A 243,793-nucleotide genomic window follows, 5' to 3' on the forward strand; every position below is an offset into this window, starting at 1 on the left:
TTATATCCATCTCACTTCCCTTTTAGGAACCACCTTAACCGGCATTTCCTTGACAATGGCCCGGAAATGTCTTTTTAAAAGCTTGGCTTCCTTTTACAACACTATCTGCAAGAACCTTTCCATTTGTCTCATTAGGTTAAGTTCCCACACCCTTGCAAGTGCACAATTTGCCCTTATACAGTAACCACAAAGGAACCAGGTCTTTAATTTTTGCTAAAGAGGCCCACAGCATGTATTGCTGGTTTTTTTAAAAAAATACAATTCAGAATTCTTACTAGGAATCTTTACTGTAATCCCTTAAAAAAGACCCCTAAGCTATACATTAGAGACTGGATTCTCTGTCGGACGTAGATTCCCCACCACATGGGAACAAAAAGGGCAATCCTCCAGGTATACCAGACACAAGCCTTTTAAGGCTTTACCTAGGCCAGCTCCCATTGCTCAGTCCCTGCTCCTGCCAACCTAGCAGTTCAAAAGCACGTCAAAGTGCAAGTAGATAAATAGGTACCACTCCGGCGGGAAGGTAAACGGCGTTTCCGTGTGCTGCTCTGGTTCACCAGAAATGACTTAGTCATGCTGGCCACATGACCCAGAAGCTGTCTGCGGACAAACGCCGGCTTCCTTGGCCTATAAAGCGAGATGAGCACTGCAACCCCAGAGTTGGCCACGGCTGGACCTAATGGTCAGGGGTCCCCTTACCTTTACCTTTAGGCCATTTACAGTGTAATGCTGAAACATACTTGTTTTTCCAGGCTTTTAATAGATCCATCCACAGCAATTGTTAGTTTTATGACACTTTAGGGTCCACAAATGGCCACTATTTAGCTTTTAATCTACTTTCTCCTCATTTGTATTAGACCAGACCCCCATATATAGGGGGGGGGGAGTCCCTTTTGTCCCTGCTTTCTAACTTGTTGATTCTATTATGCCAATTTAGTACCCATCAGGCATGGGTGAGCACACCTTGGGTGTTTTTGTTTGTTTTTGTTTTTTAAAATGACCCCCACAATGTGCCCTTACTAATAGGCTGGAAAAGAAATTAAAGCAATTGTAAAGTCTCATCATACACTTTTTGGATTGTTGCCCAATATATCTGGATTAGGCAGATGTGGTTTGCTTGTGGAGCTTTCTGGTTTTGTACAAATCTGAGGATCAAATAAAATATATATATTCCTTCATCCTGGAGTGCACCAGAAATATTTACAAGGACAACCAGGAATGAAATAAAAGCATTTATTGATCTTGATTGTAAGAAAAAAATCTCAAAGCATAAAAAGAGGCGCATCAGAAAATGACAGGTGATCCACTCACCCCTTAAACACCAAAACAAATAATCTGAAAACCTGAGAGGAATGGTTTGGAAGACAATTTTCCCCAGTTTATCAGATTATCCCCATATCAGGTAAACCTGAATCGACAGTGGGGAAGTGTTGTGGTTGCTGTTGTTTGAGGCTAACATCATGTGGACTACTCAAATTAAATGGAAATACAAATAGCTACACATTCCCAGTAAACTCCAGTGTGGGCAAGCCCTTAATTCATTTCAGTTATGGTTTATCTGTTCTTACTGATGCTGATATGTATTGCATTTATATGCTTGTAACCCAGCCTGGGATCAAGAATGATAAAATCAATGATACTCTTAATATTTCTTGTAAGCTGCTTAGAGGTTTTATTATAATCAGACAGTACAGTGGTACCTCGGGTTACGTACTTAATTCGTTCTGGAGGTCCGTTCTTAACCTGAAACTGTTCTTAACCTGAATCACCACTTTAGCTAATGGGGCCTCCTACTGCTGCCGCGCTGCCGGAGCACGATTTCTGTTCTCATCCTGAAGCAAAGTTCTTAACCTGAAGCACTATTTCTGGGTTAGTGGAGGCTGTAACCTGAAGCGTATGTAACCTGAAGCATATGTAACCCGAGGTACCACTGTATATCAATTTTGCTAAATAAAATAAATATTTCCTAAACAAATTAAGAATAAAACCAAAAAAATGCTTTCCCCTTCTGTTGAAGAGCAAGTTCTTGAGGTCTTTAGTTGTCATTAGGCATAAAATACAGTTCGTCCAACAACAGCGACTTCCAGAACACAGATGCTGTGGGGGTCTTTGTGCCAGAGTTTTACATTCAAGTCTGCGCATAGCTTTGCCACAGTGATCTTACAGAATAGAGGTTTACATATATTTAACAAATTAGCCAAGAACATATGCAAAACAGCAAAACAACAACAAAACACCCAGATGTTTCACAGTCTGCTATGATATTCTTTAATAGGATGTTTTTTCTTCAATCAGTTAAGTAACTAGAAATTTATTTGAATTTTATGATAAAAACATGTTTGAGTCAATGCTTAGAGTGACCATGGCTATTTTAGTTACACCTTTTCACCCCTTGCTTTTTCCTGTAAGACCTATTGCAGTCATTAAGAGTCGTCAACAGGCTCATCACAGCTATCTGCCAATCACCCATTCCCACCACCCTTCTGAGTAATACCCCTCCCCACCTTCTCACTATATAGAAGGGTCTGGAAACTTCTGTTTCAGTGTATCTGAAGAAGTGTGCATGCACACGAAAGCTCATACCAAGAACTGACTTAGTTGGTCTTTAAGGCGCTACTGGAAGGAATTTGTTTTGTTTTGACCATGGCTATTTTAAACCTTCACATTTTGAGAAGGTTTTATCCAGCAGATTCGTTACTCGTTGCAATACAAGCTGCTGAATAGGAGGCATGTTCCACAATCTGGGTTGAGAGTTCATTTTTTGGAATCTGAGAATTCCAAAAGAATATCATATCTCATATTTAAGAGATCTGTTCTGGCAAGACTTCAGTAGCATACAATAGTCACACCTCCTTTGCAAATAGGCCCCTTTTGTTAGGATTAATACCGTTTCCTTTCTTGTAATGTTTCAGTTAATTCCAAAGATTGCCTGTTTACTTAAGGAAAGTAGCCTTCAGATTGTGACCTCAGCCCATATTTATGTCTAAGTAATAAAGCACAGGAACTGGACCATCCAAACCATGACCTCATGGGTATCCAGAGATGGAAACTTCAGTGAAGTACACAATATACCACACTGAAACTTTGTTCCAAGTACTGTAGCTACTTAATACACTGATGTGGCCGCCATGGCAAAGACTGCTTCCCTCTGTTCCAAGTTTCCTGTGCAGCCTTAGGCAACCCACTGTACTATTATGTTGGCAGTGGGATAAATGTTTAGTTAGAGCTGGGGATTAGTTTAATTTTAGTTTTTTGTTTTGTTTTGTTTTTGTTTAGTTGCTACTGTTTTACTGGTGTGTTATATACAGTGGTGCCCCGCAAGATGAATGCCTCGCAAGACGAAAAACCCGCTAGATGAAAGGGTTTTCCGTTTTGGAGGTGCTTCGCAAGACGAATTTCCCTATGGGCTTGCTTCACAAGACGAAAATGTCTTGCGAGTTCTTGCGAGTATTTTTCCCTCTCCCCCTTTTTCTAAGTCGCTAAGCCGCTAATAGCGCTAATCCGCTAAGCCATCAATGGTCTTGCTTCGCAAGACGAAAAAACCGCTAGACGAAGAGACTCGCGGAACGGATTCTTTTCGTCTTGCGAGGCACCACTGTAATTTATATTTTGTTCTTAAGGGGAGAGGGCCAGGGCTGCCTGGGAGTGGGCCTCAGTCAATAGAATGGCTGGGGCAGGTTCCACAGGGGGGGATGTATTGGGACACCCGATCTCAGTGTTCACGTGTAGGAGGAGGAGTTACGCTAAGACCAGACCATGTCATTAGCGAGGAGGCAGGTTTAGTTGTTGTTTGAAGACTATTCCTGCCTCTGGGTCTGGTCTTGACTGGATGGATACTGGATTCAAGAAGGGAGACCCACATGACCTGAAGATGCTGCTGTGCAATGCCAGGTCAATGATTCACAAGACCACTGCCATCCATGACTTAATCGTGGATGGAGGACTTGATCTGGCATGTGTGACAGAGACTTGGTTGGATGAAGCAGATGGGCCTGTCTTTGCCACTGCTTGTCCACTAGCTTTCTCTTACACACAGCAACCCAGGTCATGTGGGCAGGGAGGGCGGGGGGTTGCAGTGTTTTTTAGGAAGTCATTAGTTTACACCAGGTGTCCTATTGGGAAGACCCAGTTTTCTGAGTGCATGTTCCGGAAGTTGGGAGGTAGGGTTCCCTCACTGTGAGAAGTGAGGTTACAGGGAACCAGGCAGAAGGCCTTCTCAGTAGTTGTACCCGCCCTGTGGAATGCCCTCCCATGAGGTGTAAAGGAAATAAACAACTATCTGACTTTTAGAAGACATCGAAAGGCAGCCCTGTTTAGGGAAGTTTTTAATGTCTTAAGTTTTATTCTGTTTTTAGTGTTCTGTTGGGAGCTGCCCAGAGTAGCTGTGGAAAGCCAGCCAGATGGGTGGGGTATAAATACAGATATTATTATTATTATTATTATTATTATTATTATTATTATTATTAGACATGAGTGATTTAGCAACATCCAGTTGTTACTGTTCTGCTTCAAACTGCATGCAGAATGCTATTTGCAAAGGGAAAGCTTGAGGTGACAAGAGTTTGTGGCTAGAGATGAAAGGTAGACCACAAATGGCTACAGCAATCTACAATGGACATGAGATGCCGAGAAGACAGCTGTGGAATGGGTGCCCTACATCTGGGGAAGCTGCACTGCTGTTTTGCTGTGTGTGCTTGCATGTGCTTTAAAAAACAAATTAAGCCAAAATGGGAAAAGGTGGGAGGAAAATGTTTTGTTCACAACATCATCCAGATACTCCATAAACCATGGCTATTCAGCAATAAATGTTCAGGGCAGAAATAGGTGTCATCTTCGTTTCCTGCCTCTCACATCTTTGAAATGGAAGTAGCAATTCTCATCTACCTCACATGGCTGTTGCAATGGCTGCAAGATAATGTATGCAAAGTGTTCTGAATTCTGTTAAAAATTAAGGAATAACAGTATTTTGCTGTATAAAAGTAAACACCGTAATTTTAATCTGCATGCTGTGTAAACAGCAAGTTATAAGCCATCAATAAGAATGTTCCAATGCCATGGACATGACAGTTATCCATCTCTCTGTCTCACATATTGGCAACTTATGGACTGCATGCAACCCTTGACAGCTTTCTGTGCAGCCCACAGACGCCTTCCCCACCCCTCCCCTTGCTGCCCAGTTGCTTGGGGCTGGAAACAGTTGAAGAGCAGATCAATTGCTGGCCCTTGGCTGCTTCTATATAGCTGTATGACCAGAAGTTACCATATTTTTCTCTCTATAAGACGCACCAGACCACAAGACGCACCTAGTTTTTGGAGGAGGAAAACAAGAAAAAAAATATTCTGAATCTCAGAAGCCAGAACAGCAAAGAGGGATCGCTGCGCAGCGAAAGCAGCAATCCCTCTTGCTGTTTTGGCTTCTGGGATAGCTGCGCAGCCTGCATTCGCTCCATAAGATGCGCACACATTTCCCCTTACTTTTTAGGAGGGGAAAAGTGAGTCTTATAGAGCAAAAAATATGGTACCTCTTCAATGAACTGAAGACTGACTTTTCGGGGGCGGGGGGGGGGGGGTTTGCTTCTTGCCTTTCTTGCATGTAATCTCCTTAGGGTGTGTTAAGTGAACAGGTATATTTAACATGCTTGCAGTGCTAAAGGAGATTTAAAGATCTGAAACTGTGCCATGGTGATTTTCCTACTGTACCTTGCCTTATTCTTAAAAATGCATTCCTGTCTGGTACTGATAAGAAACTTCCTGTCTTTCATGTCATTTCCAGATGCTTTGGGAGGTTTCCTTTTATGTGGCGTTTAAAAGGCACCCAGGGCCTCCCACCCCTTTTCTTGATCCGCTTTACAGATAAAGGATAGAGGAAGGTCTGTCATGTGGGCACCCATGGGACAGTCAGTGAACAAACTGCATGCGCAATGCCCTCATGGCAAGACATTTGCAGACCCAGGACACTGAACGCAGCCTCCCATGTCTGTGCAACACCTCCAAACGCTTCCTGCAAATGACCACAGGCCCAGGTCTTGCCAGCAGCACCATGCTCTTGAAGTACATGCCTTTCCCACAACCCTTGGCAAGTGACAGTCCTTGGGATTCTTTTGGAGAAGCCATGTGCTTCATGGCTTTATGGTGCTTTGCACAGCCCGTGAACTGCCTGCTCACAACTGCTTTTCACCTGGGCAAGTCTTGAAGTATGTAAACAGGGCCAACCAAATGGAGGTGGCAGCCTACCCAGTTTATTATTGCTTGTTATTTTGATGTGGAGTTGAGAGACAATGGCTTGGCCAGTCATCTACATGTCTACCTGTGGGATTTAATTGCCCTACAACCTTCTGTGCTGTTGTTCTTCCATGACAGTGGCTCTGGCTCACTTACTCAGGGGAAAGCTGTCTCTCAGAGTTTCTCTGCCTCTGCAGAACATCAGCCCTCTGATTTCAACTTGACTAGCTGATTTCTCTAGCAACCCTAGAGGAATTTTATTTACAGTTTCAATAACTCAGAAACAGTTGTTGTCTTCAGTTGTTTTTTATGATAAGGGTTTCTGGAAAAAACAAAAAAGTGAGAATAGTTTATTTTCTCAGGATTGGCCAGTTCTTTATTCATATTCAATTGAATTAATTGTCCTCTATCATGTTCAACAAATCCCAAAGCAATCAAATAATGCTTAGCCCACTTCTTAGAGCTCTCCATTTCTGAAAGCCTTGTTTAGCTCTTGTTAAACTGAACAAGGCACGCTGGGGAGGAGCTGGAACAGTTCAACTGGTTTATGTAAAATGAGCTTTGATTTTCGGGAAGGAAGTCATTTGTGTGCTTTGCTTGAGAGCAGGCACAATCAGTACAAACCCAAGATTCTCAGGAGATATGGAAGGGTGTGGGGAATTTTTACCTTGGCTTTCTGTCAATATTCTGCTTACTTGGTGAGTTAAAAGTACATTTCCCTTTATTGTACATGGTGTTCAATTTTGGTTTTCCTGTAAAGTTTCCCCCCTTTACACAAGGCTTTTAAGGAGTTCACCTACGCCTTAGATCAGCAGTGGAGGACCAGTGCTATAGGTTACTTCATGGGGTGTGGGGGGGCACATCCAACAACATGCCTAACCATCTCCTATGGGCCAATCTGAGCACAGGTCTTGCTGTGGAGACAACCAAACTCATATTAGAGCCTTACTGCACGACAGTGAAAGCAGCAATGAGGGCCTGATTTGCTGCTTCCAATTCATCCTCATGTGATCTCCCAGCAGAGCTCTTCAAGGTTGTTTGTAGGCTGTTGACACCTGCATTAGTAGGTAGATTCTAGAGCACCCCAGAGACCCTCTGTGATTTGCTTGCTAGGCACTTTCAGGATCAAGTTGTTCACCTCTGTAGTGAGCCAAACACCACAACGGATGCACCTCTGAGTCAAGTTTCCGATGCTCCCCTGAGCCCTGCTTTGTGGGATCATCAGTTTCACTTTTTTTCCGCCTAATGACCCTGGCAAGATGCTTGTGAGAACACGCGCCCACTGGTGTGCCCTCTCGACCCTTTCCCTTAATGGCGATCAAAGATGGCCAGGAGGTCCAGTTTCTTGGAGGAAACTGATTATTTAGACCTATTCCAATCTGGGTTCAGGCCAAGATTTGAGACTGAATCCACTTTAGTTGCCCTGGTGGATGGACAGAGCCTCATCATTTCAGGAAGGGATGGGGGGGGTGACCATGCTGCTCCTGCTTGATCTCTCATCAGCTATTGATTCCATGCAGGATGGTATCTTCCTGGACCATCTATGAGTCTCAGGGGCACTATTCTGAAGCAGGTGCTGTCTTCTGTTTCTGAAAGTAGCATCAGATTAATGTTTTTAGCCCCTTGGCTCTTAAGCTAAGGGGTGCTCCAATTCTATTTAACATATATATGAAACTGTTGTGAGCTGTTGCCACAGGAGTTTTGGAGCCAGGTGTCACCAGCATGCTGCACCATCTGAGTCAGGAATGGCTGTGCAGGCTCTTGACTGGTGCTGTCCAGATGCAGGGGTCGGGTGGATAAGACTAATAAGTTGAGTCTGGATCTGCTCTCTGTGGGTGAGAGGTGTCGGGGTCCAGGAACTTGGTACAGTGCCTGCCCTGGATGAAACACAGCCTGAAGGGGCGCTCCTCAACCCATCTCTGTCACTGGAGGCTCAGATAACTCGAGGGGTGGCTAGGAATGCCTCTTACCAGCTCTGGTTGCTAAGACAACTATGTAGGGCTGTTCCTGGATCAGGGCAGCTTGGCCAGTTGTCCATGTACTGGTAACCTCAGTGCTGGATTGTTGCCATGTGCTCTATATGAAGCTGGTACAGAACATGGTGGCTAAGTTGCCTGTGGGGAAAAACTTCTGCTAGCACAGCTTCAGCACTGGCCTGGTGGAACGGGTGATGGAGTTTCATGACCAAAAGTTCCCTTCACCATTTGCACTGGGCTGTTGCTATGTTTGGATTCAGACATTTACACACACAGTGGGCATAAACATTTAACATAGAGTGTAAAATAAAAAGCAGTCTATCTCATAGTGAAACCGCAGGAATGACCACATTGTCTGGCTGCAATGTCTACCAGGCTGTTCTTTTTCTGACATGGTCATGGGCTCTAGCTAGCTCATCCACCTGAACTTCAGCATAATGAATTGACTTATAGCAAACAACAAAGCTACCCTGTGAGCTTTTCTGTATTGGTGAGATGGTCACCCTGTTAGAGAAATGTCTTGATAGAGAAGGAGGAAAGAATAAAACAGATCTATGCCAAAGTTACACTGCTATGGACGGAGAGGAAAAGTCAATGTTGGCTCTTGAGTGAGAAATAATGGCAGCCCTAGGTGGGCAGTTGGCAGTGCAGCAGCACCACCACCTGGAGGAAAGAGGAAACGCAGGCCAAGCGGGGCTGAACTACGCTCCAATCCCTCCTGTGGCAAATAAACCTGATTAACTGCTAGGAATTCAAAATGACACAGACCCATGCAGAGCCCATCTACCTGTTCTCGCATTTAATGCAGATTCAGCCTCTTCCAAACTGTATATTATTAATAATAATTTTATTATTTATACCATGCCAATCTGGCTGGGTTTCCCCAGCCACTCTGGGCGGCTTCCAGTACATATAAAAACTTAATTGCAACTTTCATTGTTAGAAGGGAGTTGTTAACGGCTGCTAAAGAAAGAGTTATCTTAGAAACTGTAACTGCTCCATCCATGAGAATTAGGTGGACTTTAGGGGTGGGATTGAACTCTGCACCATGCTGAATGTTCCATCTGTGCAAATCTATCAGCGTGTCAGGCAGAACAACCCCCGTCCCACCCATGTTCTGGGGGTCCTGACACATGCACCCCTGCCAAGTAATGGGAAGTGGGGAGCCCCATTGCACAAGCAGAAGCCCTTCTGATAGGGTTCGTTACATGAATCTTGCCCAAGTTTTTTTTTTACTGATGATAAGGGGCTTGTGAGTGAGAGCAAGGCTTGCCAGAGAAGGTGGGGCTGTTTTTTTGGTAATATTTACACATTACCAGAAGAAACATTGAATTCACAAATGTGTGCCTGGCAGAGGGTGTCACACATACAAAGCCAGGGCTAGAGATGGAACTAGTTGCCACCAGCATTTTAACAGCACTTCACTCCAAATCTCCTAATGGCAGCTCCCAGAGGCTTCCTTTGGATGTTACATAGCACGGGGGCCAAGATGGAGCCCTGTGGGACACCCCAGGATAATTCCCAGGAGCCCTTTAGGACAGTGCCCCCCCATCCATACCTTCCTGAGGCACCACTTAAGTATCCTCCAGTGGCCAACAGTTCCAAAAGCTGCAGAGAGATCTAGGAGAACGAGCAGGGCTGCACTCCCCTTAACTTTCTCCTGACAAATGTCCTCTTTTTTAAATGATTTTTATTGAGTTTTTGATGATTTTATACATATAAAACAAAAGCATTTCAAACATTAAAATACAAGGTTCTTTCAAGCCTTCGAACCTCCTTCCTTCCCTCTATGGGTTCCGTATTTAGATTTAAGTTTACTGCATCTTTTACCCTTATCCATCTATTATATAACCATAATTACCACAAATAATTCCATATTACAAGTGCCATTACATCCCTGCCAAAGATTTTAACTGTTTACAGTGGTCTTTTAAATAAATTACAAATTTACTCCAGTCTTTTGGAAATACTTGATCTTCCTGGTTTCGGATCTTCCCTGTCAGTTTCGCCATCTCTGCATATTCCATCAGTTTCACCTGCCATTCTTCTTTGGTTGGTGCTTCTCCTTCCTTCCATCTCTGGGCTAGTAGCATTCTCCCTGCCATCGTTGCAGACATAAAAAAGCTTTTATCCTCTATTGGTATCTCTTCACCTATTATACCTAACAAAGAGGCTTCTGGTTTGGGGACAAATGTATTTTTTAACAAAATATTAGGAATACAATAAAACATCAAACATTGAAAACTTCCCTAAACAGGGCTGCTCAGAGGAGGTGCTCCCGCGGGACTTGCTCCAACGGTGGCATCCAGCTCTGTCTGAATCTTGTCCCTAAAGGCCTCACCAAGTTGTCATAGCATCATAATAATAATAATAATTTATTATTTGTACCCCGCCCATCTGGCTGGGTTTCCCCAGCCACTCTGGGCGGCTTCCATAAAAACCAAAAATACACTAAAATATCACAGATTAAAAACTTCCCTGAACAGGGCTGCCTTAAGATGTCTTCTGGATTTATCGCTTTGACATCTGCTGGGAGGGCGTTCCACAGGGCAGGTGCCACTACCGAGAGGGCCCTCTGCCTGGTTCCCTGTAACTTGGCCTCTCGCAGTGAGGGAACCGCCAGAAGGCCCTCGGAGCTGGACCTCAGTGTCCGGGCAGAATGATGGGGGTGGAGACGCTCCTTCAGGTATACAGGACCGAGGCCATTTAGGGCTTTAAAGGTCAGCACCAACACTTTGAATTGTGCTCGGAAACGTACTGGGAGCCAATGCAGATCTCTCAGGACTGGTGTTATGTGGTCTCGGCAGCCACTCCCAGTCACCAGTCTAGCTGCCGCATTCTGGATTAGTTGTAGTTTCCGGGTCACCTTCAAAGGTAGCCCCACGTAGAGCGCGTTGCAGTAGTCCAAGCGGGAGATAACCAGAGCATGCACCACTCTGGCGAGACAGTCTGCGGGCAGGGAGGGTCTCATCCTGCGTACCAGATGGAGCTGGTAAACAGCTGCCCTGGACACAGAATTGACCTGTGCCTCCATGGACAGCTGTGAGTCCAAAATGACTCCCAGGCTGCACACCTGGTCCTTCAGGGGCACAGTTACCCCATTCAGGACCAGGGAATCCTCCACACCAGCCCGCCTCCTGTCCCCCAAAAACAGTCCTTCTGTCTTGTCAGGATTCAACCTCAATCCATTAGCCGCCAATAGCAGCCTTCCAAGGATGTCCGAGCAATTCCGTAGGGCCCCTCTTGACTTTCTGACTCCCGGGGTATCCAGGGACTACAGCTCCCGTCATCCCCAGGCGAGGAGAGCCGCGAGGGGGATGATGGGAGTTGTAGGCTGCGAGGGGCTTCTCTGCTTTCCCTATCTCTGTGGCGCCTTCCCCCCCCGTCGGCGCGGGTGACGTCAATCCTCTGGGCCGGAAGCGGAAGCCGAGGGAGAGCGGCGAGAGCGCCCGCCTGCGCGCCTTGGAGGACCCGTCCCTCCGCCTGGGCTGGAGCCGGCGCCCGGCGCGAAGATGCCAGTGGCGGTGATGGCGGCGAGCGGCGGCCTCGGCTACCGGAAGCTGCTGGAGCAGTGCGAGACGCAGGAGCTGGAGGTCTGTGGGGCGGGGGGGGGGGGCGGCGTTGCCTGAGGCTGCTTCCCCTCCCCCCCCGGCGGGCCCGCCTCCCTCTCGGCCTCCCCCCGCCAGGCGCCGGGGGGGGGGGGCTCCTTGGCGAGGCCTCTCTCCGCGCGGGGGCTGAAGTTGCGCAGCCCAGACGCAGGAGAAGCTTCTCTTCGGGGCGGGGGGGGGGGCGAAACAGAGACGGCGAAGAACCCGAGACAGGAACTGGTTAAACTAGAGGCAGCCTCTGGGATCAAGGGATTCAAACAGCCTCCCATGCTAGCCGGGGGGGGGGGGAGATGGCAGAAATTGATGCATGTAATCACTCAGTTGCCATTAATTCTGTAAACCGCTTTTATTTTTATTTTCTAGGCCCCTGGAGGAATAGCAACACCACCCGTTTATGCGCAACTCCTAGCTTTGTACCTTTTACATAATGACATGTAAGTAGAAATTGTTTTCGATCTACCTCTAATACAGTGGTGCCCCGCAAGACGAACGCCTCGCAAGACGGAAAACCCGCTAGGCGAAAGGGTTTTCCGTTTTGAAGGTGCTTCGCAAAACGAATTTCCTATGGGCTTGCTTCGCAAGACGAAAATGTCTTGCGAGTTCCTGCGGGTTTTTTTTCCTCCCCCCACTTTTTCTAAGCCGCTAAGCCACTTATCAGCTGATCCGCTAAGCCGCTTAACAGCTGATCCGCTAAGCCGCTATGCCGCTAATAGCGCTAATCCACTAATGGGCTTGCTTCGCAAGACGAAGAGACTCGCGGAACGGATTCTTTTCGTCTTGCAAGGCACCACTGTACCTGGACTTGAGAAGAAGTGTGTCTTTGAAAGCAGCAGCTGCTAGAGGGTCACTCTGAGCTTTACTTATTTATTTAATTCTTCAGTACTTTCATAAAGCAGGTGGAGATGGGTAGTGCTTGTGAAATTGGAAGAGTTTGCGGAACAGGCGCACAAAAGGAGGCTTATTTGTTTTGCCTTCCTCCCAAAGGAACACATGGCAACAATCATCAGAACTGTTGAGACAATGCAATTTAAAATTTAAAAAATACATCTAAGGGCAATCACATACATCATAGATACTAATTCCAAGTTGGCCACTGTCAGTATCTTTCAGTCCTCAAATGCCTGGGTGAACAGAAAATTTTACTTGACATTCTTTATTGATACTGTTTTAAACAAGAGTGTGGCACATCAATAGTGAAACACTTTGAAGTTCTCTTGTTTTCAGTGAGGGAATAGCACATGTTTTAACTTCAGAATCAGTGGGATTTTTTTGGAAGGGTGATCATTTTGATTATGGCTATTTTGTCTGAGAGAGTGAAGTTGGTGTTGTTCCATCTCTTTAGGTCTTTGTTGATTTGTCACCACAGGGAGGTATAATTTGTTGAGGTTTCTGTTTATTTGTACCCCATGGTATCTGAGCTTGGTGCCACAAAGTTTTATCTTGGTGAAGTTGGCGAATTCTTTTTGTGTGAGAGGGGGCGTGTTGAAGCACGTAACCTGCAACTTTGCAAAATTTACCTGTAGGCTCGATCCCACTCACACGTGAAAACAAAGTTCACCACAGCCAATCATAAACAAGCAACCACACCCTAGCCAACTCCAACCTTCCTCACCACCAAAGGAACACAAGTGAATAGTTAAGAGAACTTGCGCAAGCATCACTGACACAAAACCCCACACATACATTAAGTAGAATAGAAACTTTGCCACCCAACCCCATCTGTAGAAAATGTACAGTGAGGGGGAAAAGTACAGTGGTACTTCAGGTTAAGAACTTAATTTGTTCTGTAGGTCCGTTCTTAACCTGAAACTGTTCTTAACCTGAAGCACCACTTTAGCCAGTGGGGTCTCCTGCTGCCACCACACGATTTCTGTTCTCATCCTGAAGCAAAGTTCTTAACCCCAAGGTAATATTTCTGGGTTAGCGGAGTCTGTAACCTGAAGCGTCTGTAACCCGAGGTACCACTGTATTTGATCCCTTGCTAAATTTGCCCGTTTGCCCTCTGACAAAGAAATGACCAGTCCATAATTTTAATGGTAGGTTTATTGTAGCTGTGTGAGAGAGAATAACAACAGGAAAACCCCCCAGAAACCCAGAAGACAAAAGTCAGAGATTGATGTGCATTATAATGAGTGAAGTAAGTATTTGATCCCCTATCAACCAGCCAGATGTCAGGCTACCTGGTATCTTCACTGTATGTAACGAGCAGAGATTAGAAGCACCTGGTGTAAGGGAGAGGTCTTACCTGTAATCCCAGCTCATTACAGTACCTGTACAAAAGACACCTGTCGACAGAAGCAATCAGTCCAGCATATTCCAAAGTAGCCACCATGACGAAGACCAAAGAGCTGTCCAGGGATGTCAGGGACAAGATTGTAGACCTGCACAAGGCTGGACTGGGCTACAAGACTATTGCCAAGAAGTTTGGTGAGAAAGTGAAAACAATTGGTGCAAAAATTTGCTAATGGAAGAAACACAAAAGAACTGGCAACCTCCCTCACTCTGGGGCTCCATGAAAGATCTCATCTTGTGGAGTTGCAATGCTCTGAAGAACGATGATGAAGCAGCCCAGAACTACACAAGGGGAAATTGTCAATGATCTCAGGGTAGCTGGGACCATAGTCACCATAAAAACAGTTGGTAACACACTATGCCATGAAGGACTGTGAGAGCTTGCAGAGCCCGCACGGTCCCCTTGCTCAAGACAGCACATGGACAGGCCCATCTGCAGTTTGCCAATGCACATCTGAATGACCCAGAGGAGAACTGGGTGAAAGTGTTGTGGTCAGATGAGACCAAAATCGAGCTCTTTGGCATCAACTCAACTCGCAGTGTTGGGATGAGGAAGAATGCTGCCTATGACCCCAAGAACACCATCCCCACCATCAAACATGGAGGGGGACATATTATGCTTTGGGGGTGCTTTTCTCCTAAGGGGACAGGACACCTTCACCGCATTGAAGGGACGATGGACGGGACCATGTATTGTCAAATCTTGGGTGAGCACCTCTCCTCAGCCAGGGCATTGAAAATGGGTTGAGGATGGGTATTCCAGCATGACAATGACCCAAAAGACAGGGCCAAGGCAACAAAGGAGTGGCTCAAGAAGAAGCACATTAAGGTCCTGGAGTGGCCTAGCCAGTCTCCAGCCCTTAATCCCATTGAAAATCTGTGGAGGGAGCTGAAGGTTCAAGTAGCTACACATCAGCCTCAAAATCTTACTGACTTGGAGAGGATCTGCAAAGAGGAGTGGGACAAAATACCTCCTGAGATGTGTGCAAACCTGGTGGCCACCTACCAGGAACTTCTGACCTCTGTACTTGCCAACAAGGGTTGTGCCACCAAGTACTAAGTTATCTTTTGCAAAAGGATCAAATACTCATTATAATGCACATCAATCGCTGACTTTTGTCTTCTGGGTTTCTGGGGGTTTTCCTGTTGTTATTCTGTCTCTCACAGCTACAATAAACCTACCATTAAAATTATGGACTGGTCATTTCTTTGTCAGAGGGCAAACGGGCAAATTTAGCAGGGGATCCAATACTTTTCCCCCCTCACTGTAAGTTGAAAAAAGAGACATTTTACATACTTTTGTAAACCAAGAAATCTTTAATAAAAAATATGTTTTTTAAATAATCAGTGGGATTTTAAAATACTGCACTTTTTAAATTGAATTTTGCATATCCTTAATGGGCAAGATTGTTAAGTCAGATTGTAATATTTGTTTCTACAAAGCTAGCATGATTCACCCGGTACAGCTCACTTTACTAAATATCAGCTCAGGACAAATCAGTATGTGAACCGACTCACCCTTGCTTTTTGACCTTCATAGTTGTCAGTCACAATCCTTCAGAGGCAACAGAAGCAGCACTTGGCAGGATTCCCTTGCCAATGTCTCAGCTCTAGACCTAGTTACCACAAGGTTCCTTGCTCACATTCCCCAGCCCTCTAAATGTCTCCTGCTCCTTCCCATTGCACACAGCTGCATCTGTGTACTTTTGCCCACCTTCTGGTTTCTACAGATTCATGTCTCCTCCAACTGTGCTCTGCCCACTGTCTGCATTTCAGGCCCCTGACTACCGTGAACACTTCTTGAGACACCTTGTTTCTTGACAAGCTTCTCTCTATCTTCTCCTCTAAGTTCGTTTGGCAGGGCAAAAAGCCCCGAATTAAGTTTAAAATACTAACAGATGCGAAAGAAAGGGGGGGATTTGCCCTGCCAGACTTGAGGTTATATTATGAATCTACAGCCTTCTGCTGGATGAAAGATTGGTTTTTGTTAGAGAACACTGATGTCCTAGATCTGGAAGGGTTTGATAACGCTTTTGGGTGGCATGCGTATTTGTGGTACGACAAGGTTAAAGTTCATAAAATGTTCAAAAATCATATTGTTAGAAGAGCAATTTTTATGGTCTGGACAAAATATAAAGACTTATTGGAGAGCAAAACACCAAGGTGGCTTTCACCGGCAGAGGCCAAGGCACGTAAGAGACTTAACATGGAGGCCTACTGGCCAAAATATTGGGAATTAATTGAAAAAGATGGTGACAATTGGAAGCTGCAGAGTTTTGAAAATGTAAAAAGCAAGGTGCGAGATTGGTTGCATTATGCTCAAATTCGGGAAATTTTCAAAACAGATAAAAAGGTTGGGTTTCAGGTGGAAAAATCGAAATTAGAGACAGAATTGTTAGAACCTAAAGACAAATTACTATCAAGAATGTATAACTTGCTGCTTAAATGGAATACACAGGATGAGACAGTCAAATCCGCCATGATAAAGTGGGCACAGGATATTGGACATAACATTATGTTTGAGGACTGGGAAAGGTTATGGACCACCGGATTGAAATTCACGGCATGTAGTGCCCTGAAAGAAAATATTATGAAAATGATATACCGGTGGTACATGACCCCAGTCAAGCTTGCTAAGATATATCACCTGTCTGATAATAAATGCTGGAAGTGTAAAGAGGCGGAAGGGACGTTCTTTCATCTCTGGTGGACATGTCCGAAAGTGAAGGCCTTTTGGGAAATGATCTATAATGAGTTAAAAAAGGTATTTAGATATACCTTGCCTAAGAAACCAAGTACTAAGTTATCTTTTGCAAAAGGATCAAATACTCATTATAATGCACATCAATCGCTGACTTTTGTCTTCTGGGTTTCTGGGGGTTTTCCTGTTGTTATTCTGTCTCTCACAGCTACAATAAACCTACCATTAAAATTATGGACTGGTCATTTCTTTGTCAGAGGGCAAACGGGCAAATTTAGCAGGGGATCCAATACTTTTCCCCCCTCACTGTAAGTTGAAAAAAGAGACATTTTACATACTTTTGTAAACCAAGAAATCTTTAATAAAAAATATGTTTTTTAAATAATCAGTGGGATTTTAAAATACTGCACTTTTTAAATTGAATTTTGCAGATCCTTAATGGGCAAGATTGTTAAGTCAGATTGTAATATTTGTTTCTACAAAGCTAGCATGATTCACCCGGTACAGCTCACTTTACTAAATATCAGCTCAGGACAAATCAGTATGTGAACCGACTCACCCTTGCTTTTTGACCTTCATAGTTGTCAGTCACAATCCTTCAGAGGCAACAGAAGCAGCACTTGGCAGGATTCCCTTGCCAATGTCTCAGCTCTAGACCTAGTTACCACAAGGTTCCTTGCTCACATTCCCCAGCCCTCTAAATGTCTCCTGCTCCTTCCCATTGCACACAGCTGCATCTGTGTACTTTTGCCCACCTTCTGGTTTCTACAGATTCATGTCTCCTCCAACTGTGCTCTGCCCACTGTCTGCATTTCAGGCCCCTGACTACCGTGAACACTTCTTGAGACACCTTGTTTCTTGACAAGCTTCTCTCTATCTTCTCCTCTAAGTTCGTTTGGCAGGGCAAAAAGCCCCGAATTAAGTTTAAAATACTAACAGATGCGAAAGAAAGGGGGGGATTTGCCCTGCCAGACTTGAGGTTATATTATGAATCTACAGCCTTCTGCTGGATGAAAGATTGGTTTTTGTTAGAGAACACTGATGTCCTAGATCTGGAAGGGTTTGATAACGCTTTTGGGTGGCATGCGTATTTGTGGTACGACAAGGTTAAAGTTCATAAAATGTTCAAAAATCATATTGTTAGAAGAGCAATTTTTATGGTCTGGACAAAATATAAAGACTTATTGGAGAGCAAAACACCAAGGTGGCTTTCACCGGCAGAGGCCAAGGCACGTAAGAGACTTAACATGGAGGCCTACTGGCCAAAATATTGGGAATTAATTGAAAAAGATGGTGACAATTGGAAGCTGCAGAGTTTTGAAAATGTAAAAAGCAAGGTGCGAGATTGGTTGCATTATGCTCAAATTCGGGAAATTTTCAAAACAGATAAAAAGGTTGGGTTTCAGGTGGAAAAATCGAAATTAGAGACAGAATTGTTAGAACCTAAAGACAAATTACTATCAAGAATGTATAACTTGCTGCTTAAATGGAATACACAGGATGAGACAGTCAAATCCGCCATGATAAAGTGGGCACAGGATATTGGACATAACATTATGTTTGAGGACTGGGAAAGGTTATGGACCACCGGATTGAAATTCACGGCATGTAGTGCCCTGAAAGAAAATATTATGAAAATGATATACCGGTGGTACATGACCCCAGTCAAGCTTGCTAAGATATATCACCTGTCTGATAATAAATGCTGGAAGTGTAAAGAGGCGGAAGGGACGTTCTTTCATCTCTGGTGGACATGTCCGAAAGTGAAGGCCTTTTGGGAAATGATCTATAATGAGTTAAAAAAGGTATTTAGATATACCTTGCCTAAGAAACCAAGTACTAAGTTATCTTTTGCAAAAGGATCAAATACTCATTATAATGCACATCAATCGCTGACTTTTGTCTTCTGGGTTTCTGGGGGTTTTCCTGTTGTTATTCTGTCTCTCACAGCTACAATAAACCTACCATTAAAATTATGGACTGGTCATTTCTTTGTCAGAGGGCAAACGGGCAAATTTAGCAGGGGATCCAATACTTTTCCCCCCTCACTGTAAGTTGAAAAAAGAGACATTTTACATACTTTTGTAAACCAAGAAATCTTTAATAAAAAATATGTTTTTTAAATAATCAGTGGGATTTTAAAATACTGCACTTTTTAAATTGAATTTTGCAGATCCTTAATGGGCAAGATTGTTAAGTCAGATTGTAATATTTGTTTCTACAAAGCTAGCATGATTCACCCGGTACAGCTCACTTTACTAAATATCAGCTCAGGACAAATCAGTATGTGAACCGACTCACCCTTGCTTTTTGACCTTCATAGTTGTCAGTCACAATCCTTCAGAGGCAACAGAAGCAGCACTTGGCAGGATTCCCTTGCCAATGTCTCAGCTCTAGACCTAGTTACCACAAGGTTCCTTGCTCACATTCCCCAGCCCTCTAAATGTCTCCTGCTCCTTCCCATTGCACACAGCTGCATCTGTGTACTTTTGCCCACCTTCTGGTTTCTACAGATTCATGTCTCCTCCAACTGTGCTCTGCCCACTGTCTGCATTTCAGGCCCCTGACTACCGTGAACACTTCTTGAGACACCTTGTTTCTTGACAAGCTTCTCTCTATCTTCTCTTCTGACCCAGCATACAGCCTTTCCTGATCTGAACCATTCTTCAGAGGCTCCTCTTCAATGAACTCTCACTTCAGTTTGCTGCCTCCTTGTTCTTTCCTTTGGGCCTCATTCTCTACCTATCCATCCTTCAGGTTCATCTGTTTTAGTCTACCCCTTAACCCACCTTCTACCTTCAGCTTCCTTGTCTCTAGGTGTTACCACCCCTTCTCTTCATTTCTTTGCTCTTTCCAGTCTTGGCCAGTCCCTGTGTGAGGTTATAATCCCAGCCAAACAGGCGACTTATACGTTACACTGGGCTACACATTGTTTTAAATACCCGAGCAACAGAACATTCTGTTTTACCGCAGCTTAGCCTATGCACACACGTGTGGCTTACAGGAAGTATCAAGTGTGCAGAAGATGTGTTCCAGACCTTGTACACTGGTACCTCGAGTTACAAACGCTTCAGGTTACAAACTCCGCTAACCTGGAAGAGTTACCTCGAGTTGAGAACTTTGCCCCAGGATGAGAAAGGAAATCGTGTGCCAGCGACGCAGCAAGAGGCCCCATTAGCGAAAGCACGCCTCTAGTTAAGAACAGTTTCAGGTAAAGAACGGACCTCTGGAACTAATTAAGTTCGTAATTAGAGGTACCACTGTACTTGATGTTAGAAGCGAAACTTTATATGCTAAAATGTTTTTTCCTGTACATAGTATAGACTGCATGAGGACTAAACATGCCCATATGTGGACATGCTGCTAGATAAAAAAAAGAAAGAAAATTTGTGAAATCTGTGTGTTTCCATTGTTTGAAATGTTATCTGCAGCTTATATAAAAGTGTTGCATTGTTCGGAATATGTTTCTTGCTTCTCTTTGAATTGTTGCCTCTTTTAATAGTCTTCTAGTAGTGAGCACTTGTTTTTAGTTAATGTCATTTAAAAAAAATACTTTAAATTGACACTTTTATGTTATTAGGAACAATGCACGGTATTTGTGGAAAAGAATCCCTCCTGCAATTAAGTCTGTAAGTAGTTTTCAATACTTTAAAGGATAGAGGTGTCACGCATAACTTTAGGGTTGTGTTTCCAAAAGTGAAAGCTAAAAAGCAACACCTTTGCTGGTTGCTGAACAAATGTTCTATTGCTGTTGAGATTGCTGAGGTTGCGTTTTGCTATTGTTTAATAGATACTTGCTGTATTTTATAGATTTGTATTTTATCTCTTTAAGTTTGTACATCTCAGGTGCTCCATGCAGAGTATTTCATGTCTGAGTTCAGACTCATTTCTAGAGTACGTCATGGATTAGGTAGAAGAAGTTTCATTTTTCTTGCAAATGTGTTTTACCGCCCAGTCCCTCTTTTTCCACAGCAGCAGCTTACAACTATAGAGCACATGAGGAATTTTGCTTTTGCTTGGTAGGAATTGATGAGATACTAGATTCTAAGCATGCATTTAACACATGAAAGTTCAGTGTGGCTGACGGAACTTGGGAGTGATGTTGAATGTTAACATCCTTAGGATGGGCACTCCACAAAGAAATAACAATTGCAGTAGAACCATTTTACTTTAGAGCCAAACTCTTCACAAATTGCATACAAGTGGAATCACTTTAACTGATTGAGTGACCTAGAGAGTCTTGCATATTGGGCTTTAATTAATTTTGGGAGGATGGTGCCAAGAGAGTTGGTGCAATAAGTATTATCCCCCCCCCCCCCGATTTTCTGGAGTGGGATGTTGAGAGGCCAGATGGAGGGCACTGTGCTTCACTTGATGCTTAATGTGAGAAGTGAGAGGGTTGGGGAAGGAACTAAAGGATTCCACTGAAGATGCACAAAAAGCAGCAGCAGTCAAAATCAAGCACAGAAGTAGGTGCTAGAGCAGATGGGAAGAAAAGAGGTTTTAAAATGCTGCTTCCTGCTCAAGTGCTTGGTTGGGCAGAGTTTATGATCCAGCAACAGAGGCAACCTAAATCAGTTGCTAATAGGGGAACATGCTGGTTTTTGGCTCTCATGGCCACCACAGCTGAGTTCTTGGTCGCTCCATTTACTCTAGTTGTGGACTTCTTCCTTTCCCTCTTCATCTGCTGATCAATGGCTTGTCCGTCTAAATAATTTTTCTTCCTTTCTTTGTAGGCAAACCCTGAACTTGGTGCAATTTGGTCAGTGGGGCAGAGAATCTGGCAAAGAGATTTCCCTGGAATTTATACAACAATTGGTGCACACCAGTGGTCTGAATCTATTCAGCCAATCATGGAAGCACTTAGAGGTACATCTTTCTAAAAACCCTAGTCATTTTCACTTGGTGTGGAAGTGTGTTCTTTCAAATGGTTGCTCAAAATCAGCACAGAATTTAGAATTGCTGTTTTGTCCTGTTCCAATACAGATTCAAAAGCTTTGACTGTTAGTGTATGCATAATCACTGTGAAAAAAGAGAGTTTGCATGAACTTTGCAGCATTTCCTTAAAGATTTTGCTCTTTTGTTTCTCTTTTAATTTTAGTGCCTGGTGATTTGTCTCCTGTACAAGTTTGATGTAACACAGTACTTGGGGTTGGCTTGTATATGGCCATGTGATAATTTATGATGAAGCAGTTTGACTTATTTTCAAAGGGGTGGGATTGATGCTATCTGTGGATGGAAGTCTGCCCATAGAGGAAGAGAGTTGGTTTTTACCAGTCCCGCTGCAACCCACGTTGCTCCTGAAAAGCTCTTTCTGGGAAGTGGGAGATTCCCCAGAACAGCATGGGAAGTGGCAGAGGGGAAGGAACAATTAGTGACAATCACCCCTCTCCCTTCTCCAGTGATGACCCATAAACAGAAGGAGACCTGTCTGAATATAACTCAGAGATTACAAAGCAAAACTTGAAGTTGTCAGAGGAGTTGGGTTTGTCTATACAGAAGATGCCTGAAGGCTGCAATTCTATGCATGTCTACCTAATTGAAGTTCCACTGATCTCAGGATATTTTTTTTCACAAATAAAGGTGCTCAGGAACACCTGCTACTCTGCTTGTTGCCAAGTTCTTGGCATGTTGTTTGGAAGCGAAGAATGGGAAAAGCCCACTGCAGCTCAGGCAACATACATGTTTGGATTCCTTTGTTTTGTTGTGGCCATATTGGGCAAATTCTTACTTGTATTGTATGATGATCCGTAAATTAAGGTAGCACAACTTGTTTGTATTCCCATTGAAGCCTCAGAATGGTATCAAAGTCAAACTCTTGATAGAGGGTTGTACTTGATAAAATCTTACTCATAGTAGTCCCATTGAAATCAGTGGACTTATATTAGTTGTAAGTATGCCATAGGTAGATCTAACCCAGAGGGCTGGGCAGTATCTGGTTTTCAGCATCGTAATATATCACAAGCTAGACATCATGATGGGATGCGGGTGGCGCTGTGGGTTAAACCACAGAGCCTAGGACTTGCCGATCAGAAGGTCGGTGGTTCAAATCCCCACGACAGGGTGAGCTCCCATTGCTTGGTACCTGCTCCTGCCAACCTAGCAGTTCAAAAGCATGTCAAAGTGCAAGTAGATAAATAGGTACCGCTCTGACGGGAAGGTAAACAGCATTTCCATGCTTCTCTGGTTCGCCAGAAGCAGCTTAGTCATGCTGGCCACATGACCTGGAAGCTGTACGCTGGCTCCCTCGGCCAATAAAGCGAGATGAGCGCCGCAACCCCAGAGTTGGCCACGACTGGACCTAATGGTCAGGGGTCCCATTACCTTTACCTTTACCTTTAGATATCATGATATATCACAATGTCTGAAATAAGGCTGGAGCTATCGAGAGGCATTGGCTGGCTTCACAGTTTTTCCTGCATTGTGATTTTTGATGGTGCCTTCTCTTGTGATTCTCTGTCGCCTGCAGGAGACAGGGGAGAGCTGAGCCAGCAGAGTTACCAGGGGCTACAGGAGTCGAGAGAAGGATTGACTGACTTCATGATTTTTCCCACATTGTGATTTTTGCATAGGGCACACATACACACACACAAAAATCATGATTTGCAATATATTGCCAGGTCAAAAATTATGAAATCGATATCATGATATGGACTTCAAACTGGTTTTGGACCCAGAGTCCTTCTAAAATATTGAAAAGTGCAAAATGTTTTGGCTGAAGGCAGGTTTCTTCAGGGGCACTTAGTTTTCTTATCAAGACTACTTATCTCCAAGTTGAGTACTTAGCCAGCATATTTTAGAAGGTTGTGTCCTCACCAGTTTCCTATGTGCAACAGTTGTTTTCGGGTGCAGTGGTGCCTCTGGTTACGAACTTCATTCGTTCCGGAGGTCCGTTCTTAACCCGAAACCATTCTTAACCTGAGATACCACTTTAGCTAATGGGGCCTCCCACTGCCGCCATGCCGCTGGCACGCGATTTCTGTTCTCATGCTGAGCTAAAGTTCTTAACCCAAGATTTACAGAAACACTGTAAAATTATTGAATGTTAATGATGTTGGAATGAAATGAAGTGGTTTTAGCAATAAGATAAAATAGGAATATGTAAAAATGGCTTGATATTAGATGAAAATTCGAAGTTATAATATGTGAAGATAAAGAACTAAGAGTAAACAAAGAGAGTATGGATTTGCTGAACTAAATATTAACTGGAATACAAAAAAGGGAGGTGTGAGGAAGTCATGAAAATAAGTAAATGAGTGGTAAGATAATAGAAAGGGATTTATTTTTAACTGTTTTCATCTTTTCTTTTCTTTTCTGGTTTTGTATCTTTTTGTATTTTCTTTTTACTATTTTTGTAACTTTTTTCTTGTTGAAAAGCTAATAAATATTATTCAAAAAATAAAATAAAATAAAGTTCTTAACCCAAGGTACTACTTCCGGGTTAGCGGAGTCTGTCACCCGAGGTGTTTGTAACCCGAGGTACCACTGTACATTGAAAATGCCTCTGTATAACCACTTTCCCATGGGGCTATGCTTTTGTCATATGCATTAAGCTCTTAACCCCCCCCCCCAATTTATTCATTACATAAACATACAAAACATTTTTTTTACATCTGATTTTCATCATTCTTCCCCATTATCTCTCTAATAGATGCAACTAGGCGGCGAGCATTTGGACTGGTCTCTCAAGCATATACCTCAATAAGTGCAGATGACTTTGCAGCCTTTGTTGGGCTTCCTATAGAAGAAGCAGTGAAAGGTACGTGTGTGTGTGTGTGTGTGTGTGTGTGTGTGTAAAAAAACGCTTTATTAAACTTGGTGTTTCACACCATGGAGTAACCTTGTACTGGTCTACTACAGTAAAACTTGTAGGTTTTCAAAGAGTGATACCCAAGTAAGTCACACTCAGCGTAGACCCATTGAAATTAATGGACTTCACTGTTTAAAATTACTGTTTAATGGCATCTGACTGCTGAACAGATATTATTCCCATTTTGCTTTTGGCTTTCAAGTGGATTTTTATTTGCTCTCATTGTAGCAAAAAAAGTATATGGGGGCATAGTAAAATAAAAATGCTTCTTGCACAGAAGGTAAGGAAATTTTCAGAACAGAATTTCCCTTGTTGAAGGTTCTGTATGGCATTGATGATTTTGCATCTCATTTTAATCATTTTAGGTGTTCTTGATCAGGGATGGCAAGCAGATTCATCCACTCGCATGGTTATGCCTAAAAGGCCAGGTAGGTGGAGCTCTTGATTCATTAAGACATTGTGTCTTTTTGTCGCTTGCCTTTCCTGTGAATGAATTTAAAAGGATAATTAACATTTGCATGCCAGTACTTAATTCAAAGTTAAAAAACAGCAAGGGGTATTCCTGAAACATAATGTCAGAAATATGACTTGGCGTATTTCTCATGGGCACAGACAGCTTTAATTACCGTATTTTTTGCTCTATAAGACTCACTTTTTCCTTCCTAAAAAGTAAGGGGAAATGTGGGTGCGTCTTATGGAGCGAAAGCAGGCTGCACAGCTATCCCAGAAGCCAGAACAGCAAGAGGGATTGCTGCTTTCACTGCGCAGCGATCCTTCTTGCTGTTCTGGCTTCTGAGAGTCAGAATTTTCCCCCCCTTGTTTTCCTCCTCCAAAAACAAGGTGCGTCTTGTGGTCTGGTGCGTCTTATAGAGCGAAAAATACGGTAAGCAAGCGGGTGTAAAGCTTTTAGGCAAAGGAGGGAGGGACCACCAGGGGCGGATCAGAAGATGGCTGACAATAACATCTCTCCGACCCACAGGGGGTAATTAGGAGGCTGTGATGGGAGTAAATAGCCTCCCTACCCTCCCAGGATTGGGGGGGGGGGCTGCCCTTGCCTGCGGTGCCCTATACCACCCCCGAATTTATGGGGATGGGGGCACTAGGCAGAATGCCCTCCTGTGGATTTCGGCACTCCTAGACGCAGTCTCTGATCCGCGCCGCTAGCTGCAAGAACTTCAAAAGGAACAATTAGGAAGAAGCGAATGCACATATTTCAAGGAAGGAGGGGGAGTAAAGACTGCTAACTGAAGAGTTCTCTGATAAACAAGACGAGTCGGAAGAACAAGAATCAATCTTGAGAAGACAGCCAAGACTCGGTATGGCAAAGGGACTGGATGGGGGAGGGGGAAAAAACTTTTCTTTCTTTCCTCTATGTGATTAAACAAGAACCCCCTCCCCCAAGTCAGAAATGCCACTTTAATGACTTAAGCTGTGGATTTACGACTGTGTGGAGATAAAGTTTCTAACCAAAGCATGTTTTAAGAAAAGCGTGGAAAGTTTAAGAGCTCTGGAATGACGCAGTTAAAAATACCATTGCCATATTGGTAAGCTCTGTCGGAGGACCTGAGTCTGGGAGGAGGAAAGAGCTGTTTTTATACTGTGGGTGAGACTCCTCAGTGGGACTTAAGAACAACAGACCCTGAGATTAATGATGGAAAGAGCGATGTTATTTATGAAAGTGATGATATATGGAAACCATCACAATATGAGGATTGGTCGAACGGAAAAATCCACACAGGATATAATTGGTGTTTATCTGCTTAAGGAGATTATCAGAAGAGAGCATAAAGGAAAAAGAAAAAATGTATGAACAAGATGAGATGTGGAAACAGCAAGATAAGACTGGATAGAATTATGAACTTTATCTGGACTGATTTGGATATGAATGCAGTAGCAAGAAGATGATCAGAATCCCCCTTCGGAACTTGAAATATGGGTCCCCTCAACAAAAATTTAAAATTCGGCTTTGTAATTCGGAATTTATGTGATGTGATTTGATTTGATTTGATTGGTCGGTTAATAAAAATTATATATATATATTTTAAAAAAACTTTTAGGCAAAGGAAAACAGAATGTGCCTTAATTTCTCTCAACTAGCCTTGGCTTTGGAGACTCAGTTGAATATGTTCGTCAGTTTGTGTGATGCAAATAAAGTGTAGTGAAAACTTACTGTAGTTGCCATTTTGAAATTACAACCAACTTGGGTTAGTTTGTAATTTGGTTGCTGAATCTAATGCAGAGGTCAGCAAACTTCATCAGGGGGCCTGTCCACAGTCCCTCAGACCTTGTGGGGGGACAGACGACGACTATATTTTGAAAAAAATATATTAATGAATTCCTATGCCCCACAAATAACCCAGAGATGCATTTTAAATAAAAGCATGCATTCTACTCATGTAAAAACATGCTGATTCCCGGACCATCTGCAGGCCGTATTTAGAAGGCGATTGGGCCAGATCCGGCCCCCGGGCCTTCGGTTGCCTGCCCATGTTCTAATGTTCTGCATTAATGGAATAAAGAACAAACAGGGCTTGATCAGTTGCTAAATACTGTGTGTACTCCAAGCCAACTAAAATTTCTCTAAGGTTTGTTTGCTGTCTCTTTAACTAGTTCTTAACCTTTATAATACGTATTTAACTCAGTTTGGGGTTTTTTATTTGTGAATAGTTCTTCAGGATAGGGAGTAATCTTACAGAACTGCTCTTTTTAAAGTTTTAGCTTCTTTTAACAGCCGCAGGAGTTCCTTGAGGTGAATTCCCCACAAAACAAAGGAACCTACAACAATTTTATATGACAGAGATGGAGCATAGCTGTAGAACAGTTAATAATTACAGTGTTCTTTTCAGCCAGTGTTGGCTCCTGTAGTGATACTTACATCACACAAAATCTTAAGCAAGTTTGTAACAAAAAGTAATTAACAGCAAATAAGCCAGTCCTCTAACACACAGGCTTGGGTTTACAATTGCTCTCTTACAAATGGAAGAGCTGGCTACCCAATAGAGATTCCTGCATTGCCTCTCATTCCATTCCAGAACATCTCTCAACCCTCAGGAGCTGAATTTTATTTTTGGGGGAAATCTGTTAAAATTTCTCATTTCCTGTGACTATAACTCCATTTACTAGTTCTCTGGGTGCCGCCCACAGAGAATTTTGAGGAGCAGCAGTAATACAACTTGGTAGCCCTCACAATACGCCTAGTGCCCCCCTTCTCCAGGCCAAGAGGGAACGGGCTCCTTGTGGAAGGCAGCAGTGGGAAGTATAGGAGTATAGATGAATCACTGTTTTCGTATCTTGAAAGTGGAAAAGAGATAGAGTGAGCAACTGAGAACAGAATAAATGTCCATTTCTTAGCACCAGCAGCATTTTCAGTAGCTGGCTTTTCATAGTCCTAGACATCATTTCTGACCAGCAGTTAATTAATGTTGTAAATGCCTCAATGACCCAGTGCTGGGGATTTTTCCAAACTGCAGAACACCTTTATTTGATTTTTAGTATCTTCCAGTCATGCTAGGTGTGATACATGCCTTACTTGAGTTCAGGGTAAACTCTGCTTCAACTGATAAAGTCAGTTACTGAAAAAGAACGCCTTAATGAGAAGTTTGAAAGGATTCACTGAATGCAGTGCTTTTAGGCAAAGCAAGTAAAATCTCTATAGCAAGTAAGCAACTTAGTAATGGATAGCTCTATAAAAGATTTCACAGTAAAATTAGGTACATCTAGAAACTCATTCTTGGTGCAATGGTCCTTGAATAATTTATAAATGTCATTTTGTATCACTGTCTCAGGTCCCCAAGAGCCTTCATTCAACAGATTTCACCCGTTATCAGGTATGTGTTCATTCATGAGTTATGTCGAGAGGGTGGTAGTCTGCCATGGCAAAATCAGCAGAGTTAAAAGGTATGGGTTGGATCCAGCATTGTTTTTATCCAGAGTTGGCCCATGGAAATTACTGGGCACAGCTCATTTAGGTCTGTTAATTTTAATGGGTCTACTCAGATTGTATCCAGCTAAATTATACTCAAACAAATTTATTATGGCATATTCTTTCAGATGCAGGAAGTATAATCCTATATTGGCAAGTATGTATGCATTTAATTGTAAGACAAGTATTGGAAAGTGAGTCTGGGAAATGAAATGCAAAAGCAGGGGCAATAATCGCAGTAGCCAGTTAACAAAGTATTGTTGTCGATAGCACAAAGTTGTGCAGTCACCAACACTGCCTTGTTGATTACTGTAGTTTATTTTGCTTTTAGGTAATAATCGCTGTTTGGCCTTAGATTTCAATTCTCTCTGGCCTCACTCCCCTCTGCCTGCCTTAGTCATATGTATGTTTGCTTGCTGATGAAGTGGACTGTGGTCCACAAAAGCATATGCCATAATAGATGTGTTTGGGTGGCCTTCTCCTTCCTCATCTGGTCAATGCAAGTGCAATAGGACTCCCCCCCCCCCCATCCCTTGACCTCCCCAGATCTGCTGCAGATGGTTGGGTGAACTTCTCAAACAGATTTGGAGGGGAAAGAGAGGGAGGGGGACTTTCCATTGCAGGAGCAAGAAATCCCTTTCATTGGCAGAACTAATTACTTAGTGCTATGTTGAATACAACGGTTAGTCTTCAAGGCGCCACACAAGTTGGTTTTATATCTACGCCATCTAATTTATGTACTAGTATTGTGTCAGAACCTATGTAAAATCATGTAAGACTTGGGCACAAGAATAGAACTTGAGCCTGGGCCTTGATTTCCATGTGGGAGTGAATCCCCCAACAGGGCAAGAAAAAGATCCTTTTCCACTCTCCAGATGACCCTTTACTGGGGCACACATCCGCTGCCCATTGTACTTGGCAATTCAAAAGCAGTGCCTCCTAACTGAATATGGATCAGACCTCAGATGTGACTTCTCTGTGCTTTTCAGTGGCAGGGGGCTATTACTCAGTTTCCCTTCCCACTCCTTCTAATTTTTATCCCATTTTGTGCCTTATTTTCAGAACCTGCTTCAGTCCCGCCGATTCCCAATGAACAGCAGTTGGCTCGGTTAACTGACTATGTGGCTTTCCTGGAAAACTGATAACTCCAGTCACTCATCCATTGCATCCTGTGTACTTCTAGACCTTTCAACATTATGTTTGTCCTGTTGAATGTTGCAATATATGCACTATTATGGAATATGCTGGTAAAACATAGTTTTGCATTTCATCTTTGTGTGTGTTTTGCTGGAGCAAGGGTTTAATTCACTTGATTCCCCCTGATTATCAACCAGCTGCACAGCAGCATTATATATTCAGTTTTAAACTCTTGTGCTTTATTGTGAGGAAGGCAGCTCCTCTCCAACGCTGATGTCTTGTAAATGCAGCAGTGGAGAAGAGTGTCATCCGTTGTCATGGGTGGAACAGAAACTGAACTCTGAAAGGACATGGAAGGATTGTACCCAGATCAGGGAACAAGGTGTAAGTCTGAGGGGGTCAGTCTTTGCAGTGTCTTTCCATAGAAAGTGGAGTCTGATACTACATGCTAAAGATTACACTCTTCCTTTATAATGAGGTTCTGAAGTTGCTTTTTCTGTTTTTAATTACCTGAAGTCTCCTTACTCTAGGCGGTTTTTGACTGCTGTATGCAATGTGTCCTTTTCTCTTTAAAAGGAAACTAAGTGACCATTTTGAAAGCATATTTGAGCACCCATTAGGTCTTCTGGGGGAAGATGGGAAAATATTGGGGTGTAGTTTTCAGAGAGCTTCATCTGGCTTCAGTTAGCTAGATGATGGTCTCATTGGTGTTTAGGTTCTTTCAGACATATGTGGCTTGTATTTAAGCCAGCAATTCTGGAGCATGTTTGCCATCACTGAGAAAATAGTTCTGTGGTTGTTGTAAATGGATGAAATTATGCTGCAACTTTGGATGAACATTTCTGAATTGGAATCCTGATCATATTGATTGCCATCTTCAGTACTGTCTGGAAGGAAGCAGCTTGCTCTTGCCATGCCCTTGTCCGTAATGCTTCCATTTAAAATGCAGCCCTCCTGTAGAGTCTCATTCTTTTTTCTCTTTTCATCTGTTCCCCTCTTCAGGTGTTGGTCACCATCATTTCATAGCTTGTCTCTGAAATGGGTAGTGTCTGTCCTTTTGTTCTCCCAATGCACTATTACTCTACATTCTGACAGTGTTTTGGATGTTTTTGGGTGCAAGAAGGTCCCAGTATGTACACAGTTACTTTAAGGGGCTCTTTGTGAGTGTAACCATTGATCTCAAACTATTATTTATTGTGGGGAGGGGGGAGCCTCAGCTCTTGAAATTGTTGGAAGTTAATTTTGGTAATATTAAAGTGTGCTTACATCAGACCAGAATCTTACTTTCTAAGGTTTTCTTCTAGTGATGCCTTTAGTATTAACATTATTTCAGCACTTAAAGGTAAAGGTACCCCTGCCCGTACAGGCCAGTCGTGACTGACTCTGGGGTTGCGCGCTCAGAGGCCGGAAGCCAGCGCTGTCCGCAGACACTTCCGGGTCACGTGGCCAGCGTGACGAAGCTGCTCTGGCGAGCCAGCACCATCGCAGCACACGGAACGCCGTTTACCTTCCCGCTATAAAGCGGTACCTATTTATCTACTTGCACTTAGGGGTGCTTTCGAACTGCTAGGTGGGCAGGAGCTGGGACCGAAGGACGGGAGCTCACCCCGTTGCGGGGATTCGAACCGCCGACCATACGATCGGCAAGTCCTAGGCACTGAGGTTTTACCCACAGCGCCACCCGCGTCCCATTTCAGCACGTAGATCCACGTTATCTAGCAGCAGTAGTCCTCTATTCTAGGACATAGATCTTCTGCAGAATGTAGATGACATAGTTCCTTCTCAATGGACCTCACAGTAAGAGCTACATCATGTTTCCTCAGATGTACTGTCAAGTAAATTTGTTCAGGAATGCAGTGCAAGTGTTGCGTGATGGAGGAGCAGGGTGGGGAATGCAGCCGAGGGGGGCGGTTCTGGAGAACTAGAGAATATGCTTTTGCGGAAGAATTTCAGGTGCTGAGAACTGGACAGGGAAAGGGGCTGGAAATCCTATGGAGCGGTGTGGAAAGAGCATGGAAGGCAGCTGAAAAGACAAAAAAAATGTGGAGCAAGCCAGTAAGTAGATGAACATGTCAAGTAAAATGGAATAAGAGACAAAGGGACTCCTCAATCATTTACTGAACTATTTACTTTTATTGATACAAACATTTGCGGTTTTAGAGATATGCACATGCAGTTGCTTCCCTTGATAACACTGACCATAGAGAGAGAATTTCACAGATTGGATGACTGAATTTCTCTCAGGAAACCAGCTATTTACACCAGGGGTCTGTGGGCCATGGTTGAATTGCATGTCTGTGATCCGGGGAGTGGCATGGAAGAAGCCGTTCAGGTTGTATCACTGAAAGCATGTCCATCTTCCCTCAACTTCTCCCCCACCCGGAAGTCATTCATAGAAGTGCTGAACTCTGAAAATCCAACACGCCCCTCCTGTGTTGGCCTCCTGGGCCAGGTGGGATGAGCACCACCAACTAGCAGCAAGAACTTGTTGCTAAAAACGTTTGAAATCTTTGTGCTCCTGGAAAAGTCTTCAGTTTTCACGTTCTTGCCTCTAGCTCATCAGTGCATCACTGAAGAGACTCTCAGCATTCCCTGCTAAGGCTTGTATTTACACGTCAGTACCTTTCACTCTTTTTCCTTTGTACAGTGGTACCTCGGGTTAAGAACTTAATTTGTTCTGGAGGTCCATTCTTAACCTGAAACTGTTCTTAACCTGAGGTACCACTTTAGCTAATGGGGCCTCCCGCTGCCACCGCGTGATTTCTATTCTCACCCTGAAACAAAGTTCTTAACTTGAGGTACTATTTCTCGGTTAGCGGAGTCTGTAACCTGAAGCATCTGTAACCCGAGGTACCACTGTACTGAACTTGCCAGGTCTGCACTAAGTATTAAATACCTCTAAAGTGCCTTTTGTTTTCTTGCGGGCTTTTCTTTCTCCTCCTCCCACCCCCCACTCCTGTTGGTGGAGGACTTTTCATGGACTTCTGGTCAGAGTCCAGCCATGTTCATCCCCTCTTTCCTCCTGACCCCTCAATTTCCTCTGTGTGCGTCCACATGATTTTCAGTGGACTGTTGAATGAATTTCAGTAAAAGGGGGAGGGGAGAGACTGGTATGAGTGCTTAAAATCAATTCATTGATATGATTTATTGTTAAATCAGTCTATATTGATTTAAACTGATTTCAGCTGGCCAATGAATTGTTTTAAAATTGGCTTGCAGTGATTGTTTCTTGGATGCATTTTGTTTAGCTGTTTTGCCTCTTTTGAGATCCCTCCTGTAATTAATTCCTGCTTCTACCATCACAGATAGCCAGCCTCCTCTCCTTCCCACTGTTACATCAGCCACCATGGTTGAGTCCTACAGCCTGCATATAGGCGGAGACCTATATGCGTGGGGGGTGGGGTGGGGGTGCACCAAAGCTTCAGGTTGCCATTCTGGTGGCAGTTACAACTTCAGTGGCAAGGGCTGGGCTGGTGCCCTTCTGCCTCTGGCGCACGCCCACCTCTAGCCATGCCACTGTTCTCACCATGTTAAAATAGGTAAAATAGCCATGAGTGGTGGTGGCTTTCTTGTCTTGGAAGTCTTTATTATTACTTTCTCCTGAATATTTTTGTAATTTTGTTCAAAATTAGTTTGGGTATAGATGCTGCCATTAAAGTGGCATTTGTTCACTTGGTAAGTAAGGACTTTGCATTTCTCTGAGGCATCATTTGTAAAAGTTAGAATAGTGATTCACTTTTATTGTAGCTCTTGCGTAACCTGCAACCTAGTATTTTTCATGCTCCGATTAAACCAGGAGGAATGGAAATAATAAGTCAAATCAGATGTTTTATGACAAGTGATATCTGAAATCCCATAATGGCAACAGCACACCATTGTTTCTGACTCTATCCTCTCCGAATGTGAAGGGGTATTAGCACCTCTTTATTTTAGTTGTCCATTGTGGGTGGCTGATGAGGAGCCAAAGGTTCAGAAATGCATGGGTGGGTCAGTATCTTATGATAGGAGGAATGTTATGATACTGCTGCCAGAATTCTACACATCACCAGGGCTTGCAAATGGCAGGAAGATGTCAGCAATATGCTTTATGTTTAGGAAACTCTTGTGGAAAAGTTTTAAAACCTTTACCCATTCTTGCACTCCAACAAACAGAGGAGATGGTTATTAACATTAACAGCATCTGCTTTGAGGCAATTTAAGTGCATGATAATGATGAATCACTGACTTTAATAGGACTGTTGCCTAACTAACATATGTTAAGGCCACATAAGTCATAAAACTGCTGTTGCCACGACGCTCCCCATAAAACAAGAACTATGGAATATATCTTCTTGAGAAAGTTCCTTGTGCTCAAAAGTTTCAGCATTTTCAGTGTGTACAATCAAAATACAATTTTGTCTTTTATTTTTACCGACTTCCCACCCTGTTTTCCATGGAGTGGTTTCTCCCCTTCTGTGGCACCCTATCTGCTATCTATTAAATTGTAACCACAATATTATAATTAATTACTTCTGTTGCTCATAGCTCCAGGGTTTAGAGGTGTCAAGGGCTCTGCCCCGTAAAGCATGTCAGAATGTGAAGTGCATGGGAGGGGGTAGCAAAGTTATTATAGCTTCCAGAGGAGAGAGAGCAATAATGCTTGAAATGTGATATGATACTCCTGTTTGTTTGTCCAATGCCACCATTCATGATATCTACTAGTTTCCAGCATTCTGTCACCCTGTAGTATGGCCTAGAAACAGATATTAATAGGCCTGAGTCTGGGCATCTATACAAAGGACCAAACTTGCAGTTGGAAAGGCATTAAGAGCAGGTCCTAGCTGAACATCCCTTGGGAGAACATTCCATATGTAGTGTACCACAGCTGAAAAGACTTTTTGTCTAGCTGCAACCCTGCTAACCTCTGCAGGCCAGCAAAACACCTAGAGAAAGATCTCAACCTTAATAAGCAGGCAGGATACCTTGTTCTGGTGTCATAAAGCTGTATAGGATTTTAATGATAAGCACAAGCATTAAGAATTTCGCTTCAAAATGGATTGGCAGGCTGTGAAGATGCTCAAGGGCTGGTGAGAGGTTTCCTTTAGCAAGGCCCAGTCAACATTCTAACAGCAGAATTTGGAATCAATTAAAGTAAAATGTAAAATGTAAAATGTAAATTATAAGACCCAGCATGTATTTCTCAAAAACAAGTCATGCCAGTCAAATCTAATTTCTTTTTTTGATAGAGTTGCAAGCTTGGTAAATTGGGGGAATGCTATGGATGTAGTGTATCTTGCCTTCAGTAAGGCTTTTAACAAAGTCCCCCATGATCTTCTTGCAGAGAAGCAGCTGAAATGTGGGCTGGATGAGGTAACTGTTAGGTGGATTTGTAGGTGGTTGAATGACGAAACCCAAAGTGGGCTCACTAATGGTTCCTTGTCATCCTGGAAAAAGTGACAAGCAGGGTGCTGCAGGGTTCAGTCCTGGACCTGTTGTTCAACATCTTTATAAACGCCTTGGAAGAAGGAATTGAGGGGATGCTCATCAAATTTGCAGGTGATACCAAACTGGCAGGGGTAGCAATACTACAGAAGACAGAATTGGGATTCAAGATGCCATGAAGTACTGGCCACTAGTATGGATGGTGAACACTGAGAGATTTAGGAGGCACAAAATTGAAAGTGCTCATTTGCAAATGAAGGTGCACAAGCATACATGTGGAAGGAGTACATGAGTGTCCAAGGGGAGCACAGCCTGTTCGTTGAAAGCTGCCCTTGAGTATAGTGCTTTTAAAATCATTTAGCTTTCAGTCTGGATATATATTCATCTTGGATTCATTCAAAACTGTTTTGCCATCTTTCTCTCAGATTGGATTTCAGACTCTAAAATGCTTTAAATATGGCATAATAGCCACACATAGAGCCACTTACAAAGTACCGTAGTGGGTATAAAATTGTAATGTCAGCGGCAAACATGATTTTGGCAGTGCCCTCTCCCATGGTTCTCTGATCAGATACATGTGCAGTAAAAAATAGTTTCACACTTTGTAAAGGTAAAGGGACCCCGACCATTAGGTCCAGTTGTGGCCGACTCGGGGGTTGCGGCGCTCATCTCGCTTTATTGGCTGAGGGAGCTGGCGTACAGCTTCCAGGTCATGTGGCCAGCATGACTAAGCCGCTTCTGGCGAACCAGAGCAGCGCACGGAAACGCTATTGCTTACCTTCCCGCTGGAGCGGTACCTATTTATCTACTTGCACTTTGACATGCTTTTGAACTGCTAGGTTGGCAGGAGCAGGGACTGAGCAACGGGAGCTCACCTCATCGTGGGGATTCGAACCACCAACCTTCTGATCGTCAAGTCCTAGGCTCTGTGGTTTAACCCACAGCGCCACCCACGTCCCTTCACACTTGGTGGGATGTTACAAAAGGTTGGGCTCCCACCTGGTTACACACGCACACCATGCTAAGTTCCTACTTTGATAATGCCACCTGCACATTTCCTGGATGGTTGCTTGCCAAGACGCACAGTTGTGTGTCACAGCATCAACACAAAGGCTGTAACTCAGCTCAGGTATGTTCAAACTTCAGGACACCTGGATTCAATTTATTATATACATAATACCATGCAATATTTACCTCGGGTGTAAAGCTTTTACTGTCGGCTCCTTGTGAGTTCTAACAGTGTTAGATAACACCTTTCAATTCTGTGCTTCACCTTGCTTGACAGATCCTATATCGAGGGAGCTTATCAGGAACGCAGCCAGCAGCGCATGGAGAAACAAATGGATGGGGAAACTACTGTCTGTGGGAGTCCAGGGCCTCGGGGGGGGGGGTCCACTGGGCTTTCCACCCCTGCTTAGGCCTTTTCCTGTCCGTTGTGGAGGTGAGCCTGTGCCTGGGCTGTAGTGCTTGAGACGGGGGCTTCCATGAATGAATGCTTTCTTTTCCCCACATAGAAAAGAAGGCTAAAAATTCTAGCCAAACCTTGACATGCCATTTTTTTCTTGTTGTTTCTGTATACGGGTGAGCTTTCCATCTGAAATAGTAGTCCAGCATAACATTGGATTCCTCCCTCAGTGACACCTTGGCCTTTGAAGGGACTGGAGATTTCTACTGGGGAGGGCAAAGCTGCAGTCCATTCTGTTCAAACAGCCTAATAGCTGAGAATTGTTGGTTAACAATTCAGCAATGCTTCACTCTCAGGGCTTGGAAAGGTGGATTTTCCCAGCTAAGGGAAGAGGCAGGTGTCTGAAGAGATTGTGGGAAGAAAATACTGCTTTCTTTTTGTTCTCATAAAAAGGCCCTTAAAGGTTCCTGCAACAGTATTCTTGATGGATCATTCTCATATGAATTCATAGGAGCATCTGCTCAGAAATATATTTACAGATATGCTGTATTGATATTGTTTGACATTCCCATAGATCTTATAAAATATGCTGCCCCTTGCACAAAGTCCAAGAGGTGGGGGGCAATTTGTTTGCTAGAAGTGGTCATTTGGCTAGTGGATCATAATTGAAAGCACTATGAAAAACTGGTTGCGGAAATTCACACACATGCATGTCTAAAATTTGCTTTGTGCCCAGGACACGACCTTAAGAAGGGAGTGTATAAATGTGAGCAGCAAAGCAGAGGCGTTCATTGGGGAACAGTTTGCTCCAAGAATGTGGGGTCCAGATGTTTGAAGAGTTTATGAGGACGAAAACAGCTTTTGTGCAGCTGCATCTCTACAGCTCTGTGAGGTTTTTCTTTAAAAGACTTTGTATAAATGGCAGTAGAAGGTCATTTGTTCAATGGCCACACAGGTCCATTTTTATTGACTACCACTGGTTTTCCCCATGTTGTAGAAATGGTGCTTGCAAGTAATGCATCTGATACTTGATTCCTAAAGAATATTTGAATCTTGGCAGATGATCCTGGGCACTCTCCCATTTCAATTTCCCTTGGTATTACTTGGAAATAAATTTCCACATGAATCCCGCTGGATCTGTTATTTGCTTGGAGATTTATTGTCGTTCCCCGTTACCACTTCCTCTAAAGACTTGAATGTGCAGCAGGATAGCTGAAAGCAAGCAGAGTGAGGGTCTGCTGGGATGAGACGCATTTTTTAAATTATCGTAATCACCAATTAACTGCTAGGCGCTTTTGCTGCTGAGAGAGAACAGTTCAGATTGTGGTTTGGATGACAATGTGGCTCCAGTTTTGTTTTACAAAACAAAATAAATCATGGTTATCTGTCTGGCACGCCAAATTCAGTTTTTGCAATGTTAATGGTGTTAGGGATGTGAATAGATTCTAGGAGAGGATATATTTGTTAAATATTATCCTTCCTTCGTGTTTGTGATTGCATCCCTTTGCAGATTAAGAGGAAGTTTAGATAGGCTAGTTTTAGGCTTCTAACTTAAGTAATGCAGGATGCTTTAAGGCAGACTGGATTCTCCTGCTATTTCCCCCTTTCTCTCCTTTAAAACAATAATCACACACAGTCTTGTGAAAAGTAAAAAAACAAACAAACATTTACAGTGGTGCCTCGCAAGACGAAAAGAATCCGTTCCGCGAGTCTCTTCGTATAGCGGTTTTTTTGTCTTGCAAAGCAAGCCCATTGACAGCTTAGCGGATTAGCGCTATTAGCGGTTTAGCGGCTTTTAGCGATCAGTTGTTAAGCGACTTATAAGCAGATCAGCTGATAAGCGGCTTAGCGGCTTAGGAAAAGGGGGGGGGAAGGGGGGAAGCAAGCCCATAGGGAAGTTTGTTTTGCAAAGCGCCTCCAAAACGGAAAACCCTTTCGTCTAGCGGGTTTTCCGTCTTGCGAGGCGTTCGTCTTGCGGGGCACCACTGTATTTTAAAATGGTGCCTTAGCCCTGGAGCTCAGATACAGCAGAAGTTCTTACATCGCTGACTTGATGGAAAGTGGTGAAAAACGGAGTGTGTGTCCAGGCAGGTCAGGAGAATATTTATATGGCTTTGACCCGAAATACTGTCTGCGGACAAACGCCAGCTCCCTCGGCCTGTAAAGCGAGATGAGCACCCCAACCCCAGAGTCGTCTGCAACTGGACTTAACTGTCAGGAGTCCTTTACCGTTACCACGTTTTTTGCTTCCCCCTGTCAGGGCACAATGGGAGTGTTTACAGGAAAACGTCTTGAGCTTCTGATCAAAGTCCTGGAATTGCAGATCATTGAAGTTAAGGACCCAAGAAGTCTTCAGGTTTCCCTGAAGAAAAATACAATGCTGATGTATTCTTATTCATAAAACAAAGATAAATGTCCTCCTTCGTGGCTTATCTGGCTAAATAGCTTGGCCTAATGAAGGATATGGTATACTTAATCAATACACATCTAGCTATTTTTTTAAAAAAAAAACACTTCAAAGGAAGGCTATTGTTTTCACTTTCCCTTAGAACAGGTGTGGGGAATCTTTGACAGGTCCCTGGTGAGTGTTGTAGTTGAGCTTCCCTTAGTGCCCCTAGGACTTGCGGATCGCATGGTCGGCGGTTTGAATCCCAGCGGCGGGGTGCGCTCCCGTCATTCGGTGCCAGCACCTGCCAACCTAGCAGTTCGAAAGCACCTCCGGGTGCAAGTGGATAAATAGGGACCGCTTACCAGTGGGAAGGTAAACAGCATTCCGTGTGCTGTGCTGGCTCGCCAGATGCAGCTTGTCACGCTGGCCACGTGACCCGGAAGTGTCTGCGGACAGTGCTGGCTCCCGGCCTATAGAGTGAGATGAGCGCACAACCCTAGAGTCTGGCAAGACTGGCCCGAACGGGTAGGGGTACCTTTACCTTTACCTTAGTGCCCCTGGGTGATATTTATGTTTTGTTTGATTTAAATAAATGTATATACATTAACAAATATTCTGGGATTTTTTTTTTGAGTGAAATAATAAAATACTAAGTACATAGATACATAAAACAGTTCAAGCAATGATGGAGCGGATAAAAGCAGAGTAAAACCAGCACAGATAAAACTGCGAGTAAAGAGACCTGGGAAAATAAAAATAAGATCTTCACCTGCTTAAACAAAACAAAACCATTAGTGGGAGCCAGCTGAGAAGCATCCCTAGTTACCTGTTTCTGCTGAAGTGAGGCATCCATTAGCATCCCATCCCCCTCACAAGCCAGGATAGGAAACCCATGTATTTTTACCATTACATTTGGCTCCAAGTTAACCATCACTCAAGAAAGAATCACATATACACACTGAATTTGTTTCGGTGGCCATTGAAAATGAAACCATGTATGGAATACCACTTCTTTACAAAGTAAAAGTGCTTTTACAAAGGAGCAGTTAGACCCCTTCACAAAAATGTTCAAAGCCTTTTCTGAACGCAACATTCAAACTTTTTCTTTTTAAAAGAATTGCTTTCCATTGCCCCATCCCCTTGGATGGGCAGAAATGGTGGCAGGGCAGTGGCGCTGTGCTTGGCCGTAAAGACAGAGAAGCTCGTCATGCGCTCTGCTCATGAATGCCTCCCTTGGCACTGTTGGGGCCCCTTGCGGAGGCAGGCTGCCTTTCCTGCGGCAGCAGCAATTTGTCATCCATTGCCTGTTTTCAAATGCATGACATCCCGGAGGACTAGAAATGCACCTTTTTGTAACAAAGGCTGTAATTCCAGATTCTGCCCAATCTCTCTATGCAAGAGAGAGAATTAACCTTGCTTATATCTCACTGACAAAGGACATCACATTTCACTGATAAAAATGTGTGCTTTGGCCAAACCAGGAAGGGCTTGTGAGACTTAGAGAAGTTGCCAGAGGAGCTTGTGCTAAAAGGGTAATGATTGGGTTATTTACTCCAAAAGCAAACTAGCAAAGCTCCCAGAGCTCACTGTTAGCAGAGAACAATGTGTCCTGGCCTGAAAGGATCCTGGTTGTTTACATTTGGTAGCTTTTGCCATGTTCTGCTTCCTCTCGAACACACATGCCAGCCAGACTCCTCCTCATGACCCTGGAAGCCACTGGATGGAACCGAGTTTGCTTGAAGTGGTTAAACAAACAGTTGTGTTTGATTCATCTGAGGAGAGGCTGGTGGGAAAATGCGTGTGGGATTTGCTGCCAAAGCCATGATGAGTATACCCTTTCCATCTGGGAAGACTGAGTCATCGTGGGGAAGAAAAGTGCTTGCCTTTCTTGGGAATGAAAGAAAACAAGATGAAGATTCTCCAGCACAGAGATGCAGGTGCTCCCAGTCCTGGTCTGAGCTGGGGGAACTCAGCTTCATTGAGGACATCCCATTGGAGACTGTCCGCTGCCATCTTAGATAGGAGGGCTGCATGTTTCCATGGGAGTGCCAGTTGTGTGAAGACTTCCCACAGGTATCTGGTGGGCCACTAAGAGAACAATGCTTTGCAAGAGTTGGACTCGATGACCCTTTGGGTCACGTTCAACCCTCCAATTCTATGACTAGGTGAGCCTTTGGCCTAATCTAGCTGGGCTCTTCTCCTGATCGCATGTTCAAATTTTGTGTTTGTTAGTTTCTGCAGGGCAGAATGTGTAAACTGTGGTGGCCAATTCACAGCTTGGGAGGCTGATCTGCCATTCCCCACCCCTGACAACCCCACCAATTTTGGCAGTGCCAGCCATAATAACATATATTTTAAAAATAGACACAGCACACCAGTGAAATGGGCAATGTGCAAAGTAGGGAGGCCTGTACGCCTCTTGTGATGAGAGTGTCTCTGCCTTCACACTGGCAGAGTATGGCAGGAGGAAGCAAGGGTCACTCACAGTTTTACATGTGTGACAAGCAGAGGCAGTTGTGGGCACTGCCCAAAGAGGTCTGCCAAAGAGGTCCTAAGGATGTTGCATAATCTAAACCAACACTGAAGGGAAATCTTGCCTAAAGTTTCATTTGAAAATGCCTCTATTTTGAAACTCAAAATCTCATATCAAAACTTAAAGCGTGAGTGCTGGAATTCTGTAAACTTAACCTAATTTCCTTTCACATTCAGTGACCCAGACCTGCCATTTAGGGAGTGCAAAAAGTGCACATCTATCAATCATTTATCTATCTATCATCTATATCTATCTATCTATCTATCTATCTATCTATCTATCTATCTATCTATCATCTATCTATCATCTATCTATCTATCATCTCTATCTGTCTATCTACCTACCTATCTATCTATTTATCATCTATCTATCTATATCTATCTATCATCTATCATCTCTTTTTATTTTAAATGTAAAAGACACACTTGGGAAATGTGGAAGATCTGAATTTATACTGCATCTTTCAGTCTGGTTTAAACAACACATTGCTTTGCAATTTTAGATAGTTAATAAGACATTTTGTGTCAATAGAGCTCAACATGCAAGGCTCTGCTCAAACTACGACTGGATAAATAATTTTTACTGGCACAAACCATTGGGGTTTTCTGAATACTTAAATTATTTTGTTGGAATTATGGGGTTGGTTTTGGTACACTAGGAGAAGGTTCAGGGGAAGGAAAAGTCAATGATATCTGAACTGCTCCAGCCCTGTTATAACGCCAACTTACATTGCAAGCCATCCCTAACCTGACCCAAAGTGCCATGGCCAATTGAGGCAGCAGATTCAGAGTGGACAGAAAAATCCAAATTCTGCCCCTCATCTTGCTCACTAAAATGGCAGGGTGTTCTCCTGCACAGCTTCTACTGAATGGAAGTGACACTGCAAGGCTGCATCACTGAGCCTCTTGCAATGAAGATTGTTCTGCACTCCTGAATTGATAAAAGGAGGGTGGTGTGGCATTTGAACTTGCTGGTGCAAGCTTAAAACTGCCCCATGCTGGCATTTGTCAAGGCCAAACTCTCACATTTCTGTTCCTTTACTTGCAATTCAAAGGTAATAGTTATTACCTTGCTCACTCTGGATTTTTGTAAAAACCAGATCACACTAACGGCAACGCCCCCTTCCTTCCCCATTCAGCCCTTCACCCCACAGCCCATCCCACTCAAGAGAGGCTTCAGGTGGGGTGCCAGGAGTTGGGGGGGGGAACCTTTTGCTGGCACTTTGGGGGGATTCAGGCCCCTGCATGCAGAAAAATAGTGTGTCAGAGTTGAGGCTAAATTAGACCATTTCTCCCTGAACTCTAGTTTTGATTTTGATGGAGAAGTAGCAGTCAGTAGGTGCACTGAGAGGTACTTGATACCTGGGATTATGGTTTCTGCCGAGTCTTATAAAAATCCATTAAACTGTCTTCATTAGACATATATTAATTATTTGTTTAGTAATTTGTTCATGTAAGGCAGTCTGAGAACCCAGGCACAGGTTCACCAGTGCATGGAAACAAACCCTGAGAAAGCAGTACTATGTATTTATTAATTTGCTGCTAGAGCCATTTCCCTGTGGAGATAATTTCCCTCTTTACTATAATGACCGCTCCCCACTTAAAACGGGGGGCGCCTTTTGCGTGGACGCGTGCAGCCCTGGATCTGGAGTGGCCCCATCAGCATAGGCTTTGCCTTCCCTCAGGTGGGATACCTGGAGGTCCCCGCCTACCCCAGTGAGTTGTCCAATCCCACCTGGGGGAAGTGTTGCCCGGGAAACCAGGCCAGGTAAGGGGAGGGATTACCTGCCCACACAATAGAGGGTGGATCTTAATTGTTAATCCTCACTTGGCTCCAGAATTTCCCTCTTTACTATAAAAGCACAGGCACATTTGGGAAAGCAAATTCTTAAGAGAAAGACAAGACAATAGCACTTCCTCAATGTTATTCTGATATGGTGTTTTGTTATAGCAAGCCTGTCACTTATGGATATTTCACCTAGTGAAGAGGAAGGAGAGCTCTGTCCCAGCTCTGGGTCATGAGAAGCATGTTGTTTTGAACGAGGCAAACTGTCTTTTCAGCCAGCTTCTTCAAGCTGAAGGTGCTGAAATCTTTTGTCCCCAAAGGATAATTTCCAAATTCCATGGCACAGTAGTTACCCAGTTTCCATCTGCTGTGCCCAGTTGACTAACTTATTGGCTGTATCTCTCATCAGATTAATTCAGAGTCCCATGATGTTCCATTTGCTCCATCTCTTCCCACTAACTGAAATGAGTAATACAGTAAAGGGACCCCTGACCGCCGACTCTGGGGTGGCGGCGCTCATCTCATTTTACTGGCCAAGGGAGCCGGCGTGCAGCTTCCGGGTCATGTGGCCAGCATGACTAAGCCGCTTCTGGAGAACCAGAGCAGCGCACGGAAATGCCGTTTACCTTCCTCACGGAGCGGTGCCTATTTACCTACTTGCACTTTGATGTGCTTTCGAACTGCTAGGTTGGCAGGAGCAGGGACCGAGCAACGGGAGCTCACCCTGTCATGGGGATTCGAACTGCTGACCTTCTGATCAGCAAGCTCTAGGCTCTGTGGTTTAACCCACAGCAGGAAAAGATGCCGAGATTCATACCACAACCAACAGAATTTGTAGAGATCTTAATGCCAGTTGACAGGTATGCATCCACAATTGATGTTTAGTCTTACAAATGCTCTCCTTGCTTAGTCAGATAATCAGGATCAGGAAAGAACACACACACACCACACCCCGCACCCACCAAGTTGGAAGAATACACAGGGAAGTAACCTATGGTGTTTGCTATAAGGGAGACAGACACTGTGAGCACCCAGAGGACCCCCTTTTGCACATTGCCTTGCTAGGTGGGTGGGGCCCCAGGAGTGGCCTCTCATAATGTCCTTCATTGGTGGAGTACATGATACACCTGTCCCATATCACATTAAGAGATGCATGGGGAGGGGGAGGGGAAGCGTCAGGACCGGTTCCACACCATACGCATTGACATCAAGATATGAAAAGAGCCAAGGTGCCTACAAATTCTACACAGGTAGGTTTTATCCTGAGGATGGCACCTAAGGACATAAGTTTAGCCAGCATCCACAAGGGGAGTATTGCCCCTTCCCACTGTGGGTGCCCTCGATGAAAGTGTGTAAGGGACTGGCATGGGCAGGGAATTCCTCTCCCTTTGCTGAACAGGAAAAAAAATGACTATTCCATCTAGATCGACTGAGGATCCCTCAGCTACTCAGCAGGTAGCTCAGAGGACAGAGCTCTTGATAGCCTCCTGCTCTGCAGGGAAACCCAGGCAGCAAACGCGGCTTGCATTTCAGTTTCTGTTGCGTTTGGATGTCAGAGTTTAAGGCCTTTTCCACACTTACTTGTTGCCCCATTCCTTCCAGGCAGGTGCCCAGTGCCCACACTGCAGCGTTCCGTGTATGAGTGTGGGGTTAGTTTTTTTCACACACACACCTGAAGCTTTCTCGGTGAAAATCTGTTTTTCAAAGTTGAATTGGAACAAATGTCAATTTGGTTCTTTTGCAGGCTGACATTTGCTCCAATTTTTGCGTGGGGAAAGCTCCCAAGCAAAATATAAAGAAAAGGAGGGGGGCACTCTGACTGTGCCTGGAAAGACCAGAGGAAAGGTAAGTGTGGATAAGACCAAACTGAGGCCTTTTTCATTTCACTTCTATCCTGCTTGTCATCCAAAGATCTGAAGGTGGTATTGCATGGTTCATCCCTTCCACTTTTATCCTTGCAACAGCCCTGTGTGGTTAGGCTTAGTGGCTGGCCATAGTCACCCAAGGAACAATGGCTGAATTGGGATTTTAACTCGCCTTGTCTCTGTTCTAGCATCTTATCTGCCTTGCCACACAGAGATCTGAATCCAGCGCTGCCCAGCTGCCCCCCTATCTGGACAGGGGTAGCCTAATGTCAGGGAACTGACATCAGAGCGAGAGGCGGAGGCAGGGCTCCAGAGCGATGCCGGAGAGGGGACCAGCAGGGGGGAAGGAATTCAGCGTAGCACCAGTAGAGGAGAGAGGGAGATGGAGGAATTGGGGACAGGGCTCCAAGACCCTTCACCCGAATCTAGTGGAGAGAGCGCTGGCACGCCCCTGCCTTCCCCTTACTTGCGCAGACGAGTTCCACGCAGGGAACATAGCAGGAGACTTGGCGTCAAACAGCTTTTATGCTGGAAGAGGTTCAAGAAACGCCCACTGACAGATTCTGCAAGTGACTAACAGGTCACGGAGGGCGAGCTCTGAGCCTAAGCATGGTTGGGATAGCAATCTAACTAAACTGAAGGCAATTTACGCACAAGTAACCCCCTTACAACCATTACACCTAACTTCTGATGTCTATGCTCTGGTGATCTCTAGGTTGGATTCCTGCAACATGTTATATGTAGGGCTGCCTCTGAAGATGCTTCGGAAGCTTCAGCTGGTGCAGAATTTGGCGACCAGGTTGCTCACAGAAGCAAGACGGTTTGAGCAGATCACACTGATCATGCACTGGCTGCCAGGCTCAATTCTGAGCGGCTCAGGACCACAATACCTCAAGGACTGCCTTTCCCCATAGGATCTGACTGGGACTGTGTGACCATCCTCTGACAACCTTCCTCGTGTGCCACAAGAGGCCACTTCCACGTGAGATCCAGAGGGTGGCAACACAAGAAGGGGCCTTTTTCGCTGTGGCTCCTCATTTGTGGAATGCTCTCCCCAGGGAGGCTTGCCTGGCACCTGCATGATACACCCTTTAGGCGCCAGAGAAAAACATTCTTCTTCAACTAGGCCTTTGGCTGTTAACATTCTACAACCTATTAAATGTGTTTTGGAGGAGAGGGCTTTTCCTTTGTTGCTTCTAGTTTAACTATTTACTTGTGCTTCTATCCTGTATTTTTATCTTGTGGACCACCCTGATGAAGAGCAGTATAGGAATCTAATAAAATAAAAATAAAATAATAGCCAAGCTTTTAATAAACTGTGATGATTAATTTAGTTTTTAATTTGATACTGAAATTCTGACTGCTAAGCAGTGAAATAATGTTATGGTTATCTAGTCAAGATTTCAAACTTTAAACCCCCCACAAAACAACCTGGCATTGTGTCTGCACAATCAAATCCTCATTCTAACCTTGATGGAATTTAAAACTCCTGAAAATTGCAGGTTGTTCTGTTCTTGTAATCTCACTAGGTGGCCTTGGCTAAGCCATGGGAAAATCATTCTGAACAACTTTACAGGATTATTAGAAAGATAATAATGTGTAACTGGCTTCAGCATGAGGGAGAAAAGCTAAATAAATAGTCATTTATATGTCCGAACTCAGCCTAAGATGGCAAGTCAAACCAGGAGTCCCCCACTGCTCCAAGGTGCCAGAAGGGGGCAGCTGCATTTTCCCCTGCAAGGATGACCAGCCCTGAAAGCCTCCTCTCCCTCCAGACCGATGCATGGAAAATCCAGCTACATTAGCTTTGGCTGGAACATCAGGCTATTTTAGGAAACTTTATAAACAGCCAAGAGTGTGTGCCTCTCGCAAATCTTAATTTGCTCAGAAAACAACTTTTACATGTCTTAAACTGGCTTTTAACAGAGCGGCAAGTTCTGCCATTAAGAAGCACCAGGAGTTATTCTGCTGTTTAAAGCAAGTACCACCAGTGTACTCACATATAGCACACACCCCTAATTTAAAGAACTTGCAAAAAGACAGTCCCGGGGAAGAAGATAAACTTTGTTCCTGGCCTGTTCATCCCAGTATTTTCCACCCTTCTCCTGGAGACAGTGAGAGACCAAAACTGAAGTTTTAGGTCCAACACTGATCTGGCAAGCCTGTCTGGAAGGACACCTGAGGACAGGGCACGGCAGGAAGTCTCTACTGGGCCTTTGCCACCCGTGGAAGTGAGGGGCGTCTTCTTTCGAATATGAGAAGTTTTGCAAACTATTCCCAAGCTATATGGTGAGAGAAGAGGAGTCTGGAGCCCTCAGTTAAATGTGAGATCATCTGAAACGAAGATGGACATCATGTACAGATTAGTTCTTCAGCTGCGTCCAAGTACAGTTGGTGCAGAACATGTGAGTCACGGCCCTGGCAGAAGGAAGCTGAAACAGAAGCTGAAGGCTTGTCGGGCGTCCAGGTCCCTCAAGACTCAGTGGCTGCCATTGGGAGGAGAACGTTGAACAAGGTCACATGCGAGTTGTTGTCGCATCTGGGCACCGTAGGCTGTGGGGGAAGAAGGCTGAGCAGGGCCTCTAAGAAATGTAGGACTTTCTAAAATCAAAACCAGCTAGCTAAAGATCCTGATTGCTAGAGTCACCATACATCTGGATTTCCCCAGACATTACTGGGATTTCCAAAAGGCGGCGCTTTGTCCTGCATCTTAGGCAAGCCAATCGAAAAAGCATGGGGGGGTCAATAACTTTTGGGGTGTCCTGTTTTTTACTTTTTGAAAAATGGCAACCCTATGATTGCAAGCTGAAAATAATAATACTGTTGCACCCACAATGCAGAACCAATAACATTTGTGTTAGACGAGCACAGCCGGCAGGCAGCTCCTTCCTCTGAAGCAGAGAAAGAATGGCCCACATTTTGATAGGTAGAGCTTAAAATGCCCCCTATTTAAATGAAGTAGCAGGTGGAAACATGAAACTCTCCAAGGGTGGGGGGGGGGCACGGTGAGGTTTTTTCCACTTAGCAGGACAGTGAGAACCTCTTCCAGAGATAGGAGATGTTGCAGAAGATGCATGGAGGGGAGAGTGAATACACTTGGGATGCAATCCCCTTTTGCTGTCCCTGGAACAGTGGAAGTCTTATTCAAAGCACCACTACATTCAAATTGTTCCTATTTTCTCTCTCTCTGTGTGTGTCTGCCTCATGAGTCCATTTCCTGAAAACTAAGTGAACCCTCCCCCTCTTTTAGATTTATATACCACTCTTCATCAAAAGATCTCAGAGTGGTTCACAAGATAAAAATACGAAGTGAAAATCCAAAGCTGCCACCTTTTTCAACCCCCTTAGCACAGATGCTGCAGGCAGTGGTGAGAGATGTAATGGCCGTACAGGATGAACTTACAGTCTCCCACTTTGCAAATGAGCTGGGGTGAGTCTCAGACTCATGGACTGCCAATCCTCGCTTGAGCACCAGAGAAGGAGATCAGAAGCTTTTGCTCCCACTTTTAAGCAAACCACAGTTTGATCCTGATCTGTTTTCACTTACCATGGTTTAAACAAACAACCCTGAGTTGGGTGTGTTTCAAATTGGAGCTGCAAAAGAGAAGAGAGGAGGCAAAGCGAGGCTTGTTGCAGCTCTTACATACAGTCGTAAAACCATGGTTCCCTGTTACATCTGAACCAAACTTTAAAGTAGGCAAAGCAGTCTGAGTGACAGAGATGCTTTCTATTCCAGCAATCCAGGCCACATGCAATTACACTAACCTCTGCCATGGGGATTTCATGGACTCCTGCACCTCTCCAAAGCATGGGTGAAAACTAGGACTCTGTGCATACGCACACACACACACACCCCTAATCCACCTTGTGGTCCCAATTTGTGGTCCTCAGATTGGATCAATTTGCCCACCCCAGGGAGTAAAGGTAAAGGGACCCCTCACCGTTAAGTCCAATCGCGGATGACTCTGTGGTTGTGGCGCTCATCTCGCTCTATAGGCCAAGGGAGCCGGCGTTTGTCCGCAGACAGCTTCCAGGTCATGTGGCCAGCATGACTTAAGCCACTTCTGGTGAACCAGAGCAGCACACGGAAACGCCGTTTACCCTCCCGCCAGAGCGGTACCTATTTATCTACTTGCACTTTGATGTGCTTTCGAACTGCTAAGTTGGCAGTTGGTCCCCAGATTGGGTCAATTTGCCCCCGCCCCGGGAGTATATAAAGCTAAAACAGGGTTTTTAAAGTAAAGGAGAATCAGTTATGAGACTTGGGTTTGAGCCCTACCTTGGGGATAGACTAGATGACGCTTGTGGTCGCTTCCAACTCTGCAATTCTGTGATTCTACTGGGGCCACATGGTGTCTTCCAGCAACAACTCACAGAATTCTCGCAATACCCTGCTTTGTGAGATCTCGCCAGAAGCTGCAACTGCAGCGGCAAGGTTTGGTGGGGCAGCTGCCCGGTCCCCACCTTGTGGAATGACACTGCCCGAGGGGGCTGCTGCTTCAATGGGCCTCCTGGGATGGCAGACCCTGTGTGGCAGCACATGAGATGCTTCTCGGTTTTGACTGCTGTGAACACAGGAACCGCACCGAGTCAGGCCGTTGGCCCCTGAGCTCAGTATTTTCTGACTGGCAGCGGAGGACTTTCCTAGCCCTGCTACCTGAGGTCCTTGAAGGGGGAGATTCCAGCAACTGTTCCTGGCAATGCCGCCCTCCTGGCTCCGCTCCTGCTGGGCCTTGGGATGGCCCAGGATTTCAGAGGAAGCCGTTGGGAAAGCAGGATGTCTCCTCTTGCCCTCACTAGATGTCACTGTTGTTCTCTGCGCAACTTATCTGGCCATTTTCTCTGGCAGCAAAAGCAGAAGGGAGGAGAGGGAAGCCGCTGAAATGCGGCCAGTTAAGAATCAGCTACTTTTATAATCTGCATGATTCAAAAGTTTTCAACAGAATCCTGAAGATTCTTTCTTCTGTATCCTTTATTCTCCAGTGCCACCCCCATAAGAAAACTGCCTCGACAAGCAAATTAAGACAGACACGTAATTTGACTGGACTTCATATAAAAGTGCGAGTGATTTTGCAGCATGCCATAAATGGACTGATTTCCAGTGCATTGAGGCAAATGACAGGCAGAGCTTTCCCACCCCTTTGCTCTTAAAGGGGGAAAGCGGGGGAACAGGATCCAGACTACATCTTGCACCTTGTACTAGATTAAAGAGACCCAGCAGAAAGACTGTTTTAATTTTACTTATTGGAAACAACTGGAACATTGGGAAAATTACCGTAATCTTCTGCCAAGTATGCCATCAAATGACCCCCTGAAAGGGAATATTTGCAAACCACAATGACTAACCTGTTATTATGGGATAGATTAACAAAAGCAAACAAGAGAGAGGAGAGACACTGGTGAAGACAGGAATTTGAGGATCATTTGATTTTTGCCAAAGGAAATAAAGAATGCAGCCCTCCAACATCTTACTCAAAGTAGGTAGGTCCCACAGAGGCCTCTCCAGAATAAACAAATTGAAAAGTGGTGCTGAAAAAGAGAAAGCACAGCATCAGAGCAAACTGGGGCTTCCTGACTTCTCAGCGCAATCTGTGGGCAGGAAAATCAAATATGATTTCACTGATTATTATTATTATTATTATTTGTCATTTTGCTGAATATTATTCAGGGAGGACTCCAACAGCTCAAGAGGAACTTGACTTTTTTAAAAAATAGTTTTTCTCTCCTGAGAAATTTATTTAATAGATGCTGCAATACAGTCCCCTGCAAAAAAAGGGGGGGTGAGAGGAAGGAAAGGGCAGCCCCCTCCCCCCCATACAGTGCTCAGGGTGCCTGTTCTAGCTAGTCTGTGGGTGGGTCTGAATCATCACCTAGGATCCACAGCGGCAGACATGAATACAGCTTTGCAAATTAAGTCAATCGGGAAATCAGATGTTATTCTGGCAAAAAGGTAGAAAATTCCTTCTTGGCACCCTAACTTTCTGACTGTCTTGTCGCTGTGCCAGTTTGTGTGTTAGTGATTCCCCCTGGGCCACGGAAGACCCTTGAAAGTGTGTCACAAGACTGCAGTGCAGATTTGGAAACAGCTCAGTCAAGGAACTGAAGGTGCTGAGTTTTGTGGGAGAACTGCAGGTATTTCCTGAACAAAGATAACAAGTCTTACTGGCAGGATTCCAATTTAAAATGGTTGAGAAGCACTCCCCGCCCCCGGACTTTGTACTAATATGGAGGGTCAGGTATTAAATGAGCTAAGGTGAATACAGAAACCTCAAGCCCAGTAGGAAAGACACATGAAAAATGAGTCTCTGAAGGTGCAAAACAGCAGTACATTGTTTATTGCTGTCTGTTCCATCCACCTTGTGTGCAGCTATACCAATATAATTTGTCACAGTTTTATTTATTTCTAGGGTCATTCCAATAAGATTGCCGTGGGTGCCTAGTTAACCAAGAATCATACTTCTAAAATGTGCTATTATCAGCAATGTGACCCACGAATTACACAAAAGTCACAAGCAGAGCCCTCTGAACACGTCCCATCTCAGAGTTCCCACAGTGTGGCCTTTAAGCTCTTGAAACATCCCTCCTTCAAAGTGGGGGTGCACCACTGAGGTTTGATTTTCATTTCATCTCTTTTGAAATCACATTGTTGTTTCTTAAATGTTGCTCGAGAACCAAAGACCAAAGGATTTGCACACTTCTTCCATAATGTTCCGTTTAGCAAGTGATAGATAACACACTGTAAGATTATTTAAAGAGCTCCTAATTTTTAAAGCGCTATGTTTGGTGTTTATTTATTTATTTATTTATTTATTTGCAAAAGTATTTCTATCCAGCTTGCTGGCTCCACAGTGGAGCCTCCCTGACTGCCCTTGCCCTTAAATTTGTATTGTTTAAAAACTGCAAAGAGAGAACACAAAGAAATATTTTTTAAAAGAAGAAGAACAGCAACACCAGTAGTGAACAGATAGCTGAAAAACACCTGAGGTAATCAATCAAACCACAATTTATAAATAACTTAAATTTGCACCTAAACAACCCAGGTTTTAGCTGCTACCTAAAGGTGTCCTAAATGCTGGCCACATGACCCGGAAGCTGTACGCCGGCTCCCTCGGCCAATAAAGCGAGATGAGGGCCGCAACCCCAGAGTCGGCCATGACCGGACCTAATGGTCAGGGGTCCGTTTACCTTACAAAGGTGTCCAGAGGGCAGGGGATGTGTGTGTAGGTGACAGCCACCTTGCAACCAGTTGTTGTGGGCATCCGTCTGTCTGCCGGGCTGGATAACAAGACCCTGCTCTTGGGCTCACTGGAAAGCAGAGCACCAGCTTGGCCACACTGGAAGAAGGAGTACAAGGCACCATCCAGCCATCTTAGGGACTCCACTCCAAATTTGTGTCGGATTTGCTCCTTAGCCTTTTCTTCTCCCACAAGTCAGCAGAGGTTTGAAATCAGAGCTTTCCTTCTCCTAGAGGGCTACTTTCCCAGGTTGATGAGCCACATCTGCGCCTCACTTCCCTCCACAGCACATGCAGAAACCACCTTCCTGACCACTGGGTCCACTATTGGTCTCGTCTGCTCAATGCGCCAGAGCCTCTCTGTGCATGTAGCAGAAGTCCCTAACTTACTGAGGGTTTGAGATGCATCAGCCACCCTCACCTGGTTTAGCCAGTTACAGATAGGTAGCCGTGTTGGTCTGCCATAGTCAAAACAAAATAAAAAAAATCCTTCCAGTAGCACCTTAAAGACCAACTAAGATAGTTCTTGGTATGAGCTTTCGTGTGCATGCACACTTCTTCAGGTATCTGAAGAAGTGTGCATGCACACGAAAGCTCATAGCAAGAACTAACTTAGTTGGTCTTTAAGGTGCTACTGGAAGGAATTTTTTTATCTGGTTTAGCCAGCCAGTCAAAGGCATTTCCTGGGGTGTGGCTGCTATCGCCTGCTGACAGCTTCCAGGTGCCACAGGTGGGAGCTGAGTGCCCCTGAAGGTGGGGGCAAAAGGTGGACAAACTACCCCAGAAGGAGCATGACATGTTCCCCACCAGAGGTACTACTCCTTCCCTAACACCCACACACCCCAGGATCCGTTCCCATTGGGGTAGGATCACACCTGCCACTCCCATTTTGCACCATGAGCCACGGCTGGTGGGTTGATAGAAAACAAACCCTCAGTGCTCTCTGCACATATGCTGGAGCCTCCACAGCTTGAAAAGATGCTCCCAAGGGTGTTATTAGGATGGTGCATCATGGGGCCTAGAAGCCGCCAAACTTCTTTCACTTCTTCTGGTGCTGTTTTGGCAATTGTTCTGCCCGGACACTGAGGTCCAGTGCTGAGGGTCTTCTAGCAGTTCCCTCGCTACGAGAAGCCAAGTTACAGGGAACCAGCAGAGGGCCTTCTCGGTAGTGTCACCCGCCCTGTGGAACACCCTTCCACCAGATGTCAAAGAGAAAATAACTACCAAATTTTTAGAAGACATCTGAAGGCAGCCCTGTTTAGGGAAGCTTTTAATGTTTAATAGGTTATTGTATTTTAGTGTTCTGTTGGAAGCCGCCAACCCGGCCAGATGGGCAGGGTATAAATAATAAATAAATAAATAAATAAATAAATAAATAAATAATTATTATTATTTTCACCACTGCTGCCCCGCTGCCCTCACAGAGAGGGGGAGAGCTTAGAATCATATAATTGTAGAGTTGGAAGGGACCATGAGGGTCATCTAGTCCAACCCCTGAAAAGCAGGAATATTCTGCCCAAAGTGGGGATTGAACCCACGACCCTGAGATTAAGAGTCTCTTGCTCTACTGACTGGGTTATCACAGTCAAGTGCCTTTCGTCGCCCATTTTGAAGTCTGCAGCTTTGTGTCAAAATGGGGCTGCAAAGATGGAGCTATGCAATATGTTTAAAAGTCAAAGTTTATTTTGAATAAATTCTGGCTTTAAATTTTGTGCTGTATAGAATATGCCAAAGCTTCTCAAACTTCAGGAAACAACAACTTAGCCAGAACTGAAACTGTTGGATGTGGACCAGGAGATAGAAGCAAAGGGGAAAGGGAGAGATCAGAAACATCTGGATTCACAGCAGGATCAAAAGTTAAGACTCTGAAGAAACAACTTGATGGATTTTTGAAGCCTGGAAAAAATATGAGTTTAAGCTTTCAATATAATTATTGTTGCTGTTGTTCTTTTTACTATTGTTTTGATTTCTTAGCCACCCTTTACCATAATGTCTGAGGCAGGTTAAGGTAAAGGTAAAGGTAAAGGGACCCCTGACAGTTAAGTCCATTTGCGAATGACTCTGGGGTTGTGGTGCTCATCTCGCTTTACTGGCCGAGGGAGCCAACGTTTGTCCGCTCCGCAGACAGTTTTTCCGGGTCATGTGGCCAGCATGACTAAGCCACTTCTGCCATAATGGAACACCGACACCAGAGCAGCACATGGAAACGGCATTTACCTTTCTGCCAGAGCGGTACCTATTAATCTACTTACACTTTTTGGCATGCTTTTGAACTGCTAGGTTGGCAGGAACAGGGACCGAGCAACAGGAGCTCACCCCGTTGCAGGGATTCGAACTGCCAACCTTTTGATCGGCAAACCCAAGGCTCAGTGGTTTGGACCACAGCGCCACCCACGTCCCCTGAGGCAAGGTTACAACCACCAAAAACACAATATTAGAAACAGTTAAAACAAATCATCATTGGTTGGGCCCTAAAATATATATCTCAAATGCAGAGCCTTCAAGTGCCCCTATTTTCCAGGGACAGTCCTGGATTTACAGAAGCTTTCCCAGTTTCTGATTTGATCCCAGAATGTCCCGCTTTTCCTTAGGACGTCCCTATTTTCATCAGAGAAATGTTGGTGAGTATGGAAGTGCTAAAAGTCAGGGTAAAAAGTGTGGGGACAGTGGGAGGGTGAAATGTAAATGGTATGGAATAATTTGGAGGGAGAATGGCTATAAATGACACCTCCTAGCTCAGTCCGGCAGACCTGAATGCTATTGGGAAGGAAGCTGAACCTGCAAAGACATTTTATGTTGCAATATCAAGGCAGTTCCAATTAATTCTCGCAACAGAGCCAAGAGGTGGTTAGGCTGATTTACCCCAGTTACCTGGTGTTTGCAACAAAACCATATACAGTAAATCTGAAATTTGATTATTTTCAATTTTTTGTTAAATTTCTATAGTGCCCTTCATCTGAAGATCACAGAGCACTTTACACTATAAAATCACAAAATAGTAAGAAAATAGTGCAGTATGCAGGCACAAGATGGCAATGGGAACATAACCTTTCCAGGCCAGCAATTAAGCAAGGCCATTGCTAAGTCAAAGTTGGCTTGGACTCTGGCTACCTGGAAGACCACTTTCTTCGACACATGCCTAGCAGACCAGAGAGATCATCTGTTGAGCACCTCCTCCATCCACTGGGTGCCCCCTCCCCTCTGAAATGAGGCAAATGGCAATGGAAAGGGGGGGGGGCTTCTCTATGGTAGAAACTTGCTCTTCTATTTTCCATTTTCTAGACTTCGTTTTTAAAACGTGCAATCAGGGATGGCTGTTGCTTTCCCCCTGCCAACATCTTGATGCGGACAGTTTGAGAGGCCAGGGCCTAGGAACATTTCAGCAAGAGCTGTGCTGGGGGTCTTCAACCAGCAGTTAGCTGGCGAAGCTCCATAAACTCCCTACTGTTCATCTGCCAGAAGGGTGAAAAGAGAGGCTACAGATTCTTGGCTCAGCTATCGCTGCAACACACGAGAGACACTACCTGCCTACTTATGTTAAGTTAGCAGTTAGGGAAAGTTCAGAAGACAGTTCTGAATTTTCTGGCTGCAACACCATGTTATGTCTATTTTGTTAATAAATCAAATTGATTGGCTGAAGTGCAGCTGCTGTAGTCTGATGCAAGAGAGTTCTGAACAACTCACTGCATCTCACCCTAAATTCTTGCCTTGGGCCTTTCAGACCACCTATGATTCCATCCTAATATTCTACGCATCTGGCTACCCTACTATGGGAAACAAAGGTGAGGGCATTTAGATGCCCAGCTAAGCTGGTCTTCCTTGTGGGCCCCATGGGGCACAGAGAGGGGTAAGGACTCTCCTGGGTACCTTACTCACAGGTTCAAGGGCTGAAACTGGACTCTGATTCAAATCGAATGTAAGAGTTTGGCTGCTCTCCAATGGTTTCAGCTGTTACTAGAACAAACATAGAGATGATTCTTGACATAATAACAAAGCTAATCTGTACACAATAGATATAGAAATTCTTGAAAACTATTGCAGCTAACTAATGATGTAGTATGCAATATTTCCAATATGCCTTATTAGCAGTGGGCAATATTGGTCATGGCCAGTTGAAACATAGAAGTGGCATTCTGAGCAAAGAAATGCAAATCCCATACTTGGAATAAAGTAGCCAAGTTAAATAATTGCTTTTACATACTTGCCTTGCATAATTAGTTCATTTTCCAGTATTCACAACATGTAGATCAGCTAGAGGCTATCATCTTCCTGAGTATAAATCAGTTTAACAGGCAAAGGATTGATCCAGACAGAGTATATCTGTGCAGAAGTAAGTGCCACAGTGACTGCATTCACATGGCGGGTTATTTCGTTTCCCCAATTTATAGTTGAGTTTTCACATGATGTCAAAGCCACTTCTGGAAATTTAGTGAAACCCAGTGGAGGTTTAGCACTGATTTCCTTGTTAATTGCTTCCCCACAATTTTTTATTGCAACCCCATTAACCCAGAAAATCCTGGGAATAAAGTGATGGGATTTGGGGCAGTATACCAGCATAGTTCTTTCCTGCTGTTTCATGGGTGCCTCATGTAGGGGCAGAAATACATGTATGCAGGAAGCACAGGGAAGTAGCAACAATGTTTGATGGTGTTTGCTGTTGTGTCACACCACACCCATTGGCATGAACCAAACTGAGGGCAACATCCCAGTTTATCTGTCAAAAAGCCACAATTCTATAACACAGCAGGTCCATAGCTGTCAGCGTTTCCCTTTTTAAAAGGGAAATTCCCTTATTCCTAATAGGATTTCTCACAAGAAAAGGGAAAAGTTGATAGCTATGAGCAGGTCTGAAGCACTGGGGAAAGTAAGACAATATTCGCCATGCTTCTTCTTTTGCAATCACTCGTAGCCAAGTAAGATTGTCTTCCATGAACACGGTTTTAACAGTGAGTCCGTAAGTGACTGTGGAGACATAGGTTTCCAGGAGGGAGTTGATGACGATGTGGATTTGCCTAGCGTCCCTTCCTCTTAGCGTGTTTCTCCCTTGCGTCCTGAGTTTGAGTGTCTTCAAAGCCCATGACACCTTTGGTAAAGGCTGTTCTCCAACTGGACTGCTCGCAGGCCAGTGTTTACCAGTTGTCGGTGTTTATACTACATTTTTTTTAGATCATGGACCCTGAGTTCACAAGGACATAGTTTCAGGCAAAGGGTAGATATTGCGGCAGGCAGCTGAAAGCAGTTGAATTTTGGTCTCATTGAACTCAACAAAATGTGCTACGTCATTACAAGAGCCACTTCTTTCAATATTTATTTTGACTAACCTAGTTAAAAACTTTCATTAAAAAAAATAAATCCAAGTGTGATATGACCCTTTTCAGGCTTTTAGGTTGTTCGAAATGGCCTCCTATGACAAGCAGCAGCTAAAACTATGAGAAGACGGAACTCCCAGATGCCTTCCCCTTTCTTTTCCTTTTTACAGTAGTAAAGGGAACATGTGTTTGCACTCAGAACCAATACTATTAAAGAACCAGTTAAGCAGACACAAGCATTTGAAAGAAAAACCTCTACATTTCAAATGAAAAAAGTACTTTTTCATATTTCTTTATAAACCTGTGTCTCCTGATTTTATTTTTTTCCTTTGCTAGACAAAATTGGCAAGAGAAGCCCATGGGGGGCACGGGGGAGAGGCTAGGGAGATAGATGACAGCTTCACTTCAGAGGTTAGACGCTGGCTTCATAGCAAAGTGACCTGAGTGGAAACTGAGATGTCAGCCGTGACACTGTCTTTTATACAAGTACTTAGTGGCTCTGTTTCCTCCACAGAGCAAGAAGTCCCAAGATGGGTCCGTTCTTCTTCCCACGGATCTCTGCTTATTCACAGAATAGAATAATAGAAGGTGTAGAGTTGGAAGGGACCCTGAGGGTCATCTAGTCCAACCCCGTAAAAGACAGCTGCCCCATATGGGGATCAAACCTGCAACCTTGGCGTTATCAGCACCACGTCCTAACCAACTGAGCTATCTGTAGCTCTAGGAGGATAATAGGGGCTCCTAGCAAGCACCCCAAACAAACTACAGCTCCCAGAATTATTTTGAGGAAGCCATGGCTGTTTAAATTGCTATGATACTGCTTTAAATGTGTAGTGCAGATGGAGCTCTACAAAAACAGAACAGCCGGCTATGTTCTCGTTTCCAAATGGGAGAACGGAAGCCAAGAGTGGATCTGTGACACAGGAATACTTGTGGCTTTGCCTCACAAGATTCTGTGACGATGAATGATGGGGAAAGTCATGAGGCACTTTGCAAAATTAACATGCCATAGACAAACCAGGGAGCTGAAGTGAACCAGAAATAAAGCAAAGAAAGCGCAAGCAGACAGATACCATGCCCCCCCCAAAGCCAGAAGAGAACATGAACCACTGAAGTCTATGCTGACCCCAAACGAAAAACAACAGCAACAAGAATCAGGTTACCACTTCCAAAATAGGGTTGGACTGAAAGTGAAGGTAGTCAACTAAGTTTTACTCAGAGTAGACCCATTTCAATTAATGGCCCTACTTGAATCCTCTCCATTAATTTCAGTGGGCCTACTTTGAGTAAAATTGCAATCAATTCCGCCCATGGTGCGGTAGGACGCTCCCTGAGGTTTCTCCTTGAACTGGGACTGAGTCTGAATGTAAGAAGGAGCTCCTAGCAATCTTGTGATACATGAGGCTAAAATTGGATGTGACAAAGGGCAGATGAGAAGCTTTTAAAGTGTTTTTGAATAGTGTGAAATACTTGGACAGTCCCACCGGCACCCACTTAAATGAATTATGAGCACACAAATCTAATATGTGTGGAGAGATTTACACATTTCCTCAGACCTTTGCATTCTTTGCCTTCTTCAAGAGCTTTGATGGGAAACAGCAGGCAAGATGGATGCCTGCTTACTTTACACCGTTATAGCAAACAGGAAAGGACAGCCCTTCTTCCATGCTAGGAAATTCCTGTAATTATTCAAGTTGTTGCAGAAAGCTACCTATTTAGCATATATGTAGCAGTCTTACCAACAGTGGCTTCTGACACAAACTGCTTTTGTTACGGGTTGGTCTGTGGGGCCATATACTCAATGGAACCGCCATGCACTGAGTGCATTTAAACAAATGGAATATTTTCCTAGCTTTCCTTATTATAGTGCTAGCAATACGTATAATAGTCCTTGCCCTGTTTCCTGATGTTCCTTTCATGCTGCATTATGGAATGGAGGCCTTTTCATCAATATACCAACATGTTGTGCTAAATTTAATTCACACCAGTGGGTGCAGTTTGACACAACAACAAACATTACTGCCCAACCTCACTACTCTATGCAGATGCATGCTTCTGAACTGTGTGAGGCCCCAAATTTCATCACTTTACTCCTGGGATCTTTGAGGTTAATGGAGTTGCAAACAGATTTTTTTGTCTGGAAACAATTAACATATCAATGAATGTTGAACTTCTGCTATATTCTGCTAGATTTTCAGAATTGGCTTTTACATCACACAAAAGCTTAAATATAATGTGGAAATTAGCAGGGAAACTTCGGGGAAATGGGATAAGTTGCTGTGTGAATGCAGCCACTGCCCAGGTTCCAAGGTAGATCACATCCCAAAGCCTAGAAATAGTCATATTCTGCATTTCTAGATGCTGCTGGGTTCTCTAATTGTATCCACGAGATTCCCTTGCCCTGCATGTGTCAACTCAACTGCTTTGATCAGTGGAATTGGCACCCTTAATTTTGTTGATTACATTTATCATGGATCACCCCTGGCCAGGGGGCAGCCAGTTGGCATCCTTAAATGAGATAGCTACTGTATTTTCCCGACCCCCATGTATAAGATGCCCCCTGTGTTGGGGGGCTCCTATTTAAGAAAATTGGGGGAGATGGCCCAGAGTTGTTGAGCTTTTGGGGGGAGGGTTGCCCAGAATTGAGCTTTTTTGCGGGGGGGGGGGGGAATTGCCAAAAATCACTCACCTGACTGACAAACACTGCCAATCACATGCGTCAATAAACCCACAAAGCGTCGGCCTGATCGCCACCAGCAGCCGCCAAGCGCACGCACAATTGCCGCCACCAGTCCACAGCAGCCCTGGCCACAGCCACCAATCACCCACCCAATCGCCGCTGACAACCTCCTGCTCGCGGCTGCAACCAATCGCCCGTCCCCCTCTGCATTATCTGTGTATAAGACGAGCCCCAGTTTTGAACATTATTTTAAACTCTCATCTGATACACGGAAAAGTACGGTAATTCGCTCCATGCCATTTGCTAATAAGCAATTCATCTTGTGAGGTGAGTAACATTTACATGTTTCAGTTCCGGTGTGTCAGTCAGGCTACTTTTCTAGACCTGGCCTGGCCTGAACCAGAACTAGACAGAATGATTTCTGTCATCGTTGAAGCCAAATGGGAATGAAATAAACAGAAATGCAATGGTCTGACTCTCTGATAAATATCTATGTCTGTGATTCTGTTGTGTGAGTGCTGGTCCCCCTGGACCCCTGGGTGACTGCTAATAGAACTGGGCACATGCTTTTGCACAGGTGTTGCAAATTTTGTTGGTTTTTATGAGCAGGGCAAGAACATCTGGCTTTCCAGATCCTCTGGCTCTGAAGTCACTAATTGCTTCCAGTTGCCAGGAAATAAAAGAATATTTCTGCCACGAATGAGCTTTTGTGGGAGTAGGATAAAAAAGAAAGAGGGAGGGCGAGAGAGACTTACAAAGCAGAAGAGGGTGTAATATTTTATGAAACTTTACAGCTAAGTGTCTTCCAGAGGTTTTTCATTATGAGATGGTTTAGCAGATGTCTGAGCACTGGGGATGTAATTTGAATTTACATGACAACAGGGAAAGCAACCCAAGCCCCTGTATTATTCTTGGTTTGTACTTCACGTTGGGTTTCCGATCCACTTTTACGTCCATGCAGATGAATGAAATGCCTCTTGTCAACAGGTGCTCACCTAGGAGCCATGGGAAAGCCACAAGTTTAACTTTTCCATTCAGCTCCATCTTGAATCGAACTCTATGGATGGGTTTCAGACTCCAAGGAATGGCCTGTTAAACTGTGATTACCAGTTCAGACCACACAGGGGTTGGCAATGTAACCATCTGGTATTTCTGTGCACCCCTGAATTGGGATGTATCACAGCCCATTTGGGCTTAAGGCATCTCTCACATCTGGATTGTGTTATTCTATTTGCATCTGCAGCTAAGCTGTTTAATCGATACATTGCTTCTGCTGGCAGTTTATGTGTTGGCTCCTTGTTTGGCGCGACTGGGCTTCAGGGCCCTTGTGGGTGAATAGATTCACCATTGATTGTCTACTATCTGCTATTCTAGAAAGACAGGATGTTTCAGATAGAGGGATGTGCTGTTTCCTTCTCAAGCTGATTGTATCATCATCATCAACATCATCATTTTACTCAGAAGTCAGTTTCATTGGGCTTCTTTGCATAAAACATGTGAGTGTGAGAAAAGGATGAGGCAGGAGGTGGGTCCTGTGGGGGGGGGACCAATGGGGAGTGTGTGTGTTGTGTATGTGTGTGAGAGAGACACAATGAGAGAGATAAAAAATTGGCTCTGTCGCGTCCCTGATTTGTCTGATTAAGGCTGATTTTGGTCAAATTTGTGCATATATCGGAAGAAGAAAAGCTTGATTTTAAATTAGAGTTTAGAGACTGAATAGACTTGTCCCAAATGCTATAGAGGGGATGCAGGTGGTGCTGTGGGTTAAATCACAGAGCCTAGGACTTGCCAATCAGAAGGTCGGCGGTTCGAATCCCCGCGACGGGGTGAGCTCCTGTTGCTCAGTCCCAGCTCCTGCCAACCTAGCAGTTTGAAAGCACGTCAAAGTGCAATTAGATAAATAGGTACCGCTCTGGTGGGAAGGTTAACGGCATTTCCGTGCACTGCTCTGGTTCGCCAGAAGCGGCTTAGTCATGCTGGCCACATGACCCAGATGCTGTATGCCGGCTCCCTTGGCCAATAAAGCAAGATGAGCGCCGCAACCCCAGAGTCAGCCACGACTGGACCTAATGGTCAGGGGTCCCTTTACCTTTTTAAATGCTATAGAAGGCCATGAAAAGATTCTCATAAGCTTTTCTGGCCTTTGGCTCAAGCTCTTAGGCTCATGGTGTACAGTCCCCTTAAGGAATGGGCGGTTTGTGGCCCTCCAGATGTTGCTGAACTACAAGTCCCATAATATCTGGTCATTGTTCATGCAGGCTGAGCATGAGGGGAGCTGGAATCCAACAACATCTGGAAGTTCACAGGTTCCCTAACCCAGAACTAGAAAATATCTATCTTAAGAGGCTTGCAACGGGCTTAGTAGTAGCAGAATTCGTATCCTCCTCCTCCTCCTCCGAATTTATATCCTGCCCTTCCACCAAAAGAAGCCCAGAGTGGCAAACAATGATTAAACCATCTAAAGACAATTCCAGTACAGCAGTAGACTGGCAAAGATCTCTACTTGTATATAGCTCTGTTTAATCAACCTGCTACATTATTTTTGTGGGACCAGAGTTAAACAAATGGTCTAGGTCTGGCAGCACAGCTTCCAAAGCAGCTTATTTTCTAATGTACATTGAACCAAAGGACAGGGGTATTGGCAAAGCATGGGGCTGCTGGAATCCAAGCACAAATGCTTCCATACAAAGCACACTTTTCCATGAAAGATACCTAGCCCCAGCTGAAATAATTCAGCTGCAATTGTTGATGCAGAATTGGTGCAACTGGGATAAGGATGATTGTACTAGAATAGGGTGTTCTCGTAGGCTCTAACTACAAAGCAGTACAAGAGAAACTACTAATGAAGGATGAATCAACCCTAGGCAGGGTTACTTAAGGTGGCCACCTTAAAAAATAAGAAATGCATCGCAAAGGACAAAAGAGGACACAGATTTCCATACACTAACTTAAAAGCATGGGTGCAAATTTGGAAATTAGCACCATAATTTAAATAGAAATACAACTGGCAGTATCCAACAAAGTAGTTTTGCTGCACACTGCCCAAAACATCTCACCCTAGCAGTGAAAGTGTGACCAGGTGACCTCTGTGTTTGCGCAGTCTGTGTTTTGAAGTCTGAAGTTTCCCTCACACAAGACCCCCCCCCCCAAGATAGTCTGTGGTAAATTGTGGAAATACATTCAACTGGCATATCATGTGGTGGGTCTGCTCTATTTACCTGGGGGCAGTTAAGGGGGTGAGTCTGCTACAAGTCTATCAGCAATTCACCACACAGGTAGAGCAGCACAGGAAGCTCATAAACTATGTTTCTCTGTCCCTTAACTCTGTGAAGGAACTTCTTTTCCTTGGCATTCTCATGTTGATTTTTAAAATATTTAAAAATGCTGTTGCAGAATACAAGAACATAGAACACATGTGAACAGTTTTGTAAATGTGTGCAATGCACTTAGGAATCTCTTTTATTTTATTTAACTTTCTAGTTTTCATAGTTGTGTGTCTCGTGAGGTGGGGGTGGCAGCTGCAAACATGTTGAACAAACTGGAGAAGATTTGTACAAACGTTCTGGTTTCCTGTATGTGGGTTTTCTACAAGTCTTTGAACATGAAGTTCAACCTATGAGCTGATTTTACAGATCTGTGAATTTTTCTATGAGTTCTAATCCTTCTTTTTGGATTCCAACAACAGCAACAAAAGCTGAAATGGAAAAAAAAAGGCTTGCTTTAAGCACTCCAGAAGAATGACGTATTTATGCACACACAAAATCTGTCATCCCAATTACACACAGTGGGTTGAAACAACTAAATAATTTTAAAAGAATGTGTATTCAACAAGTCAACTGAGTATTCGGTACTTCACCCTCAAGTAATTTATTTTCTATTTACTGGCAGCAGTCTGAATGACAGAACTGAAAGGAAATAAATTTGGGAAAGTCAGAGGTAACAAATTATGTTTAACCATGTTTATTAAATTACGTTTCTTGGATTAACAGTGATATGCTTGGTTCCAAATTCACATTTAAAAATTCTGGAATTGCTGAAAACTATGGAAAGCCAAACAAGCAGATATAAAAGCTGAAACCAGAAAACATTTGCTGTCCGATCAAGTCAGCTGGTGTACTGACCCTATCGCCACACTAGAATCAAGCCCAATATTTAAGCCCGGAGGCAAAGGCATGCCTGGCTCTATCACAGAATGATAGAAGTGGAGTTGGAAGGGACCCTGGGTCATCTAGTCCAACCCCCTGCAATGCAGGAATCTCAACTAGATCATACAGGACAAGTGGCCATTCAACCTCTGCTTAAAAATCTCCAAGGAAGGAGAGTCCACCACCTTCCAATGTCAAATGGCTCTTGCTGTCAGAAAGTTCTTCCTGATGTTTAGTCGGAATCTCTTTTCTTGTAACTTGAATGCATCAGTTTGGGTCCTACCCTCCGGAGCAGGAGAAAACAAGCTTGCTCCATTCTCCGTGTGACACCACACTCAGGAGTAGTATTAAGAGCATGAACAACAACCACCACAAAGCCGTACACACTCACACCCATACTATTGGAACTCAAGGACAGCCAATGACATGGATTGGCAGTAGGTTAAAGGCAGACCAAAGAAAAGACCTCAAACTATTCAACGATTAAGATGAGTGTGCTGACAAAGATGTTATTCTTATTTCAGACAATTCGAATAATTAAGGGGACAGTGATATTTAAAGAGTGGCAAAGAGCAATTTCAAGATATATCTGGCAAGGTAAGAAGCCAAGAATTATGTATAAGTTATTAACGGATGCGAAAGAGGCGGCTTCGCCCTGCCAGACTTGAAATTATATTATGAAGCTTCATGTCTCTGCTGGTTGAAAGAATGGATAAAGTAAAAAAATACTGAGTTATTGGACTTAGAAGGTTTTGATAACAGATTTGGCTGGCACGCATATCTATGGTGTGAGAAAAGAAAGATTCATAAAGGTTTCGAAAACCACATCTTTAGAAGATCTCTCATAGAAATATGGGAGAGATATAGAAGTTTATTAGAATCAAGAACTTCCCACTGGCTATCTCTGTTAGAAGTTATGAGTCTTAAGAAAGTCAATATGAGGGGGAACTGGATTACATATAAAGAATTGATTATAAAGGAAGGAGGAAAATGGAAAACGAAACCCTATGAAGAAGTGAAAGAGTATGTGTATGATTGGTTGCATTATTATCAGGTTAACGAAAGGTTTAAAAAGGACTTAAAAGAAACAGGTTATGAGGGAAAAGAATCAAAATTTCAAATAGAAATAATAAACAATGAAAATAAAATTTTGTCCAAGATGTATAAAATCTTGCTAGAATGGTATACAAAAGATGAGGAAGTTAAATCGGTTATGATACACTGGGCCAGAGATTTGGGTTATAATATACTGTTTAACGATTGGATAAAACTGTGGAATGAAAATATAAAATTTACGGCATGTACTGCGCTAAAGGAAATGTTATGAAAATGATTTATAGATGGTACATCACACCTGTGAAACTGGCAAAAATGTATAAAACATGTAATAAGTGTTGGAAATGTAAAGAAAAAGCAGGAACATTTTATCATATGTGGTGGGATTGTAAGAAGGTGAAAGGCTTCTGGGAAATGATATATAATGAGATGAAAAAGATGTTGAAATATACGTTTGTTAAGAAACCAGAGGCTTTTCTTCTAGGAATAGTAGGAAATGAAATAAATGGAATGGACTGTAAACTTTTCCAATATGCAGTAACAGCAGCGAGAATATTATTGGCCCAAAAGATGGAAACAGGAACAACTGCCGACGCTTGAAGAATGGAGAATGAAACTGATGGAGTATGCTGAACTGGACAAACTAACAGGAAAGATCAGATATATATGAGATCAAAAGTTCATTGAAGACTGGGGAAAATTTTCAGACTATCTGAAATGTGTATGTGATGAGCAAATAACGCTAGTGGGATTTCAAGAAGTTCTGTAAATGATAGAGGACTATTGTATTGATGAAAACTAAGTGTGTGAAGGTTTATAAAATGCAATATAAAATTAGGAAATGCGTATTTAAAAATTTGAATAATGGATGATTGTCAGAGAGGTTGAAGGAAGTCTAAAAGAGAAAATATGTGATAAATTTAGATTGGATACTATAAATGTATGTTGGAAAATTTAATTAAAAAATTAATATATTTTAAAAAAGACCTCAAACTAGTTTGTCAAGAAAATCCCCAAACGCGGTTCCATGGGTGACTCTGGGTCCTCTCTCTGTGGTAGCTTATCTTAAGGTTTTAAGTGTTTATACGCTTATCACATTTATAAATTTATTGTTGTACATTGTTTTAAATGTTTGTTTTCCTTCTGGGATTGTACACCCAAGTGTGTTTTATAAGCTGGTCTCCAACCATAATAAATTATCTATCTATCAAAGGAAAGACTTTTGCGCACAACATATGCTTAAAGTGTAGAGCTTGCCACCACAAAAGAAGTCGTCATAGAGAGTTAGATGTATCAACAGCTATTACTTCTGTTGTGTCAGTGGAGTCTCCATGCATAGAGACAGTATACCTCTGAGTTTCAGGTGCTGAGACGGTAACTTTTGATGTCCATCTCCTGCTCTGAGTTTTCTGGGGAAATATATGCCTGACCGTAATTTGAGAAAGAATGTGGATCAGATGGGCCTCTGATGGGCCTCAGCACTCAGATCAGAAATGGCAGAACTTTTGTGGTGTTGCCTGTTTACATTCTATGTTCCCTGAGGAAAAGTCCTTTGCTAATTGTGCCTGTGCTTCCTGATGTTAACAGGTCAGCATTCCCTCTGCGGTCTTTCATAGCAGCTGTCTAAACTGCATTACTACATCTCTTAGCTGTGTTTTTACAGTGCTTTCTAGGGCCAGACAGTAAAAGCAGCTGCAGTAAACAGTCAGCTGTAGTTTTCTTTCTTAATCAGCTGCACCAGGATTACCATAAACCCACAGACCCCCGTTTAAAAAGTTCCAGTGAGGCATCCTTCTCGCCATGTTCCCAGCCATCAATGTGGCAGAGCTGAGGGAACCCTCCGGTGCCGAGAGCTACAAGCCTAACACGAGCAATACAGGATGTTCCTCTCTTCTTTGTAAGGATCAGCTTGTTCTCTTCCAGCCAGCCAAGAAAAGAAAAGAAAGGGAGGTGATAGCATTCTTCTGCTGTTCTATAACAAAAATAGTTGAGGTTCTGTGTTGCTGCTGCTGGCACTGCTCTACCCTCTGGGGCCAGATTAGCAGCAGTACAGTAGCCTTTGCAGCAATGCACTTCATCACTGCAATTGTCCAAAGCGTAATTTGCTCATTGCAACAAACCTCACGTCAAATAATCCGAGAACATTATAAAATCATTTCAAATTAACTATAGCCAGCTTAGCATTAACACTCGCTGTAAATCTGTCTCCCGCTTACTATCGGGGTTTCTGTCAATGCCAGCTCCATCTGGTAACTGAACAAATATACTTGGAAGTTCTTAAAGTGTCCTCTTTTAAATTCACAGTTTAAAATGAATGAGAACATTACCTCCTGGGGCAGGCAGGAGGAAAATGTGGAATGCAAGTCCAGGCTCTCTGGACTCCTTGATGTGAGGGTCTCCCTGCACAATTTGTTTGGGGTCGGGTTTATTACTTTCAAGGTGCCAAGGCACTGGGGGAACCCTTGCCTAGTAAATACTCTTTTCTCTCCATGTACCTTGTCTTCCAGGAGCACATGCCTTGCCCTATTGGCAAAGGTAGGCACTGGAAGGGGGGGCAATCAGGCATTCCCATAAAGACAGGTGAATCAGGCTGTGCCATGTACATTTGTGGTCATGTAACTCCACCCAGACAAATGTATGATCTAGCCCTCTTCAGGTGTTCCCAGTTTACCCAAACACCCCTTCAGACCTTCTCTCACAACATGGCAAGGTCTGAATTGCAGCTGGCACCTGTGCACGGGTCTTTGGGTGGGACTTGCATCCACAGCGCTGCTCCTTCCCCACTTTTAGCCCATATCCTTCCAGGTGAACTCCTGAAGAGGGCTACATGAACTAGTCAGAGGCATATGATCCTACAACACATGTAAGGTAAAGGTAAAGGGTCCCCTGACTGTTAGGTCCAGTCAGGGACAACTCTGTGGTTGTGGCGCCCATCTCGCTTTACTGGCCGAGGGAGCCGGTGTACAGCTTCCAGGTCATGTGGCCAGCATGACTAAGCCGCTTCTGGCGAACAAGAGCAACGCATGGAAATGCCATTCACCTTCCTGCCGGAGAGGTACCTATTTATCTACTTGCACTTTGAGGTGCTTTCGAACTGCTAGGTTGGCAGGAGCAGGGACAGAGCAATGGGAGCTCACCCCGTCACGGGGATTTGAACCGCCGACCTTCTGATTGGCAAGTCCTAGGCTCTGTGGTTTAACCCACAGCGCCACCCGCGTCCCTACAACACATGTAAGGCTGGGTTTATTCAATTTATGAATTGCTTCCCACAACCCAAAGTATAAAATAATAAAGTACAGTAATAAAAATGCAGAAAATAGTAAAAGCATCCAAGTGCCCAGAAAAATGAAAGTCACCTTTCCTAGTGGAAAACAATGGCAGAATTAGCACCTAGCAGGCTTCCTTGGGGAGAGCATCCCTTAGGCAAGGTGCTGCCACAGAAATTGCTCTCTCTGGGCCTCCCTCAGAGTTGGCATGAAGGGGAAGACCTCAGGAATGATCTCTGGGTTAGGGCAGGTTCAGATGGGCAAAGGTGGTTGTTTAGGTATGCAGATCCCCAGTTGTATAAGGCTATCATGGTCAAAACCATCACTTTGAATTGGGCCCAGAAACTAATTGGCAGCCAAGGCAGTCGGGCCAAGTGGGTGTTATATGGCCATGCCTTCTTGTTCCGGTCAACAGTCTAGGTGCCACATCCTGCACTAGTTGTAGAGTTCAAACTGTTTTCAGATGTAGCCTCACATTCTTCAGTAGTCTAACCTGAAGGCTACCAAAACATAGGCATCAAAGCAAAACTATCCCCTCCAGATGAGGTTGAAACTGGACTACCAACCAGAGTTAGGAGAAGGCACTTGGTGCCACGGAGGTCACTTGTGCCTCCAATAGCAATGTTGGCTCCAAGAGCACCCCAGGCTGTGTGGCACCTGCTCTTGGTTATGCTGGAGGATGTGGTGGGGAGAATGAGAAGGTGTGCAATTGCTGTCTTCCAGAGCACTTGTTATACTGGAAGGCAGCCAACCCCACTTGAAACCCTAGTTCCTTTCGCACGGTGTGCATGCAGACTCCCTGTTTGCTTGGTCAATAATCACAGTCTCCTGTGCACTGAGAAACGCAATGACAAGGTGCCATGGGAGAAAAGAACCCAGCAGTGGCTGCTGGCGTGGTTCTCCTGGCTTCTCAACATTGCGCAAGGAAGTGGGAGCTTGGCACGGTGTGGCGGCATGGGGTTGGCTCTGTTGCGCTGCCTGCACTGTGCTGACCTCCCCAGTGCCTTGTCCCGCCACACTCTCAGTAAGTATACAATCAAGTACGTGGCAGCGATGCCCAGTGTTGCATAGCCAGGAGAGCAACCCCCCCCCGTAGCCTCTGTGGCTCCTTCAGGCCTCAGCTAACACTTTATGTGACTCACTGAGGAGGGCAACAACTATATTTTATCTACAGAGAGATAATTTAAAAGTGCAAAAGTGATGTTCCCACTGAGAGTTTGGAACTATTACAACAGGAACAAGCAATAATTTTATTTTATTTATTACATTCGATACTCCACTGCTCCTCCTCAGTCTCAATGCGGCAGTAAACCTCTGGCATTGCCACTTCACCCACAGATCAAACTCTCCTGCCCAATATCCTTCCATGCAGAAAACTAGCATGCAATTGGAGAAAACATTCAGCCCTAATCTTCTTGACAAACCAGTTTTCTGTATTTTGATATGCATTTTAAAAAACAAAGGGAGAAGTATTGAGCTGCTTGATCTGAAGAGATGAAGGTTTACCACCTCCTGAAAACTAGGCCATGGTTACCCAGTACCTCACTGCACCCAAGTGTAAGCAATTCTGCAGGTTGCATTTTCCACATGAAAATTGTTTTGCTTTGTTATTAGGATCTGTAAATTACTATAGCAGATCCGTCTGATGCAGAAAGCCTGCAACTCTGGAACCTTTTCCCAGCAGGGCCCTTTCAGATCACAATGCTTCTGACCTTTAGGAACGAGCTCATAACCCACCTGTTCTCCCTGGCTTTTTCTTGAAAGGCTGCTGGTGGCAGCAATTTGTTGTGCTTTTGCTGTTGTTGGCTCTGTTTATCTTTTAATTCTGGGTTTTTGCTTGGTTTTGTTTGCTTGCTGATTAGGATCTTTAAGAATGGATAGGTTTGATCTTCTTGCAGTCCACGGGGCACTCAAGGGTCTCCTCCAGCACCAGAATTCAATAGCATCAATTCTTCGGCGATCAGCCTTCTTTATGGTCCAAATCTCACTTCCATACATCACTACTGGGAAAACCATAGCTTTAACTATAAGGGCTATTCTAGGCAAGGTGATGTCTCTGCTTTTTAAGATGCTGTCTAGGTTTGTCATTGCTTTTCTCCCAAGAAGCAGGCGTCTTTTAATTTCATGACTGCTGTCACCATCTGCAGTGATCATGGTGCCCAAGAAAGTAAAATCTCTCACTGCCTCCATTTCCTCACCCTGAGTGCTCACTGGAAGGACAGATCCTGAAGCTGAGGCTCCAATACTTTGGCCACCTCATGAGAAGACTCTCTGGAAAAGACCCTGATGTTGGGAAAGATGGAGGGCACAAGGAGAAGGGGGTGACAGAGGACGAGATGGCTGGACAGTGTTCTCGAAGCTCGAGCCAGTGTGGTGTAGTGGTTAAGAGCTGTAGTCTCTAATCTGGGGAACCAGGTTCGCGTCTCCGCTCCTCCACATGCAGCTGCTGGGTGACCTTGGGCCAGTCACACTTCTTTGAAGTCTCTCAGCCCCACTCACCTCACAGAGTGTTTGTTGTGGGGGAGGAAGGGAAAGGAGAATGTTAGCCGCTTTGAGACTTCTGAAGGGGAGTGAAAGGCAGGATATCAAATCCAAACTACTACTACTACTACTACTACTACTACTACTCTTCTTCTTCTTCTTCTTCTTCTTCTTCTTCTTCTTCTTCTTCTTCTTCTTCTTCTTCCAGCATGAGTTTGACCAAACTGCAGGAGGCAGTGGAAGACAGGAGTGCCTGGCGTGCTCTGGTCCATGGGGTCACAAAGAGTCGGACACGACCAAACAACTAAACAACAACAACAACAACAACAAATTAGGATCCTGCTCTTTTTTAGCTAATACCAGTCACAGGGAGTTTGCTGTGAAGACTAGGAAAGTAATGATCTGAGGGGGTGTTAATCTTTTCCTACCACACTTTCCCCTGATCTAAATCCCACCACCTCTTGTAGGGATTTTAGCTTCCCTGGGGGGCAGCAAGGAATAGCAGCAGTATGTGGCAAGCTGCTGAGTGTTTTGTCACAAAATGTGTGAGCCCTCACATGTGAAGCTGGTGAGAGTGGAATGGCCAAGTTATAAGATACTTTAGCTTCAGCTGGGAGCCTTTATTGCCTGGTGCAAAGTATCATAGCAACCCCATTAGGAAAAGAAGGTCTTTCACTTCCATCAAATTCATTTTTGGTTTGAAGCCATTGTATTTTCTTAGCAGTTGCTGAACCTTTTTTTTATAAGGAAACCAAAACCTCCACCCTTAAGGATCTAGACTGGCTTTCTCTGACCAACTTGCCCATTTCCCTGTCATTGCACCTTTTTCTCCTCCGCCTGTTCCCTGGCTTGCAGTAGGCTTCTGTGGAAAGGCAGACTATGATGTTTGTTTTGCAGTGGTGGCCATGACAGTTGGCCTCCTTGGAAAACCATATTTCAGTTGGCAGTGTCAAGGCTGAGTGAACCATATGCCAGTCACATGGAGGTCTGGCTTGCTTCAGCCTGAATGCTTCCACTGTATTCATCATCAATTCCATTCAATCTGACTGGTTTAATCTTATTTAGAACGTTGGGCCTGGAATAAACTCATCCCAAATTGGCAGCACACACTTGAGTTTCTAGTTTGTATGTTGCTTACCACATTGCCCTGTGACCAAAAGAGAAATGTATTCAAGCAGTGTGAGGCAGATGTACAATAAGCACAACCAAATTATATTATCTGAAATTCAAGTGCCTTCATTGACTTCTTGTGCGCTTTTCCCTCTTCAATTAACTGTTTATGCATCAGGGCATAAAAATATAATAGCTATTTGGGCTTGCACACACACCCATCTGCAAGAATGTAGCTTGTGCAAGTATAGCAGCCAGTGGTTTAATGGTTTAGTAAAATAAAAAAACTAATGCTACAATCTAGGTAAAGGTAAAGGGACCCATGACCATTAGGTCCAGTCGTGACCGACTCTGGGGTTGCAGCGCTCATTTTGCTTTATTTGCCGAGGGAGCTGGCGTACAGCTTCTGTGTCATGTGGCCAGCATGACTAAGCCGCTTCTGGCGAACCAGAGCAGCTCATGGAAATGCTGTTTACCTTCCCACCAGAGCGGTACCTATTTATCTACTTGTACTTTGATGTGCTTTTGAACTGTTAGGTTGGCAGGACCAGGGACCGAGCAATGGGAGCTCACCCCATCGTGGGGATTCAAACCGCCGACCTTCTGATTGGCAAGTCCTAGGCTGTGTGGTTTAACCCATAGCGCCACCCGCGTCCCTATGCTGCAATCTAGTACATACTTAATTGGCAGTAAGGGTCGAACTGCATATAATGTTAATCAGGTGGTTTGTCCTTAAGTGCACATTTATTAAGTGTGAATCCAAGAACCACGTGAAAGAATGAAACTCCTTGCCTCCAGTTCATCAGGTGATCTCAGAAACCAATAGAAGTGGTTCATAGAATTGTAATGGATCTTATAAGGTCATATTGTTCAATCCCTGCCATGCAGGAATCTCAGCGAATGGCCATCCAACCTTGGCTTAAAAACCTCCAAGGAAGGAGAGTCCACCACCTTCCAATGTCAAATGGCTCTTTGTGTCAGAAAGTTCTTCCTGATGTTTAGTCGGAATCTCCTTTCTTGTAACATGAAGCCATTGGTTCGTGTCCCACCCTCCAGAGTAGGAGAAAACAAGCTTGCTCCATCTTCCATGAGACAACCCTTGAGATATTGGAAGATGGATATCATATCTCCTCTCAGTCTCCTCTTTTCTAGGCTAAACATATTCAAGTCCCTCAACCGTTCTTCATAAGACTTGATTTCCAGACCCTTGATCATCTTGGTTGCCCTTCTGCCTCAATGACATCTACACTGGCGTGGTCATGTCCACAAAATGGAAGAGGCAGGATCCCCAAAGACATGCTCTACGAGGAGCTGCCTTCAGGCACCAGGTCCACTGGTAGACCAACTCTGTGCTATAAAGATGTCTGCAAGTGTGACATGAAGGCTGGCAACATTAGCCCCGCCATGTGGGAATCCCTTGCAGACAACCACAGCACCTGGAGACAGGTTGTGTATCCGCAACAGTGACCAAAGGAGGAATGACGGCTGGGAGGGGCACAGAGAACATCATGCAGCAATGAAACTGGACGCCTTCCTCTGCCCCAGCTGCAACAAAACATGTCTCTTGCATATTGCTCTCTGCAACCACAGCAGGCACTCTCCATGGTTTGACTCCACCCTCTATGGTGCACTCTTCCATTGTCTTTTGAGACAATGCAGGACCTTTTCATGTCGTGGGAGACTTAGAGGACATGCCAGCCAGGAAACTGCACAAGAGCCTTATAGTCTCTTTTAAACAAAGATAGAGCAGCAACCAAAATTTCCTGGTACCACCCAGATTCATTCAAGCCTAGTGCCCACTTAGTGGCGAAACTATTTAATGACAATATCCACAGAATTGCCTACTACTTCCCTCTGGTTAATAAATAAATGCTGTGGTTGTTGAAAGCGAGTACATGATTTCTTTGGTACTGGCAGTCCTCCTCCTTCTGACCAGTGTCTTTATTGTATATTTTGGCAGAAAGGAAAACCACGCTTGGCCAGCGTGGCTGAAATATGTATCAATGTGAGTCAGGATTAAATGCATCTGTTTGCAGATGAGATGCCCTATTTTCTTAGATTAGCATCTTGCTGCCTACTCTAAAAGCAAGTAGGAGTGCCCTCAATGTAATGTTTGATTCAGCTTAAAACCTGATTTCATTTTACTATTTTATCATTTTTAACCAAATATCTCAATCATAGTGGTTTGTTCATATATTACAAATTCTGTATTTTATAAACAGGGAGGGAGAGTGAAACATGGTCATTTGTGTGATGCACACAGAGCATTTTCTTTTAAAGAAAGAAACTCTTACATAACCACAGCTTTGGGAGTGGAGGAACCACGTGGACTAGAGCAACCCCACTAGGTGGGTCCGAGTCTGACCAGCAGGTGGGAACCCTGGGAAGCCCACCTGGGAAGGCAGGCAGGAAATAAGCAGAAAGAAAGAAATGGCTGCAGGTTTCCGTTGAGTCCCTCTGATGCCACCGGGTGTGGTGGCACCTGAGGGAGGCCGATCTGGGAGAGGAAAAGTCCCAGGGCAGCTGGTTCTGCCTGTGCCAGCTAGCTCCCCCCCGAAGCAGCAGTAGTGAAATGGCTGCTGTGCAGGCAGCACAGAGGCTGAAAATTAGGATTTGTTGGTACAGTGGTGCCCCGCAAGACGAACGCCTCGCAAGACGGAAAACCCGCTAGACGAAAGGGTTTTCCGTTTTGGAGGTGCTTCGCAAAACGAATTTCCCTATGGGCTTGCTTCGCAAGACGAAAATGTCTTGCGAGTTCCTGCGGTTTTTTTTCCCCTCCCCCCTTTTCTAAGCCACTAAGCCGCTTATCAGCTGATCCGCTAAGCCGCTAAAAGCCGCTAAGCCGCTAATAGCACTAATCCGCTAAGCCGTCAATGGGCTTGCTTCGCAAGACGAAAAAACCGCTAGACGAAGAGACTCGCGGAACGGATTAATTTCATCTTGCGAGGCACCACTGTATTGCCTTTTATTAGCCCTTAGTAAAACGTTGCTATAAATAAGTAGAAAGCAGTGCCCTGCTGTTAACCATATACCTACACCAATTCAATCCCATCCCAGATGCAGAGGCTGACTTTGAGTAACGCCAAGTACAAAAAAGCTTTATGGGGGGAAAACCCTAAGGAGTGGAGGGTGGGGACCAGTCCCACAATCATTGCCTGGCATGTTGATGGGCTGGAGTGGGACTTACAATGGGGTGGAAAAAATTGAATGGAATGCCTGGAGAAGGAGAGATGAGTGTAAAGAGCAGGCAGAACCATCTCATGGTCTGGATAGGTCACTTCCTGGTTCATAAAGGTAAAGGGACCCCTGACCATTAGGTCCAGTCGTGGCCGACTCTGGGGTTGCGGCGCTCGTCTCGCTTTATTGGCTGAGGGAGCCGGCGTACAGCTTCCAGGTCATGTGGCCAGCAGGACTAAGCCGCTTCTAGAGAACCAGAGCAGCGCACAGAAACGCCGTTTACCTTCCCGCCGGAGTGGTACCTATTTATCTACTTGCACTTTGAGGTGCTTTCGAACTGCTAGGTTGGCAGGAGCTGGGACTGAGCAACAGGAGCTCACCCCGTCACGGAGATTCGAACCACCGACCTTCTGATCGGCAAGTCCTAGGCTCTGTGGTTTAACCTACAGTGACATCCGCGTCCCTTCCTGGTTCAGACTGAGAAGCTCCTGGGTTGGAAATAAGAGCTGCCCAGAGACATCAATGGAGAAATTAACTTCATACCACAGAGTTCCCCAACCACAAGGTTTGTAAGTGTGTGCTAAGGAAGCAAAGGTGGGGAGTGTAGGGGGTGCCCCCAGCAATGTTGGGGCAAATTCCCATGCCCCAACTGAGGAGATTTCACCCCTCCCATATCCAAGAATCTCCTGACAAGTCTGCTGATTCTCCAGAGAGGAGGAGCAGTGTTTTGCTTTCTACTTATTCAGCTCCAGCACCAAGTCAGTCAGTTAGTGTGTCGGAGAGAGAGAGAGTGTTAGAGATCGTGTGTAGAGATAAGGTTGCTGCTAAGAGCAGCTGCAGACACTCAGTGCAGCATTCATTTATGCTTAGACCTATTTAGCTCTGTATATAGTTTTGTATTATAGTTGTAGTTATAGAATAAAAGAAGATATTCTACAGAGCTGCTCTCCGAGTTGTTTATACACTGCCAGACTCTGCTATACTCTGCTGTGCGACGACTGTATTGTGGAAGTGAATCCGGTGCTCACAACTCTAAGCTGTGAGTCCACAGCACTTTGACCTGGTGGTCTCTGGAAGTGCTACCCAGCTCGCCTAGCCCAGTCGGGGTTGAAGTGCATGAGTCCAGTTGGTGACACTGGCTCAAGGGTGATGCTGACACCAACACCCTACCCACTTTAGCACGGCCCTGTTTCTTGCTTCTGGGTCATTCTGCACAGGAGTGAAAAACACTCAGATAGGACCATGGATAATACTTCTGATTGTCTGGATTGGACACTTGGTTCACACCAAGCAGATGTTTTTGAATGCCACAAGGTAGAGTTGTCCATGGAGCAACTAAACAATTTGAGGCAGTTAGGATGGGGTACAGATGTGTCCATCACACCCATTCCTGCCTTCCACTTGCAAAACACACACTTCAAAATAGGGCCAATAAGGAATGATGTAGGGATGGGGAATGAATTCAATCCAGTTCTTATTTAAAGGCAAATCTCTATCCAATTCTCACTTTCTGAAACAATAGGAGAACTGAAACATAAGCCATATCTTGAAATTCACACTTAGCGGAATTTTGTAATGCTGTTCAACAACTAACCAGTGTTTACAAAAATGCATATATTAGGGGAAAGTGTGCATAATAAGTAATGTATTGGTGAAAATAACATAGTAAAATGCACTATATGGGGTGAATTGTTTGCAAAATGTGTACAAATATGTAGTTTATTAGGAGAAATTTATTAGGAGAAATAAATCTTCACAGGAATTTTAACAAATAAATAAACCACTTTTTCTGCAGAAATGTGGAGAACTGAATTTAAGCTTGGAAAAATGAGTAACCATGAAAACTGATACTGACCTTTCCATGCCTAGACTGATTGGCTGCGGTCAGATGTTCTCCTGGCTTCTCATTGTTTTCTTACCTGTTAATTTTCACACATCTTTCACGCAATGTAAAAGCTACTTAATAGAAATTAAGTGGAATCTAGTGGAAGTTTAGCACTTATTGCCGGGGTGGGGGGATTAACTTTGAAAACCACAGGAGTTTTGCATTGCAATTCCCCCCATGTTTATTGTGATCATGCCAACATTGCACACATGACAAAATTTGGGGCATTATACCAACACACAGCTCTTTCCCACTGTTTAAAATTTAGTGTGGCATGGAGGTATATCAGTGAAAAAGCCACAGGTGTGTAACACAACAAGTAATGCAGTATAAAAGGAAATGTTAGAAATGCAATATAAAGCATTGAGAGCACTGTCAGCAGATGGAAACTTTGGCAGGATTTTGATTCCACTTGCAGTGTAACAAATACCACAGACAATATTTGATTGACATATGGAAAAATATGCAGTTGTAAATGTTTAAAATGGGAACCCATGGAGGGGGTGGGAGGAAGTCTCAAGATTTGGAGGAATCTCTGCATATTAGATTCTTATAATTTTGTATTTGTAAAACCAAATAAAAATGATTCGGGGGAATTAAGAGCAGATATAATCTAAAAGAAAGGAAGGAAGGAAGGAAGGAAGGAAGGAAGGAAGGAAGGAAGGAAGGAAGGAAGGAAGGAAGGATAAAGCACTAGCATTATAACCAGCAAAAGTAATGCATGCAATAAATACAGACCCTCCAAGTGTTCCTATTTTTCAGGGACATCCCTAATTTAGAGAAGCTGTCCCTCTTTTCCTTAGGATGTCCCTATTTTCATTGGAGAAATGTTGGAGGGTATGCAACTATGGCCTGACTGTTGCAGGGCCGGAGAGAAGGCCTTGAGGTGACTGTAATGGAGTAGCAGGAACTTTGCACTCCAAATGGCAACACTTTGTATCAGGGCCTCACTTGTTAATGCTATTACAGCTATTGTTGTGACGTGGGGTTTGTGATTTCAGCTCTCTTGACATAATATGCTGGAGACAGTTCTCTAGTAACACTTCTTTATTAACGCAACAAGACTAAGACTTGAGGAGGGGAGAGCTACATTTATAGGTACAGGGAACTAGCTAGAAAGGATACATTTTGGAGGGAACAATATCAGGCAATCACAGTCCTGCCTTTTGGAGGCAAACAATAAGACAGAGGATCCAAATACAGCAGCTTAAATGAACCAATAGTAGCTGTACCCTCTGGCACCAAAAGGCAGTTACTTTACCCTAATGCAAATACAGACAATAATAATACAGATATAAAATCCTTTGACTCAATACACAACAGCTATTATTATTTCAATTAACATTAATAGTAGAGAGAGCCAGCATAGTGTAGCGGTTACGAATGGTGGACTCATAATCTGGTGAACTGGGTTTGCTTCCCCTCAGTTGTTCCATATCCGCTTCTAACTGTAGCTTCTTATACCACATAGAGATTTCTCAGGAGACAGATGAGGTGATCAGGCACTCCCATTTCTTTAAGAACTTGCCATAGTTTGCTGTGGTCGACACAGTCAAAGCCGGCTTTTGCGTAGTCAATGAAGCAGAAGTAGATGTTTTTCTGGAACTCTCTAGCTTTCTCCATAATCCAGCGCATGCTTGCAATTTGGTCTCTGGTTCCTCTGCCTCTTCGAAATCCAGCTTGCACTTCTGGGAGTTCTCAGTCCGCATACTGCTTAAGCCTGCCTTGTAGAATTCTAAGCATAACCTTGCTAGCGTGTGAAATGAGCGCAATTGTGCAGTAGTTGGAGCATTCTTTGGTACTGCCCTTCTTTGGGACTGGAATGTAGACTGATCTTCTCCAATCCTCTGGATTAAGTTGTTTTTTGTTTGCTTTTTTTAAAAGAACATTTTCTGTAACCCTATACATCATAACCCTATATTCTCATTACACTTATTTCATCGGATTCCACCAATCACTTCACAAAAGCAGTGATTATCGAGTTGGATAAGTAAGCTGGTCTCCATCATTGGTGACTGAAATTTGAAGAGTGTGAGAGGCATTCCATGCATGAAGAGTTGGCTAGCATGGGCTAATCAACCATTCAGGCAAGATCATGACCGTTTTGCAGAACCATTCTGCTCTCCATGAATACGAATTCCACAAATGATCTCTCCCTTATTAAACACTTTGACAAAGTAGAAGAGATAAAGTACTATGCACATTGACTGTAACGCACGCAGAGCTGCAGTTCACAAACATATTCATTTTGTGGAGTTGGTTTGAAGCTATTCTGCTCACATTGGCACAAATGTGTGCTATGGGATCATCTTCTCCCATCTAAGTGGCTTGAGGAATAGATTGCTCCTTATGAGGTTATCAAGGATGAAACATCTCATGCTGATGAACAAATCCAAGGGTGCTCTAAGACAAAATATTAAACAGTTCCCTGGAGTCAAATTCCCAGACAACAGCCCCATATATTTTGAAAGACCTCTTGTCAGCTCTTCTGTCTAGTCATTTTTACTAGGACATGGTCCTGGTCATCTGGCAACGTCTAACGGAGCATGTTCCAGGCAGGGTTCCATGGAGCCTTTCCAAAACAATGGGCTGCCTCTCTGACACAGCTTGTGTGCGCAAAGGTCCCTCTTAGCTCATGTCTAGGGCAGGGGTTCTCAAATACTATCACATGAACCTTGCTAAGCAAAGAAAGGAAGTCTGAGTCTCTTCAATTCAATCTAACTTAAAATACAGGCAGATGTATGCTGACAGTATACTGGCTCCAGGTAATTGGAGGCTTCCAGGCTGCCTTAACCTAGAAGAGGCAGGCTGTACAAAATAATAAGAATTGCTCGCATGTGATCCGGGTCATTGGCTGTTCTGTGCACAGGGAGAAGAGTCATGTTTTTAGAGCAGTGGGCCCTTAGGATATGTCTGACCTTGCTATATCTTGCTGTGCTCCAGAGCCAGACTTTGCTGGCCTCTTTCTTCTGGAACAGAGGGCAAGTACATGAAAAATATGATTTCATGGCGAAGGAAACCCCTGAACTGGCTGCAAGAAAGACAGCAGACAAGTGGGGGCTTTCAGAGGTCAGACTGAGGTTGGTGGGACAGAGCCCCACTTGTCCTAATGAACCAGCCTCCATTGTAATTATTCCACACTAGTTAGAACTCAGCTGCTTCCATGCCCTGCACTTTATAAAAGAGCTAGACCAGACTTTCTCAACCATCCCTGGCTAGCAGCACCAGTGGTCAGGGATGATGGGAGTTGTAGTCCAACAGCATCTGGGGAACCAAAGTTGATAAAGGCTGATCTAGACAAATTGGGACAGGTTCAAAGGAGGGCGATGAAGATGCTCAGTAGTATAGAAAGTCTTAGGAGGAACTTGACAAAAGGAGGGACACGATAGCACTCTTGAAATAATATCAGGGCTGTCACACAGAAGAGTATGCTCTCTGCTGCCCTAGGGGCAAAACTAGAACTAATGGACTTAAGGTACAGGAAGGCAGAATTTGGCATTATGTGAACCTTCTTGGTGATGATGATGATGATGAAATAATAATAATAATAATAATAATAATAATAATAATAATACATTGGGCAGTTGTGATGGGATATTTTTATTTTCTGTTACAGTGGTACCTCTGGTTACATACTTAATTCGTTCCAGAGGTCTGTACTTAACCTGAAACTGTTCTTAACCTGAGGTACCACTTTAGCTAATGGGGCCTCCCGCTGCTGACACGCCGCTGCCGCGCGATTTCTGTTCTCATCCTGAAGCAAAGTTCTTAACCCGAGGTACTATTTCTGGGTTAGTGGAAGCGTATGTAACCTGAAGCATATGTAACCTGAGGTACCACTGTATTGTAAAAATTAATTAAAAATAGTTTTTAAAAAGAGAGATACTGAGGCACTGTTAGTGGGGGGTGGGGTTCCCTAGACCAGATGGCTGGTAGGTTGCCTGGTCTTGGTGGGGTTACACTTCCTTTGAAGGAGCAGGTTCATAGCCTGGATCCTTTGTTGTCGCTTGAGGCTCAGGTGGCCGCAGTGGCCCGGAATGCCTTCCATCAGCTTCAGCAGGTGGCCCAGCTACACCCCTATCTGGAAAAGGATAGCCTGACTACTTCTGCCTATGCTCTGATAACCTCAAGGTTAGATTACTGCAATGTGTTATACGTAGGGCTGCCTCTGAAGACAGTTCAGAAACTTCAGCTGGTGTAGAATTCAGCGGCCAGGTTGCTCACAAGACAGTTTGAGCATATTATACCAATCCTGGTCCAACTGTACTGGCTACCGATTAGTTTCTGGGCCCAATTCAAAGTGCTGGTTTTGACCTATAAAGCCTTAAATGGCTCAGGACCACAATACCTCAAGGACCGCCTCTTCCCATATGAACCTACTCAGACACTCAGATGATCTTCTGAGGCCCTCCTTCATGTGCTATCTCTTCCTCAAGAGGTCCGGAGGGTGGCAACATGAGAACAGGGCCTTCTCTGCAGTGGCTCCCCTTCTGTGCAATGCTCTCCCCAAGGAAGTTTGCCAGGTGCCTTCACTATGTAGCACCCTGCTTGTGGTTAACGCTTAGCTGGAATGAAATATTCAACGCAGCAATAGAGAAATTAAAATAGTAATTTATTTGTCAGACAAATAAATAAGAGGCACAGTGGTACATGGTTACCAAGCTCTGGCCTGGCCTCCTGCCATTCTGGCCAGCACTTATATTCCCTTAATCCAGCCCCCTTTGCTCCTCCTGTGGCTGCCTCTGTCCAATCAGCCTGGTTGAAATTCCTATTGGCTGTTTGCTAGAACCAATCACAAAAAATACACCCACAAAAGATACACCCACTTCCTTGCCCTTATAAGGGAGACAAAGAGCTATATATATGACATATAAGTAATAATATATCTTACATGGAATCTTAATTACCAGCTCACCTCTTGCCCTTCTTGCCCTATTGCCTTCTAAAACAAATGTTTAATCTTACATTTTTATGTTCAACAGATGTCAAGGATCTTGAGTTTCACATCAACATTGAAAGATTTCCTTCATTTAATGTTTCTAAACAAAATGCCTGACAACTATATATCAAGACTGCTTGGATGGCGTCTTCTGTCTGGCAGGGGGGGGGGGCTGGTGGCTGACTTAATTTCAGGATAAATACAACTCTTACAACCATATGAAATAAGAATCTAGCATTCCTTAAATCCTTTGCATAATTACATTTAAGCCAATATATTTAAGCTAATATATTTCATACATTTATCATAGGTAGCCTCTTAAAAGAATAAAGCTTTTCAAAGTAAAAAGGAAGAAACTCAGTAAAACAGCTTTTAAAAGAAGCCTCTTCAGTTTAAGAAAGAATGGCTTTAGAAAAAGACTTCCCCAAAAATGCTCTCTTTCTTCTAGCTAAATGTTTTTCTTTCCATTTGCTCCTGGCCTTTCAACCTTAGAAAGAAGATCTGGCTCATTTTACTGGGAGGCACATTAGTATTATCTTACCCCATTCCTAATGGTGTTTTTTCAGCCTTGGGGCAGCATATGTAATTCTCCCTTTTTATGACTTTGAGAATTGTTTTTCTACTATAAATCAATGGGGCCCTCTTGTCTTAGGAGAATGGCCAAGGTTTTCTCTGCCTGGCATGAAACATTTGAAAATCCGTTTTAAGCTCATTTTTAAATACAAGCCTTGATTGAAATATATAGAAGCTTTGATAAAAATGCAGGCTTATGGTTAGGTGCCTCATTCCCTTTCAAGCTCAAGGACCTTCATCCCAAGTGTCCTTGATAGCTTGACCTTCATCATATTCCTGAGGTAAAGCTCTGTATAGGGCCATGATATGAGGTAGAGTTTCATTTGAAACCATCTTGCTAATTGTACTTCTAAAACATGAAATGATACATGGCATCATACATAAAACCAATACTACTACTGTCAAGAAAAACAAGCAAGACAATAGTATCCCTTTGAGTCCTGTGACATTAGGTAACCAATTGGTGAGCCATCCCATATCCCATCCTTCCCATGTTTGTACTGGGACATGTGCTATATTCTCCATCTTTGTGGCCAACACACGGATTGCCTCACCATTATCAGAAATGTTAAAGCAACAGGCATTCCCTGTCAAGTTCAAGACTCCACATAGGCCCCCTTGCCTGGCAAGTACATAATCCATTCCCATTTTCAGCTGCAAAATGGCGGCTCTACTTTCATCCAACTGTTGTGCAATAAGTCTCAAACTCTGGGCCGTTGCATTGGTTACAAGTTCCACTACTGCTTGCAATCGAATTATTCTGTTTAGATTATAAATAGGATCCCGTGCCCCTTGTATGAGCTCACCAGGATTCCAGGAGGCAGGATCATAATAGGCTATAATGCGCTCTGGTGGCCAATCATCAGTACCGCTCCAACTTTGGGTACTTCCTCCTGCTATATGAGAAATATCAGCATTCCTTCGTGTTCGCCTGGCCGAACTAGTGGGCATAATCCACATTGGTGGTAATACCCAACCCAAGAAACAAGTCCCACTCCATTTGGAAGGGAGTTTCTTGTATGCCCATTCTCCACATATCCACCACAACCATCGGGTCTGAGGTTTTTGGTACGGGGAATACAGAAGGCGAAATACCAAAAGGGGTAGAGAGTTCACAGTGCAGTATGTTAGATTGCCTTTTTCTGTCACAGTTATGTTCCACACCACTTTCCATGCGTGAATAAAAGGAGGTGCACAGGGCAAGGTATTCCGAGTTCGATAGGTAGTACCGTGTGCCCAGGTATGACTATTCTTCTTATAATCCCAAGTATAGTGACAATGAGAAGAGCCTATCATGGGAGAATCAGCTGCATCTGATGATTTATGTACACAGAATTCCCCTTGTACAGGTATAACTCGTAATGGTTTAGTTGAGTTCCATCCGGGGAAATTCTGTATTTCAGTTTGGTGTGGCATTTCGCTTACCATACCAATAGCATCTAATGGTATCGGTAATAAGGGCATACCTCCCTCTGAATCATCTGGCCCAAGAGAGCAAACAAGGCAATTGGTCCTATTTGCAACATTAGCTACCATTTCAGCTAAACCTACCCACATATTGTGGTCATGGCTGAATCCATATTTAGCCAATTTGGTCAGATTCAAGGACCCTTCCCCTTCCCAAGGGATCAGGATTAATAATAAAATCATGTTGATGTCTAGTATATGCATTCCTTCCACAAAAGATTACCTTATTGTGATAGCAAATAATTATTAGCCCCAATATAATTCCCCCAGTGACAGAAATGGGGAACCACCAAGACCAAAACATATATCCCGAGGATCCCCAATGAGTAATATCTCTGATAATTGTTCCACAAGGGGGGCAGTCAATCAATTGTATTAGAGAATCTTTCCGTTCACAGTCGCTGGTTCAGACGCTCCTCAAGCTTCAGGCGTGCGCAGGTCAACCAGCTTCCAGGTTGTGGCTGCAGCAGGCCGGTCGTCAAATGTTGCCCGTGACCTAGCCCGTTCCCGGTAGGGCTAGATACAGGGGTTTTTGGAGAGAGTTAGTTTTAAAGGATTAGAGGGGTCACCTTTGCACGTCCAACTGCCTTCAGACTTCTTCAAACGAGAGTGATGAATCCAGGGGGTCACCTCAGCTACCTTCACCGCTGTTGGAGTAGAGAGCAAGACGGTGTAAGGTCCACGCCACTTAGGTGCAAGTGGATCACGTTTCCACTCTTTCACCCATACGCTATCGCCAGCCTGGAACTGATGAATCGGCTCGGCAATGCTGCACGGCGTGCGCTCGAGGGCCCACCTGTTAAGAGAAACAAAAACACGGGAGAGAGATTGCACTTGTCCCTGTGTCACATGATCTCCTATTTGTTTAAGGTCAGCTGGAATATCCTGAACAAAGGAGGGCGGTCTCCCATACAGGAGCTCAAAAGGTGACAACTTAAGTCTTTTTGTGGGTGCACACCGAACACGAAACAGTGTTATGGGTAACACATCTACCCATCCCAATCCCGTTTCCTGGGTTAATTTTGCCAATTGGGTTTTCAGAGTCCGATTCATTCTTTCAGTTTTCCCTGAACTCTGAGGCCTATATGCTGTATGCAGTCTCCATTTTACTTGTAGGACTCGACATACATCTTGTACTACTTGATCAATGAACGCTGGCCCATTATCACTTCCAATGCATCTAGGTAATCCAAACCTTGGGATCAATTCAGTGAGGAGTCTTTTAGTTACCTCTCGTGCCTTTTCAGTTCGGGTGGGAAAAGCTTCAACCCATCCGGTAAGAGTATCTACAAACACAAGGAGATACTTGAATCCCTTAGAAGGGACCAGCTCTGTGAAGTCCACAATTAGGCTTTCCATGGGGACGTATCCCACATGCTGAATTCCAGGAGGTTGTACCGGTCCCTGCCTGGGATTGTTTTTAGCACAAAGAACACATTTCTGTGAAATGCAAGTTGCTAATTGTGATAGATTAATAATATACAACTTCCGACTGAGACTCTCTCTAGTTGCAGTACCGCCAAGGTGAGTAGATTCATGATAATTTCTTACAATTGTGCCTGCTAGATGATGAGGTACATAAATCCTATTGTCCGGCAGGATCATCCAACCGTCCTTCACAACTGCTCCTTCCTGTTCAGCCCACTTCCTCTCTTCTGGGGTATAGTGAGGTTTAACATCTTCTGGAACTACCTCTGGTATGAGGGCTGCTATAAATCCTCCCACAGGCTTTTGGGCTGCCTCTCGGGCTGCTTTGTCAGCAGCATGATTTCCTCTGGTTATTGGATCCCTTCCTCGTCCATGACCTTTGCAGTGCATTACAGCAATCTGTTCTGGAGCCCATACTGCTTCTAACAGGATTTCTACTTCAGGTCCATATTTCAAAGCCTTCCCGTGGGCTCCGATTAGACCTCTTTCTTTCCATAGAGCTCCATGTGCATGCAGGGTTAAGAAGGCATATTTTGAATCAGTATAGATGTTTGCCTTACATCCGGCTGCCAATTGCAGAGCTCTAGTTAAACCTATAAGTTCAGCCTTTTGTGCTGAGGTGCCAGCAGGCAAAGCCTCAGCTTCCACAACTTCCTCATTGGTGACCACAGCATATCCTGCTCGTCTGGCACCTTCATGCAGGTAACTGCTACCATCCGTATAATATACAACATCTGGATTTTTCAATGGCTCATCTTTCAGATCAGGTCTACTGGAATAAACTTCATCCATTACTTGGAGACAATCATGTGATTCCTCATCATCTACCTCTGGTAGGGGCAGCAAAGTCGCTGGATTGAGCATATTCACTACTCGTAGATGAATCCTGGGATTTTCACACAATAGGCCTTGGTATCTAGCCATCCTTGGGTTCGTTAGCCAATAACTACCCTTATATTCCATGAGTGTCAGAACAGCATGAGGTACATTCACATACATCGTCTGGCCAAAGGTAAATTTATCAGCTTCTTTGACAAGGCTCGCAGTGGCCGCTACTGCCCTTAGGCATGGAGGCCATCCTTTTGCTACTGAGTCCAATTGTTTAGACAAATAAGCTACTGGACGGTTCCAACTTCCTAATCTCTGGGTCAGGACTGCCGCTGCAATCCCATTCTGTTCATGTACATACAGCTGAAAGGGTTTTTCCGAATTAGGCAATCCAAGGGCTGGTGCCTCCATAAGTCGTTGTTTGATAACTAAAAAGGCTTGTTTCTGCTCAGGTCCCCATACGAATGGGTCCTTTTCTGCACCTCGAGTGCTTTCATGTAAGGGCTTGGCCAGACTACTGAAATCAGGTATCCATAGTCTACAAAACCCTGCTGTTCCCAGGAATCCCCTAAGTTGTTTTCTTGTGGTAGGTTCCTTGATAAGGCAAATAGCTTCTTTCCTCTCTGGTCTCAATGCTCGTTGTTGGTGTGAGATGTCAAAGCCCAAATATTTGACCTTTTCTAAACATAACTGTGCCTTTTTCTGGGAAACTCGGTAGCCAGCTTCCCAGAGCAAGTGGAGCAGTTCCTCTGTCCCTTCTTTACAGGTATCAAAATCCTTTGCAGCTAGTATAAGATCATCCACATATTGCAGAACCACCTTTTCTCCCGGTATTGAGGGGTAACTTGTTAGATCCCTCGCCAAGGCAGTGCCAAATAAAGTTGGGGAATTTTTGAATCCTTGGGGCAATCTTGTCCAGGTTAGCTGGCCTTTTGTTCCTGTCAAAGGGTCTTCCCACTGGAAGGCAAATATAGGTTGGCTCTGTGGTGCCAGCCGGCAACAGAAGAATGCATCTTTCAAGTCCAATACAGTAAAAAATGTTGCTTCTGGTGGGATCAAACTCAGCAAGGTATATGGGTTTGGTACATTTGGGTGCAAGGTCTCGATAGCCTGGTTTACGAGCCTCAAGTCCTGCACTGGCCTGTATTCATCTGTCCCAGGTTTTCGAACAGGCAAAAGGGGTGTGTTCCATTCTGATTGGCAAGGCTTAAGCAGACCATATTTTAATAGGCGGTCCAAATGTTTCTGGATGCCCTCCGCTGCTCGCCGGGGTAAGGGATATTGCTTTACAGATACAGGGGTAGCCATAGGTTTTAGGGTTACTACAATTGGAGCTATATTCTTAGCCATTCCTGGTGGGCTATTTTCGGCCCATACTCCTGGTGGCACCTGTAGAGTTCGGAGGAGCTTGTTTAATTCTGTATCCAATGTGGGTTGGACTTGCAAGGCTGACATTAGGCGCCATGATTGTTCCTTAGGTACTGAGAGGGTAATTATTCCTGCTGCTTTTGATGGCAGTTTCATTTCTGGACCTTGAGGAGTGAAAGTGATTTGGGCCTGCAATTTGGACAGCATATCTCTGCCTAAGAGAGGTATTGGACACTCAGGTATATACAAAAACTGATGGGTTAAACGATGTCCCCCAATCTGGCATTCCAAAGGTTGGAGGAAAGACCTCTTAGCTGACTGTCCAGTGGCACTTTTAATGATTACACTTTTGGATGCCTTTTTCTGCAATAGTTCTGGGAGTACTGAGTATTCAGCCCCAGTATCAATCATAAAATCTATTAAATGGCTTCCTAATTGAATCGTGACCGTGGGCTCCTGGAAGCCTAACTTTATGGAGTCCGGTCGTTCCTAGTCTTGAGTAAAATCCTCTTCTGCCAGTCCAATGAAATTGTCTCTACTCCGTCCCTGTCCTGGTCTCTGATATCTTCCATCTCGGATCATTCCCCGTCCCCGTCCCTGGTTTCTTGGGCTGGAGCCTGGGCCTGGGCCTGGGCCTGGGCCTGGGCGTACTTCTTCCAACCTCAGGGGTTCAGGACACTCCCGCTTCCAGTGACCCTCCTTCTTGCAATTTGCACATTGATTCCTTCCCAGTGGTGGATTCCTTCCTCGCCCTCGCCCTCCATTTAAGGGGCGGTGGTCTTGCTTCACTGCTGTGGCTAGCATTACCATCTTTTCCTTCTGCCACTTCTTCTTCTCTTGCTTCTCAGCCTCATCCCTATTCCGATAAACTTGGCGTGCAATGGCCATAATTTGGCTCATCAGCATCCCTTCCCATCCTTCTGATTTCTGAATTTTCTTACGAATGTCAGAAGCGCACTGGGCCACAAATGTAGCAGTAATCATTCTACTGTTTTCAGGGGCTTCAGGGTCAAAAGGAGTCCATATACGATAGGCTTCTTGCAGCCTCTCTAAAAAGTCTCCCGGACTCTCATTTGGTTTTTGTTCTACTTCTGAGACTTTAGACATATTAGTGGGCTTCTGGCATGCCCTGCGGATACCTTGCACAAGTGTCTGGCGGTAGGTGGTGAGTCTGGCCAGGTGAATTACATTGTTTGGATCCCAATTAGGATCTTCCAAGGGAAAGTTATCTTGGAGATGACGGTTAATATTATAAATATTTCCCCCTCTGGCCTGCTCACGCAAATATATCTGTGCCTTTTCAATTATGTCTCTCCTTTCCTCAGTGGTGAACAGAGTATTCAGGAGCTGGCGGCAATCTGTCCAAGTAGGACTATGAGTATTTATTATTGAAGTCACCAAGTCCATCATAGCCTGAGGTTTTTCTGCAAAAGATGGGGTGTGTGTTTTCCAATTCATCAGATCTGTAGTTGTGAATGGAATATATTGCAGGGTCGAAGTTCGAGGTGGCCGTGGTCCGGGTTGCCCATTAACCAGCGCAGGCTCCTCAAGTGCATCAAATACTCTTCTAAGAGGGGCTACTACGTGATCTTTCTCTTCATTTTGCTCTAGGGGCCTCAAATCATAGGGGATGGTATCTGTCGCAAGGCGTTCTTTTAGCAGCTTTATACGCCTGGCTGTATTGCTTGCTGACCGAGCAAGGTCTCCCTGTAACTTCTGTAACATTTCTCTGGGACTTGGATGTACAGGGGTTTGGGGTGGGCAATCAGTTGTTCCACTAAAGGAGACTGTAGATGGAGGTCTATTAGGAGTCACAGGTGGAATAACCACTTCTGCTTGGGCTTTATTATAGGACTCCAATGCCTCCTGAAGATATTTATCATAATCTATCAAGGAATCAAACTCTGTGACTCCACTCCCATTATTCATTCCAGTTTCTTGCCTTGGGGTTACAACTGGTGGAGTGTTTGGATTAAGCTCCCTTCGATGTGGAGCATAGGGTGGAGGTGGAAGCACCTCTTCCTCTGGCCCCTCAAAAATGGGTTTGAGTTTATTTGGCAAGATTCCTTTCCTAGCTTCGGCTTTTACAGCCAATAATTTGCATCGTTTGACTTTGCATTCCCTTATCCATGGAGGATTTTTATTTAATGTGCTCAGCCAGGAATCTATATATGGAAATTGTTCTGGGCACCCTCCAGTTTCTTTGGCGATATCAGTCCAAAGTTTGCTCACTAAATTTATATCAAAAGTTCCCTGAGATGGCCATCCAGTATTTTGTTTTGGCCATTCTAGTTCACATAACGTTCTCAAGCGCTCTGGCGTCATTTTGACTCCATATGCCCCTGAGAAGGCTTTCTTAAAATTATTTAACATACACTCAAGAGGTGTATTTTCCCCCTTTGAACCCCCAACTCCCATTGTATGGCCCTGTGAAGTATCCACTCAGTCACTCACAGACGCGCTTTGTGGGTTTCCTTGCCTAGATGGAGTCGCCTCACTAGGAACCGAAGTACTGCCCACTCCACACTCAGGTCAGCTACAGATTGCTCTGTACTTTCTCACACATACAATGCGTTGGATACTTCACCACACTCTACCTCCCAATCCTTCCCTTTTCCTCCACCAGACCACCATCTGATGTACCCAACCACCTAGCGTACTCAGTTTCCCCTTACTGAGACGCAGAAGTTTGATCAAGACTTCTCTTCCTCCTAATTAATTGGAGGGCCAAAAATCCCTTTGTGCACTTACCCTTGGTTGGTTCCCTGTTTCCCCCGGTCCGTCGCCGCCAGTGAGCAGGGTATCAGACAGACGAGTATTCTGCGTTCCCCCTGGAAAAATTTACCAGTGCGCGCTTTGGGTAAGCAGTTGTCCTCTCTCTTGTACCCTGCCCAGTAGGGCGAAGGGGCTGCGTTCCAGCAGACCACTTATCCGAGTCACAGGGCACCATAAAATGTAGCACCCTGCTTGTGGTTAACGCTTAGCTGGAATGAAATATTCAACGCAGCAATAGAGAAATTAAAATAGTAATTTATTTGTCAGACAAATAAATAAGAGGCACAGTGGTACATGGTTACCAAGCTCTGGCCTGGCCTCCTGCCATTCTGGCCAGCACTTATATTCCCTTAATCCAGCCCCCTTTGCTCCTCCTGTGGCTGCCTCTGTCCAATCAGCCTGGTTGAAATTCCTATTGGCTGTTTGCTAGAACCAATCACAAAAAATACACCCACAAAAGATACACCCACTTCCTTGCCCTTATAAGGGAGACAAAGAGCTATATATATGACATATAAGTAATAATATATCTTACATGGAATCTTAATTACCAGCTCACCTCTTGCCCTTCTTGCCCTATTGCCTTCTAAAACAAATGTTTAATCTTACATTTTTATGTTCAACAGATGTCAAGGATCTTGAGTTTCACATCAACATTGAAAGATTTCCTTCATTTAATGTTTCTAAACAAAATGCCTGACAACTATATATCAAGACTGCTTGGATGGCGTCTTCTGTCTGGCAGGGGGGGGGGGGGGCTGGTGGCTGACTTAATTTCAGGATAAATACAACTCTTACAACCATATGAAATAAGAATCTAGCATTCCTTAAATCCTTTGCATAATTACATTTAAGCCAATATATTTAAGCTAATATATTTCATACATTTATCATAGGTAGCCTCTTAAAAGAATAAAGCTTTTCAAAGTAAAAAGGAAGAAACTCAGTAAAACAGCTTTTAAAAGAAGCCTCTTCAGTTTAAGAAAGAATGGCTTTAGAAAAAGACTTCCCCAAAAATGCTCTCTTTCTTCTAGCTAAATGTTTTTCTTTCCATTTGCTCCTGGCCTTTCAACCTTAGAAAGAAGATCTGGCTCATTTTACTGGGAGGCACATTAGTATTATCTTACCCCATTCCTAATGGTGTTTTTTCAGCCTTGGGGCAGCATATGTAATTCTCCCTTTTTATGACTTTGAGAATTGTTTTTCTACTATAAATCAATGGGGCCCTCTTGTCTTAGGAGAATGGCCAAGGTTTTCTCTGCCTGGCATGAAACATTTGAAAATCCGTTTTAAGCTCATTTTTAAATACAAGCCTTGATTGAAATATATAGAAGCTTTGATAAAAATGCAGGCTTATGGTTAGGTGCCTCAACTATACACCTTTAGGCGCCAGGCAAAAACATTCCTGTTTAACCAGGCCTTTGGTTGATCTTATTGCCATCCAACACCTTTTTAGAATGTGGCTCTTTTGGGGGGGGGGCTGACGGGGCCGACGTCTCAGTTACCGCTTGCGCCAACTTGCCCACTCTCTCTTACATATATTGCCCCCACCTCACTTAAAACAAATGCTAACTATCCCAGAGTATCCTGTGGGGGGCTGTGGTGTGGGGGATAACCAATAAGCTGGAGTCTCAAGCGGATGTTTTAAAAAGAACAATAAAGATTTATTTTAAAACAAGGTATTATAATACAAGTGGAGAAACTTAGGTTACTTCAGAATTAATAAGCTAGTTTGCTGAATTCGTTTCACAGAGGTTTCGTTCCTTTCTGAGGCGGCACTTCAGGTACCTTCAGGTACCCACCCCTTAAACAAATCCACCTCCTGAGGTAACAGGAGGTAACTAGCTTTTGGGAGTCTCTTAATCCTCAGAGGAGTCTCTCCCCTCCAGACGAGTTAGAGGCCTAAGTAAAGGTAAAGGTAAAGGGACCCCTGACCATTAGGTCCAGTCGGGGATGACTCAGGGGTTGCGGTGCTCATATTGGCCGAGGGAGCCGGCGTACAGCTTCCGGGTCATGTGGCCAGCATGACTAAGCCGCTTCTGGCGAACCAGAGCAGCGCACGGAAACACCGTTTACCTTCCCGCCGGAGTGGTACCTATTTATCTACTTGCACTTTGACGTGCTTTTGAACTACTAGGTTGGCAGGAGCTGAGACCGAACAACAGGATTCGAACTGTTGCAGGGATTCAAACCACCAGCCTTCTGATTGGCAAGTCCTAGGCTCTGTGGTTTAACCCACAGCACCGCCCGCGTCCCTGAGACCTAAGTAGACTGATCCTTTTTCAGCTATTTCTCCTGTCTCACCCTCAGTTTCCCAGCAAGATCCGGTCCTATAACACCTGCAGGTCACTACACTGGATATTTTATCCTGAACCAACTCTCCCTCCTCAGCACGCTGCAACATCAAAATCAAAAGTATTTTTAAAAATTCTTTCATTCCCCCCCCCCGCACTCTTCTCCCCCTCCTGGCAAACTCACTTTCAGCCTTCACTGTGCAAAGTCAAGTGTATTTTGTCAATGCTCAGAACCAGAATTTCCAGCTGCAATGAGCTGCATAGTTATATCATTGTCTCCTTTTAATGACAAGGCCTGACTTAAACAGAACTCCCCACAATTTTAATCATCATCATAATCAAGTATGCTGAAATATTTGGATGAATTACTTTAAACAAAGAAAGCTTTTAATATTTTTATTTTATTTTATTAAGATGATAAGGACACTTCACCTACTTTGGTGCCTATCTATTGAATCATAGTGCAAGCATAGAAGTTGGGATCTCTTATACACTGCATATTGATTTCATTTTTTAAAAAAATCAGAACTACTGCATTTGCAATGATTACATTATTTAAAGCTTTTAATAATGGTAGATACGCCATGAAAGGGAATGCTTAATTCACGACACATGTTTTGCTGACCTTCCTCTCGTCCAAATATAATGGTGAAGCGTGGCCCCAAATCCCAAAAGCCCAAATTAATGGCTGCTGAAGTAATTTTGTAAAAGAAGTCCAAATTGCAATCTAGAAATTGTGTCTCTTTCACATCCCATGGATGAGGGAAACTAGCTGTGTTAATTAGGTCTTGGAGAAGCTGAAATGTTTACGCAGAAGGATGTAAGTCCAAGCAGGCTGCTATGTCTTAATTTCTCACTGGGTTGCCTGGCATCTTTCCTGCTCTTTGGTTATTTTAATTCAAAGTCCTCTCTGAGTTTCCAAATACATTCAGAATATCTATATCATCTCTCTCTCTCTCTCTCTCTCTCTCTCTCTCTCTCTCTCTTTATCTATCTATCTATCATCTATCTGTCTGTCTGTCTATCTAGCCATTGGTCTGCAGCCTTGATGGTGCTCAGGGAAACAAACAAAATATACAACAAATAAAAAAAGTAAATCCTACAAAATGAGAAAAAAGCAGCAAGAGAACAGAACAACAAACCAGCAAACAGAAAAACTACCCAGAAGAACAAATAAATCAATGCCTTCTCCTAGCCATGGAATCTCTACCTGGGGTGCCTTTGTGGCCCTCTCCTGTGGGTTGCCTGAGTTCCTGCCAGCTTTGCTCTCATTCTGTTGCACACACCCATTCTGCTGCTTCTTCTCTCCAGTCCTGCCTTTCCCTCTCCTTTTAGATCCCATTTCCCCTCCTGTCTCCTTTTTCCTAGCCAAAGTTTAATATCTTCCATTTTGCACGGGCCATGCCTCCAGTCACTTCCCTGTAGTGCTCCAGAAACTTCAGCCAGTTTCTGGCTGGGGCTCCCAGACACCCAGCACCCGCTCATGGCATCACTCACAGGCGACAGAGTCTGTGGCCAGCCTGGGGTGGCCCATTCAGGACACAGGGCTGCTGTGCTCTAAGCCTTTGCAGCATCTGACAATGAGGAAAATCTGACAAGCTACAGTTGGACTGTACTTGGTAATAGCACCTTGTTTTTCAAAGAGAGCTACCTCACTGTTATAAAATAACTTCCTCTTTGGTTTTTTTAGGGAGCACTAGTCAAGGGAATCTGACTGGACTCTTGAAGCCTATGGCTTGAAGTCAGCCTCTCAGGTTCACCCAGCTGCAACAGTGGATTCATATGACAATCTGTTTGCACTAGAGGTTTCCAAGGCTGCTGGACGCAAGATGTCTTGCATTGCTTTTGTATAGCTGAGGCCATGGAAATAGGTGTGCCTTAGCCTCATTGGCTGGAAAGTTTAGATTATTGCAGAAGCTTTCCAATGAAAGGAAACCGAGACCATCAAGAAACACTGTGTAGAAGATGATTGGCAAACGATTAGTCATGTCAGAAAACAGTTTCTGTTGAATTAGTTTATTTACTTTTTAAACTGCAGCCAGTTCACATGACCTTCATAGCAGTCCGAGCTGCTCGGATTTTGCTGCTTTAGAACATTAGTCTAATAATGAGCAGGGAGACGTCAAAGCAGCAAACGTATGCTTCTTGGATGATGGTGTTATATCCTTGCCAAAAGAATACAGTGGTGCCCCGCAAGACGAACGCCTTGCAAGACGGAAAACCCGCTAGACGAAAGGGTTTTCCGTTTTGGAGGCGCTTCGCAAAATGAATTTCCCTATGAGCTTGCTTCGCAAGACGAAAATGTCTTGCGAGTTCCTGTGGGTTTTTTCCCCTCCCCCCCTTTTCCTAAGCCGCTAACCCACTTATCAGCTGATCCGCTGATAAGCCGCTTAACAGCTGATCGCTAAAAGCCGCTAAACCGCTAATAGCGCTAATCCGCTAAGCTGTCAATGGGCTTGCTTCGCAAGACGAAAAAACCGCTATACGAAGAGCCTCACGGAACGGATTAATTTCGTCTTGCGAGGCACCATTGTATGTTCATACGTGACCCAGTACTGCTTTGCTCTGATGACCTGGCAAAGAGTGCTCAATCATGCAATCCCAATTGCCATTTAAGGTTCAAGATATCTTAAACTGTATCCAGAAGATAGTTTTCAGGAGCCTTGCAGGTGGAACTTGGAGGTTGTCATTGTTTGTGGTACATATGTGTAATTTTGTCTGTCCTACTGCTGCCTCTGGTTGAACCAATTTGGCTGGTTTGCAGTTCAATCAGTTTTGCTATTTAGCATTAATACAGGCAGCACTTGATCATGCTCAAAGCACCATGCAAGTTAACCACATGGCGATCCCACAGGGTTGGACAAAGGCATTGTCCCCATGTTGCTGATAGGGGGCAGAAACCAAGAGCCACCTCCTCAAGGCTTGGGCAAGAGCAAAGCAAGGGGTGTCCTAGTTTACAAATCAGCCTTTCAATCACTGCATTACCATAACGTAAGTCTAGCATTATATCCAGTAAATAAATAGTACTTTCAACATCTTGATTTAAGTGCAACCAGAACTCCTGCAGCCAGCCAGTGTCCATGTTGTCAATGATGATGATTGGCACACACCCTCAGTGCCCATCGAAAGGTGTGGGTGTTAGGCCAACTTGGAATGTCTTTGTGCCATTCCTTTGGCCTCATGTAGGAAACCATCCCTGGTCACCAGGCTCAAGAGCTTTCTCCGTTGTGCAGTTCCTGGGTGAAGATTCTCAGTGTTCTACCTGGCCTTCTCATTTCCTTGTGGGCATGGAGAAGGGGAGAGGCAAGGGCAGCATTAGCATTCTCTGGGAGAGAGAAAGCCGTCCCTCAGCCTCTTGGCCTTTAACCAGGGAGAACCCAGCGCTTTCCCCCTCCTGACACACACTACCACTTCTGCAGGAGTGTAGATTTGCTCCCACCTCCTGTTCAATAGGAATTAACTGAGTAAAATGAATTTTGACCGGCTGCTCCGCACAATCTCATTCTAGAGAACGGGTAGAAGGTTTCATTCAGGTAGATGGGACTGCAATAAACATCAGGAAAGGATTCTTAACTCAAAATGCACTTCAGTAGTAGAGCAAGCAGCCTAGAGAGGCCATGGGCAACATTTCCATGAGAAGTCTCCTCAAGTATCAGTCAGGGATGGTTTTCTTTGGTGCTGGTGGCAGCTCACAGCTCAATTGGCTCACAAGAAGATTTTGGGCTAGAGTCCTATATACATGCTTTGGAGTATGTTCATTGAACTAATTAAGGTTTAAAGTAAAGGTAAAGGTACCCCTGCCCGTACAGGCCAGTCTTGCCAGACTCTGGGGTTGTGCGCTCATCTCACTTAAGAGGCCAGGGGCCAGCGCTGTCCGGAGACACTTCCGGGTCACGTGGCCAGCGTGACAAAGCTGCATCTGGCGAGCCAGCGCAGCACACGGAAACACCGTTTACCTTCCCGCAAGTAAGCGGTCCCTATTTATCTACTTGCACCCGGAGGTGCTTTCGAACTGCTAGGTTGGCAGGCGCTGGGACCGAGCAGCGGGAGCGCACCCCGCCACAGGGATTCGAACCGCCGACCTTTCGATCGGCAAGTCCTAGGCATTGAGGCTTTAACCCACAGCGCCACCTGCGTCCCTAATTAAGGTTTACTTCTAAGTAATTATACATAGAATTGGGCTGTTACTCAAGCCTCTCCAAGCCTCATGGAGGCAGGGCAATTAGGGCAATTAGGGGCACTGCCCCACCAACCTGTCTTAATTCCGGTTTGACAAATCATTGGACGGTATATGAAAATTCATAGAATCATAGAACCGTAGAGTTGGAAGGGACTGAACTTGGGCTGAACTTAAAATGTTATCCTTAAGCTTCCACTCAGCTGGGTGACAAAAATATTGCCCCCACTGAGCTACCCCTATCTTTAAAAAGCCCCCTAACCTGGTTGTCCCTGCTTTAGATATGAAGTACCCCACAGTCAGGCTTGGTCAAGATCCTTGGCATGTGACTTCTCATTCAAAACTTACACTTTAAAGATTGCTCAAGAGGCTGCAGCTAAGCAGACATGAATAAAAATCTATCCCAGCATGCAGCAGAAACCACAACTGCTGCTGACTAAATGCTGTAGCCTGGATTCTGTGAGGTGGCCTTTTTCTGGTTAATCCAAAATCCAGGACAAAAATCTGGAGAGTTTCCTGGGACATTACAACTGGGAAATAGCAGCAGTCTCATGAGAAAGACTTGGTGTCACAAGATTTCCAGAATGGTGTCCAGCTTGAGGAAGTTTGGCTACACTTCAGATTTTTGAATGCTTTTTCCAAACCCAAAATCTCCTCACCTTTAGGGGGCAGATTCTCCCTTCCTGGACATCGTATCTGTAAGCGCAGCTGGTTGTGCAATGAGTGTCACTGCTAAAGTCCATCTGCGAAAAACTTTTTTGCAATCTTTGGACCAGAAATCTCAAGAATTTCCAGACACGTACTTGGCTAGAAGTGGAAGGAGGAAGAAAGGGAACAGCTTAGTAGACAGGATTTGTTTGCTAGAAAATCACTGCTTTCAGTCTGTGTCCAATGGAAGCAATATGGTTTCAATCTCAATCTTGAAAGTGGATCCGACTACAGTAGAAGCACACATTCCATTTTCTCCTCCATGCCACTTGCTCAGTCTAGGTTGGTCAGAGCTAAAGTGACTTAAGGCCAGAGAAAACAAATGGCTCATTTAAACAAAGTACTTGCAGAATGCGAATGATATAAATGCTTGATCTATTGCTGTTAAGTGATTGGCTGCTATACAGTATCTTCACCTGCAGAGTATTCACATGTTGGAAGGGGGGGGAGGAGCAAAGAGATTGGTATCCTTTCCTCCAAAGGTGAGGGGAGTGGACATAGCTAAGGCTGACAGGACAGCTTACTCTATGGACTTAACCCCTTCATGCATATTAAGCATGTTGACTGGCTATATCCCACACATCTGACAGGAGGCTGCATCTTCATCGGTGTCACTAATGCTGCTTTTGGAAGTATGGCTGTTCCTGCCATGTGAAGTATTACAGCCTGAAAACTGGGATACTTTAGTGACAAGGGAGGAAAGAGAAAGAAAGAAAGAAAGGAAGGAAGGAAGGAAGGAAGGAAGGAAGGAAGGAAGGAAGGAAGGAAGGAAGGGCAGAAACTGGAGGAAACAGGAATGGATTTTTTTATATAAATAAAAAGGTTTAGAACTGATATTATCAATTTAGAACTGATATTATGAGCTTTCTGAACTAAGCCCTGGCACAAATGTATCCCTGTGTGTGGGCAAAGAATGAAGAATTTGGCAGTTGGATGAGGACAAATCTCTGTAAGGACAGAAAATACTTCTGTGAGGATCTACTGGAAAGTAGAAAACCAGGAAAAGTTTTTTGTGGAGACGGACCAGATTATTTGCTTCCAAATGATACATCCAAAAAAGGGGGGATTGGGTATCAGGCCTACGTAGAATTTATGACATGTTCCCCATAACCTTAATTCTGAGATGAGGAAAGGTATGAATAAGCTGCACCTGTTTAATTGTGAGGAAAATGCCCTTTAAACATGCTCACTTTCCCTCACACCACAAATTCCAGGAACTGGCCCTGGTATTAAAAAACAGATTTTAGCGTTGACTCCTGATGAGCTGTAACACAAATGAAACAGGGCAGCATTTTCTCTGTGTTGCGGTTTTATTTTCTGCGTGAAATAAACGAATATGTTCATTCAAAGAAGGTAAGAGACCCTGGAAGCAAGCTGATGACCAGAGAGAAATCGGGCTGGAAGAAAACTGCCCCACAGGCCAGGGAGCGAAGGCACTGTCTTGGTAACAGAGTAGTGATGTGGGTGGGTAAGCAATGGATAATTTGGAGCTAGGAAAGCCAGGGAGGTGGACAGGAGTCAGTGGGGATGAAATATAGATAATTTTGACTGGAATATCAGCCAACATTTTAGCTGCAAAGGAAGTAGAAAATCAAATATTGTCTAGTTAGGAAAAGAAAATAAGAAGGAATAAACATGACACTCTTGTTCTTAGTTTATTTAGACATGAATACCAGGGAATCTACATATATATATATCATTGAGGAAGATAATTATTTGAAAGGAAACAAGGGGCAGAGCCCACAAAACAGTGTTGACAGGCAACCACCACTTATTTCAGGAAAGATTTGTTTGATCTCTATCAGTGCTGCTTGAGATATTTTGCCCAATGTTCGCATTATGTGAAGGGTAATAGACTTTCATACATTTTCAGCATTCCAAGTGGAATATATTTTGAGACTGGATTCTGGTTAGTAGGTGATATAACTCTTTTGTCAACATAAGCTTAAAATAATGGCTTCTCAGACAATTGTACTACTAAGCCAGCTTTCTCTCTGCCCCCCTCGCCAGATACTCCAAAATTGAATCTGACATTATTATTATTATTTACAACATTTCTTTTCATATTTCAGAAGCATTTAGCCTGTTCTTGCCAATTAGTTCATGTGGAATATGATACACAAAATCTGTTTCCCAGGACTTGTTGGCACATTCCATAATGTCATTGAAAGACCCGGTGACGATACAGCTTCCTCCACCACGTGGGCAAATAATTGGGGCACTTGATACCTTTGTGAATGTTAGTTGCTTTCCTGACTCACCATTTGAAAAGTGGGTGGGGGCACTGGAAAGGATTCCTGTAAAATACAGTTGCCCTTCACCTTACAGAAGGTTACGCTTACTTCACCATTTGCATTTAAAAACCTGGCTGTCTGCTTCTTGGTTCTGTGATGGGCAAGATCTCCATCTGGCATCCTAGCTTGCGTACAGTTTTGCCAATTTACACTTGGATTTTGATATGTAGGAAAATGGTCTGATTCAAATTGTGGAAGGTGGCACCTTGAAACAAAGAGGGCAATAGGGAACCGAGGCGTTTTTAATTTAACCATTACCGTATTTTTTGCTCTATAAGACGCACCAGACCACAAGACGCACCTAGTTCTTGGAGGAGGAAAACAAGAAAAAAAATATTATGAATCTCAGAAGCCAGAACAGCAAGAGGGATCCCTCTTGCTGTTCTGGCTTCTGGGATAGCTGCGCAGCCTGAATTCGCTCCATAAGACGCACACACATTTCCCCTTACTTTTTAGGAGGGAAAAAGTGAGTCTTATAGAGCAAAAAATACGGTATTTTAAGGAAATAAATGATTCAGATCGTGGTATACAGGAAACTCATACTGCCTTCAAACTATTTTCCAGAATTTCAAGTAAAAGTGTTGGTATGAATAATCTGCCACCTGCTCCCCCAGCAGTCAATCCTTCTGCTCCATAGCTTCACTGGCATCAATGGGACAGGCAATCCTTCGTATGTATTTTTGCAATCGTCTCCTTACATCCAATACTCACCTGTACAGTGGTACCTCGGGTTACATATGCTCCAGGTTACAGACTCCGCTAACCCAGAAATAGTGCTTCAGGTTAAGAACTTTGCTTCAGGGTGAGAACAGAAATTGTGCTCTGGCTGCGCGGAAGCAGCGGGAGGCCGCATTAGCTAAAGTGGTGCTTCAGGTTAAGAACAGTTTCATGTTGAGAACAGACCTCCGGAATGAATTAAGTTCTTAACCCGAGGCACCACTGTAGTTGTTCCAAGCCCTACACATGCAAAGTACTCACTCTGCCATGGCTCAATATGATCCGTGGCTTCAGGGACGTCTATGAGTAACTGTTCCCTGGAGTCTCTACTGCTCGAGTTCTCCAAGGCAGAAAAGGCTATCTAAGCACAACAGCAGCAACAACAACAGAATACTGACTTTGATACATGGATTGCATTTATAGCATATACCTGTGGGGCAAGGTAAGGCAACGCTTCATGTGGCAGAATCCACAGGGGCAGCAGATCCGGCCTCCAAGGAATGCATCGCCCAGGGTGGTTGCTGTGTGCTCTTTGGAGGCCGGATCTGCAGTCTCCTCGGCATCCCCCCCCCCATGCCATCTCTATAGGTGCCTCTTGGCAAACAGGAGGCACTGTTGGTCTCCTCCCACCCCTAGGGGAGAAATGACAGGGGCTGCCCTCTGGGATTCCTGGAGTCTGCACCTGCTCCATGTGATTCAGAGTGCCCCACCCATGGCCTTTGATTCCTCCTTCAACCATTGGGCAAAGTTTGTTTGATGCCCTCCCCATGTGTAGACCTTCACTCGCTCACTCTTCCCTGGCAGGGGGGGGGGGCACCATTTTGTGATTTGCCTCAGGTGCCAAAATGTCTTGCACCAGCCTTGCACAGACAGCCCAAAGTCTGTAGGTACTTTCAGACAGAGGCAGCAAGCCTATTGTTCCTTCAGTGTACCATGTGAACACGGTGTGTGAAGAGGTCTGAGCCTGGAGCAACCAACCTGGCTTTCTACAAGCCATCCTTGTGTTCCTATACAAATAATTTAGGAACTTTCACCACTTGGGAACTAAGCTACCGTATTTTTTGCCCCATAGGACGCACCGGCCCATAGGACGCACCAAGTTTTTTTGGGGGGAAATAAAGAAAAAAAAATTTATTTTCCCCCCCAGGCGCTTGTGGGGCCAGCAGCAGGGAGAAGCGCTCTTCTCTCCGCCACCCGCCTGCAGATCAGGTCCGGGGACAGCGGGAGGACGCGCTGTGCCTCCCAACTGTCCCCGGAGCTCACGGGGCTGGCGGCCGGGAGAAGCACGCGTCTCCCCGTCAGTCTCCAAACCACATCGGGAGACAGCGGGATGGCGGCGTTCCGCCTCCCCGCTGTCCCCCGACCTTGTGGGACTGGCGCTGCGGCTCTCCTGAAGCCTGGAGAGCGAGAGGGGTCGGTGCGCACCGACCCCTCTCACTCTCCAGGCTTCAGCGAAAGCCTGCATTCGCCCCATAGGACGCACACGCATTTCCCCTTCATTTTTGAAGGGGAAAAAGTGCGTCCTATAGGGCAAAAAATACGGTAAGTTTCGCTGCCTGTGTTTTCTTATTGCTGTATGGAAACACACATGAATCTGACCTTTGAAAAGTTTGTAAGGAAATCATTTTTAATTTACTAAATCTGCGGTCTTTTTCTAGGCTAGGGGAAGTAGGAAACTTTGGAAGGAACCTGGAAGGGCATGTTTTAAAGCTCTAACATCCTATATTTCCACACTGCATATTTTGTTATTTTAAATCTCTGCTGGGGCCGACTTACAAAAAAGTACTTGCCCCAAACCAGGATCTTGACATCTAGGGGATTCTCCTTTTATACCTATATTTTTTCTTGCCAACCAATAGAATCATAGCCACACAGTAGACATTGCTTCATTGCTTTTGTACATGCAGAGCATTTTCTTCCACGTATGTAACTAATGGCTGCTCACTGCCTTCCTGGGGGGTGACGTTTCTGGTCCCTTGCACTCCGACCTCAATCCCCGCCGCCTGGCCATACTCACTTCCTGGCAGTTGCGGGGAAGTCCATGTTGCCTGGGGAGGTAGGGGTGGATTCCTGCTAAAAATGCCCATTTAAGCAGCCCAATCAGTGGCTGTGCCAATAGGGTGGAGCCTTGCTGGCTGGCCGGGCATTGGCTCTGGCCCTGCCTGGCTTGTCCGGGCAGCAACACTTAAAAGGGCCGTCCACGTGGCGGAACTCTTCAGCTTGATGCAAAACACTTTCTTGGATGCCCACGGTATTGGCCATCCTTGCAAGTGCTAAGGATGTTTTCAACAAAGGGAGCCATTTTCATTTTTCCAAATGCACCAAAGAAACAGCAAAAAAAGTTGGCCACTTATGGTGTCACAGCTCTGATTCTCCAGTCAGCTAAAGTGATTTCTTCTCTCCTAAAAGAAACAGGAGCATTCAAACTGCAAATTTCAATATGGGTGAAACATTTCCAAATTCCTCTTTGTAATTTCTTGCCAGCCCTAATGCCTCCATAATTCTGTTTGGCATCAGTTCCCACCATGCTGGCCCTCCTCTGTCTCATCGCCCAGATTTCTCCCCATAGGAGCCCCTTTCAATTTCTCCTGTTTTACTAAGTTTTCATGAACTGCTAACCTCCATCTTAGCATTCCACCACCCTGCTGTGTACTGTCAGGCATGGAGAGTCCTCCCCTCCCTTTGGTTCACAGACAAGAATTGATGAGCAGTTTATCTTTTATAGTTCTTTTTATTCAATCATCTGGTTGCAAGCAAAAATCCACATCTCTCCACAAGGAGAACAGTTGGCTACTCTAAATCCTCCCCCTTCCGTCCCCAGCAACATCCGGGGCGCCAGTGGGGAGATCCTACTCCTCCTTTCTGCATTCTTTGTTCTCTAATACGGATGATTCTCCTAGTTCTTGGGGAGGGAGGGTCCCTCACAGTCTCTCATGACGTCTCTGCTGGCTGCTCCCTTCCTTCTGCTTCTCTTTCCGTTATGTCGTAGCTAGGCAACTCCTGTCTCATCTGCTCAGTGTTTGTGTCTCCCTCTGCTTCTGAAACCACTGGAAACGGGGGGGGGGTCTCCCCTCTCCTCTTCAAGGAGGAGCTGATCTGCCTGAGAATGCATTTCCAATCCTCTTATTCAGACCATTCCCTGACATCTACTCAGGAGATCCTAGATGTCTGGATCTTATTTGACTGCCTTATTACCTTCCAGTTCTCTAACACCTCTACACACTTGGGTCCCTTACAATGAAATGTGATGCATGTTTACTGTGAAGCTTGTTCCATGGCAGGAAAGTGTGCTGAGGATTGGAACTAAGGGCTGCGCAAGGCATGCATCAGACTGCCTTGTAAAGGTGCCATTGCAACATGGACTAATACTGCTCACATCTTGCTTTAAATTGTTTGTTCATTAGAACAGTGTTTCCCAACCTTGTGCCTCCAGCTGTTTTTGGACTACAATTCCCATCATCCCTTGCCACTGGTCTTGCTAGTCAGGGATGATGGGAGTTGTAGTTCAAAAACAGTTGGAGGCACAAGGTTGGGAAACACTGCATTAGAATATCCTATAGCTGGGGCATCATCTCCAAGTATACTGCCTGAATGTGAGCTCTCATGTGAAGAAATGGGATCGCCATAATGCTTGTTTAAGTTTTCCTTTTCACCCCCTTGAAACATAGATCAGTATCTGGACCGCTGAAAAGGCTGCACTTGCTAAGGAACACTTTTCAAGAAGGAGCAGGGTGGGTGAGGCCGATATCATGTGCATCGCTAGTTCACGAAGAGAAACTACCTAATGGAACAAGCACTGCAATAAAGGCCTCTGAACTTTAAATTTTGGATGGCAGCACTTGATTAAGCCTGATGGCGCCTGCAAGTGTCTGTTGGGATCTGCGTATGGTATTTCAGCAGCAGGCAAAGGAGCTATAAAGAGAAATGAATGCACATCTGGGATGTCCATCATGTGCAGGGCGTCACAGGCCAGCCGGGCAAGCAAAGAGCCTGAGCTGCAGGAGGTGAAGAGCAACGTCTGGCCTTGCAAAGGACTTGGAAGTCAACAAATCGTTCCTGGAGTCGTTTATTGTTTATTTTAGATGCTATATTTCTCTGGAACATATATTCTCAGTTTTACTTTGGCAGTGCTTGATAACGCCTTCACATCTAGCCTACAATCTCATGACAACCTTACCTTTTATGCCTCTTGTTTTTAACTTCTTCTCTTTGCCTCTTTGGTCAGTTATCTGCTGCTGCTCATCTTCCATTTGCTTGGATTTGAAGAGCAAAAGGTCTTGCCACTAGCAGGCACTGTCCATGTGAAATGACTGGAGGAGAGGTTCTCAGAGCCCAGCCAGACAGGACAGAGCCACGTGTGTTGCTGCTCTTGTGCCTGCAGCATTCACACACAAAGTAAGGGTGGGGTTTCCTTTCCTTTCCTTTTTGCAGCCAAATGTGTGTGTGTGTGTGAGAGAGGGGGGGGGGGAGAGAGAGAGAGAGAGAGAGAGAGAGAGAGAGAGAGGTTTTGATGAGTAGAAGAGGCTCTATTAATTACAATTTATCCCTCCAGACTCCCACAGAGACTCTCATTCCTGGCAGTAAAATAGGAACTTAAGAAATTAGGGTGCAAAGGCTCCTTTTTTATCTACTCCAGCTAAGAAAGTAAGCTGGCTTCCCCTTCTTACTCCACTTAACAAAGAATCAGGCAACAACTTGTAAAGCTGGTTTTAAAATTGTGTCTACTTACTCAATAGTCTTGTGCTGGTTCATGGCAAAGGTAGCAATAAAAATGATGCAGGTAAAACACTTATGTTTACAAGATAAGTTGCCTCAGGCATGAGCCTGGAGTTGGAGCAAGCAGAGGCATGTGTCTGTTTCCATTGTTGGCCAAAGAAGAGAGAGGGAGGAAGGAACAGGAAGTTACACCTGCTCCCTCCCTCCTAGGGGGAAATGACATCACACAGAGCCTTGTCTACCAATTGCATTTTCTATGGTTTCAGTGTCTGCCTATCAGCAATACAGCTCTGTGGTCATTTGTCCCTAAACTTACAGACTAGCAAGAATTTGCATTTGTTGAGTTTGACGGCAGTCTCCCACAGTGTAGTATTCTGTTCAAGACCACAACCTCCAGAGTGTTCTCAGCCCCTTGTACACCAGTTGACAAAGCGTAGAGCCTGGAGTCTTGGTTTCTGCTCTTGGACCTAAAAGCCCTGAGTCCTCATTGGGGAAGGATTGAAGATAAGCCCTCCCTCCAAACATGCTACCTGTTCCACAGTTGTCTTCTGAGATTCCTTTCTGTCCCCCTCTCAAAATTCTTTCCCTGACACTTATTTCTGTTCACATACACAAACATGCCCTTCAGTACACCTGAGCCTGATTCCAAAGAGCTGGGGGCGGCTCAGCACCTCCTCCAGCCTCATCACACAGGGCATACAAGGAGTGTAGATCCTTCCCCCAAATTTCCGGGAAATGTGCCAGGCTTGCATAAAACTGTCTTTAGAGAGAGAATGGCAGCAGGTATAGTGAGGAAGGGGGCTCAGCTCCCATCACCCACACATCCCTCTTCATATGAAAATTAAATACCCCCTGACACAGCTTGCTGGACCCCCGTTAGTCTTCAAGGCCAGTGGCCCACTGACTGCATTGCAGGGCCTGTTGTGGGATTTGCGACCATGTCCTTCCCTTTCCCATTTCTCCATCCAACTTAATGGGACAGAAAGCACTTGACCAATTTCCTACCAATACCTGGGACTGCCTGACTCCCCACCTGCCTCTTTAAATGGGGTTGTTATGCTGTTGAGGCTGTCACCTCCTATGACCCCTAAGTTCCCCGCATACTTTCTGCTGGTAATAAATTATTTTGATAATGGGGTTAAGTTATTTGGTGCTTCTTATGATATAAAACAGTTTTGAGAGGGATATATTATGGGTAACAATGCATTGTTGGTGTTGTCTCAGTATTGTTTTGTCATGATTTGTTGTGACTGCACTTGCACACCACTTTTCGGTAGATGTTAAAGTGTCTGAGGCAATGATTAAACTAGACCTCATCTTCATGAACTGCTATCTTCCATACAGGCTGGCTGGCTTTCTTAGGTCACATCCATACCATACATTTAAAGCACACTTGCGCCACTTTAGCTGTTGTGGCTTCCCCCAAAGAATATTGGGAACTGTAATTTGTGGTTCGAGGACCCGAACCCCGCGCAGTGGAATGAAACACAAGGACACGTGATATAAGGTTAATGGGCAAGGAAAGGGCACAACTTTATTGATTACAGCAAGTGAAAAGGTATTGGCTTAGGCATTGGATTACGTCAGCTGACTCCACCCACTCGGAGAGGGGTGAGTCTAAAAAACAAAGGGGGTTTATTCACCAGTAGGTGGAGCCTGTTGATGCTAATCCAACTATAAGCTCTCCCCTGAAGTCACCGAGGGTCGTGCCATGGCCTCCCGCCAAGCAGGCATCGGACAGAATACACGACCGCCGGGTTCCTTTAACGGAATACCCAAAAATTGAAGGTGCAGGTGATGGCCACGCCTAGCCCTTCAACACCACAACACATTATTCCAATGCCTAACCTACCCACCAATACCACGAAAGTTGTGAAGATTGCTACGAGGTAGGCGAAAAAACCAAAAAGCCTAATGCCAAATGGAAAAATTCCTACCAGGCCCCCCGGACAACCAGGGCAACCAACCTAAGGTCCATAGCAAGGCCAAAAGAAAACTGGAAACCCTGCTCTAAGGGAGTGGAGGGTGGGTGCTTCGCGACAGGACGGGACGACGAAAAGTGAGGGCTGGAGGCTGGCGCCGCAGCAATTTAGGCTGCTGTACACGCCCCCTTGAAGGCACCTGGTTGGGCGCCTGGCCGAGGGCGTGGGCACCAGCCAGGTGAGTGGGAGGCAGGGGGCAAACGCCCCCTGCTTGAGGCGGAGTCCGGCTCCCGGCCACAACCACTCCCCTCTCTTGCAGGGAGGAGAGTCTTTGTTAAGTGTGTGGGAACTGTAGCTCCCTCTTAGAAAGTCAAAGGGAGAAAAATGGCATCTGGCCTGAGGGCAAGAGTCTGCTACCTTCATTCTGGCCCCTTGCCCAGAGATTTTACTCTTTCCCCATGTGACTCTGATAAGGAGGTCAGCGCCTCAAATCTTTAAGTCTCCTGAGTCAACTGAGGGCTTCTGCTGTTTGATCAAGATGCTCTGATCTGCCCCAGCTTGTCCTGTGTGACTGCGCCACCAGCAAGGATCACACCAGGGATGGGGCCACGTGGTGAGTCACAGTAATCCCCACTTACTTAATAGGCCCCGTGTTGCTCCAGCAAAAGTGGTCTCTTGGGCCACATGTGGGTCAAATGTTGTGTAAAACTACCATCTCACTTCCGTGCGTTGTGTAACATCCTCTACAGCAACAGCTGTGTGTACTAGAGATGTCTAAGATGTGAATGACCTTGAAATTTATGGGCTGATCATATGTGGTATGCATTGTAAAGATGTATATATACAACACAAATTTATTGCAGGAATCCTGTAATCCCATAATACTGAAAGAAGCCATGCTGAATGTGCAAAAAAAGCACATCTGTTCTTGCTGTCTAGCTGCATTCCCCATCTCCTGTGCCCCCTCTTTATACTTTCAGTTGATACAATCTCTCACTGTCATGTAAAATTTACAAATATTTTAGTTAATTGATTAATGTCGCAAGCCAGAAGGGCAAAGAATACTGGAGAAAGTCAATATGTTTGTGTGGTTGCATGCAACTTTAAAAGACCTGTGACAAACATTTACCATTAGTACAAATTTCCATATTATTTTATTTGGTTTTAAAAATGCAAATCTTATCTACCATAATTACAAAGGGCCAGGCCCAGCTGAAGCTAGTTATACTACAGCTCAATTCCTGTGCATGCAAGTAAACCACACTGTTGTTTATTATTAAAACAATTTATTTATACACCATCAGTGTACTATCAGAGGCAGGTCCCTGTTTCTCTGCAGAGGGACAGAGGAGAAGGGGAGTTACAAGTACAGAGAGGAGGGTGGGCAAACACTATGACAGGGGTCAGCAAGGTTTATCTTGCCTGGGCCGGATTGGTCCCGGGGAGATCCCTCCGTGGGCCAGATCATGCGTGTGCCCGCGATTTTCGGTGTCTGTGCTTGCACGCCTGTGATTTTGTGTGGCTGCATCTGCGCAGACACAATTTTCGGCATCTGTGCATGCGCAGACACAATTTTCGGCACCGCGGAAGCGAGTCCCCGCGCTGCGCTGTGCCAGTTTAGTGCAGCACGCGAGCAGGCAGCTCGGTTTGGGGCAGCTCGTGGGCCGGTCAAACGACCTCCACGGGCTGCTTCCAGCCCATGGGCCTTAGTTTGCTGATCCCTGCACTATGGCATCTGCTGGCTATTTCCTTGATAATGCAAATTCAGAGGAGAAAGCAAAGGCTATGCCAGAAGAAAACAAAACTCCAAGTGTGGGGCTTGCGGTGAGAGTGTGGTGGCACCTTGCATATATTCTGGAGGAAGTTGCATGCAGAGGAGGCAGCCAGGGAGTAAGCCATTTCACAGGGCAGGAGACCTTCAGGTGAACTGGGGTGGTAGAGATGGAAGGATGGAGGTCACAAGCTGAGAAATGATGAGAAAAGGGGGCTGAGGGCAAGGCAAGGAATGTGTGCTGGATATGCTGGGGAAGGGCAGCCAGTGAAGGACTGTCACAGAAGGTGAACCAACTCCTTAGCATGTCCCACTGAAAGCAGTGAAATGGATCAGCCACAAAACTAGGACTTGCACATGAATACCGTGATCTTTGCTAGTTTTTAGGGTCTAAATCTTCTCAGCTATGGTGGATCAGCCAAGAGAAGGCAATATATGATGCTTTCATTAGCCTCCAATAGAACTGAACATCTGCAATATTCATCATTGTGTTGGAAGACTAGGAGTTTACCACTTTCATCTAGTCTTCCAGCACAATGATGAATTCATGTTGGAACTCCTCCTCATTCTTCTCCTGCGAGGCGAACTTCCTCTGCTGCATGTTAATTGTTCTCAGAAGCACTAGGAGCTCCTTTATGCAACTGTGTTCCTCAGTGTTGGACAGTCATCCAGATCCATTTGAGCTAGCCCCAACTTGTTCCTTGCTTTCTGATCTTTTTGTACCAAAGATGTCAAGGGGAAATGCACCCAGAATTCATAACGGCTACACAGAGCAAGGTGCAGAGTTTGGGGGAGGGAGGGACATATTTAGGTTCTGATCCAATTGCCACATTCAGGAGAGATGGATTTATGCTTATTTGCAGACACATTGCTTCAACACTGGAGATACAGAATGACATCTAGAAATGTAAGCTAAAAGTACATGTTCTGAAAGCTAGACATGAGATGACGTCATGTTATATTACACTGAATGTTCAGTGTAGTGCTCTGGGAATAATCCAGCCAAATGAGTTCCACATTACAGAATTGTTGTTGTTGTTGTTGTTGCTGCTGCTGCTGCTGTTGTTGCTGTTATATTTATACCCCACCTTTTCCCCTGATGGGACTCAAGACTGCTTACAGATAAAAACAAGAACCACTATAACCAGAAAAAAATCAATCATAAAAATACATTTAAATCTGTTTAAACATACCAATAATTACAATGAAACCAGCACAACACCAGCCCCTTCATTAAAAGCAGTCAGTTCCCCAAAGCCTGTTGGAACAAGAACGCCTTCATCTGCTAGCAGAAGGACAGCAAGGAGGGAGCCAGTCTAGCTTCTCTAGAGAGAAAGTTCCAATGTCTGGGAGCAGCCACCACCGAGAAGGCCCTCTCCCAAGTCCCCACCAAGCGTGTCTGAGAGGGTGGGGGCCCCCAAAGAAGGGCCTCCCACGAAGATCTCAAAGCCCAGGAAGGGGCTCTATGAGGGAATAGAGTCTTTCAGATGGACCTAAGTTTTGTAGGGTTTTATAGGTCATCACCAGCACCATAATCATACAAATGGGTGCGTATCCCGGAGAAATTACTTCTGCATTTAGGACATCAACCAATGCAGACTCAGGAGTCCTTAAATCAAATAATTTAACAAAGAACCTAACTCTGTTGGACGGTGCCGTAACAATGCAAGCCACGTTACCTACTAGGGAGTTCATACAATTGAACTTGAAGGGACTTTAGCTGGTAGGAAAGCGTCAGTAGGAGGCGTTGAACTGAAATATTAGGAATAAAGCACATTCACATAGTCTTCTGTTCAGTTGTATCCTATCCTATTATATGTGGTGAAATGTGCAAGCTTTCATGCAAGCTGCCCTGGGGTTAAAGAATGAGGGTCACATCCAAATGCCCATCCCATTGGAAATAATGGACAGCATCTTTAGTAATAACTTGGGCCATTGCTCCTTCTTACATTAATTTGAGAATTATTGTTAGTTCTGCTTCATTATATTCATTTAGCCCCCTCCCCAATCCTTTTAATGCTTCTATGCTTTATTTTGAATTTATTTTACTTACTTATTATAAGCTGGACAGAGAACTTTATGTTATGTGGTGGCATACAGATGTCGTAAATAAATTGGCCGTCAAGTACACATTCTGTTAAGTTTTCCAATGCACATCCAATTTACATTTGCATTTCCTGAAAACAAGAATAGCCAAGATATTCCTTGGCTTTGGAGAGTCCTGACAACTTGACAATAGGAAGCAGGCCAACAAACAAAGGAGGCCAACAAAATAGGAGCTTGTATGGAACAGAGAAAGCCAAAATGGGAGTAAGAGTTGCTGAGGAAGGCAGTATGAGCAGGGAAAGACCAGGCTGAGAACCTCGTCTTCCACTATCCAGATTTGTTGATTTAGTGTGAAGGTCCCCACCTGGAAGTCCTGTTTGGGTGTTGCTAGCATCACCGATGCATGAAGTGGGTTTAAGCAAACTTGTATTGGGGAAGCAGGGTTCAGGACTGAACAGGAGTGTTGATACAAGGAGCCTTCCCCTTGCTAAAAGCAGTTTTGGGGTTCTCTCAATGGCTGGTTTCTGTGCATGAAGTTTTCCCCCCACCCCTCTTCGCTTTCATGTATGCTGCCTTTCCTTGCCATCAGAAAGAAGTCAGCTGTCTTAGAGAGCCAGCCTTTCTCAGGATTCATATGGACACAAAATGGTGACTTGGTGATGGTTTAGATATCCGTAATCTACTGGGCTCATCTTCAGTGTCTGTCTCTTCATTTCAGAGAGGTTGCTATGGCACCAGCTTTAAAAGCAAACTGTATAGCCTTGGCTCAAGAAAAGGTTCCTGGCTGGTTTCTTGCCTTTTCCTTCTAACAGAATTTGGAAGGTATTTGCATTTCCATTAGCTTCAGCTGCTGTTTTCTCTTGTTTTCTCCTGCTCTGCTCCTTTTGTTTCTGCAGATATTGAGATAAAGGTTAGACATCTGTTTTGGATCTGCCCACGCTGTTTAACTCAGGCAGAGTAACTCGCTGTCCTTTTCTCATAAATCACTGTGCATCTGGAACACAGTCATAGCTAATTGTGGGGATCGTTCACCCCATACAACTAATTTCAAAAAGATTGATTTCATCTCTCTCCAGTTGTGTTTTGGTTCTCCATGGAAGGAACGGTGATTGGGAATGGTCTGACAAACAGCAAGGGGGAACACCCATATTAAGATATTAATGATAAAAGTTCAATTATGCCTCATGGGAACAAGACATTCCACCCAAAATCTGCAAGCCACACACTCTTTCCTGTTCCTCACACATTTTATACAGTTGTGCCTCAGCTCCTTAGGAGTTGAACGTTCTGGCTCCTACACAATTGGAAACCGGAAGTGAGTGCTCCAGTTGTTGAATGTTTTTTGGGAAGCTGAATTTCCAGCGTGGCTTCCACTATTGTTTCTGGTGCAATCGGAAAACAAATCAGAAGTTTAAAAGTGATAAGAAGAAAGGATTTAATTATAGAATATCAAGATTTCAAAGAGAAATTCTAGAAGATAATACAAAATTACTGTTGAAAATGTATAATTTGTTGTTGGAATGGGAAACCAAAGAAGAAGAGGTTAAGTGTGCAATGATAAAATGGGCAAGCCACTTTTTAGGATGTGGGACATTATATACAAATGACAGATTGGGAAAGGCTCTGGAAAATGGATCTGAAATTTACTGCATGTTTCTCACTTAAAGAGAATAATATGAAAAGGATGTGCCGATGGTAAAACTTGCCAAAATTTATAGAACAAGTTCTAATAAGTGTTGGAAATGCAGAGAAAAAGAGGGTACGTTCTATCATATGTGGTGGGAATGTAAGGTTATTAAAAGCTTCTGGGAAATGATCTATAATGAATTAAAGAAAATGTTTAAAGTAACTTTTGTAAAAAAACCCCAGAAGTTTTCTTATTAGGATTGATAGGAACCGAACTCCCCAGAAGAAACAGAAGAAAATATTTATGTCTGCTACAACAGCCTCCCGAACACTGTTAGCCCAAAGATGGAAGGAAGAAAAGATACCGACAAAAGAAGAATGGCAAATCAAGCTAATGGACTATGCAGAGATGGCAAAATTAACGGCAATGTTAATATACAATGTTTATTGTATATGTGCAAAAATGCTGTAAACAAGTTGATACATTGGCAGGATTTTAAGTAAACACTTGCAACCAGCAGAAAATTAGATAGAATTTAGGGGAAATAATCATTGGATAAGTATAAGTATGAATATGCAGCAGAACTTTGTACAGTATAAGGAACCAGAAGAGGGTATGGAGGGGAGTCTAGAAATTCAAAGAATCTCAGAGAGAAGGTTATTGAACTTGTATCCATACATATCTAGATTTGGTAGAATTGTAAGTTAATTTTTGTTTTTAATTGTGGAAATTTTCTTGTCAAAATTAATTAAATTTTTTTTACAAGAATGGAAATCCAAGAAAATCCGTGGCTCAGGAAACAAAGATAAAGTGCACCTTTGGGGATGAAATCAAACCCTTGCTGCTGGGGCTGCAGAGACTGATAAGGGAGAGATGTGTCCAGCCCATGTCTCCCCTCAGGGGGCTGGACTTAGGGGATAGCTGAGGAATTTGACGGACATGAACTGCACCTCCCAGATTAATACACAAATCAGAACATAGTTATCCTCCAGTTTTGCAAAACTGGGCTACCCAACTACTGCCACCCGTCCTGCAGTTGTCAGTTGAGTAAAACTATCAAAATGCATTTTAAAACATGCACTTCAAGCAGGAAATGTTTAGAAATACATATTTTGTGGGAAATATGACCACCTGTGTGGATTACAAAGACAAACGCATCTCTGGTTAATGTGGGAAGCGGGAGCCAACAGAGTGATGAACGAACAAATGCACAGGTGGCAGGGCAAGGAGCAGGCACAGATTGATCTGCACATCCCTTGTTTGAAGGGCAAAGAAGCCGGTCAGTGCTTTGCCCCGGGGCTGCCGGCGTATCTGGAAACCTCAATGCCTGCCGTTGCCAAGGGAGAGGCAGTAAATGAGGCACCCTGGGCTGAGCCAAAAGGGATTCCAGGAAGAAGCCAATGGCAAGGATGTGAAGAGATTCCCTGATTCAAAGTGAAATGCAGGATGTTTGAAAGACCAGCCATGCAGGAGGATGCCAGGGGTGGGGTGATGGCCACTCATGCGCCATTCTAGATGGGATGTAGGCTGTGAATAAACCGCCTCCTAAGCAAGTATCTGGACCCTTCATGTTCAGTAGTTGGCTATTCCTGCTGCTGTCAGCTCCTCCTGTTGATTCACATTACCTGAGCGCATGGCTTCTGTTTTGGGGTGACAGGTTCTCATGCTGCTCTGGAATATATTTAATGCGAGGAGACAACTTGGGAGAGTTAATATGATGTGGTTGCTCCTCATGCCAGTCCCAGCCCCTTGCAGAGCTGATGGGCTCCTATTGGGAATAACCACAGCATGTGGTTTTAATAGAGTGGAATGGAAAATTGTCACACAGGATGGTATTCAGCTAAGTGTTGCTCAGGGTGGGAGCTGAAGGTCTGAAACAGGAATCCTTCCCTACTTGCAAGAGCTTCCCAGGCATTTTTGAACCCTGGAAAACCAGTTTTGAAAACAACAATACCTGCAGGGACCATCCCACTTCATAAAATTTCCCACTTCATAAAATTTTCCTCCTCAAGTGACAATGGGAGGCAGAGCTAAGCGCTGCCATCCCCACTGACCATGTCACATCAAACAGTAAATGTTTGCAGTGTTTAAAGTTAACACTGCAAATATGGTCTTGAAGAGTAAACTGTAAAAGAGTTTACAGTGTAAACTGGCTAGCTGTGAGCAGGGCCAGCCCAAGACATTTTGGCCCCTGAGATGAACCACAAAATGTCGCTCCTGGCCAGAGAAGAAGGGGTGAGTGAAGATCACAACATTGCTGAGGTGTTAGAGTGTCATTCTGTGCTTCTTTCTAGCATATAAGATGAGTAGATGGAGTTGTATTTGGCACTGTTAGAAATTGTTGTCTGTTGTCTTGAGCTTTGCAAGATGGCTGTTGGGGGAATAATATTTCCAAATCATGCAATGCAGGAGGGGCAGCTGCCTGTTATCCATACCCAGCTTGCAAAATATGGTGCTCTGCTTCTTGTATGTTGAGGTTTGTCTAGAATAGATTCAATATCGCTAACAAAGAGCAGGATTCAGGTCCTGAGCTCCTCAGAGAGGAAGTTTCTTCAAACTAGGTGTTTCCATTCAGAACTGGTGGAGGCACAATAAGACAGAAGACTGGAGATCCCTCAGATTAGAGTGACTGTTTGTCCTTTAAAGAAATCGCTAGCAAGCGGCAGACAAAGCTGGGCTGCTTCTGCCTGCAGAGGGGCTCTGGCAAACTGCAGTGAGTTATTTTTGGTCCTCTGTCTCCAGCCACGCTGGCAGATGCTCTTCCAACTGGATGACAATTGTTTCCATGTATGCACTGGAACGCAGCTGTTGAACGTTCTCCAGCAATGTCACCTGCTTCCTTAAAAGGCCCAAGAAAACTGAGCTGCAAGTCCTGATACCTTGCAGGGCAGCAGAACGAAAATGGAGGCTTAGCAGCCGCTTATCACGGGGGATGTGTTCCCACTTTCAGCAAATGGGAAGCTATCAAAGCATTGCACTCAACTAAGAGAAGGCAAAGAAAACCCCGTCTGAAATGGGACCATGTCGCAGAGGAGGAAAGAGACTGCGCAAAGCCCCAAACCAGCCCCTGGCAGTATACATTCATTTTCCAAAAGAAGGTGTGTGTGTGTGTGTGTGTGTGTGTGTGTGTGTGTGTGTGTAACCTTTGGGAAACCTTTGGCCTGCCAGAAGTTGCTGAACTGCAATTCTAATCAGCCCCCACAAAGGAGGCCAGTGTGTTGGGAGTTGTAGTTCAGCAACATCTGTGGGGGGCAGGAAACAGCAGATCATTCCCCACCCCCTTGTGCTGGTACAGAGTTCCTACCCAAGCCCTGGCAACCGCAGATTGGAGGGCCAGCTTGGAGGGATTCTGGTCTGTTTCCTGAGCTGCCCTTGTTATCTGGGGGCTTCCAAGGAACAAGTATGAACCGGGCTGCCTGCTGACCAGAGAACATGGTTTGGGTCCATCTTTATTGACCTTTAGGCCAATGACCTGGATTTTTGCATCTCTATAAATTTTTTGGCTGGTTGCTGGAATCCATGTTTCCACTGCCAATGACAACAGGAGTCTTTCACTTAGTGTATGGCCTGGATGGCCCATGTGTTTCACTTAGCGTATGACCTGTATGGCCCATGCGCATGAAAGAGCCAGGATGCAACACTCAGGCCTAGCAGACCATTGCACAGGGGCTGCTGTTGTGGGTGAGCTCCCTCTATTGTTCCTGGCTTGGCTGTTCAGCTGAGGGATTAGGGGAATGTGATGGCCAAACAACAAGCCAACTGGCCTATGGTAGTTGTGGGGAAATGGTCCATTACACCCACTTTCCTACACAGCAGTCACACTGCACGAGAGCATAGCCATATCTGCAAGCAGCAATGTGAGAAAGTGTGTGCTGTTAATTCTGCTTCCACTGGAGTTACATCAGGTTTGGCCCAGGCATGTCCCACAATCTGCCTCCAGCCCCAAGCGGTACCAACATTTCTGAAGCCATGTGCTGATTTTCTGAGGTGCAGAAAAGAGAGGATGAAGAGTAGCGGACTCCCACGTGTAACCCTGAGCTAAACCATGGCTCAGCTTATGGTGGCATGGCAGCAGCAGGACCAGGAGAAGCAGCACAGTAGCTGCAATTTCTCTGGGGACCCTCGTATGGCTGCGCACTGCATGTGAGCTGAGTAGGTTTTTAGACCCACACATCCCCTGAGTCAGCGGTCCTCAAAGGGTGTGGCATGTTACACTGACATGGCAGGAGATGATGGCAAGTGTGGCAGGAAGATTCAAGGGCAATCAAAGAAACATTTGCACATTTCAGTGTAGAATAGTATGGTATAGTACAGTATCAAAATAATATTTTTATTTGCAGAATATGAATCTTTTCAAAATTAAGTACTGCTGGGAGTTGTTTTGTTTTCCAGTGTATTTCTTATTTATAAAAAAATGGTGCGGCACAAATAAATTTTTATTCAGAAAGTATTCCGTTTGAGAACTGCTGCCCTGTCATCTTCTAAGGGAGGTTGGCAAATTGCTTCAACTTTGAGCTGTAGCACCGGAAAGGAGAGACGTGCTGATTCTCCTTTTGGCAGTAAAGCCCATTGGTTGTGTTGTTGCAGTTCCAGATGCTGCTCTAAGTATAACTTGGCCCCTTAAGTCCACTGGTGGGCAGACCAGTGATATGCCACTGGACTGACATCTGACAATTGATTTTTTTTTTTTAAAAAAGCACAATGAAAAGGGCATTTAACAAACAAATCAGCACTTTACTCTCTGCTGACAATAATATCAGAGCTGATTCCAAATAGATATCCAGTTAATTAGTCTGGCTTCCAAGTCTAGAGAGCAACCTGATCCTTCTCCTTTGCAATGCCAGAAGGGCACTGCCAACACTGCCCAACATTTCTGAGCAGTGGCCCAATGTCAATAAAATGGCAGGAGGAGAAAGAAAGAAAGAAGAAAGAAAGAAAGGTGAGTTCTGCCCAGCAGGATGAGACAAGCTCACAGCCTAAAATGTTGAGGTAAGGAATGCTGACTAATGGTGCATGTTGCTGTTAGCTTAGACCTAAATGTAGGAAGCTTGTCATTTGTGTTATGTATTAATATTTTTTAAATAAAAAAAAATGATTTGTGTGTGTGTCAGTCACTATCCAGAATACTGGAAGGCAAGGCTCAGTTTGATTCTTTACTGAGCAACTGGGTGGAGTGTGGCTGAACGTTTCTCTTTCCCCCCAAGTAGCAAGATGAGAGACTTAGGGCATTGTCGTCATCAACAGGAAAACTGAACATTTGGGAAAGGGTCCTTGTACCTTGGAAGGAGCAGGCCCACACAGCTCCCCTGAAGCAACAGGTTTGAGGGGGACACTTGGCAGCATGGCCATTGGTGGCTCTTTCCAATCTCCATGAACCTTGGGGGGCTGACTTGCTGGCAAGCAGTGGTGGCGCACAGCAGCAACACTCCAACGCATGGCCTGTGGCCATAGCCTGTGGATGCCATTTCTATTTCCCACAATGCTATGGCAGGGGTGCTCCAGGGCAGTGTAGGAAATGAAGATTTTGGTGGCGCCAAGCCACACTGGGGTTAATCCAGGCCATTTTGTTTCTCTGATGCTGGTTTAAATCAGACCTGAGTGATGTTTTCCGATTCAGTGTTACACTGCGTCACACGGGGAAGACTGAAGCCAAGGGAGAAACCTCGTGCTCTTCTAGACATGTCCAAGTAAGGAGAAAGTCAGTCTCTGTGCAGGATACACTTTTAAATTCTCCCCTTCAACAGTTAAATTCCTTTGTTATCCTATATTTTATGTGCTTGAAAGGTCTCTTGCTAATGTGGTTTTTGCAACATGTGAAACGTTTTGGATGAGCATAATCCCACTGCTCTTGTCCAAGAGCTTTTTATGAAAAACAGATACAAAAGCTGCATGAGTTACAAGCCTTTGTATCATCCCTCGGGGTGGAGATTCTGTTCTCAACAAAGACTCCCATTGCATCTTAAAGACTACAGTGGTACCTCGGGTTACAGACGCTTCAGGTTACAGATTCCGCTAACCCAGAAATAGTACTTCGGATTAAGAACTTTGCTTCAGGATGAGAACAGAAATCATGCTCCGGTGGCATGGCAGCATCAGGAGGCCCCATTAGCTAAAGTGGTGCTTCAGGTTAAGAACAGTTTCAGGTTAAGAACGGACCTCCAGAACGAATTAAGATCTTAACCCGAAGTACCACTGCATTCTAATTAAATTTTAGATCCACGAAGTCCACTTTCTCTGATGCATTAGAATGGGTTAGATTTGTGTGGGAACCACAAGTGGCCAGAGTGTTGCTGCACTCAAGTGAGTCCTGCTTGTGGGCTTCTCATAGGCATCTGGTTAGCCATGGTGAGATCAGAATGCTGGACTTGTGATAGGTATTTTATGGTCTTAGATATATGGTAATGTTCATAAGTGTACCAACCAAGCACGTACATAGATCAGCACAGGAAGACTGACCTGGAACCATTTTGATTCCTAAACTGAGCAAATGTTTTCTCTGCAAGGTCAAAGTGGGAAACCTCCCATCGTCTCTTTCCTCACAAATCCTGTCTTAAGGGCACATTTAAGATATGAATAGGGTGTGAGCCTGTGACCTGGCCCAGGAACTAAGTATTTATCATTACAAAAGACTGGCCAGGCTCCCCAGGCAATCCAGTCAAGTAACCTGCCAGACAGGAGATAAACAACGACAGGAGAAAAACAACTTTAAAATTTCTGTTTTAAGACTGCCTTTTCTGTGATGTAGGTATGATGTATCTGAGGGGTGGTCTTAGGTTACACCCCTTCTGTGATGTATGTATGATGTTTCTGGGGGTGGTCTTGATCTCCAGGGTGGCAATTTCAAAAGTCTTTATAAGGTCTTGCATGCCATTTTTCTGGGTCCCTCCTCTCTCCTGCAGGTGAGGGCAGCACCCTGTTGCAACAGATCAAAAAAGATCAGGCTTACTAGCTGCTTTGCTTCTCAATATTCTCTGGTTGGCCTCTGTTATTCTCTCCTACCAATAGGGAACCTGTGTAAGGACTCTATATGGGCTCTTGGATTCCCCATAAGGGAAAAGGGCAATTTTTGTTTACAACAGACTAAAGAAGAGCCAAAGGCTCTACTTAAGTTTGTTTTCTTTGCATGGTGTATGAAGTATGTGAATAAATATATCAGCTGGGTCATTGTGCTGTTGTCATGTGCCTGTGGGGAGGAAGAGTGGGCTTGAGGCAAGGCATGCTTCCTCTCCTCTTCTACTTCCTGTACATTTGTCTCCCTCTCTGCACTGCCAAAGTCCCGCTGAATGGTCCACCCTCACACTGTGCCTGTTCCCAGCCTCCCTGCTCCTTTTCCTGGCACTGACATCAGAAGTGTGTGGGGGGAAAGAGGCCCCACTTCCTTTCCCTCCCCTGGTTGGAGTAATATGAGGGGTGGGCGAGAAATGCATGAAGGGAAAGGAGATGCACATATTGAGCTGCCGTAGAGAGGAGAAAGACACAAGACAAGCAGAAACCACGGGTGGAGCAATATTCGCAAGGCCACTTCGTATGATTTTAGGGTGGGAATTAAAGATGGGTAATTAATACTGTTCTAAAGATGCATTCCTTTTCACATTTATTTGCTCGGTTCCGCTGGCCCAAGGCAAGCAACAACACATTTTTCTTACTTTGCTGTGTATGGAAAACATCCCTGTCATTTAAAGCATCACCAGTATCTCTCCTGAAAAGTGGAGTTTATGTAAGATTCAAGCCAGTACAGCTCTTGAAAACTGTAGGAATCTTCATTTCCAACACCAGGAGGGGATGCAGGGCTGATGCAGAGCAACTTTTCCGATCAAGTGCAATCCAGATGTTGCTGGACTCAGACATCCTTCATCCACGACCCACATCCAGGAATGATGGGAGGTCATAGAGCAGGTCTCATCTCCTGCAATGCAGGAATATGCAGCTGTCCCATACAGGGATCGAACCTGCAACCTCAGTGTTGTAAGGAGGGGTGTGTGAATCTGAATTTATGATATGGTTTATCTCTGTAGATCATGGCTGAAGTATAAGATTGACATAACTCTTAATATGACATAAGACCCTCCATGATTAGCTTTGGTGACTATGGGACCAGCCAAATCCCAGCCCCCTGCTAAAAGGCATTTGTGCATATGCTGAGTTCACCCACATCTGACCTAAAAGATTAACCCATGCAAATTTAGTTGTCTAGTACAGAATACTCAACCTCTGAATGGGATCCACCCATGCAAAGGTAAAAGACAAGCAAAGGCAGAGATGGCTGGTTCAGGTCATTGCTCCCTATCACAAGTCTTTCACCGTTTGTTAAACAAACAGGAACAGGATGACCAAAGATGGGCAAGGTGAGAATTAGGCAGGAAATTCCAAAAGTAACTATAGAAATTTTGAGAATCACTCATTTCTCAGCCCCCTCCCCTATCCACTGGCAGCCTTGGCAAAGTGTATAAAAAAATTAGATGCAAAGGTTCCTTAGCCCTCAAGGCTCCAACAGCACAGCACTTAACCCACTTAGCTCCCTAGGACTGCATGTCTGCTTCACTTTAAGGACAGGCATACTCCCCCCCTCCCCATTTCTGGGTGATGCTCCTGCTTCTGTAAGGTAAAGGTAAAGGGACCCCTGACCATTAGGTCCAGTCGTGGCCGACTCTGGGGTTGCGGCGCTCATCTCGCTTTATTGGCCGAGGGAGCTGGCGTACAGCTTCCGGGTCATGTGGCCAGCATGACTAAGCCGCTTCTGGCGAACCAGAGCAGTGCACGGAAACGCTGTTTACCTTCCCGCCGGAGTGGTACCTATTGATCTACTTGCACTTTGATGTGCTTTCAAACTGCTAGGTTGGCAGGAGCAGGGACCGAGCAATGGGAGCTCACCCGGTCGTGGGGATTTGAACTGCCGACCTTCTGATTGGCAAGCCCTAGGCTTAGTAGTTTAACCCACAGCGCCACCCGAGTTCCAAGACCTGCTTCTGTAGGCTTTTAGAATAGTTAGGGGATCTTTTGTTCTTTAATCAAAGTGTGCATGTATTGTAATTTGCAGCGGAGGTTCAGGATCAGAGCTTTCCTCCTCCTAGATGGGCTACCTTCCCAGGTGGGCGAGCCCCACCTGCCCTTCATCTTTGTAGTATGTTGCTTTTATTGAATAATAAGAGAAAACACAAAACACTATCAAACTCAAAAATTCTCAAAACCACAATTAAACTTTATTTAAAAGTTCTTTTGTATAGATTTCCTAAAAACAAAATCATAATAAAAATAAAATTCCCACCCCCTGCCAAAAAATACTTTTTTTCAATAGAACACACAACATTGAGGATTGCCAAAAAAACACACATTCTACACCATGTTTTAAAAATTCTTTAACTCAGTCGTTGGTCCCAGCAGTGCATCTGTACTAAGAAATTCGCATTTTTTTCTTTGATCACATATGCATGAAAAAGAATTAGTATAATCCAGCAAGAGTAAAACAGAATGAAAAGTTGGACTGCTTGTGTTTCAGAACTGGCTACTCCTTCTGCATAAGGCTTTCAAACTAAAGTTATGCTCAGTTATGGAAACGAAAGAAGCAAGTACATAACAGCTGCAGTGATTTTCTTCCCACATTATTTTCTAGTCTTTACCTTGCCTAAAACAGGCAGGATACTGGGATCCAAAGGAAACTGTAATTTGTTCAAACAACTAAGATCTGTGGTGGGTAAATATTACATAATGTTGAAATTATAGAGTATATCCCAGACATATTTAGCATTCAGTCCATGAACAGTTTAGCACCATATTGATAAAGTTGTGTAGCAAAACACTTTTTTGAAGCTTTGCTTCAAACGTAAAGCAGAAATAACACAGTGCAAGGTAGTCTATACCCTTAGCTTTTATGGGGTATATTGGCAATGGCTGACTCCTGGTTCTCTTAGAGGTATGTGTTGATGTTTCGCCGTGATTTAAGTCCCTATTGTTGTTACAACACCAGGATTGACAGGAGCTGAAAAAGCAAGAATAGCTTATTATGATTTCACATCACAAAAAGACAAAGTTTCAATGAGAAAATGAGAGCAGATAACAAAAAGTAAAATCCAGCATCCTGGTGACCACCTAAGACTCTCTGGTTGTGGAGACCTTAGAAAGCGATCATTAAAAAATGGAGCAGGCAAGAGTGAAGCCAGCCTAACCCTTGTAGAATGGGAACAAGGGATGGGAGAAGAAATATGCCAAACTCAAATTCTAAAGGAGACTCACCTAATTTGACCCAGGCAGATCATGACCGGGACCACTTTATTAGTCCACTTCAGAATCTGCAGTCGAGCAGATTCATTTATGAGGTGATCAGTGGGCTGCCTGTTCTAAAAAGGTTTCTTTTCTTTTTTAAAAATCAACTTTTCAAAGTAAACACTGGGGGCAGTTATGCTTTCCCCATACAATTCTCTCTGATAGCAAGAGTATGTTATCCAGCCCCGTTGTTCTGACGGCTATTGCACTCCTAGCATGTTGCTGTCAGAGCCCTGTGGGCTGAGCTGCAGGCTGTGGGAGGCTGCGGGACCTACTCTGAACAGTTGAGAGGAATAAACTGCCCCCAAAGTGCTGCTTCTTTTTTTAAGGTGTGAGTTTCCAGGCAGATTTTAATAGATACTTCATTTTAAAATCTGCCTGGATACAGGACAGGGCGGATTTAATGCCATCTCCATTTGGTACTGGATCCGTCCATTCCTAGGTTAGCCCAATTAGGACATACAGTGGCCTGCAAGAAAGCAGAAGCCAGCAAATGATGATTTCATCCTCCTTCCCTTACCATATTTGAATGATGCTCTACTGCTTTTTCCTTTATAGCTTTTCCTAGGGCTATGTCACCAGTTTTTAAAATAAACCATGAAAACAAAGTTATACTCAGTAGGCACATTTACATCTGCACAGTCGTTGTTGTTTTGGTTTGGCACAGCAGGCAAACAATCCCAACTAGAAATAGTTGTGCTACTGTTTTTAATATGTCAGTGCAACTTCAATGGGATCTGTCGATGAAAGTCAACATGGCAGCACCAGGCTAGGGTGAGAATTTGACCCAATTGTTTAGGTGCTCTTCTAGTGTCAACAGTTTCATGGAAGATCCCCATTCGTTGCTTACTCTTTTCAAATAAAGGCAAGCGGCAAAAGTTGAGGTCATCCCTTACCTGAAATGCAGACTTTTTCACAGTCTTTCTGTGTGTCAAATCTGTTTTCATTTCCACCACAGCCACCATACCAGAATCTAGCACAACTTTTGGTTTTTAGATCAAAATACCACTTGAGGATAAAGTTCCTGCAGGTCCCTTCCTCTTTTTGCAATTGACAGATATCTGTGGCTGGAAATGAGTAGACAAATAAATAATCAATGTATTGGCCAGTCCATGCTTCCTGTGAGTATCTTCTACTTTGCGTGTTCACAGATACTCAGCAGAACAAGAAGATGAAGCATCCCCTCTGCTGATGTGCATGCCGAAGGGACAGGGACAAACATGGGAAGTTTTATCCATCTCCAATATGTATGGCATGCAAGATGAAGCGACAACAGAAGACCATGTCGGCAACAAAGAGATGACCAAGAACCCCTATCTGCCACAGGAACAAGGAATGCAGAAGTAATGGGATGCCTGGAACACAACTGTCTTACAAAGGGCAGTCTTACAAAGTAAGTGTGCACACACTGAACTTCCAGGTGAATGAGGTTTATTAATTATTTATCTGATAACATTTGAAGAAGAAGAAGAAGAAGAGGAGGAGGAGGAGGAGGAGGAGTTTGGATTTGATATCCTGCTTTATCACTACCCGAAGGAGTCTCTAAGCGGCTAAAGTTTGGATTTGATATCCTGCTTTATCACTACCCGAAGGAGTCTCTAAGCGGCTAACTATCTCCTTCCCCTTCCTCCCCCACAACAAACACTCTGTGAGGTGAGTGGGGCTGAGAGACTTCAGAGAAGCGTGACTGGCCCAAGGTCACCCAGCAGCTGCATGTGGAGGAATGGGGAAGTGAACCCAGTTCACCAGATTACGAGTCCACCGCTCTTAGCCACTACACCAGACTGGCTCTTAATACCATCTGATTGTTAAATAAGGAAAAAAAAACACCTCAAAGTAGTTTCCATATGTTGGGAATATAAAGTGTTATTCTGCTGGGTGAACATTTGGTCACAATTAATAATTAAAATAAAACACCACATTTATCCCAGCACCACATTAATGCCACCCTTATAACATGTACTGATGCCCCATTTTTACTGCCTCTCATCTTCCAGATGTTGTGGGAGGGTTGTAATGTGTGGGGCATCTGCAAGCACGGAGGCATTTGCACCTGATTATACCAGTAGCCACAACAGTGAAAGAGAATTCAGTGTTGCTGGCTCGTCTCTTGAACAGAATGAAAAATCTATGCAGACCTGACTCCTTCAGTTATCATTCAGATAATGAGAAGTTAGCACATAAGCACAACAGATTCAGTGTATGATTTTGGAAATGTCCGCCACAAACAGAAGCACACAGGATTTTATAGCCCAAGTCCAGAAATCTATGATAGCGAGAGACCCCATGCACCATTCCAGAGCCCCTGGAGTCTATTTTTTTCTGGACTTTTGGCTCACTGATGTCCTCTTCAGGCTCTTGGGGGGGGGGTCTCCTCATGAGCCACAAGGTCTTTCCAGCTCTCGCCTGCCATTTCAGGTGAGAATTATTTCTTTCTTTTCTGGCATATACACGGTTGTGCGCAAATTGATTGCACGTAAGTGGGGAGATGCCTGCATTACTTTCAGGTCTTGCAATGGGAACATGGTCTCCATGTCAGTAACTTATCACAGGATAAAGAGCAGGCTAGATGGACCCTTCTCTGTGATGCAATAGGTTTTTGATACAGGGTTGATTTCAAACAAGACCTCTTCCCCATAAAACCCTAGAGGGGACATGTCCTACATGACATTGCTTTCATCTCAATTATGCACATTTAAATACGCTCCAAAGCCCAACGTAAACTGGATCCCAGGTGAGCAAGAATAACTGAATGGTGCAAATGTCTCCTTTCAACTCTACTATCTGACCTGTACCTGCACAGTGAGAGAGGACTCCAGGGACCCAAAGGCCAGCCAGGAGCTGCCTTGCTTTTCTCACACGACATGCATGGTGGTGGAGGGTCTGGTTTAAATGAGACACTGACCATGGCTCAATGCCACATGTGTCACATTTCAGTAGGGTGTATTAATGAATATGATGCATCTCTGATTTACCCTGAAGACTGTAAAGGAAGGGAAGAAAATAGTCCCTAGAGAGATATCCAGCTCAAAGGCCAACACAGCCAGAACTGCCACGGACCAACTCTATGGATCACCCTCCTGCGGTGATTCCAACGGCCCTCAAGAAAGCTGCCTGAGGGAAGATACTTGTGGCAAGAAGAGATCTGCCTGCTTGGCCTGGACAGGGACAGCTGCCCTGCTCCCAGGTTTGATCCGAGAGGAGGGCTTGCCAGGAGCCCATCTTCTCTGAGGAAGCCAGAATCTGCATAGGTAGACCTGTGGGTTGTAGGTCACTCCAAGTAAAGCCAATGAATCTAATGGATCTAAATTCGTCCAATGCCCATTTATTCCATAGGAGCTACACTGGATACAGCCCTATGTAACAGTGTTCTAATAACTGGTGCCTGATGTTGCTTTCCCCTCCTAATCCACCCATTTCCCCTTGTGCATCATGTGTTTTGCACTGTCAGCTTAAGGGCATGGACTGCCTTCCTGCAGATGTTGGTAAGCCAGATGCACAGAGAGCCCTTTGGATGAGGAGAAGATCATATGCTTTGAATGAATGAATGAATGAATGAATGAATGAATGACATCTTCTGAGAATTCTGTCTTGGGATCTACAAGGAACCAGGAATGGCGTGCATTTGTTTCTCATCCACCTCTCCCTCTCTCTCTCTCCCTCTCTCTCTCTCTCTCTCTCTCACACACACACACACACACACAGCGATGGAAGGATGGAGTGAAATCAGATATTCTAAATGAAGCAATTTTTCCACAGATTGGAAACATACTTTTAGGCAACAGATTCACCATGTGTTTATATACTTTAAAACAGTTGCATCATGTTAATAAATGCTTTCCAGAGCTTGAACTGACATTTAGAAAGTATGGTGCTGATATGAAAATAGACAAAATGTACTTTTAATCCATTCCTGCGCATTTGATGCATGAAATGTGTGCAGTCCAGCAGTGGGTGTGGTGTTTGTGTTGACCAAAGTGACAAGCATCTGCCAATTGTGGGCTTATTCTCCCTGGGATGAAATATTGACCTGAGTACCAAGTCCCTGGGTGAAAACATACTGTAGCTTGTGTGGAATTTTGGCATGTGTCTCTTCTAAAATGCAGGAAGCAACTGCTACAAAAAGAGCAGGCCATTGCTACTGAATCTAATCTGGTCCAACTGTGCTCATCAAATTCAGAGAAGTCCAGTATAAAAGAAGTCAAATTTACCTGTCATCTCATCATGTTCATATTGCATCCTTCCCCTCCCCATTTCATGAGCTTCTTGATATGCTTTTAGTTTTCTCGAGGAACTTAGGAAACTGTCAGAGCATCTATTGTCTGATGGTGATTCTGGAACAGCCACTGAGTTGCAATCCATCCCTATTTTGCATCTTTAAAATTCCGGATTGCTCAGTGATGATAAAACTAGTTTCATTCTCTTTACTTTGTTCTTTATAGTGAACGAATAATTGACTTAGCCAAGTATTAAATCCAGAAGAAGCTACTGCTCTTAATGAAGCAAAATTTCACTGGCACTATGGGAGTTTTACTTGGGAATCCTTGGGATTCCATTGGGACCCACTTCCATGGGAGATGCTTGAACACTTCTCTCCACAGACAAACTAAAGAATCTGCATTTATTGATCCCATACCATCCTGCTTCACAGAAAATTTTTGCCTTGCGTTGTTTTCTATTTTCTCATGTAAGTCATGGTTTCTGACCCGGAGGCAATTTTCCCCTTTGTCTTTTTGCTTTATTTCTTCCCCTGGTTTCTTTTCAATACATATAAGAAAAGGTAAAGGACCCCTGACAGTTAAGTCCAGTCGCAGACGACTCTGGGGTTGCGGTGCTCATCTCGCTTTACGGGCCGAGGGAGCCGGCGTTTGTCCACAGAGTTTTTCTGGGTCATGTGGCCAGCATGACTAAGCCGCTTCTGGTGAAACCAGAGCAGCGCACGGAAACACCGTTTACTTTCCTGCCAGAGTGGTACCTATTTATCTACTTGCACTTCGTGCTTTCACACTGCTAGGTTGGCAGGAGCAGGGACCGAGCAACGAGAGCTCACCCCGTCGCGGGGATTCAAACCACCGGCCTTCTGATCAGCAAGCCCAAGAGGCTCAGTGGTTTAGACCCGCGTTCAGTACATATACTTTCCTCAATCCAGTTAACTTCTGGTTTCTTTTTCTCATACCTGCTCTTGCTACCTTTTTTGCTCTGCTTTCCAATTTCCTTCTGGATAATTTCCTCCGTAACTTCTTCTTGTGCACTTTCTGTCCTGTAAATGTCGAGACCAGTTATTTTACTATGGGTTGGGGAGCCTAGGAGTGAGGCTGAAAATGGAGTGCAATTCAGCTGAGCACTGAGTGGAGTCAGTGTGCAGCGAACAATTTATATTTGTCAGAAAAAGGACTTAATGGAGTCTTTACAAAATGTTCTTGGTGTGTTCAGCCCTTCAGCTGGCTAGAAAACCTTGATTTACGTTTCTCAGTGTGTTTCACAGAGTTTAAGAAATGAAGTGAACTTTCTTTACATTCTCCACATCTATCATCTGTCTATCTGTCTGTCTGTCTGTCTATCTTCTACTCTACCTACACAAGAATGGTTCCAAGAGTGGCCACTTAACTTGCAGTGTGGTGTTTTGTACATTTCAGTTATTTTGAAATTAATGTTCTCACTATTAATCAATGCTCTTATTGCCACACTTAAAAAAAAAATTTGGCACCAAGTAATGACTTGTTTGCATTTCCAACACTTAGGCTGCAATCTCATGAGAGAGGGTCCAATAAGCCCACAGACTATGCAGGAGCTGGTCTAAAATTCTTGCCCTGATTCCATCCCTGTCCCCAACTGTCAGTTTCAAATGGAAGTGATTTTTTTTTTTAAGTCATAAAAATGGACCCGAGTGTTCCTGTACTGTCACATCTGCCCTACCTCCTTTGGACTGCAGCCTTAGTGAATTACAGTGTATCTTGGTTCTCAAACACCTTGGTACTCAAACAACTTGGAACCCAAACACTGCAAACCCGGAAGTGTTCCGGTTTGCAAACTTTTTTCAGAAGCCAAATGTGCTCCATTTTGAGTGTTACACTTGAGTGCCACATTTCCGTTTTGAGTGTTATGCTTAGGTCTGTTTTTGCTATTTATTTTGCATTTTTGTGGCTTTTTTGGTTTTTGTGACTGTGTGGAACCCAGTTCAGCTACTGATTGATTGTGACTGCAGTACATTGCTTATTGCTTTCATTTTACAGATCAATGGTCTCGTTAGATAGTAAAATTCATGATAAAATGCTGTTTTAGGGGTTGTCTTTAAAAGTCTGGAACGGATTAATCCATTTTGCATTACTTTCTATGGGAAAGCATGCCTTGGTTCTGGAATGCTTTGGTTTTGGAATGGACTTCTGGAATGGATTAAGTTTGAGAACCAAGGTACCACTGTAATTTGCTGCTGATACATTAGACTCCTCTGCTGTTTTAGCTGCTCCTACCATTTAAAATAGTTTTTATGGCTTAGTATTTTGTTTTGTATGACTATGTATTTTTTACTCCACCCTGGGATCCACTGACATGAAGGGTGGGCTACAAATAGTATTAATAAATAAGAAACCAAAATTAAAGTTGGCTCAGAACCAGTGTTCTTTATCCAAAGCATTCAACAGGGCTTGAAGTCAAGAGCCAAAAAGTAAAATTAGCAGATCACCCTCATCTTGTAAGATGACCCAAACCGTTGAAATCGCTGTAACATAGATGCTGCTGCTCTCATTTCAAAACAAACTCTTAACTAATGCTGGGGAAACCTATGGCGTAAAAACCAAAGGAATGCCTATTGAGATTGTTCAATAAACTCAGAAACCAAGCTATGTATTTTTAGAGGCTATGGGCAAGGGAAGATGGATTGACCCTACTCCTTCCCGTGCTGTCTCTGCCTTGGTCCTTTGGAAGACCTTTCTTCTGCCCCTTGTTACTGCTGCTATGCTTGCTCAATAGTCAACTACTCAGCTCTTTCTTTCACCTGCAATCCATCACAAAATTTATTTCAGAAAATTCCAGGATTTCTATTATGTGATGTGAGGAAGGGCTTGTGCACACTTTGATTCCTTTCGCTTTTTCCCAGCATGGGCCACAATTTAAAGCTCCATGTCCCAGCACCCTTTCCCCTCCTCTGGAGCTTTAGTTGTGGAAACCTGTTCTTTAAAGCTCAACTGGAGCAAACATCAATGAAAACCTGAACTGACATTTGTTCTAATTCAGCTTTAAAGAGCGGCTTTTGTGGAGGGTGGAGGGAGTGGCACACACTCAGAAACCAAGCATTAAAGTATGAACCTCTGCCTGGAAAGAGCAGGGCAACAGCTAAGTGTGGCCAAGCCCCAACCGAGGGCCCCTCTGCCTTCCCAACAGAAGTGGAAGGGGTGGAATGGATGAGTTAGGAATCTGAAGCCGATGGTCGGGGGGGGGGGCAGCTGGAGCTTATGGCTCAGCTTCAGCACTCCTTGGGATGGGAGAGAGAAAGCCTCACCCTCTGGCTGGCACTGGGTCATGTCAGGAGCACATGCGGGGCCAGGCAAAGAGTGACGGGGAAGACTCCTTTTTACCAGTCCTCTTCTTCAGGAATTAAAAAAAGGGGGGTAACGTGATGGTGCAGCTCAGTTCAGCGCTGTCTCACCACCACTGCAGCCTGCCCAACAGGATATGCCATCCCAAGATATTGCCACACTTTTCAAATATTTAAACAGGAAGGAAGCATTAAGCACTATATTTGCTGAGAACTGGCCAAGGAGCCATGGGTAAAAATGACAAGATAGATGTTGGTTAACTGATGAATGTAAAAGAAGCACAGCAATGAAACAGAGTCAGGCTATAAATCTTTACACACTTAGCTGGGAAAAAATCTTACTCTTCCATCTGCATGCATAGGATTGGCTGGAAAGAGGGCTGTAGAAGCCTTTTCGTTGGAGATTTCTGAGAAATCACAGAGAGGCATCTCTTATGGGATACTCTAGGGATGTGCATGTTGCCTTTGTGCGTGGAACAATAGTCTGCACCCAGCAAAAGATGATGTGGCGCTTTGGGGTTTTCTTTGAGTCTGGTGTTCCCAATCTGAAGCCTGCCTAACACCCATTCATGCCATACCCTCCAGGGTTTCTCACGGTGGTCTCAGCAGTGCTTTGTTGGGAAGGGGCCTCCTATCTCAAAGGAGACCACTGGAGCAGAAGGCCATGATGAAAAGGACGCGGACACGTTGTTTGTACAGAAGTAGAAACACACAAGTGACTATGTTAGTAATACTGAGGACAATACAGCATGAGTGGTGAAGTTTACATGCTCACCAGAGAAAGGGACATATTCTTATTTTAAATTCTGGTTCTTGTATCTCCTGCAGGGGGGGGGAGGTGTCTCACCTTCCAGGTCAGCACCACCTCCTGGTGAGCAGCTGGGGTCAATTTCTGACTCTACCAAGGGGAAGGGCTCCCTGACTCCCCAAACCTGAACTGGAAAAGAAGATGTCCCTTGACTCCTGTGACATGACTCAACATGGAAATAAAAATATTTATCTAACGGCAAAGCACAAAAATGCATGTGGATAAACACAAAAGAGGCGGACAAGGACAAGAGTGAGACTCAAACCAAAAGGCTCTCAAGGTGAGAAGTCAAGTAGCCTTCCCTCTGGACACACTTGGGAAATGAAAAATTACAGTGAGAAAATTTGTCTCTCTCATACCCAGTGGCATCTCCTTGGGTGGATCTGACAGAAACACCCATGCATTGCAAAATTAGGGCAAGCTGCAGAACGGCTTAGGCAAGTATTAAGATCTTCAAGAGACTCTCCTCTGCCTGTCAGGGGCTGCAGAGAGGATTACAAATTCCTCCTTAGGGAGGCCAGTCCAGCTCCACTTCTGATGGTCCTTCTGCCAACAGGCCAAGGCTTCACCCAGCAGGGTTCCAGCTGAATGATTTGTTGGCTCTCTGCTCTATTGCACTGTTATATTTTGCCCATTTTTAGTTTTCAGGGAGCTGCTATTTTTTATTTCTGATCTTTTTCTTTCCTTTTTAAAAATAATAACACTCAGTTTCATTGTGTTTTGTGGTCTTAATGCGGTTAGTTTCAAAGGGCATCAGGTATGGGGAGGTGGGCACAAATCACAATACTAGAGCATGTTTTTGAAAAGCATGGCTGAAAAGGCCACTCGGTTTGGCGTCATCTTTGCTGCCTTTCCCCCTCCCTTGGAGGATGCAGACTGGCAAGTGTCTGAGCAAGATGACTTGGAAGCGCCTTCCTGGTTCTTGAAGCCCCTTGGTTGTGGGCCAACTCTCCCAACCTGGTGCCCTCCAGATGTTGTTGGAATCCCTGCAGACCCAGCTGGCATGGCCAATAGTCAAGGTGATGGTTGTCCAACAACATCTGGAAGGCAACAGGCTGCGTAAGACTGGTCTAGGCCCTGAGATCCAAAGAGGCTGGATGTGACAGTCTTCTTCTGCTCCCTTTTGTTTTAGTTTTTATCCTTCATCTCTCTGAAAACTGCTTACAGCTCCCCTTCCAAAAACAGATCTTGAAGCTGAAGGAGGAGAAGCTGACCAACCATGACTAGATTCCTAGGTCCACAATCCAGGTGCAAAGCCAAAGGTTCTGATGTGCCAGCATACTAGAGGTGCTCAGCTGAGTGCAAAATCTCACCACATCCACAGGATGAGTGGCTAGCAGAGATAGGGGAAGGGGCTTCCCTCATTCCATCCTTTTAGAGAAGCCCCTCTCCTGGTGGAGTCAAAGCTGGCGCTGCCCACCAGACGATGAGGCGGCTCCGTCCCAGTTAATGAGACTGCCCTCTGGATGCAGGAGACAGAAGAAAGTGCAATATATTTACACCAGCATTGCTTTTCTAGGTCTGATGGGAGGCATGCAGACGGAGATGGAGAAGTATGGGGCATTGACAGCAAGGCAGGAAAGCAGCAAGAGGGGCATGGGTTACATTGGGCAAAGCATCCCAAAGATGCATCCAGTATAACGACACATAACTAAACGCATAATCCTCTCCATTCCTGATTTTACCTGATAAGGGACTTTTCTCAAGGACAGGCAGCTGCATGACTCTTTCATCTGCTGTAGAGAAAAAGTGTGTGGAATTTGTTTTTAAACTTTTATCCCCTTCCGCTCTGAAACGTTGCTTGACAATGTTTAAAAGTGCAAAATGGGTTAACCCTCTGTGGGTACTTACATGGCTTCAAGCATCTGCTAATGCAGTCAGCTTCTGTCTCAAATCTATTGGCGTTACCGCCACACCCACCATACCAAACCTGGGTGCAGATCTTGTTTTTGAAGTCAAAGAACCACTTAACCTGATACTCCTTGCACTGCGTGCCCATGTCAAGGTCCAGCAAGCAAGGATCTGTCAAATTTGAATTTCAAAATGTGCAAATGTTAAATGATTCTGAAAAGGTTAAAAGCTGCAAAAAGGCACAGGAAGCAAGAGGGGGCGGGGGAGAAGCCGTTTTCAACAGCACAAATGAAAGGGAGCTTGATCTGAACTATTATCCATCTCCTAATGCCTTCCTTTACAGAAACAACCTGGGAAATAATAATGTTGTGCCCATTCCTAGTAAAATCACAAACATGCCAAGCAGCCAGTGCATGCAGCTCAATGTTTTATTCTGCTTTAATTTTATTTTCTGGCATGGATTTGCTGTAAAAGCTGATAGGCTCGTACATGCCTCCGCAAGTCTTTAGCCATATCCAGTGCAGTGTAGTAGTCAGAGGCATCAAAAAAGCATAGTGGAGAAATGCAAGAATGGTGCAATGGTCAAATGTTACAACCCAAGTGACGTTCATGGGTGGTTCCCCAAATTACAAAGACAACGTTGTTCCAAGTTGTCCACCCATGAGACCTGTATCCCAGGTGCAGACCATGGCTGCAATAAATATGGTTTTTCCCATCGGCTAAAGGGTACACACAACTGAGAAACTTTTTGGCTTCCCATTCAGCCTCTAGCCTGCTTCCCACCCAGCTGATATATAGGTCCTCAGTCCAGGCGCAGTGAGGTGAGTTGGCTACCTGGAGGCAAAATCCTCACCTTGAGGGAGCTGGCATGCTTGAAGCTTGGAAGTCTAAGACAAGGAAGTGGGTTCTTAAGCAGCTTCTGGAGCCAGCAGACACACCAGCTTTGCCTGTCAGCTAGTGGACACAGCACCACAGCACAACTGACCAGTTGAGGATAGATTCACACATTAGGAAGGAACGTATTTCCTGCTATAACCGTGCTTTCTTTTGAGACAGAATCAAACCCTGAAGTATATTCCAACCTCCATGACTACCTTCTCCAGCTTGGGGCATCTAATGCTGCCAGGCTCTGCTTGGCACATGACAACATGGGAAGCGAAGAGCAGGGAGCAGAAGGAGGCTTTGAGCCAGGCTGGGGCCGTTTGGACAAGGGCACTTATGAGCACGGGGAGAAAGGGTAAAGTTGGGCACTTCAGTAGGGGCCAATATATTATAGGCCACCATTTGGGCTTGAGGTTTTTCATTCCATGAACCTCATTGCCTTTACTGTGAGCCATGGCTTCCCTTCCCTCTCCTTATGCTCTCCTGTGCTAAACTTGAGACTGCAAACTCCTTGGAGTGGAAATCTGCTCTCTTTTGTTTATTGCCAACCACTATACCACTCAGAGTGGCTGGCGTACATTATTATTATTATTATTATTATTATTATTATTATTATTATTAAAATTGTGGCTTGCTGGCATGATTACTGCTGTTTATGCTCATTCGTGGGCCGTCTCTTTTTAACTCTGCACACCCATGTTGCTCTCATCTTTAAGCTCAGACAATATTCTGCTGTATATGCTGGTGACCAGCATAGGAGCCTCCTCTTAATACCACAGTAAAATACCACTATTTTAATATGTAAAAAACAATTGCACTACCCCTGTAATGGGCACAAGGACTCAATGTATAGACCGTCTACCTTAGATACCTTGCAGTAGGTATCCAAGCTCATGAGCATTTTTGTACCTGACAATAATGACAGCACTCTTGCACTATTGGTAACTGTAGGTGGAAGCAAGAGAGGAAGAAGCACTCTGCTATTCCATCAAATTTACACCCTAGCTAAGGAGAAGAAGAGAGCTTCACGTGTGAAAGCAGCCTCTGAAGGAATTGATAATTCCTGATATTCTTCTGCATTATCCTTCCTATGCATGCAGCTTTTATTATACACTTTGTGAGGTGTTACTGTGGCTCATAGACCTGTGTTAGGTGTCCTGTGGCTCTCTTACAAAAACCAAAAAGTTAATAAAAAGTTAAAACATCCAGACAAAGACAAGTGCCTTCCAAGAATCTGCTCAGTGCTCTGCTAAGTGTGTCATACAAGATGGAAATTGGTGACAAAAAAGGACCAAGTGCAGTTATACACATAAACTGAAGGTGAGCATGACATAGAATGATGCAAGTGAAGGGAGATGAAAAAACACAGAAGAGATGAATCGAGGACCACACCCTGGAGCGCTCGACTTCAACAACAGAACAAGCAACATACAACCTCAGCATCACCACAGAACATCCAGGAAACAGGCTTTCAGCAAGGTAACTTATTTGGGCCCAGCTCTCTCAAAAACAATTAAGAATTCCAGAGGTGCCTTTTTTGTTTTGTTCAGGTATATGGAACAGCATATTCAACAGAGGCCAGCTTGTTTGAAGACAGTTATATGCAGCACTCAATGTGCATGAGAAGAAAAGCTACTGAATTTCTTTTTACAGGTGTTCTTCATAGCAGCTTGTAGTCTTCAAAAAATTTAACACCAAGCACTCAGTTCTGAATCTAAGAAAACTGACCACGGAAATTAGGAACTTGTATAAGACAGCTGAGGCAAGAACTGCTTAATGTGCAACAGACAAAATAATGTAAATTGGACTGCCTAATCCACAGTTTCCCAAACTTAGGTCTCTAGCTGTTTTTGGACTACAACTCCCATCATCCCTAGCTAGCAAGACCAATGGTCAGCGGTGATGGGAATTGTAATCCAAAAGCAGCTGGAGACTCAAATTTGGGAAACCCTGGCCCAAGCTATGAACTATATGGCTTTGAATTTGAAACAATTATGTGGCACAAGTGATGTCTATTGTTACAAGTGGCCAATGCATAATGAGCTGGTGTCAACATGATAATCTCTACCATCACATTTAGAAAAACAAGCAGATTTGCCATCAATTATTTCTATCTTGCTTTTGAGAAAATAAATATGAGTAGGCAAATGAGATTATATACCTAACATATAACAGGCAGCAAAAGTTCTAACAGATGTTTCAGTCCAATAATTATGTGAGAATTGCATTATATTATACTTATTAAAACAGAAAGATCAACAGACTATTGGCATTCACACACACAACAATTACACATTTATAAAAAATGTTATTCATCCACATAATTGTTAATCACTGAGTACAAGATATGTTAATTGTTCATTAATGGTTTATAAATGATAATAAACCATTAATGCGTTGAGACAAGGCAAACAGACAAGCACAAGGACTTACAATGTGACACAAACTTTCATAATTGAATACTTTCCAGTGAGCCACAGGAAAATAAATATTTTCAATATCCCTTGGTGATTTTTTGTTGTTGGCTCCATGATGGCCATGACATGGGAAGCTTAGCCACTGCCTGCTCAAGGAAGAGAAGCCATGGCAATCTGGTGTTTCTTTTGGATTTTCCCCAACCCCATGAGGCTTGCTTATTACTCAGTTAATTAGATGGTCAGAGTTTTGAGGGAAACTTCTTTCAAGGCATGTAGATAATGTGGGATAGCCAGCCTCAGACAACCAACGTGCTAAGCTCCAAACAATGCATGAAGAGGTTAAGAACATAGAGTAATCTGTCCTGCCCCTCTGTTCTCCCATTCCTTCATGCCAACCCTCCCAGGAAGGATGTCTAAGCTGGATGCTCCAGGCTTAGACTGTGTAGCTTAAGCAAGCCATCTTTGTGTTTCTATACAAATAATTTAGAAACATTTACCATTTTGGAAGCTAAGTTAGACTGCTGGTTTTTTCTTGCTGCTGTATGCAAAAGCGCATGAATCTGACCTTTTTAACTTCCCAAACATTTGGTCCCTTTCTATGCTAAGGGGAAAGTGGGCAACTTTGGAAGTAACTTAGAACAGGGTATGTTAGAGATCTAACAGTCTATATTTCCACTCTTGGCTTTGCTGTGTGTTTTGCCGTTTTAAATGTCAGCTGGAGCTGTCTCACCAAAGAGTACTTGCCCCAAACCTCGATCTAGGCATCTAGGGATTTCTTTTTAAAAAAATTACCTAGTATTTTCCCTTTTATCCAAATTAGCCAGCAGATAGCTGATAACACAAAAAATACACCTTTGTTCAATACCTGTGAAAGAATAAAACCCATAATTTTGTGTGGCCTGGGATCTGGGGATCCATTCTCTGATACAGAGTGTGCTGCCCTTCTAAGGATGCAAGCCTAAACATGTCTACTCAGAAGTAAGTGCCACTGAATTCAGTGGGCCATACTTCTAAGGTGACAAGACTAGGATTGCATTATTAAGCATTAAGTCGTGCAATGCTGAAGGTGGGGCTAATGGGACACATGTCCCCTCAGAAGAATTTCAGCACAGTGCTGGGATGAAATGAACTGTGCACATTGAAACTGCTGGCATTTCTTCCTGGGTGATTTTTCTAGGCATGCAGACAGTGCGTTTCAGTCACTAATATGACAGAAACTATGGATATTCAAATTGCAGGTATTTTCCTCTCAAGCGACTACTCCATCAGCAGGCTCCCCTTTTCTTTGTGTTTTCAGTGCAATGTTCAAAGCGGCAGAGCCACATTCATTTGAAGGCCATGCATCTCGCAACTAAAGAAATGCCCATGTCATTGCTTTCCATATTACACTGAATCAGTCAAGCACCCTGCTGGCTTTTCTTTGAACATCTGAAACACCTGCTGAATGTATTGCTTTTCTGCAAAGCTCACTTCCCCCCTCCTCTTTACAAAATTAATACATTCTACATTTTTGGCTTGGTTGGTGGAGCATCACTGAGCATCAGTTATAATGAGACTACTTGTTGGCTCTCCCTGGCATATGATTATGAATGCCGGGTGCTCCATATGTTAATGGACTCCCTTTAATTTAAATCTTTGCCTCTTATTTGGGAACATCAATGTGCTTTGAAACATTATGTGCATCTTTTATGTGCATCCTCTTTACAGAAATTATTTGTCCTTATTTCAGAAAACACGCCACCTAAGTGCCCCTTACTTTAAAAGAAAAATCTGTCAGGGAGCCCAGCTGAAAACGGGACACCACTTTGATACCTCAGGAGCCCTGGACTCACCTGTTTCCGGTCCTTCCAATGGATCAGTGTTCACCATCAGATTGGCTACAGCTGCTGCAGGTAGCTTGGGCAATGGCATACTCTCTGCAAAGGGAAAGCAAAGAAATTGTGGGGTGTGAGGGGTGGAGTACCTCATAGTAACCTCCTAAGCAACACCTTGTATACATTTTCATTTATATCAAAGTCACCCACAGAAATCTCTAGCTGGGAACTAGAGGTGTCATTTTTTAAACGGAGGAAGAAGAGATCTCTTTTTACAAACCACTGAATTAAGCTTGGTAAATAACAGTTGGGACATCATTCAACATGAAGCACAAGATTTTGAAATGAGTATTGGTTTCCACTGGGGACATTAGTTACAGATGTTTGATTAACTGACTATATAGATGAATTTCCTCCAGCTGCTAAACCCCTCCCCCTCCCCGGTCAATATTTTCCAATCTGGTTCTCTTCAGGAGACAGTTGTTACCCTGAAGTGCTAGAAATAATCAAATCCAGTTCACTCGCTTTTGGAAAACTCAAGCCTTTACAAAGAAAAAATTCACAACATTTTCAGCTTCTAGAATGCCAATTTTTGTGCATTGTCTGAGCATGAGTCAACATTATTAATGCAATGTTAATTTCCTCCCTGTTCTTAATATTTCTAACATCTGAAAGCGAGTGAATTCAATCCCAAGAAACAAGGCAAACTTACTTGTGCTAAATGTTCCTCTGTAGGTTGCTTTGGCCTGTGCATTGTGGTAGCCAGTCACAAAGACATTGTATTTCTGCCCACTCCTGAGGCCTCCAATGACCCGTTCAGTGCCAGTCAAATTGAGCTTCAGGACTAGAGAGTGGTCATGTGCAGAGGTGATTGTGATGTCATAGACAAAGACATGTTGAGGTTCAGGGTTCACCCAGTGCAGTTTAGCGCTGTTTTCTGTGATATCAGTTATTTGGACTTCACCTGCGTGCTTAACCACTGTCAAAAACAGAAGCTGGCATAAGGCTTCAAAGAAGAAAGCAAGTAGACTGCATTTTTAAAAGAATAGAGAAAGAGATCATCCATAAAAACCCAAGAGACCTCAAATAAGTGCACTCCAAATATAGCATTCCCTTTGTTTGGCTGATTTAATTTCAAAACAACTCCAATTGCCACTTAAGGGCTGGTGCTTAACCTGGATGGTCAATTATTTCCAATTGTCTATTTCCAATGTTCAAAGACAACTACCAATACTCATGTAGTGAAAATGGCACCATTCTAACACATCAAGGGAGGCCTCAGCAGACTTGGGCAAGGTTTGCAGAAGCCAAAAAATCTAGTTAGAAACCCGTAAGAGGGGCAGCCCTTTAAAAACAGGCCAGTGAAAATTGATCTAGTGTCCAGATCAAGGGAAGCAGTAGTCCCACTCTCTTCTGCCTTGGTCAGACCACACCTGGAATGCTGTGTCTAGTTCTGGACACAGATGTTGACAAGCTGGAATGTGTGCAGAGGAGGGCAACCAAGAGGATCAAGGGTCTGGAAACCAGGTTTTATGAGGAGCGCTTGAAGGAGCTGGGTGTGTTTAGCGTGGAAAAGAGGAGACTGGGAGGAGATAGGATAGCCATCTTCAAATATCTCAAGGGCTGTCACATGGAGGAGGGAGCATGCTTGTTTTCTCCTGCTCTGGAAGGTAAAACTTGAACCCATGGCTTCAAGTTACAAGAAGGGAGATTCCAACTAAACATTTGGAAAAATTTTGACAGTCAGAACTGTTCAGCAGTGGAACACAGAGCTTTCCAAATTGTGTGTCACGATATGTTAGTGTGTCAGCTGCAGTGTGTAGGCGTGTCACATGATCTCTCCCCACACTCCTCCCGGGACTGGAAAGGGATTAATTTAACCTCCATTTTGCTAGTCAAATTGAATTAATGTGCTGTGAAATGATGCATGTCTAAAAAGTGTGTCACCAACATGAAAAGTGTGGAAAGCTGTGTTTAACATATGTAGTGTCCCAACTGGGGATATTCAAAGTGTTGGTGTTGACCTTTAAAGCCCTAAACGGCCCCAGTATACCTGAAGGAGCGTCTCCACCCCCATCGTTTTGCCCGGACGCTGAGGTCCAGCACCGAGGGCCTTCTGGCAGTTCCCTCATTGTGAGAAGCAAAGCTACAGGGAACCAGGCAGAGGGCCTTCTCGGTAGTGGCACCCCCCCCCCCGTGGAATGCCCTCCCACCAGATGTCAAAAAGATAAACAAATACCTGACATTTAGAAGACATCTGAAGGCAGCCCTCTTTAGGGAAGCCTTTAATGTTTAACAGACCACTGTATTTTAATACTTTGTTGGAAGCTGCCCAGAGTGGCTGGGGAAACCCAGCCAGATGAGCGGGGTACAAATTATTATTGTTGTTGTTGTTGTTGTTGTTGTTGTTGTTGTTGTTGTTATTATTATTATTATTATTATTTCTGTAAGTGGGTATTTGGGGCTTTTCTGTCTATTTAGGCCCAGTACTCATAAAGAACAGCTGAGGGCCCAACCTGTGTCTGAGCTCTATCACATTAACCACCTCAAGAAAACCAGCATGTCAAAGAGAGGGCTTGGCTAGAACACTTCTCCCTGATACTCTGGTTTTGTATGGGCAGGGAATTATGCAGGAGTCAACACTGATGCAGCCTAGAAGCAGGCTATCATACCAGCTCATCTGCTGTTTGTACAACTTAGGTTCTAGTTTTGCACCAATGTTGTAGACATTAATTTCGCTTGCCTGCCTGCTTGCTTGCTTAGGAAGTCTGCAGAATGTGAAACATCCCACTGATAAAAGACTTGTGGTGGGACTGGCGAGATCCCTGTTGAAGACAGTAGTTTTGAAATGATTCCTCTCTATCTTCACTTGTTAGTGAAATTTATTCTAATGAACTTGTTTGAATGATCCACTGTATTATAATGATCCTGCTGCTCCATGCCTTTTTTTAAAAAAAAATGAAAGTCTACTGTATAGTGGGGTTTTTTGATTTTATTTTATTAGTCTTCAGGCTGAAAAACAACCCATAGAGAACAAGAGATCTCCTGATTTGTTATGGTCCATGGAAACAAGTTAATAAAAGTCAGAGGGCACAGGCATGTTTAAATTACTAGAAAGAAGCATTTGGTAGAGGAACACATATTAATGCAACAGCATTAATATGAGTATGGGACTGAATTTTTAATCAATCTTCACAAAATATTTATTTATTTAACACACACTAAAATCTACACAAAATATTTAAATCTATCCACATTGTGTATACTGATGGAAGACGAAGTTATTTATCTTCCTCTACCAAGATTATTCTTTCTAACAATTTAACATATACGTGCCACTTGACTTTCATTAATCTGTTTATGTGGACAATAATGATTTGGAAGCTCTCCTGCTAACAGCATATGGTATGAATTTTTTACAATATGCATTGCAACACACGGAGACAATGTGTTTCTGAAACGGTATTGGCTTATTTGGTCCAAATGACAATGTTCCCAGTCAGATGACTGAAATGGGCTGACTTGGCTGTGAGATTAACCAGAAAAGTGTAATACAGTGGAAAACAATGGGCATAAAACCAACCCAGCATATAGCTAAGAAATTCAATGTCCTTAACTGCATCATGGATGTCACTCAGCTCAGTGAGTGATTTATTTACACAAACATCACATGGAATTTCGTCAGAAGAACTCCATCAGGGCAAAATGTTCTGATCATTTAATTTTTGTTTTAGTGCAGACCAATCTTCTGGGAGCACAGAATTTCAATGAAAGGTCAGATTTTTGGTTGGAGTATATGGGATGAGGCTTCAATTAAAACTAAGCTAACCTAGCAGCAAACTACGCTTTAACTACAGGTGCCTGTAACAAAACTCCAGTGGCTTGTATTCACCAGACTTCTTCCATTTGTGCAAAGACTGCCACTTGCATAACAAAACTTCCCCTCCCTCTCCCCTCTCCATGGCCCTCCAGTCTGCTCTTGAGGGTTGGGGGAACTCCTAGAATTTGCAGGCTGTGCAGGCAGAGGAGAGCAAGGTAAAGTTCGGCTGCCCAAGCAGAAGACCTTGTGCGAACAAGACAGTAGTTTTAGATACAACTCAATGGTTTCTGTTTTGTCTCTTTATTGAACAGTTGCATTGCTTGACTGTAATGGTGACTGGAGGAGCTGCAGAGAGAAAGGTGCTTAACTTTCCCACAGCATCTGTTTTTCTGTTCCCAACTGCTGTTTTTGGACTACAACTCCCATCATCCCCAGCTAGCAAGACCAGTGGTCAGGGATGATGGGAAACCCTGCTCTAGAGAACAAATATGCACCACTTGTCTTTGCGGCTCCTCCACTCAAGACTGCAGCCTCCTGCAGCTCCTTTTCCTTTCCTTTTTTTCAAAAAGCCCAACACATTTGTGCATTTGTGTACAATGTGTAGTTTGTCCTTTACCAAAGAAAAGGGGTGGTCCTTAACTGCCGCCAAAATGCAACATGTAAGGATCAAATATCCTAAGGATAAAATATGCTAAAGACATTTGTACATACCTTCCAGTTTTTCTTTTGTAGTAGTAGGTGTGGAGGTAACATTATTTGGAATGTTTCTAATTGAAGAAACAAAAATTAGTTATGGATATGTGTATATTTCCCCCCATGAGCAAAGTGCTTTACAGTTCTTATAAAGTTTCCTGATCCATTTAATCTTAAATTTAATGATGTTGCTATGATCCAATGTACTTCCCAGAGGAAAAGACTAACTAGATTGCTACATGGAATTTCTCAGTTTGAGGCACCTTCCAATATCAACTTTTAGAATGCAGGAGACTGGGAAGAATAACTGTAAAAATAATCCCTTGTTCATTATCTTTTCTACACCCATTGTCAAGATAAGTCTAATTCCTTGCCTTCAGTAGATCTCAATGTTAGCTTTGCAGACTGGCATGCAGGCTTATGTCTTCCAAACAAGCCAGCAAAAATCTCCCAAACGAGGGGTACTGGAGCTAAAACCTTGAAAAGTGAAACATACAAAACGTTCCTTTTCTCACTGTGTGCCTCACACTCTTATACAGGAAAGAGAATTAATTCATCTTAAAAGTGTATTTGTCAGAAACAGAAAACATGCATACCGCTGGCAAAAAAACATGTATTTCATCTGATTTTGGGAATAAGCTGCTACTGTTCAATCATCTGTCTTTTCCTTCTATTCAGAATACTAAAAACTCATTAGACTTACACTTCTTTCTGGCCAAATTTTTTGACTGGCTGATCACCTTGAAACCAATCACATTGTTTCCTGATGTCTGGAGACAGGTAAAAGGCATTTTCACCTAAAAATACAAGCAGAATTTGAACAAAGCCATTCTCCCTGGCCAAACATACTATTTCAATTTAAACCATAATAAAAGTAGTCTAGTAAGTATGATAGGGGCCATATCTAAACATTTTAATATTTAGCATTTATTATATACAAGGAAGAATAGTAATTTGCATAATCTCTTCTTCCGTTCTTCCCAATGAAAAATGGTTTCAGTCTTGCAAGTAATAAAACACAGCTCTCCATTCTGCTGCTTCTAATTACGATATAAGCAAAATATGTGGAGGCTGTAATTCTGCCAGCAACTAAAGGAAGTTCTTCTTTAGCTATAATGGGGGAGACTATGCTGTAGACTTAAATATCTTATCGGTTGACCTAAAAAAGGGGAAGAAACAAGAGATTTTACCAAATTAGAGTTCAAAGAGTTTTAGGTCTGCAACAGAAAGCTGGAAATTGTTGACAACTGAAAGGATGACTATAAAGCTGTGATCCTAAATAGACACAAGATGACTTTCCACAAAAAGTGTTTATGATTTCAACTTTACCAGTAATTACTAGAGTCTAGAACAGAAATTGAGGAATCCCTTAAGAGAAATGCACATGTCTCTTGGATTTTAGAATCACAGTATCCAGTTTTTTTGTGGGAAAACTTTATATATGATCTTTTATGCATTTAGTTCAGCAGACCCATCTGTTTGGGGTCTTAAAATCAGTAGTCCCTGTGTAGCCTGGATTATATGGCAGCCAAGCCTGAATAGTACCACTGTTTCTCAGCAGCATGAGAAAAACTTCACATAATATTCATGCAAGGTATGAGTTTTCTGGTACAGCTACATGCCTGCCAACGGCATGTTTTGAAATCTGTCTTAAAGCACTCTTCTTTAGGACTGCAGAGCTGCACGCTAAGCTGTAGAGAGCTTGGTATAGAGGAGGTCCCTTGGGGCCAGTATCGCCCCGCCCCCAACTGTGTGCTTGATGCTGCTCTGGCATGTGTGCTGCAACTCAGAGGGACCTTGCATTGCTGCTGAGGCCCTCCACCTTTTGACCCCATGCCTCCTCAGGGCCTTGCATATAACTCTCTTCCAGCCCCCTTGGAGAGCAAATGTGCACTTGGTGAAAGATCAGTGGCTAGGAAGCTGCAGGAACGGCAGTTGATGCGGCACAGCTGAGTTGGCCCTTTTGTGGGAGAGCAGCAGCGACTCTGAGGGGAGGGTTTACTAGAGCCGCATGGGAGCTGCTTCATATCCTATTTATGACCTATAAAGCCCAGTTGGGGTCCAGGCTTTCTGAAGGACTGTCTCTCACAATATGACCCTGCCTGGCTTTGGAGATTTTCGGGGGCAGCCTCTCTCTTGGCCCCACCATCCCCACAGGCACAAGAGGGCCTTCTTGGTGGCTGCTCCCAGACTCTGGAACTAACTGGCTGTTGCGACCGGGTCTTTGAATGGTGGGCATTGCATATTTTCTTCTTCAATGGTTTTAAATGGTTTCAACTTGTTTTGGTTCAGTGTCACCTTTAAAAATATTTATACCTGATTGGGGTGTGTGTGTGTGTGTGTGTGTGTGTGCGCATACTGTATCTGTTTTTAATGCATGTCATGGGCTGTCTTAGGTCCTGCACTGAGGGAAAGGTGTGACATGAACTAAACAAGTACATCACCATCTTCTTCTTCTTCCACAAATGAAGTATACTGCCCCGAGTCTGAAGTACTTGGCATCAGAGCATCAGTGCCCCTTTCACCTGGCTCAAATGTCCATGGGGGGCAATGCACACTTCACCCCCACCTCCCCTTGCACATTTCATGGTCAGCATCAAATTTCCCACTGCTGTGCCACTGCATATACTTACTGCTAATAAAAGATGGCAAGAGGTTCCCAAAGCGCAGCAAAGCCTCTTCATGGAGCTCAGAGGGCTTATCGACATATTTGAAGAAGACATCATTGGGCTCACTTGCCAAACTGTAGATGCTCTTGATGTTCACTTTCCTGCCAATGCCCAAAATGACAAAGAAGTATCCTTTGCATTTAGCTTCTACAATAACTCTCTGAAGGTGTTCGAGTTCTTTGCTTTTAATCTCTCCAGTCATCATCAAGACTATGACTTTGAGATCTCTAGGGTTTGGCGCACTCTCAAATATGTGTTTTGTCGTATATTCAATTGCACTCGCCATAGCCCGTGTGCCATACAGCTGTGCCATTTGGTTGCTAATGAAATCCATCAGCTTGTCTTTGGATCCATAATCTGTCAGGGACAACTCCACCTGGACGGGAGATGTACTTGAGTTTGATTCAAACTCATAGGGAGCATGTTGGATGACGGCCACCCTGGCATGGTGCTGGGATACCTTGGGGTCAGAGCTTGTTTCCAGCTGGCTTACTACATACGAAATGTAGTTCTTCATCTCTCTGAATTGCAGATGGGTGGTGCTTTCAGAGCTGTCTAGAATGAATGCTATATCAATGTCAACATCTGTAGGAGCAGCCCGCCTGTCTCTGGTAAAAGGTCTTGTGGGACCACAGCTAGAATCAGGATCACATACATCTAAAGGAATAAACATATCACAGTTAACTCAAATATCTGAAATCAACATCCTTCAGCTTCACAGTAACAAGAGGGTGTAGGAACCTGAATTGGCATATTGCATCAGAATCACAACTTCTGGTAGCTTCCAAATAATTTTGAGAATTTCAAAGAAAGCAAATGGTTTTAAAATTCCCTCAAAATGAGTGTACAGTTTGGGCAAAAGATGAAGATGTGACAGGTCCGTTGATTCTCTCCCCAGCAAAATGCTGCAATTACTACCAGTGAATTGGACAGCTGTCCATGAAGTTATGGCATTGCTGCACTAGCTAAGTGAAGCCAGTTTTTATACTTCAGTTTATAACTGCAGGAACCCTGCAGGGGCTAAGTATCACAGGGTAGAATGAAGGCACTTGAACAGCACTGCTGTGAGCCGAAAGATGCCAGAACCACCAATGGTTCTTCTGCATGGGACGCAGGTGGAGCTGTGGTCTAAACCACTGAGCCTCTTGGGCTTGCCAATTATAAGGCTGGCAGTTCGAATTCTTGCAATGGGGTGAATTCCCGTTGTTCTGTCCCAGCTCCTGCCAACCTAGCAGTTCGAAAGCACACCAGCGCAAGTAGATAAATAGGTACCACTGCGGTGGGAAGGTAAACAGCATTTCTGTGCACTCTGGCATCCATCTGTTGTGCCAGAAGTGGTTTAGTCATGCTGGCCACATAATCCGGAAAGCTGTCTGTGGAGAAACGGCACCTTCTTCAGCCTGAAAGTGGAGATGAGCGCCGCAACCCCATAGTTGAATTTGACTGGACTTAACCATCCAGGGGTCCTTTACCTTTTATCAGTCATGGCATATGTACTGTGACTGCCTCCAGAGGTTTGGGCAAGATAGGGCTTTTTACCTTTATCCGTATGGCACTAATTTAATGGCCCATAAACCAGAAAACAACTTAGCACGTTGCCACAATAAGGGACTTTGCAAACAAAAAGTGCTCTTTCAGTTAGATACAATATTCAGAATAAAATCACTATAAAATTAGTGCATTGTGCAACAAACAATGTGTGATGTGGACATTTCCAACTGAAAAACACTTTCATATTAGGGGTGGGCAGATTGGGATCTACTGAAAGATCTCTATTCACAGTAGATCCAGAAGGGTTTCTGATTCCCACTTTGTTTAACAACAGCAACACAAAAAAGCTCCGCTGCCCCACTTTCCTAAATTGTGTTGCTGGAATAGAACACTTTGAGGGGTGTGGTAAACCAGGTGTGGATTTTGGGTCTGACTATGAATTCTTGGCTGAACATATGCTCGGGAGCACCCTTTACTTTAATTAATAGCCTGTTTCTGCCTGGCTGAGCTACGGTTCTGTACCTGGCTTCAAGTGGTAGACCTCCAGGAAAACAACAACTCCCAAGCAGATCCTGTGGACCCTTCTCATAAGCATATACTGTATATTTGCACCTCACTAAGACAAACGGGTTTGGCACCTCACAAGGCATGGGTTTTAGGGGTCCAGCAGCTGCTCAAATGTACAATGGATGGTTCTGCACTGGCACAGAGCCCTGACCCTGGCCTACAATGTAAAGGTACCTACACTTCAGTACCAAAAGTAAATTTGAAGGTGGCAGTTTCTTGAATGGCTCTGCAGTGTGGCAGACAAGGGACAAAGGTTTAAAGCCTTTCCTGACAAGAGGCCCTGCCTAGCTGGCAGAAGATCGTATTGTCTGTACAGTGCAGCTAAAGCAAATTCCTAGTAATGGCTGCAAACTGTACTGTCCTTGAAAAGTACATTATATAGGAAAGAAACCCAAGAACCTTACCTAGACAAACGTGGCACGTTATTACTCTCCTAATAATTTGGTTCAGTTGATCCCTGTTGCCAGAAAATACGATGGCTTGCCCACCAGTATTGTTGATCTGGTTTAGACAAAAAAAGAAAACAGGCATCAAACATTGATTGGTGTAGACAGCCCATGAATAGCTGAGGCCAAACAGAAGATTCGGTTGACTTCTGAAAACTTAGAGCAGCTTATGCTTTTTAGACCTGCCTTCAGACTACACAGGAGATGGTGGCTGAGAGCTAGAAATCAGGCAGTCAGTTTCATCATGCTTTTTTACAGTGCATAAAAATGAAAAGCGTTTCTTTTTCATATTTATAAATGCTTTAATACATATGCCACTTCTTTTTTTAAGGCTTTAAAAGAGGGCAATATGCCTGATGGCCAGTCCCTGGAGAATGGCTGTGGCTTTAATCCCACAAAATACCCCTGGAGGAGAAGAAAAGTTGAAGCGATGCAAACCTGCAGTGCATTTATGAGGGGTCTGTCCTCTCTGGAGGTAAGGAACACAGGCACAACTCCCGCATCATATAATTTCATGATAGCATTGTTAAGTTCTGCAGATGCTCTTGTTGGCCCATTGCTGAAGAAAACAGCCACTTTCCGCATGAGGAACCCACTGCGGGCACGTTTGAAGGTATTCCTGGCCACAAAAGACATGACCGTTTCTAAGCTTCGCTGTTTTGATGTCTGTGGCATTTGGAGCTCTTGAATCTGTTTGATGAGATTTCCTTTCCTCCGGGAGTCAGCAAAACGGATCTCAGTGGTGACTTCGCTGTTATAGGTAACTAACGCAACCCGGGCACCCCTGGGACAGTTGCTTTCAGCAATTGTGAGGTTGTTAACAATTGTCAACACTGCTTGCTTCGTTCTGTTGAAAATGTCTGCACTTCCCCCAGTGGCGGTATCTATAGCAAATGCCAGTTCTGTGGGGTAAACTGGACATTCCCTAGGACCTGCAGGTAGTGGATACATTAAACAAGAAAGGAATATGATCAAACACATTTGCTTCCAAAATAGCAAGGGACATATTCTGCAACTACAAACCAGTCCGTTCCTTTGAAGCCACAGCTTGCATCCATTTCTGGTGCCAGAAACTGAGGAATCTAATATGGACTTACCATAACAGCAGGCTGTGAATAACAGAAAGAAAGAAAGAAAAAGAAAGAAAGAAAGAAAGTCAATGACTTCATAATCTCCTCCAAATCAAACTAAGCATTAGAGGCAAAAGAAATGGACTCACGGCATTTATCTTTGATGTTGCGTACAAGTGTGCATTGCTTTAAAGGAAAAGGAAAGGCAAACGGTGAAAAAAATGAAGAAATACAAGAAGTTTGGTACCCGCACGAAAAATTACGGAATGAGAAGATGACTTACATCTCTTGCTTCTCCTCTGTCACCCTTGAGTCCCTGAAAGAAAGGATTTTAAAATGCAACTGTAATTGCAAGACTTGGGTTTCAGAGTGCTTGTCTGATAGGAGCTTGACAGATTTCAGTCAACTGAGTAGTCAGGGAGGAGGGCAAAGGGTGTGCGGGGGGGGGGGGAGTCAGAAGAGTCTTGCCAGGGAATGGAATAGGAAGGAAGCAAATTACAATTTATTGTCATCGGATCCTGTTTGTTGACATTGTATTCTGCATCACTTTTATATTTGAAAATTAATAAAAAAATATAGTGTGTGTGTGTGTGTGTGTGTGTGTGTGTTTTGTGTGCATTCTTCCAAATAACTGTGTGCCTTGAATTCAAGCCAAAGTTTCATCGGTAGATCTTCTTAGCGAAAAATCTGAGTACCACTATTCTGAGTGCCTTATCCATGAAATGTTTAGAAGGGTGCTTCGCTTGCCTTTCTACTGATTGGGTTATACCATCAAGCCTCAGTCAAGTCCTTGGCACATTCTATGCTGTCCCCAAATCCCACAGGCATAAGGTTGGCGCTGCAAGGAGTGCCGTAATTCTTCCACTCTTTTTGTAAAACAGATGCCTCTGGTTTCAGAGGCTGTTCTGACCAGGAGGTCCAAAATGTCACAGGAGGGTTACCTTGGGGGAAACTAAGCCTAGATCCTGACAGGAGGGGGAAGAAACCAGGGAAATTAAGGGGAAAATAATTCCGGAGCTCTCTTCATTACTCAAGTTGGTGGAGGGTGGAAAACAGGGCTTCCATCTCTGAGGCGCCAAACCCTTTTGGCCTCCCCCCCCCATATTTTCAGGGAGGAGGTTGGTTCAAAGGAAAATGTTCAAGGAGGAAGAGGCAAGCAGGCCACAGAGGGGAAGGAGCAGGAAAGTAGCTCCCCGAGGAGAAGGAGCCACTGCGTTTGGCTCCACCCACACCCTGATGCCGTGTGGGTCACATCATGCACCCCATGATGGCCCCCTTCTCCTGCAGAAGTTGGCACCTCTGGTGGAGAAGGAAATAATTTATGGCCTTTGGTCTCACCCAGCAGGGCTCTTCTTATATTCCAATGAACTGAGAGGGGGTTCTTTGCTGCTGTTCACTGCTTTTTTCATTATTACCAAGCAGGAGTTGGATAGTTTATATAATAATCGCTTATCAAAATGGCACAAGTGTGGCTGGCATGAGGGTGGGTGACTCAAGCCCAGAGATATCACAAGCAAAGCCTGAAATGCACACAAAACCAGAAACCTCTGCCTCAGAATTCAGAATTGGAGTTCAAACTTTAACGGTCCAAGTTTTGAAACTGATAACTTAAAATTGTCAATTTGGGTGTTTAATTTTTAGATTATTCTGCATCTTCCAGTCTCATTTCAGATTAGAAAAGCATTGATTAACATCTTCAGCTATTGTTTTACTAAAAGATGTATAAATTAATATTCAGTTGTAGGGTCATAGGAGTGATGTTCACATCAGCTGGCAAGAGCCAGTTCCCTCACTGTATTATCATTTCTTCTTGGAACTTTCTTTAAACTTTGCACGTATGTTTTTATGTTGTGATTTTATCCTGTGAACCACCCTGAGACTTTCAGGTATACAAATATACAATATACAGTATACAAATTTAATAAACAGTAAAATAAATAAAATAAATAAAAATAAGACTTTCAAGCAATACAAGCAAGCTAGAAATGTTCAGATCAATAACAATTTATTCTTTATAATTCCTTAATCTCTCACACACAACTGCAGAGTTTTTCCTGTTTTTAATGGTTCTTAATTTTATCTGTAAGCTGCCTTGAGTCCCGTCAGGGGAAAAGGCGGGGTATAAAAATAAAGATATACAAGAAATAAAGGTTCATTCAAGATAACTCGGGATCATTCTATTAGATTAACAGAGATGAAATATGGTATGTGAGTTTAATAGTAAGCTCAGTATAGAAAGAAATGTAAAAGTATTCTAGACTCTTCAGCAAAATCAACATGTCAGACCAGTAATGTGTGTATTGCAAACTTACCTCTGGCCCGGGATATCCATTCTCTCCCTTTTGGCCTCGTACGCCAGGTGCCCCTGCACTTCCCTAAACAGGAAAAAGCAAACAAGAGTAAATGTGATTGATCCAAATCCCACACATCTGCCCTTTTAAGTTAATCGCATCTGCTATGGGTTGTTTACCTGGAGAGGTTCGAATTAATGCAAACAGAGCCAGCATGATTCTACCTGGCCTACCTGCAGACCCTCCCCTCTCCATTATTTCTGCCCTGCCCTGGTCTGTGGGGCTGCCCTGACCTCCCATCACTTGCTGAGAGAGAGGGAGCAGGCTGTGAGGGTTCTGAAATTCCTCACCCCCCCCCCAGATGTTCAACAGAAATCCGCTCTCCAACAAGTTACCCAAACATTTGAGAGCATTTAATTTCATTTGGAAGTTTATACTAGTTAACTGTTGTAGGGGCTCTTTTATTACCTGATGATTTGGACTTACTTATGCTGAAATAATCTTTATTTTAAGCAAGCGTTGTAAGCTGCCTTGAGGACCAGTTGGCAAAAAAAGCATATAAATGGTTTAAATAACATTTTTGTTCATGTATACTATGCAGACTCCTGTGTGTTTGTGCAGAATAGGTTGGATCCATAAATAGTGTGTGAAAAACAAACAGCCAGTAGTACTTGCAAATGTTTCTGCAGTGCAATACCAGGTAGCTTTGAATACAGCTTTGAATACAGCTTGCACAAGTTTTTGCACAAGTACGTGGACACTTATTTAGATTTATGCTCTAGCATGAGCTGTAAAACAGCACTACTGTGAACAGAAAGCACCTTCGACAAGCATGCCACATTTGAGTCTAACTCTATGATGTGTTTAGCTGCAGTTGGCCCAATCAGAGTTTATTAGAGATCTCTTCTCTAGTAAACTGGAAGTGGAAGCTGATCTTTGCCTTGTAACTGATCATTTTGATGGTCTGAGACCGATTTTGTGCTGGCACCTAGAGCACTTTTATGAATATATGAGTACTGGGACTTCTTTTTTTACCCAAAAAAGGCACCGAATACAACTATGCAAGTAGCTGCAACAGGATGAAACTGGGAATAAAGAAAATGATTTGTAGAACATGAACCAAGCAGGTTCCACTATCAAACACAGGGAGCTACATTACCCTGAGACCTCTGCTTCCTTTGGGGCCAGGATCTCCAACGCCACCATTATCTCCAGGCGCACCCTGTTTAAAACAGAGCAAAGCATTATCTCTCTGGCACATATCACTCATGAGCTACTGTATTTTAGCATAAGGAACATAATAAAAAATTTTCTAAGTACCCTTATTCCTGGATATCCTGGGAAACCCGGCTCTCCCTGTGGAAATAAGAAACAGATTGTGGGTTCAATGAAGCAAAGGCAGCGACCTTCCCTTGTCTGTTCCCAGAAATAAAAGGGCTCAGATGTTCCCAGCTGTGCCATACCAGACCTGAGGAGGCACCCAACAGGCATGCCATGCCACGCCACTCAGCAGAAACAAACCACCTCCATCAATTCTGCTTTGAAATTGTGTTCCCAACCCCCTGTAAGGGCAAATTAACATGGGGGGGGGATTCATGCAACATAAGACTGATGTTGCCTGGATGCTCCTCACCCCCATGAATGCTTGAGACGCTGTAAATGGGAAGTAATTGGCTGGTGTGGAATTGTCCCAAGGAACCCCTTCCCACTGCCATGTACTGCTTACAATGACTCTAGGATTTCTTTTCTAAGTAATAATAGTTTCACTGGAGTCTAGTTCTGTATATGCATACTTCAGATAACTTCGTACATTGTTTGAACTTGTTAGTCTTGGCTTTTATCATCCATTTTATTTCTCGGTCATCCTGTTTATAAAATCATTTTTGCTAATTAAGCACAACCGCTGTGAAGACTAACATTATCAAGAATGTTTTTATTATGATTCATACAATACCACCAGGGTGTATTCTTGTAGAGTACTTGCAGTATACTTGAAACATTGCAGAGTTTCACAGGTGAAAACAGGCAAATCCCTCCCCAAAGATTTATGTGTGGCCACCTAGACAGCATCTTAAAAAGCAGAGACATCACCTTGCCAACAAAGGTCCATATAGTTAAAGCTATGGTTTTCCCAGTAGTGATGTATGGAAGTGAGAGCTGGACCATAAAGTAGGCTGATCGCCAAAGAATGGATGCTTTTGAATTATGGTGTTGGAGGAGACTCTTGAGAGTCCCATGGACTGCAAAAAGATCTACCTATCCATTCTGAAGGAAATCAGCCCTGAGTGCTCACTGGAAGGACAGATCCTGACGCTGAGGCTCTAATACTTTGACCACCTCATGAGAAGAGAAGACTCCCTGGGAAAGACCCTGATGTTGGGAAAGATGGAGGGCGCAAGGAGAAGGAGACGACAGAGGGCAAGATGGTTGGACAGTGTTCTTGAAGCTACCAGCATTAGTTTGACCAAGATGTGGGAGGCAGTGGAAGACAGGAGTGCCTGGCGTGCTCTGGTCCATGGGGTCACGAAGAGTTGGACATGACTAAACGACTAAGCAACAACAACACCATTAGGGAAAGGAAAGGGATGAAGTGGGTTAGCCAAAGGCCACACAGACAAGAAAAGTTTTGGAGAAAGAGAGAGGTGGTATCACGCCTGCCCTGAGGGCAGGAGATAGGGAGGGCCACGCAAAGCATGCAGGAAGAGGACATGGGCAGGGTTGCCTTACAAGGCAAGATACCCTGGGAGGGGCAAGAGGCCTTGCGCTCCTTGATACACATTTTGCTTTCACCAAACTCAACTGCAAAGCTTGCGTTAAGACGTGCCTTGTGGATTAGGGACCATTCATGTATCTATCGGATAAAGGCAAGCCCTGGGACTGTACATACCTTTCTGCCTTTAGCTCCTGCCCTGCCAACTCCATCTCGCCCATCATCTCCCTACAAGACATAAAGGTGCAGAACATGAATGCGCAACACATCCTGGAGCTTAGAGCTGTCTTCAGCCAGTGTATGTGATCCTCAAAATTAGACATGTCAGAAGGCCAAGGTTCATGTGTTCAAAGAGAGTTCTTTGAAAGAGAGGATTGGGAGAGTTGAAACGGAGGCTCTGTGAAGTGGATTGTGAGCTGCCAGCGCTGGCCTCGCTGCAGGGATCAAGCTCTTCAGCCTCTCAGAAGCGAGCCTGTGGGGATTGGCTGTTCGTTTCTCAATGGGGAAATGCTGTTCAGCAATGCTTCCAGCCTCCACGGAGCCACACTTACCGTCTCTCCTCGGGGCCCAGTGGGACCATTGGGACCCTTTGGACCAGCATTGCCAGGTTCGCCCTGTGTTAAAAATAATAAATTTAACTTAGGATGCAAGCTAGTATAACACAGTACTTAAGGGGCTCGGATATGAATCCCTGGTTGGAATCGCTTCTGCAATAGGCTCATGAGGTGACCTTAGGAAATCTGCCTTCTCTGCTTAAGCACTCCCATCTGAAATATGGGGGTAACAATACTAATCTCACATGCAGGAGGGTTGTAAACATTGCAACAAGATAATGTAAATAAAGGGCTCTCAACACTTGAAGGAGCATCTCCACCTTCCTCGTTCAGCCCGGACACTGAGGTCCAGCTCCGACGGCCTTCTGGAGGGTCACTCACTGTGAGAAGCCACGTTACAGGGAACCAGGCAAAGGGCCTTCTCGGTGGTGGCACCCACCCTGTGGAATGCCCTCCCATCAGATGTCAAGGAAATAAACAACTATCTGACTTTTAGAAAACATTTGAAGGCAGCCCTGTTTAGGGAAGTTTTCAGTGCTTGATGTTTTATTCTGTTTAATATTCTGTTGGGAGCTGCCCAGAGTGGCTGGGGAAACTCAGCCAGATGGGCGGGGTATAAATACTGAAATTATTATTATTATTTGTGTTTAGTGCCATCTAAATGCAAAGCTTTATTATTATTTCTCTCTTTCTCTTCCTACATCTGGGCACAGCAACCCAAAGAGAGAAGGGAAGTGTCAGGGAACTGCCATCGGAGCCAAAGGAGGAGAGAGGGCTCCAGAGGGATGCCGGAGAGGGTCCCAGTAGGGAGAGAGGCAGCCCATCCGCTGGGGAAGGAAATCAGCGTAGCACCAGTGGAGAAGGGGGGCAGATGGGGGGATCGGAGAAAAGGCTCCTGGACTCCTCACCGGAGACCGGTGGGGAGAGCACGGGTCCTCCGCTGCCCAAACCCTCCCTGCGCAGAAGACTTCCGCGCAGGGAGAGTAGGAGGAGACTGGGCGTCAAAGAACTTCTTTGCTGGAAGAAGTTCAAGAAACGCCCACTGACGGATTCTGCCAGCGACTGAGACAGCCACGAGTGTAAGGCTGTCCAGAGAGAAAGGGTTCAACCAGGCAACCTAGCCAGGGGTGGCGGCAACTTACGCACGAGCAACCCCCTTAGAACCACTACAGGAAGGAAGCCTCGAGATGGAGGAACCACCAAATTCAAATTCTTGCAGGGCTTACACTAGAACATTTCTCTTTCCTTTCTGTAACCCTAAATCCCCCCCCCCCGAAGTATGTGAGCTTCAGGGCCAGGGAACTTTATCTCCATTCTGGGGGGAGGAGGGCTCTGACAGTGGATCATCCCCTTTCCCCTCCTTATCGGCGACAGAGGAGGAACAACTGGAGAGTTTTCCACAGCTGCAGCAAGGAGGCATCCTTGGGCAGACCGCATACTCAGCCAGCAGAGATGAGAATCTCTGGGGATTTCCCTTCCAGAGACCCTAAGATTGTGCCTTTAATATTTGCTGCACTATATTAAATTGGCTTAAAATGGCACCTATCTTCATTGCCCAACCAACCACATTAAGGAGAGGCTTTAATGCAGGTTCTGTAAGCTCCCCCCACCCCCGCCTATGTTGATAGTTAAACCTGAGACAGAAAAAATCCCTTCTGGATACATCAGCATTCAAAGCATTTGACACATTTTCAGTAGGAATTGCAGCATTTGCACTCTGCATATGTGCAGAATCTCATTTTTAATTTTGAGCTACAGAAGAACTTTGAGAGAAAGAATCATGCTTGTTCTGTACTGCTTCCGAGCATGAAGCAACTTCACATTTCAAACTAGGCATTCACACATTTTCCCAACGTCACTAGAGCTGACCTCTTATATTTACGGCTTTCAAAGTGATATTGTTAAAATGCATACAGACACAGAAGAATGGGGCTGACTCCCCTTCATAACAGGAACCCTAGAAAATCATCCACATCTTAACACCAACATTAGTGTCCCCCATCTCCAGCCGTTCTCTGTAATTTTGTCACTTACCTTTTTCCCAAGAGGACCCAGCCGGCCACGCTCCCCAGCAACTCCCGGTGGGCCTCCACCGCCCTGTGGAGACCAAGGTCTGGAGATTGGCAACAGAGCAATAGCGCAAACATAACAACAGGAACAGCATGAACAGAAATCCTTATGGAAGCTCAAGGGGCAGGATTTAATCTATGTTCAGATATATTTGGGCAGCGTTTGGAATCAAGATGGTAGACTGAGCCTTTCAAAACTGCACTGATTCTAACCACTGATTTCAAAACTCAACTGGTTTTTTTTTTTTTGGTTTCTTAGAATTCCTGAGCAATGTTGGACATAAGGCAGCCATGAGAACCGGATTCTGCACTCATATAATCCCCAGATGAATTTGGGCAAGTAAGTGCAGTTCCTTTAAAACCTAAATTTCAAACTTTTAAAATGCTGCACTCATATTTGGTAATTTTGCAACTTTATTTTCAATTCCAGTTTTCGGCAACATTGGAAGAATTTGTGGAAGGAACTGCTACAATGAATTTCTGTGAATGCTACTCAATAACATCACAGCAGCTTCATTATTATTACAGTATCTATTTATTTCTACTCCGCCTTTTTCCCTGACAGGGAAAATTCTGCTGGACAGATTTTTGAATGAAACTTTTCAGATTAACAGAAACAAGGAGCATTTAAGAAGTTACAATTTGTGAAGGATCTTGAGAAGCTGGAATGTGTGCAGAGGAGGGCAACCAAGATGGTGAAAGGTCTTGAACCCAAACCTTATGAGGAACGGAAAGAAGCAGTTGGGTATGTTTAGCCTGGAAAAGAGGAGACTGAGAGGAGATAGGATAGCCATCTTCAAATATCTTAAGGGCTGTCACATGGAAGGTGGAGCAAGCTTGTTTCTCCTGCTCTGGAAGGTAGGACTCAAACCAATGACTTCAAGTTACAAGAAAGGAGAATCCAGCTAAACATCAGGGAAAAAATTCTGGCCCTAAGAACTGTTGGCAGTGAAATGGACTCCCTTGGTCAGTGGTGGACTCTCCTTCCTTGGAGGTTTTTAAGCAGAGGTTGGATGGCCACCTGTTATGGATGGTTGGACTAGATGACGCTGAAGGGTTCCTCCCAAATCTACAATTCTACGATTCTAAGAAGAATAAAATAATTTTACCCTTGGACCAGGCAGTCCTTGCTCTCCTCGAAGACCTGGAGTTCCAATGGTGCCAGGCGCTCCCTGTACATAAGCAAAAGCAAATAGCTGAGGTAAAAAGCATTCAATACAAAAATGGAATTTTGCCGAAACACAAAGGAGCAGTAACTTAAGGCCTGGGTTCAACTTTTGAGGTCATGGCACTATTTCTTCCCTGATACAAGTAAATCTCAGGAAATGACAAAAACTTACTTTCCCATGTCATGACACCACAAAATAATATATAGAAGCTCTGTGCAGACATTTCTTCAGTAAATATATAATGGTCTGCACCAGGGCCGTAGCTAGGGAGTGGTAAGAAAGGCTCCTGCCAGAGACACAGGTAAGGGGGGGGGCAAAATCAGCTAAAAATATGAAAAATAAATTAAATAACGGATTTTCTGTGAAAGAATTCGTTACAAGGTGAAGTGTGTGAGGAATTGAATAGGTGGAGGAGGGGTGGAGGAGAGGTGGAAAGAAAAGCTAATTTGTTTTTGGCTGGGGGGTGCAATCTGGATGGTTCTGCAAGATCACCCAGCTACGGCTCTGGTCTGCACTGGACCTGAATTGAACCAGTATCCCATGCAGTAGGCTAAATATACAACATTAACTATTTAGCAATCCAATGATGGTCTCTGTGCAATTCCACTGTTGGTACGTTTTCAATTCACATCCCAGGAATTATGTAGAAAGATAAAGTTCACAGCATCCCCTGTTGGTACTTTGCAGGGGGAAGAGAGAAGCACCAGTTACTTACTATTGTTATGAATGGACAGATTTACCTTACCGGGCATATATTTGAGCTGTGACATTTCCTGGCTTTTGGGCTCCCACTGTTTACTGCTTAACCTGGGAAAGTGCTTCAGCTGCAGCCCACAAGGGCTCAAGCCACCTTAGTCTTCAAGGTGCCACAAGTCTCCTTTCTGTTCTCTGTTGTGCAACAGACTAGCAGGGCTCTGCCCTGGAACGTCACCAGAAATGCCAGAAATAAGCCACAAAATCTTCTCACCTGTGGTCCTCTTGGACCTGGTTCTCCCACAGATCCTGGTGTGCCTGCTGGGCCTCTGTTTCCCTGAAATATAAGAGTAATTGAGTAGCCAGTGTAATGAAACTAGTGGGCTGTAGATTAAGGACAGACAAAAAGAAATAAGCACTTCTTCACAACATGTGGAATTGACTAACCCTAGGTGAGGTACAGAACAGGGTGTGAAGACTTTTCTGCTGTCCTCTGCCTTTGCTCCTCAAACCACGCATACATGGCCAACCCTGTGAATTCTGCTTCCTTTTTAATGAGAGTCTGTATTCCTAAAGTAAATTAGGCAAATCCATGGAGTTTCTACGTTCATACAGCAGGACTGGGCATCTCTTGCCTCCATGTTGCCTCTTTGTGGGCTTCTCAGAAATATCTGCACCGCCCACTGCTGGGAACAGGGTTCTGGGCTAGAGTCTAGCATTTAAAACATGAAATGTAACTTTCCTAAATGTTGTCCAGTATCTACATGGAAAGCTTCATTTTCCTCAAAGGTTTATTTCCATGAACCAGACTGGGTGGCTGTGGACCAGTCATGACTGCTTAGCTTAATCTGAGCTACCTTGTAGGGTTGCTGCAAGGATAAAATTGGGGGGGGGGGCGGCGGCGGCGACACCAGACATGTGTGCATGGGGTGTGGCAGGTATAGCCAGGGACACCCTAATGTTTCAGAAAACCGGGAATCGTGATGAGGAGGAGAGCATATAGTGCAGAAACCTAGCTCCCTCAACTGCCACAATTCTCAGGGAAGCGGTGGGGAGGGAGAGACGAAGGCAGAATGGGGAATGAGGAATGCAGAGAGAGATGCAGGCAGAATAAAATGGCTGGAATGGCTTCTGTCCACATCAGTCTCTGGAAGCATCCCTGGGGTGACTGGCTCCCATGGCAGCAGTAAGGGAGGTAGGAGGGAGTCCTTCTCTAGGCCAGGAAGATGAAGAAAATTTGATCTGTTTTGGTCAGTTTGGGTCAGTTCATTATCTGGTTAAAGATAAAGATCATGGAAATTGACCATATATTTCTGCACGTCTGGTTAATACTACCGTATAAATTTGGTATTTTGTGTATCATTTTTAAGTTGTGTAAGTAAAGTTTAGTTGTCAATTTTAAAGTTTAGTTAAGCTTCAGTTTCTTTTGTTTTGTTGGATGAATAAAAATAATGTTCTTTAGGACTGAGTATGAATATGCATTCAACAAATGTACATCTTTTAATAAATAAAAATTCCATGGGTGCACACCTGAACGAAATGTGCTGTGCATGCCTTTGGGGGACAACATGTAAACCTCACTGAATTTCAGGTCTTATTACTAAGAGGTTCACAATAATTTTTTTCCCAGACATGAGCCACCTGTGAAGCATATTCATGTCTGCAAACATCATAACAATTGCCTTGTATAAATGAGCAGTGTACATGATTAGCTAAAAAATAATAATAATCCATAAATGGTTCAGCTGCTTCTAGGGCAAATGTTTCTAAAACAAATTATCCTAAATGCAAAGCCACCTCACAAATTTATATTTAATATCAGAATTGCAGGAATTCTCATTTGCATTCTTCAAATCTGATATAACTTCTCCTGTCCTGCAACCCATATTCCCAATCATGGATCTTAAAAAAAGAAAGAAAGAATGGTGTAGAAGTATTATATTTTGCATGTAGATTGTTAGCACTTACTTTGATCCCTGGAGGTCCTCTTCTGCCCTGTTCTCCCTGCAAATCGATAAAAAGCACAGCCACAAACAGTAATGTGAATCTATCTCTAGCAACAACCTCTGTTCTATTTTTGTCACTGCCTCTGCTTTGCAGTCTTCTTTCATGGTTCCCTGATAGGAAACAGGCCACTTATTCTGAACTTCCTTTGTGGGAAGGCATGTGGAAGACCACAGCAGGGCTAAGTAGCTGTTTTCGCTAAACAAGCCTTATCCGACACCTCCTCTGGTTCAGCTTCTGGCCCTCCTTTGAAGGAATGTTTCTTCCCCAATGATGCCCATGACATGGCTTCCCCCCAGACAGCACCCACATTCTCACTGCCCTCACCCAGATCCCTTAGGAATACCCTGCTTCATAACACCAGGCAATATGTCTCCCACCCAATGAAGCTGGCGTTCTTGTGGTAAAACCATTCCCTGTAACAGGCAGGGCCAAGCCTCCTTCATCACGTTAAGGTGGCCTCCTGCCAAGCCTCAGATCTGGGGCCCATTGCAACTGAAAGTGTTATATCCAGATCTTTGGATGAAGGTGCGTCAGTCCACATTTGCCACGTGTTCCTCCCAATACGTCCTCGCTCCAAAGCTGGCATGAAATCCGCTGAATTGTCTCAGGCAGCAACCAGCTCAAGGCGACTGAATGCAGGGAATCCATCCCTGATGATACTGCCATGGGAGAGCAGGGAAATGGCTCATGCAACCAGGAAAGGCCAGGCATCCCTGAAGAAATACGGTGCTGCTTTCTTCACGGATAACATCACAAACAGAAGGAACTTTGCTGTTTGTGACACCTGGCTGTTTCCCCTAGTTTCTCTCATTGGTTTTGTAAGTAACCAAATACTATAATCCCAACGCATTGATTTCTAACAGTAGCATGAGCTTGGCTGGAAGGCGCACAATTCAGATGTTACTGAAGCTAAGCAAGTGTGGAGCCAGTCATAGGAGGCCACCTGGGAACCCCGCTGAATGTCAGCTTGAACTTCATGATGGAAGAAAGGTGGGCTCTAAATGCAGCTACATAAATAAATAAGAAGAACCCACACTGGGGTGCTGCACCAACCTGCACCCCCTCCAAATTGTTTTCAAGAAGCAAATCTTGATGAAGGACAGTATGAAAAATATTACAAATAACAGCTCAGTTCTCTGTCCTGATGCATTGTTGATGGAGTGTAGCAAAGCTGTTTCCTTCCATTTCACACTAGGAACCATTAGCCAGAAGCAAACTAAACAGTAGGGGAAAAGAACAGTACTCACATTTCTTCCAGGTCCTCCTGGGGTACCTGCTGGTCCATCTCTTCCAGCTTCTCCCTGGGACAGACAAAGCACAGAGTCTGTTTATTGCTTTATAGGCAAAGAGTAATCAATATAACATTTTCTTTGAATTATCAGTTTTTATTGCAATGACAATCCAATGAAATAAGCTTTACCGTTTGTCCAAGTTCACCCTTTTGGCCTTTAGCTCCTGGCTGAGTGACATCAGGTCCTGGTGTGCCCTGGAAGCAGCAGCAGCGAAAAGTGAACAAGTCATTAGTGAGGTAGCATTTGCTTTAGTAACTTTCTGAGTAGCCATGATTTGTGTTTTGAAGCAGGTGCTGCAAAATTAACATGTCTTGAGATCTCAGATTGCTATGCTATATATATTTCCCCTGCCTCAGCCCAGTGGAAGGGATTCAACTAGCAAAGGTGGATGCCTCGATTGCTTTGAGGGTTGGGCTCTAGGAGCCCAAATTTCAGTCACCTCAGAAGAGGTAGCTGCATCTGCATGTTACGCTGCAGTAAGGTGCATCCAGCACCCCAGATGTTCCCGTTCCAGAGAGCTGGTCAGCAGAGAAACCTAAATAAATTGGGACAGCTTGTGGCCCACTCCCAGGAACCATGTACACATTAGGGGTTGCTTGTATACAGTATGCCAGAGATGGGGAAGAACCAAAATTGTGTGTGTGTTTTAGTGATGCACACCACTGGATATCAAGAGCCTTCTGCTTCACAGAGAAACTGCTCCATGACAGTTGCCACAGTCTAAAGTCTGAAATAAAAACCCTTGAAAAATGTTCAGCATATTTACCGAATCTCCTCGCAATCCACGGTCACCACGCTCTCCTCTTTCTCCTTTGACTCCTTTGGCACCCTGCAAAGGTATATCCACATCATAACACAGCTGAAAGGCACCCAACACAGCTATGGCTTTCTGCAGTCAGTGTGTCGCTTGCAGCTTTAAGTATGTTGTCTGACGATTGCTGATTTCCCACAAAGAACAGATAGGTAGCCGTGTTGGTCTGCCATAGTCAAAACAAAACAAATTCCTTCCAGTAGCACCTTAAAGACCAACTAAGTCAGTTCTTGGTATGAGCTTTCGTGTGCATGCACACTTCTTCAGGTATCTGAAGAAGTGTGCATGCACACGAAAGCTCATACCAAGAACTGACTTAGTTGGTCTTTAAGGTGCTACTGGAAGGAATTTGTTTTGTTTTCCCACAAAGAAAACACTAATGAAATGGAAAATGGACTGCATTCTTGCATCTATGTCAGGGCCTCTTTAGTACCAAACAAGAGGACCCTGCCTTAGGCCGCGCGTGTCTTTTCTGATGTAGAATCAGATGTGTTGGTGCCTGTGTTGGACCCGCGGAGGTCTTGAGGTTGCAAGCATTTTGCTTTGGTTGTTTGTGTGCCGGCAACAGCTCTGGGTTCACATTTGCCCTAGTGTGTTTTGAGTACTGTAATAGATAATATAAAACTTACCCGTCTACCGGGGCCTCCCCTGTCCCCAGGAGAACCAGGATGGCCTCTGTCTCCCTGGCAAAAGCAATCACATTATTCACATCTATTAATGAAAGTTTGTTACATAAAACAAATATTTTCCAAACCAGAAAAGTTTCCTTTAAATGACCAAATGTTCTCCAGGCAACTTACTTCTTCCCCATCTATTCCATCGAGGCCAGCCTCACCCAATTCACCCTGCAGAAGGGAACAAAGCAGTTATTACAGGGCAAACTACCAAATTTACACAGAGGTGACAATGCATTGTTTGTAGGAGACAATGCATGGTACACATTTTTTCCTTCTGATATTTCTAAATGGTTACATACCTTTTCTCCTTGAAATCCACGACCTCCCTAGAGAGATACAAGAAAAGGAAGGTTATTCATGTAAGTAAAACCTTGTTCCTCAGAAACCCAAATTAGAGAAATAAATCAAATGATAATCAAGGGGCCACCACAGTTCGAAGCAGCAGATCATCTGAGTTCCATCAGCTTTCCCACTGACTTCAGTAAGAGTTGGCCTGCTCTAAAAACTGCTTGATACAAGAATGTTGTGGCTCAAGGTGCCCCCAACTTAAAAAAATAAAATGAAATTTAAAGGCTGAAATCTGATGCGCATTTACCCCAGAGTGAGTTCTACTGAGGTCTCAGTAGACTTTGATAGGAATGTGTTGGAGGGGCTGGGCATGAATTGTGCAGAAAGCCACAAAGCCCAGTGGGTATTGCAGCATCAAGAAGAACTTTGTATTTTCTACCCTTTCTGTAAATTCTTAAGGACACAATGAAGATTCCAGCCCCTCGGAGGGCTCATGAGCATGGGACCAGAGCGCACAAACTAGAATAATCAGAAGAGTTGCAAGAGTTGTTGTAGCTCGAAAGGATAAAACTGCTCAAATAAATGCCTTTCTTTTCCCACATCTGAATCGCTCTCTCTTCTGCCCACCCACTTTCCAACTCTTCTTAGACCCTTTGCTCAAAACAAGTATCTACAACAGGGTTTCTCAAACTTGGGTTCTCAGCTGTTGTTGGACTGTAAAAGGTAAAGGTAAAGGTAAAGGACCCCTAGACGGTTAAGTCCAGTCAAAGGTCACTATGGGGTTGCGGCGCCCATCTTGCTTTCAGGCCGAGGGAGCCGGCGTTTGTCCACAGACAGCTTTCCAGGTCATGTGGCCAGCATGACTAAACCGCTTCTGGTGCAATGGGACACCGTGATGGAAACCAGAGCGCACAGAAATGCTGTTTACCTTCCTGCTGCAGTGGTACCTATTTATCTACTTGCACTGGCGTGCTTTCGAACTGCTAGGTTGGCAGAAGCTGGGATAGAGCAAAGGGAGCTCACCCCATCATGTGGATTTGAACAATCAATCTTCTGATTAGCAAGCCCAAGAGGCTCAGTGGTTTAGACCACCATAACTCCCATCATCCCTAACCAGCAGGACCAGTGGTCAGGGATGCTGGAAATTGTAGTTCCAAAACAGCTGGAGGGCCAAGTTTGGGAAACTCTGCTCTAGAGAATAAGACAGACATTCTAGACCATGAATGTGGACCCTTCAGGTCCATGCCAGGGGCAGAGGTCAAATGTGCCTCTCCAGGCCTCTTTCTCTGGCTGCCAGAGCTCTCTGGAGAGCACCTGCCTTCCCCCAGGCCACAGCCTCTCATGGACTCTGCTCTGGTTCTCAGGTGCTTCTCCCTGGCTGCACTGTGCCCTTGTACTGTGACAGTGCCTCTCACTTGCCTGGACAGAGGACGGAGGTGGGTGAGAGTGGTTTTGTATGTGAAGAAACCTCTTCCCTTTGCACAGGGTGGAATGCAGTCTATTGTGCAAAGCTTGCCTTTAGCTTACTTGGGTCTGAGTTGATGTCACTTTGGGTTCCCTCCATTCTGCTAAACCTGTTTTGCAATGGCCTGGGGTCTACATGCAGATAAATGAATTAGCTTGAAACTAACTTACTGCAGAAAGGTTGTATCCCCTGCTCTGCCTTCTGCTGCCTCTGGCCCCAACCACCCTGACATGTGGCCTGCAGAGGGCTGACCATTGGGCTGAAAGGGTGACCACCCCTGCCAGTCTGGATTTAGGTGAGGGCACAACCAGCTCCAGGTTTATGGAGCGGAGTTTCACAGCATAATCCTTTATGTGCCTGCCCCAAGGTAAATCCCACTGAGCTCAACGGGGTTACTCTCAGGTAAGTGGGTATATGAGTGAAGCCTCCCTGGATAATCCTACAGATATCTGTTCAGAAGAAGTTCAACTGAATTCAGTGGGGCTTCTTCCCCAGGAATGTGGGACAAGACTTGCAGCATCCATCACTGTCATTCATTTTCTGAGCTTAGGGGAAAGAAGACGAAGCAATGTGCTGAAAATACCCAATATTTATCACATGATAAATATGGGTGCTCACGGATCTGCTGCAAAATACCAATGCTTGATCTTCAGCTGGAGTGAACAGGGCTGGAACCTATGGACAGATGTTCATCTGCTTTATTCTGTACTATTTGTGGTTGTTGCTTTTAATACCTTAGTTCCTCTTTCACCAGGACAACCTTGGAATCCTTGAGTTCCGTTTATACCTGGAGGCCCACGGTCACCCTGTGAAGAAAGAAAGGAATAATTCAACAATTTGCATTTATGTCCATTCAGTCATAGATGGACTGTGTATTATCTTGGCTATTGTGCCTTACCTAGAAAGCTGCTTATTTAAGCACTTCTGCAATTAACACCTGGTGGATCTCTAGTGACGCCTCTCCTTAAAGACTCACATAGAAATTCCATCATACTTTAATAAAACTATAAATGGGATTTGCCGCCCCCCCCGCCCCCCATTTTAAATGGCAGATGAGAAAAACCAGTCATCTGGCCTGTGCTGATCAGCCCATAGTACTAACTACCATTGCCTAGCTCTTTGTAACTTATGTCTGCATCCTCTTCCTTCCAGCCACACAACAAGAAGATGAGGGGAAGGGCAGACACCCTTAAGGTTAAAGTCACTTTCCCCCTTAATTTTCTTTTTCATTCTATAATTTCATTTTTAATTTGCATACCACCTTTTTACATAGCTGAGCACAGGGTAGTTTACAAGCCACAGAAATAACAAAATATAGAACAAAGATCACACATCCTATAATAATCTCATCCAGTGCAAGGTAGTCGTAATGAAGCAGATTACTTCTAAATAAACTTACTGCCAAATAAACAGCTCAAATCAACTAAATAATTGATTTGAAATATGTTACAATTAAGAAACCTCAAAATCAGCAAATAACAATCAAACAGAAAATCACTCTCAACCATTACAGTAAATCGTTACTAGACTACAATCAGTTAAAACAGCAGCAAAGGCACAACATACACAAAATTTCTCAGTCGAAAAATAAAAAATAAAAAAAAACTGTCCAGTAGCACCTTAGAAACCAACTAATTTCTCAGGGCACATGAAAGAGTTTCTATTTCAAAATGTTTACTCACTGGTCCGCCTTCATCTCCAGGATAACCTCTGTAGCCATTTTCCCCTGAAGATCCCTTTAAAACACACAAAGACACAACACACATGGTTTGTATTTCCATCTATATACAGTACATACATTCAGGCTCTCTCTTCTAATATCCTGTATTCCTCCCCTTAATCTCAATTCAAAATCTTTCTGGGTTTCTACAAATAGAAGGTTTCTATTTTACTATTTATAGAAGTAAATAATTCTGTATGTATATCAAATTTTACAATCTTTCATGAATAGCAATGGTATCTTCTTTTTATGGCATTAGAGGCTTGCAGTCAGATAATAACAGAAGCAGATGGTATTTAGCTTATCTCTGCCACCTGAAGTTCTATTCCTGTTTCTCTAATGTGAACTGTGTTAAATTATTCATTATTCTTTGCATTACAACTCAATGAGATGTTCAGAATTTGACCAACATAGCAGAAGTCTTTGCCTATTCACATTCAACTTGTCAATACATCAGCAAGCACTGCCAAGCTCAGAAATATGACCCTGGGACTACGAACACAGTCCCCAGCATGGTCAAATTCTGAGCCAAAAGTAGAAACTTTGCTTTTTATCAACCTAGGTAACAATGCTGAAATGAAATTTCACATCAGTTGAAATGAAATTTCAATTCAGAATCTGGCAAATTTTAATGGACAGCACTGAACCGATTATCTGCACAATTCTTTCCAAACAAGGCTACATGAGTACAATATACAGAATTTGCCATAATTCAGTTCTGGCCCCTCTCACTGCCATTCTAAGAGAACAAGGGAGATGTTCAGGGTGAGTCCTGGCACCTTTTTTCTAGAAAAATAGCATTGGCAATACATATATCATTGTGAAATAAAAGCTGTCAGCCAAAGAGCTACTTTCGGTGTGCCAGGGGTCTGTGCAATTTTTCTAGTGCAATTTTGGCCTCTTCCCCTTTGAACCGAAAAACCACCTTGCCTCCATCAATGCCATATCACTGATAGCGCCCAGTTTCAGAACCATGCTGCTATTAGTCATGGGGCTGATATCCCCAGATCTAAATCCCCTTGGAAGTGTGGAACTAGTTATGTAGTACTTTGCATCCTGGTCAAAAACCAGAAAATTGGTTGCTGAATTTCCATTGGCTGAAATTCCAATGAGGCTGAAACATCTCACCTTTGGTCCAATAGATCCTGGCAGACCTCTGTCTCCCCTCTGTCCTGAACATTTACATGGGACACCACAGCATGCCTTTTCTGCAATGTTGTCCTGTAAGGAAAGTAAGTATTGCCATTAGTAAATTAGAACACAGATCACCTCATTTTTTAAAAAAAACACATGAGCTACAAGTAAATTCCTTCTCCTCAGTGGCCATGTTTACAGTAGATTAGGGTGTGTTGCTAGAGAATGAAAGGAGTTGAGGCACAGGCCCATGACACAAATGTACATAAAATTTGCATATGCTAATATGCACCCAACTGTCCTACAAACCCAAGTCCTTTTAAAAAAAAAAGTCAAAAGAGGCTCCTTACAATATCTCACAATGAAGGCAAGTCCACTAACATGAAAGAGGGAAATTAATGTATGAATTGTCTCAATTTCTTTTGGAGAGTTTAGAAACTGTTTTAAAAACTGGCAACTAAATTTAAAATAGCTAAAAAAAGCAGAAAAGATGCTAAAAGCAGCAATAAGGACAATACTCAGCTGACCTGGACCTACAGCTTGGAGAATGTGTTTACTTCTGTGAAAACATTTTCTAGAAAGCAACTGTGCTGAAATTGGCAGAAAGATGTCAAGGAACAATGTAATAGTAAACAAACCTTGAATTCATAATATTTGGGGAAATCATTTAAACCACAGGCCTTTCCCCCAAAGAATCCTGGGAACACCAAACACAAAGCGCTATTCGCAAACTGCAGTTCCATGATTCACTGGGGGAGCTGAGTGCTTTAAATGCAGGTGCGGTTGGGACCACAGCATGCAAACAAGTCTGAAAATGACATCTTGGTAACTAAGTATTAGAGTCCAATGGACAATTACATAGGAGAACTAGTCTGACGTAGCAGCTAAGAGACACAGAAAGTTCCTAGCTGAAATGTCACCTCATAGAGTTAGGCACAAAAAGAGTGCATTTCTGCAAAGAAGAAACCACAGGTGTGTAACAGGTGTTCAAACCTAAGACCATAAAAGTATACATCTAAAGCTACCCAGGCAAATTACAGATCTTAGTTATTTACTAGTTGCTCTGCCAGTTCAAAGTCTATATCCTGCAGATTCACTCGGAGAGGTCGATTATAAGTGAAACCACGCCCAAATTCCAGCTTCATCACTTCGTCGAAATTTGCTGCTCGCTCCAAGCCAACAAAAATGAGAGCCTTGACACCTGGAGAATTGTAAGAAAAAGCCATCAGTCATAAGCGATTGTTCACCAACTCTAAACAGCTTATTCTGTATAGCTCTGCAAAGTGCCACCCTTGTTCTCTGGGTAGACACCATCAATATGCTGATGATGGCATCTAATGCCCTCCTTTCATTTGATCCAAACACTCTGCTCTCAGTGCTTATTCTGCCTAGAACCAAGTTGCACCGAATTACTGGTGCCATCTCAGGCATTTCAGAAATCCACACTATCAGATTTTGGAAAATATTTCCCTGCTGTATTATTGTTCTTGCTATTCAGACACTGATTGGTCTCTGTTGAACCAGCCAGGCCCAGAAGTTAAGGAGCCCTTACTACAGGCTTCTTCTCCCACAGCTCAACATTTTGTGAACCATTTCTTTTTTTCTAAAAAATCCCAGTAATGGAGGATGGTGAGAGCCCCTTCCTCGAAGCTGCCACACAAATCTTCCTTGAATTAAAAAGATGGTACAGCAACACAGCTTCTCAAACGGCTCCTTGGCTCATTCATTCTCTAGGAATATGGTATTCCTCTGGCTCCACTAGACTGGGAACAGTGCAAATGTAGCACTGAGCAAGAAACCCCAGGCTCTTTCTCCCTTTTTTGTAATTGTCTGGGACAGCCCTTGCTATGTCAAATGGGATCACAAGCTAGTAACTAACTCTTTCTTGTGTCGCAGTGGTTAAAGAATGGCAAAAGAGAACAAATCAGGGTAGTTTTAAAATGTCAGTCTTCCATCTTCATTCAAAATGGTGTCCAGTTGTATCCGAATGCAGACAAAATTCTGCTCTTCCCTCTCAGGAACCATTGTGCAAAATTTGCTTATGAGATATAAAATTTGGCTAAAATCGGCACAGAAATGTTTAGTCCACCATCTTGATTAAAAATGGCTTCCGTTTGCATTCAAACACAGACAAAAACCATCTCCCTCATGCAAAATTTGCTTACAAGGCAAAGAGACATGCAACTTTCCAAAATACATTGTTGATAATATATTCCAAAATATAATATATTTCAAAATATATTGTTGATAATACCTTCTCTCTTCAGATCATCAGATGCAGCTGCTAGCTGCCCTCTAGCACCATCAATGCCATCAGTTAAGTGTATTACAACCTGAGAAAGGAAATAAGTTATTATACATCAGTTGTGAAACACATTTATATGAAAAAACACCACTCTAATGTAATTTATTTTATTATTAGATTTATAAACCGTCCTTCATCATAAGATCTCAGGGCGGTTCACATAATAAAAGGTCTGCCATGAGAAATGTAACAACCATTCTGCTTTCAGATGAATCCTCCTTATTGGCTGGGTGCTGATGCCATAGCTTCTATTCTCTGCATTACAAGAATTCTGCACAGCTAAAATGGAACCCGTTCTCGGGGAAAGGAGGCACTTCTGTGCACGTCCCTCTGCCATGGGCAACCTTGGGCCATGTAGTTCTCCCCAAGGTGCCCTGGTCAGTTTTCAGAATGACATTCAGGAAATGGCCTGTGGTTCATGAGCTGTCCAATGATTTCTTCTGGATATGCCCTGTGGCACAAGGGTATTCAAGGCCAACCGTCCTCCACACTATTTGCCTTGGATGAGAGCAGGATGATGTAGAAGTTGGGAGCAGCAAGGAGACTGATAGCTCCTCCAGTCATGGAAGAGGGACACGGGTGGCGATGTGGTTTAAACCACTTAGCCTCTTGGGCTTGCCAGTTGGAAGGCCGATGGTTCGAATCCGCGCAATGGAATGAGCTCCCATTGCTCTGTCCCAGTTTCTGCCAACCTAGCAGTTTAAAAGCACACCAGTGCAAGTAGATAAATAGGTACCACTGTAGCGGGAAATTAAGCGGCATTTCCATGCACTCTGGTTTCCGTCACAGTGTCCCATTGCGCTAGAAGCAGTTTAGTCATGCTAGTCATGACCCAAAAAGCTGAATGCGGACAAACACCAGCTCCCTCGGCCTGAAGCAAGATGAGCACCACACCCCATAGCAGCCTTGGACTGGACTTAACCTTCCAGGGGTCTTTACCTTTTACCAGTCATGGCATATGTATTGTGACTGTCTCCAGAGGTTTGGGCAAGATAGGGCAAGGTTTGAAACGAACAAGGCTGCTTAGGGCAGAAGAGCAGCTTATAGGGCAATGCAAGTTAGCTATCTCCACCAAAATTACATCTATAACTCCATACAGGCAAACAAAACTTATTAAGTGCTAGTTCAAGACATTTTGCAGCATGAACTGAAGCCCTAACCCTACCACTCTTCCCAACACACTTTAAATTCAGACTCCAATTCATAGATCATATCTAATTCATATAAATCAGTCAAGATCAATGCTATAAAGGAATACATTTGGGGGTTTTTAATCTTCACATTTAAGCATTTATTTGGCAAATCAGATTTTATCTAAATTTCCCAGCTAATAGTGGATAGTGCTGTGGTAATAAAGCAAATAAGATTTTACAAATTCTTTCAAATAGCAACTTGTTGCTTTGTGCCTATAAAACAATATTTGGCTGCAGCAAGAGATTAGGATCATAATCCAGTAATCTAGATTTAAAATAATGGGGGTGGGACTTAATTTGCTTGCAGCTGTTAAATAATATTTTTGCAAGAGTTTAATGAAACAGTTGGGAGAATTTTTTGCCAGAGCATGTCAAGCAGTTCCAGTATTATGGCTACTCAGCCTTCCAGGCTATGTGCTGGTTATAAAACTGAAAAGCAGCACAGATCCAGAGTCCATCCCCTCCCCTCCAAAAATAGAGAGAATGAAGTCCAAACTTACCTTCACGGTTCCAGCAGGAGATGCTCTGAATTTGTTCTGGTAAGATTTGAGGGTCTCTGCAGTTAGGACATATGGACCACCATTGTGCAAAGCTTGGAACTTCTCAAACAACTCCGGCTGGTACTCAGAAAAGTCAAATGCTTCCACAACTCCAGAGCGAGTCTGCGCCAGGAGAGACACCCGCACCCGAGGTGCCTGGTTGGCAGTGCAGCTAATTTTCTGCATCTGAGTAATCGTGTTCAGAATGTGATTGACCTTTGACTCCAGCACCTTCTGCGAAGCAAATATGCTTTGCCCTGGTCCAACATCTGATACATCAAATCCGAGTATAACATCCAGGTCACAATCTTGAGTAGACAAAAGCACAATGGCATGTTACACCGCGTAGGGGAACATACATCCTACACAAATGTGTATAGGATTCTTCCATACAGAAAAAGGGATTTGTGTAGCAAGTACTCATAACCCAATGTCCTAGACATGGTGTTTTCTTTCTGTTATTCACGGGTAAATTGATAACAACAATATCTATAATTATTAAACTACAGTGCAGATAAGCTTTCAGTAAAGATGTTCCTTACTTAAGCTTTTGACTCTGCTTCTCCCTTTTCCCCAAACTTGCACAACGGCTAAACTTCCACCCCTAACATATTGGATACCCCCTGGGACAGGTACCACACTTGGTGTTATTTAGCTTACTTTTTAAATTTCCGCCCCACAATGGTCCAGTAATGCGCTTCCAGTACTTACAGAGGAAAAGAGGGCCATAAACCCTGATAGCCAAAGGGGCTTCCGTGTTGAAGGAGGAGGAGGAAGAGGAGGGGGTGGCTTCCAGCGCAATATACAAAAACACAACAGAGCATCACACATTTAAAGCTTCCTGATACAGGACTGCCTTCAGATGTCTTCTAAAAGTCAGAGAGTTGTTTATCTCCTTGACATCTGACAGGAGGGCATTCCACAGGGTGGGCGCCACTACCAAGAAGGCCTTCTGCCTGGTCCCCTGTAACTTCACTTCTCGCAGTGAGGGGACCACCGTGGCTGTGAGAGCTATAAGCAGAACTTCATCTGCTCATCTTAATGCAGCTGAGGGAGCATTTCAAATCTTAGCTTTGCCTCATGCATGGTTTGAATTTTATCTCTGCCATTAACTCACTGGGTAGCTTTAGGCAACCTTCTCCCTGTCTCTCTCTTTCATTCCCCACCCTGCCTTTGGGGTTGTAATAATCATGTAAGGTTGCAACAGGGCGGTAAGGCATAAGAAGCACTATACAAAATCCAAGCTTTACTATTTTCATTCAGGACCAGCCAGATCCCTAACTCTCCTCAAGCTTCAAGGTCTTTCAAGAAACTGGAATTTGGGGCCTTGAGCCATTCACTGGCCTGACTCAGACTATATCCCACCTAAGAGACCACTAGTGGTGCATTCCCACATGCCTTCAGCAGCGACATGCTTTTTAAATTGGTAAGTGTTGAAAATAAAGTAGGTTCTATCGTAAATAAAGTAGGTTCTAGCGGCTGGCGCTGTGGGTTAAACCACAGAGCCTAGGACCTGCTGATCAGAAGGTCGGCGGTTTGAATCCCCGTGATGGGGTGAGCTCCCGTTGCTCAGTCCCTGCTCCTGCCAACCTAGCAGTTCGAAAGCACCTCAGAGTGCAAGTAGATAAATAGGTACCGCTCTGGCGGGAAGGTAAACTGCATTTCCACCAGAAGCAGCTTAGTCATGCTGGCCACATGACCCAGAAGCTGTACGCCGGCTCCCTCGGTCAATAAAGTGAGATGAGCGCCGCAACCCCAGAGTCGGTCATGACTGGGTCTAATGATCAAGGGTCCTTTTACCTTTACCTTTTATCGTAGTGTAAGGAAGTCAACCATTCTATGGAAGAAGCTACTGTACTTTAAAAAATGCAGTATCAAAGGAGAGAAAGAAGCAAAAGCACAGTTGTATACAATAATTACACCAATGCAGAGCGTCAAGATGGAAAGTGGACAAGAAAAAAAGCAATGGAAACAACCCAAGTGTATATTTAAAATGGCAGCTATTACCTTTTGAGACTTCCCCCACTGGTCTGCACAGCTGCTCTTTCATGGTATCACTCAAGGTAACCAGCACAGCCTCATTCAACTCTGAGAGTTCCTGGGCCGTTGCTGCCCGGAAAGCTGTGGTGCCGTCACTGGAGAGTTTGGTAACTTCCCCAAGGTCAATGTTTTTCACTCCAACTGCAAACACCTTGACACCTGACCGTGCCAGTGCTAAGGAAGCTGTCTGCGCATCGTCTTCCGCTTTGCCTCCTGTTATAATAAATGCAATCTGAGGGACCTTCTGATCTGCCCTGCTGCCAGCCTCCTTCACAAAGTGTTTTGCTTGGACATGCTTGATGGCTGCTCCAGTATCAGCAACTCTGCCTCCTTTGTATGTTACTTTCTCAACAGCAGTTAAGATATCATCTTTTTTGGAGAAATCCTTCAGGAAGAATTCATCAGTCACATCTGAGTTGTACTGCACTAAGGCAACATTAATGGAATCGCCTTCTTCATAAATAGCGTCAATGATGCCATATATAAAGTTAATCACTTCTTGGAAATTGTCTTTCCCAAAGTTGATGGAGCCATCCAGCAAAAAGACAACGTCTGCTTGTTTTTTGCCATCTGAAAGATGTAAATGGGTGGGGGGAAGTGTGAAACAGGCTGAAGACCCCCTGCCCCAATCAGCAAGGCAAGAGAGCTGCGTCATCTGCATAAGGGTCACTAGCAGAATCCATAAAATATAGATAAATGCATTATGGATACCTCTCCACATTTACTTTGTAAAGAACAGAAAGTGTCTAGAATTGATGGTTGTGAACACAAACTTGAAAATAAGCAGGTGCTTAAATCTTACTTAAAATTTTAGAGGGATTGAATTGAACAATAACAATTGAAGACACATTATTTCCTCTCACTAGACTACTATTGTTGCCCAAAGTTCCATGAATGGCAACTCATCCCTTTGCCAGTGCTTATGGGAGGAAGAAATGAAGTTGGGTAGCAAGTACCCATGCAGGATAAGCTAAAACCAAATCCAGTATATATACTGATCATAGCTGTCAACGTTTCCCTTTTTTTTCAGGGAAATTCCCTTATTCCGAATAGGATTCCTCGCAAGAAAAGGGAAAAGTTGACAGCTATGATACTGATGCATCTAACAACCGTAACATCCCACCCTTATACCCCATTTTCAATGTTGGGGTTTTTAAGGTAGGCTCCTGTGCCCCCATGTAATAATTTTGTAGATGATTTTATTTTGTATCCTATTATTAAAATGTGATGCCAAGATAATGAAGATATGTTTTTTAAAGATTTTGGATTCTAAAAGAATAAAATTATCACATGGAGAGCAAAAAAGAAAGAAAGAGCTGATTCGGGTGATTACCTTCTGCTTGAAGGATGAAAGTTCGGTATCTCTATCAAGCAAAATGGGAAAGGGCTTTGTGGTGTGAACATTTGCTCTCACCCCCATTAGTAGTATCACGAAGTCTCAAAAGGGTGGTGAAGGATTATTGATTATTGGTATTGTGAGCAAAGACTGAAACACTGGAATGGCCTTTAGCTTGTATACCTCATTTAACATATGAATCAATCCATTATCATTGCACTCTGAAAGGCTCCTCTTCTGGAAACTATCAAATTTATTCTTATGGCCTATACCAAAGTAGCAGTGCTCCCCTCATCACACAGTGCGTGGATTTCTGCCAGTCACGTTCAAATTTATATGGGGTCAGTCCAAGGCCAGGCCAGCTTTCAAATGATGGGAGTGGACTTGAGTGAAGGCTCCCAGGGGTCAGTCTCAGGCCCCACCCCCTCAGTGGCCCCGCCCCCAGGCCTGCCCAAACAGGAAATCAAATCCCAGTGAGCGGTGAGAGAGGTGAATACACCTCCCTTCAGTCACTGGAGTCAAGACACGCTGTGGAGACTTTGAGCCACAAACACCACATCACCACAGAAGGCATGAGGGGACATTTCCTCCGCTAAAGAACAAGCCTACTTGGTCTCTTTTGTGTGTGTGAAATGACAGCGCAAAGGTCTCATTTCCTCTAAAATTCCTCTAAAAATGCAGTATTTCCCCAGCACTACATTCAAAAATATTTGTTTTGAAATGAAAGACTAACCAGGGAAAACGTCAGGCGGCGAGAGTGTCGGTTCTTGAGGTGCCTCAAATGATGCATAAAACCTTTTCGCTATTGATGGGAGCTCAGTAAACTCTCTCACAAAAAACACAGTTCGGGGATCATTGGTAATTATTCGCAGTTCTTCGTTGTCTGCATTCCCTGATCCTACACCCAGGCTTTTAATCCCAGATGTCTGCATCTTGACAGCAGGTCTGCTGACATCATCCTCTGACCTCCCCCCAAGCAAAAGAACTAAATGCTGTGGGACTCCATCTTCTCTTCTGCTGCCTGCAGATTTAACAAAGTAGTTCTTCATAACAAACTCCAAGGCTTTCCCAACATTCAGGGGAGCACCTCCTCTGTACCGCAAGCGCCGAAGGCTGTCTATGACAGCACCTCTTGTTTTGTGTTCTTTTAAGCTGAACTCAGGGAACACATCATTGCTGAATTGGACAACACCAACTCTTGTTTTGCTTGGTGCAATTTCCAACATCTGGACAATCTGGATAATAAAATCTCGAATGCGAGCAGCATCGTCCCGCTTGACATTGTCAGAGGTGTCGATGACAAAGACAATGTCCTTTGCTTCGCTGTCAATATCTGCAGGAAGGAAAAATGCAGCAAAGAGGAGTGTCACTGGCTTTCTTCTTACACTAATGCCAGGCTCAATTCCTGGCATTTCCAGTTAAAAGCAGCTTGGGGAGAAGTGGCTGAGAACAAAGACAGCCACTGCCAGTCAGGACAGACAATATTGGGGAAGTGGACCAATGTTGGAACTCTGTAAAAGGCAGTGTTACAAACACTGGGTAAACCAGTTTAGCTTTTTTTCTAAGCTGTAGGTGCTTTTTTCTATGTGCAGCATTTTCAAAAATGTCTTTATGCAAATCTGTACAAAATAGGCTTCTGAAGCTTGACTCCAGTTTTTAAACACATTTCTAATGTCAGTATCCTAACACCTAGTCTTAACCACAACTACTTGCAAGCAACATTAATGTCAGTGGATTTCATTTCCAAGAAAGTGTGTTTCAGCTAGCAGCAGGATTCCATTTCTGCTGCTGCAATACTACAAATTATTTCACATTCCTCTTGGAGTTTAGAAACATTAAGCTAGCATTGTATGCTGACATAGTTGTGTGCAAGCATTAAGGGGTGAGACAACAGTAACCTCTCCTGTTGGGTATTAATATTCATTCTATACCAAAAGAATATCTTGATCATTACATTTGTTTAGCTAACCATTTTCCTTATTTAAGTATGTATATCCAAAAGCAGAAATTTATCTCTGAACCCATGATAGAGAGGCGCCATTTTAAGAGGTTTATGTCCTCTTTCAGGTCTTCCCACAGGCATCTGGTTGGCCACTGTGAGAACAGAATGCTAAGACTAGATATGCCTTTGGCTCGATCCAGCAAGGCTCTTCGTATACCCTTATATCCACCAAATGACATTTGAATATTATCTTCTAGAATAAGAGCACTTGTTGGAGCTGGCTCAAGTCATTTTGCCATGTGAAGAGGAACAGCAAATCCCTCCCTCAACAAGTGAAACTGCATAGTACCCAAGTTACGTTGGCATCTGAGATAGAACATCAGAACATATGAACAGCCTGCTGGATCAGGCTGATGGTCAGGCCTGACTCGGGGGTGGAAGCGGCGGGCTCCGGTGCACAAATGCATCGCCTGGCAGCAGCACACCCCCCCCCCAGCATGCGGCAGAAGACACTACGGCCCTGATTCAACTTATGCTTTTGTGAGCTAACACTCAATGGGCACCATCAGGCACTACCATACATATAAACCAATTCTTTTGGTCTAGGCATTACAGATGCTTTAACTGATCATAAGGAGATTGATTATTCTCCTTTAAAAAGAAACACTACCTGAAAATGTGGCAGATCTGGCTAGCAAAGAAAGCTAGCTACTGCCCTCACCCACCCAAATACAGATTAAGAACCTTACATAGTGATGTCAGGAATGAGGGGAAGCAAAGGATCGTCTATCCTACTTTTAGCATCATTCTGTGAACTCCTAAGAGGAACAGAAGCTAATGTGACCCCGTGCTAGTTATCGTAACAAGAGCCCCAGAACATTCTGCAAACTCTTCAAACTCCTAAGTCTTCAGACTGGTGCAATCCTGCAGCAGTTGTTGTGACATGTAGCCTGGTAAGAAGTTTCCCTATAAGATGGAAGAGGTGGGTTATCTAATGGGAGATGAGAAAATGATTTACACAAACAAAAACAGACAGCAATCTTACCTATAGGGGGATAACTTGTCTCACCAATAAGGCTTTGTATCTGCTGTGAAGTTAGTGTTGTAACAGGGGCCAGCAATTTCTGTTCCAGACTTGGAAGATCCTGATAGGTTGATATCTGGAACACATACTGAGGGCTAAGAGCTATTTTGACCAATTCCTCATAATCCATGTTCACTCCAATAGGAAATGGTGCCACACCAACACTCTTGACTTGGACTACAGGGTCCTCTAAATCATCATCAGGTGGTCGGGAAAAGAGAATTATTAAAAACTGAGGTGCGCCCTCCTCTATGCGACTTCCTGAGGGCTTCGTAAATATGTTCTTTGACACATATTCTAGGGCAGATCCAAGGTTGACTTGCCTCCCTCCTTTGGGTCTGAGTCTTCTCACTGCAGCTTGTACCTCATCCTTGGTGGAATGTGCATTCAGCAGAAATTCAACCCTGGGGTCATTGCTGAACTGAATCACAGAGACCCGGGTAGAAGCAGAGCCCACGTTCATATTGTTTACAAGTCTCTCAATAAACTCAACAACTGAAGGAAACTGAGTAGCTGCAAACTGGGAGCCGTCAATAAGGAACACAACATCTCTCCTCTCATCCACTACAGGAAAAAGGAAGACTTTAGAAGACACTAGTACAAATAAATTATACAAGCAACACATTTGAAAGGCAGAAATAGTAGTAATTTTAGATTACAGTCGACTTCCCAAGCGTGGCTTCTGATTGGCTGCAGAAAGCTCCTGCAGCCAATCGGAAGCCCCGTTGGACATTTGGCTTCCAAAAGAACGTTCAAAAACCGGCTTTCAACGTTCCAGTTTTCAATCATTCGGGTGCTAGAACGTTTGACTCCCAAGGCATTTGGGAGCCAAGGTACAACTTTATCAGCAATATGGCACTGAAGCCAAATGTACACTCAGTAAAAGCTACACAAAGTGAGCTTGGCAAAGTTGATCAGTGTTTCTCCTGACAATTTTAGCTCACAATCTTAGTGATGGAAAACTATTGTTCTCTTATAATGGCAATGGCGCCTACCTGAGAGAGGCTGGAACTACGTTCCAGTGAGTTCTGGATGAAGAAAAGCCCTGGGTATGCTAGTGGGAGACAGCACAGAAAGTCCTACTTGCACCATGGGATTTCCCTCTTCATTTCCTCCCCCCATGCCCTCCCCCCAATTGGCCTGAGGAAGGAGAGCAGAGAACTTTTTGACTGACAAACAGAAATGCCAATGCTGACACAACAATCAAATTAGTGTGACATTGAATTCCTCTGTTAGAAACTATAGTATGAAGTTTGCAAATCATGCCTTATGTTAATTATAGCCTGGCATGATGTCTAAATAGGCAATCCATAGGATGGTGATCACTACTCTGAAACTGAGAAACAGGAGGGCTGAGCTAATGTGAAATGAAAACAGAAAAAGCAGCATTAAGCCCTGGTTTGTCTGTTGCCCATCTGGAAGCATTTGGGGTTACGACTAGTGCAAACCATAGTTTGCCAGGGTGTGAAGTGGGCACAACATGCAGTAGGATGGCCATTTTGCTTCTCTCCTACTGCACAAACCTTCGTGGAGCCCACCAGACCTGCCGCTTTTATCTGCATCAGCCCAAGGCTGCGGCACAATAAATCTGGGTCACAGAAGATAATGTAGCCAGCAACACAATCAGAAAACATAACCCAAGAGTAACCCCTGGAACCTTATAAATGCACACAAACATACACACAGGAAGTTCCCTGCCTTCTGCAGGTGAGACATTACCCACTGGTAGTGTAACCACCTATTCTGGGTGCAGATAACAGTACCCAGACTTACAGCTGCCATTTTGTGTGCAGTAATTCTGGCATTTCCCCCACCATACGGTTGTTGTGTAAAATGTTTTTGTGAGATTTTGTGCTCTTTAAGCAGCCACAGGGGAAGCCACATCAAGCCCTGACAAATGTGATCAGTGCTGCTGCAATAGCCCTGTGCCCATTTTGAACCAGATGCTGCAGAACAGGGCTCAACACGCCCCGCTGCCTCCAGCAACTTGGGCTGCTTCATGACCTCAATGTCTTTGTGTGTAGTAGGAGCATAATTATAACACAGGTTCAATAGTTAAGAAGATTCTTTTCACCTGGGCTAGGAAGCGCTGTGGCCAAAGCGGTTATTTTTGGCCCGGTCAACTCAGCCACCGTTTGTGAAAGTGTTCGTCTTAAGGAGCCCAGCTGAGCGACACCTGGGACAAGGTACACAAACTGAGGAACGAAAGAAATTGTCTGCATCTCAGTGGCATCTGCATTTTGAATACCAATGCCAAACGGCACTGCACCCCTCGTCTTGAGATCCAAGGCAGGCCTTGTGACATCATCGCTTGACTTTTCCGCAGTCAGCAGGAACAATATCTGTGGGACCCCTTCAGACAACCTGCTTCCAGCCTGGCTGGTGAATACATTGCTCCTCAGGTAGTTAAGGGCAGCCCCTGTATAAGGGGCAGGGCCTCCCATGGCAGACACTCTCTGGATGGCCCTGATCACTTCGGCCTTGTCTTGGTAGCGATTCAGAAGAAACTCCGGCTGCACACGGCTGCTGTACTGGGCCACGGCCACCTGAACTTTGTCGGGACCAATGTCCAAAGAGTCGACCAAACCTTGCACAAAGGACTTCACCTCTGGGAATATGCTTCGCATGCCATCCGAACCGTCTATCAGAAACACAACATCCTTCTTCGGAGATTCCTCAGCTGCTGAAGAAATGTGGGGGTTATGAGAAAAAAAAGGAATACAATCAATTGTCACATAAAGAAAAAGGTAAGCTCCCATTTGCCTATTAAATTTTGCATGCTTTTGCTCCCAGGGTGAAAAGAAAACTGAGGGGGAGAAATGAGGGAAGGCACCAGCACAGGGAATGAAGAGAAGTAAAACCTCAAATAGGCACAGGAATTGGTTAAAAAGATTACCAGCTTAAGTAGCTTTACTGGTGAGAGCCAGTGAAAGTCAGAGTGACTGTTCAGTTTTCCTGAAGAAGGAGATGGTGTGATTGATCCCATAGAAGAGATTCTTGATTTGAAATGCTTCAGGGGAGCCTTCAGAAACCAAGAGACTCCTGTGCACTGTGAAGTTTCATTTTCTCTCTGTTTCCTGGTCCCATCGTCATCTCAGTAGCAAATACTTGAAAGTTCTCTCTTCTACACTCAAGGGCTCATCTACACATACCTTTGCTACAGGCTTTCGAGACACAGCCCTGGGCTTTCCAGGTCTGTGCCGAAATGGGGTTTTTGTTTTTGTTTTGTCCTGGCACTTTCCATAAGAAAACCCATGTTTTAACCACTGAATCAGAATGAACGACCATCTGTGGAAAACCCAATTGTGTGGACAGGTGGAGTCCCCAGATCCCGAGTGGTCCCCCCCCCCGTCATGAGGAATAACGACTCTAGACAACGTGCTATGGGATTAAATTGGCCACAACTTTATTAAATTTCAAATGTGGGTAGACCTTGGCTCAGGCATTGGGCGTTCTCCCTCCCTAGTCCCCAGCCGGGGACCTAGGGAGCATCAGGGTTATCCAGTGTGTGTGGGGGGGATGGGCCGGCTCTGGAGAACATATGTTCAAGCAGAGATAGCCGCCCCCGTTACGCCGCCGCCGCAGGGGAGAGCAATGACGACCTTTCGGCGTACGGCCAAAGCCTCCCTTCAAAAAACCCTTTAACGGGGAACCCTGGTATCGCCGCCGCAAAGAGGAAGATGGACTAAAGGATTCCGCCCAAGGCCTGATACCGCCAAAGTTGTGACGTTTTGCTACGGGAAAGGCGAAACCTGCCAATGCAGGGAAATTCCTTTCCGGCCCTTTAACAGCGACCTTATCGTAGCAGCGCCCGCATACCTGTGGAGACAGGTTAACCTGCAAAACCTATGAAGAAAAGTTAACCTGCAAAAGAAGACATTAACTGAGGGTGGGTAGGGTGGGAGAAGCTCTGGAGCCAAGTGAGGATTACCAATTAAGATCCACCCTCTATTGTGTGGGCAGGTAATCCCTCCCCCTACCTGGCCTGGTTTCCCTGGCAACGCTTCCCCCAGGTGGGATTGGACAACTCACTGGGGTAGGCGGGGACCTCCAGGTATCCCACCTGAGGGAAGGCAAAGCCTATGCTGATGGGGCCACTCCAGATCCAGGGCTGCATGCGTCCCCGCAAAGGGCGCCCCCCGTTTTAAGTGGGGAGCGGTCATTGCTGTTTGCTATGTTTCAGCTGTAAAATGCAGGTTTCCCAGATAAAAGTGCAAGAAAAGAAAAAACAATGCTCATGGACCTGGAGAGATCAGATCTGTCCCTAGATATACGGCACAAAAGGACGTGTGGATGGGCCCCTACTTAAATTACCCCTCGTTTACACTGGCTTTACCTTCCCACACATCAGGCTGAAAATGGCCATGCTAAACTGTAAAAAGGTAAAGGGACCCCTGACCATTAGGTCCAGTTGTGGCCAACTCTGGGGTTGCGGTGCTCATCTCGCTTTATTGGCTGAGGGAGCTGGCATACAGCTTCCGGGTCATGTGGCCAGCATGACTAAGCCGCTTCTGGCGAACCAGAGCAGCGCACGGAAACACCATTTACCTTCCCACCAGAGCGGTATCTATTTATCTACTTGCACTTTGACGTGCTTTCTAACTGCTAGGTTGGCAGGAGCAGGGAACGAGCAACGGGAGCTCACCCCGTCACGGGGATTCGAATCGCCGACCTTCTGATTGGCAAGTCCTAGGCTCTGTGGTTTAACCCACAGCGCCACCCGCGTCCCTATGCTATACTGTACTGCAAGGAAATAAGCAGCTATAGGATGGAGAAGCAGCATTTAATAATGAGAGAAAGGAGCTTTTTCCAGGGCGAATGCTTTACCTATAGCAAGCAGTCATGAAAAAGCAAGAGACTACTATGCTGACAGGTAAAATATAACAGTTGCCTTGTGTTCTTTCTGATATAATCTATCATACAGATTGGTGCTGGGCTCATGACAGAGCCTGGATTTCCAAACTGGGGAGTCTGTTTTCAAACTTCCCCCAACTCAAAGCCTGTTAGTATCACTACTGCACTTCATTATATATGGGAAGCACCTTATAGCTGCACACTCAATGACATTTGTATCTGGGAAAAGATGTGAATGAGGTCTCCCACATGCAAAGAGGAAGCACTACACTCCCTGCACTTTATATGCATCAAGAATTATCTATTTGAGACTTTTTCAAAGTAAACAGACTCTCCTAAATGCTTTGAGCAAATTGCATCTAGCCAGCAATTTCTTATTTACAGCTTCTTGTGTAACCCGTTGGACTGTGCATGCTTCAAAGAAAAAGACGAAAACTGCAGAAATGAATACCTGATGGCTGAGACGGAATGGCTTTCAGCAGACTGCCTATTTGAAATTGTAGGTCTCCAATTCTGGAAAGGGAGTCAGCAACTAGCACAAATTGAGGGTCGAAAGCTATCTTTTCTAATTCGCTACGATCTGCAGTCCTGGATTTGATAGCAAAGGGAATAACTCCAATTTGTTTCAGAGCATCAGCAGGGTCATCCACACTATCGCTTGATCTCCCAGCAGCAAGGAGCATAAGTAGTTGTGGCACTCTTTCCTCAATCCTGCTTCCAGCACTCTTCACAAATATTTCCTTCGTGGCGTAATCTAACGCAGCACCAATGTTGAGCAACCTCCCTGTTTTTATCTTCATTCTTTTCACTTTCTGAAGGATGTCTTGCTTGTTTGGGATATCTTCAAAGTTGAACTCAAGTTGCACGTTATCACTAAACTGTGCCACAGCTACACGTATGGCATCAGGACCCACATCCAGGTCAGAAATAATCCGGTGCAAAAAGTCCCGAACAGCAACAAACTGACCCATAAGGTTGGCTGAGCCATCAATCAAGAACAAGATATCAAACTTGTTTTCTGGAATTAAGAGAAATGAAAATGTTTAATACACAAAAAGATATTGCAGATTCATTTTGCAAACTAGGAGATAATAAATCAGAGCGATCTTGATTATGTAAGAGGAAGAATTCAGGCTTTGGGCCTTTCTATAGCACCTTTCCTTAAAAACCCCAAATTGTGGAATCACTGGAAATTACTCTAGAACTTCCAGGAGAGTGAATTATTGGTACTTTTAATGTATTATGCATCGTGAGGACTATATTGTTGAGATGTGCAATCAGTGAACCTAAAAATGAGGAAGTGGAAGTGGAAATGATTCCAGCTTCTTTGAAATGCCTAAAGCAGACCTTAGTACTTGCAGCTTTCTGTCATCAACACAGGGAGAGCATCACATCGTAGAGACATGAGGCTTCTGTCTTTTTAAATTTTTTTTATTATTATTATAATTTTTTATTGTTAAAATAGTTCAACATTAATATACATACAAACATACATTTCATACAACATACCTACATACATACAACATACCTAGAACATACCTACACTCAATCCCACAGATAAATCCCATCACCATCCGCCACCCCTCACCCTTTGTGTTAGACTTCCAATCTACTCAATTGCAATTTCTTTCTACTTCTATTACTTTCTTTCACACACATATTTCTTTTTCTATTACACATTGTTATCCATCTTATTTAGTATTCCAATATTTGAAAGGAAACTTGTTTATTCTAATAGGCGTTCTGATTTTTCGATATAGTTTTGCAAGTATCTTTTAAACACCTTCCAGTCCCTGTCTGCCTTCTCTTTTGAGGTCCTTCCAATTTTCCAAAAATTGGAAAAGTGGTACTGTACCAACAAAGATAGAGTGGCTTGCCAAATTATTGGAGTACTACAATATATCCAAGGCTTCTGTCTTTAAGGCTCTGAAGAAGACGGATGGTACAGAAGTGTGCCTTCTCCTATGATAGCCAGTGCTTTTTTCTGGCAAGGAGTTCTTGAACCAAGTACTGTTGCTTAGGCTGCCACTGCTGCCTGCCAGCCAGAGTGCTTCCATTGCCCCAGGCTGGGGCTTACTTCTTACAAAGTTGGGGAGGGAAGGAAGGAGCATGTTCAGGGAGCTGCCTACTTTGTCCTATTGTAGCTGGAGGGCATATGGGGAGGATATCCCCACAGGCTCAGGCGGCCACAGCCCACCATCCAGTGGCAGGCACCTCCTACATCCCTTAAGGGGCTGGATAAAAGGAAGGAGGAGGAGCAGCAGGGCTATCGGCACAGGCTCAGGCAGTGGCTGCTGGCCTGCTAACCAGCGAAGTGAAGATTGTAGCACTTTCTGATGGTACGAGCTGCTTGAAATGAAATGGACTGCCCCAGAAGGTGGTAGTCTCCCCTTTGCTAGGCATTTTTGAAACAGAGGGCAGGAGGGCCACCCAGCAGTGGATCTCCTAGATCGGCAGCGCATAGGACTAAGGGCCTCTGGAGAGCTTTACTACTCTAGGATTCTGCCTGGGAGACAGCAAGTCACTTTCTGTGTGTTTATCGGGCTTCTATTTTATTGTGTGCACAGACAGTTAATCTTCCCCACCCCTTCGGAACAAAGAAAGTGGGGGGAATGAGGGTGAAGAGCACAGAAGCTGCACCCTCAGACACTGTTATAAATGTTACGCACTTCTTTTCACATGTATTATAGAGCGAGGAGGAGCGAGATAGTTTGTTTTAAAAAATAAAAGTAAAGTAAAGCTATAGAAAGAAAAAAATGAGCACTCCTCATGTATCTATTTTGTCAACTGTAGCTTCTCAAGATATGTCCAAATGGTAAAATAAGTGCATGTGCAATCATTATGCAAAACAGTGCACTTGGGTTCGTATCAGCCAAACACATTTCTATTTATACCCTGTGCATAGATCTAGAATGTGTGAAACAGCCCTAAGGGCTTCTTCAGAAAATTCAGACATGGAAGGAACATGTTAGGGATGCTGCGGCAGTCACACGTGGCAGCCTTCATCCGTGATGCTCGTTACATGCATGGAAACAGGTTCCCTACATGAATTTAAAAATGTGTGCAATGCCTCTAAGACACAGCTGTGGCAAAATGTTTCATGCCATTTGAAACATACCTGCAAGATAAAACATAATCATTCTTAAATCCATTTTGAATAAAGAAAGGAACAAATTACCTGCTGAATCTTCAACATAATATGTTGTTATTTGACCAATCATTTCCTGTGGCACGTTTGCCAGAGAACTGAATTCATCCTTAAGAAATACCATTTGTGGATTGTATGCAATCCGCTGAAGTTCTGTCAAATCAGCATCTTTAACACCAACGCAGAAGGTCAACACTCCTGCACGAGCTAAAGAATGGGCAGCCTGTTCGAATGAATCAACAGATCGCCCTGCCGCAAGGTAGACTAGAACCTGAGGGACGCTTTCATCTATCCTGCTCCCACCGGCTTCGGTGAAATGATTTTCACGGACAAAGTCTAGTGCAGCACCAGTATTCAGTATTGATCCCCCAAGGAGTCTCAATTGCCTTAGATGGTCGAGTACCTCTGCCTTGGTTAGAAAAGTGTTTAAAAAGAATTCTGTTTTCGGATTCTCACTAAATTGCACTAGGCCGATTCGTATATCATCAATTCCAACATCAAGGGAGCCAACTAGGCTCACAACAAAGTCACGGACCAATGGGAAGTTGGCATTTCCAACGTTGGCTGATCCATCCAAAAGAAAGATGATATCCCTTTTATTTAACAGAACTGCAGTAGAGCACAGAAAATAATGTAAGAAATCACAGAATAACATACCAGAATTTGTCATGTGTGCATACAACATTTGCTGTACACACATGTTCACCTTGTGAGAGAGAAGAGAAACAGGACGGCCATGAAGAGATGGAAGGAAGAAACGAGTGAAGTGTCATGATGCCCCCCCCCCCACATGGTTCAAAGCACACCCAACTACATTTTAGGTTTTCTGTCTACAGGTGATGCAAGCAGGGACTCTTTCATGTTTAAAATTGCCAGTGAACTTCAGTGTAAATGGATTTTTAAACTGGATCTGAAAGCTCAGAACAATTTTAAGTATCCAATTGATATTATCAGGCATCAAAAATGGACTGGAAAGTTCCAAAACAGCCTGATCCTCAGCACTCACTTGACAATGTCTTTGGACCAAGGCCAGATCCTAGAGGCTTTTATACTTGTCATAAATGTGTCAGCACATGTGCACAGGCCCACAGATGTGTCTGTTGAAGCACCAGGGCACCTGCTAAATCCCCTCCTGGGATGTATTGGGTCCTTTCTGTTCCCTTCCCAAATGAGTCTATGGAGCACCTGAAAAAGCAGCAATGGATTGATCCATATCTAGAAGGAATTCAATTCCCCCACATGACTAGAGCAGGGACACTCTCGCGAGACCCCACCCCTTGCGTCCTGTGCCCAGCCCTGACAATGTCCATGTCTGACTGCGCTGGTCCACTTCAGCCCTGCTTTCTGCAGCCATGTCTTCATCTAACTCACACCTGACATCAGATATAACACCAGATGTGCCTGGTTTAGGGCAGTGGTTCCTAACTGGTAGCCCACAGACCCCAGGGGGTCCACGTAACCCACCCAGGGGATCCATGGCACCATTCACATAACAAAAACTACTGCAACTGAGAGAATGAGCATGTGCACCCTCTACTTATGCAGTTGCCTTATTGCCCATCTAACATGTTTTATTTATTAATGGAGGTGCTTTTAGCTTATGCTGGTCTATGACCGTAGTAAAGATTTGGAAAACTACCAAAGAGATATCAGTATTTTCCAAAGTAATGAGTCCATGGCTTGGCTTTTTGAAAAACAAGGGGTCTACAGAACTTAGCTAATTGGGAACCACTGGTTTAGGGGGAACAGCCTTGTGGGCCAAATTTGGAAGCTTAGCAGTCCAAATTTGGCCCTCAGGTCAGAGGTTCTCCACCCCACACAGCTATTAAATGTGTAAATATGGCAATAGTTTGAAAGCCTAATTGTAAGATTAGAAATGGATAATTGTAATTTATGCCCATATGCTAATACCTGCAGGGAATGAAACAGGGGGTGGGGAGGGAGAGGAAAGACAGAGGGAGGGAGGGAGAGAGAGAGAGAGAATATATATATATATATACATATTGAAGTATAAGAACATTTAGAACATTTTTAATTTATATTTTAAAATAAAAATGCCACTGTTTATATGCATCATGCAAGACTGTATTAGTAAGAGACATACATTTTGAAAAAGCTTGTTAAGTGACAGATATTCCCGTGATATTCATCTTAATTTAGGATAATGCTTTAAAATTTAGCAAATCTAGAATAACTGAGCTACGTATTAGGAAAAAAATCAGGATTATTATAAAAGCTCCTTAGAAAACTAACACTATTGTTCTGCATTAGTTTTGCCATCTTCATCACTGCTCAGGATTCTTAAAAGTGTTCACTGCAAAAGATTTATATCCCATAAGTGCAGTCTTTCATGTCCTGGGTGCATTTAGCAGTCTACCAGCTCCCTAGAGATGCAAATGACAGAAGAGATAGACAGAAGGCCTGTTTCAAGAGTTGGTTGCAGCAAACGAGCCTGCCAAACAGACCCTGCCCTGGAGAAATCTAAAGTGACGAATAAACCCATCGTAAATTATCATTAGCGTTGCTGAGGATGAATAACCGGGGTGGGGAGGCTGTTTTTAAAACAGTATTATTTACAAAGGTCAAATGCATTTTAGAACTTAACAAGAACAGTGTTTACCTTTTCCACTTGGTGTTACTTCAATCCATCCAGACAGTGTCTTCAGGGGTGACAAAATATCATTGAGAGTATTTACCAGGATAGGTGTGCGGAACTCGGAAGGACTGAATACTAGGGATGGTTCGTAGGCAATTTGTTCTAGTTCTGCACGATCTGCTTTTCGGGACCCAACAGCCAGGATGAATATGCGATTCCTTTTCACTTCCTGTGCTGGTTCGGCAACAACATCTTGGGACTTTCCACCAGTAATAAGGACCAGCATTGATGGTATGCCTTCATTGATCCTGCTTCCAGCAGCGCTGGTGAATAAGTTGTCTTTCACATACCTTAGTGCGGAGCCTGTGTTGAGTGCAGCACCACCCATTGGCCTTATTTTCCTGACACTTGCAAGGACATCTTTTCTGTTCTGGAAGGTATTGAAATAGAACTCGGGTCTTACAGTTTCTGCATATTGTGCCACCGCAACTTGAACAAGGTCCGGTCCAATTTCCAGTTTCTGGATGACTTTGGCCACAAAATCACGAATTGCATTAAAAGGGGCAGCTCCCAAGGCTGCTGTGCCATCTATCAGGAAGACTATGTCCCTCCTATTGACTTCAACAACTGCAAGCAACAATATACAAACATATAATCAGTAGCATTACTTACTTAACTCGCTCAATCAATTCCTTATCACTACATACCTTCTAGGGGCTACATCTTACAAAAGGTGTCTTTCTTTGTTGTTGCCGTCCCCCCCCACCCCACCCCCACATTTGTTTACGCTGAGTTATACTGAACTGTATTGTAATTCAAATGTACTAAATCCAAATGATCATTTCTACACAAGGTTTTAATAGCGCTGCAGAAGATCCCTCTGCAATAGTCACACAGTCAGTTCAGGGCTCTGCACTGTGAAATAAGGATGGTAAGAAGAGTTCTGTTGTGTCAGATCAATGGGGGGTCACTAGGCCTGCACCTTGTTCCCAGCAGAGGCCAGTCTGATGCCTTTAGGAAGACATGAAGGCAATAAGCCTCTGGAGCAGGTCTCCTCCCTTTTTGCTATGGAGCTGCCTTTCCTTCCCACAAACCTGTCTTCTCCCAACAATCTACCACCAACCATCTGAAGATATCAGTCTCACTGCCCAGCTCTGCTCTTCTCAGGATGGACCACCACTTCCATTTATATACCTCCAGCCTCGACACATCAGCCCAGTAAACTGCCCCACCCCCAAGCTCCCTCCCGGGCCCTCCCCCATCTTCTTCTTTACCAGCCCTGATCCCACCCCCACCCCCCAGCACCAGGAAGATGAGGACATGAGCCCAATGGCACCACATTTGCTTCATAGCCAGAACTTCCATGTGCTCATCTGAACCACTTCTTCCCTCCTGGATTTGCTAACGCGGCTCAACTGGGCAATTGGATTCTATAATAGGAAAGTGACTAGAAGGGCCAGAATCCAGTCCAGGAAACTTTTTTAAAAATAAAATAAAGAAAAGTTATTTCTTTGATCTTTCCATGTCCATGCTTCTGATTTTTTAAATGGAATTAATCTGTCTCCTAAAACGAATGTGGTAAAGATTTTACTACTCCTACAAAGCAAAATGAACTCAGCACTCAGTAGGGAGAAAGCTAGTATGGGGGGTATACTACGGGTGTGTGTGTGTGTGTGGTTCAGTACCATACAATATACAAAAAGACATAATTAATCAAAGTCTAATTAAGTCAGTAGTAATTCTGGAGCTGTGAACAACAGGGCAGGGTAGCTTGAATTCAGGCTTGAAATTCACCATAATTCACTTTAGACCAGTTGCGGGGTCAAAATGTTTGGGGAAGAAAAAAAAAGTGTACTGTATAAGACCAGAGAGTTCTGTTCCTAGACAAAGATAGGTCACAACCCCTCTTCTCTGTGACGGAGGAAGTGAAGGTTCTTCTCTGCCTTTCTCTCACTTCATTTCTCGCTATATAACTGACCAGGATGGACATGACTAAACTTGCTCCAAGTTCAGACTACTAGTTTGAAACTATATGCCGTATTTTGCCCAGAAGAGTGTTCTCCTTGCTGCTGCATGGAATAATGCATGAACTAGACCTTTGGATTTAGTAAGCAAAACATCTTAAATTTACTTAAGAGTGCATGGTCCATTCATTGCGGGGGTGGGGGTGGGGGGAGAGCTTTAAAGCAGACTAAATGTCAGAGACCAGCCTGAGGATTACAGCTCTGATGAGGAATGGTGGGAAGCTTCCCCTCTTCCTGCTCCTGTCCTGGATCCTGAAGCTGCCCAGGAACAGTGGAGCAGCATAGATTTAGAAAACTGGCTTGCAGAGGGACATAGTTCAGAAAACAACAGCTGGGCAGAGCTGAGTGGGGAACAGCTAGGAGAAGCAGAACAGGAAGAGAGAGAGATAACGGACTCCCCTTCACTAAAAAGTGTTCAGCCTTTATCTCCAAGGGCAAGGAGAGCTGATCAGGTTGCTATGCAGAAGGCTCAGTGGTTGTGAGATCAGGTTGCAAGAAGGGGGAAGTGATGAAGATAACTTGGGGAGCGGGAGTAGGAGTGAAGCACCTTTATTCAGAGAATGGCTGCGTTGTTCTTTTGCTCTGACCATTAAACACTCTTAAACAGGTAAGGGACTCTAATTTCTTTGTTCTGCTGATGCACAGCCTGGGGGGGGGGGTGTTTCTCTGAAGCCTGACACTAAATGGGATATGCAAAAGGGTTTAACAACCTATATTCCATGCTATACTGCTGCTTTATTCTGTTTTTAATGATGCTGGGGGCTCTCTCCCACTGGAGAGATGTAAAGCCCCATGTTTTGAATCTAAGTGCTCAGCTGATTCTTTTATTAATTACCCACATATGGGTCAGCTCTATTTTCCCTCCATAGTTTTATTATCACAAAGGCTTTCAATCCAAATTCCTGGAAAATGACTGGTAACTAGCAGAAACTGCTAGTTCACAAGGAGCTCAAAATACAGTTTTAGCAAGTTATGTGACACTATGCCTAATGTAATATTAATTAGAGCAGGGAAGAAGGACTCACTGTGATATGATCAAGGTTGTAATATCAAGTGACAATTCAGGATTTAAAGTTTGCTCAGGGTCTTCACTAACAACATTGTGTAAATACCATTAAATACCAACATTATGTAAAGAGCATCACATGGAAACGCCATTTAGCTTTCTGCCGGAATGGTACTTGTTAATCTACTTGCACTTTGACATGCTTTCGAACTGCTAGGTTGGCAGGAGCTGGGACTGATTAAATACCATTACAGGGCACCTAATGGCAACTTGCACTGTGAATCTACAGCAAACACATATTATACCTGTGAATTTCAGGTGATTAGTCCTATGACTAGTGTTCACTGCAGACACAGAGAAAGACTGCAATATAAGCCTATGTTCCACATAGAAGAGCTTGCAGGATTATAACTAGTGTGCTTAGAGGACCAAAGTAGTGGAAAATCATTTGTGCCTTTGCACTGTTTTAGTAATACTAGTTTTCTGTGAGGTAGAAAATACAAGTTTCCAGGCATTCTTGCAAAGGAACAATTTCCTTGACACAGCAAAATAGAAAAACACATTCCTGCAAAACCTTAAAAAGATGCCTTATACAGCCAGTATCTATACAGCAATGGTTTCAAACAGGCATCCTTCCTAGGCTTACTTTGTTGTTTAATCTGGGACCTTCTGCATGGAAAGAATATGCTCTACACTGATCATGTTAGAATCCCATGTTCCATGTATATGCAGGAAAGTTCTGCCATGTGACTCCTCACCTGCAGCCTGAAGTGGGCCATCTTTAGGTTTACCATCTTTGTGAGAAAGAGACCATAATCTTTCTGTCAGTTTGCTTTTCAGTTTAAAAGCCTAGGAAGGATCTATGCATGTTCCCTAAATGTGTGAAAACAAATTGTGCCGTATACAAAGAAATCTTGAGTCTGAAGGCGGCTATCTCAGCATGATGGTCCACCCAAGTTCCTCCTTGCCACTTATCATGGAACTCTGGGCTGAAGTCCAATCAACATGTAGACAACACTGATCTCTACCTCTTGTTTCCATTGTCCAATCTCAGGCAGGCAGAGGAATTAAACTGGATTAAACTGAATCCAGACAAAACAGAAGGGATGTTGCTAGAGTACGGTACTAGCAGTCTAGATCAGGTGAATGGTATCGTTCTAGATGGGGTTTCACTCCCCTTGTAAAATCAAGCTCACAGCTTTGGGCTGAGGGGTCTCCTGGATCCATATCTTTCTCTGGATGCCCAGAGTTTGTTACTGGAGTTCTTTTTCTTTCCTTTTTTAAAAAATCAGCTTCAGCTCATTCAACACCTGCAGACTTTCCACACCTGATGGAACTATGCATTTTAACTTCCACTGCATATTACTAGCTTCCTCTGCTTTGTCCTGATGGTTTATATAATTTCGCTAAAAGACTCAATCATATTCTATACGGAAGCAGAAAAGATTAATTATTCTTTGGGGGTAAATTTGTAATTCCAGTTTGTATCTGAAATTATCTCTACGTTGCAAATGCATTGTAAATTATACTAAACTATACTTTAAAAAACTTATTCTAGAAAGTTCTGATGAATTGATCCTTGAATTACAATGGCGCTTCTTGGCGGGGGGAGGAGCAACACTTGCGCCACCCTGTTGTCAAGAGCACTTTGTGGTTGTGAGATGGGAAGGAACGCTGGGGCAGAGACACGAACAACAAAACTGCCTGTCCCCAGTAGACGTAATTGGGCACTTGGGACAACTGATAGCTCTTGGGTTGGAGGAAAGTGAGGTTATGTGTATTTTAGGAAAAACACCCGAAGATTCATTTTTCATGAGGAAGGAATACTTCGTAAGACGAGGTCTGGGGACATCTAAAAGAGCTACTATGCAACAAAGTATTCATTATTCTATTAATTATTCTACTGTATATGGTGTAGAGTGGTTGGCTTGTCATAGCCTACCCTTTGCCTTCGAGTCATGTGCAGAAACCCTCTTTGGATCATACCCAACTCTACCTCTCTTTTAAATCAGAACCAGTGAAGGCAGTGTGACTGTCTCGAGGCGGTTGGAGGATGGATGGTGGCTAACAGATTGAGGTTGAATCCTGACAAGACAGAAGTACTGTTTTGGAGGGACGGGGTGGGTGGGTATGGGAGACTCCCTGGTCCTGAATGGGGCAACTGTGCCCCTGAAGGAGCAGGTGCACAGCCTGGGAGTCATTTTGGACTTACAGTTGGACTCACAGGTCAATTCTGTGTCCAGGGCAGCTCCATCTGGTATGCAGACTGAGACCCTACCTGCCCGTGGACTGTCTCACTAGAGTGGTACATGCTCTGGTTATCTCCCGCTTGGACTACTACCATGCGCTCTATGTGGGGCTACCTTTGAAGGTTACCCGGAAACTACAATTAATCCAGAATGCGGCAGCTAGACTGGTGACTGAGAGTGGCCACTGAGACCATATAACACCAGTCCTGAGAGACCTACATTGGCTCCCAGTACGTTTATGAGCACAATTCAAAGTGTTGGTGCTGACCTTTAAAGCCCTAAATGGCCTCAGCCCAGTATACCTGAAGGAGTGTCTCCACCCCTATCGTTTGATTCAGACACTGAGATTACTAAAGTAAAGCACTAACAGCACCACCCACCATGCAGAATTTCTAATTCTTACAAATAGAGTAAACTTCATTTGAATATCCCTTTAGCAATCAATAACATTAAAAAGTAAGGCCTGAGGGTGCCATTAAAACTGCACAGTGTTGGTTATTTCCATCATGCACCCAAGTTTTACCATGGAAGGGGCACCATAAGGATTCTGTTCTCCAGTGCCAAAGATCTTGTAGGTCAGCAGTGGGGCTCAGAGATCTTGCCTCTTTCCCACCCCCCAGCCACACTTGACCACAACGGCAATTGTTCCATCTGCACTTGTGCATTTTATATACAGTGGTACCTCGGGTTACAAACGCTTTGGGTTTCAAACACTTCATTTTACAAACTCCGCCAACCCGGAAGTAGTACCTCGGGTTGAGAACTTTGCCCCAGGTTGAGAATGAAAATTGCACACCGGTGGCACGGCAGCAGCAGGAGGCCCCATTAGCGAAAGCGCGCCTCAGGTTAAGAATGGTTTCGGTTAAGAACGAACTTCCGGGACGAGTTAAGTTCATAACCCGAGGTACCACTGGATGTAGATATATATTTTCAAAGTCCTATATGAATTTGCTACAGGAGCCTATGTAAAGCCATGATGCACTCTGACTCCTCAGGCAATTAAGAGGGCTGTTTATAAGCTCCCATAAATGAGTATAAATAACTGAATGCAATACAATGGTTCATTAAAATAAAAAAATACATACCTTCTGTAAGCATGGTTGGGCCATCTAACAAAATGAGCCTCTGGGCCACTCCAACAATGTTTGGCAGTAACAGATCTTGAAGTTCGCCAAGGTTACTTGTGTCCAGGGCAGTATACACGAAGCTTCCGTCAGTAGCAATTTGCTGAAGCTCTACATTGTCAGCATTCTCGACCCCAATGCTAAATGAAAATATACTCGCTTTCTTTATGGCCAAAATCCCCTCTCTAAGGTCATCGCTAGACTCACTGCCGCTTATCAGCACTAAGATCTGGGGGACACCCTCCTCTATCCTGCTGCCTCCTGACCGGGTAAAGTGGTTTTGCACCACATGCTCAAGAGCTTCCCCGATATTCGCTTCCTCGCCACCCGGTAGGCTAAGCGCCTTCACTGCATTTAAAATGTCAGCTTTCTGGGTGTAGCTGTTCAAGAAGAATGCAGTTCTGGGTTGATCACTATACGTCACTACCCCAATGCGTATGTGCTCATCTCCAACTGTGAGTTTTTCAATAAAATTTGCAAGGAAATCACGGATGGCTGCGATAGCGCCAGCGCCGATGTTGTTTGATCCGTCAATAAGGAAAATAATGTCAGCAGATTCTTGTGCTTAAAAAAAAAGAGAGAGAGAAATGCAACAGGTGAAAGCATTAAACAAAGTGATTCCATGCAAGTTGTTCTGACATGTTTCTTCGGAAACCAGCAAGAAACACGAATATGGAGGAACGAAACACAAGGTGGCCAAGATCAAATTGCCTGCTAGTTCTGCATTCTGATTGAATATGAATGACCAGATCATATCTATTAATTGCATAAGAACATTGTACCTGAAATAATTTTCACATAGGTCTACTTGAGGGTTGGGGAGTGACATATTTTCATTGTATAGTTTATTACGTTTTGCATTTGTGGGCAGATGACTCCCACCTCTTTGTGCACACTGATACCTGAGGCTGTGCTATACAACATCACCCTCATGCTTAAGGCATGTGGCCTTTATGGTCGCTATCTTCTGTGACATGGCCCATGCACAACACCTTCTCAGGCTGTGCTTCCAGGCGCATTTGGCCAACAAATAACCAGGGAGATGAGAGAGCAAGGAAGTCCCCTTTTGTAGGCAGAAATCCTTGCAATAAGAGGGAAAACTTTACAGGCTACAAACCTTAAAGTACAAGTAAAGTGGTTAAAATGTTAATCTAATGATAAATTATAAAACAACTTTAGAGCTTAGAGAAATCCTGGAAAGAAGGGAATTGTGTATATTTAAAAAAAAAAGTTCAAATGCGTTTAACAATTCCAATCAAGAATTGACCAGGATATAAGGCAATGTTTTCAAAGGTCAAATAAGTATCACAGTATATTGACCATATATTTGTTCTTTATATTTAAGGTATGTCTACATGTTTACTAATGATATAAACACAAAAATTATTTATTTATTTTAGTTATTTATATCCCTTTTTTCTCTAAGGAGTAGAAAGAAAACCTATATAAATATGCTTGTAGACATGATTTATAGGAATATTGTTCAAAATTGCATTTCTAATGAAGACATTTCTGCTTTTATTCTTCACGTACCATATGTCTACTGGATATTCAATCAAGTAATGCAGAATCATGTTAAAACAAGGTGATGAAGTCAGTCACAACACAATTATCCAACCTTATATATGAGAATTCTTCCTGAATGATCAGCTGTTTTGGATATAAGAAATGTATAATTACGTGGAACATCTCAGGGGGAGGTAAGCTGGCACTGGATCACAGATTAATTACCATAATTACCATTAATTAATTACCATAGTCATTAGTCAGGTGAAGTCACCCATGGCTTGCTATAATCTGCACTGTCCTAAACTAATCTGAGTGTTTGGGAATCTGATCAAAATCACTGTGTCTTAACACGTCAGTCTCCATATGTGGAGTTTTCTTGTAAAACTGTTGATCTGGAACAGCGCCTGCTCTGGTTCTTTTATCCACAAGCAGCTGAATGTGGATCATGTTTAGCTTCACACAATAGACAAGTGTCCTCTGCTCACAGCAAAATTTAGTGCATCACTATAAAATGGCCAAAACTGGGGCTGAACTGATGACACAAGAATACTACAGTATTTCATGAATATTTAAATTCATCAAGATGATTAGAGGAAAAGCCACCAAACTCTGGTATTACATTATCTTTAAAGTATATTTAGATCAAATTTGGCCAGCATTTGCTCTTTTACAGTGACTATCTCACAGTTTATGCTACCAGTGGAGAGAACGATGGACTCAGACCACTGAGATTTTGGCCCAAAATTTTAAGCAAGTCCCGATAGCTGATCTTGAACAACAAGATCATTTGTAACTTGATCTTCCATAACTCTAGCCCTTAGCCCCCTGAGGAAGGGACAGGATACACCTGTGATGAATAAATATACTGAACATTCTGGAATGCTTAAATTTTTCTGTTTTGCCATTTTAACTATCACACTCTTTGTCAGCCACAAAAACCTAGTGTGCTGGTATTTACTACATGACCTGAAGGTCCCATAAACCGAAATACTGCTGATCTTGAAGAAATAGGGAGGAAGTATACATAACAGCTGGATAATTTGTCACCACTGAAATACCATTATACTGAAGTACACAATGAAGGATTAGGCTGGTGGTGGAGGGCAAATTAAAGCATGCTTTGTTACACAACTAAGCAAAGGATTGTTGGCTTAGAAAGGAAGCAGTGACTTAGTCATTAACCATGATGCAGTAAAATATGTAACAGGACAATGACAAAAGTAAACTCTGAACTGGTCAAGTAATTCATTTCCAGTATGACCAAAATCTGTCCTTTAATACAACTTTGGGAACATATCATCATGACATTTAATATGTGGAGGCTGTAAAAAGCACCTGTTGGGTTTAACATTCTATCTCAGGTAAAAAAGTATTTGTAATTGATTAAATATCATGTTATGCCTTGATATATATAAGCTTATTAAGCCAATTATATGTCCATTTCTAGAAAAGGAACATTACTTTTGGATGCCGGCAACTATAGTAATATTTTTGAATAATACACCCTGTATTGTATATAGTTATATACATTCTGTGAATAACTGGAATAACCCTTGTGCACAGTTACCTTTAAGCACTGTTTAACTCATATGCCATTTGCAATATATATTTCACAAGCCAGCTCTCCACGCTGGGCTCTGCCAGACCATGAACTCATATATACCACTGCATAAAGATGAACCAAGAATCTCGTGGTGATGGGAGGGCTAAATCAGAGCTTCTGCTCAGATAAGAGGATCCCACCATATTGGTTCCAATACAGATTAAACTCTGGCAGAAGGCTCTCAAAGAGGCCCAGAGATGAATGTGTACTTTCCTAAACCCTTAGAGGTAAAGGGAAGATCCTACAATATGTGTTTCACATCTCTCTGCCTCCTGCATGCTCAAGTTCTCTAAAGGACGGTGTGAAGATATATTGCCTTGAATTGACCTTTTTTGCATGGTGATTCTTTACATCAAAATCTGGGAATGAGTTCCAATTCCTTTAAAGCCAGTGATGGAAGTCGTTCCTGGCAACAAAGGTTACCATAGGTTTCTGATATGCTTTTTAAAATTTTACTTAAAAACATTAAAAATTCATTCTGATATCTAAACGGCCAGCTCATCAGTGACCTCAATGAATCTGAATATTGCCCCATAAGATTTGCACAAAAATGAGAGAAACATCTGTTTGCCTGTGTATCATGCAGCAATGCAATGGCAGATGATGGAGCACATAATGGAGTTAATCAGACAGGACAAGATGAGTGTTATAACCTGCATATTGCTGTCAACCTGCAACATTCAAAACATCCATTTCTCCTTTCATGCATCCCAGGGTATAAAAACAAAGGTCTGAGAAGTCCACAATGCGAGAGAATCGTTCTATCATATTAAACTCAATAGTTTTTCACATTCAGGATTCCCTTTAAAAAATCATTTTGCTCCCGTTTCCTTCCATTTAATGAGGAACAGGAAGATATGAAGTAAGAGGAAATCTTCCACTTTGCCTGACTTCCATTTCTCTCTCTTTCATCATAGGAGTTTCCTTGATTAGACTTGCCAGGTGTGCTTTTCTCCCATCCCTTTTATACAGCCCCTCCCTACCTCTCATAGTGAGCAGTAGAGGAGGGGTCCTACAAAAGGGATGGGAGAAAAGGACATGGGGAGGGGGCAGAGGTAGATGGCAGCTGCCACAGCACCTGGAAAGATTAACAGGTAAAGGGGAATCTCCAGGTGGCCATCAAGGAAACTGGGCTTGACCAGCGACATGTTCCCACTGCCATTGCAAAGGCCCACTTCCTGGGTAAACTATTGCAAATAAGAAAACAATAAGGGAGCTCTTTGTCCACCATTTCAAGCCCGTATATTACCTGAGAACAGGAAGGAGGCCACCTGATCTTGGGAAAGCCCTTGGGCACATAGATACTGTTTTCACATAAAGTGTAGCTCTAGGAAGGCACATCAGTGGAGCATAGCTGTCAACTTTTCCCTTTTCTTGCGAGGAATCCTATTCGGAATAAGGGAATTTCCCTTAAAAAAGGGGAAACGTTGACAGCTATGGAGTGGCGAGGGGAGCTTAAGTTTCGCAAGCAACATTCATTTAGTTCTAGTTCTGTATCTGCAGTAAATGTAAGCTAAGGTGTGCTGATAAGAGTCTTGACAGATCTTCATTCACTGTGATTCAGGTGTTCTTGAACACACCATTATCTCGGCTGCAGCAGCCTCCCTCACAAAATGTGGTTACGATAACAATCTTCTATGTCACATTTAAGTGTACTTTACTAATGACCACAGGATAAGGAAGCACTTTGGACTTCATTTGTATGTGATTCTGCTTTAGAGCCTATAGCAAAAAATATGCCAAATTGAGCAGCCTTTGTTTTTAACCCCTCAGATGTGCAACTTAGGGCCTTTCCAGACAATTCTGGCTTTTGTTACTCAGCAGCTGAAAAGGAGAGGGACCAGGCATCTTGTGCTAACACAGCCCCCCAGTGTGCAGAGAATTTTTTCCAGCACTCCCTTGAGTTACTTATCACTTGCTGTAGTGAGATAAGCAACATTCCACCCATCTACATGACACTCTGTAAAATTTTAAAATACTTTATATAACTCATAACTGTATACATTTATTAGAGGTTAGGCACTCCCTGAGCATAGCACTCAAGCACGGAATCCCTCGTGCAGGGTGCATGCAGGGAGATCTGCAGCAGAACTTCACTATTTTGTTATTTCTTCCTTCCATCTTTTTAATTTGATTCCTGTGGTTGCTGTTGCCGGGAAAGGCCCTTGGTCCACACATCCAAATGTCTAAAATGATGGGAAGAGCACCAATTGCAATACCTCCCTTGAGTACAAGTATTGCAATATCGCAGCAGAACAGCGTTACCTGTGATGTCTTTAATCACTCCTTTTGCTCCAGCCATTTCTGGAGTCATAGATGAGCGAATACTTGCAACTAAGTCTCCCACAATGCCGTGGAGAGCAGTAAAGTTCGCTAGGTTGAACAAGTGCATATCAAGGGGTTCGCTTGCTATTTCCTTTAATTCCCCTTCCACTGCGTCCTGCACTCCAATGGCAAACATGTTTACATCGGCGGATTTAAGAACGGATGACGGCAGAGCCACATCATCTTGGGATCGTCCATCCGTTAACACTATAATAACCTGGGGGGCGCCATCGCTCACCCTGCTTCCAGCAGCTTTAGAAAGATGGTTCCGAATTAGAAACTCTAATCCTTCTCCGGTCTTGGTTCCTCCCCCCATATAAGGCATGTGTGAAATATGGGAGAGGACATCTTGTACAGTATGGTATGTGTTTAACTGGAATTCTGTGTGTGGGTTTCCGCTGAACTGGACCAGACCAAACCGAAAATCGTTTCCACCCACATCTAATTGTTTTACAACATCATACAGAAACTCCCGAACAAGTTGGAAATGCTCCTTTCCAATGCTCCAAGAAGAATCCACTAGAAATATTATATCAGCAGCAGCACCGATTTTCACATCTTTAAAAAAAACACATGGATTTATGATTTTCCAGAGGCCACAGGCCAGGAGAGGGGAGTCTTGTTCTATAGTCATATACCCCGCTTGGCATAATTGGCAGGAGTACAGACCTTATGAACCCATAAACCCAACAAATTGGGGCAGGAGGAAGGGGGGGAAAGCTCATTCCAACAGATCAGCTTGCTCTTGTTGAATATATGGTACGCTGAATATATAATTTTATTCCTCGTAAACTTATGGCTGTTTCTTGCTACAGAAACTTCTTCCAAAGGAATATTCTCTAGATATGGGATTCCCTTACCTAAGCAGGATGAGCAAACACCCCAATGTGTTTATGTGTCATCCTTTCCCAATGATTATAAGTCATACTCAAAACCTGTTGATCCGATGGTAGCAGCTCCTGAATAGGTTACTGAAGAATACAGTGGCAGTTTGACTGTTGATTTTGTTGGCCACATTTGTGGGAAATTGAAGTTATTCCACTTGCCTTATTGTAACACTGGCTGAATCAGCAAATAACTAGAGCTATAGAAAAGTCCACCCCACATGCTACATTAGCACAATGCTGAAAATTATCACACTACACTAGTAATGGTAGATTTTTTTGTACTGATTTAAAATGTCAGTCCTTGAAATTATTTGCATGCTTCTTACAGTAAAAAAATGAAACATTTGAACCATTTTCCTGAGTTTATCTGAAGACTTAGGAAGTGCCTTGCGAACCTGCTATCAGTTTTTTAAAAAAACCAAAGACCTAAAGACCTCCTTCTTCCCTTTACATGCCTATGTAGAGACAGTGGAAATAGGAGCTGTGTTTTCCTCCCACACTGCCTCTGCTTCCATCACCAGGTTGCTTAGGCTGCAAGAATCCTTGGGAAAACTACCTCTACCACAATCACCTGGGAATTCTGCCTTGGCATTTGACTAATCAGTAGGGCAGAGGGAGGAAATGAGGGGGGAAGCGGCTGCCAACCGCCACCTGACAATTAAGCAACAACAAGCAAGTAATGGCAGAAAACAAATCACTGGAGAAGGGTCGGGTGGGGGTCACAACACTGGCTTCCTGGCAACAGGATTCCTGCTGCTTGCCAAGGGAGGGAGAAGGACAGTGGCTGGGAGGTCATTTGCCAGTGCACCCAATCTGTGCCACCCTCTGCACTTTCCCTCCCACTTCCTCCAAGTAAACAGCAGTGACCCTGCTGCCAGAAAGCTGGCATTGTGCCTCTCCACCCCCTGCCCACCCAGGGAAAGCCCCTTCTGCACAATGGGAAGCAGGGATAGTGCCTGGTGGACTGGGATCTGGCACAGAGGGCTTTGGGGGACAGCAAAGGTTGGCAGCATCAGGGAAATGTGGACATTATTTTCCAACTGGAATTTTGATCCAAGGCAGGAGAGAATTCTGGGGTTTTAAAAGCTCACTGGAATTGCATGCCAATAATTGGTGGAAAAAAGAATGGTATAAAGACTTGCTACAATCACCCCTGTGCAGTAGCCCTCAGATATTCTGTAATACTACTTAGCACATTAGAACAATAAAAAAAACTGGTCTCAGACTAATTTTTGATCACTTTTGAAAGGGGGTGGGAATAGTTTACTCTTTTGTATTGTAATAATGAGAATGAGGGTGGAAGGTGGAAGACTTCCATGGCCAACAGTATCCATATTTTTCCTGTGCTATGTATGTATACCAAGAGAGACACTGGCCATGTTTGGATGTAACTTTAAACCATAGTTTAACACAGTGAACCTTGGCAAGCCTCAAGATGACATGTTCCTCCTTCCCCTTCCATTACAGATTAACCACAGTCAGTGAAAACAAAAGAAGTTCATAAACTATGGTTTGAAGTTGGCTTGTTTCTACCAACCATAGTTAAAATGAACTACAGTTTGTCATGGCAAAATTTGCTGAGCTCTGCGTGGCTGTGCTGGAGGAGGAGAGAGCTCGAAAGCCTAAGGCTCGTTTTGAAAATTAAGCTTGGTATATCCAAATCAGCCTACTATTTCTGCCAGTAAGCAAAGGTAAGGAAAAAAGAGGTTATACAGGGGGAATTACTTAATTCACAGAGATCTGTCTCCAGGCTCTGTCATGGGATCACTGCAATGAATGTGTTTATGGAAATGCAACAGAGTTTCAGGGATATGAAGCTGCAGTTGGTACAACTGATTTGAACAAATATTTGTTAGGGCCCAAAATACATGTCCTCACTCTCTGCCAACTTCAAGACATCAAAAAGCAAGTTACCTAAAGATAATGGCAACTTACCAGCTCCTTGCTGCTGGGCATCAGCATTATGGTAGCCTGAGAGTAAGAGACAAAATATGGTTGCTAAAGGCAAATGCCGGTGTTTCCTCATTTTCTTTTTTAGGTGGGTTGGCTAGTTTCTCAAAGCTCCAGTTCTTAGATCTGAAAAGAAACAGAGATGCTGTCAGGAAAATTCCTACAGAACTTCAAATGGGAAAGCTACATAACTCACTCATTCCACGAACCAAGCACACATACCATAATGATTTTGCGTTTGTTATTAATAACTGTTTTCAATCATGCAACAAAAATGAAAACTAGGCCGTCAGTATTTACTTTGGGCCACTCAGCCTACGATTGTTACTGGCACAAATAGATTCTGTCTTCTAGGAAGAGAAAGTTATCGGCTGAGCCGCCTTCCTGGCCAGAGGTGCTTGGGAGGCAGCTATAGCACCTCAGTGCTCTGTTACCTCCCCAGCTTATAAAGTAAGATGCAAGGAAACTTCTCATGCCCTCCCTTCTCCCAGGTTCCTCTTCCTCTGAGCCTTGTGCTGATAAGAGGTGACATGGCTGAGCTCCAAAGAGTGCAGCCCACTGATCATCATACAGATTCATCCAGGCTATGTTGGCACAAGGTGTGTAATGCCGAGGTCTGAAAAACAGGGTTGCGCTCCTGCAACAGCATTCTGTGCCTGAAGTTTAAAGGGTTATCCCTGCCCCATGAAGATGGAGATGCCTCATTCCAATTAGCCAAAAGTGTTTCAGCGTCTCAACTTCTCTGCCAATTTAACTCAGCACGTACAACACAACATGAAAGACAAGGAAGTCTGAGCTCATTAACGACAAGCAACATGTTTCTGTAAAAAAAAATAAACAACTGTCAAAAACAAACCAGTTGGAAATGAAAGAGTTCCAGATCACTTAAAATTTTGAAACTCTGCACTATCTTGTCAGTGACAGCTGCTGAAGAGTGGAATGGACTCCCTCAAAAGTTGGTGGAGGTTTTGGGGCAGAGGTTGGATAGTCATCTGTCAGGAAACTTTTGGTTCTGGTTCCTGTTTTGCAGAGGTTGGACTAGGGTGCCCCTGGGGTTCCTTCCAATTCTTTGGTCTGAGAAGTTAAATCACACAGTCCAACACATGCACAGCTAAGATTAACGACTACAGGTCGCATCAATAACGTCTTGCAGAATGTATCTGGTTTGATGGAAATGAGGAAGAAACCTCCAGAATCATAAGGCCTCAAAATCATTAGAACAGCTATATAGGAAGAAATCAGTCAGGCACTCTGCATGTGCCCACTGTATATCCAATAAAAAATAGGTTGCCATCCAGAAAACAAAGTAGGTTAGCATAGATCCAGAATGGCTCCTTGGCTTGTGAGTGACCAACTTGAACCCAGATGCATCTCTTCCCCTCTTGGAACTCCAGGGCCAGCACAACCTCTCCTTTGTGATCATTTCCCTTATGGGGTGCCACCACTCACTACAGTTGGAGTCCAGCTAAGCGATGTTCTTCCATCCGGAGTCCCCAGATCAGTGTTTCCTCAAACTTGGGTCTCCAGTTATTGTTGGACTACAACTCCCAACATCCCTAGCTAGCAGGACCAGTGGTCAGGGATTGTGGGAGTTGTGGTCCAACAACTGCTGGGCACCCAAGTTTGAGAAACCCTTCCCCAGATTTTGCTGGATTACCACCCCCACAAATGCAGATCACCTCCATGGGACAACATCCAACATCAAGCTGCCCTCTTTGTGCCATGCCATCACCCAGCTGCCTGGAGTCCTACTTGTAACTGGAAAACTTGTATTACATACACAGATAGAATCTCTTCAGACAACTGCAAGTGCAGAGGGGCAGGAATCCCAGAAGTGCATCATGCACCCCATCCCCCCAATTCTGCCCTCACATGTTCTTTGGCATGCCTGAACAGGCCTGCAGAGTGAGGAGAAAGTGGTGAAGAAGGGAGCTTCAGTGCGATCACTTGTGGCACCCAGGAGAATTGGTCTCGAACAGTGCTTTGGAGATGTGTCCTGCTGTCACCAATTCACTGAGCTGGTCAAATTGCATCTGGGCTATTCTGCTCCAAGCTGCAGATGAGAGGTGCCTCTATCATAACACATGTCCAGACAAAATAAGGTTTTCCCCAGTGCACACCAGCAGCTCAAAAAGAATACTGAATGAGAACTCCTCTCGTTCTTTCTATGGAAGGATTTCCGTAGGGTAGATCATTCTGTTTCATAAGCCTTTGCCTGTAGTCTGAAGTGCTACAGTCCATATATAGATTTACTACCTCAGTAAAGGAACAATAGCTCAATTTTATTTTCATTTCTAAGGGACGTGAGTGGCACTGTGGGTTAAACCACAGAGCCTAGGACTTGCCGATCAGAAGGTCGGTGGTTCGAATCCCCACGACAGGGGTGAGCTCTCATTGCTCGGTCCCTGCTCCTGCCAACCTAGCAGTTATAAAGCACGTCAAAGTGCAAGTAGATAAATAGGTACCGCTCCAGCGGGAAGGTAAATGGCGTTTCTGTGCGCTGCTCTGGTTCACCAGAAGCAGCTTAGTCATGCTGGCCACATGACCCAGAAGCTGTATGCCGGCTCCCTCGGCCAATAAAGCGAGATGAGTGCTGCAACCCCAGAGTCGGCCACGACTGGACCTAATGGTCAGGGGTCCCTTTACCTTTTATTTAATTTCTATTCTGAATTTCCCTAAAAGAACTCCTCACTCTCATACATATTACAGAAACTGCTCTGCAAACGTAGTTATTTCTTTTCCTCCCCTCCTACCTCACAAATATGGTATTCAGTCTCAGTTCCTATATATTTTATCTCACGATAAAACTATAGCCTCACAGAAACACAATTCATGTAAAAGAACACGAATTCTTTCTCAAAGCAATCTTCACATTCTTGAAACAGGCAATAAATTTCTTATCATTATTATCATTATTATTAAATTTATATGCCACATTTCACCTGCAGATCTCAGGGCAGTCCCCAATACAAAAATCACAAAATACATCAAAATGACATATACACATACAGTACTTGACTTTCTACTTGCTTTCATAAGCACATAGATTGAGGGTTAAAGAATTTGGGTTGCAATCCAGGATACATTTACCTGTGAGTAAATCCCACTGGGCCAATTGGGGTAGGTACAATGGGCTGTCAGATTTATTTATTTATTTATTTATATTACTACATAGGATTCTATCCAAGGTTAGACCTACTCAAAGCAGGCCATCAACATTAATGGACATGACTAGGTTCATTGATTTCAATGGGTTTATTATGAGCAAAACTTAGTTGGATGCAACCCAAAGTCTGGAACAGGAACTGAAGCAGTTCGACTGCATAGGGAAACAGAAGTACAGTGGTGCCTCTGGTTACGTACTTAATTCGTTCCGGAGGTCTGTTCTTAACCTGAAACTGTTCTTAACCTGAAGCACCACTTTAGCTAATGGGGCCTCCTGCTGCCACTGTTGCGCTGCCACTGTGCGATTTCTGTTCTCATCCTGAAGCAAACTTCTTAACCCGAGGTAATATTTCTGGGTTAGCAGAGTCTGTAACCTGAAGAGTATGTAACCTGAGGTACCACTGTAACATATTTAGGAATAAAAACTCAAGGGGGAAAAGAAAATGAAATGCTTGAAGAAGTTCGTGCCCTCCAGATTGGTAAAAGGCTTCCTTTTGCCACCCGTTTCCTCTTTCAAGCAGAGTAGGAATTACCCCTGATCTTCTTGTGTTCAGAGGCAAATCTGCTTGGCCCGCAGGCTCTCTTTTCTGCAGGCATTCTTCCTCTTCCCTCCATAAATGCTTGAAAGTATTCGCAGGCCAAGCACTTCATCTGTTGGCTCTTTAATTATACAAATATGGCAATGGACGCAGTTTTCTCCTTTGAAGGAGAATGCATATGCAGCTGTAACTCATGTAACGCCGTCCGTTCCCTCCGAAGAACAAAGTTTTGAGGGGGGTGGGGATGTTCTTCCTTGTGATCCAAGAACACAGCTGAAGAATATATTACACAAACATGCGCTGATGCACTGCCAATAAACTCAGATGTGAAAAGTGATGGATGTGGCGTTTCACAGGGAGGGAATGTTGCCATTCAGGTCACAGTCCATATGGTGGGGGCTACTCCAAAGCAAAAGGCCATAAGGACAGGAATTGCTGGGCAAGAGCCAGCCAAGGCCCCCTCCCAGTTGCTCTCCACTGTGCATACATCACTGCAGCTGCACACTCTGCAAGCTGTGGGTGGGAAGGTTCGGCTGGAGCAGAAGTCATGGCGAGATCCAAAGAGAAGGGAGATCCAGACGGCACCCAGACCAGCTCTTCTCTCACATTTCAGCCCAGTTTAGTTTTGCTGCTCATTGTTTGGGTCTAGGTATTGTAGACAATTCTTTTCCTCAAAGAACTGGCACTGTAGTTCATCCCCCACAGAGTTATAATTCCAGCAACTCTTAGCAAACTACATTGGCCAGAATTCTTTGAGGGAGGAAATGTCATGAGCCCCTTGGAGGTGACATGGAGGCGCTGGTCAGATCTCTAGGAGGAATGTGAAGACCTCAGAGATGGGGGAGGCAGAAATTGCACCCCAATAAGTCTCTGATCCTGGTGTTGTAAACAAAATCTGCCCTTATTCCTGTATGGGGAACACAAGAGCCCTTATAGAGTCCTTTGTAGGTTCTCCATCGGTCAGAGAAAATAACAGAGGCCAACCAGAGAATATTGAGAAGCAAAGCAGCTAGTAAGCTTGATCTTTATTAAACTGTGGCGACAGGGTCCTCACTCCCCACATGCAGGAGGGAGGAGCAACCCAGAACAATGGCGTACAAGCCCTTATATAGACTCTTTGAAATTGCCACCCTGTAAGCTTAAGGCCACCCCCCAATACATCATACATACATCACTGAATCCTGTCTGGCAGGAAACCTGTTAATGGATTTACCTGGAGAGCCTGGCTATTCTTTTGTGATGATAAATACTTAATTCCTGAGTCCAGGTCACAGGCTCACCCTAAAAGGTAAAGGTAAAGGGACCCCTGACCATTAGGTCCATTCGTGACCGACTCTGGGGTTGCGGTGCTCATATCGCTTTATTGGCCGAGGGAGCCGGCGTACAGCTTCCGGGTCATGTGGCCAGCATGAATAAGCCGCTTCTGGCGAACCAGAACAGTGCACGGAAACGCCGTTTACCTTCCCGCCAGAGTGGTACCTATTTATCTACTTGCACTTTGACATGCTTTCAAACTGCTAGGTTGGCAGGAGCAGGGACTGAGCAACGGGAGCTCACCCCGTCGCGGGGATTCGAACCACCGACCTTCTGATCGGCAAGTCCTAGGCTCTGTGGTTTAACCCACAGCGCCACCCGTGTCCTTATTCATATCCAAATGTACCCTTAAGGCAGGATTTGTGAGCATAGAGACAATGGGGAGGTTTTCGCATTTCCTTCCTCCTTGCAGATAGACATTTGAGGTCAATTTGGGAGAGTCAAAATGGTTTCAGGTCTATTTTCCTGTACTATTTCTTACATGCTTATGCATGTGTTTGCCTTGTAAATTTATGAACATTTAATTTATATATTTGAGACCTTAAATTCTTATAACACTGGGGAGGGGTCCAGGGACCTGGTGTGGCAATCAGGATTCAGGGGCGGGACCAAGCAGGTTGTCGGAGGGATGTCCCACTCTTCGACATCAGGCCTTCCTAGCCTGACACTTCCACCTGGGAAGCCACCTCTGGGGCACCATCTCCTTTTAGGGAGGTGTTGATCCCTTCTAGGAGGCAAGCTGAGCCAGCCTTGACTCTGGCTCTGTCTCCATGGACACAGAAACAGCAGCACCAGCGCAAACAAAGGCCACAGAGCCCACCCGCCCGCCCAAAGGAGCTATGCTTTACTTGTGCATTCTTGGGACTCCGGCTGCTTGCCACCCACATGGTTGTGCCCACCCACTCTTTAGAAGGATAGTGCGGAGGGGGAGGCGTTGTTTGTTGGGTCAGTTGCTTCATAATGTGTCTGAACTACGTACCTGCTGAGCCCAGCAACCTCTATTTTGCCTTATGTGCCGATATGATTTGAGCACTAAAGCCTTGGGCAGAATTTGAGCTGGGAATTGGAGTTATTAGTTCAGCGGACAGGGAATGGAGGAAATTTAAAGACTTTTAAAGAAATATTGTAAAATTAATGAATATTAGAATGATGCTGGACAGAAATTAAGTGGTTACCAGCTGTAATGCAAAGGTTGAGCAATAAGTTAAAATAAGTTACAATAAGTTAAATAAGGATTTGCTGAGTTAAGAATGTGAATTGGAATACAAAAGGGGGAGGTGAGAGGAGGTCTGGGAAACAAGGTAATGGAAATAAGTAATGGAAATTATATTTGTTTGCTTTTTTTTAATTGTGTATTTCTGTATTTTTGTTATTTCTTGTGCATTTTTTGTTTTTTGTTGGTTTTTTGTATTAAATTGGAAATTCTAATAAATATTTATATATATAAAAAAGGGGGGGGGGTTGGCTGCACTAGGAGCATTCATGTTCTCATCTTCCAGAATCATCTTCCAGAGCAACTACTCTATTCCCAGCTTAAGAATGGAAAGCGAAATGCCAGTGAACAACAAAAGAGGTTTAAGACACTCTCAAGGCAAACCTAAAAAATGCAGTATAAGCACGGATAATTGGGACACACTGGCCTGCAAGTGCTCCGATTGCAGAATAGCCTTTACCAAAAGTGTCATGGACTTTGAAGAAGCACAAACTCAGGATGAAAGGGAGAAACAAGCTAAAAGGAAGGCATATTTGGCAAAACCTCACTGTGATCAACTCCTGCCTGGAAACCTATGCCCCACTGTGGAAGGATGTGCAGATCCAGAATTGGCCTCCACAGTCACTTGCAGACACACTGTTAAGACCACATTCATGGAAGACAATCTTACTCGGCTATGAGTCATCACCGAAGAAGAAGAAGAAGAGTGTTCATTGTACTTGTCACTTTATATTATTAACTAAATGGCTTTTGAACACCTCAGGTTTGCTGGCATCTCATAGAACCATAGAATTGTAGAGTTGGAAGGGACCCTGAGGGTAATCTCATCCAACCTCCTGCAATGCAGGAATCTCAGCTATGACAGATGGGCATCCAACTTATCCTATAAGTGAGCAATCCAGTCTCTATAACAATCCCCTCTAGATGAATGTAACAGTTAAACTAGTAGGGATGGAACAGTTTGGCTATTATTTTATGGCCTTGACCTCTTTTGTAATTTCTCTAACAACAGTTCTCGAAGCTACCAGCATGAGTTTGACCAAACTGCGGGAGGCAGTAGAAGACAGGAGTGCCTGGCGTGCTCTGGTCCATGGGGTCACAAAGAGTCGGACACAACTAAACAACTAAACAACAACAACAACAGTTCAGACGCTGGTTCAGATAATCCTACTCCAGCATCTTCCTTCCTACTTGTATAGTGAACCAGCTGCTTCCCAAGTAGGAGAAAGGGAAACAGATTGGTCCTGCTATTGCTTCAAAGCAGCCCAAATGCTTCAGCCTTTCTTCTTAGGGAAAGTTCTCCAACCATGCAATTATTTCGGTTTCCCTTTTCTGCAATTTTTACAACACCTTTTTGGAATGGGATGACCAGAATTTCATACAATATTCTAAACGTGGTTGACACCATATTGTATGATGCAAAACAATGTTTGAAAGTTTTAGTTCAGTCCCCTTCCTAATGACCCCAGCATGATCTATTGATCTATCCTCCAAGAGCAAATATCATGCTAGCTTGGACACTTGGGTTAGTTAAGTGACAAAGGTGACAGTTTCCTATGGAAGGGGAAATGCCACTCAATGCAATCCATTCCCTTTTTGAGCCATGTCTGTTTCTCCCAGAGTAGCTCCTCCAAGTTAATAAAGTATTAAGAATCCTGCTGGATCATACCAAAAGATCTTTGAATTCAGAGACCGATCTCCAATGTAGCTAGCCACATGCCTCCATTAAGCCTATAAGAAGGGCATGAAAGTGGTCACACTCCCCTGTGGCTTATCCCCCATATCTGATATTCTTCTTCTTTCTTTTTTGGCAATCACTCGTAGCCGAGTAAGATTGTCTTCCATAAACACGGTTTTAACAATGAGTCCGTAAGTGACTGTGGAGGCCAATTCTGGATCTACACATCCTTCCACAGTGGGGACATTGGTTTCTGGGCGGGAGTTGATCACGGTGTGGATTTGCCAAGCATGCCTTCCTCTTAGCACGTTTCTCCCTTGCATCCTGAGTTCGAGTGTCTTCAAAGCCCAGAACACCTTTGGTAAAGGCTGTTCTCCAACTGGAGCGCTCGCAGGCAAGTGTTTTCCAATTGTTGGTGTTTATAAGCGTTTATAATAGTAGCCTGTTGGTTTTTGGTGAGTTTTATTCAAAGGGTTAAGAGCCGCTCATTAATGCCTATATGGACTTCTGACAGGAGCTTCACAAGATCGTTTTTGATAGCAAAGCCTACCCCATGTATTTGATGTTCATGTTCAGATAGACCTTTCCAGAAGAATGTGTAGCCTCCTTTTCCTTCCTTCAGTTGCCCCTTGCCTGCTCTTCGAGTCTCCTGAAGCACTACAATATCAATGTTAAAATGTCACAACTCTCTTGTAATGATGGCAGTTCTGCATTCAGGACCCTCATTATCTGTGTTATCTGACAAAGTCCATATATTCCATGTTCCAAAGATCAATTGTGGTAATCTAGTCAGGGGGAAAGGGAGGCAGACTATGTTTATGGTGCCTTTTCTAGCCTCTCCCCCTTTTCGGGGTGAGCAGAGTGGATCCTAAATAGGGATGCTCAGTCATGGATACAGCTGCTGAGCTGCTCAACTGCCTTGTTCCTTGAGTCAGAGTGACTGAATCTGTATCCACCTCCCATGTGCCGGTTCATGACTAGCGGCTTCCAGATTTCACGATCCTGCCCCCGTTACCATTTGCCGATCACCATGGGACTTGTTTGGGTTTGGGTTTGGGATGGGTTTTTGGAAGATGCCTGTGCGTGAATTTGTTTTATGTGTGTAGATCAGTGCACACTGACCAATGCATTCTTCGCAGTAAGGCTCTATTCCAACGGCATGAGTAGTCACAACGACCAGTAGATTTTTATGTGCTGCAGCCTTCATCTGCCTTCACAGCCATTGTAACATACCTGTTACAGTGACCCTGCTGGGAGTATGAGATTCCCGATGGCTTCACTCACAAGGGTTATAGGAACATGCAAGCCCACTCACTACGACACGGTGATGATCCAGCAAGTGAGATCTGATATTCATGGGTATACTGACTAGAGCAAGAGATCATCATAGAGCAAGAGATCAAACTTTCAATTGAAATTGTTCATTGTTTCTTTGTCCCAGGATGCCTTACTGCAACCTTTGACCTTTTTACACCAGGCACAAACTCATGATGCTTTCAAAAAGCCAGAGGCATAACCAGGGTCCCTTGTGCCCTTGGCAAGGGGCTGTTTCAGTGCACGCCACCCCCACCCCCTTAAAAATCACTTTACCACAATAGGAACGTTAGAGATTACTACATTGTGTGCAGCCCAAGTACTTGAAGCATCCAGAGTGAGGGTGAGGAGAGGGGAAGGGTGGGGAAAAATTCACACCTTTGTGCCATGGTTCAAGAAGGATTGGAAGTTTCTTCCACATTTGATCTTGCTGCAACAGCAGTGGCATGTCACCAGATGCATATACATCATACACTCCACAGTCTGATAGGTGGTTTTTGCACGCGTGCGCACGCGCACACCCCCCCCCCCCGGGCCTGCACCCTCCTTGGGAGCTGATTTCACTAACCTGACATGTGGAACCTGCGATGCGGACAGTGGTTAGCTAAGGACAAAGAACACTGTGGTTGGATTAGTTCAAGGTAGGTCTAGCAATAGTCGGTCAGATGCTATCAGGAAAACTACGGGACATGGCATGAAGCAGTCCCTTTCCACTGTAGGCTTCCATCTGCTGGTATTCAGAAGTACACTTCACCTGAATATATGGAGGTTGTACCATTTAACTTTGATTCCTCATAGTCACCACTAGCCTTATCCTACAGAAATTTGTCTCATCCCATTTAAGACCCATCTTAGACAGCGTTCATCACCACATTCTGTGGCAGGAAATTCCACTAGGGGGACATTCTCAGTGGTGGCATCCTGACTTTGGAATGCCCTCATTTTCCAGATGTGACTAGCACCAACACCAAGGGAGTTTCAACACCAGGTGAGAACATGGTTATTTGCCCAAGCATTTGTCCCTCCCTTGGCTGATGCATAGTGATTGGTCTTATATTAAATGGGATATTGTTTTATTGTATTTTAATGTTGTCCTTCACTATGGGATGATAAGAAAGACTTACAAAATTACTATTATTTTTATTATTATATTATTATTTTATTTTATATTACTGTTTTTTATTTTATTTATTATTATATATTATTATTTTGAATTACAAAATATTTTATTTTTGTTCTTTTGATAAATGGTCAGCATCATAAGGGTAATTCTTGGATGTAACTAGAGAAGGAAACAGGAGATATGTTACAACACAAGCTTCTGCACAAAAATGTTCTGCCATATGAAGATGAGGAGAAGGATGCTAGAGAGGGGGAGCCCAGCCTGTTTTGTCCCCTGAGGTGATATGGAAATGTGCCACTCCCTGGGCACATTTTCTGGATTGAATTAAAAAACAAGAGGCGTGCAAGCTCACGCCCAGCCCAAGCTCAGTTCCCAGGTCAGACCTGATCTGGGGGTGGAGTGGAGGAGAGTCAGTGGTCGAGAACTGCCAGCCCTTTCTTCAGCTGGGCTGTGCCACGCACAGCTCTGCCACGCCGGAGAGAGGCTGCGGCGCATGGGGAAGCTGCCACTTCCTTGTGCCTGGCCCAGCAGCTCTGGTGGAGAGAGAAGAATGGGTGGCAATGCTGCTGCCACTCTCCTGGACTGTGGCATGAGAATGCACCAAGTGCATCAATTTGCGAAGTCAGCCGCAGTGGGCCAGGCTTCCATGCGCTCTGCCACTGGTGGCAGATGAGACACTGCCTCTTGCACTTCTGATGCCTGATGTGAGTGCTGCTCTCCTGCTGCTGCTGCAAGCCATAACTTGTCCCCCAGTCTGGATCCCTTTGTGTTAAGTTGTGGGTGAACATATCAGACGACACAGCGACTCTTCAAACAGCTCTTGTTTATTCACAGGCCAGAACAGAACTGAACTGAAGGGTTCAGCCAGCCTGCTTATATAGAGCTCCACTAGAACGCAACAGTAACCACTTTCTGTAACTATCCAATCAATGAACGTCACTTTCAACCCCATATTTGCATATGGGGACCTGAGTGAAAACTATCTAAAGTATCCCCCTGCTGGCCCAGGGTGAGAACTTTAGTACATAACACCTTGCTTCCCAGAAACCTGGGAACAAGTGGAAACTTAAAAGCCTGAAGCCTCTTAAAGGCAAGGAGATTTTCTAGGCAAGCGTCACACATTTGTTAACAAAATTACTTGGGGCCTTTACTTAACGATGGCAATAGCTTTCCTTCCCATTCATCACGAAGAGTAGTTTATTCAGTGCTATGAGTAGGTTTCTGGAAGAGTTTCTGGTCTGAGAAGGGATATTAATCTCAGGCTATAATGCAAATGTTTACTCACCCACTGCACACATTAGAAACTGTTCCTGATGCTACAGTGTTTGTGCAACTAGTATTTAACATGCTCAAACACAAAAGCTTGATTCTGAGTGGGGACTCAGAATTTAGAACATGGGTAGGCAAACTAAGGCCTGGGGGCCGGATTCGGCCCAATCGCCTTCTGTAAATCCGGCCCGTGGACGGTCTGGGAATCAGCGTGTTTTTACATGAGTAGAATATGTCCTTTTATTTAAAATGCATCTCTGGGTTATTTGTGGGGCATAGGCATCCGTTCATTTTTCCCCTTCAAAATATAGCCTGGCTCCCCACAAGGTCTGAGGGACAGTGGACCAGCCCCCTGCTGAAAAACTTTTGCTGATCCCTGATTTAGAAAAATAATAATGTGGGTGGAAATTCTGCAGTTAAAACTATGAAGCAAAACCTTCCATGAGATTGCTGCAGGGCTGTTTTATTTTTCCCCTGCCTCATAGATCTTTTTTAGGTCTGTGGCCTAGTTATCTCTGAGATGGTTACCATGCACCAGGGCTGTGAACATATCAGTTGACACTGGGAGTGTGGGTGGTGCTCACATGAATGAATGCTCCTACATACATTTCATTTATTTTTATTTGAAGGTGAGCCTTCCACCTGCAGGGGTTACAAAGGTGGTTCTAGATTACGGTTGCCATATTTCAAAAAGTGAAAATCCAGTCAGCTTTTTTATACTTTTGCCTAAATTTGTTGAGCTATTTCTGAGGGAAATCAGCAGAAATGACAATGCTGCCATGGGCTGCCATGGGGCCGGATTTTCCCAGACATTTCTCCAATTTCCGCCTGGACACTGCTTGCGGCTGCAGTATTCCGGATATGTCTGGGAAATTATGGATCTAGATAGGCTGATATATATATATATATAAAAAGACCCAATATGGAGGCCAAATGGCCAAAGTATTGGGAAATACTAGAAAAAGATGGAGACAATTGGAAATTGAAGAGTTTGGAGAAAATGAAGGATAAAGTGCGAGACTGGTTACATTACGCACAGATTAAAGAAGTTTTTAAAAATGATAAAAAGTTAGGGTTCCAGGTGGAGAAATCGAAGTTGGAAACAGAACTGTTAGAACCTAAGGCTAAGGTACTTTCAAGAATGTATAACTTGCTGTTGAAATGGAACACACAAGACGAAATGGTTAAATCGGCTATGATAAAGTGGGCACAGGACATTGGGCATAACATTATGTTTGAGGACTGGGAAAGGTTGTGGACCACTGGGCTGAACTTCACTGCATGTAATGCTCTGAAGGAAAATGTAATGAAAATGATATATAGATGGTACATGACCCCAGTTAAACTTGCCAAAATATACCATTCGTCTGATAATAAATGTTGGAAATGTAAAGAAAATGAAGGAACATTCTTTCACCTCTGGTGGACTTGCCCTAAAGTGAAGGCCTTCTGGGAAATGATATATAATGAGTTGAAAAAGGTATTTAAGTATACCTTCACTAAGAAACCAGAGGCCTTCCTTCTGGGTATTGTCGGCCAGAAGGTGCTAAAGAAGGACCAAACATTTTTTATGTATGCAACAACGGCAGCAAGGATACTCATTGCTAAGAACTGGAAAACTCAAGATCTACCCACACTGGAAGAGTGGCAGATGCAGCTGATGGACTATATGCAACTGGCCGAGATGACTGGCAGAATCCGAGACCTGGGAGAAGAGAGGGTTGAAGAAGACTGGAAGAAATTTAAGATTTATTTACAAAAATATTGTAATTTGGTTGAATGTTAAGAAGGATGCTAGATCATGAATAATTGTCCACCACTAAATTAGATTTGAATCTGACGATAAGTGAGATTAAGGAAAATATAAACCTTTTGGAGAACTGCTAGATTCTATTTAAATGAGCGGATATAAGATTGTAAACAAGATGGTAATTTGCTTGAAAAAAATTTTTTAACGGTGTAAGTGGGAGCGGGAGACGTGAGGGAGTCCAAAGAAGTGATGAAATTATGTTATGATATAAGTAATGTTGTTTATTATTTATGTATCGGTATTCAAAAAACTTTAATAAATATTTATAAAAAAAATAAAAAAATAGATAGGCTGATATAATCAAGGGGCGGGGAGCCAAAATTTAAATTTTTCAATTCCATACAGTAGTTTGTCTGCAAGATTCATTAGTCTTCCAATTTAGACGGTTAAATCCTTGGCCAGCAATCTCCTCAGCCTGATTTCCTGGATGTTTGTCCACTGAGATCTGGATCATCTACAGTTGCTCATCAATACTGACTAAATTATGCACAAGGCCATCAAGGGATCAGACCCCTCGGTCCACATAACAGCTTCTTGAATGCATCAAGATGACAGATGTTTCTCAGATAGTAGAAGATCAGTTTCAGTTAAAAAAGAAGTGTGCATCGGTTTCCCTGACAAAATTATGTAGCCTGGTGTGTGTGTGCATGCGCACAGATCCATTGTTTCTTTTTTGCATAAAACACTTACTTTGAATTGAGGCATATACTGCTGGCAAGTGTCTAAGGATACTCATGAACAGAAGAGTAAGGCAAAATAAATAATTTGCTGATATCCCAGGGTATTACACCTATACTTTCCTATAGCTTTTACAGCGCCATACACAGCATGATTGAGATTGGATATGGAATTACTGCGAACCTCAAATTTCACACTTTTTCTTTAAAACTGTGAGTTTCTAGGCACCACACTCTTTTAGATTACAGTGGAACACAAACCAGAAAAAGATCCATTAAAAACCTATGTCAACCTGTCCAAACATGATTCATTTAGGATTGTGCAGACACCACCCTAATCCAGATTTCCACAGGTCTGCTGCAAGAGGAGCCATGCAGGAACAAAATCCACCATCAGTAACTGCCTGATCACCGAGAACAGCTGTGCAAGGGTCCAAGCTTGGGACCTGTCCAATATCAGATCACTATGGTGAATGGGACCTAGTGAAGTACCACCGATCAGTCATGGGTTACCCACAGGACGGATACAGCTAATGAAATCCCACTGTCCCCTCTGGTGCAAAATAGGGTAACGGGCTTGATGCAGGAAGTCCTGCCTGCTCAACTTCCCTGGCCTAGCAATCCAGTTTGATAGCTGTGTCTCATAACCCAGGGGGAAAGGGGAATAAAATGTTGCAACATTCAAATTGCTCTTTGCACATATAGCACACTTCGTGCTGATTTTTTCTTTGTTCCGAAGAGATCACATGCTGCCCAGCCCTTCGGATTTCTACCACAACTCAACCTCAGGCTCAGGTCATTATTCATTTGTATGTTCCCTCTTGCAGTCTTTGCATAGAGCCCAGGTCAGCCACTGGGGACCATCGTCGTAGATCTCCAGAGACGGTGAGACTGAGGAAAGAGGTTTTATCCAAGTGGTCTCCATAGGCCTGCATCAAGGTACATTTAGCTAGAGCCCTCTGTTGTGAAAAACCAAAGCCCAGAGAACAAGGCTTTATCTGTTCAACAATAATAAGAAAAATAACTCATTTCTGCAACCTCACACATTCTTTTCCCATCTCAAGACACAAAGGCCAACGCTTCCTGGCTCTAATATGGCTTCTTGCAGTGCATTTCTCAGTGCTTCTGTGCCCATGCCAGGGGAAAGTGCAAATAAACCCAAGGAGAGAGGAAGAAGGTCAAAGAAATAAAAGTGGCACTGTCATAAAGAAGACTTTTATTTGTTTGTTTGTAAATGGTATTTATAACTAGGCTTTGCCTGTTTTCTGCCTCTGATGCCTTCAACGTAAGCTAGTAAGGGGCGGGGGGGGGGGGATTATTTATGGAAAAAAGCAAGAAACTCCCTAAAAACTCAACAAGTCTTTGTATACAACCACATATTTTACCAACCACCCTCCCTCCACCCATGCCACTCAACATCTTAATGTGGAATACAGAACATTAGGATCTGGAAAAAATGATGGCACTCCAACGCTGGGCTTCTGAATCAGAAGGGAAAAAACCAGGTAACAGAGCTCGTTCAGTCCAGGAGAAAGTTTGTTGGAATTGGCAGATGCAGAACTAGATTCCTGCACAATCACGGGGTCAGTTGCCCCCTTGTATAGGGAAAAGAGCATTGATCTGTGGCCCAGTCACACTTCTGCAAAATCCCCCTTGGAAAGCATGGCAGTTACACCTACTGCAGTTTTGGGCTTTACCCTAGGAAAGCCTGTGAACGAGGTCAGACCCTTTCAGAAAAGGAGCGTCATTTCCTTGAGAGCACAACTCTATAATGTATTCCTTTGCCCCTTTCTGTGGATTTTAGTGCTAAGTCAACTCAGATACTGCTTTCAGCGACGTACTAATTAATGGATTTGATGTTCATTATTAAAATTTATTTCAGTGATCTCCATAAGCTTTGTGGCAACTCCCATCTACAAAGATTGTGACAGTTCTCTTAGAATCAAAGAGTTGGAGAACCTCCTGCTTCGACACACAGGAAAGCCTTCAAGTCTCTGCTGGAAGATGCCAGGGGAGCGAGAGACCACAGGGCCTCCCAGGAATTGGTTCATTTCTCCAATCTACTTTCTTACAACTTAAACCCCTTTAATCTATTCCTACCCTCTGAGGCAGCAGAGGACAAGTCTTTGGCCTCTTCTGTGTTACAGCCCTTCAGGACTCAGTGTTAGAAAATCAGATATATAAGCTAGGTGCCAAATGACTCCTTAAACCAGGGCCACAGTTGCCATTTGGGGACCAGACAGCTTGAAAGTCGTATTTTTCAAGACAATTTTCTGGTTCCTGAAATTCATTCTGATTGTGCAGATACCAGTATCAAATAAAATGGAACTATTACTTCCTGCGACTTGGAAATGATGCTTCTATTAATGGAACCAAAAACCACATAAAGCTTTTTTTTTGCAGGCACATCATACTGCTGCTATGTTCAGTTAGCAAGATCATATCCACATGTATTGATGTTACTAGGGAACGTACATCCCTATCCTATATCTGTGAGGTGTCTCTGCCTAAACGCAGAAGTTTGCATTTGTCCTTGCTTAACTTCATGCTGTAAATCTGCACCCTGATTTTCATCCTATCCATATTCATTTGTTTTATTTCTGCCTCCCAAGGTGTTGGCTGTCCCTCTCGGGCCTTTTATAAGTTTGACAAGTTTCCCCTTCATCAAAGTCATTGATAAATAAGTTGCAGAGAGGGGTTGCCAACCTTTTCGGACCTGTGGGCACATTTTGAATTTTGAGAAAGTGGTGTGGCCACCAGTCACAAAATGGCTCCCAAGGAGGAGACAGGGCATTGCACCACAGAACACAGAGTCACCGCTGCTTACACACACACACACACACACACACACACACACACACACACACACCATGCCACCTCAGGCAGCCTTAGGTTTACCATGGGAAGTCAACTATGCCCAGCTGACTGTGAAGATCACACCATATTGATTTCTCACATAAACACAGCTCAGCACCGGGAAAAATGTACAAGGGACCATGCCCCACTCCTTCCCTCACACACAGTAGGTGCATACATACTGACCACAGGCACACGTGCATCTCTCACTTGCTCGCTCACTCACACCTGTATGTGCACTTCATTCACATGGACACTTCTCTCTCTCTCTCTTCCTCTAACTCTCTCTCTTACAGACCACATAGTCACATGCAATCTTTCCTCACAGACCACACATACATGAGCAGCCCTCCCTCCCATGCATGCAGGCGGCAGCCACACATCTCCCCTTTCCAGGCACATGGGCACCAACAGGATGGCAATCAGATGTTCAGGTAAACACTAGAGCATGCTAACTGGCAAGTTTTGCCTCATAACTCAGATTCTAAAGATGCTAGCAACTTTCTTTTGGGAAGGAAGGAAGAAAGGAAAGGAAGGTTATGGTTCATTCTGGGGGCAACAGAGAAAGACTTTGCAGGTGCCATGGTACCTGCAGTCACCAGACTGGCAACACTGTAGAGCACCAGGTCCAAGACAGAGCCCCGTGGCCCCATTCTTGAAACCTCCCTTGCATTGGATCAGAATTTCCAACAGGCTGTGGGTCCACATGACAGTCCTATAATCTAGTCCACATTTAATTGCTTCAATAACCAAACTATCATGGGGAATATATTACCCTTTCAAAACAAACTTGCAGCAAATTTCAGAGCAGGAATTTGTTATGCAAAGGATATTATTAATTTGTTGTGTGGAAAAACAGAAGGGTTCCAGAACCAGACCTGATTTCATGCACAAGTTTGCCACTAATAAATCCAACAAAAAAGCAGTATATCTGCTTCCCTTCAAACCCCAAAGCTTTAGAAATATATGGGACTCTATGGATCCAGAATGGATTGTAAGTGGCAACAAGGCCTTTGGGAACAAATATGTATGCCAACCAGCCTAGGTTTAATTGGTCCACCACAACAAGAAAAGCCTGCCCTCCTTTTTTTGTTCACTGTTCTGTATATTCCCCACTTGTGGCGCCTTTGAGTCTGCATTCTACTGACCCACCATCTAACCCCTGCCCACCAAGAGACATGCCCAGCCCCACCCACTTATGCAAAAGAGTGCCCTGTTATCTTTTGCATGGTGTATCAGGGCATCTTCAGGCTCTAGGAGTTTGGGGAAGAAGAAAGTATTGACCCTCACCCACAACACTGGAGGGGCCTTAAGGGCAGAGTGTGCAAGCATGCTTTGGTACTGCTTGGGGGGCCCAGTGTGGTGGTGGGGCCACCACTGTAATTGTTCACCTTTTCTCCTAAGAATGAATGGCAGTTGTGAGTTTATATGTGTTAACCTCTGGGACACCATTGGAATGGGGATTAAACAGACCCCTGCTAATCCCACAGAAATCAGCAGGAGCCACTGAGAACTGACTCATAGCCCCCCCTCTCGGTTCTGTTGGTTGGCAACACTGCAGCAGGCTCCCCAACCTGCAGGCTCTGACATGGCTGGATTACAACACCCATCTTCCCTGACCACTGGCCATGTTGGAAGTTAAAAGTCAAAAGCAGGCATCCTCAACCTCGGCCCTCCAGATGTTTTTGGCCTACAACTCCCATGATCCCTAGCTAGCAGGGCCAGTGGTCAGGGATGATGGGAATTGTAGTCTCAAAACATCTGGAGGGCTGAGGTTGAGGAAGTCTGGTCAAAAGCATCTGCAGCGCCTTTGAAGAGTATGGCAGAGGCTCCCCCTATATGCACACTGGAAGATTCTGTTGTTGTCCCCCACACTATGGGATGCAGTGTGAGTGTGAAAGAAAGGAGCCTATATGCATACACTTGTAGGTGTGCAGGTCCCTTTCATGCTAACATTAAGCATGTAGACATCAAATCAGTGTACAGTGGTACCTCTGGTTGCGAACGGGATCCATTCTGAAGGCTTGTTTGCAACATGAAAAGAGCGCAACCCGGACTTCCAGGTTAGCGCCATCGGCAATGGCGGAATTCCTCTGATACAGAGGAACCTGCTCCGCCAAAATCGGGTCTTGCCGCCACGGCGAAGGCGAAGACCCTTCAAAAATCCCAGGCAAAGGAAGCCTGGGAATGTGGGATTCGGCTCACACCAAGAGCGCCCCCCTACTCTCACGGAAACCCCTTTTCGGGGGCTCCGAAGTGACGCGGGGTGAGTGGTGCGGTGTCTTGAATCGACCGGTATTTTTGCGGAGTGAAGCCGCACAGCCATTGCCAGAGAGTGCTGAGTTCTTTTTGTGGACATTCGGATCTCAAACAACAACCCGCGCGTAGTACGGAAATTGGATTTTTTTAAAAAAAATATTCTTAAATTCGGCACGATCGGGGAAGGTCCAAACAGGAAGTCCACCTCCCCTTTCTGTAAATAACTTAAAGCATAGAACCTGTCAACTAAGGTCGCGGAGAGGTCTTTTTTCCCTTTTTTCTGTAAAAGATTTTAATTCTACGGATTGACATTATAAGAACTTTTATTTGGAAGCAGGGAAGCCTGCAGGAAAAGAACTAAATTTGGGAATTGATGTGCCACCCCCACGCCCCCCGGACCCGGGAGTGGTCCATGAGAGCCCGTTGATGAAGTATAGAACAATAGCTGTCAAGCTAGCTGTCAAGACGCAAAAAGAGGACTTTGTATCTGCTGTCTACATTTGTTACAACCTTGTTTTTGAAAAGAAGAAAGGACTGATACAAATTAACTGGACTTTTGGATCTGTGCTGAAAGGAGTGAAAAGAAACTTAAATTCCCCTAGAGGGAGTTTGGGAATATTGCAGAGAATGGCTGTTGGAGAGGAACTGAATAGGGCATTTTTTCTCTTGGGAAAGTTGCAAGGTCAAATTGATGTTTTGACTACAAATGTTACAACTTTGGACACAAGAGTGAACATCATCATTGAACTTGATAAGAACTCGGCACAGGAATTTTATTCAACTGAACAAACAGGGAAATTTGAGAAGGAGAATTATGTTGTCTCTGAAGAGAAAGAAGAGGGAGCCGTAACCCTGCAGATGTGAAAGGAGAGCTGCAATTTGAGGCCTGATATGATGGTAACAAGAGGAAATAAACTTTTGAAGATGGAAGTTTGGCCTGAATTGGAAAGTGAAAGATGGAGAGATCTTCTTATGTGGAGATCAGATGACCCTAGGATTACAAATTTGATTCAGATGGAAGTTGGAGCTTTGGGGACATTTGGATTTGAAAGGAGAATGAAACAAGATTTGGAATACCCCATAGGACTTATTTTCAAGTACGGAGGATTGGCTGGAAGGAAGGTGGATGCTGTTGGGTTGAAGCTTCCTCGAGATTTGGCTTTCAATACTAAGGACTATCAAAAAGACTGGCAGAGGGGACATGAGAGAGACTTGAGAGCCTCTGATGTAAGATCTCCGGGCTGATGGCTTCTTGAGATTGACGGATTTATGTTGGGGACTGAAACCGGGAAGGGGGTATGGGTGGAATGGAAATTGAGAACTCAAAGGGTATATAATATAAACTTGCTTTTTTGTTTTGTTTAAGAGTTGGGAAATTCGTGGAAGGGAATTTTTTTTTTTTTGACCTTAGAGAAACGTCTTAAGAATAAGTAATGATATATAGGTTTGGATGAGAGTTAAGATTGGATAAAGTAAAAGTGGTTTTTTAAAAATAAATGAAATTACTTAAATGAAAATAAGGTTGGAAGGATTTGCAGAAATAACGATTTGAACTAGAATACAAAAATGGGAGGTGTGAGGAAGTCAAGGAAATAAGTAAAGAAAGAAAGTTATGCAAAGGTTTAATTTGGTCTTTTTTCTTTTTTTCAAGTGAGGGTATTTTCTTTTTTGTTGTTGTATTTTTTTGTATTGTGTATTTTTCCTTTTTTCTTTTTCTTTCATTTTGTAACTTTTAAACTTTGAATAAATATTATATATAAAAAGAAAAAAGAAAAGAGCGCATCCTGCAGTGGCATGCTTGCGCGGGTTGCAATTTGCTGCTTCTGCGCATGTGCGTGACATCATCTTGCGTTTATGCGCATGCGTGTGACTTCATATTGCGCTTCTACACATGTGCGAGCGGCAAAACCCGGAAGTAACCCTTTCTGGTACTTCCGGGTCGCTGCGGGACGTAACCTGAAGGAACGTAACATGAAGCGGACGTAACATGAGGTATGACTGTATGTGATGAGATGAATGGAGTGAAAGAATGGAGGGTGAAAAAGTGACTAGCCCCAAAATGTTATAAGGGCAGAAGGGAATATTGAGAACAGGTAGCCAGGTAAAAGTTTTCCTCTGATGTGTTCTTCATTGTTCTTAAGCTACAGAGAAATCATTCCAAGAAAGTACTGTATACTAAAGCAAAGCAAATAATAGGTGTGGCTGCTGTCACTTGTGGGATGAGGTGGAAAGGACATTGTTCAGGCCTCCACAAACCCACCCACCAACTCAACAGGATTTAAGTGTCCCGGTCCACTGGTGAAGAGCCTCTTCAGCCCCCATGAGAGGTTCCCACTCCCACTCCCTTCTCCATAGCTGGGGGGCCCGGGGGGGCATGCCTCCATGTCCTGGCACATGCAGAGGATTCAGGAGGGGAACACAAATTCAAGCCAAGCCTAGATCTCCGAATTGCCAATTTATATATGTCAGCTTATTTAATTTTGAACAAATTTTAAACCATAGACAGCCTGGTATTTCGGCACTATAGAGCCCACACTTGAAGAAATAAAAATCTGACCAGAAAGCAAACAAAAGGAAAAATAATAATGCTCAGAGTAGTTTTAAAGTAACTCAGAAACAAAAATGGTTGTTAAAACTTGGCCAGTAATCAATCCCAGCAGTAAGATTTTTAGAAATTTCCAGACGTGGGATAAGGACATCAGACCAAAAAATTGCAGCCCACAAACAAATAAGGTATGAATCAGCAAAGCCTGTGGGAAGGCGGGGAGAGGAAGGATTCCCCGGATCCTGTGCAAGGATGGCCAAGAGTTAGAGTAGTGCCTCTGGGGGAATCGCAGGGGTCCCTGCAGCTAAGCATATCGTGTAAGGGGCCTATGAATCACTGCAGGGGAAAGAACCAGAAAGAAACTGACAGAGCTTCTCTCCCAATGCCAGTGAAACCGCTGGAACGCATGGGATCTGAGCCATTCCTGCCTTAGTCATTGAGCATTGAGCTGAAGGTATAGGCAGAAAGCAGGGTTTGGCCAGGGATATCTTTCTCACCCTGGGGTGAGGCAGTGAGTGCTACTCAGAGAAAACGGCATAGGCTTCTCAGAGATCCGTCATAACAGAAATCTCCCAGAGGAGGAGCCCAGGTTTAGTTTTCATGCCCTTGGCAGTTAGTTACACAGTTATTGGTGACCTCCTTTCCACATGTTTCTGCAACGCTTTTGCAACATTTGTATATTAGCCTACAGTCAAACCTTGGTTGTCAAACGTAATCCGTTCTAGAAGCCCGTTCGGCTTCCAAAATGTTTGACAACCAAGGCGTGGCTTCTGATTGGTTGCAAAAGCTTCCTGCACTCAGCTTCTGAAAAACGTTCGAAAACCGGAACATTTACTTCCAGGTTTTCGGGAGCCGAAACATTCCAAAACGGAGCCATCCGGGAACCAAAGTTTGACTGTATTACCACTGCTCTTCTTTTCTGGAACACACTGAGCTACTAAATATATATATATGGGTCGGATTCCATGCTTCCTTCATAGCAGCCTCTATAAAACCAGTCACAGTTACATAAAGTAAACTGCTATCCATTCTTATAAGAGAAATAAAGGCTATTTTCTGCAGCTACTTTGGGCTGCGTTTGTTCTTTATTTTCAACTGAAAAAAGCTGCAAATATGGAAGAACTGGATGCTCACAGTGGTGATGTTGCATTCATCACACGGGGGGGGGGGGGCAGTAGCTTTTAACTGACAGGTCAGTCAGTCTACAGGGCCATGATAGTGTTGGCTTTGAATTACTGCATCTACAATTCAGTGGGGTGGCGGGGGTGGAGCGCAGCATGAGCTCCCCACAAGCAGAGTTCTTTCTGATTCTCTAGCTTCCTAATTAGGACAGTACTCTGTCACGTTTTAAACTTCAGCAATACCCGAAGACACATTTTCCTCCTGCAGTATCATTATTTTCTCTGCTATAAATGTGACATTGGCAACTGGGATCCCAGGGGTGACATCACTATTATGTAAATATCGAAAGCAAAAATAAGCAAGCAAACTAATTTGTTGAAAGTTCCATTTTGCACACTGTATGCTGTGCTCATTTACTTTGCAACCAAGGAATAGTTCCAAGAGAGGCACCAGGAATAAACGAACATCGCTTGTGGTGCATTTGGAGCTATGATCACACTCAGCATTTATAGAGCGTTTCCAATGTCCAAAGTGCTTCTCATACAACCGTCATGTTAAGGCAGTGCCATATTACTCTTCCCATAATATATACTTCTGTTTGTGGAGTGGAGACTGACAGAGAGAAATGAAAGCTTTCATAAGGTCACCTTGTGGGTTTGTGACTGAAGTGTGACTACAACGTGTGGGATAAATTGGCATATCAAGAAATTGCTAACATTTTAAAGCAAAAGATCCAGATTCTGTACCTCAGCACACTTGTTCCGTTTGAACACAAGAGCAACGTTTTAGGGTGGGAGTCATGTAATGAGCTCTGGGAGCGGAAGCCTTGCACAAGAGCTTCCGCTTGTAGGAGGGGGCGTTCCCTCCTCTCCCCCCACCCACATGTCCTCCAAACCTCCAGAAAAGTGCACAGGGAGAAGGGGGATCGTTCCTTCTTACAAGCTGCAGTGCTTGCACAGACAGAACATTAGTAACAGCATGAGGTGGAATGCCACCCTTAGTTTTGTTATTTGCCAAGGCCTTGTATTTGGCACCAAATCTGGCAGAGTTTTGACATGCTGAAGTTTGCACCACCATTAAATTTTGATACCTTCATTTTGAAAAGGTTTGCAAAATATACATTAAGCTGGAAATCCTGCATTCATACACTTACAGATTTACTGTGCAATCTCCAGCCTCACTGTTTAAAGAGGAATCTACCCTCATGCTACTGTACATGTATAAGATTGCAACCTTAAAGGGGAATAATTTTGTAAAGTGGGCACAGACCATAGCCTTGAATTTCACATTTTCAATTCATTTTAGTTCCATTGCAAACATTCCCAGAGAAGTACTTAGCTTAATTACGATTTCCAGCTTGAAGGAACCTTTAAGAGGAACAAAAGTTCAGCAGATTATTATCCCACTAACATGATTAGGTGTTGATGGGTAGATTTATTCTTAATACTTGCAGAGCTACATGGTCCCAGAGCTCAGTTTGTAAGGAAAGAAGAGGAGTTGTATTTAGTCTTTGCACAGTTAACAGAGAAGACCTGTGATCATAGCTGGAAGGGACCCCAAGGGTCATCTAGCTCCTTCTTTTTAGCAGCCAAAGGGTGTGTCCCTGTCCCACGATGAGACTTCCAAGTCCATTATGGAATAGGAGGATTATGCTGAACCCATGTCCATGTGAGATCAGTGCCATGGAGGGATAGTTCATTAGGGCTGAAGGCTGAGATAAAGGCAATTCCCCTAAAGTGCCAATCCTTTAGAGATCCCTCCTGCGCCCCAGAACACTTCACAGAGACCCAAACAGTTCCCTGGTGCATTTTACTTAACTCTACTTTTCCCTCTTCTTGTTGCTTCAGGCAGCCAGACAAGACACCATTTCTGCTCTGTACACACTGTTTTGTGCCTTCTCTGGCATCGCAGAGTCACTGGTGAAGGGATGCCCAGGCTCTGCCCTCTTTGGGCATCCAGGACTCCTTTGCATCCCTGTGGAGGCCAGTCCTAATAAATGCTTCCTAAAGGGCTCCGTCCTTCTGCCCACAAACCTTGGCCGCATCCTTGCTCTGTAAGATGGACCTTTTGGGTACTAAACCTGGCAAAGCCGCCTCTTAGGGAATCCTCTCCTGACTCAGGCAGAACCCGGCAGCTGCATCAAACAGCAGTCACTTGTCTGTCCGTGTATTTTGATTTGAATCGTCTTTTCCTGAGCAAATACCAACATTCCTCCGCCCCCCCTCAGCACCTTCTCTCCTTCTGCAATCCAAATAAAGTTAGCCTGATTCGAGAGCCGGTGTGGAGCAGTGGTTCGAGGGTCAGACCCGGTTCGAATCTTCCAGGTTCGAATCCTCCACTCGGCTGGGAAGTTTGCTAGGATGACCCTGGGCCTCTCAGCCTAAGCAACCTCACAGGGTTGTTGTGGGCATTCAAGGGGGGGGGTGAGATTCATATAAGCCACCTGGAGCTCCATGCAATAAAAGCTGGGATATAAGTGCCATCGATAAGAAAAACAAAACAAATTCCTTCCAGTAGCACCTTAAAGACCAACTAAGTCAGTTCTTGGTATGAGCTTTCGTGTGCATGCACACTTCTTCAGATACAGCCTGGTGTATCTGAAGAAGTGTGCATGCTCACGAAAGCTCATACCAAGAACTGACTTAGTTGGTCTTTAAGGTGCTACTGGAAGGAATTTGTTTTGTTTTGACTATGGCAGACCAACACGGCTACCTATCTGTATCGATAAGAAAGTAAGTAAGTAAACCAACTAACTCACCAACCTACTTATTCAGGTCTTACACCTAGACAAAGCAGGCAGCAAACGCAGGGAAAGTCAGACTTGGCAACGGACAGCAAAATCACCCGCGAGACGCAACTTCCCCGAGCAAATCCTCCAACTGGGAGATTGGAAGAGAGAAGGCGCCCGACCTGGAGGGCTGACTGGGCAGCCCGCTTCTCCTGCAGCCCCCGGAGCTGCCTCGCTCGCCCCTCCGGCCCACCCCACCCGAGCCGCCGCTCCGGCTCCTTCGAAAGCGAGCCGCCCGGAGCCCCGTCCGCCCGCCCGCCCGCCCCGCGCAGCCCGGCCAGGGCGCTTACCCCGAGGAAGCTGGACGCGGGACTGGCAGGAGCGGAGCGGCCGCGTTGCGCGCCGGACTCAGCTCTCCTCTGGCCGCCTCTTCTCTCGCGCCTCTCGCTCGCTCTCGCTCTCTCGTCTCGGCGGCGCAGCGCGAGGGCGGCGCTCGGAAAATCCTGCTGCGCGGGCGGCTCTCGGCGGCGGAGGGGCTGGCGGGGCGGAGGGGGCGGGGGGGGCGCGGCGGGGACGGCGCCGCCTCCAGCGCTGCCAAAGGGGCGAGCAGCGGGCGGGAGGGCGGCCCAGGTCCGTCCGCGCCGCCCCGCGCACCCGGCGCCAAGCAGCGCCCAGAATCCGCGGGAAACGCCGCTCCCCCCCGCCCCCCGCACGTGTTTCCCCTGTCGAACTTTGGTTTGGGCGCCAACTTCCTTCTGAATTCGAGACTCGGGGAAAGGAGAACGTGAGAACGCGCCGGAGTGAGAAGAAGCCCTGAACTCGAAGTTACCTGGGTTTTCTGTCAACGTGATATTACCCAGAACGTTGCTGGCGAGATCTCTCTGCCTGCGCGCCCACAGCCATCAGTGCGCGGTGCGAAGCAGAGGGAGAGCAAGGCAGCTCTGGAAAGAGGGCCGTCCGGGGGGGGGGGGGCTGGGCTGCAGGAAACGGGCCCTGGCTGCTGCTTCGGATTGACTTCGGTTCGAGAGCCCCCGGTCATTCAGTCAGCCCGCAACCGGCCCGCATTTCACTGGCGCGCGTTCGGCTTCACATGCGCGCCTAAAAGTTTATACAATGAAAAGGGGGCAGGAAAGGGTCGGGCGTCGGGGAGAAATGACCTGGGCAATCCCACCCCCCTCTGAGCCCTACGGGTTTTGAATAAACACGGTTTGGGCTTTTGGCGCGATCCCCAGGACTCCAATTAACATTGGAGGTGTCTTAATACATACGCCCTTTTGCAACAAAGTTCTGCAACTTTCACTTAGCTTGAGTTATTAAAGTGGCAAAAAGGGTGTTGCTGCTGCTGTCCTGAGATTAATATATTGCAGAATATGAATGTATGCACGTCTTAATTTGTCCCAGATATTATAGGTGGCCAATGAGTTTTAAATAGTGTTCCCCCGCCCCCAGGTATTTAACTTTGAAGCAGCTGAATCATAAAACTTTTAAATGGATTCAAATTAATTGAACTATTGTTTAAAAAGGAAACCTTATTTTCAGAAATGAAACCTTTGTGCACTCCGTTCCCATGGAGAGGCTCTCCTTGAGATATTGGGGTCCTGATCTGCATAAGGCCCAAACCAGCAGTTTGAAGGGGGCCCAGAAACTGATGGGTAGCCAGTGCAGCCAGCCCAGGATTGGTGGGATGTGCTTAGACCATTCTGTCCAAGTCAGCCACCTGGACATCACATTCTACTCCGGCTGCAGTTTCCACACCACCTTCAAAGACAGCCACATGTATAACATTTTGCAGTAATAGTCAAAACCAAATAAAAAAATTCCTTCCAGTAGCACCTTAAAGACCAACTAAGTTAGTTCTAGGTATGAGCTTTCATGTGCATGCACACATCTTCAGATACACTGAAACAGAAGATATACTGAAACAGTGTATCTGAAGAAGTGTGCATGCACACGAAAGCTCATACCTAGAACTAACTTAGTTGGTCTTTAAGGTGCTACTGGAAGGAATTTTTTTATTTTGTTTTGACTATGGCAGACCAACATGGCTACCTATCTGTAACATTTTGCAGTAATGTAACCTAGGGGCTACCAGAGCGGAGACGACAGATGTTAGGCTATCCCTGTCCAGATAGAGGTGCATTTGGGTAACCAGCCATAGCTGATAGAAGGCACTCTGTGCCACCGAGGTCTCTCAAACTTCAGTTCAGGGCTGAAAAGTAAGCAAATCACAAGTAAACAGAGATTGAAAGGTGCAATTGCCTGATTCCTAGCTTCCAATCAGCCGCAAACGTGCATAAACGTTTTTACTCTGCTAAACAGGGCTTCACAGCCTGACTACACTCATATTTTCACACACACATGGCACAGGTTTAAATCCCAAACCTATCTCCATCAGTTTGGGAGGACCATTTTGTGGTTCGTATCAGATACCAAATTGGGCCAGTGACACCGATGGATCCAGAAGCTGTGTACCTGCTCCTTCAAAGGGAGTGTAATACAGAGCAGGCCCCTCCCATCCATCTCATCTGGATAGGCTCTCACCTAATGCATTACAGAAGGAAAGGACTGCCTAATCCCAGGTCATAGCTCTGGTTGGGATGCATGGTCATTGTGCAATCCAACACCTAATAGTACAGTGGTAGAATTAGTACACAGAACAAATTATCAATTCAGCTCTTTTCAAAGACCTCTGTAAAGAAGCAGGTCAGCTAGCAACAGAAAATATGCAGAGCAGAGGGCAGAAGGGCTTCTCCCGGGGGGTGGGCAGCCTGGAACAGGAATGGGGAACCTTTGACCCTCTAGATATTGCTGAGCTGCAACTTCCATCAGCCCCAGTAAGATGGCCAGTGGACAGAGAGGATGAGAGATGCAGTTCAGCAGTGTCTGAGGGGCTGAAAGCTCCCACACCTGCTCTAGAGTGTAGGCATTCTGTTCTTTAACACCAAAGACTACCAAAAAGACCGGCAGAGGGGACATGAGAGAGACTTAAGAGCCTCGGACTTAAGATCTTCGGGTTGATGGTTTTCCGAGATTGATGGAACTATTGCTAGGGGCCGAAACCGGGGAGGGGAGTTGGTGAAAGAAAACTGGGAATTTAAAGTGTATATATTATAATTTGTCTTTTTTCTTTTAATGAGAGATTGGAAAATCGTGGAATGGAATCTTTTTTTTGACCCTAGGGGAAACGTCTTAAGAATAAGTTCAGATATATAAGTTTTAATGAGAAATAAGATTAAATAAAGTAAAAGTGGATGGCTAATTGGTGAAAGAATGGAAAATTACAGTATATTAAGATAAGATATAAGGATAAAAAGGATTTGCTGAAATATCTATATGAATTAGAATACAAAGAGGGGAGGTGTGAGGACGTCAAGGAGATAAGTTAAGAAAGGGAGTTATATTAAGGTTTAATTTGTTCTTTTGTTTTTTATTTTGGATTGTATCTTTTTTTCTTTTTTAGCTGTTTTTGCTTTTTCTATTTTTCTATTTTTATTTTTTTCTTGGATATGTTTTGTTTTTGTATATTGTGTTCTTTTTTGTAACCTTTTAAAACTTGAATAAATATTATTGGGGGGGGGGGGGGGAATAGAGTGTAGGCATTGCAACTGGCAGGGTCCCGTATACACATGCATTCAGCTGGGGGACATAATGCAAGACTTGGAGTGGGTTTGGGTTTTTTAAGAAAGACTTTTCATGATACATTGCAATAGAAGAACAAACTAATCTAAACAAAAACAAAGAATCAAGGAGAGGGGGGGGGAATAATATAAAATTCTCCTTCACAGGGAGATCTTAGTTTGTCTCACACAGAGAAAGGTGAGCCCTCCCAGCTCTCACCTGGGAGCTTTCATCTCTGAGCCTCCCATCCTGAGCAATCTTCCCTTCCCTGCCTCTCACACAGGGTCCTCCATCAACTAACCATCACTTACACCTGCATGTTGAGCACTCCTTCAACCAGGGTTGGGAGGAAATGGTGGTGGCTGCTCTCTAGAGTCTCCTGGCCTCTGCACCCACCCAGCGTGATTCAGAGTGAGCCCAGTTCCCTGTATGGTGGTCTCAGGTTCCCACCTCAACTGATGGGTAAGGTTGTTTTGAGTTCCCCCACCCTTGTTCCCAACGTAGATCTTCATTCACTCTTCCTTCCCTGCTGGGGGGAGCCATTTTGTGATTTACCTCAGGTCCCAAAATGTCTTGAGTCAGCCCTGCAGGGGCTAAAACACTGCCTGTCACCAACGGGTCCAGGAGGATCAAGAGGGATGCATCCAATTTCCTGCTCCTCTGATGCAACCCATGGGCAGCCCCCGACTTCCTTCTGTACAACCCCCATACTTCAGTGTCAACCATACTGCTATGCCAAACAGAGGAGCTAGCAGGACTGTCCAACTCAGTCACAAAGGATGGCACTTCAAGCATCGTTCCTATATCATTCACATGCGCTCTGTGGTTGAGTCGCAGAAGGGGACCATGTGACCCAGTGCCAGAGTGTGGTTCCTAGAATGGTGTCGGTTGAATCCCACATGTAGCTGGCTGTCTTCTTGCGGGCTCTTCTGAGTTTCCTCTTGGCTCTTCTCTTTCTCTATCCAGCAGAACAAATGAAGCTGGTTGGAGGTAGCCAAGAAACCACCACAGCAAGAAACAAGGCCAAGCTGAAAGTATGGGATGTGAAACACAAGAGCAGTCAAGTACAACATTCCTAGAGTGAACATGTTTACACATGGGGAGGAATGTTTGTCCAGCCAGCAGGTAAACTTCCTGTTTCCTTCAGGGCTGGGACAGACATCCTCTGTATGTGATTAGAGGTGGGCATGGCCTCACCTGTGCAGGTAACGACAAAAGCACAGGGCAGGGCAGCCATCTCCCTCTTTGACTACATGCATCAAAGAAGCAACATCTGCTTAGCCAAAGATGCTGTCTTGGCCTCCAGCCAAGAGAGGACAAAGGGACTGTCTTCTTATGGAATAATTTCCAAGTGTATGTTACTTTTCTAAGCTAAGTCTGCCTTCTGGGATCCTATTGTGAACAGAATGATATGTAAGTAATTTTTTTTTTTTACTTTTATGGAAGACTGTGTTGTGTCTTATCTTTTATGAGGGAATAAGAGGAAAATACCAGAACAGTTATTATAGAGGCTTTAGCGACCCTGAGCAAACGCATCCCCTGCAAGTTTAAAAAGGGGAATGTTACTCTGCTAAATTGTGGAACTTGTTAACACAAGTTGGAAAAGGATATCATCAGACAATGTATCCTCTCCTGCATCCCTGAACATTCCCACAGAAAGGAATCCCAATACAGTGGTACCTTGGGTTACAAACACTTCAGGTTACAAACAATTTGGGTTACAAACTCTGCTAACCTGGAAGTAGTACCTCAGGTTGTGAACTTTGCCCCAGGATGAGAACAGAAATTGCGCGGTGGCAGCAGCAGGAGGCCCCATTAGCAAGGTACCACTGTAATCAGTTTCATCATGCAATAGTTGAACCTCCACAACAGCACAAGGACCTTTCCTAGGAAAGCTGTGTTAGATACTGGGGTCCAACAGCCAGAAAGGACTTTTCCAGCAAGGGACACCCTAGTACTTCCTACTAGTTGGAACAAGGACCCCTCTCAAACAAGCATGAATAAACTCAGTGGCCAAGATAGATAACCTGGACCTGGGAAGGGTTGAACACACGCGCACACATATGGTTGATGCATTTCTCCAATAATCCTGTTCATGTTGTCAGGCTGGACAAACTCAAAAGTAACCACAAAAACCTCATAAAAAGCTGTTATCAGCTCCTGAACAATTACTGTAACATGCTCTACATGGGGCTGCCTTTGAAAAGTGTTCATAAATGTCAACTGGCTCAAAGAGCTGCAGCCAGATGGTTGACCAGTGCTTGTCATTGGAGCAGATGGCTCCCTTGTTACAACATCTCCACAGGCTACTGGTCTTTTTCTGGGCATAATTCAAAGTGCTGGTTATGACCTATAAAGCCCTATGTTGCTTAGATCCAAGCTATCTGAAAGACTCTATTCCCTCATAGAGCCCCTTCCTGGGCTTTGAGATCTTTGTGGGAGGCCCTTCTTTGGGTCCCCCCACCCTCTCAAACACACTTGGTGGGAACTTGGGAGAGGGCCTTCTCAATGGTGGCTGCTCCCAGACATCGGAACTTTCTCTCTAGAGAAGCTAGACTGGCTCCCTCCTTGCTGTCCTTCTGCTAGCTGATGAAGGCTTTGTTGTTCCAACAGGCTTTGGGGAACTGGTGGCTTTTAATTAAAGGACTGGTGCGGTGCTGTTTGTATTGTAATAATATGCATGTTTTTAATATAGTTTAGATACATAAATGATTTTAATTCAATCAGTGTTCAGCTGTATTTTAATTATTGTTTCCCTCCTATGTTTTTAGCCATTCTTATTGTGTCTGTAAGCCACCTTGAGTCCCAGCCAGGGAAAAATATATATAATAACAGCAGCATTCAGAAAGGAAAGATATATTACTGATGGGGGATTTCAACTTCCCAGATATCTGTTGGAATGCAAACTCTGCCAAGAATGTAAGGTCCAACAAATACCTCCATTGCTTCTCTGATAATTTCATTTCCCAGAAGGTAGAAGAACCAATCAAGGGATCATCTATCGTGGACCTGGTCCTCACCAACAGGGAGGAGATTGAGAAGAAATATGATAACCATCTTCAAATATCTCAAGGGCTGTCATATGGAAGAGGGAGCAAGCTTGTTGGCTACTGCTCTGGAGGGCAGGACTCAAACCCACAGCTTCAAAGACTTACAAGAAAGGAGATTGTGACTAAACATCAGGAAGAAATTTCTGGCAGTAAGAGCTGTTCAATAGTGGAACGGTCTCTGCCAGAAGGTGGCAGACTCTCCTTCCTTGGAGATTTTGAAGCAGAAGTTGGATGACCATCTGTCCTGGGTGCTTTAGCTGAGATTCCTACATTGCAGGGGGTTGTGCTAGATGACCCTCCAACTCTATGATTCTTATGTACGTAGAACAACAACAATACAAGACTGCAGTCCAAGTCAGAACAGATACAATCCATTCATTCATTCATTCATTCATTCTACTGCCCTTCATCACAAAACTCACATCGTGGGCTTTTGGGGTCTCCAGCATCACCCTCTGGACCCTTAGCTGTAAAAGGTCCCTTGCCACTCAATTTGGCTCCACTCACCAGCTCTAGGCAGAAGCAACAGCAGCAGAAAAACAAGATTTCATTGTCAGTAATGTTGCCATTTGAGAGCTGGAAAGAGCAGCCAGCATCACAAGGCAATGCCAGCCACTGAGGGCCACCAACAAATGTTCCCCAGACCTCCAGTTGTCTCCTTCGCCATAGTTCAAAAAGAAACGCCAGTAGAGATGTGTATAAACTTCTGACTTTCTGCAAGAGACATAGCTCTGGGTTTGCATAAAGATTGTATTGAATTTCTGTTTGTCCCATTTGCTCATGATTGATGAACTATAGGTCAAAACATTTGGCTCTTCCTTTGTAATTGTATATGTAGAACCCTACACACCACATTCATCTTTTGGCCAAATGATAATTAAAGGGAGCAAACCCACAAGATGACCAAAATAATTACGTTTCTTTAGATCAAGGCCATAATTAAAGCATCGCAGCTGGGGGTCAGGGGAGCACTGGAAGCTGCCAGGCCAAACTGCACACAAGTTAAGAGGGAGAAACGGAATGAAAGGTTTTGGGTACAGTTGTGCTATAACTTCACCACTTGCTTTCTGCTGAAGCAACCACAGGAGAGACAGGACTGCACTGCAGGGTATAACAATTTGGTAAACCCAGTAGGTATTGGTGGTTAAAAGTCCCATTCAGGAACCCAATATTAAAGGGGCGACATGGCCCAGAAATTGTTGGTTAGCCTCATTATGAAGCGGAGAAGCCATATTCATAACGGAAGAAGAAGCTTTAGGAGTTTGGAGGGTAGCAAACTAGCTATACTGTTACATTTCCACATGTGTCAATGCAGTATAGACATTGCAGCCTTTCAACCCTCATGGCTTAACCTTCATGACCACCCAATATTTTTTTTCCTTGCCCCCCTCAAAAAAAAAAAGGAGTCGTGAAATGATAAGGCTTCCCTAGATTTCTCTACATGGCTACAGGAAGCCTGTGGAACCTGGTGACAAGAGGGAAACGAACGTCTGGTGCTTGCCATAGAAAACACAGACTGCCTCTTCCCGAAGGCCATGGCTGGTAGACTTTTCTTTGCCAACCAAGTTTGCGCAGCAGCTGGGACGATGGAATAAAAACTAGCCCACAATATCTTTGCTTAGCTTATTTTAAGTAATAATCAAACAGCTGCAAAACACCCCTTCTCACCACTACACCCTCCCCCAGTCATTAACCGAATTCTTTAACACTATACTAGTCAATTAGCAAGTCAAGCAGAGAGTACAAAATAAGAGAGCAAGCTAGCAAGATACGATACAAAGCATTTGGTCAACTTAAATACAGTATTCAAAATAATCAATTATCCTATCACATCGCTGCATTCAGTGCAGCAGGAAACTCCCCCTGCTAGTTAGGCAAATTGCTAACATACCACAGGTGCGCTGAATTGTTGATAGCTCACAGGTGTGCCGCCATGCAGGCTAAGATTACAAACACACATACCTCTCTGAGTAGCACCATTGACCGCATTAATATTAAGAAAACCTAACAATGCCCCCTGTGCTGCCCACTCAGCTGTTCCTTGATATGGTCTCAGCAAACAGCAATAGCAATTTAGCTCGAGGAGTTCTTCCCATTAAAAATAGCTTAAACCTTCCACACTGGTGTCTCTGAGGCAGTTTACCACACTTCGATTTGCAAGAAGCCTGAATTATATCCTAGTGCTTTCACAGTTTTGGGAAACTCATTCCCTTCCAGAGGGAAAAAAAATGGTGTGCCAGCTGAAACATTTCTACTCAGGTGCCCTGTAAATGCTCGGCTAGAGACGCATAACATTTCACAGAGGAAAACAGGGGCACTCCTGTCCCTGAGAGGGTGGCGCTAGGGATAGAAGCTGGCAGCCCATGTAGAAAGGAGGGAGGGGGGAAATAGGGCAGAGGGTGGTGGAGATCCAAAATTAGGATATTGGAGGGTAGTGGGTTCCCTGGGGAGGGGCTCCAAAAAGCACAATAGAGTCACATTGGACCACATCACTTCCGACAATATTCCAGATGACCTGTGTGTTCTTAGGAGGATACACTTCTTCACTCAGCCCATGGAATTCACTTTTACAGGGCGTGATGTTGACCACCAACTTAGATGCCTTTAAAACAGGATGAGTCAACGTCCTGGAGGATAAGCTAGTAGTCATGACGGCCGTATCCTGCTACCTCCATGATCACAGGCCGCATGCCTCAGAATACCAGCCACTGGGGAACAGCCACTGGAGGAGGCCACTGCACCCAGTCCCAGTGGGCTTTTCGTGGAGGTCATCGAGCTGGCCATTGTGGGGAAAAGGAGACCGGACTGGACAGGCCTCTCCTACCAACTTCAGATGGATCCTTAACAAGAAAGGGGACAAGATGGAACCTTGTGATTCCCAACTGGATAAATGCCTGTATTGTTTTTTAAGAAAAAATAAAGTAATACTAATCAGAAAGTAATCAGAATGGAGTCTTTCTGATATGTGCAGAGTACACCACTGAATAACGAGAAGAACTTCTGAGTCAGAAGTCTGGGCATTTGCATGCTTTTCTTAGGAGAAGGACAAGACATAAACAAGCAAACAAACAATAGTCTAGGGTTTTGGCACCTCTAAGTATTCAATATAACTTGGAATGCTCTTTATTCAGAGGAATCCACATGAGATTTGAAGGCATTCAAGCTATGCAATTTCTGTCGGTTTCAGAGATAAGAGCTGCAATATCACACATGGAAAATGCTTTTGAACAGAATATTTTGTTAGAAGGGAGTCTATATAGATTTAGCTGCTTCTAATGAACTCCAGAAGATTTCCAGAGATGACATCAGTAGAATTGAATTGGACTGTCTCTAAATGGTTCTGCAAAACCCTTGCTATCTGGGTTACAAATATAACTACAAATACCATTGAAATAATGTAACATTTTTTATCATTTCTTTAAATATTAATCTGTATGTTACAGTCTATTTTTCACAGAGACAGTAAAACCACCTTACAGCCTCTGAGTGTTGTGTGAGGATCTCACTTTACGTAAGCATCCTGTCTGGTGGGGAAATAATTCCCTGTGCCAAAAGCGGAGAAGGCTACTTACTACGTGTTCAGAATTTCCCATAGCATTACATCATCATAATGTTCCACTCCGATTTTTATTTATTTAGCATTATATTACCATTATTTATATCCCACCTTTCAGGACAGACACAAATCCTTCCAAGGCAGTTGACAAGCAACATAAAAATGGGGGGGGGGGGAGAGACTTACAGTTTATTCTGTATTAAGAAATAAGAATCAGAGAATCAGAGAATCAGAGAATCATAGAGTTGGAAGATACCACAAGGGCCATCGAGTCCAACCCCCTGCCAAGCAGGAAACACCATCAGAGCACTCCTGACAACTGTAGACAATTCTCTGTAGGACAGTTTGCACTCATATCAGCATCCCCCTGTGATGGGCAGCTGCGGAAGAGAGATGTAGAGCCAACCCTCAAGTACACAGTGGCCCTTGGGGAAGCTCACCTGGCCTGGCTGGGGTGATGCGCAAAGGGGGGATGTGCATCTCGGAACAGAGCACAGCATCCTTGGCAACACATCAGGATTCCTCAGTAGGGGAATCCAAGAGGAAAAGGTTGTCCTGTCTAAAAAGTTTGAAAACCACTGGAAGCTCCTTGGCAGACATACTGGAATCTCTAATATGGTGCCTGGTTCGGGCATTAAGAACTAGTTTTAACACTTCTGGATTTCAGAACATAACCAGTATTTAGCACTCTTCTTTTTTTTAAAAAAAAATGATATTTATTCGAAATTTCAAAAAGAAAAAAAAGAATACAAGAAAAAACAAAAATACAACAGCATAACAACAACAAAACAGAAAAAAGAATAAAAAAAAAAAATACAAATACAAATTACATCCTTTCATTTACCTATTTCTTGGACCTCCTCACATCTCCCTTTTTGTATTCTATCTTAATCCATTATTTCAGCAAATTCTTCCCATACTTCACAATTTTTATTTAAATAATTTGTCTTAACAATCTGTCTCTCTCTCTCTCTTTTTTTCATTAACTCAACATATCCTTTCCAACTTTTGCTATATTCTGTTATTCAATTTACCGTTGATTTCTTTAACCTTGTCTTACCTTAAGAACGATAAAATTTCAAAATTTTAAACCATATTTATGCATACCTCCTTCAAACCTTTCTACTAAAGCCAATTAATTCCTTTCCAACATATTCTAATATTTCATTAGTATCACACTAATTCCAAAAAGAAAATATATAAAAGGAAATTCTCTTCTAATTAAATCCAACGTCCCTTCTTCCTGGTTTCAGATTATGTCAGTCCATTCTATCCAATACATCCTGTCCATCAATCTGGTGTTCTAATGTCCGAGGCTCTCAGGTCTCTTCTACACCCCCTCTGCAGATTTTCTTGTTCCTGTTTATACTTGCACCCTTCCCTGTCCCTTGTTGGTTTCTTTCGTAGTTTCTTCCCTCTCTCCTTGAGGAGAGGGTCTCCGGGGAATTCCAAACGGTAATAGTCTTTATTTTCTTTCATCAAGTTAGCCCATTCCCCAGAATCCCCCTCCCCTATTTTAATTTTGTAATCCAAAAGGTAGTTATTCCAAAAGTAGCTGTCAACTTGTTTCACAGTCCCACCAGAGCTAAGAGCTTCCTTGACTCCAGGCACTTCCAGATACACTCCAAATTCAGTCTTCCAATGTTGCGGCTTTTGGTCATGCAGGACTTTGGATCTTTCCCTTTGTATCTTTTGAGGTGCAATCACGACCTCTTCCATCTTCATCTGCCCTTGGACTTGCCTTATCAAGCCAGTTTCCTGCGTTCGTTGTTGTAGAATTTCTTTGTCTTTGTTTCCTGTTAGTTCATATTTACTGGCTACAGCAGTCATAAAATCCAACTTTTCATTCATCAAGTTCATTTTCTCAAGCAACTGCTGCAGCATAGCAATTGTTTTGCCAAGGGCAGACGATAGAACTTCCTCCCTGCACATTTCTGTTCAAGGTCAAATAGCTGGTCCCACGGTCTGATTCTCACAACTATAACGTTTCCCTGTGAACTGCAGCAGCAAACTGGCAGGCTCCCTCTAGGGGACACAGTTTCCAACGTCCATCTTTAAAAAGTATCCAACAAAGGGAAATTTACTTTCGATTTTCAAATACTTTGTTTCCTTAAAATACAAAGATGCAGAAAGCAGCGTTGAAGTTCATTTGTTTCTCTTTTTTAACTATCTGTCAAAAGTGTTCCGTTTTCAATCAATGGAGATCTCGAACCATTTCTGTCCTGACACCCGTCCCCAGGTTTGGGACGATAGAAACTTCTATTCCTTTACTCTTTCTCTGCAGGATTAAACGGTCATAATCCCCCCCCCCTTTTCTCCTGCTGTCAAGGGGGTTTTGTTGGTTATAAAAGCAAGAAATTTCAATCTTTAAATCAATTTCCAGGCTATTTAGCTTGCAAAATCTTTACTTCAGTCTATTTACAAAAAGTGGAAGGCTTTTTAGACCTTCCCGCTTCGTTGCCTAATTCGTGAATTTCATAAGTTTCTTAGTCAAATCTTCTGTTTTTACTCACGAGTACTTGTTTTAGAGTCCAATTGTCACCAGGAAAAAGTCAGCGCTCTCCGGCGATGGCTGTGCGGCTTCCCTCCGTGAAAGTAGCAGTCAGTTTGCAGCACCGCGCTGCTCACCCCACTCCGCTCCGGAGCCCCCAAAAAGGGGTTTCCCCGCGAGTGGGGGAGGTGCTCTTGGTGCTCTGCCGAACCCCACGTTCCCAGGCTTCTCTGCCTGGGATTTCTAGCGGGTCCCCACCTTCGCCGCGGTGGGAAGACCCAGTTTCCACGGAGCCCGTTCCTCCGATTCGCTGATGGCGCTAACCCGGAAGTCCTCCAGTATTTAGCACTCTTCAAGCATTATTCATGTGAAGGGGCAACACAAATGGGAGACATGGTCATGCCTTTGCCCCATCGTTGTGAGGTTTGTGATGGCTTCATGTGCACAGTTTGTGTGCAGCATGCTTTTTGTACTCGCATTGGCTCCCTGTTCAAGCAGTTTAGAAAACCCATGATGTGGCCCCTGGCTTGTGAGGCAGGGAGTATCTATAGCAGGGGCCAGCAAACGTTTTCAACAGGTGGGCAGTCCACTGTCCCTCAGACCTGGTGGGGGGCCAGACTATATTTTGGAAAAAAAAATATGAACGGATTCCTATGCCCCACAAATAACCCAGAGATGCATTTTAAATGAAAGGACACATTCTACTCATGTAGAAACACACTGATTCCTGGACTGTCCATAGGCCGGATTGAGAAGGCAATTGGGCCGGATCTGGCCCCTGGGCCTTAGTTTGCCTACCCATGATCTATAGGATCTCTGAGCCTAACCCAAATTCTCTTCAAATGGGATCCTTTCCATTTCTTTTCTTCGTGTGCTTTAGAAAATGTAAGTTTACGTAATGCCTCCATCCATCAAAATAGCTTTGATCTGAACCCTCTAAATTAGCCTGGAAAAACAGCTCATGTGCAAAGTTCAGTTCTATGACCTTATTCCCTTTTAGCCTCTGTCTTCAGCTGCGTGTGGCTTTATTATCACAGCTGTTGCTCATGCTGAACAAGAGGACCTGCAATCGCCAGGTTCTGTATGTGAGAATAGATAAGCCCAAGCAGAGAATTTTGGGTGGGGGCAGGAGTGACACTCTCTCCATCATAATCATCTTTGTTTCTTTAAGGGAAAACAAATATGATAGTTCCAAGCCACCTGGAGTTGTTCCATTAACATCATTATCCCTGTGCAGATGCTTCATCCAGGCATAGATTAACACGTGGAGGCTGAGGTGGGCATAGAATCATGGCTGCTGGCACCAACTTTAATAGAAGGGGCTTAGGTAAATGCGTCCGAATGTGCATCTTATTGCACAGTCCATAATTTGCACTAAAAAAAAGAGAATTCATGCCTGCCTACGCACAAAGACCCTTCCATAAGCAGAACTTTCAACATGCAGGAGTCCAAGCTGAGGCCAGAAGATGCCATCCAATCTCCCCCCACTCT

At 44.1% G+C, this 243,793-nt stretch overlaps 2 protein-coding genes and 1 long non-coding RNA gene across 16 annotated transcripts; 1 reads left to right on the forward strand and 2 right to left on the reverse strand.

The window, feature by feature from the left end:
* Positions 1-11,631: 11,631 nt before the first annotated feature.
* On the forward strand, positions 11,632-30,946 carry COPS8 (COP9 signalosome subunit 8). Its single transcript, XM_081849950.1, has 8 exons — positions 11,632-11,791; positions 12,170-12,240; positions 20,380-20,428; positions 21,536-21,668; positions 24,451-24,558; positions 24,975-25,037; positions 28,395-28,436; positions 29,594-30,946. The coding sequence occupies exons 1-8, from the start codon at positions 11,711-11,713 to the stop codon at positions 29,671-29,673; spliced, it is 627 nt and encodes a 208-aa protein (XP_081706076.1). The 5' UTR covers positions 11,632-11,710; the 3' UTR covers positions 29,674-30,946.
* A 15,556-nt stretch (positions 30,947-46,502) lies between these two features.
* LOC309335884 lies at positions 46,503-56,756 on the reverse strand. The gene is made up of 4 exons (XR_014153788.1): positions 56,502-56,756; positions 49,724-49,908; positions 48,614-48,660; positions 46,503-47,667 (listed from the first exon to the last, which is right to left on the reverse strand). It is a non-coding gene; the product is annotated as an uncharacterized lncRNA (long non-coding RNA).
* A 65,481-nt stretch (positions 56,757-122,237) lies between these two features.
* COL6A3 (collagen type VI alpha 3 chain) lies at positions 122,238-230,089 on the reverse strand. Of its 14 annotated transcripts, none has more exons than XM_081849257.1 (46): positions 229,938-230,089; positions 203,961-204,101; positions 201,079-201,696; positions 195,663-196,265; positions 189,323-189,925; positions 186,733-187,311; positions 184,006-184,572; positions 180,775-181,380; positions 178,662-179,264; positions 176,408-177,007; positions 174,306-174,908; positions 172,260-172,606; positions 170,516-170,594; positions 169,317-169,462; positions 168,256-168,348; positions 167,090-167,143; positions 166,142-166,213; positions 163,954-163,980; positions 163,778-163,822; positions 163,607-163,660; positions 162,933-162,995; positions 162,295-162,360; positions 162,122-162,175; positions 160,836-160,871; positions 159,142-159,204; positions 158,115-158,177; positions 156,971-157,033; positions 154,934-154,996; positions 154,560-154,610; positions 152,993-153,028; positions 152,832-152,894; positions 151,694-151,756; positions 149,665-149,697; positions 149,531-149,567; positions 148,750-149,420; positions 148,270-148,366; positions 145,772-146,464; positions 143,842-143,935; positions 143,157-143,212; positions 139,338-139,604; positions 138,644-138,727; positions 133,513-133,683; positions 133,347-133,394; positions 128,496-128,579; positions 124,216-124,386; positions 122,238-123,035 (listed from the first exon to the last, which is right to left on the reverse strand). In XM_081849257.1, the coding sequence occupies exons 2-46, from the start codon at positions 204,049-204,051 to the stop codon at positions 122,995-122,997; spliced, it is 9,621 nt and encodes a 3,206-aa protein (XP_081705383.1). In that variant the 5' UTR covers positions 204,052-204,101; positions 229,938-230,089; the 3' UTR covers positions 122,238-122,994. The 14 variants fall into 14 exon arrangements, with proteins under 14 accessions (XP_081705383.1, XP_081705377.1, XP_081705380.1 ...); XM_081849251.1 differs by having other exon boundaries at positions 133,347-133,397; XM_081849254.1 differs by lacking the exon at positions 201,079-201,696 and having other exon boundaries at positions 133,347-133,397.
* Between the last annotated feature and the right edge of the window lie 13,704 nt (positions 230,090-243,793).

This window comes from Podarcis erhardii, assembly GCF_964252035.2.
Source record: "Podarcis erhardii genome assembly, chromosome: 1".
In the NCBI taxonomy this organism is placed as follows: Eukaryota; Metazoa; Chordata; class Lepidosauria; order Squamata; family Lacertidae; genus Podarcis; species Podarcis erhardii.

Excerpts from the sequence above, each read along its gene's own strand:
- COL6A3 (XM_081849251.1), bottom strand. The coding sequence starts at position 204,051 with ATGAGGAAACACCGGCATTTGCCTTTAGCAACCATATTTTGTCTCTTA. Across the intron at positions 172,607-174,305 it reads AGTGGGGGAAGTCTCAAAAG|ATTGTGACCTGGATGTTATA; the intron begins GTAATAGCTGCC and ends TGTCTACTCAAG. Across the intron at positions 163,661-163,777 it reads ATGGAATAGATGGGGAAGAA|GGAGACAGAGGCCATCCTGG; the intron begins GTAAGTTGCCTG and ends TGCTTTTGCCAG.
- COPS8 (XM_081849950.1), top strand. The coding sequence starts at position 11,711 with ATGCCAGTGGCGGTGATGGCGGCGAGCGGCGGCCTCGGCTACCGGAAG. Across the intron at positions 24,559-24,974 it reads TATAGAAGAAGCAGTGAAAG|GTGTTCTTGATCAGGGATGG; the intron begins GTACGTGTGTGT and ends TAATCATTTTAG. Across the intron at positions 28,437-29,593 it reads CAGATTTCACCCGTTATCAG|AACCTGCTTCAGTCCCGCCG; the intron begins GTATGTGTTCAT and ends CCTTATTTTCAG.